The sequence below is a fragment of the Bufo bufo genome, chromosome 2 (assembly GCF_905171765.1).
Source record: "Bufo bufo chromosome 2, aBufBuf1.1, whole genome shotgun sequence".
Lineage (NCBI taxonomy): Eukaryota > Metazoa > Chordata > Amphibia > Anura > Bufonidae > Bufo > Bufo bufo.
This window is the reverse complement of record NC_053390.1, coordinates 662,058,687-662,347,044: the sequence shown is the minus strand read 5'-3', so window position 1 is coordinate 662,347,044 and position 288,358 is coordinate 662,058,687. Positions and strand designations below refer to the sequence as shown.

The 288,358-nt window shown below is 44.8% G+C and overlaps 1 protein-coding gene across 1 annotated transcript; it reads left to right on the top strand.

Annotated features, from left to right (window-relative positions):
- The first annotated feature begins 97,373 nt into the window (after nucleotides 1–97,373).
- MAP9 (microtubule associated protein 9) lies at nucleotides 97,374–236,192 on the top strand. Its single transcript, XM_040420518.1, has 14 exons — nucleotides 97,374–97,503; nucleotides 133,325–133,480; nucleotides 135,563–135,659; nucleotides 152,849–153,124; nucleotides 160,615–160,814; nucleotides 169,850–169,964; nucleotides 188,363–188,574; nucleotides 191,540–191,598; nucleotides 205,738–205,897; nucleotides 219,267–219,356; nucleotides 221,155–221,316; nucleotides 226,419–226,564; nucleotides 228,091–228,223; nucleotides 235,577–236,192. Exons 2-14 carry the CDS (start codon nucleotides 133,400–133,402, stop codon nucleotides 235,694–235,696), a joined length of 1,851 nt encoding a protein of 616 aa, XP_040276452.1. The 5' UTR covers nucleotides 97,374–97,503; nucleotides 133,325–133,399; the 3' UTR covers nucleotides 235,697–236,192.
- The last annotated feature ends 52,166 nt before the right edge of the window (nucleotides 236,193–288,358 follow it).

Below are 288,358 nucleotides of genomic sequence, written 5' to 3'. Positions count from 1 at the left end.
ATGCTGCGGATACTGTTTGTGATGTTTTCCTTGAGTTCATCCAGCGGACACTTTTTGGTTTAACCCCTTCTAATACAGAGGTTTTTTGTTTTTGCGTTTTCGTTTTACGCTCCCTGCCTTCCCAGAGCCATGACATTTTTATTTTTCCGTTCACATTGCCGTATGAGAGCTTTGCAGGACAAGTTGTACTTTCAAACACCACCATTTAATATTGCATATGATGTAGTAAGAAGTGGGAATAAATCCAAAGGGGATGAAATTGGAAAAAAAAAGCAATTCCGCCACAGATTAACGTTTTTTTTATTTTATTTACGACGTTCGATGTGCGATAAAATTGACCAGATACTTTAATTCTACAGGTCAGTTCAAATCTGGCGATACCTTATATTTTTTTTTATAGTTTTAATAAATAAAAAACAGCTGGAAAAAAAATCAGTTTTATTTTTTCATCACCATATTTTGACCCCTATAACTTTTTTGTAATTATGTGTACGGAGCTGTGTGGGGGCTCATTTTTTGCGGGACAATCTGTACTTTTCATGGATACCATTATGGGGTGTGTATGACTTTTTTGATAACTTTTATTTAATTTTTTGCAGGAAATGTAGCTACTAAAAACAGCGAATCTGACATTTTGATGCTTTTTTTCCATTTCGCCATTTGCTGTATGGGAAAGATATTTTTATACTATGGGGAAGAAATTTTTTGATACATATCATGTGGCGATACCCATGATGTGCATTTTTTTTGTTGTTTTATTTTTATTTTGGGGAAGGAGAGGTGATTTGACTGTACAACTTTTTATTTTTAAAAACTTTATTTATTTTGCACTTTTTGTAGTTCCCATAGAGAACTTTTACAAGCAATCCTTAGATTACTATTCTCATAGACCCTAATTCATTAGCATTGGAGTCTATGAGAAAATTACTAGTTTCCTATGGAGCCCTGCTACAGGCAAGGGGTCCATAGGAAACACTGTGCAGCAGCCTCCTGTAATTCACTAAGACATGGGCTGCTGCATACAAGCTCCGGCCGCGATTGCCGCATGTGGGGCTCTAGAGCATCACGGGAAGCGCGTGCTGCCGGTATTTTGTGCGCTCAGATGCCGGGGTCAGGATTGACCATGGCATCTGAAGTGTAAAATGTCCGCGACCGTCGTTAATGCCGGTCGTGGACATTTTACACATTACCTGTGGTTGTCTGCTGTATGAAACAGCAGGCAGCCCGCGGCTATGGTGCCTGCTCCGCTCAGGAGCTGGCACCATCTTTAAAGACTCCGCCAGCTCCGTGCTAGTACGGCGCTGGTCGGCAAGGGGTTAAATTATCACACAGATACAAATTGCATATGGACAAGTCTGGGGAACGTGGTGGCCATAACCTCTTGCTCACAGTTCGCTCCTCTGTAAACAGTTCATGAACCCGTGCCAGTGAGGTCCCTGAGGTGCAACATGTCGCCCCATCTTGTTGGAAAATGCAGGACATTTTTTCTTCTGCAGCTTCACTATTGAAGAGCTGCGAGCAGTATCAGCCTGTATATTACCTGAATATTTGAATCCATTCCTGGTTTTGGCATTAAAAAACTGCATCAAAAGACCTGAACATGTGACAGCACCCTAAGGATTTTTAAAATCCTATTTTCATGCGGCTATTTTGTAATATTAGACATTTTAATGCCATATTAATTACATTAGAGGCTTTGTAATGTGTTTAGTTTTTAAAAATTGCATGAGAATTCCCCCTGTAAACCTAGACTATAGAGTACAGGACCTCTCTTCTGTGAAGTGCCCGCTTCCAGCTCCTGTCATATTCGCTGTACTGCTTCTGCCATCTAGTGGTAGCATCCACAAGTGATTTTAGGTTAGATTTGATAAAAAGGTTTATAGACATTTCTCATGCCAGTCATGGTAGATACCCAGATGGAGGAAGATCCGACCAATTTTTTAAGAGGCAATCAATTTGTCGCATCTGTCTCTGTCCGCGCTCCAGAACTGACATCTACTCCAGCCAGGAGATGGAGAAGTTTTTTAGATGAGGTTTTGGCTGAAAATCCTGCAGACAGGTCTGCCTCAGAACCTCTTCCAAAAAACTCTGTGTGGCCGTAGCTGTATGGTTTAATGTGCTAGTTTTCTGGCACACATGTTGTTAAATACGTTAAAGGTGTTGTCTCACTTCAGCAAGTGGCATTTATCATGCAGACACGGTTAAAGGGACTCTGTCACCACTTTCTAACCCCCCCTTTTCAAAGTATTGTTATCTGCATGGCGCCCCTGTGATTATAAATGTGTTGTTAGAAGTTAAATTCGCCGTCTCCTTTTGATAAAAAGAGCTTTTATCTAACCTGTCAATCTTCTTGATAAGGTGCCCAGGGCGTTTCTTTTCGTCTCAATCTGCCGCCCGCCGCCGCCACCGTTGGTGCCCAGCTCCTCCCCTCATGCTTTCAGCGCCGCCTGAATGTAATCAAATACGCCTCCGGCTCTCTCTCAGTGCCCCCTCCTCCTTTTCAAAGATCCCGCGCGTGCGCACAGGGCTGTGCCTGATGCGCCCGTGCGGACATTTACAATCAGCCTCATTGAGCGAAGTGCGCATGCGCGCACTTCGCTCAACCTCCTCATCAGACGAGCACTGCAGCCAGCCGGCTGCAGTGCTCGTCTGATGAGGAGGTTGAGCGAAGTGCGCGCATGCGCACTTCGCTCAATGAGGCTGATTGTAAATGTCCGCACGGGCGCATCAGGCACAGCCCTGTGCGCACGCGCGGGATCTTTGAAAAGGAGGAGGGGGCACTGAGAGAGAGCCGGAGGCGTATTTGATTACATTCAGGCGGCGCTGAAAGCATGAGGGGAGGAGCTGGGCACCAACGGTGGCGGCGGCGGGCGGCAGATTGAGACGAAAAGAAACGCCCTGGGCACCTTATCAAGAAGATTGACAGGTTAGATAAAAGCTCTTTTTATCAAAAGGAGACGGCGAATTTAACTTCTAACAACACATTTATAATCACAGGGGCGCCATGCAGATAACAATACTTTGAAAAGGGGGGGTTAGAAAGTGGTGACAGAGTCCCTTTAATACAAGCCACTTACTAATGTATTGTGATTGTGCATATTGCCTCCTTTTCTGGCTGGAATAATTTGTTCATCACATTCTAAATTGCTTGTTTCCATGGTTACGACCACCCTGCAATCCATCAGCGGTGGCCGTGCTTGCACTCTATAGGAAAAAGCGGCAGCCTCTTGTGGGAGCGCACATAGGCTAGTGTGTTTTCCTATAGTATCCAAGCGCGACTAGTAATATAATAACATAACTTATAAGGCTGAAAAAAGACATCTGTCCATCCAGTTCGGCCTGTTATCCTGCAAGTTCACCCAGAGGAAGGCAAAAAACTCCTGTGAGGTAGAAGCCAATTTTCCTCACCCATATTATTATACAGTCTATATTATTATACACAAAGTCTATATTATTATACACACAGTCTATATTATTATACACAAAGCCAAAATACTTTTTAAATTATAATATGGACTTTGTGTATTATAATATGGATGCTCTGTGTATTAAAATCGCTTGTTCACATGACGGTGCCATGTTGTGCGGTCCGCAAATTGCAGATCCGCAAAACACGGATGCAGCCTGTGTGCCTTCCACAATTTGCGGAACGGAAGTCCCTTTATAGAAATGCCTATTCTTGTCTGCAAAACGGACAAGAATAGGACATGACTCATAACTTTTGCGGGGCACAGAACCGTGTGCTGTCCGCATCTTTTGCGGCCCCATTGAAGTGAATGGGTCCGCACCCGAGACGCAAAAAATGAGGCTTGGATGAGGACCAAAACCACGGTCGTGTGAATGAGCCCTAATATGGACTCTGTGTATTATAATATGGACTCAGTGTATTATAATATGGATTCTTTGTATTATACTATGGACTCTGTGAATTATAATATGGACTCTGTGTATTATAATATGGATTCTTTGTATTATAATATAGACTCTGAGTATTACAATACGGACTATGTGTATTATAATATAGACTCTGAGTATTACAATACGGACTATGTGCATTATAATATGGATGTGTAACAACCCAGAGTGGTGCTACCACTTCTGCACCTTGCTACTATCTTTTATGGTCTAACCTCGTGTCATCTTGTGTATTTATTCCAGGTCCTCCACAATGTGCATTCCTATTTTGTTATGTAACTGTTCATATGTAATGTGCCTGGTTGACCAGCAGGTGGCAGCAAACATGGCAGAGCTGCACTTAGGTAGAATAGAGCTTTCCATTCTAACCTCCCCCGCTGGAGAGAAGTGGGCGAGCACCACTTTCTGCTGGAAGGGTGGGTCCCAGTTTCTAGTCAGTTCTAGCTTACCCCCTGCTCGGGGAAGGTATGCAGGGCACGTCTCTGCTGGACATGCCCAAGCCAGCCAGAGCACCCTCAGCTCTGCTGGACATGGAGGCCAAAGCTTAAAGCGTCAGAAGCCAGGAGCAAAGTTCCCTGGCCCAATCTAGAGACAGACCATACAAAGAGAGAAGGTGCAGCAGACAGAAGAATATGAGTTATACATCAAGCCTGTCAGTACAGCAGAGCCAGAAAGAAACAGATGTAGCAGAAATGAGTTTGCCTGCCAGTTTTAATGCTAAAGCCTGCTGGGACCAAGATAAAGTTTGAAGATTTTTTCTGATGACCTTTTATTCAAGTAAAGCTGCTGTTCAACTACATACAAGGTCTGGACTTAATCTTTCTTTCAAATCCCTCAATTATTCCCACTAATTATTACTTCGGAGCCAAAGCCTGGGGTCCAGCGGTATCCAGGTAGGAGCACCGTGACACACATGTAAAGGGACATTTTAGTCCACACTATACCACTCAGCATTCCTACACCTGGATCGTGTTTTATATGTAAAGGGCCCTAGGGGGAGGCGCCCATTGCAGATGCTCTGTGTAATATAATAGAGTGGAGAATGAAGAAACACTAGAACCAATGGAGTTCGGGGAACGGCTGATGTTGATGATGATTACCAGTTTGACAAGGATGGCGATTGCATCATGACAGACGTGAGTGCCCCCAAACAGTGAACCCCAAAGTAAGGTGCAGGGATTTCTTACTGTATTTTTTTTATTTATTGATATATCTTGGAATCTTTGTGAACTAAACATCAATGTTCAGATTCTACATCACAGTTGACAGCAGCTAATGGATCTCATAGATTTATTGTGCCTTGTCTTTGGTCTAATAAGGAGCCATTATAAATCAGGTAGAGGAGCAGCTGGGCAGTGTTCTATTAGTTTGCACATAGAAAGGTCTTTAGGCTGTCTAAGGTTTGAGGCCATGTGTGCTCATATCTGTACAATTTGAGTTTATCAGTAGTGTTGAGCGAATGAAGTATCCAAAGCAGAATTTGATCAGAAGTTTAGGAAAAATATGATTCGCAATGAATCCTAATTTCCTCAAGCTTCGTGGTAATAAATCGAAATTTAGGGACAGTGTTTCAGAAAGCTTTTAATAGAAGAATATTGGATAGGGAGAGTGCAGGGAGATAGTAGGGAGATTTTTTAGACACTGTAGGGAGAGCATAGGGAGACAGCAGGGACAGTGCAGGTTGAGTGTAATCATCATGTGCATCTTGTTGCCACAATTCCCCTTAATCTTTTAATTTATACATAGAATTAATTGCCTCAGTGTTAAAGTGCGGTGTAATATGTCACTGTCTGCATCTTGTTGAACCGCTGGCACATTAGCAGTTAATCTGTTACATTACTGATACAGTTACTGCACACTATGTTCAACAGATCGTTGCCCGGGCCCTCCAAAGGAATGGGCAGTGGGAACAATGCTGCTGTGGCCAGCACAAGTAGTAGCAGAAGAAGGGGTGGTGGTAGCAGCAGCCACATTAACAGGCCAGAGCTGCCACTGTCATTTAACGGCCATGTTTTGACCAACAATCCAGCTGTACTAAAATAGTTGACTAGCTCTTCAACATCTCAGATGACAACAGATACACACAGCCAGGAATTGGTGGGTTCCTCTGACACCATACTTAGTTGGTATGGCCCAGGAACTGCCTCTGCCCTGTCACCTGTCCTGAACCTTGCTTTTGCTGCTCCTTCTGCTAGCTAAGTAAGCTATGCCACCAGCTCTGCTCCGCTTTTCAACGAGCATGACCTTTTTGAGGACAGTCAGCAGTTTTAGGCTGGTACAGACCTGGAGGAGAGGTCCACTGAGGACTTCTATAGGCATGCAACTTCCGATGATGACAGTTGAGTGGGAGTAAGTGTTACGAGAGGTCAGCGGCATGCTCAAGAAACAGGTGAGGGTAACATTAGTGAGGATCAAATCGATGTAGATGAAGACATAGCCAACTGCGCTTAACACTAGCCCAGGACCAACCATAAGTATCCCCTAGCGAGAAGTTGTCAGGGGCAATTGCTCATTTAATCCCTCCAAGACCAACCATTAGGATCCCCTAGTAAAAAGTGGCCCTGGAAAATTGTCCAATAAAATACTCCAGACCAACCATTAGAATCTCTCTAGTAAGACGTGGCCCTGGACAATTGCCTAATTTACCACTCTAGACTAACCCCAACCATTAGTATTCCTAAGCAACAACTGGTCCTGGACTATTGTTCAATTAACCCTTCCATCCAGAAAAACCTTTATAATCCTTTTAGAAATAAGATGCCCTGGACAATTGCCCAATTATCCTGTCCAACCCACGAACCACCAGACAAACCATTAGGATCTCCCTAGTTAGATGTAGCCTTGGAAAACTGCCCAATTAACAGCCCCCCCAACACCAAAAAATCTTGTTACCTAGAAACTGAAAACACCATTAATGTACAAAGAACATGTTTATTGAAATACATATATTTTTAACTGAGTTTGCTGTAATTTTAACGTGTAGATGTTCAGCTGTGTGTTTCTATGTAGATAAGGTGGCATATAAGTTGTTGTCCTTCTTTCCATGCATCGTCCCAGGTAGGATCTTATATAAAACTCCATTGTCTGTTATCATCAGTGATCTAGAAAATAATGGACAATAATATTTACAAAAATTCCAGGATGTATCATAAATTTTAAAAAATACAATAAGAAATCCCTGCACCTTCTTTTGGGGTTCATTGTTTGTTGGCGCTGACGTCTGTCATGATGCAATCGCCATCCCTGTCAAGTTGGTAATCATTATCAACATCAACCATTTCAACATCGTCGGGGTACTGCCGCTCCCCGACCTCCATTGGTTCTTCTGTTTCCTCATTTGCGTCCTTCATCTCGATGTCATCATTATACTGTCTTCCCTCTACCTCCATTTCTTCTACTTTATCCATTTCCACTCTTCGTCTTTTGCGCTGGACGACCTCTTTTACTTTGAATCGCTTGAGCAGAACTGCCTCCACTTGTCCCATCTCAACTCGGCATCGCTTCCGTGAGCACATGGTGAGCCAGGCATAGACTGACACAGGTGGCAGGGAATGAGCCGGTATTACCCACATTCTACATTATGACATCACAAGATGATGACCTCATCCAGATTCTACACATTATGACATCACAATAAGTGTGTCCAGACCAGAGATTGAGTATGACATCATAAAGAGTACGGGAGCTTCACCAGGCCTGGAGATTCTACATGATGACATCACAGGATGTTCCACTTCCGCACCAGAAAGTGATCATACATGGATCCTCCACATCATGATACTTTTTATGTGTTCTGTACTCTGTGATTTCTGTACATTTATGTGGTTTATGTGATATGTGTATCTATACATAGATATGTCAGTGTGTGGTAATTGAGGTAATCTATTCCTGATTCCATGCAGTGACTTGTAGAACACGATTATATTACCAGCCGTCATTCAGAGCTTGATATCAATAAAAACTGACCACTGATGGTGCCATGGAACCAGCCAGTAATGCAAGGACGTTCCTTAATCAGCAATCCAAACAGCTGTGACAATGGAGTTAACTTAGGCCACATGCATAAAAAAAGTTAAATATGGCTGTCTGATGGCCGTTTAAGTAACGGTCGTCACACGGCCATTTTTAGCAGAAATGAAAGTCTATGGGCCTATCCACATGGCCGTTTTTTTTAACGACCAGTAAATAGCATCTGTCAAAAAATAGGGCATGTTCTATTTTTGGCTGTTTTCACTGCCCAACAGACTCCATGGAAATCAATGGGACCATTTTTTTAATTTTTAATGGAGGAGTGCACCCGTCTAATGACCATTAAAAACAGGTACACTAGAACCATATGACCTTTTAAGAGTAAAAAAAAATAATTCACAACATATCCATTTGCACACGCAGCGGCAGTCACTAGTGATGAGCGAGCATGCTCGGCTGAGTACCGGTTCGGCTCGAGCATCACTATGCTCGGCACATGGCGGTACTCGGCTGAATACCACGTGTGCTTGTCGCATTGCTCGAGTCTCCTCCCCACACATTTGGCTCCTCCTAAGCAGCCAATCAACGTTCAGGTAAGTAATTCCCTTCAGTGTAATGCCATAGCCATGTTAGCTATTAGCCTTACTCTGATTGGCTGGCCGGAACAAGTGATACCAGTTTATATAGGAGCCAATGTCCCGCGCTCGGATCTTTTAGCGTCAGGGAGAGCAGACAGTAGGCAGGGACAGATAGCGTTTTGCTGGAAATTCACAGATTTAACTAAAAAAAAACTATTGAAAGACCAAACAGTCCTCTTCAGGACTACAGTGTTTGTTTGACAGCAGTGCAGCACCATTTTTTATTTTTTTTTACCAGGGGTTAAATTCAGCAGTATCAGGGACAGGCGTATTCAGGAAGGGACAGATAGTGCAGGGCTGGAAAATCCCTTTTTTATGTACCCAAAAGCTTTTAAAAGACAGCAAGATTTGATATTAGTGAGATCTACAGTACGCCATCAGAAAGCAGTGTGTTTAGCAGACATTATAAAAAGGGGCTTATTCACTAGAGTGTGCCTGCTAGTGAGATATACACCGCGCCATCAGAGAATTTTTTTTTCTAGGGAAATTAACCTAATTTGTGTCACATCTGTGTGCGTTCAAGATGCATCCAGACATGGTCCCCCTGCTGTTCCTGATCGATTTCAGAGGTGTTTCCATCACTTTCATACCTTTTCCTATGAACCAGGCACCCTCCCCTCATCCGAGCAGGGGGTGCCTGGTTGTCTCCCATTGACTTCCATTATACTCGGGTGCTCGGCCGAGCGCACGAATATCGCTATGTGTTCGGACCGAGTGCCCGAACACCCGAACACTTTGGTACTCACTCATCACTAGTACTAATCACTCTTTTTGTCATTGAAAAGGACCTGCCGAAGGACCTGTGCTCAACGTAAAGATGTCACTAAGAGCTCATGATGGGAGCACGTGGTGACATCATCACGCTGACCTCAGGTCCTTCGGCAGGTCCTTTTCAAGCAAGAGAGCAGTAACTGCCTCTGTGCGTGGAAGTGGATGAGGGGAGTAATTTTTTTATTTGTTATGCTAAAGCAAATCTTTACAGCTGGGGGTCACTATGGGAGACATTGCTTAAGATGGGGGCCACTATGGGTTTATTACTTAAGCTGGGGGCCTCTATGGGGGACATTACTAATTCTTGGGGCCACTATAGGAGACATTACAACTGCTGGGGCCACTACTGGGGACATTATTACAAATGGGGGCCACTATAAGGCCTCATGCACACGACCATATTTTTTTGCGGTCCGCAAAACGGGGTTCCGTTTTCCCGTGATCCGTGACCGTTTTTTCGTCCGTGGGTCTTCCTTGATTTTTGGAGGATCCACGGACATGAAAAAAAAGTCGTTTTGGTGTCCGCCTGGCCGTGCGGAGCCAAACGGATCCGTCCTGAATTACAATGCAAGTCAATGGGGACGGATCCGTTTGACGTTGACACAATATGGTGCCATTTCAAACGGATCCGTCCCCATTGACTTTTAATGTAAAGTCTGGAGTCCCTTTTATACCATCGGATCGGAGTTTTCTCCAATCCGATGGTATATTTTAACTTGAAGCGTCCCCATCACCATGGGAACGCCTCTATGTTAGAATATACTGTCGGATATGAGTTAGATCGTGAAACCTCATTTCCGACAGTATATTCTAACACAAAGGCGTTCCCATGGTGATGGGGACGCTTCTAGTTAGAATATACTACAAACTGTGTACATGACTGCCCCCTGCTGCCTAGCAGCATCCGATCTCTTACAGGGGGCCGTGATCAGCACAATTAACCCCTCAGGTGCCGCACCTGAAGGGGTTAATTGTACTATCATATCCCCCTGTAAGAGATCAGGGCTGCCAGGCAGCAGGGGGCAGACCCCTCTCCCTCCCCAGTTTGAATATCATTGGTGGCCAGTGCGGCCCCCCCCCCCTTCCTCCCTCTATTGTAATAATTTGTTGGTGGCACAGTGTGCCCCCCCCCGCCCCCCCCTTCCTCCCTCTATTGTAATAAATCGTTGGTGGCACAGTGTGCGCCCCCCATTGGCCCCCCCTCCCTCTATAGCATTAACAACATTGGTGGCCAGTGTGCGGCCTCCCATCTACCCCCCCCCCCCCCGATCATTGGTGGCAGCGGGTTACTAGCAATAGTACAATAGTAAAAGATTCATACTTACCTGGGAGCTGCGATGTCTGTGTCCGGCCGGGAGCTCCTCCTACTGGTAAGTGACAGTTCATTTAGCAATGCGCCGCACAGACCTGTCACTTAACAGTAGGTGGAGCTCCCGGCCGGACACGAACATCGCAGCAGCCGGTAAGTATGAATCTTCTACTATTGTACTATTGCTAAGTAACCATGGCAACCAGGACTGTAGTAGCGTCCTGGTTGCCATGGTTACCGATCGGAGCCCCAGCGATTAAACTGGGACTCCGATCGGAACTCTGCTGCCACCAATGATGGGGGGGGGGGAGATGGGAGGCCGCACACTGGCCACCAATGTTGTTAATGCTATAGGGGGAGGGGGGGCCGATGGGGGGCGCACACTGTGCCACCAACGAATTATTACAATAGAGGGAGGGAGGAGGGGGAGGCGCACACTGTGCCACCAACGAATTATTACAATAGAGGGAGGGGGGGGGCCGCACTGGCCACCAACCTATTATTACAATAGAGGGGGGGGGCCGCACTGGCCACCAATGATATTCAAACTGGGGAGGGGGGGGAGGGTTTGCCCCCTGCTGCCTGGCAGCCCTGATCTCTTACAGGGGGCCGTGATCAGCACAATTAACCCCTTCAGGTGCCGCACCTGAAGGGGTTAATTGTGCTGATCACGGCCCCCTGTAAGAGATCGGGTGCTGCCAGGCAGCAGGGGGCAGTCTTGTACACAGTTTGTAGTGTATTCTAACTAGAAGCGTCCCCATCACCATGGGAACGCTTCTGTGTTAGAATATACTGTCGGTTCTGAGTTTTCACGAAGTGAAAACTCAGCTTTGAAAAAGCTTTTATGCAGACGGATCTTCGGATCCGTCTGTATAAAAACTAACCTACGGCCACGGATCACGGACACGGATGCCAATCTTGTGTGCATCCGTGTTCTTTCACGGACCCATTGACCTTAATGGGTTCGTGAACCGTTGGCCGTGAAAAAATAGGACAGGTCCTATTTTTTTCACGGCCAGGAAACACGGATCACGGATGCGGCTGCAAAACGGTGCATTTTCCGATTTTTCCACGGACCCATTGAAAGTCAATGGGTCCGCGAAAAAAAACGGAAAACGGCACAACGGCCACGGGTGCACACAACGGTCGTGTGCATGAGGCCTAAGGGACATTATTACTGCTGGATTATTAGAGATTAAATGGGTTGTTTCATTTCAGCAAATTACATTTATAATGTAGAAAAAAGTTAATACAAGGCACTTACTAATGTATTGTGATTGTCCATGTTGCCTCCTTTGCTGGTTAGATTCATTTTTCCATCACATGATACACTGTTCGTATCCATGGTTATGACCACACTGCAATCCAGCAGCGGAGGCCGTGCTTGCAAACCATAAGAAAAAGCACCAGCCTCTCTACTGGCCAAGACAGTGGGAGTGCGCATAGTCCAGCACTTTTTTTTATATAGTGTGCAAACACGGCCACCGCTGCTGGATTGCTGGGTTGTTTTAACCAAAGAAACAAGCAATGTATAATTTGATGGAAAAATTTATCTAATCAGCCATTTGCTGAAGTGAGACAACCCCTTTAATGCAAGTCACTTACTAATGTCATACCTCCCAACTTTTGAATATTGCAAAGAGAGACAATATGTGCGGAGCGCATCGCATAAATTTTTTTCATACTAGACTACTCCTCTAATTCCGCCCAAAGCATAATTACTGACTCTGCAGCAGCTGGGGATCGTAAGTTCCTTTAATTTTTTTATAGCAAGTGGAGCCCTTAAGACAATTCTTTTCTTGCGCTTCAACTTCAGTTTAAATATTAGCTCATAAATCATCGGATTCTAGATATTTTAAGGTGCAAATTGCACCAAATAATGAAGTTATGGTGTAATAAACAGGTATTTATATATATATAGACACTTTAAGGCCTCTTTCACACGACCGTTTTTTTTTCGTATACAGAACCATTCATTTCAATGAATCCGCAAAAAAAACGGTATGTACTCTGTGTGCATTCCATTTCCATATTTCCGTTTTTCCGTTCCGTTGAAAGATAGTACATGTCCTATTATTGCCCGCAAATCACATTCCATGGCTCCATTCAAGTCAATGGGTCCGCAAAAAAAACTGAACACATACGGAAATGCATCCGTATGTCTTCCGTATCTGTTCCGTTTTTGCGGAACCATCTATTGAAAATTTTATGACTAGCCCAATTTTTTCTATGTAATTACTGTATACTGTATATGCCATATGGAAAAACGGAATGGAAAAACTAAACAGAAACGCAACGGAAACAAAAACGGAACAACGGATCCGTGAAAAATGGACTGCAAAACACTGAAAAAGCCATACGGTCGTGTGACAAAGGAGCAATTTAACCTCCTCAGGACCGCCGTACGCAGGATTGCGTCCTGGCGGCGGCCCTGCTATTTTGGGTAGACGCATATACGCGTCCTCTCGCGAGAGGCGAGATTTCCTGTGAACGCGCGCACACAGGCGCGTGCGTTCACAGAATCGAAAGGAAAGCGAGTGGATCTCCAGCCTGCCAGCGGCGATCGTTCGCTGGCAGGCTGGAGATGCAATTTTGTCTAATATACCTGCTACCTGGTCCTCTGGTGGTCCCTTTTGCTTGGATCGACCACCAGAGGACACAGGCAGCTCAGTAATAAGTAGCACCAAAAACCACTACACTACACCCCCCCCTGTCACTTATTAACCCCTTATTAACCCCTGATCACCCCTGATCACCCCATATAGACTCCCTGATCACCCCCCTGTCATTGATCACCCCTCTGTCATTGATCACCCCCTTGTAAGGCTCCATTCAGACGTCCGTATGTTTTTTACGGATCCACGGATACATAGATCGGATCCGCAAAACACATACAGACGTCTGAATGGAGCCTTACAGGGGGGTGATCACCCCATATAGACTCCCTGATCACCCCCCTGTCATTGATCACCCCTCTGTAAGGCTCCATTCAGACGTCCGTATGTTTTTTACGGATCCACGGATACATGGATCGGATCCGCAAAACACATACGGACGTCTGAATGGAGCCTTACAGGGGGGTGATCACCCCATATAGACTCCCTGATCACCCCCCTGTCATTGATCACCCCTCTGTAAGGCTCCATTCAGACGTCCGTATGTTTTTTACGGATCCACGGATACATGGATCGGATCCGCAAAACACATACGGACGTCTGAATGGAGCCTTACAGGGGGGTGATCACCCCATATAGACTCCCTGATCACCCCCCTGTCATTGATCACCCCCCTGTAAGTCTCCATTCAGACGTCTGTATGTTTTTTACGGATCCACGGATACATGGATCGGATCCGCAAAACACATACGGACGTCTGAATGGAGCCTTACAGGGGGGTGATCAATGACAGGGGGTGATCACCCCATCTAGACTCCCTGATCATCCCCCTGTCATTGATCACCCCCCTGTCATTGATCACCCCCCTGTAAGGCTCCATTCAGACGTCCGTATGTTTTTTACAGATCCACGGATACATGGATCGGATCCGCAAAACACATACGGACGTCTGAATGGAGCCTTACAGGGGGGTGATCAATGACAGGGGGGTGATCACCCCATATAGACCCCCTGATCACTCCCCTGTCATTGATCACCCCCCTGTCATTGATCACCCCCCTGTAAGGCTCCATTCAGACGTCCGTATGTTTTTTACGGATCCACGGATACATGGATCGGATCCTCAAAACACATACGGACATCTGAATGGAGCCTTACAGGGGGGTGATCAATGACAGGGGGGTGATCACCCCATATAGACTCCCTGATCACCCCCCTGTCATTGATCACCCCCTTGTAAGGCTCCATTCAGACGTCAGTATGTTTTTTACAGATCCACGGATACATGAATCGGATCCGCAAAACACATACGGACGTCTGAATGGAGCCTTACAGGGGGGTGATCAATGACAGGGGGGTGATCACCCCATATAGAATTCCTGATCACCCCCTGTCATTGATTACCCCCCTGTAAGGCTCCATTCAGACGTCCGTATGTGTTTTGCGGATCCGTGGATCCGCAAAACACGGACACCGCGGATCCGCAAAACACATACGGACGACTGAATGGAGCCTTACAGGGGGGTGATCAATGACAGGGGGGTGATAACCCCATATACACTCCCTGATCACCCCCCTGTCATTGATCACCCCCCTGTAAGGCTCCATTCAGACATTTTTTTGGCCCAAGTTAGCGGAAATTGTTTATTTATTTATTTTTTTTTTTTTTTTTACAAAGTCTCATATTCCACTAACTTGTGTCAAAAAATAAAATCTCACATGAACTCACCTATCCCCTCACGGAATCCAAAGACATTTATATTCCAGACTTCTTCTCACGCTTTAGGGCCCCTAAAATGCCAGGGCAGTATAAATACCCCACATGTGACCCCATTTCGGAAAGAATACACACCCCAAGACTTTGTGAGAAAAAAACAAAAAAAAACAATTTCCGCTAACTTGTGCCAAAAAAAAAAATGTCTATGAACTCGCCATGCCCCTCATTGAATACATTGGGGTGTCTTCTTTCCAAAATGGGGTCACATGTGGGGTATTTATACTGCCCTGGCATTTTAGGGGCCCTAAAGCGTGAGAAGAAGTCTGGGATCCAAATGTCTAAAAATGCCCTCATAGAAGGAATTTGGGCCCCTTTGCGCATCTAGGCTGCAAAAAAGTGTCACACATCTGGTATCGCCGTACTCAGAAGAAGTTGGGCAATGTGTTTTGGGGTGTCATTTTACATATACCCATGCTGGGTGAGATAAATATCTTGGTCAAATGCCAACTTTTGTATAAAAAAATGGGAAAAGTTGCCTTTTGCCGAGATATTTCTCTCACCCAGCATGGGTATATGTGAAAAGACACCCCAAAACACATTGCCCTACTTCTTCTGAGTACAGCGATACCAGATGTGTGACAATTTTTTGCAGCCTAGGTGGGCAAAGGGGCCCACATTCCAAAGAGCACCTTTCGGATTTCACAGGGCATTTTTTACAGATTTTGATTTCAAACTACTTCTCACGCATTACGGCCCCTAAAAGGCCAGGGCAGTATAACTACCCCACAAGTGACCCCATTTTGGAAAGAAGACACCCCAAGGTATTCCGTGAGGGGCATGGCGAGTTCCTAGAATTTTTTATTTTTTGTCACAAGTTAGCGGAAAATGATGATTGTTTATTTTTCTTTTTTTTCTTACAAAGTCTCATATTCCACTAACTTGTGACAAAAAATAAAAACTTCCATGAACTCACTATGCCCATCACGAAATACCTTGAGGTGTCTTCTTTCCAAAATGGGGTCACTTGTGGGGTAGTTATACTGCCCTGGCATTCTAGGGGCCCTAATGTGTGGTAAGTAGTTTGAAATCAAAATGTGTAAAAAATGACCTGTGAAATCCTAAAGGTGCTCTTTGGAATGTGGGCCCTTTTGCCCACCTAGGCTGCAAAAAAAAAAATCTGGTATCGCCGTACTCAGGAGAAGTTGGGCAATGTGTTTTGGGGTGTCATTTTACATATACCCATGCTGGGTGAGAGAAATATCTCGGTCAAATGCTAACGTTGTATAAAAAAATAGGAAAAGTTGTCTTTTGCCGAGATATTTATCTCACCCAGCATGGGTATATGTAAAATGACACCCCAAAACACATTGCCCAACTTCTCCTGAGTACGGCGATACCAGATGTGTTACACTTTTCTGCAGCCTAGGTGGGCAAAGGGGCCCACATTCCAAAGAGCACCTTTAGGATTTCACAGGTCATTTTTTACACATTTTGATTTCAAACTACTTACCACACATTAGGGCCCCTAGAATGCTTGGGCAGTATAACTACCCCACAAGTGACCCCATTTTGGAACGAAGACACCCCAAGGTATTTCGTGATGGGCATAGTGAGTTAATGGAAGTTTTTATTTTTTGTCACAAGTTAGTGGAATATGAGACTTTGTAAGGAAAAAAAAACAAAAAAAAAATCATCATTTTCCGCTAACTTGTGACAAAAAATAAAAAGTTCTATGAACTCACTATGCCCATCAGCGAATACCTTAGGGTGTCTACTTTCCGAAATGGGGTCATTTGTGGGGTGTTTGTACTGTCTGGCAATTGTAGAACCTCAGGAAACATGACAGGTGCTCAGAAAGTCAGAGCTGCTTCAAAAAGCGGAAATTCACATTTTTGTACCATAGTTTGTAAACGCTATAACTTTTACCCAAACCATTTTTTTTTTTACCCAATCATTTTTTTTTAACAAAGACATGTAGAACAATAAATTTAGAGAAACATTTATATATGGATGTCGTTTTTTTAAAAAAAATTTACAACTGAAAGTGAAAAATGTCATTATTTTGTAAAAATTTAGTTAAATTTCGATTAATAACAAAAAAAGTAAAAATGTCAGCAGCAATGAAATACCACCAAATGAAAGCTCTATTAGTGAGAAGAAAAGGAGGTAAAATTAATTTGGGTGGTAAGTTGCATGACCGAGCAATAAACGGTGAAAGTAGTGTAGTGCAGAAGTGTAAAAAGTGGTCTGGTCATTAAGGGTGTTTAAGCTAGGGGAGCTGAGGTGGTTAAAGAGGGACAGAGGAACTTGGGTCAAAAAGAGGGACTGTCCCCCCAAATGAGGGACACTTGGGAGGCATGCCTAATGTATTGTGATTGTCTATATTGGCTCCTTTGCTGGCTTCATTCATTTTACCATCACATGATATGCTGCTCATTTCCATGGTTACGACCACCCTGTCAACTTCAGGTCCACCATCAACTGGAAAGACAATTGTCTAGAAAATCCTGGACAGTCCATAAACAAAGGGCACTTTTTCTAGTGTCTGTGGAAAAAAATGTATGTGTCCGTGATCTTTTTGAGGCTGATGGTACTTGAGGATCAAGTGAAGATTATGTCCCTCTGGATTATTTATTTGACGTATTTATTTGAAGTTTCTTGATGAAATATAAAACAGGCTATAAACTATGTACATCAATAATTATGCTACTTTGCATAGTACCCACCTCCAAAACAGCCTCCAACAGCACTATAGCTCACCCATCATTCACTGGCGTCGTTTTGGGGGTACACATACCTTTCTGATTAACTTTTATTAACTCTTTCTGGGAGGGAGATGAGAAAAACACCAATATTGCCACTGAGTTTTTACGTTATAAATTTTACAGCGTTTATATTCTCTGGGTCAGTAGGATTACAGCGATTACTATTATTTTTGTGCAATAAAACCCCTTTTTTTAAAAAAGGAAAAAATTATTTTTGCATTGCCACTTCCCAAGACCCATAACATTTTTATTTTTCTTTCTATGGAGTTGTGTGAAGGCTTAATTATTGAGGGACGACTTGTACTTTTCATTGGTATAATTTTACAGTAAATTACGCTTTTTGATCACTTGTTATTAGTCTAAGAATAAATTAGCAATTCTGTCTTTTTTGTACGGCGTTCACCGTATGGGATAATTTACATGATATTTATGTAGTGCGGGTCATTATGGACGCAGCGATACCAAACATATGGGGGAGATTTTGTTTGCAAATGCTTTCATTGAAAGCGTATTTTAACCTCCTCCCGACCGCCTAACGCAGGGATGCATCCTGCGGGCGGTCGGTTTGTTCCTGCTAGACGCATCGGCGCGTCATCTCGCGAGACGCGAGATTCCCTCTGAACGTGCGCACACAGGAGTGCGCGTTCACAGGATCGGAAGGTAAACGAGCTGATCTACAGCCTGCCAGCGGTGATCATTGGCTGGCAGGCTGTAGATGCGATTTTTTTAACCCCTGAAAGGTATATCAGACGCTGTTTTGTTAACAGCGTCTGATATACCTGCTACCTGGTCCTCTGGTGGTCCCTTTTGCTTGGATCGACCACCAGAGGACACAGGCAGCTCTGTAAAGTAGCACCAATAACCACACTACACTACAGCCCCCCCCCCTGTCACTTATTAACCCCTGATCACCCCATATAGACTCCCTGATCACCCCCCTGTCATTGATCACCCCCCTGTAAGGCTCCATTCAGACGTCCGTATGTGTTTTGCGGATCCACGGATCCGCAGAACACGGACACCGCGGATCCGCGAAACACGGACACCGGTAATGTGCTTTCCGCATTTTGAGGATCTACACATTGCCAGAACTATATAGAAAATGCCTTTTCTTGTCCGCAATTGCGGACAAGAATAGGACATGTTCTATAGGCTCTACAAAAAAACGCAGTGTTCGCCCGATCAGGCCTGATCTTATGCGCACACTTGCGTTCAGTCTGCCCCACCGCAGTGACAGAATTTTTTTTTTTTCTGATCACTGCAAAAACACCGTAAAATTGCTGTGGTGCTATAAAGATCACTTTTGAGGGGCATGGCGAGTTCATAGAAGATTTTTTTTTTTGGCACAAGTTAGCGGAAATTGTTTTTTTTTTTTTGTTTTTTTCTTACAAAGTCTCATATTCCACTAACTTGTGACAAAAAAAAAAATCTCACATGAACTCACCATACCCCTCACGGAATCGAAATGCGTAAAAAATTTTTGACATTTATATTGCAGACTTCTTCTCACGCTTTAGGGCCCCTAAAATGCCAGGGCAGTATAAATACCCCACATGTGACCCCATTTTGGAAAGATGACACCCCAAGGTATTTCGCGAGGGGCATGGCGAGTTCATGTAAAATTATATTTTTTGTCACAAGTTAGTGGAATCTGAGACTTTGTAAGAGAAAAAAAAAATAATTATTTTCCGCTAACTTTTGCCCAAAAAAATATATTCTAGGAACTCGCCATGCCCCTCACGGAATACCTTGGGGTGTCTTCTTTCTAAAATGGGGTCACTTATGGGGTATTTATACTGCCCTGGTATTTTAGGGGACCTAAAGCGTGAGAAGTAGTTTGGAATCCAAATGTGTAAAAAATGCCCTGTGAAATCCCAAAAGTACTCATTGGAATTTGGGCCCCTTTGCGCACCTAGGCTGCAAAAAATTGTCACACATGTGGTATCTCTGTACTCAGGAGAAGTAGGGCAATGTGTTTTGGTGTGTATTTTTACATATACCCATACTGTGTGTGAGAAATATCTCTGTAAATGACAACTTTTTAAAAATTTTTATACAAAGTTGTCAATTTACAAAGATATTTCTCTCACCCAGCATGCGTATATGTAAAATTACACCCCAAAACACATTGCCCTACTTCTCCTGAGTACGGCGATACCACATGTTTGACACTTTTTTGCAGCCTAGGTGCGTAAAGGGGCCGAAAGTCCAACGAGTACCTTTAGGCTTTACAGGGTTGCTCACAATTTAGCCCCGCCCAAAATGCCAGAACAGTAAACACACCCCACAAATGACCCCATTTCGGAAAGTAGACACCCCAAAGTATTCGCTGAGGGGCATTTTGAGTCCATGAAAGATTGAACTTTTTGTCACAAGTTAGCGGAAAGAGAGACTTTGTGAGAAAAATAAAAATAAAAAATTTCCGCTAACTTGTGCCAAAAAAATAAAACTTCTATGAACTCGCCATGCCCCTCACGGAATACCTTGGGGTGTCTTCTTTCCAAAATGGGGTCACATGTGGGGTATTTATACTGCCCTGGCATTTTAGGGGCCCTAAAGCGTGAGAAGAAGTCTGGAATCCAAATGCCTAAAAATGCCCTCCTAAAAGATACTCATTGGAATTTGGGCCCCTTTGCGCACCTAGGCTGCAAAAAAGTGTCACACATGTGGTATCGCCGTACTTAGGAGAAGTAGGGCAATGTGTTTTGGGGTGTCATTTTACATATACCCATGCTGGGTGAGAGAAATATCTCTTTAAAATGACAACTTTGTTTAAAAAAATACTGAAGGCTGTCTTGGGGTCTATATCAGACCCCAGTCAGCTTTTACACGCATCGGCACCCTGAGATCACATTTGCGGGGTGCCGATGGGAGACAGAGGGAGTCCGCTCCCTCTGTCACCGCTTTACATGCCGCGGTTGCCATTGCTCGCGACATGTGAAGCGTTAAACAGTCCAGATGCGAAAAGTTGTCTTTTACAGAGATATTTATCTCACCCAGCATGGGTATATGTAAAAATACACCCCAAAACACATTGCCCTACTTCTCCTGAGTACGGCGATACCACATGTGTGACACTTTTTTGCAACCTAGGTGCGCAAAGGGGCCCAAATTCCAATGAGAATCTTTATGATTTCACAGGGCATTTTTTACGCATTTGGATTCCAAACTACTTCTCACGCTTTAGGTCCCCTAAAATGCCTGGGCAGTATAAATACCCCACAAGTGACCCAATTTTGGAAAGAAGACACCCCAAGGTATTTTGTGAGGGGTATGGTGAGTTCATGTAAAATTTTATTTTTTGTCACAAGTTAGTGGAATATGAGACTTTGCAAGAAAAAAAAAGAAAAAAATAATAATTTTCCGCTAACTTGTGACAAAAAATAAAAACTTCAATGAAATCACTATGCCCATCAGCGAATACCTTAGGGTGTCTACTTTCCGAAATAGGGTCATTTGTGGGGTGTTTCTACTGTCTGGGCATTGTAGAACCTCAGGAAACATGACAGGTGCTCAGAAAGTCAAAGTGCGGAAATTCACATTTTTGCACCATAGTTTGTAAACGCTATAACTTTTACCCAAACCAATAAATATACACTTATTGCATTTTTGAAAAATTTTACAACAGAAAGTGAAAAATGACATTTCGGTCAATTTCGATTAATATCGAAAAAAGTTAAAATGTCAGCAGCAATGAAATACCACCGAATGAAAGCTCTATTAGTGAGAAGAAAAGGAGGTAAAATTCATTTGGGTGGTAAGTTGTATGACCGAGCAATAAACCGTGAAAGTAGTGTAGTGCAGAATTGTAAAAAGTGGTCTGGTCATTAAGGGGGTTTAAGCTAGGGGAGCTGAGGTGGTTAAATGTAAAAAAAAAAATCTATTTTTTTTATTCAATAAAAATTTTTTTACCACTTAATAGTCCCACAACGAGACTATAACAGATGACATTTTGATTGATTTTTAAAATACAATGCACTATACAATCCCTATAGTGCATTGCATTTTAATGTCAGTGCTATACTGACATTGACCAGCATGCTGTGCCAGAGAGGCACGGCCTGCTGGAAAATACTGAAGGCTGTCTTGGGGTCTATATCAGACCCCAGCCAGCTTTTACACGCATCGGCACCCTGCGATCACATTTGCGGGGTGCCGATGGGAGACAGAGGGAGTCCGCTCCCTCTGTCACCGCTTTACATGCCGCGGTTGCCATTGCTCGCGACATGTGAAGAGTTAAACAGTCCAGATCGGCACTTCTGCTGGTTTCGGGCTGTTAGAGCAGGAGTGCAGCTTTTTTTACGGCGGCCCAGCCTAAGGCCCCTTAGTGACAGCTGTAAAAAGACTTACGGGTGGTCAATAAGGGGTTAAGGTAATTGTGATTGTAATTATTATCATCATTCTGTAGCTCACACTAAATGCCAATAATGTGTTCCTATCAGTATACTGAGATTATATACTGTGTATATTGTAAGGGATTGCTCTCTCTCAGGGGGTCGGCAATGACAGACTTCTCTCAGACAGTGGGGTTCGAAGTCCACAGGGTTCTTTATTTTGCCACTTCACTAATACAGATGATCCCCTAGTTAACATTACTGAGTGATATGAGGTTCCATCAGCACAAAACACCACCTGCCCGTCTGGGCTCTACCTAATTCAAAGGTCTCCCTAAGGGTCCATTCACACGTCTGCAATTCTGTTCCGCATTTTGAGAATTGCGGACCCATTCATTTCTATGGGACCACACTATGTGCTGTCCGGATCTGCATTTCCGGATCCGCACTTCCGGATACACAATTCTGTTCCCGAAAAAAAATAGAACATGTCCTATTCTTGTCTGCAATTGCAGGCATCATCTATTATAGTGCCGGGGATGTGCGGTCCGCAAAATGTGGAACGCACATTGCCGATGTCCGTGTTTTGCAGATCCGTGGATCCACAAAACACATACGGATTTGTGAATGGACCCTAACTCACCTCTAAGACACAGGTCACACCTGTGGTGATATCCGGCTTTACTCAGCCATACGGTCCAGCAGCCTCCTGGCTGTGACCACACCAGTACCTTGTGGGGATATGGTCCAAGGGTGCTCTCAACTCTGACCGTGCGACACCTCTTTCCTCAGGCGTTTCCGGACTTCATTTACCTCACCCAGTTGAGGTACTGAGGTATCTGGGTAAGACATACACACCCTCCACGGTTATACCGTACATGTTACTATATATATATATATATATATATATATATATATACACACACACACATTAGCTTTGTAATTTATTATGGTTTTCCAATTTGTCTATGAAAATTTTGATGTCCCATGTTTTTTGGATACATTATCCAGAAAGCTGTCCCAGCCATCAGTTTAAAGCCAAAAATCAGGTGTGGATCATAAAAAACCCAGAGAGTATAAATTATGGATACTACAGGGTGGCCCACTATAAAGTAGCTCGCCTCTAGAAATAGTACGACAAGATGAAAGAGCAAGTGGATTGTTTTTTTCCAATTATCCACAAGTCACAAAAGATGCTGAAAGTGGTCTCTGTTCACGTCTCTGCACGTCTCTGGGCACGTCAGATTACGCTGGTCGGCAAGGGGTTAAATTTTCTCACAGATACAAATGGAATGTGGACAAGTCTGGGGAACGTGGTGGCCATAACCCCTTGCTCACAGTTCGCTCCTCTGTAAACAGTTCATGAACCCGTGCCAGCGAGGTCCCTGAGGTGCAACATGTCGCCCCATCTTGTTGGAAAATGCAGGACAATTTTTCTTCTGCAGCTTCACTATTGAAGAGCTGCGAGCAGTATCAGCCTGTATATTACTTGTTTATTTGAATCCACCCCTGGTTTTGGCATAAAAAACTGCATCAAAAGACCTGAACGTGTGACAGCACCCTAAGGATTTTTGAAATCCTATTTTCATGCGGCTATTTTGTAATATTAGACATTTTAATGCCATATTAATTACATTAGAGGCTTTGAAATGTGTTTAGTTTTTAAAAATTGCATGAGGATTCCCCCTGTAAACCTAGACTATAGAGTACAGGACCTCTCTTCTGTGAAGTGCCCGCTTCCAGCTCCTGTCATATTCGCTGTACTGCTTCTGCCATCTAGTGGTAGCATCCACAAGTGATTTTAGGTTAGATTTGATAAAAAGGTTTATAGACATTTCTCATGCCAGTCATGGTAGATACCCAGATGGAGGAAGATCCGACCAATTTTTTAAGAGGCAATCAATTTGTCGCATCTGTCTCTGTCCGCGCTCCAGAACTGACATCTACTCCAGCCAGGAGATGGAGAAGTTTTTTAGATGAGGTTTTGGCTGAAAATCCTGCAGACAGGTCTGCCTCAGAACCTCTTCCAAAAAACTCTGTGTGGCCGTAGCTGTATGGTTTAATGTGCTAGTTTTCTGGCACACATGTTGTTAAATACGTTAAAGGTGTTGTCTCACTTCAGCAAGTGGCATTTATCATGCAGACATGGTTAATACAAGCCACTTACTAATGTATTGTGATTGTGCATATTGCACCGTGCCAGTCCACAGGGGTAGAACACGTGAGGTTCACGGTGGGCCGAAGCATCCAAACAATTCATCGGTTACTCACAGTTTAGCAGATGCCTCCCTGGGTCAGCAGTGCAGTGAAGAGGAGAACAGCACTGTATTCTCCGGGGCACACACGGTTACAGGGGACACCGGCCAGGTGGTGATTGAGGTGCCCTTGATGGTGATTGGGTTTCTGAGTGCTTGCGTGGCTGGGCCCCTGACTTAGGTAGTGTCGTCACGCCAGCACCTTGATGGTGCAAAATGTTGAGAGTGGTAGTGGTATGAAGTTAGAAGAAGGAGGCAGGTTTAAATCCAACGGTAAACTTTACTATAACCAGGTTCTTGATAACAGTGTCCATCCAGTAATATAGCAGTCTGTGATACACATGCAAGTTGGATGTGATGAATCCCAGTAACAGGCTGTGCTGGTAGTACTGTGCATGCTAGGGTAGTTAGTTATGTACTCACTGATATTCAGCTCTTAAATCTGGTTCTATTTCTCCAGCTCTTTAATGGTGAGGCTGCCAGAAACTAATAAGTCCTTCACCTCGAATCCAAAGGTCCTTAAAGCCTGGTAAAATGGCTGCTGTCCTTTGTGTCTTTTTCCCTTGAACTGACTTGCATTAAACACAGCTAGCAGCTGCACTCTCACTCCTTCACCTCCTACTCCTTTTCTCAACTGACTAACTAGGCCTGAACTTAGGTATACAGTCAGGTCCATATATATTGGGACATCGACACAATTCTAACATTTTTGGCTCTATACACCGCCACAATGGATTTCAAATGAAAGGACCAAGATGTGCTTTAACTGCAGACTGTCAGCTTCAATTTGAAGTCATTTACATCAAAATCAGGTGAACGGTGTAGGAATTACAACAGTTTGCATATGTGCCTCCCACTTGTTAAGGCACCAAAAGTAATGGGACAATTGGCTTCTCAGCTGTTCCATGGCCAGGTGTGTGTTATTCCCTCATTATCCCAATTACAATGAGCAGATAAAAGGTCCAGAGTTCATTTCAAGTTTTGCTATTTGCATTTGGAATCTGTTGCTGTCAACTCTCAAGATGAGATCCAAAGAGCTGTCACTATCAGTGAAGCAAGCCATCATTAGGCTTAAAAAACAAAACAAACCCATCAGAGAGATAGCAAAAATATTAGGCGTGGCCAAAACAACTGTTTGGAACATTCCTAAAAAGAAGGAACGCACCGGTGAGCTCAGCAACACCAAAAGACCCGGAAGACCACGGAAAACAACTGTGGTGGATGACTGAAGAATTATTTCCCTGGAAACACCCTTCACAACAGTTGGCCAAATCAAGAACACTCTCCAGGAGGTAGGTGCATGTGTGTCAAAGTCAACAATCAAGAGAAGACTTCACCAGAGTGAATACAGAGGGTTCACCACAAGATGTAAACCATTGGTGAGCCTCAAAAACAGGAAGGCCAGATTAGAGTTTGCCAAGCGACATCTAGAAAAAGCCTTCACAGTTCTGGAACAACATCCTATGGACAGATGAGACCAAGATCAACTTCTACCAGAGTGATGGGAAGAGAAGAGTATGGAGAAGGAAAGGAACTGCTCATGAGCCTAAGCATACCAACTCATCAGTGAAGCATGGTGGTGGTAGTGTCATGGCATGGGCATGTATGGCTGCCAATGGAACTGGTTCTCTTGTATTTATTGATGATGTGACTGCTGACAAAAGCAGCAGGATGAATTCTGAAGTGTTTTGTGCAATATTATCTGCTCATATTTATCCAAATGCTTCAGAACTCATTGGACAGCGCTTCACAGTGCAGATGGACAATGACCCAAAGCATACTGCAAAAGCAACCAAAGAGTTCTTTTAAGGGAAAGAAGTGGACTGTTATGCAATGGCCAAGTCAATCACCTGACCTGAATCCGATTGAGGATGCATTTCACTTGCTGAAGACAAAACTGAAGGGAAAATGCCCCAAGAACAAGCAGGAACTGAAGACAGTTGCAGTAGAGGCCTGGCAGAGCATCACCAGGGATGAAACCCAGCGTCTGATGATGTCTATGTGTTCCAGACTTCAGGCTGTAATTGACTGCAAAGGATTTGCAACCAAGTATTAAAAATTGAAAGTTTGATTTATGATTATTATTCTGTCCTATTACTTTTGGTCCCTTAACAAGTGGGAGGCACATATGCAAACTGTTGTAATTCCTACAGCGTTCACCTGATTTGGATGTAAATACCCTCAAATTAATGCTGACAGTCTGCAGTTAAAGCACATCTGGTTCTTTTCATTTCAAATCCATTGTGGTGTTGTATAGAGCCAAAAATGTTAGAATTATGTTGATGTCCCAATATTTATGGACCTGACTGTATATATCCTAGTGCTATCCCCATGTAGTGGTGGAATGTATGTAGTGCACCTGACAGCCTGGTAAAAGGGATTTCACATGATAATACAATACAGCATGATATTACAGATGACAAAAACAAGCTTTTGCAGTGCCCACGTAAGCTAGTGGGACACTGCATACCCCCTTTGTTTAATATGTGTCGTCCTCGACATATTCTGTACGAAGTCTCCTGAAAGATATAAAAGAGGAAAACATGCAAACAAGGATACGGATATGAATAGCAAACAGCATGAAAATTCACATTATAAAAATACACTAAAGTATAATCTTAGTGACAAGGGGCCGTCGTTCTCCTCTAGGACTGGTGACCTAGGGCGCTGACCTGGCACAGCGAACAGTCAAAACCAGGCTAGTCCTTAATGAAATCCAACAATAATCCTTACAGTAGGATCACAGGGCATGAGTTCGTTCCCTGAGCAAAATGTCAATAAAGGAATATCACGGAGGCTCAAGTACGTTAAAGTCTATCTCCGGGCACAAGGCTTAAACATTGCAAAACAGGTAGAAGCAGGTTTGTAGGCAGTCCTTAGGGTAAGGCAAAACAATCAAAGTAATAAGTCTCTCACCTGGCTCGGTGGCTTTAAATTGTAGGAAAGGGAATTACTGTTGAACAGGCAGGGCTGGAACTCTTCTTCTCGGCTGCGGCTGCAGAAAGTCTCTGTAAACAGCAGGTGATTGTCCCTTAGTAGTCCGGTCACATCTCCGAAGTGGTAGTGACTCTATAGACGTTGGTTTCAGAGATCTGGGTACATCAGGAATTTCCGAGGATCCTCTATGAGGTAGTTCTTCTGACTGAAGTGCAACTGTATTTACCTTTGCGGGTACAGGAATGTTAAGCCACGGCATAAGGAACCACTGTAGAGGATCTGATTCCAGTAAAAATTTCTCTACGGTCTCCATTGGTCCTTCTGGATCTGCTGATTTTCCAGACACTTGTACTGTGGATGGAATTTCCTCTTAAACAGCTCTTTTTAGAAACAACTTAAAACGGTTGCGATGTACTATTTGTGCTGCTCTATTTTCTTTAGTGATTTCATAGACATCAGTCTCACTATTAGGAATAGCTGTAATGAGGTATGGTTCTCTTTCCCATTTGCTATCCAGCTTGCTAGTGTGATGGGTGTTTCTCAGCCACACATGGTTACCAATTTCTAAAGGTTCTGCTTTAGCAGACTGGTTATAGTCATTCTGTTGTTTGTTGCGTGCATTTGCCATACAGAGTTGGACAATCTCCTGAGCATCAGCTAGGCGTTTTTGGTGTTCACTCACCCAATCAGTTTGTGGTAGAGGATTAATTGAATCTGGAACTTGCACATCCAGGGTGTGATCTGCAGGCAACTTTCCTTGACGGCCAAACATAAGATAATACGTATCTGTAAAGAATAAATCAAGGCAACTGGACGTACTGTAGATTTCTTGAAAACGTTTCACTTGTTCTTCCAACGAGCTTTCTCAATTCTGAGTGACTGTACAAGAATTCTCTGGGAATAAATATGTAACTGAATCAACATCTGGTAATTATACCCAGCATGGGGTCAGAGGTCATTATACCCAGCATGGGGTCAAAGGTGTTGATTCCATTATCCTAATTGGAGTCAGTAGGTGATAAAGACTTCCCAGAAAAAGGTGTCAAGACAGCATTGTATGTGGCAGACAATAGATGTCTAACCCCCCCGCCTCTATTCAAGCTTGGCTTCTCCATTTTTACGTAGATGGGCTCCTTCACACCTCATTTGTACCAATCGGCCTCCTTATCCAAAACACGTACTTGACTGTCTTCAAAGGTGTGACCTGTTTCTTTTAGATGTAAGTACACGGCTGAATCTTGATCAGAGGTTTTGGCTCTTCTATGCTGAGCCATACGCTGATGTAGTTGTTGTTTTGTTTCGCCGATATACAGTTCTGAGCATTCCTCATTGCACTGGACTGCGTACACAATGTTGTCCATCTTGTGTTTAGGCGTTGGGTCTTTGGGGTGAACCAGTTGTTGCCTCAGTGTGTTGCTGGGTTTAAAGCAGACAGGGATGTGATGTTTATTAAAAATCCTTTTGAGTTTCTCAGACACCCCAGCTACATATGGGATAACCATATTCTTGCGTCTGTCATGCTTCTCACCCTCACTGGTAGTCTTGGTGCTCTTTCTTCTCCTTCCTTCTGTTTTTGTGGCCTAAGCATCTCTCCATTAGTCTTTGGAAAGTTCCAGGGGCATTGCAAAGTCCAAAAGGCATGTAATTAAATTCAAATAGGCCCATAGGGGTAGTAAATGCAGTTTTTTCACGGTCCTCGGGAGCCATAGGTACCTGCCAGTACCCACTTGTTAAATCCAGGGTAGAGAAGTAAGCTGAGGACCCTAATGCTGTCAGGGACTCCTTGATTCTTGGTAAAGGATAGGCATCCTTGTGGGTGATTTGGTTAATCTTCCTATAGTCCACGCAGAATCGAATGTTACCATCTTTCTTTCGGACAAGGACTAGAGATGCAGCCCATGGACTATGGCTGTCTTGGATGATGTTTGAATCTTTAATTTCTTGGATCATCTGTTTCACAGATTGGTACATTGTCGGTCGTATAGGCCGATACCTTTCCTTGATTGGAGGATGTGAACCGGTAGAGATGGTGTGCATGATTACACGGACTTCACCATAATCTGTAGGGTGTTTGCGGAAGGCATGATGATGCTCTTGCATGACTTTTAAGACTCCTTCAATTTGTTCCTCAGGGGTAGAGGTATCCCCCACGTTGAGTTCTTTCCACCATAAAGTATCTGAAGGATGTTTTTGTGGATTTAGCTTCTGAGCAAATTGTTCAGTGGTAGCTGCAGGTACGCTGATCACATCTTGGAAAGTGACTTGTAGCAGTTGAGCGGCAGGGCAGTGCTTGTTCAAAGTTATACTATGATCACTTAAATTCAGAAGACGAATAGGCACTTTACCTTGAGATACAGTCACTAGCTTCTTGCAGCTCGGACTAAAGGATGGTCTTCTAGCGTGATGGTTCCACCAGGGTCTGGTAGTCTTGGCCTTGGATCCCAAGAGCAACTCGGCACCACAGGAGTGTTTCGGTATTTGGTTTAAGGATTACTGGTTGGTTACCTCGGATGCGGGCACAGCAAATCTCTCCTTTCTCATTAGCAAATTTCTATTGCGCACTTAACACACGGATAGTTTGTTGTATCGCCTTTTTGGAGGCAGGCAGTAGGCATAGATTTGTGCAAAGCTTCAAGCATTTCTGCATAACAGTTCCTAAGGACTTTCATCCCTAGGACTACCGGAGGGTTGTTATCTTCCCTGACCTGCACAACAATGATACCTTGCTGGGGCAGTGTAGGTCCTCCTACTAGGAGAGTTGGCTCCCAGTAACCATGCACTGGTATGGGTTTGCCATTGTTCGCTGTAAGACTCAGCCAGGATTCTGGTGGTTGTGTTAACTGGTCCTGATCCCACTATTTCTCAAATGCCAACTGTTGAATAGTTGTGACTTGAGACCTGGTGTCTAATAAAGCAACAAAGGGAACCCCATTAAAGAACCACTTCTGGACGAGATCCTACATATCTAGGCATTCAGCGGGGATCTTCTGGAGCTACTGGTTCACCTCCCAAGGGGCGGTCCTTGACCTCGAGGGTTGCCCTTTTTAACTGCCAGCACATAATTTCTGTATGGCTTGGCTTGTGACAGTATGTGCAAGTGGGTCGACTCCGAGTACTGAAGCGGTCAGGAGGGCGTCCACCAGAATTTCTGGGAAATGTCTCTTTATAAGCCGGAGGGAAAAGCCTCCTTCGTAACGGTGTCTCATCCTCCAGCACCCAGGGTTTTTCCCACTGTTCTAGTTTTTTGCATACTTTCTACAGACTTTTGGTCAGAAAGTTGACTTGCTCTGTCAAGGCGGCAACTGCATCAGCAGCCAGGGCTGGAGTTGCTTGACTGGCTATAGAATAACATTTTGGAGATACAACTGGCGTATCCATAAATATTTCAGCAGGCCTAGTAGGTTCCGATGGCGTATTTGTCCCCATAATACTGATGACTAACTCTTTGAAGTCTAAAAAAGTGGAACTTGGATGCTGAGCCGCTTTAACATCCTTAACTGACTTTTTAAGGCTTCTGTGCTAACACCTTTTAATGAATTGCTCCTTAAGAGTCTTATCTTCATTTTCTGCTACATTTCTGTACCATAGCTCTGAGGGCTTCCTGTAATGACAATGCAAAGTCTTTGAGTGACTCACCAGATTGCTGTTTCTTGCTGAAGAACCTCATCTTGACCTCCGACACAATCTTGGGTTCAAAGGTGGTGCAGAGCCGTTCGAATATCTCCTCTAGCGTTTTCCTTCCTGAGCTTGGCCAGGACTTCACTTCTCTGAGGGCAGCTCCTTCCAATTGCGCAAGCAGAATTTCCATTTGTTGCTCTACTGTCACAGGGTACAACCTGAATATAGCAAGAATCTTTTCTTTAAAGGGACACTGACAGGCCAAATCAGCATATATAGTTAGATATATGACATTACAGGTCTTATAGAGTCTTTTAAAAGCCCAGAGGATTGAATTGCCCATGCGCAGGATCGGGACTGGGGAGAGTTCTAGCCGCCGCCCAGCGAAGTAAATAATGATGAGCTGGGCGGGGCTTAAGAACGGCAGTTGGGAGCGGCTAGCTGGGCGCATTTTCACATGAAACGCCGCCCCTTGGGCAGATTGCTGACCGGACAAGCAGGTTATAAAACTTTATATTTCGCTCTTTATAAGGTGGACAGGGGGGATACTTATATGCTTTTAAAAGACTCTATAAGACCTGTAATGTCATATATCTAACTATATATGCTGATTTGGCCTGTCAGTGTCCCTTTAAAGTCTCTTAACGTGTGATCTTCCCCAGAGTATCGTGGAAACCAGGGTGCCCCAAAGTAGTAAGGCATTGTTAAAGGCATCATACTTGGTGCTGCAGCGGCTGGTGATGCATTGGAACCGGCTGCGGCTACTGCAGGGGACCTATTGAGGTCAGGTTGCACATTATCTTCCTGCACAGACATAGTAATGGCAGGTGAAATCTGGTTGCACACACTTTTTATACTGCGTTGCTATGGGCAACTGCTGTTTTGCGGGTGTATGGCCCTTTAAGAAACTGTGGGCTGGCTGAATATAATGCTTAAGCAGTTCTTATTTAAGTTAACCTTTCTGGTAGCGCTCCCTGTTATTTCGGGAGAGTTCTCAGGCTGCAGGGGTATCGGAGCACTAAACATATAATTGTTCCGTAGAGGACGGCTGGTGATCGCACTTACTTTCCTCCTGTTTGCTTACACGCCAAGTCTTGCGTCTTTTTCGGGCATGCGTACGCAAGTCACGCTCCCCTCTTGCGTGCAGCTCATCCCTCCAGTGTGCCTGACAGACAGAAGAGGTGGCGCAAAGTTTTGCATGCAAGGCCGGCCTTCCCGGATCACTACAATGAAGGTAAAAGGGAGTGTCCAAGTTATTTTGCATATAGGGGTGGCACTAAATTTTCCCACCAAGCAGGGCGTTTTGCAGAGCGATGGCGTATCAGTAATTTAGATATATACTTCAGGCGGCCATTTTGGGTGCAAGAGAAAGTCAATTCAGTCACAGCAAGCAGTTTTAGTGACACAAAAATCTGCGCTTTTCTCAGTTTTAACAGTGCGATTTCAAAGTAGATAATTGGCACAGTATATTCATGCAGTTTTAAGCAGTTCTTTAGCCCAATAAAACAGTCAAACAATTGGGGCTCATTCACATAAGGCACAGAGGATATTGATCCTGTTCCTGACGGCAATTTTAGTTGCAACATGCCAGTCCGCAGGGGTAGAACACGTGAGGTTCACGGTGGGCCGAAGCATCCAAACAGTTCATCGGTTACTCACGGTTTAGCAGATGCCTCCCTGGGTCAGCAGTGCAGTGAAGAGGAGAACAGCACTGCATTCTCCGGGGGACACTCGGTTACAGGGGACACCGGCCAGGTGGTGATTGAGGTGGCCCTTGATGGTGATTGGGTTTATGAGTGCTTGTGCGGCTGGGCCCCTGACTTAGGTAGTGTCGTCACGCCAGCACCTTGATGGTGCAAAATGTTGAGAGTGGTAGTGGTATGAAGTTAGAAGAAGGAGGCAGGTTTAAATCCAACTGGGAACTTTACTATAACCAGGTTCTTGATAACAGTGTCCATCCAGTAATATAGCAGTCTCTGATACACATGCAAGTTGGATGTGATGAATCCCAGTAACAGGCTGTGCTGGTAGTACTGTGCATGCTAGGGTAGTTAGTTATGTACTCACTGATATTCAGCTCTTTAATCTGGTTCTCCAGCTCTTTAATGGTGAGGCTGCCAGAAGCTAATAAGTCCTTCACCTCGAATCCAAAAGTCCGTAAAGCCTGGTAAAATGGCTGCTGTCCTTTGTGTCTTTATCCACTCTTTTTCCCTTGAACTGACTTGCATTAAACACAGCTAGCAGCTGCACTCTCACTCCTTCACCTCCTACTCCTTCCTCTACTGACTAGATAGGCCTGAACTTATATATATATATATATATCCTAGTGCTATCCCCATCTAGTGGTGGAATGTATAAAGTGCACCTGACAGCCTGGTAAAAGGGATTTCACATGATAATACAATACAGCACGATATTACAGATGACAAAAACAAGCTTTTGCAGTGCCCACATAAGCTAGTGGGATGCTGCAATATTGCCTCCTTTTCTGGCTGGAATAATTTGTTCATCACATTCTACATTGCTTGTTTCCATGGTTACGACCACCCTGCAATCCATCAGCGGTGGCCGTGCTTGCACTCTATAGGAAAAAGCGGCAGCCTCTTGTGAGAGCGCACATAGGCTAGTGTTCCTATTGTATCCAAGCGGGACTAGTAACATAGTAACATAGTTTATAAGGCTGAGAAAAGCCATCTGTCCATCCAGTTCAGGGCTCATTCGTGTGCTGCCCGTTGTCATATTGTGGACGGCATTTGCAGATCGACAATACACGGGCACCTTTCCGTGTGCATTCCGCATCACGGATGCGGACCCATTCACTTAAAAGGGTCTGAAAAATCCAGAGATGCGGAACGGAAGCATGGAACGGAAGCACTACGTAGTGTTTCCTGGTTTTCGATACGAGCCTCCACACCGCAAAAAGATAGAACATGCTCTATCTTTTTGCAAAACGGACGGATTGCGGACCCATTCAAGTGAATGGGTCAGCACTCCCTATGTGGCTGGGCCACGGTCGGTGCCCGTGCATTGCGGACAGCAATTTGTGGTCCACAGCAAGGGCACGGGCTTCACACGGTTGTGTGAACAAGCCCTTAGCCTGTTATCCTGCAAGTTGATCCAAAGTAAGGCAAAAAAAAACTATGAAGTAGAAGCCAATTTTCCTCACTTTAGGGGAAAAAATTCCTTCCCGACTCCAATCAGAATAAATCTCAATGGATCAAGAGTTCATACTCTAATACACAGACTCCGCAATATAATTTACAGAGTCAATGTTATTATACACGACTCCATATTATAATGAACAGAGTCCATAATATAATACACAAAATGCATATTTTAATACATAGACTCAGCATTTTAATACACAGAGTCCATATTATAATACACAGAGTTAGTGGCGCCGCTAGAGGTGGGCGAGGGGGGGCAATCGCCCCCCTATGTTGTTCTTTGCCCCCCCGGTTGCCCCCTGCTGATTCCCCCAGGTGAATACTATCTAATGAGTGCTTCCATTATGGAAGCGCTCATTAGTACCGAAGGACCAGGAAGTGGTGAACGCTCTGTACTCACCACTTCCTGGTCCTCGGCTGTCGGCTGTGCAGGGCTGCGCACAGCGTGAGGACGCTCTGTGACCTCACGCTGTGCGCGCCAGTTCAGAGCACAGTCGACTGAGGAGGGAGAAAATTGCAGGCGCCGTCTATTGCAGGCGGCGTTTATTTTATAAAAAATTTGGCTGCTGGGGGCATAATGGGGGCTAATTGGAGCCATATGGGGGCTAATTGGAGCCATATGGGGGCTAATAGGCATGTGGGGCTAATTGGAGGCATATGGGGGCTATAGGGGCTAATTGGAGGCATATGGGGGCTATGGGGGCTAATTCGAGGCATATGGGGGCTAATAGGAGGCATTTGGGGGCTAATTGGAGGCATATGGGGCTAATTGAAGGCATATGGGGGCTAATTGGAGGCATATGGGGGCTAATAGGCATATGGGGGCTAATTGGAGGCATATGGGGGCTATGGGGCTAATTGGAGGCATATGGGGGCTATGGGGGCTAATTGGAGGCATATGGGGCTAATAGGAGGCATATGGGGGCTAATTGGAGGCATATGGGGGCTATGGGGGCTAATTGGAGGCATAGGGGGGGTAATAGGAAGCATATGGGGGCTAATTGGAGGCATATGGGGCTAATTGAAGGCATATGGGGGCTAATTGGAGGCATATGGGGGCTAATTGGAGACATATGGGGGCTAATTGGAGGCATATAGGGGCTAATAGGAGGCATATGGGGGCTATGGGGCTAATTGGAGGCATATGGGGGCTAATTGGAGGCCTATGGGGGCTAATTGGAGGTATATGGGGGTTAATTATGCATAATGGGGGCTAATTAGAGACACAATAGGGGCTAATTAGACTATTAGAGGCATATGGGGGCTAATGAGGCATATGGGGCTAATGAGGCACATGGGCGCTAATTAGGCATATGGGGGCTAATAAGAGGCATAATGTGGGCTAATAAGAGGCATAATGGCTTATAATGGGGGCTAATGAGGCATAAGGGCTGATATGGGGGTGATAAGAGGCATAATGGGGGCTAATAAGAAGAATAATGGGGGCTAATGAGGCATAAGGGCTGATATGAGAGGCATAATGAGGGCTAATGAGAGGCATAATGTGTCATCAACAGATGCCCCCATAACAGTGTGTCTTCCACAGATCCACCATAACAGTGCGCCTGCGGAAGCAAGCAGAGGACTGAATAGCTTCTTTTGTAAGTAAATTGTTTTATTATAAATGTATCCCTGCATAACCGCAATTCTCTCGTATTTTGTAATATTATTTATATATACTTATTTTGTTTTTGCCCCCCCATTTTTGACTGTGGTATCTTTGTGCCCCCCCTATATATTGTTCCTAGAGTCGCCACTGCGCAGAGTCCATATTAAAATACAGAGTCCATATTAACCGCTTGCCGCCACGCTAACGCCGAAAGGCGTCATTGCGGCGGCTCCCCCAGGCTACGCTAACGCCAATAGGCGTCATCTCGCGTGAGCCGAGATTTCCTGTGAACGCGCGCACACAGGCGCGCGCGCTCACAGGAACGGAAGGTAAGAGAGTTGATCTCCAGCCTGCCAGCGGCGATCGTTCGCTGGCAGGCTGGAGATGTGTTTTTTTTAACCCCTAACAGGTATATTAGACGCTGTTTTGATAACAGCGTCTAATATACCTGCTACCTGGTCCTCTGGTGGTCCCCTTTGTTTGGATCGACCACCAGAGGACACAGGTAGCTCAGTAAAGTAGCACCAAGCACCACTACACTACACTACACCCCCCCCCCGTCACTTATTAACCCCTTATTAGCCCCTGATCACCCCATATAGACTCCCTGATCACCCCCCTGTCATTGATTACCCCCCTGTCATTGATCACACCGCTGTAAAGCTCCATTCAGACGTCCGCATGATTTTTACGGATCCACTGATAGATGGATCGGATCCGCAAAACGCACACGGACGTCTGAATGGAGCCTTACAGGGGCGTGATCAATGACTGTGGTGATCACCCCATATAGACTCCCTCATCACCCCCCTGTCATTGATCACACCCCTGTAAAGTTCCATTCAGACGTCCGCATGATTTTTACGGATCCACTGATAGATGGATCGGATCCGCAAAACGCACACGGACGTCTGAATGGAGCCTTACAGGGGCGTGATCAATGACTGTGGTGATCACCCCATATAGACTCCCTGATCACCCCCCTGTCATTGATTACCCCCCTGTCAATGATCACACCCCTGTAAAGCTCCATTCAGACGTCCGCATGATTTTAACGGATCCACTGATAGATGGATCGGATCCGCAAAATGCATACGGACGTCTGAATGGAGCCTTACAGGGGCGTGATCAATGACTGTGGTGATCACCCCATATAGACTCCCTCATCACCCCCCTGTCATTGATCACACCCCTGTAAAGCTCCATTCAGACGTCCGCATGATTTTTACGGATCCACTGATAGATGGATCGGATCCGCAAAACGCACACGGACGTCTGAATGGAGCCTTACAGGGGCGTGATCAATGACTGTGGTGATCACCCCATATAGACTCCCTGATCACCCCCCTGTCATTGATTACCCCCCTGTCATTGATCACACCCCTGTAAAGCTCCATTCAGACATCCGCATGATTTTTACGGATCCACTGATAGATGGATCGGATCCGCAAAACGCATACGGACGTCTGAATGGAGCCTTACAGGGGCGTGATCAATGATTGTGGTGATCACCCCATATAAACTCCCTCATCACCCCCCTGTCATTGATCACACCCCTGTAAAGCTCCATTCAGACGTCCGCATGATTTTTACGGATCCACTGATAGATGGATCGGATCCGCAAAACACATACGGACATCTGAATGGAGCCTTATAGGGGGGTGATCAATGACAGGGGGGTGATCACCCCATATAGACTCCCTGATCACCCCCCTGTCATTGATCACCCCCCCTGTCATTGATTACCCCCCTGTCATTGATCACACCCCTGTAAAGCTCCATTCAGACGTCCGCATGATTTTTACGGATCCACTGATAGATGGATCGGATCCTCAAAACGCATACGGACGTCTGAATGGAGCCTTACAGGGGCATGATCAATGACTGTGGTGATCACCCCATATAGACTCCCTGATCACCCCCCTGTCATTGATTACCCCCCTGTCATTGATCACCCCCCCTGTCAGGCTGCATTCAGATGTCCGTATGATTTTTACGGATCCACGGATACATGGATCGGATCCGCAAAACACATACGGACATCTGAATGGAGCCTTATAGGGGGGTGATCAATGACAGGGGGGTGATCACCCCATATAGACTCCCTGATCACCCCCCCTGTCATTGATCACCGCCCCTGTCATTGATCACCCCCCTGTAAAGCTCCATTCCAACGTCCGCATGATTTTTACGGATCCACTGATAGATGGATCGGATCCGCAAAACACATACGGACATCTGAACGGAGCCTTATAGGGGGGTGATCAATGACAGGGGGGTGATCACCCCATATAGACTCCCTGATCACCCCCCTGTCATTGATCACCCCCCCTGTCATTGATTACCCCCCTGTCATTGATCACACCCCTGTAAAGCTCCATTCAGACGTCCGCATGATTTTTACGGATCCACTGATAGATGGATCGGATCCTCAAAACGCATACGGACGTCTGAATGGAGCCTTACAGGGGCATGATCAATGACTGTGGTGATCACCCCATATAGACTCCCTGATCACCCCCCTGTCATTGATTACCCCCCTGTCATTGATCACCCCCCCTGTCAGGCTGCATTCAGATGTCCGTATGATTTTTACGGATCCACGGATACATGGATCGGATCCGCAAAACACATACGGACATCTGAATGGAGCCTTATAGGGGGGTGATCAATGACAGGGGGGTGATCACCCCATATAGACTCCCTGATCACCCCCCCTGTCATTGATCACCGCCCCTGTCATTGATCACCCCCCTGTCATTGATCACCCCAAGTTGATTTGGCCCAAGTTAGCGGAAATTATTATTTTTTTCTTACAAAGTCTCATATTCCACTAACTTGTGTCAAAAAATTAAATCTCACATGAACTCACCATACCCCTCACGGAATGTGTAAAATTTTTTAGACATTTATATTCCAGACTTCTTCTCACGCTTTAGGGCCCCTAGAATGCCAGGGCAGTATAAATACCCCACATGTGACCCCATTTCGGAAAGAAGACACCCCCAGGTATTCCGTGAGGGGCATATTGAGTCCATGAAAGATTGAAATTTTTGTCCCAAGTTAGCGGAAAGGGAGACTTTGTGAGAAAAAAATAAAAAATATCAATTTCCGCTAACTTGTGCCAAAAAAAAAAAATTTCTATGAACTCGCCATGCCCCTCATTGAATACCTTGGGGTGTCTTCTTTCCAAAATGGGGTCACATGTGGGGTATTTATACTGCCCTGGCATTCTAGGGGCCCCAAAGCGTGAGAAGAAGTCTGGTATCCAAATGTCTAAAAATGCCCTCCTAAAAGGAATTTGGGCACCTTTGCGCATCTAGGCTGCAAAAAAAGTGTCACACATCTGGTATCGACGTACTCAGGAGAAGTTGGGGAATGTGTTTTGGGGTGTCATTTTACATATACCCATGCTGGGTGAGAGAAATATCTTGGTCAAATGCCAACTTTGTATAAAAAAATGGGAAAAGTTGTCTTTTGCCAAGATATTTCTCTCACCCAGCATGGGTATATGTAAAATGACCCCCCAAAACACATTCCCCAACTTCTCCTGAATACGGCAATACCACATGTGTGACACTTTTTTGCAGCCTAGGTGGGCAAAGGGGCCCATATTCCAAAGAGCACCTTTAGGATTTCACAGGTCATTTACCTACTTACCACACATTAGGGCCCCTGGAAAATGCCAGGGCAGTATAACTACCCCACAAGTGACCCCATTTTGGAAAGAAGACACCCCAAGGTATTCCGTGAGGGGCATGGCGAGTTCCTAGAATTTTTTATTTTTTGTCACAAGTTAGTGGAAAATGATGATTTTTTTTTTTTTTTTTTTTCTTACAAAGTCTCATATTCCACTAACTTGTGACAAAAAATAAAAACTTCCACGAACTCACTATGCCCATCAGCGAATACCTTGGGGTGTCTTCTTTCCAAAATGGGGTCACTTGTGGGGTAGTTATACTGCCCTGGCATTCTAGGGGCCCAAATGTGTGGTAAGGAGTTTGAAATCAAATTCTGTAAAAAATGACCAGTGAAATCCGAAAGGTGCTCTTTGGAATATGGGCCCCTTTGCCCACCTAGGCTGCAAAAAAGTGTCACACATGTGGTATCTCCGTATTCAGGAGAAGTTGGGGAATGTGTTTTGGGGTGTCATTTTACATATACCCATGCTGGGTGAGAGAAATATCTTGGCAAAAGACAACTTTTACCATTTTTTTTATACAAAGTTGTCTTTTGCCAAGATATTTCTCTCACCCAGCATGGGTATATGTAAAATGACACCCCAAAACACATTCCCCAACTTCTCCTGAATACGGAGATACCACATGTGTGACACTTTTTTGCAGCCTAGGTGGGCAAAGGGGCCCATATTCCAAAGAGCACCTTTCGGATTTCACTGGCCATTTTTTACAGAATTTGATTTCAAACTCCTTACCACACATTTGGGCCCCTAGAATGCCAGGGCAGTATAACTACCCCACAAGTGACCCCATTTTGAAAAGAAGACATCCCAAGGTATTCGCTGATGGGCATAGTGAGTTCATGGAAGTTTTTATTTTTTGTCACACATTGGGCCCCTAGAGTGACCCCATTTTGGAAAGAAGACATCCCAAGGTATTCGCTGATGGGCATAGTGAGTTCATGGAAGCTTTTATTTTTTGTCAGAAGTTAGTGGAATATGAGACTTTGTAAGAAAAAAAAAAAAAAAATCATCATTTTCCGCTAACTTGTGACAAAAAATAAAAAGTTCTATGAACTCACTATGCCCATCAGCGAATACCTTAGGGTGTCTACTTTCCGAAATGGGGTGATTTGTGGGGTGTTTGTACTGTCTGGGCATTGTAGAACCTCAAGAAACATGACAGGTGCTCAGAAAGTCAGAGCTGCTTCAAAAAGCGGAAATTCACATTTTTGTACCATAGTTTGTAAACGCTATAACTTTTACCCAAACCATTTTTTTTTTTTACCCAAACAATTTTTTTTTATCAAAGACATGTAGAACAATAAATTTAGAGCAAAATGTATATATGGATCTCGTTTTTTTTTGCAAAATTTTACAACTGAAAGTGAAAAATGTCATTTTTTTGCAAAAAAATCGTTAAATTTCGATTAATAACAAAAAAAGTAAAAATGTCAGCAGCAATGAAATACCAGCAAATGAAAGCTCTATTAGTGAGAAGAAAAGGAGGTAAAATTCATTTGGGTGGTAAGTTGCATGACCGAGCAATAAACGGTGAAAGTAGTGTAGTGCCGATTTGTAAAAAAGGGCCTGGTCTTTAGGGGGGTATAAACCTGTGGTCCTTAAGTGGTTAAAATACGCAGTCTATATTATTATACACAGAGCCAATATTATTATACACAAAGTCTGCTGCCAACGCCAATAAGATAATAGGTTGCATCAAAAGGGGCATAGATGACCGTGATGAGAACATATTCCTACTACTTTACAAATCATTAGTCAGACCACACATGGAGTACTGTGTACAGTTCTGGACCCCTGTGAACAAGGCAGACATAGCAGAGCTGGAGAGGGTCCAGAGGAGGGCAACTAAAGTAATAACTGGAATGGGGCAACTACAGTACCCTGAAAGATTATCAAAATTAGGGTTATTCACGTTAGAAAAAAGACGACTGAGGGGAGATCTAATTACTATGTATAAATATATCAGGGGTCAGTACAGAGATCTCTCCCATTATCTATTTATCCCCAGGACTGTGACTGTGACGAGGGGACATCCTCTGCGTCTGGAGGAAAGAAGGTTTGTACACAAACATAGAAGAGGATTCTTTACGGTAAGAGCAGTGAGACTATGGAGCTCTCTGCCTGAGGAGGTGGTGATGGTGAGTACAATAAAGGAATTCAAGAGGGGCCTGGATGTATTTCTGGAGTGTAATAATATTACAGGCTATAGCTACTAGAGAGGGGTCGTTGATCCAGGGAGTTATTCTGATTGCCTGATTGGAGTCGGGAAGGAATTTTTTATTCCCCTAAAGTGAGGAAAATTGGCTTCTACCTCACAGGGTTTTTTTGCCTTCCTTTGGATCAACTTGCAGGATGACAGGCCGAACTGGATGGACAAATGTCTTTTTTCGGCCTTAAGTACTATGTTACTTATGTACTATGTTATATTATTATACACAGAGTCTATATTATTATACACACAGTCTATATTATTATACACACAGTCCATATTATCATACACAAAGCCAAAATACTTTTTAAATTATAATATGGAATCTGTGTATTATAATATGGATGCTCTGTGTATTATAAGGGCTTGTTCACACGACCGTGCCGTGTTTTGCGGTCCGCAAAACACGGATGCCGCCCATGTGCCTTCCCCAATTTGCGGAAAAGAACGGATGGCCCTTTATAGAAATGCCTATTCTTGTCTGCAAAACGGACAAGAATAGGACATGACTCATAACTTTTGCGGGGCCACGGAACCGTGTGCTGTCCGCATCTTTTGCATCCCCATTGAAGTAAATGGGTCCGGACCCGAGATGCAAAAAATGTGGCTTGGATGCGGACCAAAACCACGCTCGTGTGAATGAGCCCTAAAATAGACTCTGTGTATTATAATATGGACTCAGTGTTTTATAATATGGATTCTATGTATTATAATATAGACTCTGAGTATTATGATACGGACTATGTGCATTATAATATGGATGTGTAACACCCTAGAGTGGTGTTACCACTTCTGCACCTTGCTACTATCTTTTATGGTCTAACCTCGTGTCATCTTGTGTTTTTATTCCAGGTCCTCCACAATGTGCATTCCTATTTTGTCATGTAACTGTTCATATGTAATGTGCCTGGTCCACCAGCAGGTGGCAGCAAACATGGCAGAGCTGCAGTTAGGTAGAATGGAGCTATCCATTCCATTCTAACCTCCCCCTGGAGAGAAGTGGGCAAGCCCCACTTTCTGTAGGAAGGGTGGGTCCCAGTTTCTAGTCAGTTCTAGCTTAGCCCCTGCTTGGGGAAGGTGTGCAGGGCATGTCTCTGCTGGACGTGCCCAAGCCAGCCAGAGCACCCTTAGCTCTGCTGGCTATGGAGGCCAAAGCTTAAAGCCTCAGAAGCCAGGAGCAAAGTTTGAAGATTGTTTCTGATGAACTTTTATTCTCAAGTAAGGCTACATGCTACATGCACACGACCATTGCAAATTGCAGATCCGCAAAACACAGATGGCTTCCTTGTGCGTTCCGCAATTAATATAACTTCCTATTCTTGGACAAGAATAGGACAGGTTCGATTTTTTTTGCGGACCACAGAACGGAGCAACGATGCGGACAGCATACGGAGTGCTGTCTGCATCTTTTGCGGCCCCATTAAAGTGAATGGGTCCGCATCCAAGCCGCAAAAACTGCGGCTCGGATGCAGAGCAAAACAACGGTCGTGTGCATGTAGCCTAAAGCTGCTGTTCAACTACATACATATTGCTTCGGAGCCAAAGCCTGGGGTCCAGCGGTATCCAGGTAGGAGCACCGTGACACACATGTAAATGGACATTTTAGGCCGCACTATACCACTCAGCATTCCTACACCTGGGACGCGTTTTATATATAAAGGGCCCTAGGGGGAGGCGCCCATTGCAGATGCTCTGTGTAATATAATAGAGTGGAGAATACAACAATCCCATTGTCACAGCTGAATGACGGCTTGTAATATAATAGTGTTTTACAAGTCACAACATATACTCTAATCTGTCCTCCATCGCGGAGCTGCATACACACCGGAGCGGACAGTACAGGACACACAGAAGATAGGAGCCTAAATCTTATCACCGGTCAACATGGGGCCCCATAGTGGAATTAAAAAAAGATTACTGATCATTGTGCAGCACGCCAGACCTGCAGGGTATTGCGATTGTGAGGTCACGGTTAATGGCAAGCGAGGGTTACTCACAGTTCTGTAGGGAAACCCTGGGCAGGCATACAGCAGTGAAGGAGAGGCTGGCACAGGAGTCCTCTGGGGCACACTCTGTATTTAGGGACCAGGCCTGGTGGTGGATGAGGTGCCCTGGATGTTGCAGGTGTTTTATGTGCCTGGGGCAAGGTCCCTTTAAGGTACGTGACGCCAGTGCCTGTAACGGTGGCACACCGATTGGTAGTATTAATAAGTGAGGTACACAGATGGTATGGTGAACCAAACTTTGCTTTACTGGAATCAGTTCAACTTTATACAGTTGGATGTCAATTCAGTTCCACATATCAGATACGCTTCACAAGCAGGCTTTCACAATTATGGCAGGTATACTGTTTCCTTGCAAGATACTCAGAGGGTAAACAACAACACACTCAGAATCAGGCTGTACCTTCTCCTCAGAGATAGTGTACACTGTTCCTTAGAACTCCTGTCTGGTTTTTATCCCAAGGCCCGGATACCTCAATGCTGGCTTTTATCCTTGGTAACAATCTTCCTCAGGTACTCCTCCTTGCTTTACATTACTACTCCTTCTGCCCTTCAGCTTACTTGTACTAGCTGGAAACACTGGCTCTGCTTGACTTGGTGGGAACTGCAGGTTTTCTCCCAGGAGGCAAACTCTTCCCCTGGGGTGAATCTTCTGAGCTAACCAAGGCTCTCTTGATCAGCAGGTAGGCTAGGATCCCTCTACTAGCCTCCTGGTAGCAACTAGAAGCCTGGGCTGTCTAGCTGCATGTCAGGAGAAGGCCCTCAGCTTATCCCTGGCTGGTGCCTTCTAACTTTTAAGTCTCTGCAGACTCCTGACTCTGAACTCACTCTCCCTGTCTGGGCCTGGATATTTATACTAGGGGCTCCCTATCTCCCTCTAGTGTCTGGGATGTCTCACTACACCCAACTAGGCCTGCTTACACATTACACAGGGAATATCGAATATAAAAAACACATTATAAAATGCATTGATTGCACAATTACAGATGACATTTCTGTCCCTTGTGAGTAGGAGTAACGCGCACTCCAATTGACCCTTGTGTAGTGCCCACGCCTATCTAGTGGGACACTACATACCACCACGCTATAACGTTGCCCGACCTCGGCGCAACATGGAGGGGCCCTGCCCAGCTGGATACTGCATCTGAAAAAGAGAAAATAACGCAAAGCAGGAAAATTTTCATCTACATTTGCAGAAGCACATTATATGCATAAATCAGGCAGTTCCACTGGCTTAGGAACAAGTAACGGTGAAAAGGGGCGTCGTTCTCTTCTCTCAGGAAAATGTGAGGGAACAGGGGCGCTGACCTGGCACAGCGTATCATTATAACCAGGATAGTCCATATGTGCAAATTGTCCATAATATGACAGTAGACAAATATAAAACAATTTAAAGTTCTTGGAGGCTCAAGGAACAAATATGAGTCCGTACCCAGTTTTTTTTCTTATTTTGAACAAATGTCTTTCACCAGACAAGTCAGGATACCAGCAAGGTAGACGATCACAGAGGCTCTCTTACAGTGGAGTCCATCTCTGGGCATGTTTCTTTAAAAGAGCAAAATCTCAGAGGCTCAGGTACTTTTGAGTCTATCACTGGGCACGTTTCCTTGGAATTAAGTCGCGCAATAAAATGACAGCACATAAAAATAGCCCACATTATTCACTTGTCTTTATATATAAAAACAAGTGCTGTAATACCCTTAATCAACCTGAAAAGGGGGTTAAAGGATTAAAGGTGCAACACAAATAGGCACAACTTGGTGTAGTAGAGTAAAAGCAGGCAGGAGGTCCTGGAAACAAGTTGGCTTTGCAGCAATTGGTGTTTTCAGTGGGTGACCACCACCACTGAGCCGTGGGTAACTGGCAGCAGCAGCAAAAGGCCAAAACAAAGGACTCCTGTCCTGGAAGGGTTAAATTTTCAGAAGTAATCCCTTGGCAAAGAAAACAAATCAAGGGCCTAGCAGGCTAATTCACAGGGGCATATCATAATCACCTGGCATTTCAGTGGTGCTCCCTGGCTCTGCTGGCAAATGAGGCCTGTAATAATCTTCCACAGGCGGATGTGCCCACAACACGGTATTAGGGGGCAGCTGCAGCATGAAGGGACCCCTAATAGGTATTGGCCCCATAGGCCTGGGGGTGATAACAGCTGCTGACCGCACCGGTGCAGGGATAACAATCGCAGGTTGTGCTTGCCTAGATACCGCCGCCGCAAGCGGTCCGGTGGGCTCTGTGCAGCAAGTCACAGGGTGAGAGGGCCTTCTTGGGGGCCTCAACGCAGCTGTGGTAGCAGAAGGTGGCCGGCGGGTAGGGACAGGCACCCTTACCTCTTCCTTCTTAGGCGGCGTCTGGATCCTGGCGGTGGCAATCTTGCGTAACTCCCGCAACTTCTCCTCCAGACGGATGATCTGGTCGTCGAGGCTCTCGGTCTCAGGATCGCTGTCCTCCGCTGTCGCCGCCGGCACAGGTACAGTAGATGGTGCATCGGACGCAGCCGCTGCAGGCTCCGGTGGCGCATCAGGTCTCTTACCCTTCCAGATATTATCCAGGGTAACGCGGAGTCCTTTCAGATTCTCCATTTCTTGGATCGTTTTCTCCCGGCGAGGCAGCTCGGGGAATGGATAGGGACTCACCCATTTCTCCAATACGGTTGGCTGCCAGAATATGTTAGGGCCAATGAAAGAGCCCTGCTCTTGGAATGCGTGATGGGCCGGTTCTGGAGAGCGCGCTGGTTTGCACTCGCAGCCAGAGTAGTCCTCATCTGCCTCCCAGTCCTCCGGTTCTTTCTTGGGACGGGTCACGGCAGTAGCATATGGGCCTCGCAGGCCCTCGGCAGGGGTGAATTCCACTTCCTCTCCCTCGCGGAGGTTATGCATATGCTCAGGGAGGTAACCCCGCTTGACGGATCTCCGGTTTACGTATAAGTCTCTGCCGGTAGTATAGTCTTGTATGAACCCGTAGCCACGGTTCTTGTCGAAGGCCACAACCAACCCCTTTCTCCTTTCCAGGCGGGGTTGGGTGTCAGTGTGACGCTCGTGAACGGTCTTTGCCAGTTCTTCGTAGAATATCTTTGACTTGGTATTTTTCTTTATGGCGGCCTCCCGGATCTCTGCCATTAACGCTGACCACTTGAACGAGGGCTGGAAGAAGTCCCTCCAGGAGCCATAGTAGGTCTCTGGTTGCGTCCTCGGTGGCAGGCAGGCGAGTTTCTCCGGTCACGGAGGGTAGGCCGGTGGAGCGTCCTCGGGCTCTACACCAATACAATCTATCTTTACTAGATCAGGCGCGGACATCCCAGCAGAGCAGTCTTCACTCTCCAACATGCTCGATCCTTCTCTGGAGAGCGACAGGGTGGCGCCAATAAGTTCAGACAGCTCCTCCCATTGCACTGGGAAGCCGCCCCCCAGGTACTCCAGTATGGGGGAGGCGGAGTCCATTTCTGCAGACATGCAAATGTCCAGACAGGGCGATGGCGCCGACGGGTAGCCTTTTCCCGTTCTTTTCAGCAAAAAGGCGCCAACTTTTACCGCCAATTCAGGATGAAGATGACGCAGCAGTAAATTCAAGCAAGCTCAGCGGCCATCTTTAACAAAACGCTGTCTATTCACTGACAGCAAGCGGTGGCTTAAACAAGCAGCAAACAGTCCAGGAAACGTTATCTTCACACCGCTAATTATGACAGTTCTTTGGCCCAGCAATTTGGAATAAAGCCATAGGGCTTGGTCACTTTAAGGCAGTCTTTAGCACACAGTTTTATATCCGCAATGGCGCAGGAATGTTCCGTAAATCCTGTTTGTGACGCCAATTTATGCAGCACGCCAGACCTGCAGGGTATTGCGATTGTGAGGTCACGGTTAATGGCAAGCGAGGGTTACTCACAGTTCTGTAGGGAAACCCTGGGCAGGCATACAGCAGTAAAGGAGAGGCTGGCACAGGAGTCCTCTGGGGCACACTCTGTATTTAGGGACCAGGCCTGGTGGTGGATGAGGTGCCCTGGATGTTGCAGGTGTTTTATGTGCCTGGGGCAAGGTCCCTTTAAGGTACGTGACGCCAGTGCCTGTAACGGTGGCACACCGATTGGTAGTATTAATAAGTGAGGTACACAGATGGTATGGTGAACCAAACTTTGCTTTACTGGAATCAGTTCAACTTTATACAGTTGGATGTCAATTCAGTTCCACATATCAGATACACTTCACAAGCAGGCTTTCACAATTATGGCAGGTATACTGTTTCCTTGCAAGATACTCAGAGGGTAAACAACAACACACTCAGAATCAGGCTGTACCTTCTCCTCAGAGATAGTGTACACTGTTCCTTAGAACTCCTGTCTGGTTTTTATCCCAAGGCCCGGATACCTCAATGCTGGCTTTTATCCTTGGTAACAATCTTCCTCAGGTACTCCTCCTTGCTTTACATTACTACTCCTTCTGCCCTTCAGCTTACTTGTACTAGCTGGAAACACTGGCTCTGCTTGACTTGGTGGGAACTGCAGGTTTTCTCCCAGGAGGCAAACTCTTCCCCTGGGGTGAATCTTCTGAGCTAACCAAGGCTCTCTTGATCAGCAGGTAGGCTAGGATCCCTCTACTAGCCTCCTGGTAGCAACTAGAAGCCTGGGCTGTCTAGCTGCATGTCAGGAGAAGGCCCTCAGCTTATCCCTGGCTGGTGCCTTCTAACTTTTAAGTCTCTGCAGACTCCTGACTCTGAACTCACTCTCCCTGTCTGGGCCTGGATATTTATACTAGGGGCTCCCTATCTCCCTCTAGTGTCTGGGATGTCTCACTACACCCAACTAGGCCTGCTTACACATTACACAGGGAATATCGAATATAAAAAACACATTATAAAATGCATTGATTGCACAATTACAGATGACATTTCTGTCCCTTGTGAGTAGGAGTAACGCGCACTCCAATTGACCCTTGTGTAGTGCCCACGCCTATCTAGTGGGACACTACAATTGTCTGGGGCGAAAGTGGAAAATCCTGTGATGTCATCATGTGGAATCTCTCTCCCTGGTGAAGCTACCATACTATGGAGGTAGAGGGAAGACAGTGTGCGGATGAAATTGAGATGACGGACGTGCATGAAGAAACAGTAGAATAAATGGAGTTCGGGGAACGGCTGATGTGGCAAGCGCCCGACTGTATAGGGAGAGTGCTTAGGGACTTATGGTCCTCCTCCCCCCATTCCCCCCTTTAGGTCATTTTGGGAGCTGGCCCCGTCATGTAAAGTTTAAGTAGTGGTGGATTAGGACGGCCGTTAAGGGGTTAATTCTCTGGTGGAACCTCCTTAGACAGGATGGGGGCGGTGCAGTAATCCTGAAGGTACATATACCCCTCCCCCTGCTCCAGAACTTCCTCTTGCAAGTGGAAGCAAAGATTGTAGAGGTATGCTCCCTCTTTGCTCTGTCCACTCCAAGTTTCCGCGGGAGTTGCGGCCTCAAGGCTTCCTCGCAAGTTTGCATGTGGAGGGTGAGGGTTGGCCGGCTCATTTGTGAGCGTTACCGGCTTTTCCTGGTACCCTCCCCCCCCCTGCTCCTATTAACGGTTCCGGCCGGGAGCTGCCGCATCATGCGTGTAGCCCCGGCACTTAAACAATGGGGCCGGCAGTAACCCCCGCCCCTCCCCGCTTCCCGCTCCCTGCTCTCCGCTTCATTTTGCTGAACTTGCCGGGAGCTGCCGCATCATACGAGCAGCCCCGGCGCTTAAGCAGTGGTGCCGGCGGTAACTCCCGACCCCCCCCCCTCTCCAGTCCATGTGACAGGCATGGCCAGGAGCTGCCGCACTGTGCGAGCAGCCTCACCGCCTAAGCGAGGGACCTGCGTTCCGCACGGCAGCCTCCATCCCCTCCACCCCTCTATATTGCAGCCCTAATCTGGCCTGCGTCCCTCTATTAATCAACCTGTAGGGTCTCGCAGCGCCGCACCGTGCCCCTGTCCCCCCCCCCCTTTTAGCCCCTACATGGCGCCTTTGGCTTACTATTATGATCGGTGGTGGGGGCATAGGGAGTTTCACCCCCAACACCTGAGCATCCCATACCGCCCCCCCCCTACCTCTTTCCCTCCCACTAGCGGTACTCATGGGGGTTCTGTATACATGAACAGTTTTTTATGTGGCCCCCTAGGCACCAAGGACCGGCTCCAGCACCACTGTGGCCCTAGCACCGCCCCTTACTGTAGCCAAATGGGTTTTTCACCCCCCCCCCACACATCCTGGGCCCGGTCTTTTTGGGCAGGACCCCTTATGTCAGGCAGTTACCGTGTAGCTTCTCCATTTCCATTCAAAATGCATGATGTAGCTCTGCTGCCACCTACTGTGCCACATATTTAATATTGTCTGTGCAGCGGATTACTGGTGCCCCGGTTTATTAATTAGTGCCCTCCTAAACCATGGGGCACTATGGGTCTCAGTTTTTTGCCTGTTTGTATCTCCCTCCCTCCTCTCCCAACCCTAGGAGCAGGGGTTGCTTTGTGTTTTTTCCTCCTTCGCAGGTGTCAGACGTCAAGGCCAAAGTGGGTCCCGCAAGCGCCGGGCCCGTCGCCGCTTCTGGTGGAAGTAGGCGCCCCAGTTCCTCCAGGCGGCGCTCACCGTCGTCTTCTGATGGTATGTCGGGTGCGTCTGAGGAGTCTGGTCTGATGTTGCATTCAAAACCGTAAGAGGCAGGTGCCTACCATCCATTCAGTGGTCACTGTAGTGGCTCTTTGGGTTGCAGTTCCTGTACCTGCTACTTCGGTGGCGCCGTCCCTGATGACACTACGCCTGGTGAGTACGTAATTTCATGTGCAACGTTTTTGGTTTTATAACTCTTATATTTCTTTTAGCTTGCTACTTTATAGCAATACAGTATATAGCAATACAGTAAAAAAAATTATTTAATAAAATATAGTTAAAATTAGTTCATTGCCTAAGGGATGGGGTTTGTGAGTTCGTAGGAACTTTAGTTCTATATCCGCTCGTGTATCTCGTACGCTCACTTAGGGCAAGCTGGTAGCTCAAACATCCAGGCTTTCTTATTTCAAACCGCTTTCAGCCTCAAAAAAAAATAAATAAAATGTTTACTTGTTTTCACGGCAGTTCACCAGCGGTTTTACTTTTTATATACGGTGAGTTATTCTATACTGTGGTGTGTAAGGCTTTTACTGTCGGCGGGGGTTCAATTTCGGTTATTTGTTTCCCCACAATACAAAGGATTTTATTTTAGCTGTATTATGGCTAGGTACTTCTTTAGCCATTGGTATAGTGACCCTTCTTGAGTATAGCTCCCACTGGTTCATTCCCGGTAGATGGGTATATATATATATATATATATATAAAAAAATAAAAAATAAAATATATATATATATATATATATATATAATGTAATATAATAATAATAATTAAATAAAATGATAATAAAAAAATATAAAAAATAATAATAAATAAATAAAAATAAATAAAATAATAATAATAAAAAATAAATGAAAATAAAATAGAGTATGATATAGATATACAAGGGATGACATAATATGCCGTGGTATTTTGCATATTCCGTAATAATATAATGAACATAGTATATTTGGTTTCTTTCCTGTGTAAAGTAGTACTTCCTGTTGGGCTCCTACCTTTGGCACTATGCCGTGTGTATTTAAAAAAAAAAAAAAAAGAAAGAAAATATTAATAAAATAATAATAATAATAATAATCATTTAATCTGTTCTATTTGTGCTTTCAATACTGTCATATATGGCAAGGTTTTATTCATATATACAGGGGCAAAAAAAAAAAAATAGGGGACATGGTAAGATATCCCTCTTGGGTAGTGGTTGCCATACTTGCTTCTAGTATACCAGGGTGGTGTTTGAATCCTGGCAGAAACATTCAGTAATAGAGATAACTTTGTATATTTACTATTTTCTAAGCTCTGGGCTATGTTGCAGAAGCTGTGAGTTCGGACTCCCTCACAAATTTTTGCTTGTTTATATTTCAATTGCCTCATGTCCAGTGTTATAGGAGTTGCAGTTCGGTGTGTTTCAGTAGGGACGAATCCAAGGGGGGTACCCGCGATGTGTGCGGTACAAGAGGCCTTATTCTAGTGCAGCTGTGTTGTTCTGACATGGCTCCGCTGCCTCTATTTGGGTGTATATTGCAGGACCCGGGTCTCAGGTATAATTGGAAGTTAAGACGGAAGCAGATATCCGGGTCCGTTCGTTCGTCGCTCAGGGTAGAGCTTTAAGAAGATGCAAACACAATTCATGAAATTTCACTTTTATCTGCAGTTCATATCCCGTTCTTATCGGTTTTGGAGCGGATCAGACACACTGATTGGTCCTCTTATGGCCTTCACAGGCCGGCATGCTGACCCTCCAAAATATAATTTTCATGCATCGTTCCAATTTACGGCAGGCGATGCGGTTGTAATAAGTGAGTATTTACTTTGGTAAGTCATGTTTCGTCTCCTTCAGCCTTTGTTTTGACTTATTGATATTTCATCCAAGGTGTTTGTCTCTTCATTCTAGGCCGCACAGGTTTTATTCCTGGTTTTTATGGGGTAATAGTTTTATAGGGCTTAGGGCCCGTCTATACATTACGATCCAGTGAATCTAGGTGGTGTGTACCTCCTCTTCCGCCCGGTTTCGATCCGGCGGTTAGTTGGTTATTCGGTTATGACTTTACTATGGTGGGGCTTCAATTCCTTTTCCTCAGCGTGGTTTTTTCCGTCTGTGGTTTTACATTTAAAAAATTAAATAAATATATAAGGAAAATGGAAATATATAACTAATTTAATACATGATTAAAAAAAATAAAAAATATGTCATTTGTATGGAATAGAGGTATTCTGTGGCTGTTCAGGCTAATTGTTTTTTCTTTCAGGTCGTGGCGTTCGGCGGTTGGCTGGTGGGCCTTTCGGATATCTTCCGTGGGTTCGGAGAGAGGACCTCGGCCCGGTGGGCGTTTTTGGTTTTCGGGAGGTGGAAGTTTCTGGAATGGGATCCGGGATTCCAGGTGGTTGGTATAGAGTTGTGCCAGGGGCGCGGTGATGCTTGAGACCAAGCTGAGATAATTCCCTGGCCTATTCCGTGGCTTTGGACCTCATGGTTCTTACGTACGTTTATCTAGGTCATTTTTAGGAGGTTGGGGATATCTCCCAGGCGGGTTGTGTCTGGGCTATATTTGGGAATGCATTAGGGATACGATACAAAGGTATAGATCATGGGGTGGTGGTTTGTCGCCGTTTCGGATGTTGCAGCTATATAGTGTAGTGCCTACAGCTGGATCAACGACCTCTCTAACCTTCTTTTTCCCGGACGCAGGGGATCTCCTCTTTTAGTGGCTCAGTCCTGTGGGTAGATTTATGGGAGTTGTGTTGCCTTGTGTCTAAAGCTATAGCTCAGTGGTAAGACACTTGCTTGGCATGTAGTGTTCATGGGTTCAAAACCCCTTCCATGCTTTCTTCTGAACCCTATCCAGCTACGTTATGTCTGCTTGTTTACGGGACACCGGAACTGTACACTGTCCTTCATGGTGGTTTCACTAGTATTTTATATAGGGGTTGGGCTATGTTCTCCTCACGGGTTTCTCCCCCCCCCGTTTTCATCAACCGGTTTTCTTATTGGCATTGGTTTTTGATGGTACATGTTGGTGTTTTGTATGTTAGTCGGTAATTCCTTTTCCGGCCTGTAAGAAGGTTTTAAACAGACCCTGTTCCGCTGGGTGGTGGTCGGAGCCCCGTTTGGAGAACGGGTCTCCTCCGTGGTGGCATTTGAGTACAGCGGAGATATGGTGGGAGCAGATGGCGTGCTTGCCCGCTGGGAGTCCAGCTGTGGGCATACTGCTCTGATGATTACGGTTTAACTTGCCTGCTGGGAGTCCAGCGGTGGGCATATCGCTCTGATGATTACGGTTTAACTTGCCCGCTGGGAGTCCAGCGTTTGGCATACTGCTCTGATATTATGGTTTATTAAGGTTTGCCGCTTTAATAAGGGTACTTTCACACTTGCGACAGGACGGATCCGACATGGTGAACAGCATGTCGGATCCGTCCTGCGGCAAGTGTGAAACTAGCCTAAAGAAGCTATGGCCGATCACCATCCAGCAATAAAATGATACAGTTGTCTGTGTTGTTTGTTATGGGTCAAGGTTGGGTAAAGGGGCCAGAGGTGATTAAGGGCTCTTTCACACTTGCGTTATTGTCTTCCGGCATAGAGTTCCGTCGTCGGGACTCTATGCCAGAAGAATACTGATCAGGATTATCCTAATGCATTCTGAATGGAGAGTAATCCGTTCAGGATGCATCAGGATGTCTTCAGTTCCGGTACGGAACGTTTTTTGGCCGGAGAAAATACCGCAGCATGCTGCGCTTTTTGCTCCGGCCAAAAATCCTGAAGACTTGCCGCAAGGCCGGATCCGGGATCAATGCCCATTGAAAGGCATTGATCCGGATCCGGCCTTAAGCTAAACGTCGTTTCGGCGCATTGCCGGACCCGACGTTTAGCTTTTTCTGAATAGTTACCATGGCTGCCGGGACGCTAAAGTCCTGACAGCCATGGTAAGTGTAGCGGGGAGCGGGGGAGCAGCATACTTACCGTCCGTGCGGCTCCCCGGGCGCTCCAGAGTGACGTCAGGGCGCCCCAAGCGCATGGATCACGTGATCGCATGGATCACGTCATCCATGCGCATGGGGCGCTCTGACGTCATTCTGGAGCGCCCCGGGAGCCGCACGGACTGTAAGTATACCGCTCCCCCGCTCCCCGCTCCTACTATGGCAACCAGGACTTTAATAGTGTCCTGGGTGCCATAGTAACACTGAAAGCATTTGGAAGACGGTTCCGTCTTCAAATGCTTTCAGTACACTTGCGTTGTTACGGATCCGGCAGGCACCTCCGGCAACGGAAGTGCATGCCGGATCCCAACAACGCAAGTGTGAAAGAGGCCTTAAGGTGTTTTCCCCTTCCCATGTTTCCCTGAATACCGGCAGTCTTGATGATGATTACCAGTTTGACAAGGATGGCGATTGCATCATGACAGACGTGAGCGCCCCCAAACAGTGAACCCCAAAATAAGGTGCAGGGATTTTGTACTGTATTTTTTTATTTATTAATATATTCTGGAACTTTTGGGAACTAAAGATCAATGTTCATATTCTACATCACAGTTGACAGCAGCTAATGGAGTTTTATATAAAATTTTACCTGGGATGATGCAAGGACAGAAGGACAACATCTGATACACCACCTTATCTACATAGAGACATGCAGTTGAACATCAAAACATCGCAGCCAAAATTTACAGCAAACTCAATTAAAAATATATATATTTCAATAAACAGGTTCTTTTAAACATTAATGTTGTTTTAGTTTCTATGCAAGTAGGTTTGATTTTAATGGGCAATTGTCTAGGGTAACTTTTTGCCAGGGAGATCCTGTGGGTTGTTTTGGTGGTCTTTGCCATTAAAATAACTGCCTATTCTTTTCCGCAAAACGGACAAGAATAGGACAGGTTATATTTTTTTTACGGACCACGGAACAGAGCAAAGGATGTGGACAACACACGGAGTGCTGTCCGTATCTCTTGCGGCCCCATTGAAGTGAATGGGTCCGCATCCAAGCCGCAAAAACTGCGGCTCGGATGTGGACCAAAACAACAGAAAGGTAGTAGGGAGAAATTGGGCAACTATAGGCCAGTAAGCTTGTCTTTTAAGTATTAGGATAGTACAATAAAAAGGTATCCCTGCATACCGCAATACTCTCGAATTTTGTAATCTTATTTATATATACTTATTCTGTTTTTGTTCAGTAGTGTAATTAAGTGGTGAAAATTATTAGTGCCCCCCCATTTTGGACTGTGATATCTTGTGTGCCCCCATATATATTGTTCCTAGAGTCGCCTCGGCGCAGAGGCGGAGTCACGGCAACGCTAGGGTGAGGCCCGGCCTGTGTGTGTATGTATATAATATATATAGATATATACATACACACGTGCGCGGGGCGTGTGTGTTTGTACTTTAGGGTGCACACCCTAATGCAATAGGCTGCACACGCCTATGTGTTCAACAGACCATTGTCTGGGCCCTCCAAAAGAATGGGCAGTGGCAACAATGTTGCTGTAGCCAGCACAAGTAGTAGCAGAAGAAGCAGTGGTGGTAGCAGCAGCCACATTAAGGCTACTTTCACACCTGCGTTCGGGTGTCCGCTCGTGAGCTCCGTTTGAAGGCTCTCACAAGCGGCCCCGAACGCAGCCGTCCAGCCCTAATGCATTCTGAGTGGACGCGGATCCACTGAGAATGCATCAGTCTGGCAGCGTTCAGCCTCCGCTCCGCTCAGTGAGCGGACACCTGAACGCTGCTTGCAGCGTTCGGGTGTCCGCCTGGCCGTGCGGAGGCGAGCGGATCCGTCCAGATTTACAATGTAAGTCAATGGGGACGGATCCGCTTGAAGATGACACAATATGGCTCAATCTTCAAACGGATCCGCCCCCATTGACTTTCAATGTAAAGTCTGGACGGATCCGTTCAGGCTACTTTCACACTTAGAAATTTTTCTAAGTTATAATGCAGACGGATCCGTTCTGAACGGATGCAAACGTCTGCATTATAGGAACGGATCCGTCTGATGAAACATCAGACGGACCCGCTCCGAACGCTAGTGTGAAAGTAGCCTAACAGGCCAAAGCTGCCACTGTCATCCAACGGCCATGTTTTGACCAACAATCCCGATGTACTAAAATGGTTGACTAGCTCTTCAACATCTCAGGTGACAACAGATACACACAGCCAGGAATTGGTGGGTTCCTCTGACACCATACTTAGTAGGTATGGCCCAGGAACTGCCTCTGCGCCGTCACCTGTCCTTAAATTTTGCTTTTGCTGCTCCTTCTGCTAACTAAGTAAGCTATGCCGCCAGCTCTGCTCCGCTTTTCAGCGAGCATGAGGTTTTGGAGGACAGTCAGCAGTTCTAGGCCAGCACAGACCTGGAGGAGATATCCGCTGAGGACTTCTCTTGTCATGCAACTTCCGATGATGACAGTTGAGTGGGAGTATGTGTTACGAGAGGTCAGGGGCATTCTCAAGAGACAGGTGATGGTGACATTATTGAGGATGAAATCGATGCAACACTACCCCAAGACCAACCATTAGGATCCCCTAGCGAGAAGTTGTCAGGGACAATTGCTCAATTAATCCCTCCAAAACCAAGCATTAGGATCCCCTAGTAAAAAGTGGCCCTGGAAAATTGTCCAATAAAATACTCCAGACCAACCATTAGAATCTCTCTAGTAAGGGTACTTTCACACTTGCGTCAGTGGATTCCAGCGGCAGTTCCGTCGCCAGAACTGCCTGCCGGATCAGACAATCTGGACACAAACGGATGGCATTTGTCAGACGGATCCGGATGCGGATCTGTCTGACAAATGCATTGAAATATCGGATCCGTCTCTCCGGCGTTATCCACAAAAACGGATCTGGTATGAATTTTTTTAGCACTTTTAAAGGTCTGTGCATGCGCAGACCGGAAAGCCGGATCCGTTTTGCCGGAACACTTAATGCCGGATCCAGCACTAATACACTTCAATGGAAATTAATGCCGGAGAGAAAACTGCAGCATGCTGCAGTATTTTCTCCGTCCAAAAAAAACCAAGAGGGACTGAACTGATGCATCCTGAACGGATTGCTCTCCATTCAGAATGCATTAGGATACTGAACTCAATACCGGAAAACCAAAACACTAGTGTGAAAGTACCCTAAGACCTGGCCCTGGACAATTGCCTAATTAACCACTCTAGACTAACCCCAACCATTAGTATCCCTAAGCAACAACAGGTCCTGGACCATTGCTCAATTAACCCTTCCACCCAGAAAAACCTTTATAATCCTCCTAGAAATAAGATGCCCTGGACAATTGCCCAATTATCCTGTCCAACCCACAGATAGTGTTGGGCTCGAATATTCGAATAGCAAATATTATTCGCGAATATCGGCACTTCAAGAATTGGCAAATATTTAGAATATAGTGATATATATTCGTAATTTCGAATATTCTAGATTTTATTTTCATCAGTAACCTCCCTTTATGCTTGTGGGCCAATGAGAAGGCTGCAATGTCTTTCTCTGAGCTCAGCAACATCCCTAGCAACCAATAGGAAAGTTGCCTACCCCTTAAGCCTCTTTCACACGGGCGTCATGGTTTTGGGCCGGATAAGATGCGGGTGCGTCGCGGGAAAATGCACGATTTTTCTGCGCAAGTACAAAACATTTTAATGCGTTTTGCATGAGCGGGAGAAAAATCGGCATGTTTGGTACCCAAATCCGAACTTCTTTACAGAAGTTCGGGTTTGGGTTAGGTGTTGTGTAGATTGTATTATTTTCCCTTATAACATGTTTATAAGTGAAAATAATAGCATTCTTTATAAAGAATGCATAGTACAATAGGGATGGAGGGGTTAAAAAATAATAATTTAACTCACCTTAATCCACTTGTTCGCTTAGCCCGGCTTCTCTTCTGTCTTCTTCTTTGAGGAATAGGACCTTTAATGACGTCACTGTGCTCATCACATGGTCCATCACATGATCTTTTACCATGGTGATGGATCATGTGACGGACCATGTGATCAGTGCAGTGACGTCACCACAGGTCCTTTTCCTACTGCACAGCAAAGAAGAAGACAGAAGAGAAGCCGGGCTGCGAGAACAAGTGGATTAAGGTGAGTTAAATTATTATTATTATTTTTTTAACCCCTCCAGCCCTATTGTACTATGCATTCTGTATTAAGAATGCTATTATTTTCCCTTATAACAATGTTATAAGGGAAAATAATAATGATCGGGTCCCCATCCCGATCGTCTCCTAGCAACCGTGCGTGAAAATCGAACCGCATCCGCACTTGCTTGCGGATGCTTGCGATTTTCACACAGCCCCATTAGCTTCTATAGGGCCTGCGTTCGGTGAAAAACGCACAAAGTAGAGCATTCTGCAATTTTCACGCAAAGCACAAGTAATGCGTGAAAATCACCACTCATGTGCACAGCCCCATAGAAATGAATGGATCCGGATTCAGTGCATTAAACGAATATTACATTGCCGATTTTTCGCGATAAAGAAAATAATCTCGAATTCGCGAGTTCTCGAATATATGACAAATATTCTACCAAATATTAGCGAAATATCGCGAATTCGAATATTGCCCCTGCTGCTCATCACTACCCACAGACCACCAGACAAACCATTAGTATCTCCCTAGTTAGATGTAGCCTTAGAAAACTGCCCAATTAACAGCCCCCCAACACCAAAAAATCTTGTTACCTAGAAACTGAAAACACCATTAATGTATAAAGAACATGTTTATTGAAATATATATATTTTTTTAACTGAGTTTGCTGTAATTTTGATGAGTAGATGTTCAGCTGTGTGTTTCTATGTAGATAAGGTGGCATATAAGTTGTCCTTCTTTCCATGCATTGTCCCAGGTAGGATCTTCTATAAAACTCCATTGTCTGTTATCATCAGTGATCTAGAAAACAAAAGACAATAATATTTACAAAAATTCCAGGATTATGATAAATAAAAATAAAATACAATAAGAAATCCCTGCACCTTAATTTGGGGTTCATTGTTTGTGGGCGCTGACGTCTGTCATGATGCAATCGCCATCCCTATCAAATTGGTAATTATCATCAACATCAACCATTTCAACATCGTCGGGGTACTGCCGCTCCCCGACCTCCATTGGTTCTTCTGTTTCCTCATTTGCGTCCTTCATCTCGATGTCATCATTATACTGTCTTCCCTCTACCTCCATTTCCTCTACTTCATCCATTTCCACTCTTCGTCGTTTGCGCTGGACGACCTCTTCTACTTTGAATCGCTTGAGCAGAACTGCCTCCACTTGTCCTATCTCAACTCGGCGTCGCTTCCGTGAGCACATGGTGAGCCAGGCATAGACTGACACAGGTGGCAGGGAATGAGCTGGTATTACCCACATTCTACATTATGACATCACAAGAGGTTGACCTCATCCAGATTCTACACATTATGACATCACAATAAGTGTGGCCAGACCAGAGATTGATTATGACATCATAAAGAGTACGGGAGCTTCACCAAGCCTGGAGATTCTACATGATGACATCACAGGATGTTCCGCTTCCGCACCAGAGAGTGATCATACATGGATCCTCCAGTACTCAGTGATTTCTGTACATTTATGTGGTTTAAGTGATATGTGTATCTATACATAGATATGTCAGTGTGTGGTAACTGAGGTAATCCATTCCTAATTCCATGCAGTGACTTGTAGAACACGATTATATTACCAGCCGTCATTCAGAGCTTGATGTCAATGAAAAACTAAATGATTTATGGTACCATGGAACCATCCAGTAATGTAAGAACGTTCCTTAATCAGCAATCCAAACTGCTGTGACAATGGAGTTAACTTAGGCCACATGCATAAAACAGTTAAATATGGCTGTCTGATGGCCGTTTAAGTCACATGGCCATTTTTAGCAGAAATGAAAGTCTATGGGCCTATTCACATGGCCGTTTTTTTTAACGGCCAGTAAATAGAGTCCGTCAAAAAATAGGACATGTTCACTGCCCAACGGACCCCATTAAAATCAATGGGACCATTTTTAATGGAGAAGTGCCGTTAAAAATGGGTACACTAGAACCATAGGACCTTTGATGAGTTAAAAAAAAAAAATTCACACCTTATCCACTTGCACACGCAGCAGCAGTCACTCCTCTTGTAATTGAAAAGGACCTGCCGAAGGACCTGTGCTCAACGTAAAGATGTCACTAAGAGATCATGATGGGAGCGCAAGGTGACATCATCACGCTGAGCTTAGGTCCTTCGGCAGGTCCTTTTCAATCAAGAGAGGAGTGACTGTCTCTGTGCGTGGAAGTGGATGAGGTGAGTATATATATTTTTTTTATGCTAAAGCAAATCTTTACAGCTGGGGCCACTATGGTTTTATTACTTAAGCTGGGGGCCTCTATGGGGGACATTACTAATTCTTGGGGCCACTATAGGAGACATTACAACTGCTGGGGCCACTACTGGGGACATTATTATTGCTGGAATCCATTTTTGGGGATATTATTTGTACTGCAGGGAATGGGATTTTTATTTTAAAAAAAGCCAATGAAATTTATCCATTTTTCATGGCCATTTTTAACTGCCAAGAAAAACTGATACAAAACGACCATTAAAACCGGAGAGATAGACAGAAAATAGATGCACAAAAGGATGAAATATGGCCATGAAAACTGACAATGGGGGAGATTTATCAAACTGCTGCAAAGTAGACCTGGCCTAGTCGCCCATAGCAACCAATCAGATTCCACCTTCCATTTTCCAAAGGAGCTTTGAAAAATGACAGTTGGAATCTGATTGGTTGCTAAGGGCGACTAGGCCAGATCTACTTTGCACCAGTTTGATAAATCTCCCCCAGTGTGTCTGTTTTTAACAGACCTTTTTTGATGTGCATGTAGCCTTAGATTGTGAGCTCCACAGGAGACAGCAAACAGTGATAATGTCTGTAAAGCGCTGTTGAAAATGTGAGCGCTATATATGTGCGTGTAAAATAAACAAATTGTATTCTCCACACTTTTATAATACGCAGAGTCCATATTATAATACACAGAGTCTATAGTATGATACAGAATCCATATTTTAATACATAGAATCCATATTATAAAACACACAATCCATATTATATCTGTCCATATTATAATACACAGAGTCCATACTGTAATACACAAAGTTCATATTATAATTTACAGAGTCAATGTTATTATACACAGACTCCATATTATAATGAATAGAGTCCATAATATTACACAGAGCACATATTCTAATACACAGAGTCCATATTAAAATACACAGAATTCATATTATTATACACAGAGTCTATATTATTATACACAGATTCTATATAATAATACACAGAGTCCATATTATCATACACAAAGCCAAAATACTTTTTTTAATTATAATATGGATTCTGTGTATTATAATATGGACTTAGTGTTTTATAATATGGACTCTGTGAATTATATTATGGATTCTTTATATTATAATAATGTTACCACTTCTGCACCTTGCTACTGTCTTTTATGGTCTAACCTCGTGTCATCTTGTGTATTTATTCCAGGTCCTCCACAATGTGCATTCCTATTTTGTTATGTAACTGTTCATATGTAATGTGCCTGGTTTACCAGCAGGTGGCAGCAAACATGGCAGAGCTGTAGTTAGGTGGAGCTTTCTATTCCATTGTAACTCCCCCCCCTTCCCCCCTAGAGAAGTAGCTTAGCCCCTGCTTGGGGAAGGTGTGCAGGGCATGTCTCTGCTGGACGTGCCCAAGCCAGCCAGAGCACCCTTAGCTATGCTGGCCATGGAGGCCAAAGCTTAAAGCCTCAGAAGCCAGGAGCAAGGTTCCCTGGCCCAATCTAGAGACAGACCATACAAAGAGAGAAGATGCAACAGACATAAGAATCTGAGTTAGGCCTCTTTCACACTTGCGTTGTCCGGATCCGGCGTGTACTCCACTTGCCGGAATTACACGCCGGATCCGGAAAAACGCAAGTGAACTGAAAGCATTTGAAGACGGAACCGTCTTCCAAATGCTTTCAGTGTTACTATGGCACCCAGGACGCTATTAAAGTCCTGGTTGCCATAGTAGGAGCGGGGATCGGTATACTTACAGTCCGTGCGGCTCCCGGGGCGCTCCAGAATGACGTCAGAGCGCCCCATGCGCATGGATGACGTGATCCATGCGATCACATGATCCATGCGCTTGGGGCGCCCTGACGTCACTCTGGAGCGCCCCGGGAGCCGCACGGACGGTAAGTATACTGCTCCCCAGCTCCCCACTACACTTTACCATGGCTGCTAGGACTTTAGCGTCCTGGCAGCCATGGTAACCATTCAGAAAAAGCTAAATGTCGGGTCCGGCAATGCGCCGAAACGACGTTTAGCTTAAGGCCGGATCCGGATCAATGCCTTTCAATGGGCATTAATTCCAGATCCGGCCTTGCGGCAAGTGTTCCGGATTTTTGGCCGGAGCAAAAAGCGCAGCATGCTGCGGTATTTTCTCCGGCCAAAAAACGTTCCGTTCCGGAACTGAAGACATCCTGATGCATCCTGAACGGATTTCTCTCCATTCAGAATGCATTAGGATAATCCTGATCAGGATTCTTCCGGCATAGAGCCCCGACGACGGAACTCTATGCCGGAAGACAAGAACGCAGGTGTGAAAGAGCCCTTATACAGCAAGCCTGTCAGTACAGAGGAGCCTGACAGTTTTAATGCTCAAGCCTGCTGGGACCAAGATAAAGTTTAAGTATTGTTTCTGATGAACGTTTTTTCAAGTAAAGCTGCTGTTCAACTACATACAAGGCCTGGGCTCAATCTTTCTTTCAAATCCATCAATTATTCCCTCTATTTATTGCATCAGAGCCAAAGCCTGGAGTCCAGCAGTATCCAGGTAGGAGCACCGTGACACACATGTAAAGGGATATTTTAGGCTGCACTATACCACTCAGCATTCCTACACTTGGGACGCGTTTTATATATAAAGGGCCCTAGGGAGAGGTGCCCATTGCAGATGCTCTGTGTAATATAATAGAGTGGAGAATAAAACAATACCATCGTCATAGCTGAATGACGGCTTGTAATATAATCGTGTTTTACAAGTCACAACATATACTCTAATCTGTCCTCCATCGCGGAGCGGACAGTACAGGACACACAGAAGATAGGAGCCTAAATCTTATCACCGGTCAACATGGGGCCCCATAGTGGAATTAAAAATGCATTACTGATCATTGTCTGGGGCGAAAGTGGAAAATCCTGTGATGTCATCATGTGGAATCTCTCTCCCTGGTGAAGCTACCATACTATGGAGGTAGAGGGAAGTGTGCGGATGAAATTGAGATGACGGACGTGCATGAAGAAACAGTAGAACCAATGGAGTTCGGGGAACAGCTGATGTTGATGATGATTACCAGTTTGACAAGGATGGCGATTGCATCATGACAGACGTGAGTGCCCCCAAACAGTGAACCCCAAAATAAGGTGCAGGGATTTCTTACTGTATTTTTTTTATTATTAATATATCCTGGAATTTTTGTGAACTAAACATCAATGTTCATATTCTACATCACAGTTGACAGCAGCTAATGGAGTTTTATATAAAATTTTACCTGATGTGATGCAAGGAAAGAAGGACAACATCTGATACACCACCTTATCTACATAGAGACATGCAGATGAAAATCAAAACATCGCAGCCAAAATTTACAGCAAACTCAATTAAAAATATACACTCACCTAAAGAATTATTAGGAACACCTGTTCTATTTCTCATTAATGCAATTATCTAGTCAACCAATCACATGGCAGTTGCTTCAATGCATTTAGGGGTGTGGTCCTGGTCAAGACAATCTCCTGAACTCCAACTGAATGTCAGAATGGGAAAGAAAGGTGATTTAAGCAATTTTGAGCATGGCATGGTTGTTGGTGCCAGACGGGCCGGTCTGAGTATTTCACAATCTGCTCAGTTACTGGGATTTTCACGCACAACCATTTCTAGGGTTTACAAAGAATGGTGTAAAACATCCAGTATGCAGCAGTCCTGTGGGCAAAAATGCCTTGTGGATGCTAGAGGTCAGAGGAGAATGGGCCGACTGATTCAAGCTGATAGAAGAGCAACGTTGACTGAAATAACCACTCGTTACAACCGAGGTATGCAGCAAAGCATTTGTGAAGCCACAACACGCACAACCTTGAGGCGGATGGGCTACAACAGCAGAAGACCCCACCTGGTACCACTCATCTCCACTACAAATAGGAAAAAGAGGCTACAATGTGCACGAGCTCACCAAAATTGGACTGTTGAAGACTGGAAACATGTTGCCTGGTCTGATGAGTATCGATTTCTGTTGAGACATTCAAATGGTAGAGTCCGAATTTGGCGTAAACAGAATGAGAACATGTATCCATCCTCTGATGGCTACTTCCAGCAGGATAATGCACCATGTCACAAAGCTCGAATCATTTCAAATTGGTTTCTTGAACATGACAATGAGTTCACTGTACTAAAATGGCCCCCACAGTCACCAGATCTCAACCCAATAGAGCATCTTTGGGATGTGATGGAACGGGAGATTCGTGCCCTGGATGTGCATCCCTCAAATCTCCATCAACTGCAAGATGCTATCCTATCAATATGGGCCAACATTTCTAAAGAATGCTATCAGCACCTTGTTGAATCAATGCCACGTAGAATTAAGGCAGTTCTGAAGGCAAAAGGGGGTCCAACACCGTATTAGTATGGTGTTCCTAATAATTCTTTAGGTGAGTGTATATATTTCAATAAACATGTTCTTTTAAACAGTAATGTTGTTTTACTTTCTATGCAAGTAGGTCCTGTTGGGCGTACAGGTTTGTTTGCTCCACCATTAGATTTACAAAGTGGTCACTGAAAAAAAGACTAAAATAGTCGTATTCAGTGAAGTCGACTGTAAAAATCTGGATTCCTGGTTGGCCTACAAAATCAGGAATCCTCTTCCGGACACATGACGTACCGGTACAGCATGTTGTCCTGGTACTTAAGGACACATGACGTACCGTTACGTCATGTATAGTTCCGATTACTGCCACCCAGCGGGCCCTGTGACCCCCCCATGTCGGCGATCAAAGCAAACCGCAGGTCAATTCAGACCTGCGGTTTGCTGCATTTCCGGGTTATTCGGGTCTCTGGGGAACCCGATAACCCGGAACAGGATGGTGATAGGTGGTGTGATAATACACCACCAATCACCATCCTGCGATCGCTCTCATTGGGGCTGGTGGTTCAAATCATCACAGCGCTCCTCTCCTCCTCCTTTTGTGTCCGGGGAGCCGAGGACCCCCATCTGTGCCCCAGCACCCAGGTAATTAGGGAAAGGCTAGGGACAGGTTAGATTAGGCAGTGATATTTTAGGGCAAGTTAGTGAGAAAAACAAAAAATTTTTGATTGTGTGTCTGGGGTCCACAGCACAGCTGCAGCCTGCCCCCCTGCTCCAACCCCCACCCCCCACAACTTTTTTTTTGGGCGCAAGCATTTTTATTAAATTTTTTGTGCGTACGCTGACTGTGGCTGACACTCTTAGCGTCCGGCCACTGTTAGCGCATTGCACGCCCCACCGCTGATCAACTTCGGGCGGTTGATCAGCACTTTTGAATTTTTGCCCTTTTTGCCCTTTTTTTTGTTAGTCTTTTTTTTTTTTGTCTGTTAGGTTAAGGCCTCATGCACACGACCGTTGTGTGCATCCGAGGCTGTTGTTCCGTCTTCCGTTTTTTTTCGCGGACCCATTGACTTTCAATGGGTCCGTGGAAAAATCGGAAAATGCACCGTTTTGCAGCCGCATCCATGATCCGTGTTTCCTGTCCGTCAAAAAAATAGGACCTGTCCTATTTTTTTGACGGACAACGGTTCACGGACCCATTCAAGTCAATGGGTCCGTGAAAAAACACGGATGCACACAAGATTGGCATCCGCGTCCGTGGCCGTAGGCTACTTTCACACAGACGGATCCGGAGATTCGTCTGCATAAAAGCTTTTTCAGAGCTGAGTTTTCACTTCATGAAAACTCAGATCCGACAGTATATTCTAAAACAGAGGCGTTCCCATAGTGATGGGGACGCTTCTAGTTAGAATATACTTTGAACTGTGTACATGACTGCCCCCTGCTGCCTGGCAGCACCCGATCTCTTACAGGGGGCTGTGAGCCGCACAATTAACCCCTCAGGTGCTGCACCTGAGGGGTTAATTGTGCGTATCATAGCCCCCTGTAAGAGATCATGTGCTGCCAGGCAGGAGGGGGCACACCCCCCTCCCTCCCCAGTTTTAAATTCATTGGTGGCCAGTGCGGCCCCCCTCCCTCCCTTGTAGTACTGTAGATTCATTGGTGGCCAGTGGGCACCCCCTCCCTCCCCTGTAGTACTGTAGATTCATTGGTGGCCAGTAAGCCCCCCTCCCTCCCCTGTAGTACTGTAGATTTATTGGCAGCCAGTGGGCCCCCCTCCCTCCCCTGTAGTACTGTAGATTCATTGGTGGCCAGTGCGGCCCCCCCCTCCCTCCCCTGTAGTACTGTAGATTCATTGGTGGCCAGTGGGCCCCCCTCCCTCCCCCTCCCTCCTAATTAAAATCTCCCCCCCTATCATTGGTGGCAGCGGAGAGTTCCGATCGGAGTCCCAGTTTAATCGCTGGGGCTCCGATCGGTAACCATGGCAACCAGGATGCTACTGCAGTCCTGGTTGCCATGGTTACTTAGCAATTTTTAGAAGCATTATACTTACCTGCGAGGCTGCGATGTCTGTGTCCGGCCAGGCGCTCCTCCTTACTGGTAAGTGACAGGTCTGTGCTATAAGCAATGCGCCGCACAGACCTTTCACTTACCAGTAGGACCTGAGGGGTTAATTGTGCATATCATAGCCCCCTGTAAGAGATCGGGTGCTGCCAGGCAGCAGGGGGCAGTCATGTACACAGTTCAAAGTATATTCTAACTTGAAGCATCCCCATCACTATGGGAACGCCTCTGTGTTAGAATATACTGTCGGATATGAGTTTTCACGATCTAACTCAAATCCGATGGTATATTCTAACATAGAGGCGTTCCCATGGTGATGGGGACGCTTCAAGTTAAAATATACCATCGGATTGGAGAAAACTCTGATCCGATGGTACAATAGGGACTCCTGACTTTACATTGAAAGTCAATGGGGGACGGATCCGTTTGCAATTGCACCATATTGTGTCAACGTCAAAAACGGATCCGTCCCCATTGACTTGCATTGTAATTCAGGACGGATCCGTTTGGCTCCGCACGGCCAGGCGGACACCAAAACGACATTTTTTTCATGTCCGTGGATCCTCCAAAAATCAAGGAAGACCCACGGATGAAAAAAACTGTTGTGTGCATGAGGCCTTAGGGTGAGTTTGTGAACACCCGTGCCCCCACACACACGCACACTAAATAAAGTTTAACACGCACACACACACACGCGCACACACACTCCCCTATGGCCCGCCGGATGTTCTCGGCCGAGGAGACATTCGCCCAGCTTGCCTCCGAGTCCGAGAGTCCCAGTGAGGACGAGGATGACCCCACTTTCCTGTTGTCATCCGCGTCCTCCTCATCATCTAGCAATGATGATGAACCCCCAAGGCGGCGGAGACGCAGCCAGGCTGAGCAAGGGGACCACTATGCTAGGGACCCTGTGGCCCACACTAGTACGAGCTGCTCTGGGGCTCGTACTAGTTTTCAGGCCCACCAGATCAGTCCACCTGAGCCCCCTGGCGGTGAACTTGTCTGGTGTACCCCAGAGCGATTTGAGCCTGTGATTCCTGATTTGTAGGCCTACCAGGAATCCAGATTTCCACAGTGGGCTTCACTGAATACGACTATTTTTGTCTTTTTTTCAGTGACCACTTTGTAAATCTATTGGTGGAGCAAACAAACCTGTACGCCCAACAGTTTGTTGCTCAACACCAGGGCTCCTTTTTGGCTAGTCCCGGTGGCTGGACCCCGGTTAGTGCAGCCGAGATGAGGACGTTTTGGGGCCTCGTGCTCAGGCATTACTGGAGTGGGGACGTCCTCTACCAGACCCCACTTTACAGTACGGCCATGACACTCTCCCGGTTTGAGGCCATCCTGAAATGCCTGCATTATTCAGATAATGCAGCATGTACTGACCCGAGGTGATCCTGCCTATGACCGCCTGTACAAAATCAGGCCGGTCATCGATCATTTTGGGGCCAAATTTGTACAGGCCTATGTACCGGGAAGGGAGGTCGTGGTTGATGAGTCTCTCATTGCGTTCAAGGGGAGACTCATTTTCCGCCAGTATGTTCCCTCTAAGCGGGCGAGGTATGGCGTGAAGCTGTACAAACTTTGTGAGAGTACCTCAGGGTACACTTACAAGTTTCGTGTGTACGAGGGGCGAGATTCCTGTATTGAACCCCCAGAATGTCCCCCCACTCTGGGTGTTAGCGGGAAACTTGTGTGGTACCTTATGCACCCACTGCTAGATAAGGGTTACCACCTGTACATAGATAACCTTTATACTAGTATCCCCTTGTTCCAGTCCCTCGCCGCCAGATCCACGTCCGCTTGTGGGACCGTGCCGAAAAATCAACGCGGCCTCCCTGCCCACCCCCTCCAGGTACCTATCCCCAGGGGTGAGACCCGTGCCCTTACCACTGGAAACCTGTTGCTGGTCAGATATAAGGACAAGAGGGATGTCCTTGTACTGTCCACAATTCATGGTAACGGCATCACCCCTGTCCCTATGCGAGGTACCGCGGCAATTGTATCGTCGACTACAATCGGTATATGGGAGGAGTTGATCTATCTGATCAAGTCCTCAAGCCATATAACGCCATGCGCAAAACCCGGGCATGGTACAAAAAAGTTGCGGTCTACTTGGTGCAGGTTGCCTTGTACAACTCTTTTGTGCTGTCCCGGAGCGCTGGCAACACAGGAACATTCCTTCAGTTCTATGAGGCAGTCCTCAAGGACCTGATCTTTTCTGACCGGGAAAGAGCAGGTCGGAGTACCTCGGGAACTGGAGGCGCCCGGATCGTCCCTGGCCAACACTTTCCAGGTGTGGTCCCCCATACTGGAAAGAAGGGACGGACCCAAAAAAGGTGCAGAGTGTGTCACAGGAGGGGGATACGGAAGGACACCACTACTCAGTGTGACACGTGCCCCGATCCTCCGGGCCTCTGCATTATTGGTTGCTTCAGGGAGTACCACACTTCCATGGAGTACTAAATTTAGATTCCAATTTAGCCACTGACAATCGGATAAAAAAATGGTTCTCAACGCTCAGCTCATAACCTGAGAGAAAAAAAAAACTCTCAGGTTATTAGCTGAGCGCTGCGATTGGCCATCGCTACAGCCTGGGAAAAGGAGACGCCGGCTCCTCCCAGTTGAGCCGAAAATCTGAAGATACTGGAGCCTATACCGGGAGAACGGAGCGGCGCCCAGGGATAATAGTAAGTGCAGGGAGATCCCTGGGCGCCGCTCTCCATGTCTGTATACTTAGTTTAGATTTTTTATTGTAGTGAAAAGTCCTCTTTAAGGTGAAATAAGACTGTGTCCTAAAGGGGTTAATGGGCAATTGTCTAGGGTAACTTTTTGCTAGGGAGATCCTGTGGGTTGTTCTGGTGGTCTGTGGGGTAGGAGGCGGGTTTAATTGTGCAATTGTCCAGGGCATCTTATTCCTAGGTGGATTGTAAGGGTTGGACTAAAGGTGGATTAACAGTTAGGGTCCGTTCACACATCCGCAAAAAGGGTCTGCATCCGTTCCGCAATTTTGCCGAACGGGTGCAGATCCATTCATTTTCAATGGGGCCGGAATGTGCTGTCCGCATCCGCATTTCCGGATCCGCGCTTCCGTTTCCGCCAAAAAACAGAACATGTCCTATTCTTGTCCGCGATTGGGGACAAGATTAGGCATTTTCTATTATAGTGCCGGCGATGTGCGGTTCGCCAATTGCGGAATGCACATTGCCGGTGTCCGTTTTTGGGGATCCGCAAAACACACATGGACGTCTGAATGGAGCCTTTGGCTACATGCACACGACCGTTGTGTGTTTTGCGGATCCGCAAAAAATGGATGGCGTCCGTGTGCGTTCTGCAATTTTCGAAACGGCACGGACAGCCATTAATATAACTGCCTATTCTTTTCTGCAAAACGGACAAGAATAGGACAGGTTATATTTTTTTTACGGACCACGGAACGGAGCAAAGGATACGGACAACACACGGAGTGCTGTTCGCATCTTTTGTGGCCCCATTGAAGTGAATGAGTCTGCATCCAAGCCGCAAAAACTGCGGCTCGAATGCGGACCAAAACAACGGTCGTGTGCATGTAGCCTTAGTCTTGTTGTCCAGGATCACTTCCTACACTGGTAATCTTAGGCCTGTTTCACACAGGCGTCCCGGATTTGCTCCAGATGCGTTGTGTGTGCATTGCGAGAAACCCACGCGAGTGCATGCGCAATTTCAGTCAGTTTTGACTGCGATTGCGTTGCATTGTTCAGTTTTTATTGCGCGGGTGCAATGCGTTTTGCACGCGCATGATAAAAAACTGAATGTGGTACCCAGACCCGAACCCGGACTTCTTCACTTCTTCACTTGCGATTAATTCAAGTTATAATAATCGAATTTCGATTTCAACTTAGCACTGCTATATTCCATATTAGGATAGAATTAACGAATATGGAATATAGCAGTGCTAAGTTGAAATCGAAATTCGATTATTATAACTTGAATTAATCGCATTGCTATTTCAACTTGGACCTGGTTTACTATGGTTGGCTTGGTAGAATTAGCGAATATGACGAATATGACGAATGTATTCGTCATATTCCTCAAAACGAAGATAACGAAGTATTCTCCATCTTCGTTTTAGCTCCATATTCGTCAACTTCGCTAATTCTAGCAATCAAATAGGAAGGTTGACTAGAGACAGCTAAGTTTTTAATTCGCTATGCGATAATATTACTTTGCTTTTTTTTTTTTTTATAAATAGAATCATTATAATAATCAAGTATTTAACTATTCAATTTTTTTTTAAAAAAGCAAAGTAATATAATCGCATAGCGAATTAAACTTAGCTGTCTCTATAGTCAACTTTCCTATTTGATTGCTAGAATTAGCGAAGTTGACGAATAGGTAGCTAAAAACGAAGATGGAGAATACTTCGTTATGTTCGTTTGGAGGAATATGACGAATACATTCGTCATATTCGTTGTAAAGGGAGAATATTAATCACTAATATTTATGCAAATATCAATAATTAACATTCATAAATGGGAGGAGCCGTCTATTGATGACTCCGCCCATTTATACCTTTATATAACAATAATATTACAATACTTTCACTATACTTTACACTAGTCACTAAGCTAGCTGCATGCGCCTTACTAAATTAACTATCGCTAATAACCACACATTACACAGATAGTTATATATAAAACACAGTATTTATTATTACCAACAATACACTAAGCACGCAATACACTAACAATACAGTACTATAAATACAGCACTAAACTACACTACACGGTTCCCAAATTCCACCCACAAACTAACTATACAATACACACACACATTTATATTAGCAGCCCACCCACCTGGTTCTACTTACTGTCCCTATTGGGTACGACAAGGGAATAGGGGTGAGGTACAGTGGGGGGTAATCAGGGCTTCAGGGATCGTTGGTGGGACAGGGTAGGTAAGGGTTGACAATGGGGGAGGGCTGTATAGCAATGCAGGGGATAATACCCTACAAGTGTACAGTGCAAGTCTAATTATATGCTATATCTATATATATTTATAAATCAATGGTTATAAATATATATACATATAGACACACACACCACAATACAAACCTCACTACACTAGACAATTCCCAATTCCACTGCACACTCTAGCTGTACAATACACATACATACATTCCTTATCAGCACACCCAAAACACACACTCAGCTACTACTGGGGTATGATTACAGGGCAGCTACAGGGGTATGTTGGTTGCAGGGAAGGGGTGAATCAGGGCAGGTGTATTAGGGGTCTGGAGGGAAAGGGTTACTCAGCCATCCTCAGGGCCATGTGGCCTCTCTTCCTTCAGGGTGCAGCTCCCATGTGTCACTCATTGCAGTCCAGGTATCCAAGAGACCCTTGTTCCTGGCTTCGGGCTCCTATATCAGCCTCAGAAACACCACCTCCCCCCTCCTCAGGGATGTGACATCATAGTCTCACTGTGACGTATGCCTGCCCTCAGAACAGCCAGTTGGCCCCCTGAGGCTAGCAGCACCACACGCCCAGCCATGTCCCAAACATAAGTAACTAGGCTGATAAAATCAACAAAAGGCCTCAGATCAATTGATTCCTTAGCCTTTGAAGTCACCAGCCACCTGGAGACATATCCACCCCACTGCAGGAACTGGCTAAACGCTGTCCCTATGGGGGGCATTTAAGTATATATATGTATATAGATACTTGGGGCGCATCTATATACACATTCACTCATTATAAACCTGGGGCATACATGGGCAGTTGTAGGCCCATATATATATATATATATATACCTGGGGGAGAGCCATGGCAGATACACATATATAGATGTATGCACTGCTTACACACATCCCATATATATATATATATATATATATATATATATACACTGCGTGCAGAATTATTAGGCAAATTAGTATTTTGACCACATCATCCTCTTTATGCATGTTGTCTTACTCCAAGCTGTATAGGCTCGAAAGCCTACTACCAATTAAGCATATTAGGTGATGTGCATCTCTGTAATGAGAAGGGATGTGGTCTAATGACATCAACACCCTATATTAGGTGTGCATAATTATTAGGCAACTTCCTTTCCTTTGGCAAAATGGGTCAAAAGAAGGACTTGACAGGCTCAGAAAAGTCAAAAATAGTGAGATATCTTGCAGAGGGATGCAGCACTCTTAAAATTGCAAAGCTTCTGAAGCGTGATCATCGAAAAATCAAGCGTTTCATTCAAAATAGTCAACAGGGTCGCAAGAAGCGTGTGGAAAAACCAAGGCGCAAAATAACTGCCCATGAACTGAGAAAAGTCAAGCGTGCAGCTGCCAAGATGCCACTTGCCACCAGTTTGGCCATATTTCAGAGCTGCAACATCACTGGAGTGCCCAAAAGCACAAGGTGTGCAATACTCAGAGACATGGCCAAGGTAAGAGAGGCTGAAAGACGACCACCACTGAACAAGACACACAAGCTGAAACGTCAAGACTGGGCCAAGAAATATCTCAAGACTGATTTTTCTAAGGTTTTATGGACTGATGAAATGAGAGTGAGTCTTGATGGGCCAGATGGATGGGCCCGTGGCTGGATTGGTAAAGGGCAGAGAGCTCCAGTCCGACTCAGACGCCAGCAAGGTGGAGGTGGAGTACTGGTTTGGGCTGGTATCATCAAAGATGAGCTTGTGGGGCCTTTTCGGGTTGAGGATGGAGTCAAGCTCAACTCCCAGTCCTACTGCCAGTTTCTGGAAGACACCTTCTTCAAGCAGTGGTACAGGAAGAAGTCTGCATCCTTCAAGAAAAACATGATTTTCATGCAGGACAATGCTCCATCACACGCGTCCAAGTACTCCACAGCGTGGCTGGCAAGAAAGGGTATAAAAGAAGAAAATCTAATGACATGGCCTCCTTGTTCACCTGATCTGAACCCCATTGAGAACCTGGGGTCCATCATCAAATGTGAGATTTACAAGGAGGGAAAACAGTACACCTCTCTGAACAGTGTCTGGGAGGCTGTGGTTGCTGCTGCACGCAATGTTGATGGTGAACAGATCAAAACACTGACAGAATCCATGGATGGCAGGCTTTTGAGTGTCCTTGCAAAGAAAGGTGGCTATATTGGTCACTGATTTGTTTTTGTTTTGTTTTTGAATGTCAGAAATGTATATTTGTGAATGTTGAGATGTTATATTGGTTTCACTGGTAAAAATAAATAATTGAAATGGGTATATATTTGTTTTTTGTTAAGTTGCCTAATAATTATGCACAGTAATAGTCACCTGCACACACAGATATCCCCCTAAAATAGCTAAAACTAAAAACAAACTAAAAACTACTTCCAAAAATATTCAGCTTTGATATTAATGAGTTTTTTGGGTTCATTGAGAACATGGTTGTTGTTCAATAATAAAATTAATCCTCAAAAATACAACTTGCCTAATAATTCTGCACTCCCTGTATATATATATATATCTACATGAGAGGGACAGGAAATATATACTAACTATAAGGGGACACAGATCATATAAGGGGGCACAGATCAACCAGGGACCACATATTTCCCACAGGGCCCAACATGAGCCCCTGTGGGCCACTAAGGGCAGATGTGCGCAGATGCATGGCACATCTGCGCACATCACTCTATAGAGTGACCATTAATGCATGCATATATATCATATATGCATGCACGTGTTTGCATGCATATATGTATATATATGCATGTGTCTCAACTCTTCCTCAACATTCGTCATCTTCGCTAATTCTAGATATCAAACCAATAGGAAATTAGCCTTAAGTTAAAATCGCAATACGCGATTATTTAAATCGCATATTAATTGCAATAACCTGTATAATGACAAATATTCGATTTCGACTAAATCGAATATGGCACCTGCCGCTCATCACTAGCGTTTAACTGTCTGACCTTAGAAGCCATCACAGCCATGCCTACTAATGGCATGGCTGTGATTGGCCAGTGTAGCATGTGACCCAGCCTTTATATAAGCTGGAGTCACGTAGCGCTGCATGTCACTCTGCTGTGCTTAGTGTAGGGAGAGGATGCTGCTGGTGATTTCAGGGAGAGAATAGGAGAGAACCTTTGCTCAAAACCTGAATCGAACTCAGCGATCTACATACATTGTGTTTTGTGGGTGCAGGGCACAATTTTTTTATCCTGCCCTGAGCCCAGTGACCGAAATTTTTTTTTTTTTATAAGTTAGTTAGGTGGGCGGTGGCCATTTTATGCAAGCTCAGTGCACAAGCACTGCATCTGAGCTTTTGGGACATTGAAAATCACATTTTTTTTGGGCAATTTACAACATCTGGTGCATTTGCAGGCTTAGTCAGTGTGCAATTTAAGCTAGAAATACAGCCATCATTTTCTGGGTTTTTAAAAACACATGTTTTTGCCAAAACACACTATTTTCCAGATCTGCAAGTGTTAAATTCTAATTTAATATATACAGCTTTCATATTCTGTTACCCAAAAAACACTTTTTTGTCAATATACAACATCTGGATTAGTCAGTGTGCAATTTAAGCTAGAAATACACCCATCATTATCTGGGTTTTTTAAAAAAAAATTTTTGCCAAAAAACACTATTTTCCAGATCTGCAAGTGTTAAATTCAAGTTTAATATATACAGCTTTCATATTCTGTTACCAAAAAAAAACACTTTTTTTGGCAATATACAACATCTGGATTAGTCAGTGTGCAATTTAAGCTAGAAATACAGCCATCATTTTCTGGGTTTTTAAAAACACACTTTTTTGCCAAAAAACACTATTTTCTAGATCTGCAAGTGTTAAATTCAAGTTTAATATATACAGCTTTCATATTCTGTTACCAAAAAAACACTTTTTTGGCAATATACAACATCTGGATTAGTCAGTGTGCAATTTAAGCTAGAAATACAGCCATCATTTTCTTGATTTTTAAAAACAATTTTTTTTGCCAGATTCCACTATTTTTCTGGCCTTGCAGCATCAGCACGTGTGAAATTCCAGGGTTATTTACGGCTGTCAAATTCAGTTATTAAACAAACACCCGTTTGGGCAAAACAAATGTAGTTGGCAGCCTTTGCTGCAGATGTCATTGTCAGATACCGCCTTTACATACTGTCTTTCTATTCAGTTATTTGAAATAAAGCCATTTTGGGCACAATTCTTTGATAGCGTCCTAGTGTGGATCAGGGCGTGTGAGATACACCCTTTAAATACAGGGGTTCTATTCAGGTATTTGAAATACAGCCATTTTGGGCAAACAAAATTAAAAGAAGGCCTAGTCTGGTTCAGGGCGTGTGAGATACACCCTTTAAATACAGGGGTTTGATTGTTTTATTAATAAAACACCTTTTTTGTGTGAAATACACAATTTTTCAGGACTTGCAGCATCAAGACGTTTGAAATTCCAGGGTTATATACTGCTGCCATATTCAGTTATTAAACAAACACCCGTTTGGGCAAAAAAAAATTTTTTGGCAGCCTTTGCTGCATATGTCATTGTGAGATACACCCTTTATATATTTGGGTTATATTCAGATATTTGAAATACTGCCATTTGGTGCACAAATCTTTAATTGAGGCCTAGTGTGGGTCAGACCGTGTGAGATACACCCTGTATATACAGGGGTTTGAATCAGGTATTTAAAATACAGCCATTTTGGGCAAACAAATCTTTAATTGAGGCCTAGTCTGGTTCAGGCCGTGTGAGATACATAGAAACATAGAAACATAGAATGTGTCGGCAGATAAGAACCATTTGGCCCATCTAGTCTGCCCAATGGCTTAATACAGGGGTTTGATTCAGGTATTTGAAATACAGCCATTTTGGGCAAACAAATCTTTAATTGAGGCCTAGTCTGGTTCAGGGTGTGTGAGATACACCCTGTACATACTGTCGTTCTATTCTACTATTAATTAAACACCCATTTAGGGCAAGATCCTAAATTCGAGAAATATAAGGAGAGCGTCAAATAAGGGACGTGGCCCAGGTCGTGGTGCTGCTGGTGGAGCTCGTGTTGCAGGGGGAGGACGTGGTTGATCTGTGCCAGCTACACGCACAAGTCAAAACCCTTCCTCAGGTGTGAGTAGGCGCCATAACCTGCAGCGGTATTTGGTCGGGCCTAATGCGGCTCTACGAATGGTGAGGCCTGAACAAGTACAGGCGATAGTAGATTGGGTTGCTGACAGTGGATCCAGTTCCTTTACATTGTCTCCCACCCAGTCTCCCGCTGAAAGACCACAGTTGGCACCTGCAGCCGTTGTCCATCAGTCTTTCACCTCACCCCCTTGCAAATCCGCCAAGCAGTCTGAGCCCCAAGTCATGCAGCAGTCTCTTCTGCTTTTTGATGACTCTGTTAGCAGGGTTTCCCAGGGCCATCCACCTAGCCCTGCCCCAGAAATGGAAGAGATTGAAAGCACCGATGCCCAACCACTTATCTTTCAAGATGAGTACATGGGAGGACCATCGCAGCACATCTCGGATGATGACGAAACACAGGTGCCAACTGCTGGGGCTTTCGAAAGTGTGCAGACCGACAAGGAAGGCAGGGGTGCAGACTGGGTGGAAGATGATGTGTAGGACGATGAGGTCCTCGACCCCACATGGAATAAAGGTCATGCGAGTGACCTATGTAGTTCTGAGGAAGAGGCGGTGGTCGCACAGAGCCACCAGCACAGCAGAAGAGGGAGCAGGGTGCAAAAGCGGAGCGACCATCCTCTAGACAGTACGCCTGCTACTGCCCACCGCAGCAAGGGACCGAGCACACCAAAGCCAGCTCCAAGGAGTTCCCTGGCGTGGCAGTTCTTCAGACAATGTGCTGACGACAAGACACGAGTGGTTTGCACGCTGTGCAATCAGAGCCTGAAGCGAGGCATAAACGTTCTCAACCTGAGCACAACCTGCATGACCAGGCATTTAAGTGCAAAGCACGAGCTGCAGTGGAGTAGACACCTCAAAAACCAAGAAAGGTCTCTGGCTCCTCCTGCTTCCTCTTCTGCTGCAGTCTCGGCCTCTTCATCCACCTATGGAGTGACAGTGCCACCTGCCACTCCGCATACAGAGGATCTGCCAGCAACACCAACACCTGGGTCACCAAGCATCTCCACAATGTCCCAAGGAAGCGTTCAGCTCTCCATCTCCCAAACGCTGGAGAGGAAGAGGAAGTACCCCCCCTACCCACCTGCTATCCCTATCCCTGAATGCCAGAATTTCTAAATTACTGGCCTCTGAAATGCTGTCATTCCATCTGGTGGAGATGGATAGTTTTAAAGGACTTATGGCAGTGGCTGTCCCACAGTACGTCGTGCCCAGCTGCCACTACTTTTCCAGGAAAGCCATCCCTTCCCTGCACAACTAAGTAGGGGACAAAATCAGGTGTGCACTGCGCAACGCCATCTGTGGTAAAAATGCACCTCACTACGGATACGTGGACCAGTAAGCACGGTCAGGGGTAAGCACGGTCAGGGACGTTATATCTCCATAACAGCACACTGGGTAAATGCAGTGGCGGCTGGGCCTGAGGCGGATAGCAGTTTAGCGCATGTCCTTCCACCATCGAGGATTGCAGGGCACTTCAGTTTGCCTCCTGTTGCTTCCTCCTTCTACTCTGCTTCCTCATCCTCTACCAGCTCCTCATCCGGTCAGCGTAACACCTTCACCACCAACTTCAGCACAGCCAGGGGTAAACGACACCAGGCAGTTTTAAAACTTATCTGTTTGGGGGACAAACCCCACACCGCGCAGGAGCTATGGACGGGCCTTGAATAACAGACCGATGAGTGGTTTGCGCCAGTCAGCCTCAAGCTCGGCCTGGTTGTGTGCGATAATGGGCGAAATCTCATAGAAGCTCTGGGACTAGCCGGTTTGACGCACATCCCTTGCCTGGCGCATGTGCTGAATTTGGTGGTGCAGGGATTCCTTACAAATGACCCCGATATGTCAGAGCTGCTGCATAAAGTGCGGGCCGTCTGTGCGCGCTTTCGGCGTTCTCACTCTGCTGCTGCTCGCCTGTCAGCGCTGCAGCGTAACTTCGGCCTTCCCACTCACCGCCTCATATGCGACGTGCCCACAAGGTGGAACCCCCCCTTGCACAAGCTGGCCAGACTGTGTGAGCAGCAGCAGGCGATAGTGGAGTTTCAGCTGCAGCACGCACGGGTGAGTCGCTCGGCAGAACAGCACCACTTCACCACCAATGACTGGGCCTCCATGCGAGACCTGTGTTCCTTGTTGCGCTGTTTTGAGTACTCCACCAACATGGCCAGTGCCGATAATGCCGTTCTCAGCGTTACTATCCCACTTCTATGCCTCCTTGAAAAAACGCTCCTGGCGATGATGGAAGAGGATGTGGCACAGGAGGAGGAGGAGGAAGAGGGATCAATTCGTAGGGTTTTCGGCCAGTCATTCCCAAGTGGCTCCGAGGGTGGGTTCCTGCACCCACAAACCCAAGGTACACAATTGTCCAACCAGGGCACAGTTCTGGAGGATGACAAGGTGGAGGATGAGGAGGAGGAGATGGAGGAGGAGGAACCATGTTCACAGCAGGGTGGCACCCAGACCAGCTCATGCCTATCACTGGTGCGTGGCTGGGGGGGATACAGAGGATACACCTCCCACAGAGGACAGCTTTTTGTTGCCTCTGGGCAGCCTGGCACACATGAGTGATTACATGCTGCAGTGTCTCCGCAACGACCGCCGAGTTGCCCACATTCTAACTTGTGCTGATTACTGGGTGGCCACGCTGCTGGATCCCCGTTACAAAGACAACGTACCGTCCTTAATTCCGTCACTATAGCATAATCGTAAGATGCGCGAGTACAAGCGCACGCTGGTAGACGCGCTGCTGGTGGCATTCCCACCTGACAGTGGGGGCACAGTGGAAGCACAAGGCGAAGGCAGAGGGGGAGGAAGAGGTCGTCAACGCAGCTGGGGCACCGCCAGCACCTCAGAAGGCAGGGTTAGCATGGCCGAAATGTGGAAAAGCTTTGTCAGCACGCCGCAACAACTAGCACCACCAGCTGATATGGAACGTCTTAGCAGGAGGCAGCATTTCTCCAACATGGTGAAGCAGTATGTGTGCACATGCCTACACGTACTGAATGACGGGTCTGCCCCCTTCAACTTCTGGGTCTCCAAATTGGGCACATGGCCTGAGCTTGCCCTTTACGCCTTGGAGGTGCTGGCATGCCCTGCAGCCAGTGTATTATCTGAACGTGTGTTTAGCACGGCAGGGGGCGTCATCACAGACAAGCGCAGCTGCCTGTCCACAGCCAATGTGGACAATCTCACGTTCATTAAAATGAACCAGGCATGGATCCCTCAGAACTTGTCCGTACCTTGTGCAGAATAGACATGTATACCGGCACTAACCAGCCATTGTTATAATGCGCCGCAATTGCTCATTCTTGTATTTTGGATATTTCATACTCTTTTAGAGTGTACCCTAATTTTAAAAAATAAAATTTAAAACCAAAAACCTGTGTTGGCTACTTCGTCCTCCTCTACCGCCACTTCCACCTACACCGCTACGTCCACCGCCTCCTCAAACTCCTACTCCATATGGAACTCCACCTCATAAATCAATTTTTTTTATTTTATTTGTACTTATTTTATTTTATATCATTTCACTACTTTGTCAGTTACATTTTCAGGTAAAATTCACCAATTATTGGGTATAATACCACTGCTATACCTAGTAGACCGTTAAAAAAAATAAAAAATTGTCTGTTACATTTTCTGGTTAAATTCACCAATTTTTGGGTGTATAGTACCACTGCTATACCTAGTAGACAGGTAAAAAAATAAATACAATTGTCATTTAAATTTTCGGGTGAAATTCACCAATTTTTGGGTGTGAAGTACGTTTTCTATACCTAGTAGACAGGTTAAACAAAATAAAAATTTGTCTGTTACATTTTCTGGTGAAATTCACCAATTTTTAGGTGTGATGTACCACTGCTATACCTAGTAGACAGGTATAAAAAATATATAAATTGTCAGTTACATTTTCAGTTGAAATTCAACAATTTTTGGGTGTGGTGTACCACTGCTATACCTAGTAGACAGGTATAAAAAATATATAAATTGTCAGTTAAATTTTCTGGTGAAATTCAAAAATTTTTGGGTGTGATTTACCACTTCTATACCTATTAGACCGGTAAAAAAAAAAATATTTAAATTTGTCAGTTACATTTTCTGGTGAAATTCACAAATTTTTGGGTGTGATGTACCACTGCTATACCGAGTAGACAGGTAAAAAAAAAATTTGTCAGTTACATTTTTTGGTGAAATTCACAAATTTTTGGGTGTAATATACCCCTCCTCTAACTAGTTGACAGCTTAATAAATGTAAAAAAAATTCTTTAACATTTTCGGGTGACAATAAACAATTTTTATCTGTCATAGACCCCTTCTCTACCAAGTAGACAGGTTAATAAATTTTACAAATTTTTCTGTTACATTCTTGGGTTGACATTATAAAATTTTAGACGTGAATAAACCCCTGCTCTGCATAGGTGACAGGGAATAAAATTTTATAAATTCTTCAGTAATTAATGCGCGCCACATCCTTTCATTCAATGCTTAAACTTTAAAAAGTTGTCACACTTTTATGCTTTAATAATTTCTCCCATAATTCAACTCTATAATTTTAAATTTAAAAAAATGTATCCTGCCTTGGATGTGGTCTCTCTTTCTCACGCTCTCTCTCCAGTGTGGAACCCTGATTCCCCCCCACTCGTGATCACCATGGTAGGCGCAGAAAAGAACATCGAAAGTTGATAGAGCAGATATCAAATTGGATCGTGAACATCACGCGGACGTGCGACATGGTGGGGCAGTAAGTTTGCACACGCCTACACGAACTGACTGACAGGGGTCAGCCCCTGCAACTTCTGAGTCTCCAAATTGGGCACATGGCCTGAGCTTGCCTTTTACCCCTTGGAGGTCCTGGCCTGCCCTGCATCCAGTGTATTGTCTGAACGTGTGTTTAGCACGACTGCAGGGGGTTATCAGTGGTTATATTTCCCAATATTTTGGGGTGTACCCTAATTTAAAAAATAAAATTTAAAACCAAAAACCAACGCCGCTTCCACCTACACCACCACATCCACCGCCTCCTAAACCGCCTACTCCATATGGACCTCGTCCTCCTAGATCAAGATTATTATTTTTTATTTTTATGTATTTTATGTTATTTAAAGTCATTTCCCTAGCCACATTTGTTTGCAGAGCACTTGCCATGCTCTTAACCACATTTCGATGCCATTTGCAGCCCTCTAGCCCTTTCCATTACATTTTTACAGCCATTTTAGTGCTCAAAAGTTCGGGTCTCAATTGGCTTCAATGGGGTTTGGGTTCGGGGTCAAGTTCGGGTCAAGTTCGGGTCCCGAACTCGAACTTTTTTCTGAAGTTCGGCCGAACCCGTCGAACCCGAATATCCAGGTGTCCACTCAACTCTAGTCATAAGGGAAAATAATAGCACTCTTAATACAGAATGCTTACTAAAATAAAAAATAAAAAAAATTAACTCACCTCATCCTCTTGTTTGCGCAGCCGGCATCTTCTTCTTTCTTCTTCTTTCAGGACCTGCAAAAGAACCTTTGATGACGTAATCACGTGGTGAGCGCAGTGACGTCAGTGCAGGTCCTGCTGAATGAAGATAGAAATCTTGTGATTTTCACACAGACCAATTCATTTCTATGGGGCCTGCGTTGCTTGAAAAATGCAGACGCAGTGACGTCAGCGCAGGTCCTGCTGAATGGAGATAGAAATCTCGCGATTTTCACGCAGACCAATTCATTTCTATGGGGCCTGCGTTGCATGAAAAATGCAGAATATAGAACATGCTGCGATTTTTACGCAACGCACAAGTGACCTCACGCATTGCACCCGCACGGAATTCTTGCCCATGTGAAAGGGGCCTTAGGGGTTAGTCTAGGGGGTTATTGGGCAATTTCACTAGGACAATCGTAAGTGTTGGCCTTAGGCGAATTAATATGGCAATTCTCCAGGGACACATCTTTCTAGGGGGATCCTAAGCATAGGACTCTTTCAAAGGATCTCATAGATTCCTTGTGCCTTGTCTTTGGTCTAATGAGCCATTATAAATCAGGTAGAGTAGCAGCCGGGCAGTGTTCTCTTAGTTTGCACATTGAAAGGTCTTTAGGCGGTCTAAGGTTTGAGGCCATGTGTGATCATATCTGTACAATTTGAGCTTATCAGTAGTGTTGCACGAATGGAAGCATCCAAAGCAGAATTTGATCAGAAGTTTAGGAAAAATATGATTCGCAATGAATCCTAATTTCCTCATGTATCGTGGTAATAAATAAAAAAATTCTTAAAATGGCTGCTGCACGTGTTACAAAGTGAAAGTAAGAAGCCTGGGAACACGAGATCACCCATAATGCCGTGCAGCCATTCAATGAGCAAATAGACATCCCCTGTGATGCCGAAGCCCTACAAAAAGCCTCATCCTGCTCAGTCCCCACCATTTAACTGTGAGCTGACCATAGCAAGAGACATAGCAAGCGCTTATGCACTAGGGACAGTGTTTCAGAAAGCTTTTAATAGAAGAATATTGGATAGGGAGAGTGCAGGGAGATAGTAGGGAGATTTTTTAGACACTGTAGGGAGAGCATAGGGAGACAGCAAGGACAGTGCAGGTTGAGTGTAATCATCATGTGCATCTTGTTGCCACAATCCCACTTAATCTTTTAATTTATACATAGAATTACTGTGCTTCAGTGTTAAAGTGCGGTGTAATATGTCACTGTCTGCATCTTGTTGAACCGCTGGCACATTAGCAGTTAATCTGTTACATTACTGATACAGTTACTGCACACTATGTTCAACAGATGTTGCCTGGGCCCTCCAAAGGAATGGGCAGTGGCAACAATGTTGCTGTAGCCAGCACAAGGGGTAGTGGTAGCAGCAGTCACATTAACAGGCCAGAGCTGCCACTGTCATCCAACGGCCGTGTTTTGACCAACAATCCAGATGTACTAAAATGGTTGACTAGCTCTTCAACATCTCAAGTGACAACAGATAGACACAGCCAGGAATTGGTGGGTTCCTCTGACACCATACTTAGTTGGTATGGCCCAGGAACTGCCTATGTGCCGTCACCTGTCCTGAACCTTGCTTTTGCTGCTCCTTCTGCTAGCTTTTCAGCGAGCATGAGCTTTTTGAGGAGAGTCAGCAGTTCTAGGCCAGCACAGACCTGGTGGAGAGTTCCGCTGAGGACTTCTCTTGGCATGCAACTTCCGATGATTACAGTTGAGTGGGAGTACGTGTTACGAGAGGTCAGGGGCATAGTCAAGAGACAGGTGAGGGTGACATTATTGAGGATCAAATCGATGTAGATGAAGACATAGCCAATTGAACGTAACACTACCCCAAGACCAACCATTAGGATCCCCTAGCGAGAGGTTGTTAGGGACAATTTCTCAATTATTCCCTCCAAGACCAACCAATAGAAACCCCTAGTAAAAAGTGGCCCTTGAAAATTGTCCAATAAAATACTCCAGACCAACCATTAGAATTTCTCTAGTAAGGGTACTTTCACACTTGCGGCAGTGGATTCCGGGCGGCAGTTCCGTCGCCAGAACTGCCTGCCGGATCCGGCAATCCGGACACAAACGGATGGAATTAGTGTTGGGCTCGAATATTCAAATAGCGAATATTATTTGCGAATATCGGCAGTTCAAGAATTGGCGAATATTTAGAATATAGTGATATATATTCGTAATTTAGAATATTCTAGATTTTATTTTCATCAGTAACCTCCCTTCTTGCTTGTGGGCCAATGAGAAGGCTGCAATGTCTTTGTCTGAGCTTAGCAACATCCCTAGCAACCAATAGGAAAGTTGCCTACCCCTTACTATATAAGAACCTCCCCAGCAGCCCTTGTATGCAGTATTTTGCAGATCTAAGCGAGAGACAGCAGTGTTATTGCTGTGCTCTGTGCTTTCCTGTCTCATTACATTAGAGAGTTAGTTAGTTAGTTTATATATATATACTACAGATAGTTAGTGGGAGATAGTCAGTGTAGGTTAGATAGTGATATAGTGTAGCTGATAGGTTCTGCTGTCCATACATACATGATACATACATAGTGCTGTGATATCACTAGTTCACAACAATACTTAGTGCACCAATCACTAGTAAGTACTTACTATACCAGGAGGTCTGCTATGCAATTATCAGAGCTTTGCCCACTATCATCAGTTGGGCATCTATCTATTGAAACCTGCAAGAACTTACCAACTATCCTGAGTCCCCTGATGAACCAGCCTTGATTACGTCTGGGGAAACGCGTCGGGACATATTGCCAAAAAAGGGACGAACATCATCGATCCGTTTAGGCAGGGTATCAATAGGCGACAGTGAGGGTTTAGCCACCGAGAGGTGGGGTCGCCCCTTTCGGGGTGGGTGCTCCGCCTGTAGGCAGGGGTACATTGAGGTTTGTATTAGGGATATTGTTCCCTTCCCCTTATCCACCACCTCTCTTTCTACCATTTGGCCAGGTCCAACAGTCATCTAACTGTAAGTTGCCGCAAAATTTTCTATACATCGGACTTCATTATCTTGATAAGTCCAAGTAAGGCCTTGTCTAATTATTTGACATAGCCAAATATATATACTAAGAAGGGGTATTATTTTAACCAACAACAGTAAAAGTTATGTTTTATATGAAAAGTCATTTTTCTCTGTGATGTCACCAATCACTAATAAGTAGTCAGACCTGTTAAAATGTGAAGTTGACGTATTGCGAAAAAAAATTGCATCATTGGTGACGATTTCGCAATCGCAAATATATTGAGACACTCTATCTGCATATAAAGCTATTGTAATGTTCTGCCGTGCCAACCATTTTATCCAGTTTCAGGAAACTTCTAGCAGCTTGAAAAATGTAGCTATAGTGACCCACACCTGTATTTCGAGTGCATTACACAAATATTACATTGCCGATTTTTCGCGATCAGGAAAATAATCTCGAATTCGCGAGTTCTCAAATATATGACGAATATTCTACCAAATATTCGCGAAATATCGCAAATTCGAATATTGCCCCTGGCACTCATCACTACCAACAGACTACCAGACAAACCATTAGGATCTCCCTAGTTAGATGTAGCCTTAGAAAACTGCCCAATTAACAGCCCCCCCCTCAACACCAATAAATCTTGTTACCTAGAAACTGAAAACACCATTAATGTATAAAGAACATGTTTATTGAAATATATATTTTTAACTGAGTTTGCTGTAATTTTGATGAGTAGATGTTCAGCTGTGTGTTTCTATGTAGATAAGGTGGCATATAAGTTGTCCTTCTTTCCATGCATTGTCCCAGGTAGGATCTTCTATAAAACTCCATTGTCTGTTATCATCAGTGATCTAGAAAACAATAGACAATAATATTTACAAAAATGCCAGGATGTATCATAAAAAAAATAAAAAATACAATAAGAAATCCCTGCACCTTCTTTTGGGGATCATTGTTTGTGGGCGCTGACGTCTGTCATGATGCAATCGCCATCCCTATCAAATTGGTAATCATCATCAACATCAACCATTTCAACATCGTCGGGGTACTGCCGCTCCCCGACCTCCATTGGTTCTTCTGTTTCCTCATTTGCGTCCTTCATCTCGATGTCATCATTATACTGTCTTCCCTCTACCTCCATTTCCTCTACTTCATCCTTTTCCAGTCTTCGTCGTTTGCGCTGGACGACCTCTTCTACTTTGAATCGCTTGAGCAGAACTGCCTCCACTTGTCCTATCTCAACTCGGCGTCGCTTCCGTGAGCACATGGTGAGCCAGGCATAGACTGACACAGGTGGCACGGAATGAGCCGTTAATACCCACATTCTACATTATGACATCACAAGAGGTTGACCTCATCCAGATTCTACACATTATGACATCATAATTAGTGTGGCCAGACCAGAGATTGATTATGACATCATAAAGAGTACGGGAGCTTCACCAGGCCTGGAGATTCTACATGATGACATCACAGGTTGTTCCGCTTACGCACCAGAGAGTGATCATACATTGATCCTCCACATTGTGAAACTTTTTATGTGTTCAGTACTCAGTGATTTCTGTACATTTATGTGGTTTAAGTGATATGTGTATCTAGGCATAGATATGTCAGTGTGTGGTAACTGAGGTAATCCATTCCTAATTCCATGCAGTGACTTGTAGAACACGATTATATTACCAGCCGTCATTCAGAGCTTGATGTCAATGAAAAACTAAAAACTGACCACTGGTGGTGCCATGGAACCAGCCAGTAATGTAAGGACGTTCCTTAAGCAGCAATCCAAACTGCTGTGACAATGGAGTTAACTTAGGCCACTTGCATAAAACAGTTAAATATGGCTGTCTGATGGCCGTTTAACCCCTTAAGGACTTAGGACGTATCGGTACGGCATGGGTCCCGAGTCCTTAAGGACCCATGACGTACCGGTACGTCATAACTTGAAATCGGTATTCCGGCGCCCCAGGGGTTAATCGGAACGGGATTTCGGCTGAAATCATTCAGCCGGCATCCCGTAACCATGCAGGGGGGGGTCATTTAACCCCCCCCGCATCGGCGATCGCAGAAAACCGCAGGTCAATTCAGACCTGCGGTTTGCTGCGCTTTCTGCAGTTTCTGATCCCCGCGGGCCCTGACCGCGGGGATCAGAAGCTTTAGTGTCCCTAAAATATATATTTTACACCCCCCCTGCACCCCTGCATGATTTTTTTGCCGGCGGGTGGTGCAGGGGGGGAGTTGTGGGCGGTGGGGGCGGTGCGGAAGGCGGGCGGTGCGGCAGGCGGGATCGCGATCCCCCGCCCGCCTCCCCTTGAATAATCGTTGGTGTTCAGTGGGTATACCAGGGTGCCAGCACATTGCTGGCACCCTGGTATAAACGGCTGACATCGATGATGCGATGTCAGCCGTTTAACCCTTTCCATACAGCGGTCCGTACGGACCGCTGTATGGAAAAAGTTAACAGTAAGAGGGAGCTCCCTCCCTCTCCCATCGGGGGGCTGCTGTGCCTTTGCAGCCCCCCGATGGAGAGGGAGAGAGCTCCCAGACAGCCCCCCGACAGATCCCCTCCTTACCCTTCCCCGTCTGCGAAGTTCTGAGCAGTACTGAGCAGACGGGGAAGGTTCCCATGGCAACAGGACGCCTCTCAGGCATCCTGCTGTCCATGGTGCTGAACAGATCTGCGCTAAAGGCAAAGATCTGTTCAGACAAAGTGTAAGTAAAGTACAGTACAATATATATTGTACTGTACTGTATTACACAGACATCAGACCCACTGGATCTTCAAGAACCAAGTGGGTCTGGGTCAAAAAAAAGTGAAAAAAAAGTAAAAAAAAAGTAAAAATCAAAAAACACATTTATCACTGAGTAAAAATGAAAAAAATAAAATTCCCTACACATGTTTGGTATCGCCGCGTCCGTAACGACCTGATCTATAAAACGGTCATGTTACTTTCCCCGCACGGTGAACGCCATAAAAATAAAAAAATAAAAACTATTAGGAAATTGAAATTTTGCCCACCTTACTTCCCAAAAAAGGTAATAAAAGTGATCAAAAAAGTCGCATGTACGCCAAAATAGTACCAATCAAACCGTCATCTCATCCCGCAAAAATCATACCCTACCCAAGATAATCGCCCAAAAACTGAAAAAACTATGGCTCTTAGACTATGGAAACACTAAAACATGATTTTTTTTGTTTCAAAAATGAAATCATTGTGTAAAACTTAAATAAATAAAAAAAGTATACATATTAGGTATTGCCGTGTCCGTATCGACCGGCTCTATAAAAATATCACATGACCTAACCCCTCAGGTGACCACCGTAAAAAAATAAAAATAAAAACGGTGTAAAAAAAGCAATTTTTTGTCATCTTACGTCACAAAAAGTGTAATAGCAAGTGATCAAAAAGTCATATGCACCCCAAAATAGTGCCACTCAAACCGTCATCTCATCTTGCAAAAAATGAGACCCTACTTAAGATAATCGCCCAAAAACTGAAAAAACTATGACTCTTAGACTATGGAGACACTAAAACATTTTTTTTGTTTTAAAAATGAAATCATTGTGTAAAACCTACATAAATAAAAAAAATTGTATACATATTAGGTATCGCCGCATCCGTGACAACCTTCTCTATAAAATTACCACATGATCTAACCTGTTAGATGAATGTTGTAAATAACAAAAAAAAAAAACGTGCCAAAAAAATCTATTTCTTGTTACCTTGCCGCACAAAAAAGTGTAATATAGAGAAACCAAAAATCATATGTACCCTAAACTAGTACCAACAAAACTGCCACCCTATCCCGTAGTTTCTAAAATGGGGTCACTTTTTTGAAGTTTCTACTCTAGGGGTGCATCAGGGGGGCTTCAAATGGGACATGGTGTCAAAAAACCAGTCCAGCAAAAGCTGCCTTCCAAAAACCGTATGGCATTCCTTTCCTTCTGCACCCTGCCGTGTGCCCGTACAGCGGTTTACGACCACATATGGGGTGTTTCTGTAAACTACAGAATCAGGGCCATAAATGATGAGTTTTGTTTGGCTGTTAACCCTTGCTTTGTAACTGGAAAAAAAATATTAAAATGGAAAATCTGCCAAAAAAGTGAAATTTTGAAATTGTATCTCTATTTTCCATTAAATCTTGTGCAACACCTAAAGGGTTAACAAAGTTAGTAAAATCTGTTTTGAATACCTTGAGGGGTGTAGTTTCTTAGATGGGGTCACTTTTATGGAGTTTCTACTCTAGGGGTGTATCAGGGGGGCTTCAAATGGGCAATGGTGTCAAAAAACCAGTCCAGCAAAATCTGGCTTCCAAAAACCATACGGCGCTCATTTCCCTCTACGCCCTACTGTGTGCCCGTACAGTAGTTTACGGCCACATATGGGGTGTTTCTGTAAACTACAGAATCAGGGCCATAAATAATGAGTTTTGTTTGGCTGTTAACCCTTGCTTTGTAACTGGAAAAAAAATATTAAAATGGAAAATCTGCCAAAAAAGTGAAATTTTGAAATTGTATCTCTATTGTCCATTAAATCTTGTGCAACACCTAAAGGGTTAACAAAGTTTGTAAAATCAGTTTTGAATACCTTGAGGGGTGTAGTTTCTTAGATGGGGTCACTTTTATGGAGTTTCTACTCTAGGGGTGCATCAGGGGGGCTTCAAATGGGACATGGTGTCAAAAAACCAGTCCAGCAAAATCTGGCACACCTTTCTCTCTACGCCCTACTGTGTGCCCGTACAGTAGTTTACGGCCACATATGGGGTGTTTCTGTAAACGGCAGAGTCAGGGCAATAAAGATACAGTCTTGTTTGGCTGTTAACCCTTGCTTTGTTAGTGGAAAAAATGGGTTAAAATTGAAAATTAGGCAAAAAAAAGAAATTCTCAAATTTCATCCCCATTTGCCAATAACTCTTGTGCAACACCTAAAGGGTTAACGAAGTTTGTAAAATCAGTTTTGAATACCTTGAGGGGTGTAGTTTATATAATGGGGTCATTTTTGGGCGGTTTCTATTATGTAAGCCTCGCAAAGTGACTTCAGACCTGTAGTGGTCCCTATAAATTGGGTTTTTGTAAATTTCTGAAAAATTGCAAGATTTGCTTCTAAACTTCTAAGCCTTGTAACATCCCCAAAAAATAAAATATCATTCCCAAAATGCTACAAACATGAAGTAGACATATGGGGAATGTAAAGTCATCACAATTTTTGGGGGTATTACTATGTATTACAGAAGTAGAGAAACTGAAACTTTGAAATTTGCAAATTTTTCTAAATTTTTGGTAAATATGGTATTTTTTTATGCAAAAAAATTTACTTTTTTTGACCCATTTTTAGCAGTGTCATGAAGTACAATATGTGACGAAAAAACAATCTCAGAACGGCCTGGATAAGTCAATGCGTTTTAAAGTTATGAGCACTTAAAGTGACACTGGTCAGATTTGCAAAAAATGGCCAAGTCCTTAAGGTGAAATAGGGCTGAGTCCTTAAGGGGTTAAGTCACACGACCATTTTTAGCAGAAATGAAAGTTTATGGGCCTATTCACATGGCCGTTTTTTTAACGGCCAATGTGGGGATTCACTCTGGTAGGCAGGGTAAGCGGACGCAGTACAGAGGCAAAAACAAGGATGTAAATCAAAGTTCAGTGTTTTATTCACACAATAGGAAAAACAAGAAAAAAGTAACGATGTTCAGTTTTTGGTGCTTGTTCACACTACACAAAGTCCACAGTGCACAAAACCTTCACCTGGTCAGTAGATTTCCACCCACAGTCCACAGCAGGCTTTAGAGGCCTGTTTCCTCCAGCATACGGCTCTCACAGCTCCACAGTTTCACAGCTTCTCTGTCATGGAGGATAATTCCCCAGCTGAACGTGCTGGCTGGGTTTTTATATCCCAGCCAAAAGCCGGCCTGGAACCGTGGGGAACAGCCACCCACCCTGCTCTATGGCTGCTCCCAATAAGAAACGGCCCAGTTCGGCTTTATAGCCATATTAACAGCGGAAATGTCAGACTGCACTACAGAACTGACACTTCAGGAAAAAAATCAGGTTCTTACCTCACCGAGGCCAGGAACCTCGGTGACACGTATCTTCCGTCAATGACGGCTACTTGTTCCTTCTTACACCAGTAAATAGCGTCAAATGAATGGGACCATTTTTAATGGAGAAGTGCACCCGTCTAATGGCCGTTAAAAATGGGTACACTAGAACCATATGACCTTTTATGAGTAAAGAAAAAAAATAATTCCCACCTTATCCACTTGCACACGCAGCAGCAGTCCCTCCTCTTGTGATTGAAAAGGACCTGTTGAAGGACCTGTGCTCAACGTAAAGATGTCACTAAGAGCTAGCTCATGATGGGAGAATGTGGTGACATCATCACGCTGAGCTCAGGTCCTTCGGCAGGTCCTTTTCAATCAAGAGAGGAATGACTGCCTCTGTGTGTGGAAGTGGATGAGGTGAGTATTTTTTTTTATTTTTTATGCTAAAGCAAATCTTTACAGCTGGGGGCCACTATGGGAGACATTGTGTAACACCCCAGAGTTGTGTTACAAAACTTTTTTACCCCTCTACAACCTGTTAAGGGCATTAACATTGTCATCTTGTGTAATTTCATGTAATTTCCTCACAAATGTCCATTGAAAACCTTGTTAATTATATATTGCTGTAATTTCTATGTTCACCAACAGGTGGCAGCAATGTTCAACAGGGACTTAAGCCAGTTTAGTGTTTCTAAACTGGAATAGTTCCTTCGCTTTTAGACATTTTATACCTCCTTGGATTACAATTAACTCTTTATTATTCCTGTGGTTTACAATTGACTTTTTAAAGTTTCCAGAGGACTCTACGTCAAGCACTTCAAGAAGCAAAAGGACTCAAGTTATTTTTGAGCCTACCCTTGCATTAATAAATGTGCACTATTTTCAAAAATGGTTTACTGCAATGTTAAAAGCTTGCACCCAAAGAAAAGACTCAAACGTATACCTGAGCTCTTTGTGATTCATACTGCTCTATTTTTGCACTAATTGTACCAGTTTACATTTTATGTAACGTTCAAGTATTACATGCCTATTGTGTGTATTCTCTTCTAGGTGCCGCAATGTGACATTCATGCACTAATTGTGATAATTGCACTTAACCTGAAATGTAGCAACTTACTCTAGTATGCCTTATTTTACAGCTCATGTTCTCTCACCCCTTCATACGGACTGCCTTTATACGGACGCTTAATACTAATGGCCTACATCTGGAGTCATATATCCCGGGTAGCCAGGGTAGGACCAAGTGGTAAGTCCTGGTAGGTCCAGTAACTACACGGTTAACCCTGCTGCTTCGGGAATGGTTAGAAGTCATAGACCCCTCCTTCCCACTTGTTATATGTTCAGGATTGCTCCCATCCTGAGGTGTTTCTTCCAGGAGTTCCATGGGATTATAATACCCTCCTCCTTTGACATTGCCAGAAGTGCATGGAGACGCTAAATGTCTCCCCTTCTGAGCCTTTGCCTAAGGTATGGTACCTCAAGCCTTAGAGCCACAATTTAGCTACCCATAGTCACCATAGTGATCGTTCTATAAGCCATATTTTTAAGACTTTGGTGCAGGGAAGGGAATTCAGGATAAAGCCACCCTTTCATTTGCGGGCATTCCATTACACCATGGTGGGATTACAGAGTAAGGACACCCCCATGCTTTATTTGGTGTTTACAGAGCTCAGAACACTTCAAAGTCAGTCAGTAATGTTTGCTTAGTGCAGTACTTGGTTCACTGGTTATACCGAGAGGGGGAAACTGTTAGTTAGGAACACCTACTCATGCAGGCAGGAACCTTGGGATAGCCGTTATATGTTTTGTCTTTGTATGTCTTTATATGTAATTCATGCAGCACTTTGTATTTATTTGGGTACCCCAAAGCTGGTTCCTCTCCCTCCTAAGCATATGCCGAAGGCGGCTTAACTCGAAGTAAGGGGGAATGTAACACCCCAGAGTTGTGTTACGAAACTCTTTTATCCCGCTACAACCTGTTAAGGGCATTAACATTGTCATCTTGTGTAATTTCATGTAATTTCCTCACAAATCTACATTGAAAACCTTGTTAATTATATATTGCTGTAATTTCTATGTTCACCAGCAGGTGGCAGCAATGTTCAACAGGGACTTAAGCCAGTTTAGTGTTTCTGAACTGGAATAGTTCCTTCCAGTTCAGCTCCTCCCTCTATGAGCAGAGTGGATTACTCCCACGTCTTTAAGTTAGTGTGCCAGTCACCCCGGCTAGGCGAAGGCTGTGCGTGTAGGAGCTCCCAGATATAGGGATCCAAAGCCAGGATCTTGTCTCTACTGAGACATTGATCATCATTCCCAGCCTGAGCCTTGCAGCCTCAGCTGGTAGAAGCAAGCAGCCACCTCCAGTTACAGGAAGAAGCATACCCTGACACCATAACTGTGAGTACCGTCCAGAGACCCCAGGAGAAGACATATTCCTCCTCAGATAGTCAGTCCCCAAGATAGCAGAAGATAGTCAGCGCAGAAGCCAAATTCCTGCCACATTACAGAGCTACTAAGCAGACTTCCTTTTCCTGCAAAAGCTCCAGGCACATGATAGAGCAGAAGATAGATTCCTGCCACACATTGTCAATACCTGCTGGGACTTCAGACTAATGCTGTATCTCACTTGGATGAAAGCTGCAACTAGTAAAGACAAGTTTGAACTTTACCAAAAGTCTGGATCGTAAACTAGCACAACACTCATTTTATTGCAAGTATAAAATGTATTTTAAGATTAAAAGCGGACAAGAATAGGCATATTCTCTTAGTGCCGGCAATGTGCGGTCCGCAAAATGCGGAACGCACATTGCCGCTGTCCGTGTTTTGCGGATCCGCAAAACACACACGGATGTGTGAATGGACCCTAAAGCTGTTAACCGCACCTACAACAGACCATGTGACTCAGAAGATACCAGGTGCAAAAGAATGTTACCAACCAAATAAAGTGGCACATTCCATACACATAAAGACAAAAACTCACTGAAAAAAGTGGCCTAAATGGGTGGAAATGCTCCAAACCCAGAAACTGTAGCGTGTCTATAAACGGCCGAGCAATTTCTTCGCATGCGGTCCGCAGACAACGGCAATCCCCAGCAAAAAATGCGTACAATGGAGGATGCCGGGGCGGACCGCATGCACCTCAAAGAACATCTTACACAAAATGATACATTGCGGACAAGAATAGGACATGTTCTATCTTTTGCGGAGTTGCGGACCTGAAGATCGGGGCTGCGCTCCGCAAATGCGGATGCTGACAGCACACTGTGTGCTGTCCGCATCAATTCCGTCCCCATAGAAAATGAATGGGTCCGCACCCGTTCCGCAAAATTGCGGAACGGATGCGGACCCATTTGCGGACATGTGAATGGAGCCTTAGGCCACTTTTTTCAGTGAGTTTTTGTCTTTATGTGTTTGGAATGTGCCACTTTATCTTGTTGGTAACGTTCTTTTGCACCTGGTAGCTTTTTTTTGATCTGGCATAGGGTGAGCCAGTGGAGCGTGCACCGTCTCCGTCTCCAGCTGGACAGGTTTGTTGTTTATTCAGTTTGTATAATTATGACGGAAGCGTTTTTGCTGATCCATTATGCATCCAGCAAAGATGCTTGTGTGAAAGTAGCCTAAGCTTTAGGCCGCATGCACACGACCGTGGTGTATTTTGCGGTCCGCAAATCGCGGATCAGCAAAACACGGATGGCGTCCGTGCGCGTTCCGCAATTTTCGTAACGGCACGTACAGCCTTTACATATAACTGCCTATTCTTGTCCGCAAAGCGCGGACAAGAATAGGACATATTCTATTTTTTTTGCGGGGCCACGGAACGGAGCAACGGATGCAGACAGCACACGGAGTGCTGTCCGCATCTTTTGCGGCCCCATTGAAGTGAACGGGTCCGCATCCGAGGCGCCAAAACGGCGGCTCGGATGCGGACCAAAACAACGTCGGTGTGCATGAGGCCTTAGAGTCCTGAAATCTGCTGAATGCTGTGCGATCCTGTCAGAGGAGTGGAGGCCGGACCTGGACTTCTCACTGACACATGCTGAGAGTCTATCGCGTCGAACTTGGCTTGCGTGTGTCTGGCCTAAATCTGTCATACCATTAACCACAAAGTTTTTGAATAAATCGACTTCAGATCTATGATCCGAAGCTCGATTTGCTCAAGCCTAATTACGACCACCCTATAATCCAGCAGCAGTGGTCGTGCTTGCACACTATAATAAAAAGCGCCGACCTCTCTGGTGGCCGGGACAGCAGCAGTGCATTCCAGTACTTTTTCCTATTGTGTAAATGCACGACCACTACTGCCAGATTACAGGGTGGCCATAACCATGGAAACAAGCAGTGTATCTGATAGAAAAAATGAATCCAGCCAGCAAAGGAGGCAACATGGACAATCACAATACATTAGTAAATGCCTCGTATTAACTTTCTGTACATGATAAATGCCATTCGCTAAAGTGAGACAATCCCTTTAAGCCATGTCCCCTTTCCAAGTCATGTACCTTGATGGAGAAGATGTAAAAAGGGTAGAAGCCTCTAAGGCTACTTTCACACTCGCGTTTTGGCGTTTCGTTTGTGAGATCTGTTCAGGGCTCTCACAAGCGGTCCAAAACGGATCAGTTTTGCCCTAATGCATTCTGAATGGAAAAGGATCCGCTCAGAATGCATAAGTTTGCCTCCGTTCCATCTCCGCTTGCAGCGTTTTGGTGTCCGTCTGATGAAACTGAGCCAAACGGATCCGTCCTGACACACAATGTAAGTCAATGGGGACGGATCCATTTTCTATGGCACAATTGACTTCTAATGGTGTTCAAGACGGATCCGTCATGGCTATGTTAAAGATAATACAAACGGATCCGTTCTGAACGGTTGCACGCGGTTGTATTATCTGAACGGATCCGTCTGTGCAGATCCATGACGGATCCTCACCAAACGCGGGTGTGAAAGTAGCCTAAAAGACTTGTTAGGATCCATTTACACGTTTGCAAAATGGGTCCGCAATATTGCGGACCCATTCATTTTCAATGGGGCCGGAATGTGCTGTCCGCACTTCCGTTCCGCAAAAAAAAAATAGAACATGTCCTATTCTTATCCGCAATTGCAGACAAGAAAAGGCATTTTCTATGAAAGTGACGGCGGTGTGCGGTCCGCAAAAAATGCGGAACGCACATTGCCGATGTCCGCAATTTGCGGTTCCATAAAAAAAAGGAGTTATCTAACCAATGAAATTCCCCCCATATGCCCGGACCCCTCACACACAATGTACTTACCTTGCTCCCCGGCACCCACATCGCTTCTGAAGCCCGCTCGGCCGCCACCGCACAGATGAAAACATCCAATAGTAGGCAGCGACAAGAACCGGCCTCCCTAGTGTCACCCGCCATGCTAGGGAGGCTCGTGCCCCCTCTGTATGTTTTCATCCGCGCGATGAGGAGATGCAGCGGCGGCCATGCGGGCTTCAGAGATGACACGGGGGACAGGGAGAGAGGGAAGTACACTGTGTGTAAGGGGCCCGGACATGCAGGGAAGTGAGGGTCATGGAGGCCACTTTCTGGAGCACATCGTGGTGAATGCCGTACCGGAAAAATAATCCCCTCCCCCCAAAATATTGAATAAAGTGATCAAAAAGTCATACACGCTCCAAAAAAGGGATGGATCTGGGAAAGTAGGAAGTAAAATACAAAATACAGGGAAATGGTAAAATCCACGCACTTTAATACATATCTATATGATTCTGATAAATCTCCTCACACTACTGCATAACTGAAGCGACCATCATTGTAATCAGTGAGCGCACGAGGGGCGGAGCCTCCAAGGTCTCACGCGGGACCTGCCCACAGTATACAACTGTGTAGAGTGCTGACGTGATAGGCTCCGCCCACACGCAGGGACACGTGCTTCTTCCGTTACCGTGCGTCGTTACCTAGTAACCAACGCGGCTTCTCCAGCCTTGCCCCGAGATAGGTACCAGCCATTATCAAGTACCGGACAATTAGCCCATCAGACGTTAGTGATGACAGAGAGATAATCGGCGTGAAGCAGCGGCGGCCTCTGCATCAGGAGACACCTACCGGTAAGGTAACAGGTGGTCACCTCAGCCCTCACACAATGGATTCGGTTTAGGACATCACACAGGTCACCAGCTGTAAGCTCTGATGTCATCCCGTCATATTAACATGGCGACTTATAACCGAGAAGATCGCAATGTCGGAATGCTAAATCGCAGCTAATGATAGTGTATGAGGTCTATGGATCTCAGCGCAGCCACATTCACTGGCATTTCAGGGACATGATATTATAGGTGATATGTGTTTGATGGATGGGGGTCTGACCACTAGAACTTCCACTGATCATGAGACCGGGAGTGGTGTGGCCCCCTGTGGATGATGGTCACTGCTGCCACATTCAGATATTACAGGACTGTGGGGGCCTGTTCACACAGTGGTTGGAAACACGCACCAAAAGTTCTCCGGGGGCCATATGGTTACTGTCTCCCATTCTTTTCAGTCGCTGAAGATTGCGGAGCGGCGGTTTAAATGTCCCCTCTCGTCTTCTCCCGGCTTTTACAGCCACTCCTGTTCTGGGCTCAAAAGCTGCATGTGTGACTTCAGCCTTTTAGGTTTGTCTGTCACTGAGTTTTTACTTTTGTTTTATTTCTGGCCCGATGTTTAGTCTTAGGCACACGACAGTTTTTTTCCCCCATTTACTGGCCGTTTTTTGCGTTCCGTATACGGAACCATTGAAATGAAAAAACGGCAAAAAAACCCAGAATGTACTCCGTATGCATTCCATTTCCGTTTTTCCGTTCCGTTTAAAGATATAACATGTCCTATTATTGCCCGCAAATCACGTTCCGTGGCTCCATTCAAGTCAACGGGTCCGCAAAAAAAAAGAGAACACATACGGAAATGCATCCGTATGTCTTCCGTTTCCGTTCCGTTTTTTGCGGAACCATCTATTGAAAATGTTATGCCCAGCCCAATTTTTTCTATGTAATTACTGTATACTGTATATGCCATACGGAAAAACGGAACGGAAACATAACGGAAACAAAAAACGGAACAACGGATCCGTGAAAAACAGACCGCAAAACATAGAAAAAGACATATGGTCGTGTGAACTAGGCCTTAGGCCTCCTGCACACGACCGTATGGCTTTTTCAGTGTTTTGCGGTCCGTTTTTCACTGATCCGTTGTTCAGTTTTTTGTTTCCGTTGTGTTTCCGTTTCTGTTCCGTTTTTTCCATATGGCATATACAGTGTACAGTAATTACATAGATAAAATTGGGCTGGGCATAACATTTTCAATAGATGGTTCCGCAAAAAACGGAACGGAAACGGAAGACATACGGATGCATTTCCGTATGTGTTACGTTTTTTTGCGGACACATTGACTTGAATGGAGCCTCGGAACGTGATTTGCGGGAAATAATAAACGGAAAGGACGGATTTGGCACATAACTGAGCCGAACGGAGCCTACGAACCCCATAGACCCCAAAGACTATAATGGGGTCTGTTAGGTTTACGCTCAGAAGATGATTTTGGAGTGGAGACAAAAGTAGCGCATGCAGGATTTTTATCTCTGCTTCAAAAATCTTCCTCTGGGCGGAAACCTAACGGACCCCATTATAGTCTATGGGGGTCTATGGGGTCCGTAGGCTCCGTTCGGCTCAGTTATGTGCCGAATCCGTCCTTTCCGTTTTTCCTGCCCCTATAACAGAGTAGGAGAACGGAAAGGCTGAACGCTGATGTGAACTCAGCCTTAGTCTATATGAATATATAAATGTCTACAGGGGAATTTTATCTGAAGGGGAGTTTTTAACGGGAAACGTCTGTTAGAAAGGGATATTTTTTAGGACGCTTGGCTGTTTTTCTTTTTCATTCCTGTTGTACTATACCACCGAAAATGAAATGCAAAACAGATAAAACTCCTGTATCGATAGGTAATCAGTTTGCTGCTGGTGATGGGAAGATGTTATCAGTTAGTATAATAGTAGAGTAATAGAAGTAGGATAACAGTATGGCAGCAGTATGGTTCTGTACTTATCAGCTCAATGTGTGATGCTCCGAGTCACTCATCCCCTTTCCATCTCTGGTCTGACTGAGAAAGTCAAGTGAGGCTGTTTGCTATGCTAAGGCTAGGTCTACACGACGACATGTGTCGTGCAACAATAATTCGCACCACACATTGGGCACAACTACACTGCAACATGTGTCGCGCGGCATTAATGTCGCACAACAATTTTTACAATGGCAGTCTACGGTGTCGCACTGCGACATGCAACATGCCGCGACTGCGACGTGACAGTCGCAGAAAAATCCATCTTGAATGGTTTTTTTGTAACCGTCGTGTCGCAGTCGCAGCATGTCGCAGTGCAATACCATAGACTTCCATTATAAAAATTGTCGCGCTACATTAGTGCGACAAAATGTCACGCGAAAACCTAGCCTAATAGTCCAAACTAAAGCCTCACGCAGACGTCCGTGGAACGCGGTCCGTGAGATACCGGACTGGCATTGGTTGCTATGACGCTGTGCGCTTTGTGCCGCCGCAGTACAGTAATACACTGGTATGATCTATACAGCTGTATACTGTACAGCAGCGGCAGCACGAAGCGCACAGCATCCTATCAACCAATGACGCCGTGCGCTCCTGGAATGCCAGTCCGGTATCTCACGGACCGTGTTCCATGGACGTCTGCATGAGGCTTAAGGAGGAAGTTAAAAGGATTTCTAAGATTTTTATACTGATGACCTATCCTCAGGATAGGTCATCAGTATCTGATCGGTGGGGGTCAGACACCCGGGACACGCGCCGATCAGCTGTTTGAGAAGACACCAGCGTGAGCTCCGCGGCCTTCTCCCTGCTTACCAAGCACAGCCCCGTACATCGTATAGCAGCGTATCGCGCTCAGCCTCATTGAGTTCTATGGGGCTGAACTGCTCCTAGGCCAAACGGATCCGTCCCCCATTGACTTTCAATGTAAAGTCTGGACGGATCCGTTCAGGCTACTTTCACACTTCCACAGGCAGCTAGTAGAGCATGTCACCTCCGTACAGAAAAAAAGGACTCCATATTGTTAATAAAGACCAATTTAAAAAATGATTTTTAGCTCACAATAAGTACAATGCAATAATAAAAAAATTGCCCCCAAAGGGCATCGTTACAATGCATCCGCAAAAAAAAACGGATGCCATACGGACGTCATCTGCATTTTTTGCAGACCGCAAAATACATACGGTCATGTGAATGTAGCCTTAACCTTATTTACACGTCTGTGTCCGAACTCAAATCCGTGAAAAGGTGGTCAGTGATGCCTCCATGAAGATGTTCGTGATGGATCCATGTTGGGTCCGGTTTTTTCTTTTTTTTGCTGCCTGTGTGTCATCCATGTTTCACAGACACTGTGCAGCTGAAAAATAATTTTCAAAGCATCTCTTCCTATGGGCTCATGCACACGACCGTTGTTGTTTTGTGGTCCGTTTTCACAGATCCGTTGTTCCGTATCTGAGTTTTTTTTCTCTGATGTAAGTCCTCTTCCGGTCCGTTATTCCACAAAACATATCCGTATGATTTCCGTATGCGATCTGTTTTTTGCGGATCGGAAACGGAAACAGTAACTTATTAATCACCAAACACATGAGCAATATGGGCTGGGCATAGCATTTCTACAGTATGGATCTGCAAAATACGGATGAAATACGGATGTGTTCGGTGTGCGTTCCGTATTTTTTGCGGACCCATTGACTTGAATGGGGCCTCAGACCGTGATTTGCGGACAATAATAGGACATGAACTACTTTTTTACGGAACGGAAATACGGAAAAGGAATGCACACGGAGTACCTTCCGTTGTTTTTGCGGACCCATTGAAGTGAATGGTTCCGCATACGGTCCGCAAAAAAAAAAATGAATGGAAGCGGAAAGAAAATAAGTTTGTGTGCATGAGCCCTAATGGTCCGTGAAGCACTGATGAAACACGGATGGCATCTGTGGTTTTCACGGACCCATCGACTATAATGGCATGATGAATCCGTGAACACGGACAAAATAGAGCATGGATCCGTGCTAAAAACACGGACCACGTTAAAACACTGATGTGTGAATACACACATTAAAATGAACACGGAGAACACGTATGGCACACGTACGTGGAACACTGACTAAATGAGACTTTAGGCCTCTTTCACACGTGTGAGATTTCCCTCCGAGTGCAATGCGTGACATGAACGTGTCACCCACACTGAATCCAGACCCATTCACTTCAATGTGTCTCTGCACATGAAGATTGTTTTTCACGCAGGAAAAATCACAGCATGTTCTATATTCTGCGCTTTTCACTCAGCCCTGGGCACATAGAAGTGAATGAGGCTTGCAACCAGAAAATGGAATCAATTATGGTGCAAATATGTTTTCTTTTGGCAAACAGATTGTCAAAACAGGCACCAAATTTCTAAAAAAAAAATGTGCCTCTTAATATTCGGTGCATCTTACTTCTTAGGCCCCTTTCACACGGGCGAGTATTCCGCGTGGATGCGATGCGGGAGGTGAACGCATTGCACCCGCACTGAATACCGACCCATTCATTTCTATGGGGCTGTTCACATGAGCGGTGATTTTCACGCATCACTTGTGCGTTGCGTGAAAATCACAGCATGCTCCTCTTTGTGCGTTTTTCACGTAACGCAGGCCCCATAGAAATGAATGGGGTTGCGTGAAAATCGCAAGCATCCGCAAGCAAGTGCGGATGCGGTGCGATTTTCACGCACGGTTGCTAGGAGACGATCGGGATGGAGACCCGATCATTATTATTTCCCCTTATAACATGGTTATAAGGGAAAATAATAGCATTCTGAATACAGAATGCAAAGTAAAATAGCGCTGGAGGGGTTAAAAAAAGAAATATAATAATTTAACTCACCTTAGTCCACTTGATCGTGGCCCGGCATCTCCTTCTGTCTCCTTTGCTGAACAGGACCTGTGGTGAGCATTTTACAGGTAAAGGACCTGTGGTGACGTCACTCCGGTCATCACATGATCCATCACATGATCTTTTACCATGGTGATGGATCATGTGAGGGATCATGTGATGACCGGAGTGACGTCACCAAAGGTCCTGTTGCTGCACAGAGATCAGATGAAGACAGAAGAGATGCCGACATCGCGATCAAGTGGATTAAGGTGAGTTAAATTATTTTTATTTATTTTTTTAACCCCTCCAGCGCTATTTTACTATGCATTCTGTATTCAGATTGCTATTATTTTCCCTTATAACCATGTTATAAGGGAAAATAATACAATGTACAGAACACCGATCCCAAGCCCGAATTCTGTGAAGAAGTTCGGGTTTGGGTACCAAACACGCGCGATTTTTCTCACGCGAGTGCAAAACGCATTACAATGTTTTGCACTCGTGCGGAAAAATCGCACCCACACATTTTCCCGCAACGCCCGTGTGAACCCAGCCTTATTTAAATTGTTGTATGAAAAATCAGCTTTCATAAATGTCCCCCAGTGTCTGTGACACAAGATTTCTAGATCCCCAGGTCTGATTGCACATGGTTTTCCCTGTCCCAAATCCCGATCTGTGGAAAGGTCCTCTTTGACCATGCTGTGGTCATTCTTGACTGAAGCGATTAAAGGGTTAAGTGACCGGGATCAGAGTTTCTTCCAGTCTAGCAGAAGGTAGACTGTTAGCACACAGGCGAGCAGCGGCTCCAGAGCAATGGCGTATTGGCAGTCACTAAGGACTTATTAGGCTATTTAATATGCCTGAGGCCTCATGCACACGACCGTTTTTTCCCCCCCGTTTACTGGCCGTTTTTCGCGGTCCGTATACGGTCCGTATACGGAACCATTTATTTCAATGGTTCCGCAAAAAAAACGGAATGTACTCCGTATGCATTCCGTTTCTGTATTTCCGTTTTTCCGTTCCGTTTAAAGATATAACATGTCCTATTTTTGCCCGCAAATCACGTTCTGTGGCTCCATTTAAGTCAATGGGTCCGCAAAAAAAACGGAACACATACGGAAATGCATCCGTATGTCTTCCATTTCCGTTCCGTTTTTTGCTGAACCATCTATGGAAAATGTTATGCCCAGCCCAATTTTATCGATGTAATTACTGTATACTGTATATGCCATACGGAAAAACGGAACAGAAACGGAAACACAACGGAAACAAAAAACGGAACAACGGATCCTTGAAAAACGGACCGCAAAACACTGAAAAAGCCATACGGTCGTGTGCAATAGTCCTTAGGCTGGGTTTCCATGGGTGAGTACTGTATGATAATCAATAACACAATCACCAGGGGGTACAGAATCAAGAAAATAATCAACGGTGATGCCTAATAAAACGTAACCTTTAATCAGTTCAAATTAATAAAAGTCCCTCAAAATATAACCGATAAACAAGGGAAAAAAACACAATAATTGTGCTTGTTGTATGTTTTCTTCTGTTCAAAAGCGACTCTAGGTCTGGGTCACTTTGACCAGTTTACCTATTGTATTTGATTGCCACTTAATGCCCCTTATGTTTGGCGCTGTCCTACACTTAAGTCCGCACGGTTGATGGTACCCGGGAACATGTCCCGGTTGCCTGGCAACATCTTTTTTTTTTTTAACTCGTTTTATTGAAGTATAATGTTGCAAATAGCAAAGTACATGCCATATTTTACACGACACTAAAATCGGAGAACTAAAATCAAAAGTAAAACATAACATAAGACATGGCGCATGGTACATAGCAGTATACCCCTGTACGCAGCAGGGTTTCTATCACGTATATAGCATTTTCCTTACATCGGTAAGCATAACGTTTCATGGAGGCAAGCTCAGGAAGTGCAAAACAGCAGGAACATTCATGATTCCTATCGTACTCGGGGCCTGTGTGGGGGATCTCGAATGGATAACGTGTTTGTGGATGCACACCACTCTCCCCACACGTTCTGAAATTTCTGTGGGCATCCTCTCTGTCTGTATACCACTTTTCCCAGCGGTATTAGCTGATTTACTATCAGTTTCCACTGGTTTCGGCCATCCATCTAAGCTCTATCGACTTCCTAGCAAGGAATAAGGTCTCTTCCAGGAATATCTTATGGTGGTGGGTCCACTGCTCATCATCTACTATTCCTAACACACACATTTTGGGGCAGAGAGGGACAGTTCCAGGCACTAAATCTGACAGGAGTTTTGTATATATCTACACTCCCATATCATATGCCAGAAATTGGCATCGTTTTGATGGCATCTGAGACAGCTGCTACTCTCTATTCTTCCCATTTTAAATAACCTGGTAGGAGTAAGGTAGCTCCTGTGGAGAATAGGCAACTGTACCAGCTTGTTGTTAACTGAGGGAGAAACTCTTGTAGGAGCTGCAAGGGCCTCGGCCCATTCTGTCTCAGAGAGCGAAGGAATGCATTCCCTCCATTTGTCTTCTGCACGTAGTAGGGAAGTGTCCATTTTTGCATTTATAAAGGTGTGTATAGACAGCCGATATGAGACCCCTGGGACCCTGTGTGGACAATACTCCTATCAATGGATATTTGGATATCTGTCTGGTACCCCTTCCAAACTGTGCAGAAAGGGCATGTCTAATTTGGAGATACCTAAAGAACATGTGTCTTGGGATCGCAAATTTGTCCTGTAGTTGAGAAAAGGACCTCAGAGATCTTCCCTCATGGATGTCCCCCAGGGTCAGGATTCCATGGTCTCTCCACAGCGCTACTCCATCATGACGCTCCAGGTGCTGAGACATAGGGTTCTCCCACAATATTATTGCATCTGGCAGGTCCCTATAGGCTTTGAGTTTAGCTGCCTCCCAGACCTGATGGGCTAATTTATGTAATTGGAGGGTCCTGCCATGGAATAAACCGATATCCTCCAGCACCGGCCACAACGAGTGGATCTGTAAAAAATGTTGCCGTTAAAATTCTGCGTTGGTGAGAGCCTGTGAAGATATTGTCACGACCATGGTCATGGTCGTGACTCTGGACCCGCATGTGGTTGCCTGCGGTTTGGTAGTTGTCAACTACATGGTGAGGGCTACTTGTTTGTTGTCTCACGTGTGGTTGCCGCTGGCAACAAGATTGTGTTTGGCGGTATAGCATCCTGAGCGGTTGCTAGGCAGCTTGCTGCCAAGTGCATGCGGTTGCTCCTGGTTTGGTTTGTATGGTGTGCACTGTTACACCTTCCATCACTTGTGGTCAAGGCTACGGCCGAGCTCGTGCCTGAACGTGCCGAACCTGACAGAGGAAAACCACCATGCCTACCTGATATGGCTGGAGAGGTGCCCTTAGCCATGCCGCGGGTAAGCCTAAAAGGGGGCATACCCTGATGATAATAAATAGAAAAGGGGAGGGTGGGTGGGGCACCAGAAACGCACGCAAATGGGGAGAGGGCATGCCTCCTTTTAAGGGTGCCTACGCCCCTCCCACAAATGCAGGCTGACATGTCAGCCTTAACCTACTTGTGGTCAAGGCTACGGCCGAGCTCGTGCCTGAACGTGCCAAACCTGACAGAGGAAAACCACCATGCCTACCTGATATGGCTGGAGAGGTGCCCTTAGCCATGCCGCGGGTAAGCCTAAAAGGGGGCAAAAAGACAAACAGGTAGAGAGGGAAAACCTTTATTGGCAGTGAACCGAATTACAAAACCAACTTGTGGAAAGCCTGGGATATCTCGACCTGGGGGTTAGGTATGTATCGAGTGAAGCAGGAGGAGCGCCAGCGACCCATTTTGCGGATGATGTGGCCGGGGACGTTGTGTTGTGAAGCTGCGGATGCAGCTCCAATGCGGAATGAGTGCCCTGAAATGGCCTTGGGGTCGAAACCCCAACCCGTAGCCAGAGTGCGGACGTGTGAGATGAATTGCGAAGCGGTGAGGGCTGTGGCCTGGAACAGGAGCAATGGTTGGTCAGGGGCGGAGTCCCCCAGAGCCGACAGCAGACGCTTGAGTACCTGGACCGAGCACCATGCGTTGGCAGAAGGGAAGAAATCCACCTCCACTGGTGGACCTACCTGCGAGGTTTTGGAAGTAAGGAGGTGCAGGGAGAAATGGTCGTGGTGCCAGACTAGTTGACCCCTGGTGAGGCCCTTGGACCTAGCTGAAGTGCGGGTGACTTCGCCGGGTTTTAAGAACCCATAGAAACTAAGGTACATGGCAGCCTTGATGACTATGCTGGGAAGGAGCCCAAAAGGAAGACTATCTAGGGAGGTTGAAAGTTTCCTAAATAGTTCCCGCGATACGGGCTGCCTGCTCGGGGTGGCTGTGATACTACTTTTCTGAACCCCCCTAAGGGTTGCCCTGACTGCTTGGGATAGAAAAACCGACCTGCTTTCGGGGTCTTCCAACATGGAAAAATGTTGGACTCCGGCCAAATACACTTTAATGGTGCTGAAGGACAGCTTGAGATCGAAATGACAGAAGGCTATGAAAGCTGTGATGTACGTGGTTTTGTTGGTGTCACGACTTGGGTGTAGGCCCCTGAACCTGTTGAAGGTGTTCCAGGCGGTCCTGTAGTTCCTGGCAGTGTTGTGAGACAAAGACTTCTGCATCAATGTTTTTGCTGAATTAATGAAAAGGTTTAATCCAACACTAGCAATTGGTACATCGGAGGAGGAAGCCCCACACGGTCTGCCGCTGGCATGACCTGGAAGAAAGTTTCGTAATTAAAACGAGATAGGGCATCTGCGGCCACATTGTGAACCCCCTGGATGTGCTTGCATGTTACGTGGAAATTGTGCACCAGCGAGAGCCAGACCAGCCTGCGGACAAATGACATGATCTGGAGTGACTGAGACCTGCCCTTGGTGATGATGTCCACCACTGTTTGATTGTCAGTGATGAACGCCACCGAAGAGTTGGCCCACTGGCTGCCCCAGACCTGGGCAGCTGCCACAACTGGGTAGAATTCCAGCAAAGGGGATGACTGCAAGGCGCCTCTGGCTGTTGATACCTCGGGTGGCCAAGGGCCCGCGAACCATTGGTTCCCACAGATCGCCGCGAACCCCCCGGAGGCGGCGGCGTCCGAGAAAATCAAGGTGGACTCTGGCCCTAGCCGAGGAACAAACAACGAGACTCCGTTCCAAGAGGCCAGGAAGTTCTCCCACATGGACAAGTCGGCCATGGCTTGTGCGTCTAAGGTGACGAGGCTGTCCTGCTCTGGGGCTGGGGGGGGGGGAATTGGAGAAGCCTGGACATGAAGGCCCTGCCCTGGGGCATGACTTTGGTGGCAAAGTTGAGCATGCCTAAAAGGGACTGCAACTCGACCTTGGTGCAGGTCCTGCAGCCCACCGCAGTTGAAATGGCTGCCTTGATCTTTGCCACTTTCTCGGCTGGAAGCCTGGCCTCCATCTTCCCTGTATCTAGCGTTATGCCTAGGAAGGTGATTACCGTGGCGGGTCCTTCGGTTTTTGCAGCTGCCACCGGAACATTAAGTCGGCCGAACAGGTGCAGCAGAGCCTGGAGTTTGCAAGGCTGGCGGTCTGGGCTTTCAATGATGAGAAAATCATCCAAGTAGTGGATGGTCATAGGGCAATCACAGTGGTTGACCAGGATCCAATGCAATGCCTGAGCGAACTGGTCGAACAGCCAGGGACTGCTCTTGGACCCTGAACGTCAGGCGATTGGCAAAGAAGTACTGATCTTCCCACTTGATGCCGTAGAACCCCCAGAGCCGTGGATGAATGGGCAGCAGCTTGAAGGCGTCGGCGATATCTGCCTTTGCCAACCACGCCCCCCGACCTACCTGGAGGTTCAGCTGTATGGCTTCGTCTATGGTGGCGTAGCTCATGGAGAACTCCTCAGAAGGCACTAAGGAGTTAAGACTGGGTACACTGGAGCCGTGAGGCGCCGACAAGTCATAGATTAAACGTGCTTTATTTGTGAACTGCTTGGTCACAATACCGATAGGGTTGATCCTCCAGAGGTCGAATGGAATGAAGGGGAAGGGGCCGATGAGAAACCCCTTCTCCAACTCTGATTTGATCAGAGTCCCCACCGGCTCAGGGTCCCTGCTCGCTGACAGTAGATTGGGCCCTTCCCAGGAAGTTTGTGGGAGAGCTACTAGCCCCGTGTGGAACCCGGTGGTGAACCCGGAGACCAGGAACTGCACCCAATGCGGCCTATGGTGCTCGCGCAAAAGGGACTCTAACAAGACCACGTTGACCCCGCTTAGTCAGGATGGCCTTGTTCTTTGAGGACACGCCGTCTGCGGGTGAGCCCTGAAACAGCCTGTGCAGACGTGGAGAGCCCTGCACTTGTTGTAATAACAAGCCTCCTGATTAAAGTTATTGCAAACCTGGCTGTTGTCCAGGAAAACTATTGGCCGGCCTAACTTATCCGTGGTAGCGCCAGGTCGTGGGAGGGGCCCGGAGCTACTACGGAGGGATCTGCCCTGGGATGTGGAGGGACCTGAGTTGGGGCACCAGTCCGACGAGTGAGTAATGGACTGGCATGACGTACATGCCGGTGCCCTGAGGCACGCGAAATGTCGGCAAAAGAGCTCCATGTCCATTACCGCCCAGTTCGTGAGGTGCTGGAATTGGACCAGCGAGGCGGCGGCTTTAGCTGAGAACGAACGATGGTAATCGTAAAAGGCCTGCCCACCGTACTTGTGGCCCAACTCCGTGACCCTGTATAAGTAAGTGTCCAACTCTTCCCGCCTCTCAGGGTGGACGGAGCAGATGACATCTCTGTATAAGCTAAACGCCAGGACAAACTCCATGGGGGTTAGCTTCCTGTTGAGGCGGGGGTCCCTCGCTTTGAGGACGATGGACATGTCGCCGCAAGCAATGGTCTTGCTCTCCACTGTGTCATGGGTTGCTATCAAAATAGACGCCAGGTTGACGTCCTTGCCCTCTAAAATGTCCTTCTTGATGTTGCTGGGGATGAAATGGGCCGGAGCTACCTCGGGTGCGCAAAGAACCCTACCTGGGGGAACCAACCCTGCCACGGGGGCCACCGGCAATGGAGAGGCGACCCGCTCGGATGACAGTCCCTGGTGAGACTCAACTGCCAGGAGTCTGGACTGCACGTCTGAGACTGAGGAGGCAATAGTGTTCATCATAGCGTGCAGTTGTGTCAGAGACACTTGCAGTCCTGGGCTGCTGGCTCCGCCGTGAGTAGCCTGAATAGTTCGGCTTTCCGGGCGGAAGCGGGGTGTTGCATCCCTCTTCTGTTAAGCTCCGCAATTAACTTGGCGATCGTCCAACTCCTCAGTGATGAGGAGCAGGGCCGCTCGGATGCGGGTGTCTCCGGGATGGACAGAGCTTCCTCGATATTGGAAATCTGCGACATATCGTGGCTGTGAGGTGATAAACAAAAATTAACATCTGAGCTGGAGACCCCAAATGACAGAACGACGACACCCGAGCCGTGAATGGTGATGAAGAGCGAACTTGGGGCGGGCGAGTGCCTAGAGCTATGAAGGGGGTACTACTGTGGAAGACCTTACCAACCTGAAAGTGAAAACAAGACGTAAGCGCTACGAGGACGTGGCCATTGACAGAGGAGTAAACACATGGAAAAAACACCAAACCTGGGGTCGTACCGTAGAAAATAATATCGATCGAACCTGAAAAACAATGATAGCGACAAAGAATAGTGATTAACCGCATGATCCTGACCTGTAACCGGTAATGGAAAACGTAAAAACCGGCAGCGTGATGGGGAATAAAAACATGGGAGAAACGTAAGCCTGACGACGTGACAGGCAACAGACGGGGTACAGTAGATACGTAAGCCTGAAGCGTAACAGGCAACATAGTACGCCATAGTACGACCCTGAACCAGGGAACTGCGTGTCCCTGTGACTGATGAGACTGTGTTTGTGGGAGCTGAGGTGCGAGGTAGCGGACCGCTGCCGTGGGGTGTGGAGGGTTGACTGGTCTGCTGTTTAGCAAGACAGAGGGGGGCACGTGGGAGCCAGCGGAGTGCCATGACCCTGGCAAGCAGATGTGATATGTGTGAGCTGGCGAGGGCCTATGATGGGGCTTATGGTGTAGAACCAGTGTGTGTAACCATTTATTTTTTTTTTTTATATAACTTTATTGCTGGCGAACAGCAGTCGGCGCCGGCCAGTGGCTGCGTGTGAAAGAAGCGGCACCCCTGGGTCTAGACGGACCCGCCCGTGGGGAGAGCGCCAGGACCAGCCAGACGAGGGGGGTTGAGCTGCTGTGGCGGCCGGAGCCAGGACGGGAGCCCGACAGCAGAGGCCGGCCGGGACGCAAGATCCGTAGCCATGGCAACGGAAGCGCTGCCGGCGTCCCGCGAGATCTGCTCAGGGCGGCACCTGAGCAAGGACGAGCCGGGCGTGCGAACCGGGATGCGAGGTGAGTGGCGAGTGGAGCGGACCGGACCGGACCGGGGGGCGGGGGGGGATGATGGACACGCCGGAGAGGGGTGCGGCGGAGCCTGAAACTTACCCCGACAGCCGACCGGAAAGCGATGGAGGGGAACCCTCAGCAAACTTACCTGCACAGCAGTACAGCAGGACGGGGCGTGACGTCAGGCGGGAAAAGGCACCAGAAACGCACGCAAATGGGGAGAGGGCATGCCTCCTTTTAAGGGTGCCTACGCCCCTCCCACAAATGCAGGCTGACATGTCAGCCTTAACCTACTTGTGGTTGCCCGTGGCAACGTGTAGTATTGTGTGTGGCAGTGTCTCGGCCTGCTGGCTGATTCCCAGGACATGATTGCCACGCATGCCGTTGCCGGCGGTAACTGGTGCGGTGTGATATTTATGTGTGCACTTTCCCAGTTTGTTGTGTATGAGGTTTAGTTATGTATGCACTTTCCCTTTAAGTGGTTTCACTTCCCTCCTTGGTGTTGGAAGGGTTAATTCCCTTTCCACTGTGTCTGTGTGGGTGGGGCTACATGGGCTATTTAGCCTCAGTTGAGACCTGATGTCTGGGGGTACTCCAGCCTTGTTTGTAAGCTGGAGGCACCCTCCTGGTCCCTTATACCATCTGCCAGTGAGGGCCACCCTTGTGGTCATACAACTTTATGTCTGATGCTAGATGATGTGTTTATGGTCTTTCTGTTTATTGCAGTTTATGGTCCTGGTTTCCTATGTGATGTGTGGTGTGTGCTGTGTCCGTTTGTGTTGTTGTGGACAGCAGCACTTGTACATGGATTCCAGGCTTTGTGTCTGTGGCAGGTGAGTGTTGTTCTTGTTTCATTTACCTGCCATTGCCATAGGCTGTTCTTGTTCCTATCCCCTTGTAGCTTGGCCAATTTAGACTCCTGTTTCTCCGCGTCCAGGAGGAACGGGCTGTCTACCCAGCTCCTAGCTCAGGGATCTGCGGAGGGTTAGTAGGGATCTGAGGTTCCGGAGCATGAGCCCTCCTACCATCAAGGTCGGCTCATGCAGCTAGGAGTCAGGGTCAGATTAGGGATGCGATAGGAGGTGACCTGCTCCCTATTTCTGTCGTCCTGGCCGAGCAGCCACTAACATCTTCTGGCATCGCACGGCTGAGGGTTTCCCCCATCCTCAGCCGTGATAGATATCCAGGTTGATAAGTAACTTAAGTGCCCCGCTGAGAAGTATAAGAAAAGATCCGGGGGCGGCCCCCCCCCCCCCCCCTGTAGTTTAGGTCTTTGTAAAGTCTGCAGCGCTAGTTTCCTTCTAGCTTTCCCCCAGATAAAAGCCGATATCATGGAGTGGAGGCGATTAAAGAACCTTCGCGGGACCGTCGTGCTAGCCTGCTCTAGTATGTACAATGCTTTAGGTAGGAGAACCATTTTTATGAGGTTCAAACGTCCCATAATTGAAATGGGGAGGGATTTCCATGTTGCAAATTTCCCAGCAAATGTTGATATGAGGGGCTCAGTGTTCAAGGTATATGCCAAGGAAGGATCTCTGGTTGTTATGATGCCCAAATATTTGAACCGGTCTACAACTGGGAGGTTACAGTAAATCGTGGGCCAATCCGCTGGTTTAAGGGGCATCAGAGCTGACTTGGACCAGTTAATGTGTAGTCCGGAAAAATGGCCAAAGTTTTCTATTAGCTCAATTGCTCTGGGCAACGATTGATCTACCCTATCCATAAAAAGTATCAGGTCATCGGCATATAAACAGACCCTGTCCTCCCTACCTCCTAAGGATACTCCTCTATAGACCTCGTCCCGTCTCAGTCTAAGGGCTAAGTGCTCTATTGCCAGTGCAAATAGGAGAGGTGACAGGGGACATCCCTGTCTGGTTCCCCTGCCGAGGTTAAACTGACCTGAATGAGTACTGTTCACCAGAATATTCGTCCTAGGTTGCCTATAAAGCATCTGCACCCATTGGGCGAATACTGTGCCAAAGCCAAAGCAGTTCAGTACTTCCAATAAGTATGGCCACTCCACCGAGTCGAAGGCTTTGGCCGTATCTAAGGAGGCCAAAACCCACGGCTTGTCCAAGGCTCCACCTACCTGCGCTCTCCTAATGTTAGTGGAAGTGGACCTCCCCGGTATAAATCCGGACTGATCCGGGTGCACTACAGACGCTATGACCTTATTCAATCTATTGGCGATTATTTTCGTGAGCACTTTATAATCAAGGTTCAGCAGAGAGATGGGTCTATACGACCCACACTCCAAGGGATCCTTATCAGGTTTTTGTATCACCACTATGGTGGCATCATAGAAAGAGTCCGGCAATCTCTGCTGCTCCTTTGCCGATTGTAGCATTTTTTCCATTCTAGGGGCTAGGATGTCAATGTATCTGGTGTACACCTCGATCGGAATACCGTCAGGGCCGGGTGCCTTCCCAGCCGTGAGTCCTCTCATAGCTATCTGAATTTCTTATAATGTGAAGTCACTCCCTAACATTGTCATATCTTCATCGCTCAAACGGGGATATGTCACCTCCTGTAGGTACGACTTCAGCTCTTGGGTAGAATAATTGACCACTGAGCTATACAGTTCCTGGTAGAATTCCTGGAATTTAGATAGGATGCCCGGCAATGTCTCTATTATCCCTTCATCCGCCCCTCTAATACGTATTACTGGGGGCATCGAGGCGTTGTTTCGGGCAATATGGGCTAGTACCTTGCCTGCCTGCCCTCCCATCTCAAAGAATTGCTGCTTGAGAAAAAATAGTTTGCGATCACTCTTCTCCTTTTAGTGATGCATATACTGCCTACCCCTAAGGAGCCATTCCACCCTGTTAGGTTCAGTGGGATCCCTAGTAAAATTGTTCTCAGCTTCTCTACATGAGTTTTGGAGCTCCTCTTCTCTACGGTGGGCCTCTCTTTTGATAAATGCTATGGATGATTAAATGCATCCCCTCAGGTAGGCTTTTAACGTTTCCCATAGTAACAACTCGTCTGTTGTGTCACCCTGGATCTCCTAAAACATACTTAATTGATCCGGGATCCGATCATTTGGCTCCATGAGGGTAAGCAAGAAGGGATGTATACGCATTTTGTTTCCTCTTACTCCCTCCCCCAGCATAGAAAACTTCGCTAGCAATGGTACGTGGTCAGAGGGTCCCTGTGGACAGTACTCAATACTCTCCAGCTCGGTAAGGGTTGGTGTGTTTCCCAATAGGTAATCTATTCTGGATAGGGCTCCTCTAGAGGGGGTAAAGCAAGAATACTGTACCGTCAGGGGATGTCTTTAGCTCCATAAATCCAACCAACCCATCTCTGTGGCCACCTTCAAAAGCACTGAGGTTGAAGAAACCCCTACTCCATCTCCCGCTGGGGTCCGAAAGCGATCTAATTCAGGGTTCATCAACATATTAAAGTCCCCCATACAAAGTAATCTGACATTCGGATACTGCACTACAAATCCCACCATATCCTGCAACACTGATACACTGGCTGGCGGGTGGTTATATACATTAATGATTACACATGGGATACAGTTAATATGTGCAAATACAAATATATAGCGTCCAACTACAAGCCTCCGGGTTTCCCACCTCAGACCTCTATGTACAAGAATTGTCACTCCTCTAGAATATGAATTCCCATATGCGTTGGCGCTCCATTGTACCTAGGGCTTCTTAATTCTGTTGCTCGTTTCGGATGTTAAGTGGGTCTCCTGCAGGCATGAGCCGACGCACATGCGAAAACACAGCTATCCTTTTTCTTGGTCCGCCCAGTCCCCGCACATTCCATGACATAACTGTTAGTCCCGCCATTTTAACTCAGTCACAATAAGTTGTATATGTATTTCTCCATTAAGTAATATCCCGACTCCCCCACCCCTGCCGACCACTCCAAAGAATCTCCACTTTCGTTTCCAGGAGATATTGAAGTACCACCATGATGAACATACAAACCAAAAAATTACTGACATTAGGAACATTACATACACATACTGGGCAGACTCGAGTTCTGCTGCAAACATAGCCGTACACTCGGGGACCTGCACTGTGTATTTAGGTGTTATCCCAGTGCAGGTGTCGCCGGGTGAGTCCCGATATTTCTTACTATTAAACAGCCATAAGCTAACTATAAGAGGGGATGCAGCATAAGAACATTGCAAGAGAACTAGACAAAAAAACTCCTTCCCCTCCCCCTTAACTGCTCCGCATGTCGCGAACAAGTGACCCTAGGCCCCATACGATACCCAGAGTTCTCGTCTGAAAACGGCGTCCATCCATGAACAGAAAGGCGTCCACCTCCTTTTCGGTCTGGAACGAGCAAGTGAGGGTAAGTCCAGGTGTCCGGACAAAGCAATAGGGATGATTCAGCGTCCCGGTCTGCTCACTATCCACTCATCAGCCTCTCGCGGTTCATTGAAAAAAAAAAGGATTTCCCGCCGTCCATCACCCGGAGTCGGGCCGGATATGCCATAGAGTACTGGATGTTGAGCTCCCGAAGCTTCCTCTTGACAGCGACAAAGGTGGATCTCTTATTCTGTAATTCCGCTGAGAAGTCGGGGAAGAGTGATATCCTTGAATTGTTATATGATATGTCCGGTGCGGTTCTGGCCAGGTTTAGTAGCAAATCCCTATCTTTCCAGTTTAAGAGTCTGGCAAGAAGGGGTCTGGGAGGGGCAGCTGGTGGTGGAGGTCTCGCCGGCACTCTGTGCGCCCTTTCCACGGCGTATGTCGCCGAGAATGTGGCCTCTGGGAACTTGGTCTTGAACCATCTTTCCAGGAAGGTCGCCGGATCTGAGCCTTCCGTCCGCTCTGGGAAGCCTAGGATTCGCACATTGTTGCGTCTGGACCTGTTTTCCAGGTCGTCACATTTCTGCTGCCACAGGTGCACCTTCTTTTCCAGGTCCGACAATTTGACCTGCATGGGTCTGGTAATATCTTCCAATTCGGATACTCTGTGCTCAGTCTGTCTTGCCCTCTCTCTCAGCTGCTGCACGTCGTGCCTGAGGAGGCCCACATCCACCTTTACCTCTTCGATTTTGCTGGTGAGGGAGGTCTGGCACATGGTGATGGCGGCCATCAGTTGTTCATGGGCCACTTTAGGGGAGAGTTCGGGCTCTTCCTCGCTGGGGAGGTCTTGCTGCAGGGCCGCGCTGCCGCGATTTGCCTGGGCGCTCGTGTTGGATGGGGTCGCGGCGCCATGTTGGCTCTCGGTCCTGGCATATTCTTTGAGCCGATCCGCGGCTGCCTGTGCCTTGCTTGGGCTCATTTTTCCCCTGCGGGTTGATCCCCTCCTTTTCTGTACCTGCCACTCTATTTTTGCGGCTGACGGGTAAGCAGGATGGATCAGGATTCTAATCGGGACTCGGAGCTACACTCAGATGCGTGCACTCATGCCGGTAGTTCGCCTGGCAACATCTTTCAACGTGACCGCATGTAAAGAAAGCGTCTCATGTTTATGACGTGTTATGTGGCCTTATGTGATGACGCGCAACGCATCCGGATGCGTCATCAAGTAATTTCACGCCCTGGAAGCGATGTCTATGTTAGGCACTTGCCACGCATGTGCGGTTTGCGCCGGCAACAGTCCGGACGTCACCACGCTGCGCCTCAGGCCTTGTTTTAAAACCTGGTTTGGATTTAAATTCCGGCCGACGGCTATCCCACTGCCTCGGTTCGTGCTCTGGCCCACCGGATTGGAGGAGACTTTTTATCACAAGGTTTCCCCACACTACTGCAAGTGCCCCACATCCTACGGTACTTGTACAGGCCCTGTATATTAGTGTAGTGGAGACTATATCTTGGGCTGCCACTTCCATCGAAATTGCCTTGATTATCTTTTAGGCATCTTTTCATACTATGTACCAGCACCTATTTGTATGTACATTATGATGTTAGACCATACTTGACTAATGCCCTTCTGGATTTGGTCTTTGTTCCTATCCAGTCTTTGTAATGTTTCTCCTGATGAGAGTAAATCGAAACATGCATGTAGGGACTAGCTGCACTAGGGCACTCTAGGGCCAAGTAGCTTAAGGGCAAGGTTCATCGACGGGGTCGTTCTTTTTAGGACGGGTGCTCCGTGGCTAGGACGTTAGGGCCAGCATAGCACCCGTACCTTAGGGCTGTCTAGGGAACTAGAGCCCCCCTCCTTACCCGTTCGTTACCTGCCTTGATTTTTCAGGAACATACCATCAGCTGTGTATCCACAAAGTCCGTGGGACTCCCACGATATGGTAGGACTACCGGTTACTTTTTAGGTGCCTCCGTGCACCATAATGTTTGAGTGTCATTGAGCACTCTTATTGTGTTTTTTTTCCTTGTTTATCTGTTATATTTTGAGGGACTTTTATTAATTTGAACTGATTAAAGGTTACGTTTTATTAGGGATCACTGTTGATTATTTTCTGGTTTTCAATGGGACAGCCATGATCTGGAGGCTACAACCCTGGCCACCCATGGTCACCAGTGGGCGCACAAAATGGCAAGTTCACAAAGGTACTTCCTTTAAGGCCGAATGCACACGGCCGTGTTCTGCGGCCGAGAGCGGTCCGTGGTATGCCCGGCTGGATTCCTGTTCAGAGCAGGAGCACACGGCGTCATTGGTTGCTATGACGCCCTGCGCTTCATGCCGCCGCTGCTGTACAGTAATACACTCGTATGATCTGAACAGGAATCCAGCCCGGCATACCACGGACCGCTCTCGGCCGCGGAACACGGACGCGTGCATTCGGCCTAAGGCTACTTTCACACTTGTGTTTTTGCCTCATCCGGCAGGGATCAGCAAAGACGCTTCCTTTACTGATAACACCATGCAAGAAAAAATAATATTTTCGTCTGCTACTGGGCACAAACCATTTTTCCTATACTAAATTGAGTGTGCGGATTACAAATCCAAACTCAGAATTGTTGTAACACGTCACGAAACTTTGCTATGCATAAGTATGCCTAAATGACTCACTTGGAAAGCATTGAATAATTTTGAACAGAACGAGTTTTACTCCAACAATTACCTGATCTACATCAAAGTTTTCTTAGTAAACAGTGTATGAAAATGTAATGGAATAACAAAATTTCTAAAAGTCTCGTTTTTCAGTTTAAAAGTCTCACTTGAGCAAGGCCCAGTACTGTTAAAAGTGCTTCAGGCATCTGCTTTTGCGTTTGTGAACGGTCATATTTTCCCATTGCAAAAATCAGCAGTAGTCCACCATCATGTTGGGATTCCAGCGGCCTTGATACCTGTTCTCCATTGTATAAATATCTTTATGGAACCGCTCTCTATGTTCGTCACTTACGTGTCCCAAATTGGGTGGGAAAAAGTCAAGATGGGAATGTAAAAAATGCACTTTAAATGACATTCGGCAGCCAAGTTGTTCATATGCTGTAAGCATGTTGTCTACTAATTCAGCATAGTTTGCAGCTCATCTGTTCCCAAGGAAGTTCTGCACTACTAGCACAAATGCATCCCAAGCTGCAAGTTCCAGAGGGTTGAGTTTTTGTCACGGTCCCTCAGGTGACTGATGTTAGAAAATCAAGGAGATTGGCTGAGCGTGGAGGAATCTAACAGCCTCCTTGATTTCTCTTGATTCAGTGTTGATAGGGTTAATGACCACTTCCCTTTACTCAGCTGTTGCTCAGTGGTCATCACTTCTACCCTTTATAGTCTGACCCCACCCTTCTGACTATGCGATTGATAGCTTCATTTGGGTTTAGCTGAGCTGGTGTGAGATCCTCTCTGGTGTTCCTGTTCTTCCATCTCTACAGAAGTTAAGTGTCACGTTTGTTTGTACAGTATTTGTTATATTCCCTGTTGTATCTGGGCCTGAGACAGAGACTTCCATTCGTCCGTCTGGGGAGGAATGGGTTGTCTCTGGTCCTATACTTATTCCAGGGCCTTATAGGGAAATCAGGGCCTAGGTATCCTGCTTATGAATATTTTTATTTTCAAGGTCTATTCACATTGATAGGTAGTCAGGGCCCGCATTAGGGTTGTCTAGGAGGTGACCTGTTTCTTCCCTAGTTTCCAGGCCCAGTTACTGTTCCCCTTCCCTCCTGTGTTCAGTGTGGAGTTTCCACCCCACACTGATCGTGACAGTTTTGTCATCATGCATTAGTTTGTTGATTTCGGGGCCAATAAAAATTCTGGCCTTTATTTTAGCATCAGTTTGCAGTGTGCTAAACTTCTCCTTTAGGGAAGAACTAACTTTCCTTAGGGAGAGAGCACCTTAATCAGTGTGAGGAGACTTGTAGGCCATACAGTCTTCTCTGGAATTCTGGGAGGGAAGGGATGCAAATGAGCTCTTAACAAGCTCTGCCTCTAATGCCACCAGATGTAAGGCAGCTATCCTATAAGTCAATGTTCAGCTCTTAAAATAAGCCTTGAGACATGACTTGGATATTAAGTAAGCCAGTACCTCATCTGCTTTTAAGAGCTGAACATTGACTTATAGGATAGCTGCCTTACATCTGGTGGCATTAGAGGCAGAGTCTGATAAGAGCTCATTTGCATTCCTTCCATCCCAAACTTCTTCAAATACTGGAAACCATTTCCATCACAATCAAGTGCAATTACCAAATTTTTCATTAAACTAAGTTTAATGTGAAGTGGTGGAAGATAAACTTGAAGTTGATCGACCAGTGATTTGTGTTGTACATTGTACTGACCAACTGTGTGCTCGACTCTGAGAGGCCACTGTCTAATTTTGTAATGATTGTTGTCATCACAACTGTTCCATAGGCACAAGAAACACATATGCTTTGTGTACCTTAACTGTAGGCCAAGCAGCAGTGCTACCACTTTCAGGTCAGCACAAATGTTACATTTATGTTCTGAGTATTTAATAATTTTTCAAAAATAACTCCATAGAAGCATGGGTCTCTTTCATTCCAACCGCATGAGCCAATGGAAAGGATAGTTTTCCATTACCATTGTGCAACAAGACAGCTTTCAGACTTGTTTTGCTAGAGTCTATGAATAGCCTCCATTCATCGGGAACATGTGTACCATCTAAGTCCATCATAAGGACATTTACATCAGTACAGAAACAGACATCGCTTTCCATTGCATAGTATGCAGCTAACTTGGTGTGTCGATGATGAAAGTGTGAAGTTGTGGTGCCTCATCGTAGCAAATTCCATTCCTGAAGTCTAGAAGCTAGCAGTTCTGACTTTTCTTTAGATAATGACAGATCTCTTACCAGATCATCTAAATCTGATTGGCTCAGCAAGTGCGGCTGACCCTCCAGTTGTCCTGGATCAGGAAATACTGTACATTGTGACAATTAACATCTTCTTCATCAGGATCAGAACCGTCTGTTTCAATTGCCGTTCCTGCTGTGGGAGGGGCAGGCACTGGATTCTCTAAATCGTGTGGTACTGGTTTAACCACTTCCCATCAAGGCCATTTTCCCCCTTCCTGACCAGGCCTAATTTTGCAAATCTGACATATCTCACTTTATGTGGTAATAACTTTGGAACGCTTTTACTTATCCAAGCCATTCAGAGATTGCTTTATCGTGACACATTGTACTTCATGATAGTCATAAATTTGAGTCAATATATTTCACCTTTATTTATGAAGAAATCCCAAATTTACCAAAAATTTTGAAAAATTAGCAATTAAAAAAATTTCTATTTCTCTGCTTTTAAAACAGAAAGTGATACCTCATAAAATATTTATTACTTAACATTACCCATATGTCTACCTTATGTTGGCATCATTTTGGAAATGTCATTTTTTTTTTTTAGGACGTTAGAAGGCTTAGAAGTTTAGAAGCAATTCTTAAAATTTTTAAGAAAATTGCCAAAACCCCACTTTCTAAGGACCAGTTCAGGTCTGAAGTCACTTTGTGGGGCCTACATAGTGGATACCCATATAAATGACCCCATTGTAGAAACTACACCCCTCAAGTTACTTAAAACCGATTTTACAAACTTTGTTAACCCTTTATGCGTTCCACAAGAATTAAAGGAAAATGGAGATCCAATTTTTAAAATTTCACTTTTTTGGCAGATTTTCCATTTTAATTAATTTTTTTCTTTAACACATCGATGGTTAACAGCCAAACAAAACTCAATATTTATTACCCAGATTCTGCGGTTTACAGAAACACCCCACATGTGGTCATAAACTGCTGTATAGGCACAAGGCAGGGCGCAGAAGAAAAGGAGCGCCACATGGTTTTTAGATGCCATGTCCCATTTGAAGCCCCCCTGATGCACCCTTACAGTAGAAACTCCCAAGAAGTGACCCCATTTGGTAAACTAGGGGATAAGGTTCCAGTTTTATTGGTACCATTTTGTGGGACATATGCCTTTTTGATCACTTGGTGTTGCACTTTTTGTGATGTAAGGTGACAAAAATGGCTTTTTTTGACATAGTTTTTATTTTTTTACGGTGTTCGCCCGAGGGGTTAGGTCATGTGATATTTGTATACAGCTGGTTGTTACGGACGTGGCGATACCTAACAACATGTATACTTTTTTTTATTTATTTCACTTTAACATAATAATAGCATTTTTTAAACCAAAAAAATGATGTTTTAGTGTCTCCATGTTCTGAGAGCTAAAGTTGTCCCTTTTGTGGGACATACGCTTTTTTGATCACTTGATGTTGCACTTTTTGTGATGTAAGGTGACAAAAATTGCTTTTTTTGACACAAATATTTTTTTTTGGTGTTTATCGGACTGGGTCGATCATGTGATATATTTATAGAGCCGACCATCACGGACGCGGCAATACCAAATATGTCTATTTTCTTTATTAAGGCTACTTTCACACTAGCGTTGTTTAAATCCGGTGTTCAATTCCGACACCGGAACTGCCCGCCGGATCCGGAAAAACGTGTGAAAACAGATTACATTTGAATCCTGATCAGGATTTTGATCACAATGAAAAAATGCATTGGAAAAAACGGATCTGCCATTTATGGACTTTAACTTTTTTTTCACATTTTTCGGGTTTAACATGCAAAAGCCGGATCCGGTTTGACTGAACACACGGCGTTAATGCAAGTCAATGGGAAAAAGACCGGATCCGGCGTTCAGTCAAAGTGTTCAGGATTTTTGGCCGGAGGTAAAAATACAACATGCTACGGTTTTCTGAAAAGCCTGTTCAGTCAAAAAGACTGAACTGAAGACATCCTGATGCATCCTGAACGGATTGCTCTCCATTCAGAATGCATTAGGATAAAACTGATCAGTTCTTTTCCGGATTTGAGCCCCTATGACGGAACTCAGCGATGGAAAAGAAAAACGCTAGTGTGAAAGTACCCTAAAGTTCTATTTTTAACATTTTATTTTAATTCCTTACTTGGGGAATTTTTTTTTTACATGTGAAACCCATTTTTTTAATTTTTTTTTAACACTTTATTTTTATTTTTTTTATTTTACACTTTTCGTCCCCCATAAGGTCATACAAGACCTCTAGGGGACATTTAAAGGGCTTCTGTCACCCCACTAAAGTGATTTTTTTTTTTTGGGGCTAGTTAAATTAGGGCTCTTTCACACCTGCGTTATTGTCTTCCGGCATAGAGTTCTGTCGTCGGGGCTCTATGCCGGAAGAATCCTGATCAGTTTTATCCTAATGCATTCTGAATGGAGAGAAATCCGTTCAGGATGCATCAGGATGTCTTCAGTTCCGGAACGGAACGTTTTTTGGCCGGAGAAAATACCGCAGCATGCTGCGCTTTTTGCTCCGGCCAAAAATCCGGAACACTTGCCGCAAGGCCGGATCCGGAATTAATGCCCATTGGAAGGCATTGATCCGGATCCGGCCTTAAGCTAAACGTCGTTTCGGCGCATTGCCGGAGCCGACATTTAGCTTTTTCTGAATGGTTACCATGGCTGCCGGGACGCTAAAGTCCTGGCAGCCATGGTAAAGTGTAGCGGGGAGTGGGGGAGCAGTGTACTTACCGTCCGTGCGGCTCCCCGGGCGCTCCAGAGTGACGTCAGGGCGCCCCAAGCGCATGGATCATGTGATCGCATGGATCACGTCATCCATGCGCATGGGACGCTCTGACGTCATTCTGGAGCGCCCCGGGAGCCGCACGGACTGTAAGTATACCGCTCCTACTATGGCAACCAGGACTTTAATAGCGTCCTGGGTGCCATAGTAACACTGAAAGCATTTGGAAGACGGTTCCGTCTTCAAATGCTTTCAGTACACTTGCGTTTTTCCGGATCCGGCGGGCACCTCCGGCAACGGAAGTGCATGCCGGATCCCAACAACGCAAGTGTGAAAGAGGCCTTAGTTATATAGCGATATATGAAAATATAATTGTGTTCCTTACTTTGATCCAGCAGTTTATTCAAAAAACGAAGTTTTATCATATGCAAATTCGGTCTCTACCAGCAAGTAGGGCGTCTACTTGCTGGTAGCTGCTGCAGAAATCCGCCCCCTCCTCTTGTTGATTGACAGGGCCAGCCGGGATCTCCTCCTCCGGCCAGCCCTGTCGGCATTTCAAAAATCGCGCGCCTGTGTTGAATCGGCGCAGGCGCTCTGAGATGAGGAGGCTCGTCTCCTCAGAACTCCCTCAGTGCGCCTGCGCCGATGACATCACCGAAATAGAAGACGTCATCGGCGCAGGCGCACTGAGGGAGTTCTGAGGAGACGAGCCTCCTCATCTCAGAGCGCCTGCGCCGATTCAACACAGGCGCGCGATTTTTGAAATGCCGACAGGGCTGGCCGGAGGAGGAGATCCCGGCTGGCCCTGTCAATCAACAAGAGGAGGGGGCGGATTTCTGCAGCAGCTACCAGCAAGTAGACGCCCTACTTGCTGGTAGAGACCGAATTTGCATATTATAAAACTTCGTTTTTTGAATAAACTGTTGGATCAAAGTAAGGAACACAATTATATTTTCATATATCGCTATATAACTAATTTAACTAGCCCCAAAAAAAAAAATCACTTTAGTGGGGTGACAGAAACCCTTTAACTTCACTCCCCCCCCCCCGCCCCCCCCCCCCCCCCCCCCCACTATTGATTTCTCAGCCCCAGTTACAGGGGAAATACACCCCCCAGAGAGGCTGTACAGCATAATACTGCGCTGGTACAGCCTCAGTGCAGGGCTGATCGAGGTCTGTGAAAGACCTCACACAGCTCCTGCACTCTCCAGGTCCCGGCGATTACATGCACTGTATACACAGCGCTCGGCGAGCGCTGTGTATCCACGATCTAGAAGGCAGGGACACCTGGGCACTGTCCCTGCCTTCTCTAAGGGTTGCCCTGCTGTCACTGACAGCGGGCAACCCGATAAGCAGCTGCACGATTAGCGTGCAGCTGCGATCTCTGAATGGACGTTTTAAAACGTCCATTTAGAGATAGAGAACCACCTCCCGGACGTTTATAGTCTATGGGTGGACGGAGCAGAATCACAGTCAGGATACACAATTTGTGACTTGTTTCTCTTTGAATATCCAGCGACTTTAGTCATGCAAAAGTAACAGTCTGAATGGTGATTTTTCGGCTCACGCCAAACTAGGGATGTCCCGATACCGATACCAGTATCGGTATCGGTATCGATACCGGACATTTGCACGAGTACATGTACTCGTGCAAATGTCCCCGATACCACTGCCGATACCTGTGCGCCGCTTCTAAATGTGTCTGTGTCCGTCCGCGGCCTGCCCCTGCATCTCAGAGGCACCTTCAGAGGCAGCAGCAGCAGGCAGTGTAATAGGAGCCTACAGTGGAAGCTAGCCCCGCCCCTCCCCGCCCTCCGACCAATCAGAGGCCACCAGCACTGACTCACAGCACAGGGAGCGTAGTGCAGGGACTCAGAGAATTGTCTGAGAGTTTATTAGTTAAAAGAATCGAATGAGTCACAGACGGTGTCACCGAGTCCCAGCCAGGCTTCCTGCTCTGCGGCTCCCTGTCTCCCGACAAGTCCGTCCGGGGTGGGGGGGGGCATTAGTATAGCATGTAGCGGAGCTGTGTGTGTACAGGGTGCATGTAGCAGAGCAGGAAGCCTGGCAGGCACTCGGTGACACAGTCTCTGACTCATTCTATTCTTTTAACTAATAAACTCTCAGACGATTCTCTGAGTCCCTGCAATAACTATAATTACATCACAGTCTGCTCCACTGCATTCACTGCAGCAGAGCTGTGTTTGCCAGGAGCGAGTCCCTCTTGACCTTCGGTTCACTTGAGAGCGAAAAGCCTCTCCAGAGTCCAGACACCCTCCGGCCTCCTCAAACAGAGTTCGCCTGCCAGTAGTTTTAAAAGTTATAGGAACCGACCCTAGTAAGTGTATAAAGCTTAGTTAGAAGATTATAACCAGCCCAAGTGGTCACAGACAAAAAGAAATAAAGGTGTTGTGTCTGTCTTCTATGGCCCTGGTCCTTCCCTTCCTGCCTGCAAGCTGCACATTGATCTCTAAAAGCAGGCATTAGGGCAAGAAGAAATATACATTACTGTATGATGGCCACAAGACTATTATACTGAGGAGGGGGGCTTCAAAAATTGTTGTCCTGACTCCTTGTGGCTGCCCCCATACAGTATAACGTCTCCTTGTGGCTGCCCCCATACAGTATAACGTCTCCTTGTGGCCGCCCCCATACAGTATAACGTCTCCTTGTGGCCGCCCCCATACAGTATAACGTCTCCTTGTGGCTGCCCCCATACAGTATAACATCTCCTTGTGGCCGCCCCCATACAGTATAACGTCTCCTTGTGGCTGCCCCCATACAGTATATCGTCTCCTTGTGGCTGCCCCCATACAGTATAACGTCTCCTTGTGGCTGCCCCCATACAGTATAACGTCTCCTTGTGGCCGCCCCCATACAGTATAACGTCTCCTTGTGGCTGCCCCCATACAGTATAACGTCTCCTTGTGGCTGCCCCCATACAGTATAACGTCTCCTTGTGGCCGCCCCCATACAGTATAACGTCTCCTTGTGGCCGCCCCCATACAGTATAACGTCTCCTTGTGGCCGCCCCCATACAGTATAACGTCTCCTTGTGGCTGCCCCCATACAGTATAACCTCTCCTTGTGGCCGCCCCCATACAGTATAACGTCTCCTTGTGGCTGCCCCCCATACAGTATAACGTCTCCTTGTGGCTGCCCCCATACAGTATAACGTCTCCTTGTGGCCGCCCCCATACAGTATAACATCTCCTTGTGGCCGCCCCCATACAGTATAACGTCTCCTTGTGGCTGCCCCCATACCGCATAACGTCTCCTTGTGGCCGCCCCCATACAGTATAACGTCTCCTTGTGGCCGCCCCCATACAGTATAACGTCTCCTTGTGGCTGCCCCCATACAGTATAACCTCTCCTTGTGGCCGCCCCCATACAGTATAACGTCTCCTTGTGGCTGCCCCATACAGTGTAACGTCTCCTTGTGGCCGCCCCCATACAGTATAACGTCTCCTTGTGGCCGCCCCCATACAGTATAACGTCTCCTTGTGGCCGCCCCCATACAGTATAACGTCTCCTTGTGGCTGCCCCCATACAGTATAACATCTCCTTGTGGCCGCCCCCATACAGTATAACGTCTCCTTGTGGCTGCCCCCATACAGTATATCGTCTCCTTGTGGCTGCCCCCATACAGTATAACGTCTCCTTGTGGCTGCCCCCATACAGTATAACGTCTCCTTGTGGCCGCCCCCATACAGTATAACGTCTCCTTGTGGCTGCCCCCATACAGTATAACGTCTCCTTGTGGCTGCCCCCATACAGTATAACGTCTCCTTGTGGCCGCCCCCATACAGTATAACGTCTCCTTGTGGCCGCCCCCATACAGTATAACGTCTCCTTGTGGCCGCCCCCATACAGTATAACGTCTCCTTGTGGCTGCCCCCATACAGTATAACCTCTCCTTGTGGCCGCCCCCATACAGTATAACGTCTCCTTGTGGCTGCCCCCCATACAGTATAACGTCTCCTTGTGGCTGCCCCCATACAGTATAACGTCTCCTTGTGGCCGCCCCCATACAGTATAACATCTCCTTGTGGCCGCCCCCATACAGTATAACGTCTCCTTGTGGCTGCCCCCATACCGCATAACGTCTCCTTGTGGCCGCCCCCATACAGTATAACGTCTCCTTGTGGCCGCCCCCATACAGTATAACGTCTCCTTGTGGCTGCCCCCATACAGTATAACCTCTCCTTGTGGCCGCCCCCATACAGTATAACGTCTCCTTGTGGCTGCCCCATACAGTGTAACGTCTCCTTGTGGCCGCCCCCATACAGTATAACGTCTCCTTGTGGCCGCCCCCATACAGTATAACGTCTCCTTGTGGCCGCCCCCATACAGTATAACCTCTCCTTGTGGCCGCCCCCATACAGTATAACGTCTCCTTGTGGCTGCCCCCATACAGTATAACGTCTACTTGTGGCTGCCCCCATACAGTATAACGTCTCCTTGTGGCCGCCCCCATACAGTATAACCTCTGCTTGTGGCCGCCCCCATACAGTATAACGTCTCCTTGTGGCTGCCCCCATACAGTATAACGTCTCCTTGTGGCTGCCCCCATACAGTATAACGTCTCCTTGTGGCTGCCCCCATACAGTATAACGTCTCCTTGTGGCTGCCCCCATACAGTATAACGTCTCCTTGTGGCTGCCCCCAGTATAACCTCTCCTTGTGGCTGCCCCCATACAGTATAACCTCTCCTTGTAGCTGCCCCAATACAGTATATATAACCTCTCCTTGTGGCTGCCCCCATACAGTATAACGTCTCCTTGTGGCTGCCCCATACAGTATAACGTCTCCTTGTGGCTGCCCCCATACAGTATAACGTCTCCTCGTGGCTGCCCCCATACAGTATAATGTCTCCTTGTGGCTGCCCCCCATACAGTATAACGTCTCCTTGTGGCTGCCCCCATACAGTGTAATGTCTCCTTGTGGCTGCCCCCATACAGTGTAACGTCTCCTTGTAGCTGCCCCCATACAGTATAACGTCTCCTTGTGGCTGCCCCCATACAGTATAACGTCTCCTTGTGGCTGCCCCCACACAGTATAACGTCTCCTTGTGGCTGCCCCCACACAGTGTAACGTCTCCTTGTGGCTGCCCCCATACAGTATAACGTCTCCTTGTGGCTGCCCCCATACAGTATAACGTCTCCTTGTGGCTGCCCCCATACAGTATAATGTCTCTTTGTGGCCCCCATACAGTATAATGTCTCTTTGTGGCCCCTATTCAGTGTAAGGTCTCCTTGGAATGTTATAGTTCTGTTTTTGGGCCTTTTGGTTGGTCAGTGGTCAGAAAATACATGTGTGTGTATTTTATTGTTAAAATTAGTATCGGTAATTGGTATCGGTGAGTACTTAAATAAAAGTATCGGTACTCGTACTCAGTCTTAAAAAAATGGTATCGGGACATCCCTACGCCAAACCATAGGCACTGCAAAAGCCATTCCTTTCCTTTTACCATTCAACCACTGTGTTAACCCAGAGTAGCACACAGTGCAACAAACATGAGGTACCCAGCTTTTATCTTGATCTCCAATTTTACAGTCAAAGTAATACTTGTAAGCAAGACGCATTCGCTTTGTCAGATTCTTGCGCTGATCATAAGTAGTGTATTTGCCACATATGTAGCAGAAATTGTCTGGATCGTTAACACATTTGCGTTTATCCATCTTAAAGGGAACCTGTCGTCAACTTTATGCTTTCCATACTAACAGTAGAATAAAGTAGACACAGGTGAGTTGATTTCAGCGGTCTGTCATTTAAAGGGAGCCTGTCATCTGGATTTTGGGTATAGAGCTGAGGATAAGGGCTGCTAGATCGCCGCTAGCACATCCGCAATACCCAGTCCCCATAGCTCTGTGTGCTTTTATTGTGTCAATAAAACGATTTTATAGATATTTAAATGAACCTTAGATGAGTCCTGTCTCCTCCATGCTTGAGAGATGAGTCCAGCGTTCTCTGACTTTAAGCCCAGCCACGCCCACTGTGAAGGAGCCCAGCACCACCCCGCATCCTCCAAATCTCCTCCTTGCTCCCCAACGTCACAAAGCTAGAGCGCCGTAATCTCGTGATGTGCGAAAATCCAGGTGACAGGTTCCCTTTAAAAGTTAAAAGTAAGTGGTTGCCGAGAACCAACATTACAATCATTGCAGACTGGGCCTGGAAAAGAGTCACGGCCACCTGAGAAGAGTCATGATTATTCATGAATTTCTGCTCTCCCGCCCATCTGCTGATGACTGACAGTCTTCTACCGAGTTTTCTCCCTAGAAGAGAACTGCCAATCATCAGCAGATGGCCGGGAGAGCAGGAGATTAGGAATAACCAGGACTCTTCTCAGGTAGATTTGACTCTTTTCAAGGCCTGGGCTGCAAGGATTATAATGCTGGTTCTCGGCAACCACTTACTTTTAGCTGATGTGTGACATTAATTTATGCTGCCCTCAGTGAGATCAGCATAAAGTTGATGGCAGGTTCCCTATAAGTTTCAAAACTGATAGCACTATAACAGATCACTTTATCAAAATCTGTCCAGCTTGCCTTATATACTTACTGCTGACATCAGCCTGAGTGCGTCCGGACAGGTCTGGACATGTCCATTGGAATATCTCCAATATAATGCATTAATATTATAACTAGGGTTGTCCCGATACCGATACTAGTATCGGTATCGGGACCGATTCCGAGTTTTCTCGGCGGTACTCAGCCGCCGATACCCCGCCCTGATACATAAATAGAATACTTTTTTTTTTTCCCGCAATGAATACTTTTGCGGCCCGGCAAAGATGCAGCATCGGGAGAGAGGAGGGGCTGGAGTCCGTAACTATGGGCGGGGCCCGGTGCAGTCACTGTACTCTTACACCGGGCCCCGCCGCTCACCAAAGTATTTATAAACGTGAATCCTTATCCTGTTATTAAGTTGAACTAACGCTGCCCTCTCCCATGTTCCCATGTTCCCCTGTATCCCCCTGTAAGCTTCAATAGCAGGCAGAGCAGACGGCAGCAGTAACGTCACTCACTGACGTAGAGCGCCTGCTCCGCCCACTTTATGAATGAAGCAGGCGGAGCAGACGCGCGACGTCAGTGAGTGACGTTACTGGTGCCGTCCGCTCTGCCTGCTATGGAAGCTTAAGTAAGTGCTGTGGGGATACAGGGGGATACAGGGGAACATGGGAGAGGGCAGCGTTAGTTCAACTTAATAACAGGATAAGGATTCACGTTTATAAATACTTCGGTGAGCGGCGGGGCCCGGTGTATTGGGGGACACTGTTATGAGGGGGATCTGTGGATGACATATAGCAGTGTCATCCACAGATCCTCCCCATAACAGTTCCATCCACAGATCCCCTATAACAGCACCATCCACAGATCCCCCACCAAATAACAATGCCATCCTCAGATCCCCCCACCCCATAACAATGCCATCCACAGATATCCCACCCCATAGCAGTACCATCCACAGATCCCCATAACAGTGCCATCCACAAATCCCCATAACAGTGCCATCCACAGATCCCCCATAACAGTGCCATCCACAGATCCCCATAACAGTGCCATCCACAGATCCCCATAACAGTGCCATCCACAGATCCCCCATAACAGCGCCATCCACAGATCCCCATAACAGCGCCATCCACAGATCCCCCATAACAGTGCCATCCACAGATCCCCATAACAGTGCCATCCACAGATCCCCATAACAGTGCCATCCACAGATCCCCCATAACAGCGCCATCCACAGATCCCCATAACAGTGCCATCCACAGATCCCCCATAACAGTGCCATCCACAGATCCCCCATAACAGTGCCATCCACAGATCCCCCATAACAGTGCCATCCACAGATCCCCCATAACAGTGCCATCCACAGATCCCCCATAACAGTGCCATCCACAGATCCCCATAACAGTGCCATCCACAGATCCCCCATAACAGTGCCATCCACAGATCCCCCATAACAGCGCCATCCACAGATCCCCCATAACAGTGCCATCCACAGATCCCCCATAACAGTGCCATCCACAGATCCCCCATAACAGTGCCATCCACAGGTCCCCCATAACAGTGCCATCCACAGATCCCCCACATGACAGTGCGTCATCCACAGATCCACAGATCCCCCAAAACGGTCACATGACATTTAAAAAAAGTATCGGTATTCGGTATCGGTGACTACTTGAAAAAAAGTATCGGTACTTGTACTCGGTCCTAAAAAAGTGGTATCGGGACAACCCTAATTATAACTGAATAGGCTTTGCATGTATAACTTAAAATTTAGACGTGTCAGGCAAATTCCAAGTTCATATTTGGAATCAGCGCACTCATTTTAGTATAAATCACGTGTTTTTCTCTCAGTAGCAAAATCATTGTTGCGCGGTGTAATAGAACCATCTGCATCCGTCATGAACGGATCCGCTTGTATTATATTTAACATAGCCGAGATGGATCCGTCATGAACTCCATTGAAAGACAATGAGGACGGGTCCATTTTTTATTGTGTGCTTGACTTGCATTGTGAGTCATGCCGGGTCCGTTTTGCTCCGCATCCCATGATGTAAAGAAAACCACGACTCCGTTCTGTTCAATTCAGTATTGTCCCCATTGACAATGAATGGGGACAAAATGGAAGCGTTTTCCTATGACGGATCTAAATACCGGAAAATGTAAACGCAAACGTGAAAGTAGCCTACATTTTTACCAACGTTGACTGTCGCATGTGGGATGAGTTGCTTCTGCTGCCACCCTCTGGAAACCAAGTACAAAACCACATAATTTAAAAAATGCCACTAAAATCTTTTGTGTGAACCTGAGCTTGAAGGGGTTGTCTCAACAAAAGATGGTGACCTGGCTGATCGCTGTAGGTCTGGTTGGCCACGCATATCCACTGCAGGAAAAATGTATTACAGGTCCTTCTCAAAAAATTTACATATTGTGATTAAGTTCATTATTTTCTGTAATGTACTGATAAACATTAGCATATCATGAAAAGGTTCTCTAAACAAGCTATTAACCTAATCATCTGAATCAACTAATTAACTCTAAACACCTGCAAAAGATTCCTGAGGCTTTTATAAACTCCCAGCCTGGTCCATTACTCAAAACCACAATCATGGGTAAGACTGCCGACCTGACTGCTGTCCAGAAGGCCATCATTGACACCCTCAAGCAAGAGGGTAAGACACAGAAAGAAATTTCTGAACGAATAGGCTGTTCCCAGAGTGCTGTATCAAGGCACCTCAGTGGGAAGTCTGTGGGAAGGAAAAAGTGTGGCAGAAAACGCTGCACAACGAGAAGAGGTGACCGGACCCTGAGGAAGATTGTGGAGAAGGACCGATTCCAGACCTTGGGGGACCTGCGGAAGCAGTGGACTGAGTCTGGAGTAGAAACATCCAGAGCCACCGTGTACAGGCGTGTGCAGGAAATGGGCTACAGGTGCCGCATTCCCCAGGTCAAGCCACTTTTGAACCAGAAACAGCGGCAGAAGCGCCTGACCTGGGCTACAGAGAAGCAGCACTGGACTGTTGCTCAGTGGTCCAAAGTACATTTTTCGGATGAAAGCAAATTTTGCATGTCATTCGGAAATCAAGGTGCCAGAGTCTGGAGGAAGACTGGGGAGAGGGAAATGCCAAAATGCCTGAAGTCCAGTGTCAAGGACCCACAGTCAGTGATGGTTCACTGTGTTTTATCAAGGGCAGGGTCAATGCAGCTAGCTAGGAGATTTTGGAGCACTTCATGCTTCCATCTGCTGAAAAGCTTTATGGAGATGAAGATTTCATTTTTCAGCACGACCTGGCACCTGCTCACAGTGCCAAAACCACTGGTAAATGGTTTACTGACCATGGTATTACTGTGCTCAATTGGCCTGCCAACTCTCCTGACCTTAACCCCATAGAGAATCTGTGAGATATTGGGAAGAGAAAGTTGAGAGACGCAAGACCCAACACTCTGGATGAGCTTAAGGCCGCTATCGAAGCATCCTGGGCCTCCATAACACCTCAGCAGTGCCACAGGCTGATTGCCTCCATGCCACGCCGCATTGAAGCAGTCATTTCTGCAAAAGGATTCCCGACCAAGTATTGAGTGCATAACTGAACTTAATTATTTGAAGGTTGACTTTTTTTTGTATTAAAAACACTTTTCTTTTATTGGTCGGATGAAATATGCTAATTTTTTGAGATAGGAATTTTGGGTTTTCATGAGCTGTATGCCAAAATCATCAATATTAAAACACGAAAAGGCTTGAACTACTTCAGTTGTGTGTAATGAATCTAAAATATATGAAAGTCTAATGTTTATCAGTACATTACAGAAAATAATGAACTTTATCACAATATGCTAATTTTTTTAGAAGGACCTGTATATGATGCTTATTTGAATAAGTCAGCAACCAGGTAATGTTTTGCTGGTCCAAGTCTGCCACAGCTGGGGAATCAGAGTGGTGGTCCTCAGGAGAGGGTCCATGACATCCACATTCTCTAATATAGAACATGGACAGAGATTGTCTTCTTGGGTTGTTTCGCACCTAGCAAGCACCAATTCTCATGATGGCACACCGTAGCTGGAGATATATGTGTGACTGCTGGATTCATTTATGATGCTTATAAATCCTGGATCTGTTGCTTTGTAAGCCCTCACATACCTTCATGGTGTTTTCTTGTTTGCAGGTTACTTTATGGAAAGGGATTATACACAGACGTGAAGCCACTCACCACTAAGAAACTTTTTGTCTATTTTGAAACATGGATGACGAAGATGAAAATCTCACCACCTTCCTCGCTTATACAAAGAGCCCTAAGACAACAAAAAGAACTTCCTTTCAGGTACTATATTCAAACTTCCTGACAAGTATTGTGGATACTCTACAGCAGGGATCAGCAACCTTCCACACTTCAGGTGTTCTGAAACTACAACTTCCAGAGTGCTCCACTCACTTCTGTTGGTGTTAGAAGAACAGCCGAGCATGTTTGCACTCTGGGAGTTTCACAGCAGGTTGCTGATCCCTGCTCTATAGAGTCAGCCTTTTTGTAAGGCCCCTTTCACACGAGCGAGTATTCCACGTGGATCCGATGCGTGATGTGAACGCATTGCACCCGCACTGAATCCAGACCCATTCATTTCTATGGTGCTGTGCACTTGAGCAGTGATTTTCACGCATCACTTGTGCGTTGCGTGAAAATCACAGCATGCTCCTCTTTGTGCGTTTTTACACGTAACGCAGGCCCCATAGAAATGAATGGGGTTGCGTGAAAATCGCAAGCATCCGCAAGCAAGTACGGATGCGGTGCGATTTTCGCACACGGTTGCTAGGTAATGATCGGGATGGGGACCCGATCATTATTATTTCCCCTTATAACATGGTTATAAGGGAAAATAATAGCATTCTGAACACAGAATGCATAGTAAAATAGGGCTGGAGGGGTTAAAAAAAAATAAAAAAAAATTTAACTCACCTTAATCCACTTGATCGCGCAGCCGGCATCTCTTCTGTCTTTATCTGTGAGCAATAAGACCTTTGATGACGTCACTACGCTCATCACATGATCCATCACCGCACGGTTTTTTATCACGCTCGTGCGAAACACATTGCACCCGCACGATAAACACTGAACATCGGAACGCAATCGCAGTCAAAACTGACTGCAATTGCGTTCCTACTCGCGCAGGTTTGCCGCAATGCACCGGGACCCCTTAATCCGGACACGCCCGTGTGAAAGAGGCCTAAGGCTCATTTCACGCTAGCGTTAAAGAGCCTGTTCCCAGTCTGCCGGATCTCTTTAATGCTAGTTTGGAACTAGATCCCTGGAGCCGGACGTTGCCTGAATGCTTGCTGGCACCATTAACTAGAAAGAGGACCGGTGGAGATCCAGCCGCAAACCGGAAACTTGGCCGGACTAAAACCGCTGCGTGCAGGGGACAGATGAAAGAGAACAGAACAGAACACAGCAATAGCAAATTTTATTTAAAGAGGCTATGTCACCAGGATCAACCTTATTAAACCATACTGAATGGTAGAGCTCAGCATGTTGGTTAAAATAATACCTTCCTTTTGTCTGTACAATGAACAGCTGCAGGGATATCTCCCCCCCTTGATTGACAGGGCTAGACATCAGGCTGAGTGCAGAGCTGTGTTCTGGCTTATACATATCTACTGTATATATGTGTATTATACACACTATGTACTATAGCTTCAACACACTGCTCAGATCTGCTCAGAAAGCTAATCTGCAGAAGAAACATGTTTTCTTTCCATTATTTTTTTCTCTTTAAAACCATATTAAAAGGCTATACTATAATAAATAATATGTAATCATATAATTATAATATGACCTTACTGTATTTAGAATAGTGTTTGTTTTTTGAGTTTTTTGCTGAAACCTATTCACAGACACAATATATGATTATAAAAAAAACAGTAATATTTATTAGCTTCCTAAAAAAACATTATTCTCAATATGATAAGGGCATAAACTTTTCTTATTGGATAAATGTGAAAGAAGAAAAAAATATCTGAAGAAAAAAAACTTCAAAGTCTCTCCCAATATTCAAATAAAAAAAACACCCGTTTATTGAAAATGCATTAAAAATACATGACACATTGTTATATTAGGTCCTGTTGTGGATTCGCCACATAATCGGTACCAAAATCCACATATTTTGCATGCAGATTATGATGCATATTTGTCAGAGATTTCACACTATGCATTGCAAAGTGTAAAAACTGCAGTGAAAATCGGCAACGCTATTTGACATGCTTTTTTTAAAAAATTTTACCACAGAGTATGGATGAGATTTGTCAAAAGTTAAAGTTGCTGCTCTAATATACGGCTGATAAAAAGATGCATGTAAATGTAGAGTAGCTTGGCAACATAACTTATAGAAGAATGTGACATTTTTTGTTATAGGATGAGCTGAAGAAGGCAGTTAGTGCTCGAGTGTCTCGACAGCAAGCAGTGGAGGATGCAGAATATTCGGATTACTCTGAAGAGTTTGAAAGTGATGGTATGTCAGTCCATAGGATTAAGTCTTTATTCTTTCCACACTGATGTTTCAATGTATTGTCAGAAAATTGTCTGTTGTTTAAGGGTACTTTCACACTTGCAGCAGAGGATTCCAGCAGACGCTTCCTTCGCCGGAACTGCCTGCCGGATTTGGCAATCGGGACGCAAACTGATGGCATTTGTCAGACGGATCCGGATCCGTCTGACAAATGCATTGAAATACCGAAACCGTCTCTCCGTTGTCATCCGTAAAAACAGATCCGGAATTAATTATTTTTGCATTTTTAAAGGTCTGTGTATGCGCAGACCGGAAGGCCGGATCTGTTTTGCTGGAACACTTAATGCCGCATCCGGCACTAATACACTTCAATGTAAATTAATGCCGGATCCGGCATTCCGGCAAGTGTTCAGTATTTTTGTCCGGAGAGAAAACTGCAGAACGCTCCCCATTCAGAATGCAGTAGGATAAAACTGATCCGCTAGGGTGAAAGTACCCTAAGTCAAGTTTTCTCATCTGTGTCATTGGGGGACACAGGCAAGACCATGGGTATAGCTGCTGCCACTAGCATGTGGGCATTAAGCAAAAACTGTGAGCTCCTCCCACCAGCTATACCCTTCCTACATGGACTAACGTAAGGCAGGTTTAGCTTAGTGTCTGTAGGAGGCAGATATACCTGCCTTTCCGGTCTTCTAATCATTTTGGGCTTACAGGTGGTCAAAAACCACCTGTCACCTCACACATGAGCAGGGAGAACAGCAGGTCACCGAGCTTGTGCTAATTCTCTACCTAATCCGCTGTCGACCACCAGTAATCATGTCACCTTAGCTGCTAGTACCAGCTAAGTCTCCCTTTATTAGGGTGTATCTTCCCTCCCCTAGGGGCAGCACACTGACAAAGGTGACAAGGCTCTATGGTGGGCAGAAACCGTCGGAAAGGTTAATATATTACCAAAGTCCCCTTCCCCCTCCCACTAGTGCACAGTATCAGCCAGGGGGATAGTAGTTTTTCTTCCCTTTGCTTCCATATCTGGCTCTGCAAGGGTTCACTTGGACCCTGTCCTTAGTCCCTCACCAGGTCCCTGTGTTCTCTCTCTATGTCTATTCGTGTTACCTTTAGCGCCCTCCTTTCTCTCCAAGTATGCTCTCCTTCTATGGGGAGGAAAGTGTGGGGGGGGGGGGGGATGTAGGCCTCTTACGAGACTATGGATAAAAAATGTGAGTCTATTCAGAAGAAATCTTGGGAAACATGTACCTCCATGTTAAGGCCCAGCATTGCTGCTACCTACACTTTTTGGCTATCTCAGTTAGAGGAACATTTACTTTCAGTTACACCTGGAGAGGATATTCTGTCCTCCCTACCAGTGTTAAAGCAGGCTTCAAATTTCTTATCAGATGCCTCGGCTGACTTAGTCAAGCTCTCCGCCAGATCAGCGGCCTTGTCTAACTCTGCCAAAAGGTCCGTTTGGCTAAGGTCCTGGTCTGGGGACAACACCTCTAAAGGCAAGCTATGTAGTATTCCCTGCGAGGGGGACAGGCTCTTCGGATCAGTACTAGATGACATCTTAGGCAAGGCATCTGATAGAAAGAAAGACTTCCTGTCAGAATCCAGACTTTCAGCATCGCCGCTCCTTTCGTACTCAAAGAAAGGGCAGGCCTAACCAGAAAAAAAAAAGAGCGCTCAGGCTCCTGGCAGCCCTCAAGGGGGAGAGGTAGAGGTTTCCTATTTAACCCTGACAAATCCACCAAGCAGCCAAATCAATGACGCCAGGGACCGGGTAGGGGGAAGATTAAAAAGATTTATTTTAGCTTGGGAAGGGGATTCAAAATCCCCCTGGGTTCTAGATTCTTCAACAGTTACAGAATAGAATTCTCCCCACCCCTCCAGAAAGGTTCCTATTAAACAGAAAATTAAAAGAAGAAAGTGTCACGACCGCTATCCCAGCAGCAGTCGTGTCGCACCAGACGGAGGGGAAGGGGGACCCTTATCTACGGATGGGAATAGTATGGCCACCCCTGACTAACCCTAAGCTGGCACCTGTCTGCCCTGATACCCTAGACGGGGTGTGAACCCGTGCGGCGAGCAGGATGCCTAAACCCTCAGTCACCCTAACAAGCCTAGAGTGGGGAAAGGCCGATGGGAGCACTAGTCACCATCACTCATGTATAGGAGAACAGCAGGGGAAGACAGCAACAAACAAACTTTTATATATATATATATATATATATATATATATTTATAAACATATGTTTTAATATCAATAATATTCAAGTTCCACGTGACGTCACGAGCAGAGAAGGCGATCCCAATCACGACAGTCCACGCCGGACAAGAGCTCCACAGCAACACCATCAAACGATCTCCTTCAAAGGTCAGAATAGAACTGGAAGTAAGGACTATATCTGGCAATGACTGCAAGTGAAACTGAAACTAATATAGTAGCTGGGAGTGGCAGACAGGACTCACCTGAGAAGGATGCCTACAAACTCCCTGGCAGGACAAAAAGGTTCACAAGGCAAAACCCGGATGACATACCCTGAACCATGGAGCAAACTCACAAGCTATCGCGAGTAGCAAGTCGCTGCGACCTTCTCCTCCCAGACCTGTCTGGATCAATCACAGTCGTGACAGTACCCCCCTTTCTACGAGGGGCCCCCGGACCCTCAAGACCAGGCCTCTCCGGATGGGAGCTATGAAAAGCCCGAATGAGTCTGTCCGCTTTTATCTCTGAAGCAGGAACCCACATTCTCTCTTCGGAACCATAACCTCTCCAGTGCACCAGGTACTGAAGAGAGCGTCGAACATATCGTGAGTCAACAATCTTTTCTACCTGAAACTCAAGACTGCCATCAACAACCACCGGTGGAGGCGGTAGTGGCAATGGTTCAGGAGGTTCTACATATCTCTTAAGCAGAGATCTGTGGAAGACATTATGGATCCTTAGAGTCTGAGGTAGCTCCAGACGAAAAGCCACCGGGTTAATGATCTTAATTACCCTATAAGGACCAATAAATCTCGGACCTAATTTCCATGAGGGAACCTTCAACTTGATATTTCTGGTAGACAACCACACCAAGTCATTCACCCCAAGGTCCGGACCTTCAGAGCGCCTCCTATCAGCCACACGTTTGTATCTACCACCCATTCTCTTCAAACTTTCTTGCACACTCTGCCACACTGAAGAAAGTGAAGACGCAAATCATCCTCCTCGGGAATCCCAGACGGCCCCCCCTCACTAAACGTACAAAACTGAGGATGGAAACCATACGCACCAAAAAATGGTGACTTATCGGTGGATTCTTGACGACGATTATTAATGGCAAACTCGGCTAACGGTAAATAAGATGACCATTCCTTCTGATTTTCGGAAACAAAGCATCTCAAATATGTCTCTAAGTTTTGATTGGTACTTTCAGTCTGACCGTTGGACTGTGGATGGAAAGATGAAGAAAACGACAGATGAACCCCTAAACGAGAACAAAAAGCTTTCCAAAATTTAGAAACGAATTGGGTACCACGATCTGAAACAATATCGGAAGGGACCCCGTGAAGCTTCACGATGTGGTCAATAAAAACCTGAGCCAGTGTGTTAGCATTAGGCAATGCGGCAAGAGCAATAAAGTGCACCATTTTACTGAATCTGTCAACAACTACAAGAATAACAGTCTTCCCCGCTGATACTGGTAGATCCGTAATGAAATCCATTGATAGGTGCGTCCAAGGCCTGTTGGGGATGGCTAGAGGTAAAAGACGCCCTGCCGGACGAGTATGATCTACCTTAGAACGAGCACAGGTAGCACATGCAGACACAAAATTCAACACCTCCTGGCGCCACTTAGGCCACCAGAACCGACGAGACACTAATTCAGAGGTTGCCCTACTACCTGGGTGTCCTGCCAGTGTGGAGTTATGGTGTTCTTTTAGTATCTCCAGGCGTAAATTTTCTGGCACAAACAGTTTACCCGAGGGGCAGGAGGCCGGGGCGTCCCCCTGAGCTTCCAACACCCTCCCCTCTAAACCTGAGTGTAATGCAGAGACCACCACCCCCTTTTGCAAAATGGGCTCTGGTACCTCAACCTCACCCCCTCCAGGAAAACTTCGAGACAATGCATCCGCCTTAGTATTTTTTGCCCCCGGGCGATAGGTTATTACAAAATTAAACCTAGTAAAAAATAACGACCACCGAGCCTGTCTAGGGGTGAGACGTTTAGCAGACTCCAGATATAATAAGTTTTTGTGATCAGTAATCACCGTGACGGGATGAACCGCCCCCTCCAAAAAATGACGCCACTCCTCAAAAGCCAACTTAATAGCCAAAAGTTCCCTGTTGCCAATATCATAGTTCCTTTCTGCAGTAGACAATTTCTTCGAAAAGAAAGCACAGGGACGCCATTCACCAGGGGACGGGCCCTGAGATAGTACCGCTCCCACCCCCACCTCTGATGCGTCAACCTCTACAATAAAAGGAAGCGAGACATCTGGCTGTACGAGAATAGGGGCCGAGGTGAATCTCTCCTTCAGAGATGCAAAGGCAGTTTTGGCTGCATGTGACCATTTGGAAAAATCGGATCCCTTTCGGGTCATGTCCGTCAGTGGTTTGACCACCAAGGAATAGTTCTTTATAAACTTTCTATAAAAATTGGCAAACCCCAGGAAGCGTTGCAATGCCTTCAGGTTCTCAGGCAGATCCCAGTCTATAATCGCCCGGACTTTCTCTGGATCCATGCGGAAACCTGAATCTGACAACACATACCCCAGAAATGGCAGTTCTTTTACGGCGAACACACATTTTTCTAACTTAGCAAACAATTTGTTGGCCCTTAATATCTGCAGCACTTGTCTCACATGGATCTTATGTGTATCCAGATCCGGGGAATAGACCAGGATGTCATCAAGATATATCACAACAAATCTCCCGATAAGGTGACTAAAAATATCGTTGACAAAATGTTGGAATACCGCAGGCGCATTAGTAAGACCAAATGGCATGACCAGATTTTCATAATGCCCTTCCGGAGTATTAAAAGCCGTCTTCCACTCATCCCCCTCTTTGATGCGAACCAGATTATAGGCTCCTCTGAGATCCATTTTGGAGAACCATTTAGCACCAGCAACCTGATTAAAGAGGTCGGGAATGAGAGGAAGAGGATAGGGATCTCGGATAGTTATCCGGTTTAATTCCCGGAAATCCAGGCAAGGACGTAGGCCCCCATCTTTCTTTTTAACGAAAAAGAACCCTGCAGCCACAGGTGAAGAAGAGGGTCTGATGTGTCCCTTAGCCAAACTCTCCGAAATATAATCTTTCATAGCCTTCCTCTCCGGGCCAGAAAGATTGTATAACCGGGTTTTAGGTAGTTTTGCCCCAGGTAATAGATTAATTGGGCAATTATATGGACGATGAGGTGGTAACCCCTGACAACCCTTCTCAGAGAACACATCCATAAAATCTGACAGAAAGGCAGGTAAAGATGTTACAGAGAGTGTAGAGCACCTACTACTCAAGCAGTTGTCCTTACAATGTTCACTCCACTCCACAATCTCCCCGGCCTGCCAATCCACCACTGGATTGTGAGTCACCAGCCAGGGAAGCCCCAATACCATAGGAGCCGGAAGACCGTCCAGGACATAACAAGAGATATGCTCTTTATGGAGGTCCCCTACCTGCAGATGGATATTATGGATGATCTGAGTTAACTCTTTCTGAGTAAGAGGGGAGGAGTCGATGGCAAAAACAGGAATAGTTCTGCGTATCGGTTCCGGAGTAAAACCCAGAGCCTGAGCAAACCGTGAATCCACCAAGTTGACCCCCGCCCCACTGTCCAAAAAGACGGAACAGATCTCAGTCTTATTGCCCGCCTCAACGGTAGCGGACAACAAAAACTGAGACATGCGTATGGAGGAAACGAATACGCCCAGACTGTTATCCTCCGCACAATCTGGGGACTCTAGTTTTCCGGCGGCTCCTTTGTTTGTGGTCTCTTGGGTTCTGAGGGACAATCCTTTACAAAATGACCCCTCCCCCCACAACGAAAACAAACCTCTGACCTACGGCGGAACTTAGGAGGATTCACCCGTCTAGTGGCGCCCCCTATTTGCATTGGTTCGACTGGATCATAACAAACCGATCCCTGCCCTATAGAGGCCTCCGTAAAATTTAATAGTCTCTCCCTGAGTCGTCTGTCGATTCTTATGGACAGAGACATAGCAGCCTCCAGTGACCCAGGGACCTCGTATACCGCCAGCGCGTCTTTTAATTTTTCAGACAACCCCTGGCAGAACTGACTCCTAAGGGCCGAGTCGTTCCATAACGTATCAGTAGCCCACCTACGGAATTCGGAACAATATAGTTCAGCAGACCGGTTCTCTTGCCGAAGTCTACGTAGCTTAGACTCAGCCAGTGAGACCCTGTCCGGGTCATCATATACGAGACCCAGGGCTTCAAAAAACTCCTCCACTGATCGTAAGGCCAGAGAGTCTGATGGTAGGGAGAAAGCCCAAGCCTGCGGATCTCCTTGCAGGAGAGAAATTACAATGCCCACCCGTTGTTCCTCACCGCCGGAGGATCTAGGGCGTAACCTGAAGAACAATTTGCAAGCTTCTCTGAAGGTTACAAATTGGTCTCTCCCTCCTGAGAACCTATCAGGTAAAGCCACTTTTGGCTCAGGAGTACCTTGGTTTCCCGTAGCAACGGTGGAACCCAAGGATGGCTGCTGCTGCTGCAGCACTGTTGCTTTTAATCCTGCCACTTCAAGGGATAATCCCTGTAATTGTTTCGCCAAAACCGTAACCGGATCCATAGTGGAACAGAAAAATACAAAGCAAAACAGCAAGCCCAAAAAAAAAAAAAAAAAAAAAAGTCACTTTTTTTTTTTTTTTTAAAAGGCCAGATATCGTGTCGCACCAGACGGAGGGGAAGGGGGACCCTTATCTACGGATGGGAATAGTATGGCCACCCCTGACTAACCCTAAGCTGGCACCTGTCTGCCCTGATACCCTAGACGGGGTGTGAACCCGTGCGGCGAGCAGGATGCCTAAACCCTCAGTCACCCTAACAAGTCTAGAGTGGGGAAAGGCCGATGGGAGCACTAGTCACCATCACTCATGTATAGGAGAACAGCAGGGGAAGACAGCAACAAACAAACTATAGCAGAGATAGACTTATCCAGTCACGAGCAGAGAAGGCGATCCCAATCACGACAGTCCACGCCGGACAAGAGCTCCACAGCAACACCATCAAACGATCTCCTTCAAAGGTCAGAATAGAACTGGAAGTAAGGACTATATCTGGCAATGACTGCAAGTGAAACTGAAACTAATATAGTAGCTTGGAGTGGCAGACAGGACTCACCTGAGAAGGATGCCTACAAACTCCCAGTCAGGACAAAAAGGTTCACAAGGCAAAACCCGGATGACATACCCTGAACCACGGAGCAAACTCACAAGCTATCGCGAGTAGCAAGTCGCTGCAACCTTCTCCTCCCAGACCTGTCTGGATCAGTCACAGTCGTGACAGAAAGGCAATTTCTTCTAGAATCCCAGAATCAGACTCTACTGTTATAACAAGCTGTTGTTCCAGTACCACCGGATCAGAAAGGGAAGGGGTTCTACTCACCAGTCTTTTTAGTAAAAAAAAACAAAAACGTCTCTTACAGGGCCATTATAAACCTGAAAAATCTCAACAAACATGTCACATACAAAAAAAAAAATATGGAAACAGTCAGATCAGCAATCAATCTGTTATTTTAGGACTGTTTCATGATAACTCTAGATTTGGCAGATTCCCTTTATGTATTTAAAAGTTTCCATCATATCCCCTCTGTCTCGTCTTTCTTCCAAGCTATACATGTTAAGGTCCTTTAATCTTTCCTGGTAAGTTTTATCCTGCAATCCATGTACCAGTTTAGTAGCTTTTCTCTGTACTCTCTCCAAAGTATCAATATCCTTCTGGACATATGGCCTCCAGTACTGCGCACAATACTCCAAATGAGGTCTCACTAGTGCTCTGTAGAGCGGCATGAGCACCTCCCTCTTTCTACTGGTAATGCCTCTCCCTATACACCCAAGCATTCTGCTAGCATCTCCTGCTTCTCTATGACATTGTCTGCCTACCTTTAAGTCTTCTGAAATAATGACCCCTAAATCCCTTTCTTCAGATACTGAGGTTAGGACTGTATCACTGATTTTATATTCTGCTCTTGGGTTTTTATGCCCCAGGTGCATTATCTTGCACTTATCAACATTAAATTTTAGTTGCCAGATTTTTGACTATTCCTCTAGTTTTCCTAAATCCTTTTCCATTTGGTGTATCCCTCCAGGAACATCTACCCTGTTACAAATTTTTATGTCATCAGCAAAAAGACACACCTTACCATCGAGGCCTTCTGCAATTTCGCTGATAAAGATATTAAGCAATATGGGTCCCAGAACAGATCCCTGAGGTACCCCACTGGTAACAAGACCATGGTCTGAATAGAATCCATTGACTACAACCCTCTGTTGTCTGTCCCTCAGCCACTGCCTAATCCATTCAACAATATAGGAATCCAAGCACAAAGACTGCAATTTATTGATAAGCCTTCTATGTGGGACAGTATCAAAAGCCTTACTAAAGTCTAGATAAGCGATGTCTACTGCACCTCCGCCATCTATTATTTTAGTCACCCAATCAAAAAAATGAATAAGATTAGTTTGGCATGATCTCCCTGAAGTAAACCAATGCTGTTTTTCATCTTTCAATACATGGGATTTTAGATGTTCCACAATCCTCTCCTTAAGTATGGTTTCCATTAATTTCCCCACTATTGATGTCAGGCTTACTGGCCTATAGTTGCCCGATTCCTCCCTACTACCTTTCTTGTGAATTGGCACAACATTTGCTAATTTCCAATCTTCTGGGACGACTCCTGTTACCAGTGATTGGTTAAATAAATCTGTTAATGGTTTTGCTAGTTCACCGCTAAGCTCTTTTAATAGTTTTGGCTGTATCCCATCAGGCCCCTGTGACTTATTTGTAATAATTTTAGACAGCTGACTTAGAACCTCTTCCTCTGTAAAGACACATGCATCAAAGGATTCATTAGTCTTCCTTCCTAAGGCTACTTTCACACTAGCGTTTGGGGCTCCGCTTGTGAGTTCCGTTTGAAGGCTCTCACAAGCGGCCCCGAACGCATCCGTACTGCCCCAATGCATTCTGAGTGGATGCGGATCCGCTCAGAATGCATCAATCTGGCACCGTTTGGCCTCCGCTCCGCTCAGCAGGCGGACACCCGAACGCTGCTTGCAGCGTTCGGGTGTCCGCCTGGCCGTGCGGAGGCAAACGGATCCGTCCAGACTTACAATGTAAGTCAATGGGGACGGATCCGTTTGAAGTTGACACAATATGGCTCAATTTTCAAACGGATCCGTCCCCCATTGACTTTCAATGTAAAGTCTGGTCGGATCCGTCTGAACAACTTTCACACTTAAAAATTTTTCTAAACTATAATGCAGACGGATCCGTTCTGAACGGATCCCAACGTCTGCATTATAGGAGCGGATCCGTCTGTGCAGACACCAGACGGATCCGCTCTGAACGCAAGTGTGAAAGTAGCTTACCTGAGGTCCTTTTCCTTAATTTTCCTTTGTAAAAACTGAACAGAAGTATTCATTGAGGCAGTCAGCTAGTTCTTTATCTTCTTCCATATACCTTCCTTCTTTTGTTTTTAATTTGGTAATTCCTTGTTTTAGTTTCCTTTTTTCATTTATGTATCTGAAGAATGTCTTATGGCCTCTTTTCACTGACTGAGCTAATTTCTCTTCTGCCTGTGCTTTAGAAGCTCTTATACCTTGTTTGGCCTCTCTCTGCCTAATCTTATAAATTTGCCTGTCATCCTCGTTTTTTTTTTTTTTTTATAATTACTTAAAGGGATTCTGTCACCTGCTTTTACCATTTTAAGCTGGCACCATCGCTATGTTGACTAAAGTACCTTATTTCCAGCAGTCTTCTTTTTACTTTATTTCGTTTTGTAGTTTTGATATAAAAGCGCTTTTTCTGTTATGCTAATTAGGGTCCAAGGTGCCCAGAGGGGTGTTTTTTTTCACTCTCCGGAGCCCAGTGACACCCCCCTGCAGTGCCCAAGAACGCCTCCTGATCATCAAATAACCTCCCACAGCCCCGGCAAACGGTTCCGCCCCCTCCCCACGTCATAGTCTACCTTATAGAAATGCCCCGTCCTTCTTCCTGTGTGCGGCCAGAAAACTCGCGCAGGCGCAGTACTGCCAGCGACCTGCGCCTGCGCGATCATCAACCTCCTGAGGGCAACAGCCTCAAAAGTCTCACTGGGCATGCGCCGAGCCCAGTGATGTGACCTGAGCGCTGTTGCCCTCAGGACGTTGATGATTGCGCAGGCGCAGGCCGCTGGCAGTACTGCGCCTGCTCGAGTTTTCTGTCCGCAGACAGGAAGAAGGACGGGGCATTTCTATAAGGTAGACTATGACGTGGGGGGGGGGGGGGGGGGAACCGTTTGCCGGGGCTGTGGGAGGTTATTTTATGATCAGGAGGCGTTCTTGGGCACTGCAGGGGGGTGTCACTGGGCTCCGGAGAGTGAAAAAAACGCCCCTCTGGGCACCTTGGACCCTAATTAGCATAACAGAAAAAGCGCTTTTATATCAAAACTACAAAACGAAATAAAGTAAAAAAAAGACTGCTGGAAATAAGGTACTTTGGTCAACATAGCGATGGTGACAGCTTAAAATGGTAAAAGCAGGTGACAGAATCCCTTTAATGTTATCTTTTTGTTTTTAATGATTTTGGCCACTTCTGCTGAGTACCACAGTGGTCTCTTCCTTTTTTTTTTTGCTTTTATTGACAAGCCTAATGCAATTATATGTTGCCTTCAATAGTGCCACTTTTATGTAGTCCCATTTCTCCTGGACTCCATTGAAACTGTTCCAATCTGATAGGGACTCGTATCAGGGTGTTCAATAAGTTATCCACCTGTATATGAAAACAAACTTTTCTGAGAAAATTGAACTTACTACTTTTCAGTATAATCCCCCTTGACTTTAACACACTTATTCCACTTCGCCTCCAGTGATCGTATGCCCTCACTCTTTGACTGTATTATCATCAGGCAATCGTTGCCCACACAGAATTTTTTTTAGGTTCCGAAAGAGAAAGTAATCACTGAGAGCCAGGTCTGAACTATAGGGTGGATGGTTGAGCTCCATGAAGTCGCATTCCCTTATAGCAGCTTGTGATTTGGGAGACTTGTGAGCTGGCGCATTGTCATGAAGCAGCAACACACCTGATGACAACTTCCCATGGTGTTTCTCCTTGAATGCCTCACGTACTGCCTTCATTTTTGAAGCATAGGTGTCTCCAGTAATTGTTGTCTTGTGTGGCATGAGTTCTAGTAATAAAAAGCCCTCTGTATCCCAAAAAATTGTTGCCATGATCTTTTCAGCTGACAACTGCACAAAAATTTTCTTTAGAGTTGGTCACCCTTTATGCTTCCATTGCATGGACTCTTGTTTGGTCTCAGGATCATGGTGGTGGATCCATGTTTCATCACCTGTAATCATTCAAGAATAAAAGTCTCCTGGGACTTTTCTCTAAGCAGGTCTAAATTCTCGCTAAATTGCTGGCGACAAGTTTTTTGCTCAGGTGTCAACATTCGTGGCAACCATTGGGATCTGACCTTTGACATCATCAAAACTTCATGGATGATACACGAAACTGTGCCAACTGAAGTGCCTAATTCATGAGCTATAACACTGACTTTGACACAACGATATTTTAAAATCATGGCCTCCACTTTATGGCACATTTTGTCTGAAGATGCTTTGACATGTCGCCCTGAATGAGGTCATCTTCAGTTGATTTCCAACCCCATTTAAACTGCTTGGCCCAAAACTTTACTTGGTAGTAGGAGGTTGCATCATCACCATATGCAGCAATCATCCTTTCATGGAATTTAATCACGGGATGAAGCTCCAAATCCCTCACTTTCATTATAGTCCTCCACTGTACTGCACTTGCCATCCTGTCACTTCCAGTGCTTTCATTACACTGAATTGCTACTGTGTGTGATGTATGTCCAGACATGTCTCAACCTGCACAGACGAGCTCAGCTCTCTAACACTGACAGAACATGCTGGGGTAGATAACTTATTGAAGACCCCCCTGTGCTCCCGGCAATTCTATCAATCAGCTGATTGCAAAGCACCAGAACCAAGCACAACTCTCTACATTCTAGTAACCAGACACGGCAACCAGGGGCGTTGCTATGGTCTTAAAAGATCCAAAGCCCCAATGCATATGGCACCAGTCGATGCCACTCCTGCTTCCCCACCGCCCGCACTAGCACTAAAGACATTTTACTTGCTACATAGACACTATGAAACATACAGGACTATACAGCAGCACATACCTTTCACATCCACTGCCTCCAAGGTGACATCTCCTCTGATGTAGATCTTCTCTGTCGTCATCTTCTCCTTTTGGTCTGGACAACTTCTTTCAACCATGTCTCGTCTTTGCAGAGTGTGACACACAGACATCTTAGCTCCTCACATTTCTATCATTCCCCCCATCCTTGAGTCCCAACAATGATATCCTGCTGTTCACTGTGCTCCCCAATTCCCCTAAATACTATCCTGAAGAAATATCAGTGCCATACAGATAGTCCCCCCCATAGTAATAGTCCTCCTCCAAGTCTCACCAATAATAATCCCCTTCTAGAATGCACTCATTAGTGATACTGTGTACATACAGTGCCTCCAACAGTGATAATGCTCCCCAAGAGTTTCTGCTATTAGCGGAAGAGCCCTCCAGTATTAATAATGCCCTCACAAAGCCCGCCGTAGAAATAAGGCCCCCCCTATTGTTCCCCCAGTGGTAATAAAGCTCTCTACAGACCCCTTAGTAGTAATAAGGCCGATGTATAAGCATACCCGATGTCCCCTGTATTTATAATGCCTCTCTGCAGTGCCCCCGATAGTTATAATCCTCCTTGTAGTGCCCTTAGAAAGTATAACGCCCCAGCCATTCCAACATACAGGCCCATGTGAATAACATAATTCCCTCCCTTCAGCCTCATCCAAAACACAGTCCCATGTAAGACACATCACTCCCTGCCAAACCGCCTCCATCATACAGTCCCATGTAAGGCTACATGCACACGAATGTAAAAAAAAATACACACTATCAGTTTTTTATGACCATTTTCGTACCCTTTGTGCATCCATTTTCACGCCATCTGACTGTTAAAAACGGGTGAATTTCATTGGCTTATCCCAACTTCCCATGATGGTCCCAATTGTAAATAATGCACTAATATTGTCCTCCAGCATAAATAATGTCCCCCCATAGTGGCCCCCAGCATAAATAATGTCCCCCATAGTGGCCCCCAGCAGTAATAATGTCCTGCCTAGTGGCTCCCAGCAGTAATAATGTCCCCCATAATGGCCCCCAGCAGTAATATTGTCCCTATAGTGGCCTACAGCAGTAATAATGTTTCCCATAGTGGCCCCTAGCATTAATAATCTTTCCCATAGTGGCTCCTAACACTAATAATGTTCACAATATTGGCCCCCAGCAGTAATAATGTCCCCCATAGTGGCCCCCAGCATTAATAATGTCCCCCATAGTGGCCTTCAGCATTGATATCCCCGATAGTGGCCCCCAGCATTAATTATGTTCCCTTTTAGTGTCCCCAGCATTATTAATGTTCCCCATAGTGGCCCCCAACATTAATAATGTCGCTCATAGTGGCCCCCAGCATTAATAATGTCAGATTCCCCGCCCGTTGGATGAGGTGAGTATTTTTAAAATTATTTTAACTCCAGAAACGTAATTTATCCCTACTGCACCTGTTTTTATCGTCCGTTACACGGGCGCACTCCTATCTAAACCGCCGTTAAAAACGGTCCCATTGATTTCACCGCCAAAAATAGGACATGTCCTATTTTTTGTTGACCGGTATTCACTGGGCGTTAAAAAAAAAAAAAAAAAACAGCCATGTGAATAGCCACATAGACTGCAATTAGTTATAAAAATGGCCGTGTGATGGACGCTGCCTAAACTGCTGTCACAAGGCCTAAAAACCATCACTCCCCTCCAATATACAATCCCATGTAAAAAACACCAATCCCCTCCCTTTAGCCCCTCCAATATACAGTCCCATGTAAATAATATCACTCCCCTCCCTTTAGCCCTTTCCAACATACGGTCCCATGTAAATAACATCACTCCCCTCCAGTATACAGTCCCATGTAAATAATACCAATCCCCTCCCTTCAGCCATCCAACATACAGTCCCATGTAAATAACATCACTTCCCTCTCTTTAGCCCCTCCAACATACAGTCCCATGTAAATAACATCACTTCCCTCCCTTCAGCCCCACCAACATACAGTCCCATGTAAATAACATCACTCTCCTCCCTTCAGCCCCTCCAACATACAGTCCCATGTAAATAACATCCTTCCACATGTAAATAACAGCTCTCCTTTCAGCCCTAACATACAGTCCCATGTAAATAACATCCCTCCACATGTAATTAGCATCCCTCCCTTCAGCCCTAACATATTCCCATGTAAATAACATCACTCCCTCAACCAAGCAGGGAGGAGGTGTGAGAGAGGAAAACTACACCTTCAAACATTCCTCTGTCTCTCACACTGAATGTGTCCCTTCACTTACCTTTCCTCATGTCACAGAAGTCATCACAGGGTCTTTTCCACTAGTTCTCCTCTTCACAGCTGAGCTTTGCCCCCTCCCTGACTGATCACATGATGGTGACATCATCGCAGGTCCTGCTCCACCACTGAGCTCTGCCTCTAGCACAGATCACCTGGCTGTGATGTCATAACGGGTCCTTCAGCTCCTGCACTGCGTCCTGGTCAGTAGTCCCCCCTGTTTTTTCATTAGCAGGCAGTACAGTCGCGCCCAAAATGTTTTAACCTAGTGACGCCCATGACAACAACTCAGTATACCTAGTTGCTTTGCCTGGTTGCTAGAGCTCGCTCGTCATTAATTTGTAAGGGACCAAACTGCAGTAACCAGGCACAACCGCCACACAGTGTACTAAGCTGTGCCTGGTTTCCGATGCACTGCGTGCTCTGAAATCAGATGATCGTTGGAGGGTGCTGGGAGTCAGAACCCTGCTAATCTAATATTGATGACCTACCCTAATGATCGGATCTGTGCACAATGTTGGTTCATATGGGGTTTATGGGCATCTGTCACTGGCTGACCTGTTCCATGTGCGCTTGGCAGCTGAAGACATCTGTGTTGGTCCCATGTTCATATGTGTCCACATTGCTGAGAACAATGATGTTTTAATATATCCAAATGAGCCTCTAGGACAGGGGTTCACAACCTTTTTTGTTCTGGGGCCCCATTGTCACAGCACACTATTTCAAGGGGCCGCAAAAAAAGTTAATCAGCGCTTGTTTGCATCAGCCTATTACACAGGCTAATGCAAAGTGACTGGGGAGGAATGATCGCTACCAAAGTCATTTCTCCCTCATTCACTTCTATCGATTATCGGTAGCACATTCCTGATTACACGGGGAGACTTGCTGACGATAATTATACATCTTTCATCCTGATAAAATATGCAAATCAGCCGACAAACGAGTGATTCCTTGTTTATCGGCTGATCAGCGGCACGATTATACCGCCAGATATCAGGAATGAGCGCTCCTATGGACACTTGTTCTAAGTAAGTGTCCTGAATATCGTGCCGTGTAACAGGGGCTTAGAGATTTCCTGGTAAAAAATGATTTTTAACATGTTCCTGCAGCATGGGCCTGAAACAGAAGATTCATACTCTCCTGCTACCTGCCGCTCCCGCTCCATCTTCTGGTTCCGGCACTGTTTACATCTGGTTGGATATGGGCATAGTCACTTGCAGTGATGGGCAGTTCTCAGTGTTCGCCCGCGAACACATGCGAGCTGCCATCTTTTCTCACAAGTCCAGCGAGGCACAGGAAAGCCCTTACCTGTGCCTGTGCGCGAGCCGTTCTGAAATCAAATGTGGTCACCGGGAGCAGGCAGTTCCGAGAACAGCCGCCGGGGGCCTTCATCGGAACTGCCTGCTCCCGCTGACCGCATTTGTTTTCAGACCGGCTCGCGCACAGGCACAGGTAAGGGCTTTCCTGTGCCTCGCCGGACTTGTGAGAAAAGATGGCAGCTCGCATGTGTTCGCGGGCTAACAATGCGAACTGGCCATCACTGGTCACTTGAACCTCTCCAGCCAATGACTGGCTTCAGTGGAGATGTGGTCACCGCTAAAGTCAGTCATTTGCTGGAGAGGTGCTCCGAGACAGGCGGATGGAGACAGTGAGAGCAGGCCGGAGCAGGAAAGTAGGAATCTTCTGTGTCAGGGACCATGCTGCAGGAACTGGTTAAAAATCATTATAACTAGGAAACTCCTTAAAGTGGCGAGGTTTCCTTCCTATTTACTAATGAGTACTTTACTTCACTGCAGAGGACGGCGCTCACTGGTTCTTACCGCCTCCTGCACCCCCAGATATACTGTAGGTGCCCTACAATAACCAGTAAGCACTTTCCCTGAGGGCTCACGGACATGGCCATTGTTTTAGTCCGCATCTGATCCGCATTTTTTTTTATGTAGCTCGGATGCGGACCCATTCACTTCAACGGAGCCGCAAAAGAGGCGGACAGCACTCCATGTGCTGTCCGCATCCGTTACTCCGTTCTGCAAAATGCAGAACCACACATGGCTGGTGTCCTGCGGACCAAAAGAAGTGGTACGGTCGTGTGTATGAGGCCTTCCTAGCCGGGAAAGCACTTATTGGTTAACCCTTTAATGACTTTAGTGAAGAGGACGCGGCAGTTTTAGAGAGAGCAGAGCCTCCATGAGTAATGGCAACGCCCCTGTTGCTCCCAGAAGCTCATTTGCATATATTAAAACATCATTTTTTCTCAGCAATGTGGACACATATGAACATGGGACCAGCACAGATGCCTTCAGCCGTCATGCGCACATGTAACGGGTTTAGCCAGTTTCATAGGTATAGACCTGCTGACAGATGCCCTTTAGTGAAAGATTTACGGTGTATGCAGTATGGTTCTGTGTACCGTATATATGTAAGTAGTAAATTAATTCCGATTTCTTTGTCCATAGTTCTATTCTTTGTGCTTGTTACTGAACTTGACGTCTTTTTCACGTGCTTTATTTCAGATAGCTTAGACGCGTCTTTTGGAAAGACAAACACGATTGAGTCAAAACTGCAAAAAGATCTTCAGAATTTTAACATGTCTGACGACGAGGTGGATCTGTATGGAAAGATGTCCTTCCTTAAAAAAAGCCAAGCAGAGAGAAGCTTCAGTAAGCACTCTGACAAAAGCAAGAGCACGGAAAATATCATCCAGCCGGACTATCAAGATGGTTTCACGAAGTCAGGAAGGAAACCCATACCAAAGCCAAGAGAATCCAAGATTAAAAGTTCACCGTCATGTAAGAGATTTACTAAAATATATTTTATGCCTTTCATTCAGTGGATTTTTAAATCACGAGGTGGCGGATGTGCCAGGCACCAGGTTTATTATATATTTTAGATTTTTTTGTAACTCACTAGGGAGTTTAGAAAGTGTCTTGAAAAGCACTGGCTAAAAGGAGTTCTTAACCACCCAACTGTTTTGTCCGAGTCCACCTCGGGCAGTGGGAAAAGTAGCTAACTGGAGCAGGGAGGGCTGGCTGCTTTAGATGCTGCTATCTCCTGAATGGTAGCAGCTAGAAACATGCATCTGGTCTTGTTTGAAAGCTGACATTCCAGCTGTGATTTAACATGACAGTTAAAGTCCAAGCAACAGAGGAGAAATCACTGTTAGAAATCGAGTCGGGAATATTCAGGGGTAAAACCTGCTTTTACTTTCACTTTCAGCTGCATTCACAGCATTCCGATTTCTATCAGTGATATCTTCCCTTGTACTGAATGTATTGCTGTCATTCTGGTATTGTCTGAAAGCATGGAATGTCAAACAAGCTTTCAAACAAGACCAGTTGCATGTTTCTAGCTGCTACTATTCAGGAGATAGCAGCATCTAAAGCAGCCCTCCCCCTCTCTAGTTATCTACTTTTCCCACTGCTGGAGCTGGACTCCGGCAGAACAGATGGTTAAAGGGAGTCTGTTACCTGATCTGAGCCTTTTAGACGGTTTAGATCAGGTTATAGACTCCTTTGCCCACATTACAATGGTACCTTTATATGTTCTGTCCCTCGCCGAGATCTTCAAAAAAAGACTTTTTAAACTTATGCTAATGAGGTTCGGCAAGTGCCCAGGGGCAGCGTTACTTCAGCAAGTGCCCAGGCCCCTCGGCAATGTGCCCAGAAAACCACACCTCTTTCACCCCTCTGGCCCGCCCTTGTTTCCTATTATTACCTCCTCCTCTCCCTCCCAGATCTCGCGCCTGCGCCGCTCCACACACTGCTGTGCCCATTATGGGCAGAGGAACAGTTAGTTGGAGGCGCGAGATTTGGGAGGGAGAGGCAGGGGTAATAATAGGAAACAAGGGTGGGCCAAAGGGGTGAAATAGGTGTCGTTTTCTGAGCACATCTCCAAGGGGCCTGGGCACTTGATGCAGTAACGCCACCACTGGGCACTTGCCGAACCGCATAAGTTTAAAAAGTCTTTTTTTTAAAGATCTCGGTGAGGGACAGAACAAATAAAGGTACCATTGTAATAAGGGAACAGGAGTCTGTAACCTGATCTGAGCCGTCTAAAACCCCTTAGAGACCAGCCTGTTTTGGGCCTTACTGACCAAGCGTTTTTCTTCCTTTTTTTATCGTTTCGTTCCAAGAGCTATAACTTTTTTATTTTTTTGTCTATATAGCTTTATGAGGGCTTGTTTTTTGTGGGACAAGTTGTAGTTTTTAATGTCGCCATTTTGGGGTACACATAACTTTCTGATTAACTTTTATTAACTTTTTCTGGGACGGAGATGGGAAAAACAGCAATACTGCTACTGCGCTTTTACGTTATAAATTTTACTGCGTTAATTTTTCAGTATAAATAACATAATATTACAGATAAAGAGAGGTGACGCACTGGATCTGGAGCAGATTATGGTAGAGGTGCTCTCAGTAAAAAGGAATCACCCTTCCTTTGATAAAATGTGCAAATGAAAAAAGATACTGGGCACTCTCTAGAATACAAGGAACCTCACAATTTATTATCAATAAGACATATAAACATATAGACAGTTCATATAATACCATTAAAACACCATAACATAAAATCCGGATAAATATACTAAAATATAGATATAAAACTAGATTCCTAATAGTCTAAAAATATATATAGGAATAAGATCGCCTCTGATTGTTCGGGGATAAAAAGTCTTTGTAAATAAATGTTCCTCCAACTTTGAGTTTGGATATACTGTAGAAATATTCTTTAGGGTATTGATAGCCCAAATATAACTTCTCCTCCACAAATGAAATGAAATCTCAGTTTTTCAATACAGTGATTTAGTTGTGCGGCGTCCCGCTATTACTCACTGTTCAGTTGAAATACTTTATTCCGCTGCTATGCCGGTACTTTGAGTTCAGGGATATCACATATGAGTTTCGTTCCCCTCTCTGTCTCGTAGGCGCCGCTCTATCAGTAGAAGAGCCGGCGCTCGATGGATATTGCAGGCTCCTTTTTTTGCGCTGGATTTGATTTGTGGATGAGGGTATGATACTCCTCAGAAAAGTCCTTTTGGAGTGCGCATAAGGTCTGCAGAGAGACACAGTTAATCCGGGTATCTGTGATACTTTAGCACGGAAAATCAATGTCCATCAGGGGGGATCCTAGCACCAAACGCGTTTCGGGGTCTGTTATCACCCCTTCCTCAGTGGTAATGAGTCCCCCTTCTAAGTTTCTTTATATAGTCTTAAATAATGACACAACTCTCATCTGCTGTGTAATTGGACTTGTTTCACAAGACCTAGTGTAGATTTTGGAAACGCCTCATTTTCAACAGTTTCTTTTATTCTCTGTGTTAATTTGTATATACTTCTTTTTATCCTTCAACTATATCCCAATATAGGCAATCCGAAATGTGAAAAACAAATTAAGTTGGCATCATACAATTACCAGTTTTTATCACTACATCCAATGCGATTTGTCGCCATTTCTATAGTATCTTATCTGCAACAAAACGCAATCTCTCCCGCGATATTCATGCAGTTTTCTTCCGACTTGTTAATATCACCAAAATTTACTTATATCCAATAAAATTTTAAATTAAAACAATTGCACCGGCATCAATATAAATATGAATAAATAAATATATAAATTATATATATAAGTTATATATTTATTTATTCATATTTATATTGATGCCGGTGCAATTGTTTTAATTTAAAATTTTATTGGATATAAGTAAATTTTGGTGATATTAACAAGTCGGAAGAAAACTGCATGAATATCGCGGGAGAGATTGCGTTTTGTTGCAGATAAGATACTATAGAAATGGCGACAAATCGCATTGGATGTAGTGATAAAAACTGGTAATTGTATGATGCCAACTTAATTTGTTTTTCACATTTCGGATTGCCTATATTGGGATATAGTTGAAGGATAAAAAGAAGTATATACAAATTAACACAGAGAATAAAAGAAACTGTTGAAAATGAGGCGTTTCCAAAATCTACACTAGGTCTTGTGAAACAAGTCCAATTACACAGCAGATGATGGTTGTGTCATTATTTAAGACTATATAAAGAAACTTAGAAGGGGGACTCATTACCACTGAGGAAGGGGTGATAACAGACCCCGAAACGCGTTTGGTGCTAGGATCCCCCCTGATGGACATTGATTTTCCGTGCTAAAGTATCACAGATACCCGGATTAACTGTGTCTCTCTGCAGACCTTATGCGCACTCCAAAAGGACTTTTCTGAGGAGTATCATACCCTCATCCACAAATCAAATCCAGCGCAGAAAAAGGAGCCTGCAATATCCATCGAGCGCCGGCTCTTCTACTGATAGAGCGGCGCCTACGAGACAGAGAGGGGAACGAAACTCATATGTGATATCCCTGAACTCAAAGTACCGGCATAGCAGCGGAATAAAGTATTTCAACTGAACAGTGAGTAATAGCGGGACGCCGCACAACTAAATCACTGTATTGAAAAACTGAGATTTCATTTCATTTGTGGAGGAGAAGTTATATTTGGGCTATCAATACCCTAAAGAATATTTCTACAGTATATCCAAACTCAAAGTTGGAGGAACATTTATTTACAAAGACTTTTTATCCCCGAACAATCAGAGGCGATCTTATTCCTATATATATTTTTAGACTATTAGGAATCTAGTTTTATATCTATATTTTAGTATATTTATCCGGATTTTATGTTATGGTGTTTTAATGGTATTATATGAACTGTCTATATGTTTATATGTCTTATTGATAATAAATTGTGAGGTTCCTTGTATTCTAGAGAGTGCCCAGTATCTTTTTTCAAATAACATAATATCTTTATTCTCTGAGTCAGTACAATTACAGTGATACCAAATACATAAAGTTCTTTTATGTTTTACTACTTTTTTGCAATAAAACCCCTTTTTTTAAAAAATAAATGTTTTTGAATTGCCACTTCCCAAGACCCATAACTTTTTTATTTTTCTTTATATGGAGTTGTGTGAGGGTTTGATTTTTGCGGGACAACTTGAATTTTCTATTGGTATCATTTTGGAGTAAATGGCGCTTTTTGATCGCTTGTTTTCATGTTTTTTTTGGCGGCAACTAAGAATAGTGTAGCAATTCTGTCATTTTTATTTTTTTTATTTTTACGGCGTTCACCATAGGGGATAATTTACATGATATTTATGTAGTCTGGGTCGTTACGGACGCGGCAATACCAAACATATGGTGAAGATTTATTTTTTTGCTATTTTTTCATTTCATTGGAAAAAAAAGCGTAATTTTTTTTATGGTATTTTTTTAAATTCAATAAATTAGGTTTTTTTTTTTGTTTTTTTTACCACTTAATAGTCCCACAAGGGGACTATAACAGACAGCTTTTTGATTGCTTTTAAAATGCAATGTACTATCCCTTTAACTGCATTGCATTTTAATGGCAATGCTATTCTGACATTGACCAGCAGGCTGCGCCAGAGAGGCGCAGCCTGCTGGAAATTACTTAAGGCTGGTCTAGGGCCTACATCAGACCCCAGGCAGGCGTCTCACACATCAGCACCCCGCGATCGCATTTGCGGGGTGCCTATGGGAGACAGAGGGAGTCTGCTTCCATCTGTCAGCACTTTACATGCAGCGGGCTCCATTGCCCGCGGCATGTAAAGTGATAAACAGGAGTGCCGATCCGGGCTGTTAGAGCAGGGCCGCAGCTCTCATGTGAGAGCCGGGTCCCCGTGCAGCTCTTTGACTGTGCCGCCGTAAAAAAGCAGCCTAAGGCCCCTTAGTGACCGCTGTAAAAAGGCGTATGGGTGGTCACTAAGGGGTTAAAGGGTTTTTACAATGTATTTTGAAAGCTTTCCGCAGTTAATCACTGGCCTCAGTGGTATAATTTGGCCCAAAATACTGGTCTAAACTAAGGCATGACAGAGGTGGTGTAAGCAAGAGAAAAGTGGAATATTTCTAGCAAGATGTGCAAAACCTTGTCCCTGTGATAAATTTAGCACACCTTCTGACTGCATGGGATAGATTTAAAGGGGTTCTCTGCTTTTCCTATATTGATGACCTATCCTCACCTATCCTAACTAAGGGTTAATGTTGTCAATGGGACGGCCTCCTCCTATTCACATGAAGCGAATGAGAAGGAAAAGTCTGTATCTACACTGCTCGCCGCTGTCGCCAATGTCTACAGTGAGCAGATAAACAGTGAAGAGAACACAGCTCTTATATGAGCACTGCATTCCCTTCATACAGCTGATCGGCATAGGTTATCAATATAGAAAAAGCGGATAACCCCTTTAAGCCACTAATAATAAATCTGCACTCAGGAAATGCAGTAGAAAAAGCTGCGTAATGCAGTGCTGGTCTTTAGCACTAGATGGCAGCAAAAGCTTAACAACTACCGTAATCTCTTATTTAGCCATCTCCTGTAAGTCCAGCTGCCCCAGCTCCTGCCTGTGACATTGTAGCCATCAGTAAGTATTTTCTCCTGACTAATAAAATTAGACTTTGAAGGAGTTATCATTATTTCTCTGCCCCTGCTCTGATCACGGTCTCTGAATCAACTGAACAAATTCCTACATGTCTGTACACAAACGTCAGCTTATAGCAGATAGAGGACACAGAGAGCCCAGGCGTGGCTGCAGCATCTGGGGATAGATTCATCTCACCCTAGAGCTGGATAATATTTCTGTAACAGCGGCTGTTCCCCCGCTTACCGCCATGGACCTGGGCACCGTGCTCAGCGGTGATCCTGCTGTCCACCGCTGCAGTCCTGGGCTCTGTCGCTGTATGTGCTGTGGTGCTGAGGATTCCGCTCCACAGGTTCCACGCAGCCCTGGCCACAGCATGCTTGTTGCTGGTGTCTGGTTACATGGGCTTAGGGGCGGTACGCATCACTCCCTGGGCTGCATGAGTTGGGTCACGTGACCTCGCTGACCAACCCAGGCTCTCCTGCAGGTACTAAGGTAGTTCAGCCCCCTTCCCAGATGCCTCAGTGTCAAGGTCCTTGAGTTTGCTGGTTCCTGATACTCTCGTATGCTCCTGATCCATACTTTGTCCCTGGACTCTGCTTGTCGGCTGATCCCTGCCTGCTTGCTTCGTCTCTCCTGTTGCCGACTCGGATTGCCTGACCTGTACCTGTGCTGCCTGCCCTGACCTATTGCCTGTCTGATCATGTCTCTGCCTTATTCTTCGGTCCTGGTAACGTCCCTGCCTGCCTTACTACGCTTGTACTTCCGGTACCCACTCAGGTACCTCCTGGTCCGCCTGGACCAGCTGCCACTGACTTGGGAATTGCTCTTGGAGTAGCCCCTGGCAGCTACCCTAATGGTTCAAGTCTATCCTCACCATCTGAGGCTCTAGTGAATACCAGGTAGTTGCTTAGACACGCCCCTCCAGAGTATAGCCAGTCAGTGGCACAGTGGGTTCACACCCGCTGATCCGTGACAATTTCTCCTGATAATCCAGCTCTGGGGTAGATGAGTCACTCAGTGGTACCTGCAGCTGCCTCTGGCCTCTGTCTGTCTCCGCAACTCTTCCTCCCTCCCCTCTCCATAGACTTCAGTGGGCTGTGTATGGCCTTGTATGGATTTGATCAGTCAGTTCAGAAGCAGAGAATAGTGCGTGAGCAGGGCAATCACTGCAGAATCAGACACTTTTCCCTAATAACGTACAGTATTACAGAGTTCACTATTTTCACCTATGCTATTCAATTACGAAATTAAACAATACTCACCAGTTAAAGGGTTTCTCCCAAGATTTAAACTTATTCCCTATCCTTACCATAGGGAGTGTCAATCATGAGAACGGGGTGACTATATTCCCTTTCTCTATGGGACTGCCTGTTTATAGGACACCTGTGCCATGGCAGCATGTAAGAACAGCATCCACAGAGGTTATGGCTATAAGTATGGCAATGATAAATCTATTTTTCAAACAGTGCTAACGCGGAACAGGCCTTGTTAAGAACATGTTTCTTGTTAAAACAACTCATTTATCATCCATTTTAAAACATCAGATTTATGCTCTCCCGAATGCAACTTGATAGGTTTAATGGAATATTATTATACATCACAACCCCTGGAGCGTAGGATTTGTCATAGCTTCTCCCTATGGCAGGACATAATAGAACTATAGAACTGAATAATTATTTTTTGACCACTAGGTGGCAGCAAAGTGTCTTCAATAATAATCTATAGTGCGGTTCGCATAATGTGTATGGTTTAACATAAGTCTTCAACTCTCGATTAAAACAAGATTAATTTAAGAAAAAGGCAATTATAGGATTTCGCTGTTAATAATTTATGTCATTCATGTCCAGCTGAAGGATTTGGCATCTCTTTGCCCACTGCACCGCATAGCCACTTGTCTGGAAGAAGCAGTCACCTGGAAGACAAGGCAGAGGGAAAGTTCTCCAGTGACAAGCCGACTTCACTCTCTGCTCCTTCTTCTCTAATGAGACTTAATGATAAAGTTTCTGCTTCTAACACACAGTTTCTCTCGGAGAGATCTAGCCCAGAGGTAATTACAATGTTCACAACTCTATGCCTCTTTATAACTCATTGCTTTAATTAGAATTATTTCCATTTTGTACATTGTGTTTCCAATCCGGCAGTCTGCATAAGTGGCCTTTGCCCTTGATGTGATGATGATAATTGTAGGTACACGATGACAATTGTGGACTTCGGGTGAACGCTTGGAAAGAATGATTTTATTTTCTGTGCCTTTTAATTTTACAGATAGGAGAAATTATGGCGGGCATTTAAGGTGACATTATCCTATGATCAGCTTTCAGGCATATAGAAATATTACTGGACCTGTCACCTCCCCTGACATCTCTATCTTATTAAATACAATTATTCCCCATAAAATAATATAGAATTTCTCCTAGAAATGTATGAATACATTGACAACTGGGTAACACCCCACACCCTATGACATTGTCCATTTAGTGCTGACAGTGGCAGGCTAGACCCCCTCACAAGGAGAATGGTAATGACCAGTTGTCAGTTTATTCATATTAGGAGGAATGAACAACGCAGAGTTATGAGGGAAGATGCTCTGTAATTGCTACTTTATTCGGAATAATTACACTTACTTGTCATTGGTGGAATGGTGGTAATAGCTCCTATTTTAAAGAGGACCAGCCAGCACAAAATGCCATGCAGTCTGCAGGCAGCATGTTATAGAGCAGGAGGAGCTGAGCAGATAGATATACAGGTCCTTCTCAAAAAATTAGCATATTGTGATAAAGTTCATTATTTTCTGTAATGTACTGATAAACATTAGACTTTCATATAATTTAGATTCATTACACACAACTGAAGTAGTTCAAGCCTTTTCTTGTTTTAATATTGATGATTTTGGCATACAGCTCATGAAAACCCAAAATTCCTATCTCAAAAAATTAGCATATCATGAAAAGGTTCTCTAAACGAGCTATTAACCTAATCATCTGAATCAACTAATTAACTCTAAACACCTGCAAAAGATTCCTGAGGCTTTTAAAAACTCCCAGCCTGGTTCATTACTCAAAACCGCAATCATGGGTAAGACTGCCGACCTGACTGCTGTCCAGAAGGCCATCATTGACACCCTCAAGCAAGAGGGTAAGACACAGAAAGAAATTTCTGAACGAATAGGCTGTTCCCAGAGTGCTGTATCAAGGCACCTCAGTGGGAAGTCTGTGGGAAGGAAAAAGTGTGGCAGAAAACGCTGCACAACGAGAAGAGGTGACCGGACCCTGAGGAAGATTGTGGAGAAGGACCGATTCCAGACCTTGGGGGACCTGCGGAAGCAGTGGACTGAGTCTGGAGTAGAAACATCCAGAGCCACCGTGTACAGGCGTGTGCAGGAAATGGGCTACAGGTGCCGCATTCCCCAGGTCAAGCCACTTTTGAACCAGAAACAGCGGCAGAAGCGCCTGACCTGGGCTACAGAGAAGCAGCACTGGACTGTTGCTCAGTGGTCCAAAGTACTTTTTTCGGATGAAAGCAAATTTTGCATGTCATTCGGAAATCAAGGTGCCAGAGTCTAGAGGAAGACTGGGGAGAGGGAAATGCCAAAATGCCTGAAGTCCAGTGTCAAGTACCCACAGTCAGTGATGGTCTGGGGTGCCATGTCAGCTGCTGGTGTTGGTCCACTGTGTTTTATCAAGGGCAGGGTCAATGCAGCTAGCCATCAGGAGATTTTGGAGCACTTCATGCTTCCATCTGCTGAAAAGCTTTATGGAGATGAAGATTTCATTTTTCAGCACGACCTGGCACCTGCTCACAGTGCCAAAACCACTGGTAAATGGTTTACTGACCATGGTATTACTGTGCTCAATTGGCCTGCCAACTCTCCTGACCTGAACCCCATGGAGAATCTGTGGGATATTGGGAAGAGAAAGTTGAGAGACGCAAGACCCAACACTCTGGATGAGCTTAAGGCCGCTATCGAAGCATCCTGGGCCTCCCTAACACCTCAGCAGTGCCACAGGCTGATTGCCTCCATGCCACGCCGCATTAAAGCAGTCATTTCTGCAAAAGGATTCCCGACCAAGTATTGAGTGCATAACTGAACTTAATTATTTGAAGGTTGACTTTTTTTGTATTAAAAGCACTTTTCTTTTATTGGTCGGATGAAATATGCAAACTTTTTTGAGATAGGAATTTTGGGTTTTCATGAGCTGTATGCCAAAATCATCAATATTCAAACAAGAAAAGGCTTGAACTACTTCAGTTGTGTGTAATGAATCTAAAATATATGAAAGTCTAATGTTTATCAGTACATTACAGAAAATAATGAACTTTATCACAATATGCTAATTTTTTGAGAAGGACCTGTATAGTTCTGTAGGTAAAGATTCAGTGAAACTTGTAAATTTATACATTGATATCTCTGCTTTTTCTGACTTCAGTTATGCAGGGGAGAGCCCGTAACAGTGACTGACAGCATTCCCTGTGTAAGTGTTTATACATAGATAGCTGTCAGTCACTGATAGCTGTACACGGAGGAGGTGTTATCAGTGATTGATAGTATTCTCTGTGTAATGCCTCTTGCACACAAAGTTTTTTTTTTTCCCGTTTCCGTCCCGTTTTTTTTTTGGGTTCCGTATACGGAACCATTCATTTCAATGGGTCCACAAAAAAAACGGAATGTACTCCATATGCATTCCATTTCCGTATTTCCGTTTTTCTGTTCCGTTTAAAGATAGAACATGTCCTAGTATTGTCCGTATAACGGACAAAGATAGTACTGTTCCATCAGGGACCAGCTGTTCCGTTCTGCAAAAAACGGAATGCACACAGACGTCATCCGTATTTTTTGCAGATCCATTTTTTGCAGACCGCAAAATACTGAAAAAGTGTGTGCAATAGATCGTGTGCAATAGGCCTAAGGATCCGCAAAACACGGACACCGGCAATGTGCGTTCCGCAAAATTGCGGAACGGATGCGGACCCATTTTGCGGACGTGTGAATAGACCCTTAGTGTGTATACATAGATTGCTGGGAGTTGTAGTTTTGCAAAAGCTGAAGAGCCGCAGTTTGGCCATCCCTGACATAAATAGCTTTCAGTCACTGGCAGTTGTACATGGAGGAGGTGTTATTAGTAATAGCATGTGCTGTGTTAGTGTGTATACATAGATAGCTGTCAATCACTGATAACTGTACACAGTGATTGATAACATTCTCTGTGTAAGTGTGTATACATAGATAGCTGTCAATCACTGATAACTGTACACAGTGATTGATAACATTCTCTGTGTAAGTGTGTATACATAGATAGCTGTCAATCACTGATAACTGTACACAGTGATTGATAACATTCTCTGTGTAAGTGTGTATACATAGATAGCTGTCAGTCACTGATAGTTGTACACGGGGGAAATATTATCAGTGATTGTACATGGGGAAGTGTTATCAGTGATTGATAGCATTCTCTGTTTACTTGTGTATACATAGATAGCTGTCAGTCACTGTTAGCTGTACACAGGGGAAGTGTTATCAGTGATTGTACATGGGGAGGTGTAATCAGTGTTTAATAGCATTCTGTGTGTGTGTGTGTGTGTATACATAGATTGCTGACAGTCACTGATAGTTGTACATGGGGGAGGTGTTATCGGTATTTGATTGCATGCTCTGTGTAAGTGTGTATACATAGATCAGGGATGGCCAACCTACAGCTCTCCAGCTGTTGTAAAACTACAATTACCACCATGCCCTGCTGTAGGCTGATAGTTGTAGACAGCCTGGGCATGCTGGGAGTTGTAGTTTTGCAAAAGCTGAAGAGCCGCAGTTTGGCCATCCCTGACATAGATAGCTGTCAGTCACTGATAGCTTTACACAGGAAGTTGTTATCAGTGATAGCATTCTCTGTGTAAGTGTGTATACATAGATAGCTGTCAGTCACTGATAGCTGTACACAGGGGAGGTGTTATTAGTGATTGATAGCATTCTCTGTGTAAGTGTGTATACATAGATAGCTGTCAGTCATTGATAGCTGTACACAGGAAGTTGTTATCAGTGATAGCATGCTCTGTGTAAGTGTGATTTACAGAGATATTTGTCAGTTACCGATAACTGTACACGGGGGAAGTGATATCAGTGATTAATAGGATTCTCTGTTTAAGGCCTGTATTAGACCTGCAGATTAGCACTTCAGTTGTTGGGAAGTGCAAAATATGATTTTGGTGGCATCCCATTAAACAGATTTTCTGTTTGTTTAATATCTGATTGGTGGGGTTCTGACTCCAGACATCGCCACCAATCAGCAGTTTAAAGAGGCTGCGGCGCTCTGGTGGGTACCGCGGCCTGTTCAACGGTCACATGGCATAGATGCAGTTCAGTCCCATACATGTAAATGGGGCTGAGCTGCAATACCAAGACAATGGACAGCGCTGTGCTTGTTCTGCGCTCACTGGGGCACCATGGCCTCTTGAACCTTATAAGGACATGTTGTATTGAATGGCAGCATTTAATTTACACTATATTGTTTTGGGAAAACTAACATTTCTTTGTGTTATGAAAGGAAATACTATCCTTCCAAGGTTTTTTGGGCTTTGATATTACGGCGTTCACTACGTGATAAAAATTATATGACACCCTTAGTCTGTGGGTCAGTATGATTACGGCAATACCAAATTTGTGCAGTTTTTATTATGTTTAAGGGCTCTTTCACACTTGCGTTCTTGTCTTCCGGCATAGAGTTCCGTCGTCGGGGCTCTATGCCGGAAGAATCCTGATCAGGATTATCCTAATGCATTCTGAATGGAGAGAAATCCGTTCAGGATGCATCAGGATGTCTTCAGTTCCGGAACGGAACGTTTTTTGGCCGGAGAAAATACCGCAGCATGCTGCGCTTTTTGCTCCGGCCAAAAATCCGGAACACTTGCCGCAAGGCCGGATCCGGAATTAATGCCCATTGAAAGGCATTGATCCGGATCCGGCCTTAAGCTAAACGTCGTTTCGGCGCATTGCCGGAGCCGACATTTAGCTTTTTCAGAGTGGTTACCATGGCTGCCGGGACGCTAAAGTCCTGGCAGCCATGGTAAAGTGTAGCGGGGAGCGGGGGAGCAGTGTACTTACCGTCCGTGCGGCTCCCCGGGCGCTCCAGAGTGACGTCAGGGCGCCCCAAGCGCATGGATCATGTGATCACATGGATCACATCATCCATGCGCATGGGGCGCTCTGACGTCATTCTGGAGCGCCCCGGGAGCCGCACGGACTGTAAGTATACTGCTCCCCCGCTCCCCACTACTACTATGGCAACCAGGACTTTAATAGCGTCCTGGGTGCCATAGTAACACTGAACGCATTTGGAAGACGGTTCCGTCTTCAAATGCTTTCAGTACACTTGCGTTTTTCCGGATCCGGCGTGTAATTCCGGCAAGTGGAGTACACGCCGGATCCGGACAACGCAAGTGTGAAAGAGGCCTTACTTCTTTTAAAACATTTTATTTACATCGCCATTTTCTGACACTTGTGACTTTTTAACATTTCCGTTTACAGAGATGTGTGAGGGCTTGTTTTTTGTGAGGCGAGCTGTTCATTTTGTTTGTGGCAATATGGGGTACATTCGACTTTCTGATCACTGTTTATTCAATTTTTTGGGAGAACAAGGTAACAAAAAAAGTCAAATTGTGTTTTGTTTTTTTCTGCTACGACGTTCACCGCACAGGAAAAATATGTTGATAGTCCAGACATTTTTAGTTTACCGGTCATGCTTTTTAAATTAAAATATAGGTTTAGAGAAGGCTCACCTCTTAAACAAAAATTGGAATGGGTGCACCTACAAGGAAGATTACACCCAATCTTCAAAAGTAGTATATAGATAAAAAGGTAGTAGGGCACACCTGCATTCAAATACACATGGGAGATTTGTATACAATAAGATTTATTTTATTCAAACAGACGTTATATATAATAACACATAAAAACCTTATTAAATGTATATTAGCATGCTGTAAAACTTAGTATACTTCTAAAATTAATAAAACCAGTGAAAATACACTCTAAAATATACACTTGTATATATAATCCTAGAGAAATGAAATCTTGGTGAAAAGTCACAGTAGGGTTAATCCTTCCTATAGCTCTGTATATCCGTAATACAATGCTCATGTAGCGAGTCTGATTTCCACATTGTTTGACACAGTCCGTGACACTCAGAAAAATTCAGAATAAAGTTCACAGGATAGCTTCAATATAATCAGATAAGGACATATAGTCTAGTCATTCATATTTCTTTTGTTTAAGTTATCAATGTCCCGGGTCTCACTGTCTGTATGTACACTAATTCGGCACTCGTTTTTTACTCACGAGTTTTTGGCCAACCCGAGGCCCTTCAGCTGTTGCAGAACTACAACTCCCAGCATGCCCAGAGAGCCTACAGTTATTAGCCTACAGCAGGGCATGGTGGGAGCTGTAGTTTTACAACAGCTGGAGAGCCGCAGGTTAGCCATGCCTGCTCCAGGACAAAAGCCCTTTAATGGAGTATTCTAGGATTGATGGCCAGTACTCAGGATAGGCTATCAATATCCGCTCGGTGTCAGTCTGAAGCCCAGCACCCCTTAGGAATCTGTCACCAGTTTTATGCTGCCCCATATTCATAAGATCCCGGCTCTCCTCACCCCTACTGCCGATTGACAGTTTTTTCTAATTGGAATCGGCAGCCGGTGTGTGGAGAGAGCAAATAAAAGAAAGTGACCCAGTGTTTCGCTAAGGGGATCTGTTATTAGTTTATGCTGCCCTTATTGAGGACACCATAATACTGGTGCCAGGTTCCCCTTCGGGGGTTTTCCGGCACATGTTTTGTTACAGAAGTCACTGTAAAATAGAAGAGAACGCACTTTTAGATCCTGGTTACAATTCTGCAGCCGCTTTCCTCTGCGTCAGCACTGCTTCCCATGAAATATTTACCATGACGTCTCGTCCTTGTCATTATATCCATGTGTTCTGGCGACATATCCACAAGGGCGACACTACTTGCATAATAATAATCTTTATTGATGAAGTGCCCACCTATTCAACATCACATGTCAAACAAATATAATGGCAGATATAGCAAATGCCCAAATATACAGACAAAAGGAAGGAGATCCCTGCCCGTAAAAGCTTACAGTCTAAGGGCTCATGCACACGGCCGTTGTTGTTTTGCGGTCCGTTTTTCACTGATCCGTTGTTCCGTATCTGAGGTTTTTTTCTCTCTGATTTAAGTCTGCTTCCGTTCCGTTATTGCACAAAACATATCCGTATGGTTTCCCTATTTGATCAGTTTTTTGCAGATCGTATACAGAAACAGTAACTTATTAATCACCAAACACATGAGCAATATGGGCTGGGCATAGCATTTCTACAGTATGGATCCGCGAAATACGGATGATATACGGATGTGTTCCGTATTTTTTGCGGACGCATTGACTTATATGGGGCCTCGGACCGTGATTTGCAGACAATAATAGGACATGCACTACATTTTTGCAGAACGGCCATGCGGACAAACGGAAATGGAATGCACACGAAGTAACTTCTGTATTTTCTACAGCCCCATTGAAGTGAATGGTTCTGCATACGGTCCGCAAAAAAAACGGAACGGAAGCGGAAAGAAAATACGTTTGTGTGCATGAGCCCTAAATAACACTATAAGAACAAGCTGCCCAGGGTACCAGCCCCTTGTGTGGGGAATGTAATGAAGCTGCATGAACCTGTCTATGACCCAACTATACATATGGTGGTAGTTTTTTTTCCGTATGGTGTTTTGTATTTTTGCTTATACATTCCTCCTTTTTTATAGTCTAGTAAATCACATTGCCTTTATAATCCTATCTATCTATCTATCTATCTATCTATCTATCTATCTATCTATCTATCTATCTATCTATCTATCCTTTAATATATATTGTGACACAGTGAGGGGTTGTGTCTGGCAAGGCAAGTATTTTCCTCCCAGCATGTGCGGCTGGGCGGGTTTCCAGCCAGGTGAGGTCAAATACCGGACCAGAGTATAAGTGCCGGTCTGGGTTTTGGCAGCACCTGGCTGTCCTTAAATAGGCAGCTGGGCTCAGCAGAGATGTCTCTGTTTTTGGGGATCTGAGGCTTTGTGCCGTGCTGGAGGGCTGAGAGCCGCATGCTGGGGAAACAGGCCTCCTAAAGCCTGCTGTGGACTACTGGAGGCAGAACTGCCAGCAAGACTTGTGTTATATGAACTTTCCATTGTGTGTGGACTGCAAAGTTACGGTTTTGTGCAGTTGCCTCAAGTGTGAATAAACACTGACATTTTGAGTTAAGAACTTGTGTTTTGCCTCCGTTCTGCGCCCGCTTACCCTATCTACCAGAGTGAAACCCCACAATATATATATATATATATATATATATATATATAAAATACTTACACAAATATTCTATAGTGTCCTCTCTTATGCTTGATGTAGTACAGTGATTATAATGTGCCTTCTCACCTTGTCACACATGATAATACCTGACTGTGGTACCAATGTTATTCTCAATGACATTGCATGCTGCTAGTATTTCATACACATGAGTGATTCATTCAACACTTCCAGCAAGATGATGCTTCACGGGCTGGTAAACTCCAAGGAGAACCAGTGGTAATATCTTGGTAGAAGCCAAGTGAAACCTGCTTAATATAGTGTAAAATTCAAGCTGGACCTAATGAGTAAAGGCCAATACAGTGTTGGCCCATTGACCCTTATGAACAAGTACAAATGTCTCCACCCTTACATCAGGTCAAATTTGATTAAGAACTCGCCAAACCAATACCATTTTGTGACATGCAAGGAAAATGGAAGCTTTAAGTGTCATCAGCGGAAAACAGATCTTGAAAGCTGTGGGATTTTATGAACAGCCCTGGGCCAAAGGTTTAGATGGAGAAGAGTAGGGGTCCTAGCATACAGGACCGGGGGATAGCAACAGCTAACACTCATTTGTAACGGTAAGGGAGTGAGGGGGACAATTCTAGACAATTCTAGACAATTCTGTGATGTCAGTTTTAGGTAAATGGTTAAAATATACTGTAATCTTTTATTAGTCATTTCCAATCTGTCATCTGACAGGGACATTGGCTGTCAAGCCCACCATCACCAACTGCAAGATTTAGGCCTCCATCAATAGCAGCTGACAAAGTGAACAGGACGCTGTCTAAGGAAGAAGAACCAAAGACACTTAAAGGTATTCCTAACAATATGATTTCTTCTTTTGGGAAAGTTTCTTTTTTTTTCTGGGTTTCAAGGTTTTGGCTGACTTTCCACATGTTCTACATGACATATTTTTGCATAGAGAGCTTTAGGGGTTAACCATAGCATACAGTACTTGTAATATCATTGGTAGTCTTGGGTAGTGAAGGCATTAAAGGGAACCTGTCACCAGGCTTTTGTGTATAGAGCTGAGGACATGGGTTGCTAGATCACCGCTAGCACATCCGCAATACCCAGTCCCCATAGCTCTGTGTGCTTTTATTGTGTAAAAAAAACTATGTGATACATATGCAAATTAACCTGAGATGATTCCTGTCCCTGACTCATCTCACGTACAGGACTCATCTCAGGTTAATTTGCATATGTATAAAATCGGTTTTTTTTACACAATAAAAGCACACAGAGCTATGGGGACTGGGTACTGCGGATGTGCTAGCGGCCATCTAGCAACCCATGTCCTCAGCTCTATACACAAAATCCCGGTGACAGGTTCCCCTTAATACCATTTGTTATACTCTATAGTGGTTTGTGTTAATTCTGAACCGCACTGTTATAACTTTATAATGGTCGGAGCTCTGTTTTTATCATGCGCTCCACATGAGCGGACATTTCTTGCAATTTCCTGTGTTAAACAGAGGACAAGGAAACGGCAACTGGCAGGGACCCGGTAAGCATTGGAATGATGGAGGCAGAGGATTGGGGAGGGGAGTATTGCTTTTTTATTTATTTTAAAAAAATCTGGCCATTTTGTAAAAAAATGGATTCTGCTGGACAACCCCTTTTAACTCTATAGTTCTGTAGCTGCTGCCAGTTGTCCCGGGTCCTGCCATAGTGCTGTCATTGCTGAAGTTGTAACGGTGTATCTGTTTTTCACACATGACTACCCAATGTTCTTTATGTCTATTGTTATTTTCCATGCAAGATTGCGCTGATTTAATTTTGGGAGTTGGCAATGACAATGTGATTGTTAAATGCATAATGTCCTAGTATGAGAAACCACAACTTTTTAAAGAAGTTGCCAAGTCTTATAAAATGTTTACTACAGAATTTCTCAGATGTTGTGGCTCTTATTTTGATGAGAACAAAGTCTATTCAATACATTTTTAGCATAGTGCTATGTTAAAGGGATATCCCACACAATATAAAAGCTCTCCCATGGCTTGCACCTGGTTAATAAAAATAAATAAATGAGATGCTTATACTGACCTTGCCGAACCCCCCACTTGCCACTGCCATTCCGACGGTGTAGCAGTCACTGCTCCACTTCTTGCTCTCTACGCGTCAGAAAATGTCTTGGAATACAAATGACTGAATGATACCGGTTATCATTGCAGCCAATGATTGTTTGAGCGGCACCCGAAGACATTTCCTGCCATATTGACACGGGCCGAAAATGTAGCGCAGCTGGGATCCCAGCACTGTCATGATGACAGCATTTGAGGATCAGTGAGGTCAATATAAACACCCGAGACCCCCACAGATCAGCTGTCCGAGAAAGCGCTGCGACCTTCTCGCAGCTTACTAAGCACAGCTCCGTACATTGTATAGCGTCTGTGCTTGGTATCATGCTGAGCCCCATGGAAATGAATGAGGCTGAATGCAATACCAAGCACAGCTACTATAGAATGTATGTGTAACGGATAGCCTGGCACCCCGACTGGGTACCTCCGTTGAAGCATGCTCCTAGCGCTTCCCGAGGACTCCAAGATCTCTAGCCGACACCACAACCACCGCAGGCTGTGGCTATCTCCCTTCAGAGTGTAGCAGGAACAAACTCTTACAAGAGCTTAGTAGTGATTACAGCAAGGGAATATGCAGAGCATAGCAATCCCCTGTAGCAGATTCCCCCAATAAGAGACGAAGAAGAACTGGCTGTCCTGGGACATACGGCCTCTTTTTATTTTGGTCTTACACATACAGGACCTCCCACAGGGTGTTATAAAACAACCAATAAACATATTACAACACAGCTAACACTCCCATTCATTACATGAGAAATCCTCCCCTCTGCCTGTGATACAATTATGGTGCACAATGGTTAACATAATTATCCCAGGCAGGACAATACACAATGTCCTCTGTCCTGGAGACAACCGAGGTGTAATTCCATTATCTCTCAGGACAAAGGGAAATCGCCAATACACACGGGGAGACAATAGGACAGACATCACTTACTCAAATACACAATGTCCCACCCTTTACAATACACATAGACATTTAACACATCCCAAAATGGCACGAATTAGACCAGGAATTCAAAAGTTAGTAAAAGTCTCTTTGGCCTGGCTGTACTCATGGGTTTTCTGTCCAAAACCCGTTCTATACAGTCTTTTGTCCTGGAGACAATTGAGAAGTGATCCACTTATCTCCCAAGGACAGAGGCAAGACTCCATTAGCCACATGGTAGCAAAAGACAGCAAAATACATGAACTTATATAACTATGCAGCTATTGCATAAAACAGGTACATTCAACATGGGACCGTAATCACATGGTAAGAGGCTGGCAAGTAGTCCTCTCCAAGTACTCGTGGCAAACTCAAAAGAGGGGAGTTTGTCACAGTGTGGCGCTGTGCTTTGTAAACACGGAGAAGGCTGTGGCGCTCACAGGAGCCCCGCTGTCTTTTCAAACAGCTGATCGGCGGGGGGGTCCACGCATCGAGCCCCTACCGATTAGATACTGATGACCTATCCTGAGGATAGGTCATCAGTATCATAATCCAGGAAACCCCTTTAATATTTTTTGTACTATGCTTCAGTTTATTTTTTTCTTTACTTGCAGCACAGTTGGGACTTTAAAGCAAAACCAGTATCTTTTAATTTTTCTAGTTTTATATAGGACAACACCTATAAATAATGCACCAACTAAATGTAAACTAAAACATAAGCTTTGTTAATAATAGTGACAAGTTAAAGGGAATCTATTACCTGCTTTTAGCATTTTAAGCTTTTAACATTGCCATGTTCAATAAAGTACCTTATTTCCTGCAGTGGTCTTCTTACTTGATTTAGTTTTGTCATTTTGATAAAAAAAAAATCTCTTTTTCTGATATGCTAATGAAGCTCCAAGGTGCCCAGAGGGGCGTTTTTTTTTCCTCTCTGGAGCCCAGTAACGCCCCCCTGCAGTGCCCAGCACGCCTTCATTTGAAGCCCAAGAATGCCTCCTGATACTGAAATAACCTCCAAGATATTCCCCCACCCTTCTAATTGTATATTCGGACAGTCCAATTCCCAGGCTCTTTGTCCTGTTGACTGTGTATCACAAAGCCGTGCCTTAAGTAATAGTTTATATATATTTGAAATCTTCATTCTAAAGGGTGTCCTCCCTATCCAATCATTCAAAAAGGATGAACTATCTATATCCAACACCAGTTTATCGTCCAGACTAAATAATGCTGAACGCAGCTGAAAGTACCTAAACCATGAAAGGTTTTCTACATTATGTGATAGCTCTGTGAATGACTTAATCTCTCTATCCTTGACTACTTGTGAAATATACAAAATTCTATTATTTTGCCAAAATGTGTCCGCTGCAATACCATCTAACATCTGTAGGTGTACATTATGCCAAAGAGGCGTGAATGTGAGTGATCCCTTTACCTTCAACCATGTTCTAGTAGTTTTATAGTCTCTCTGTAACCCCGCTCTTGGCTACTCAGTAGCCCGGATTCCAAAAGGGTAAATATATTATTATGAGCGTAACTCCCTACTAACCTCCCTAGAAGTGCACTATTTTTTTATTCATAGCACATCAATAGCTGGGCAGCAATAAAATACCCTTTAAGATAAGGGAGGTTTAAACCCCCACACTCCAGTGGTTTATATAGATATTCCAGTTTTATTCGAACTCGTTTTCTTCCCCACACTAAATCATTAATTATTCTTTCCATAAGTTTAAAATATTTGTCTTCTATCCAGGTAGGTGTGTTCCTGAGCACATAGAGGAATTGTGGTAGTATCACCATTTTAACCAATGAAACTCGGTCAGCTCTGGATAGGGGAAGTCTCAGCCAGATCCCTATTTTAGCTCTAGTTTTCGTTATTAGGGGGATCAGATTAAGTTGTGCAAAATTTTCAACCCTGGGCGATTTAATCAAGCTCAAGTATTGAAAAGTGTCAACGATGTCCAGCTGAGTCACAAGAGCCTCCTTCTGTGGTAACGGGTCTATTGGCATCAAACTGGTCTTAGACCAGTTTATAAGAAGACCGGACACCTCACCAAATGATTTAACCATTTGAATAGTTCTGGGAAGAGTTGTTTCCGTGTGGTCTATAAAAAAAAGAACATCATCCGCATATAAAGAGATACGGTCTTGCGCTCCTAGTGTTCCAAATCCTCTAACCTGATCATCCTGCCTAATGGCCAAAGCCAGGGGCTCAATGGAAATATCAAATAGCAATGGGGATAGTGGGCAGCCCTGCCGCGTACCTCTCTTTAGGTCAAAACTAGTGGTCAGGATCCCATTAAGACTCAATTTTGCAGTGGGGGATCTATACATTAAAGGATATTTATAAATCTTTCCCCAAAGCCCATCCTTGTCAGAACCCTCTAGAGGAAGCGCCTCTCCACCCTGTCAAAGGCCTTAGAGGCATCCAATGACCGGATAGAGCAGGTAGTCCCCCCAGGGGCCTGTATGTTGGCAAAGAGCCGATGCAGATTGTGATGCGTACCCTTGTTTTGAATAAAGCCATTCTGATCTGGATGGACAATGAAGGAAATAACCCTGGAGAGCCTTGTGGCCAAAATCCTTGCAAGGAGCTTTATATCTGCATTAAGCAGTGAGATTGGTCTATACGATTCCCGATCTGCAGGGTCCTTGCCTTTTTTTGGAATTAAAATTATTACGGCTTCCATCATTGAATCTGGCAATTTCCCATCCTCCACCGATTCAGCAAAGACCCCCAACAGTCTAGGGAGAATAAACTCCTTGTATTTACTATAGAATTCGTATGGTAGTCCATCTGAACCGGGGGTAGAATTGGCCGAACTTAATTTAATTGCCCCCTCAAGTTCCTGAATTGAAAACTCTACCTCAAGTGCTTTCTTTTGAGCCACAGTAATAGTTGGGAAAACAATGCCATCAAGATAAGAATCCATCATTTCATCTGTAATCTTGGATTCAGCTTTATAAAGATCTAAGAAGTAGTCCACAAAGGCTTTCTCTACAGGACCCTGTCCACTAACCGTCCTACCATTGGCCAGTCGGACATTATCTATATTTTTTTGGGATTCTTGACTCGAGATCACTCTGGATAGAAGTTTACCAGGTCGCCCTGACTCTGTAAAATGTTTTTGCCCTTTAAAGAATAAACTTTGTTGGGCCTTGTCCAGCAAGAAATTAGAGTATGCTTGTGTGGTCTTTTGCATATTTTCCCTATTCTCCTCCGTCTTATTTGTATAGAAGGATTGTGTCGCTAAAGATGCTAGTTCTTCTAGGTTTTTCAGTTTTTTCCCATACTCCTTTCTGAGGTTCGCGATATTACTGACCACTATTCCCCTCAGATAGGCCTTAAAAGTGTCCCATACCACCTGGATTTTTGCTGAGCCATAGTTGTTATCCCAAAATCGGTTAATTTCATTTTGAATTATTTCATGTCTCTTTTTTACTGATAACTGATAAGGGTTTAATCTGAATGGGGGTCTCTGTATGTATCTCTCCTGAGTCAAACATAGTTCAAGGAGTAACGGCAAATGGTCCGAGAATGACCTTGTTTCATACTGCATTCACTTTACCAGTCTCACATATTTTCTATTTATCAAGGCAAAGTCTATTCTGGACATAGATTTACCTGCTTTACTAATGCATGAAAAGGCCCTTTTCCCCTGTCCTAGGTATCCCCAGACATCCTCAAACCCAGCCTCAGAGCAAAACCGTGCCAAGGGGGACCCATGAACAGGATTATCTCCCTTGACACTCGTAGAAACCCTATCCAATACAGGATTGATAAAACAATTAAAATCACCCATAATCAGTGTTGGACACTCTGGCCATTTATCCATAAATGATAACAAAGAGTTGAGAACTGAAAATGAGAATGGCGGTGGAATATAAACAAAGGCCAAAATGCATATCTTCCCCATCAACCTGCAGTATAGGAAGATAAATCTCCCTTGCTGGTCGACTGAGGATGCCTCGCACACGAAATCGATCACTCTATGTATAAAAACAGTAACACCCCTGGAGTAACTGGAAAAGGTAGAATGATACGTGTGCGCAGCCCATCCCCTGCCGACCACCCTGGAGGTCTCCCCAGTAAGATGCGTTTCCAACAAACATACTATTGCTGGGAGATGGATCCGTGTCAGATCAAAAACTGCTTGTCTCTTTCCTCTATCCCCCAGACCACGTACGTTCCAAGCAAGAATTCTAATAGACATTATAAGAAGCGGTTAGATGGGGTAGAAGAAGGAGAGAAGAAAGAAGAAGAAAAAAAAAAAGGGACGCATCACAGCCCAAACCCCACCCCCCGTACAAATAATCTACCACATATTGCAGCAGATTTCTCTCCTATGACCATCTTTCCCACACTCCCCCCTACTCGGCACCTCCCGACTAAATAACGGAAAAAAAATAATAATAATAATGATAATAATAATAATAATAATTAGAATGCGGGTATAAAAACCCTCTAGTAATTATTGTTCCCCGCAAATCCTAGAACAATTGGGTCACATATCATTTCGTTCAAGCCAATCCACGGCTTTGTCCGGAGTATCAAAAAATATGATTGTGTCCTTAAAAATAATCCGAAGTTTTGCTGGGAACATAAGGGAGTATTTGATATCCCTTTCTCTTAGCTTCTTTTTTACCATCATAAATGAGCGTCTCTTTTCTTGGATGTCTTTTGAAAAATCAGGAAAAAAGGCCAATCTGTTTCCGTTATATACAACTGGTGAGCATTCCCTCGCCCTTCTCAGTAGCATATCTCTGTCCATATTAGCTAATAATTTAACAAGAAATGTCCGGGGTTGTCTCCCAGGGATTGGCTTGCCACCTGGGACCCGATGAGCTCTTTCTATCATAAATAGTGGAGAAAACGGATCCCCCCCAAAGTTCTCAAGGATTAACGACTGTATAAATTGAGTAGGATTCTTATCTTTGGCGCCCTCTGGAACCCCCAGGATTCTCACATTGTATCTTCGCGATCTATCTTCAAGATCCACCACCTTTCTCTTCAGAAGATTAAATTCTATCTTCAGAGTGGAAATTTCAGAGTTAGTTTTTTGGGATTCATTCTGTATAAGAGCCATGGAGCTCTCTAGCCGAGCCGCGAGGAGAGAGGAGAGCGTGATGTACTACGTCTACGTCATCGTATATATCACTTAATGACCCATATAGGGGTACGAACTATATATGGTCATTAGTATAAAGACATGAAAGTAACAGCAATAATAAATACAAGATAAACAAAACACGCCCTAAAATACCATAATATCCTGAAAAATGGATCACATATTGAGCAAGTTAGATAAATACAGACCGCAGACCAGAAAACCATCCAACGCCTTTTGCAGTTGTCTTCTTCAGGGGCCTAAAAATTGTCACTTACAGTCCCAGTATTTATCCACCAAATGGCCAATGGTACATAAGAATTCACACCAGATGAATATAGTTAATCAATATATAATGGTGATAACTCACCCAACACTTACTCCCCCCTTGCTGGCTACCTCTTCACAGCCATAGTCACGCTCTCCTGATCTGACTTTTGCCATGACACTTGTCCTCTACTGTCTGCCAACAGAACTGACTTTCATTCCTCCCACCCACCCCCTCCTCTCATGGGTCGATTTGTTCTCCCCGATGTACTACACTCTGCCAAAAATAGGGAAAGATACACCATGACCGAGGCAATGGCCTATATCTTCTAGGTCCAATGGTCATCTTGTCTAGTACCAACCACCATAGCCAACTCCAATACTCATTACATTTACACAAGTATTAAAAAATTCTCATTGAACATAGGATTTCATCTACCCTTTTGCACATTTACTAAAGAATTATGATATACGGTACACAGTCGAATCACATCATTATGACCACTTTCGATGTTGGTAGCGCATAGCTCATGAAGGAAAACACGTGTCGATGATTATTGGCTTTCGGGAAAAGGGTGGCAGTATTTCTGATACTGCGCAGTTTGTGAACTGTTCTCATGCTGCTCTGGTGAAAGTGGATCGTGAGTGGACAAATGCCATAATTGTGAATAAGCGATATGGAATCTGCCATTGATGTGAGAGGTGAACATCGTTGACGAAGGTCCATGAGGGTGGACCAACATGCTACAGTGGAGCAGCTCAGAGCTAAAATGCACCAGGGGCTACCAGACGTGTCTAAAACAACATTTCAGTGAACCCTGCTGCGTATGGTGCTCCGAAGCAGACAGATGGTCACTGCACCTCTGCTAATGAAGTTGCATTGGCAGATAAAGCTTCAATTTTCACGGCAGTATCAGAATTCGACCTCCGCTGATTGGCAAAGGGTTGCTTTCTTTGATGAGTCTCGTTTTCTGCTTCATCGAAAGGAACGACATTGGTGTGTCAGGCAAAAAACATCAGAGAACAAAAACCCTGAAACAATTGCTCGAAGAATGGTGGGGGCAGAGTAATGGTCTGGGGGATGTTTTCTTATCATTCCCTGGGCCCACTCATCCATGTGGAAGGCACTTAACCGATTTGGGTATGAATCCATCCTTCCAGATCACATACACCCATACATGCTGATTGTCTTTCCTGGAGCAGATGGGATCTTCCAGCAAGACAATGTGACATGTCACATGGATACAAATGTCCGACATTGGTAGGAAGAACATGACCAAGACTTCTAGGTACTACCCTGGCCCCCTAATTCCCCTGACTTGAACCCAATTGAGCATCTGTTGGATCACCTTGATCGTCGTGTTCGCTCTAAGGATCCCCTACGCACCCTCCAGCAACTTTGGGATGCTCTGCAGTCAGCATGGCTCCAGATACCTGTGACAACCTACCAGGACCTTACGGAGTCCCTCCCAGCCCCTCAAGCTGCTGTGCGTTCTGCACACAGCAGTTACTTTTGATAAGCTGGTGGTCATTATAATATGACTCGACTGTGTATCTCCTGGTGTCTCAGTAGAACAATTGTTAGTCACCCTATTCATATGTGTGAACATAACAAATTTGCCATTATATCTTTTGATACCGTTCCTCAAATTATTATCAGGGACTGTGTATGGCGGGCCCACTAACCATGGGTTTATTTTGGGGTATGGAATTGAATTCTGCACCAACAACAGAAGGGGAAACTAACAATTCTGTGTGACTGATGACTTCTGCCGTTCTCCTAGTGATTTTATTGCAGTCTACAATGTGTAGGTGAAGTGTTCTTTGCTTTATTTCTCGCCCATTCCATTGGTGGACACAGACAATGGTATAGCTTAGGCCATTACTAGGAGGAGACACTATGCAAATAATAAAAAACAGCTCCTCCTCCACTGGCTATACCCCCATGCTCCAACAGGAGGACCTCAGATTTAGCTTAGTGTCGAATAAGGAGGTGACACTCCTGCTCCTGCAGGGTTCTCCCTGTAGTTTTTTCTTCTCCTGTTTGTTTTTTTCTAATCAGGGGACGCAGGGTCGCATGGTGCGTCCCTGGTCTCTCAGTGCAGCGAGCGCCGGGGTCGAATGGCCGTCCCCGGCTACCTCCCTTTCCCCCTAGAAGATAAGTGGAACCGGGCTCGACCTGCAGCTCCGGTGGCCTACCAGATCCGGGGTCACCTAGTCCTGCACTCTATCCAATGCACTGCAACTCCTTGTGCCAGATGACTGAAGAGGTGACCCCCTGCTGGTCCGGTACAGAGGGTGAAGACTGCAGGACTCAGATAAGTACACCGGCTCTCCTGCAAGCTCCCCCTCCCCCCCGTGATTACACTGTGACACGGTTCTTTAGGGCTTACCTGTGGATCTGGGAGGGCAGGCTGGTTGAGAGGGAGGAGGGATCCCTTCTTGTCCCCTGCATTCTGGCGGTGGGCGCCATTTTCGGAGCCAGGGTCTGCCTTTTTTCATAGTTCCCGCGTGCGCCCGATTTTTTTACTGCGTTTTTTTCTCGCGATCGGTGACGTTACTGGGGGCGGGGCCTATCACGTCAGCTCCGGTGCTTCCGCTTTGCCTCAGCGCCTCTCCACACTTGACTGCTACTCCAGCTCCTCACAGGTCACGGTAGGACAGATAGTGTTCCGCAAAGCTGTAGGAGACCATGACTCCGGGATTGCCGCCATCATGCCAATACCTGGGGCCCCCCAAAAATCTAAAGCGACACCTCAGGTCCCACTGGGATCCTGTAAGGTCTGCTGCTTGCCATTATCGGTTACAGGCTCCTGTGACTCTTGCCTTGCCTCGGGACAGGATCATCCACCTCCTCCTCCCCCTCCACCTTACCAGCCCAGTCCCTCCTCCACCCTTTCAGAGCCCGCGGAGCCCTCCTGGGCCTCTGCCATAGCTAGGGCGGCCGCAGACTTGGCCCAAGTCTCGCGCACGGCCATAGCCTTTATGGAACGCATGGCGGCCACTGATCCTCTGCCTGTGGTGCCTGTGGTTAGCACCGCTCCACCTCCCGGTGCCCCCCACAGAGGCGCTCGACCGTTAAGAGGCAGCATACGCAGCAGCATCCCTACTCGGATGACTCTGCTTCCCCCCCTCGCCTGGTTGCGTGTTCAGCCTCTCCCTCTCGCAGGGATTACACGTCTGAAGGGGAAAGGTCCGGCTCGGACGAGGACACGGAGCCGAAACCCTCACCTAAGCTCTTCAACATGGTGGCAGACTTGGTCACGGTGGTACGTGACACCTTTGACATCCAGGGGGAACCTCCTTCTACTAGTAGCCAGGAATTCCCCCTCTTCCACTCCAGAAAACCGGAGGCAGCCACATTCCCCATTCATGGAGAGTTCGCCAAGGTCCTTTCTAAGGCTTGGGAACACCCTAATCACTGTTTTTCTGCTACAAGGCGTATAGATACTCTTTATCCTTTCCCGGCAGATAACGTGCAGCAGTGGTCTTCTCCTCCTAAGGTCGACCCGCCGGTGGCTAGATTGGCGAAGAATACGGCAATACCAGTCCTGGACGGGTTCTCCCTACAGGACTCCATTGACAGGCGTTTGGACTCTCTTTCCAAAGCCATATTCTCTCTGGCGGGCACAGGTCTGCAGCCCGCGTTCGCCTCGGCCTGGGTAGCCAGGGCGCTTTCGGTGTGGTTGCAGCGCCATCATCAGGATGCCTCTGCGGACACCCTAAACTTCATCCTCCAGATGTCCCAGGCGACAACATTGCTCTGTGAGGCCTCATTGGACGTCAGCACTCTCTTTGCGCGGATTTCGCCCCTCTCGGTCACGCAGCGCAGGGAGGTCTGGTTGAAGGTCTGGGACGCCGACGCTTCCTCCAAGCGCTCCCTCACTAACCTCCCCTTTGCGGGCTCCAGGCTCTTTGGTGCTAAACTGGATGAGATTATCTCTGACGCTACGGGGGGCAAGAGTACACACCTGCCCCAATCTAGATTCAAGTGCGCCTTCAGAGCTCGCACCTCTGGCTCTAGAAACCAGTCGTTTCGGCGCTTCTCCAGGTCTGCGACAGCCCCCTCCTCCGGCGGCTCTCAGGACTCCCGCAAGAAGCCTTCCTTTAAGCCTCAACCTTCCTGGCGCTCGCGGGCACAGTTCCAGGGGAGTTCTGCCCGCCCCGCGGTTCCCAAGCAGTCCTCCGCCTGAAGGGGCGTCTGCTCTCCTTTCAGCATGTCTGGAGAGCTCACGTTCAAGACGCCTGGGCCCGGGAAATTGTAACTTCCGGTTACAAGATAGAATTAGAATTAGTTTCCAGACCTCCGGAACGTTTCTTTGCTTCTCGTGTTCCGACAAGCGGTTTCTTCCCTTCGGGTCAGGGGAGTAGTTGTTCCAGTTCCTCTGGAGGAACAGGGGGCAGGTTTCTACTCAAATCTCTTTGTAGTGCCAAAGAAGGAGGGATCTGTGCGTCCGGTCCTAGACCTGAAGCTGTTAAACAAGTCCCTGCGGGTGCGGAGGTTCCTGATGGAATCCCTCCGCTCCGTTATTGCTTCTCTTCTTCCAGGGGAGTTCTTCGCGTCGGTGGACATCCGGGACGCCTATCTGCATGTCCCTATCGCAGAATCTCACCACAGGTTCCTGCGCTTCGCCATTGGCGACCGTCATTATCAGTTCGTCGCCCTTCCCTTTGGGCTGGTGACAGCCCCGTGGGTATTCACAAAGATCTTAGCGCCGATCATGGCGCTTCTCCGTACCAGGGGCATATCTCTGCTGCCCTACCTGGACGACATTCTGATAAAAGCCCCCTCTCGTCCCCAGGGCTGTTCAGACTCTGCAACAGTTCGGCTGGCTGATCAACTTCCCGAAGTCCTCTCTCCAACCTCCCCAGAGGGTGACCTTCCTGGGGATGATTATGGACACTACTGCAGCCCGGGTATTCCTCCCGGATTGCAAGTTCTTACGGATACGGGAGTCGGTGTCTCGCCTTCTGCATTCCCCGTGTCTCTCCATCCGGGAGTGCATGCAGTCCCCTTTGCCCAGTTTCACACTCGGCCTCTGCAGCAGGCGATCCTGTCTTTCTGGGACAGGACATCGAGGGGTCTGGACTCTCGGATCAGCCTTCCTCCTCAGGTTCGCATAGACCTCCCGTGGTGGCTATCCCCTCAGAATCTGACTACGGGGAAATCCTTCCTCCCAATCTCCTGGACAGTCGTCACCACCGATGCCAGTCACCTTGGTTGGTGCGGCGTTCTCTGGGCTCGGACGGTTCAGGGGGTGTGGTCAAAAATGGAAGCCCGCCTTCCGATCAACCTATTGGAGCTTAGAGCAATTTTCCTCTCTCTGTCTCATTGGACCCCCCTCCTAACGGGTCTCCCGGTAAGGATCCAGTCGGACAATGCCACAGCCGTGGCCTACATCAATCATCAGGGCGGAACTCACAGCCGGCCGGTGATGCAGGAGGTGAAGAGGATCCTCCAGTGGGCGGAGGCTCACGTTCCAATATTGTCTGCAGTGTACATCCCAGGGGTCGAAAACTGAACGGCGGACTTTCTCAGCCGCAACAGGGTGGATCCGGGAGAGTGGTCTCTGCATCCGGACATATTCGAGGACGTCTGTCGCCGTTGGGGCTGCCCGGATGTGGACTTGATGGCGTCCAGGATCAACAACAAGGTTCCCACGTTCCTGGCCCGAGCTCGGGATCCGGAGGCGTACGGGGTGGACGCTCTGGTGTCTCCGTGGCAAGACTTCGCACTCCTCTATGTCTTCCCACCACTGCCTCTACTCCCAAAGGTTCTTCGCAGGGTCGCGGCAGAAGGAATCCCGACCATCCTCATCGCTCCCGATTGCTCTCGCCGCGCCTGGTTCTCGGAGGTCACTCGGATACTGGCGGACGTTCCGTGGCCTCTTCCTCTCAGGGAGGACCTGCTGTCTCAAGGACCTCTCTTCCACCCGAATTTACAACCACTTTGTTTAACGGCGTGGCTGTTGAGACCTCCATCTTGAAGAAGAGGGGCTTCATGAAGACCATGATCAAAGCCAGGAAACCAGCTTCCTCCCGGATATACTATCGTGCCTGGAAGGCCTTTCTTGCCTTTTGTGAGAAGATAGGCATTTTTCCCCTTCATTTCTCCGTTCCGGTGGTCCTCTCCTTTCTCCAGTCGGGTCTTGAGATGGGAATGTCCCTGAGCTCTCTGAAGGGTCAGGTCTCCGCTCTGGCCATTTTCTTTCAGCACTCTCTGGCTCTGCTAGGTCCGGTGAGGACCTTCCTGCAGGGGGTGGCGCATTCGGTCCCTCCGTATGTCCCTCCTCTGCCCCCCTGGGATTTGAACCTGGTTCTGTCTTCTCTCCAGGCGGCTCCTTTTGAGCCCCTGAGGAATATTTCCCTGAGTTTTTTCACCTGGAAGGTGGTCTTTTTGGTGGCCATCACCTCTATGAGGAGGGTATCGGAGCTGGCCGCCCTTTCCTCAAAAGAGCCCTTTTTGGTCTTCCACAAGGACAAGGTGGTACTGCGCCCTGTCCCTTCCTTTTTTACCCAAGGTGGTTTCCGCCTTCCACCTTAATGAGGACATAGTCCTGCCTTCCTTTTGCCCCGCTCCGGCGAACCCCAAGGAGTGCGCTCTCCATTCTCTGGATGTTGTCCGTGCTTTACGGGTGTACCTGTCGGTTACTGCCCCATTTCGCTGCTCGGACTCCTTTTTTGTGGTTTCCGAGGGGCCTCGTAAGGCTCTGGCGGCCTCCAAGGTCACTGTGGCTCGGTGGATTCGGTCGACTATTGCCATGGCCTATCGGTCCCAGGGTAGGGTTCCCCCAGCGGGGGTTACCGCACATGCCACTAGGGCGGTGGGGGCCTCCTGGGCTAGGCGAAATCGAGCCTCTACATCACAACTTTGTAAGGCGGCCACCTGGTCGTCCTTACATACCTTTACAAAGTTCTACCAGCTGCACTCTTTTGCGTCGGCTGATGCTGCCCTAGGGCGCAAGGTATTGCAGGCTGCGGTTCCTGTTTAACCGTTGGACGTTTTCCCTCTGGAGGTGCTGGTCTTCCCACCCCATGGACTGCTCTAGGACGTCCCATGGTCTGTGTCCCTCAAAGGAACAGGCGAGAAAAGGAGATTTTTTGTGAAACTCACCAGTAAAATCTTTTTCTCGTCTTTTCCATTGGGGGACACAGCTCCCACCCGTTCTGGTCTGTTTCAGGAGGGGTTGGTTCTATTCTAGTGGGACCTTATGGTTAACGGCCCGATGGCGGTGTTCCTTGGTTCTGCTTTTCTTTGTTAATATTTGGTTTCTGATCTCCTTCTCCTACTGCTTTTGCACGCACTGAGGTCCTCCTGTTGGAGCATGGGGGTATAGCCAGTGGAGGAGGAGCTGTTTTTTATTATTTGCATAGTGTCTCCTCCTAGTAATGGCCTAAGCTATACCATGGTCTGTGTCCCCCCAATGGAAAAGACGAGAAAAAGATTTTACAGGTGAGTTTCGCAAAAAATCTCCTTTTTCCATTGTTCTGAGCATTCTGAACTGGAAGGATATGTAAAACATACAGATTTCTTTTATTTCATTTCTTATTCATTAATCAAACTCTGCCGGTAGATGATGTTCTGACAGAATAAAGCCTGTGTGTGACAGGTATTTCCTTTCTGCATGATTTTGTGTTCTGATTACACATTGCATGAGAAAGCACTGTCAGAATATATTTACCTCTGTGGATGGAATGGCTTGATTACTTTAGATGAGGATTAGTTATGCTCTTCAGTTGCAGAATTACCATCTTAGGACCTTTTCACAAGCACAGAGACTTATTGAAAGAAAAAAAGGTTATCCATTTTCAGACATTTTCCATTATAAACAGTATTAATCAAAGCTGTGTGTGGTTGCCAGCTTAGCATTCTTATTTCTTAAAGCGAACATGTCATCAGAACATAACCTATTGTTTAAATCAATTTTTATGTTAAATGTATTTTTTAAGAAGTGTTGGTGTTCTAAAATCCCGAAGTTTTCACTCATAATATGCTTACACTTCATCTTTTGTAAAGATCACTTCTCAGCAGTCGTCTCATTATCATGAGAGGCAGGATTATGATGAATGAAAGCACCTATGTATTTACAGGATAACACTATTGATAATAAGTGATGTATGCAGCTCACATTCTCCCCCTCCCTGTACAGTAACCTCTGCACACAGCATATCGAAAACATTCTGCTATAGAAGTCAATCAGTTATCTCCAATCTACAGGTTCTTACAGTTAAGATCTCTGAATACTGTGATCAACAGGTCGGACAACATGGTGGCTTCCATAATCATTTACCCAAAATAGAATAAAAAATCTACATTCAGAAAATAAAAACAGATTAGGCTAGTTTCAGAACTGATCACGGAAAAAAATATATAAAACATCCTGCACAATATAATAATGCACTATAATAATAGATGCAAGCCTAACATATTTGTAAGTAAACTGGTACTACAAGGCAAAAGAATCAAATATTTAGTCAAGTTTTCTAAAAACCTTGAAAATTTCTGAAAACAGGATGTTACATTTTACATTTTTATTTTGTTCAAAGTTCACATTCATATTTTAGTTTCTATTTGCTGTCCGTCTGCTAAGCAGTAAGAGGACCCAGCTGCTTCCTCTTTTATGATGTATCGCCAATTCTATTTTTGTAATTTCCGATGAACGCTTTTACTCCACTACATACTACTGGATTCTATATGTCACTTTTACTGTAGGTATTAGGCTACCTTCACACTTGCGTTATTAATTCTAGTATTGAGAGGATCAAAATTTTTGCACATCAGAATGCTTCCATTCCGTTATGATGCGGTTGTTTTAAAAAGAAAAAACTGATCCGGCACTAAATACATTGAAAGTAAATGGTTGACGGGTCTGGTTTTTCAGGCTCTTAAAAGAACGGATCTGTCATCATTGACTTACATTGTTTTCAGTGTCTGATCCGTTTTTTCAGTTTTTATGACCAGAGACAAAACTACAGCTTGCGGTGGTTTTGTGTCCAATCGCTAAACGGAGTGCTGACGGAACGGAAGACATCCTGATATATCCTAAACGGATCTCTTACCATTCAGAATGCATGGGGACTAAATGGAACCGTTTTTTTTCCCCCGGTTTTGAGATCCTCTGCCGGATTTCAATACCGGAAAACAACAACGCAAGTGTGAAAGTAGCCATAGTGATTATCACCCAAAGTATTGTGGAACCTACACATTACATCTACAGGAGCTTTTATGACATCCTATTCTCAATCTATAGCCATGAACATGGAGTTGGTCCTCCCTTTGCAGCTACAACAGCCTCCACTCTTCTGGGAAAGCTTTCTACAAGATTTTGAAGCGTGCCTGTAGGCATTTTTTCCCATTCAACCAGAAGAGCATTTGTGAGGTCAGACACCGGTGTTGGCGCTGGCTAAAAATCTTCTTTCTAGTTAAAAGGTTTTTCCGAGATTTTAAAACCTCCGCCGATCAGCTGTTTGAGAAGTCAGGTAGTAAAGGTATATATATACCTTTACTACCTGACTGGTGTCCAATAAGCTATTATGTTCTGGTGTCCAATAAGCTAGTATTCACCTGTTAGATACCTGGGCAGTTGGCTGAACGCCAGGGTGTCACATGACATGAATCACATGACCAAGGCCATATTTTGTCCTATTCAGCTCTCCTGGGGATGCATCGCACAGGGCTACAATGAGCCATACCATTTCTTTTCTTAAGGGAGAGGCAGCTGAGTAGATATAATAAATAATAAAGGCCTTTAAGCTAAATTTTATATATATGTATACCAGAAAGTCTCCCTGTTCTCTAAACAAATAGATGTAATCATTAAAGGGAACCCGTCACCATGTTCTGACATATAAAACCGAATGTACCATAATGCTTTGTTCCCAGCGATCGATCCATAATCTTCTCAGGACTAACCTGTCCTATTTTATCGCCCTATAAACCTTTCCCGCCTTTTATGCTAATTAACATATGAGTCATATCTTACTTGTTTGACATGAGAAGAGTCATATTTTCATGGAGTCAAGCACCTCAGCTCCGCCTAAGAAACGCCCCTATAGTTAAGATCTCGCGCATGCACAATATTCATTTCGGGCAGGGCTCCGTTGCGTAATTATTGTGAAGCGGATATTTGAGAACATTCCAGCACGTAGTGGCGTGAGGGGGAGGGGACATGCACTAAACTATCTGATTGGTCTAACAAATAAAGGGCAAGTGCGCGATTTCGGGCGAGATTACAAGCAGTGAGGGCAGAAATCGGCTGTCAATCAAAGTTTGGGGGGGGGGGCGGGAAATAGGCTATGATGGTGTGAGGGGAAGGAATAATTTATGCAAATGAGCCTAACGGCGGTAAAGGTTTATAGGGCGATAAAATGGGAAAGGTTAGTCCCAAGAAGATTATGGATCGATCTCTAGGAACTATTAGGGTAACCAAGCATTAAGGTACATTCGGTTTTATATGACAGAACATAGTGACAGGTTCCCTTTAAAACCAGAATACCTCTAACTTCTGAGGGATTGCCACATAGTTACTGATGTAGCAGGAAAGATAAAGTGGAAGGTTGTTTTTTCTGTTTAAGCTTTTATTGTTTTGAGGGATTATTGGCACTATGCATGTTTGTAATCCCTCATCTCCACATAAAGATCTAGCTCTATCTCTGTGGTTGAGGTTGTGTATCCCTGCACATTGCTCAGACTTTACTGTGTCAGTCATTTGGGGTTAACTTACCAATAAAGTCAACGCAAATGGGAAAAGGGCAAATATAAATACGACAGACAGTAACTGTATGTGCATCATAACTGGTGGCATCATGTTCAATACATATTTTATCACTCTAGATCTACAAATCCAAGAGGTAGATGGTGATAGAAACAAAGAGTCAAGCGGCAATGGAAGAAAATCTCCTTCTCTTTTTGACATGATGATCTCAGATGTAAAAGAAAAGTCTCTGCACAAAGACACCAAAGATGCATTTGTAAGGAAGAGTCCAGGAAATCAATCCTTTGTCGAAAAAAAAGATGACAATGAGACGGACGAACAGCATGGGCAGGTGTGTTACTGTTTTTAATTTAGTTGTTTGCAGTCAAGATCTGGTGGTGCCAAGTTTTAGGAGTTTTTGTTTCTTATCTGCCATCCTATTGTGTACATTATAGTATACATTACAGAATATAGAAATGAATGGCATGGTTTGATGTCTGCCATTTTACCTTTGTCTACTGTCAGGACCATGCTAATCCAACTGTGAGCCTAAAGGGCCTTTCGGGCAGACCCCACAGCATGGCCAGATCTGCAGAGGTAATCATGCTTGCCTGATACCCGCCACTGGGTCCTGAGTCTTTCGATCACCCACCGCAGCAGCATATGTCGGATCTCTCCACCCTAACATCTGGTTTGACGTTGGTCACGTGGTCACTGCAACCAATGACTGGCTGCAGCGATGACATGTGACCCATGCATCATGTCGCCGGGTACATGTCACCGTTGCAGCCAGTCACTAGCTGCAGAGGCCAGGTGTTGATGTGGGGAAACCAGAGATCTGCAGCTGGGGTGCGAAGGAACCAGAACCCAGAGATCTGCAGCTGGGGTGTTAAGGAACCAGAACCCAGAGATCTGCAGCTGGGGTGCGAAGAAACCAGAACCCAGAGATCTGCAGCTGGGGTGCGAAGGAACCAGAACCCAGAGATCTGCAGCTGAGTTGCGAAGGAACCAGAACCCAGAGATCTGCAGCTGGGGTGTGAAGGAGCCAGAACCCAGAGATCTGCAGCTGGGGTGTGAAGGAGCCAGAACCCAAAAGCAGAGATTGGGTAAGTATAATTCCCTCCACAATTCCAGCCAGGCTGAGGGGTTTGCCTAAAAAGCCCCCGGGGTGAACAACTCCTAAGTCCTAAGAAGGACCTGTCACCACAAAATGCAATGTGCAGGCAGCATGTTATAGAGCAGGAGGAGCTGAGCAGATTGATGTATAGTCATGTAGGAAAAGATTCAGTAAAACGTGTAATTTATACATTTCTAGTTACTGACAGCTATCTATGTATTAGTGCAGGGGTGTCAAACTCAAATTCATCGGGGGCCGCATCAGCAGTTTGGTCACCCTCAAAGGGCCGGTTGTATCTGTAGGACTATGTGTCCACTCTTTATTATCATAAATTATTGTCACTGCATTCAATTATTACTGTTTTTTGTAATAATGTAAGTAATAACTAGCTCTGAAAGCAGAAACATAGTCAGAATAATGGCAAGTAGATATTCAAATGTACAATTATTGTACAATTTATTGAAAAATGATTTTTGGTAACAGACAGTAATTATTATTTTTTTTTTAAACATCTGTGGATGACGGACACTGTTATGGGGGGATCTGTGGATGACGGACACTGTTATGGGGGGGATCTGTGGATGACGGACACTGTTATGGGGGGGATCTGTGGATGACGGACACTGTTATGGGGGGATCTGTGGATGACGGACACTGTTATGGGGGATCTGTGGATGACGGACACTGTTATGGGGGGATCTGTGGATGACGGACACTGTTATGGGGGGATCTGTGGATGACGGACACTTATGGGGGGATCTGTGGATGACTGACACTGTTATGGGGGGATCTGTGGATGACCGACACTGTTACGGGGGTGGGGGGATCTGTGGATGACAGACACTGTTATATATGTGCCATCCACAGACCCCCCCCACCCCATAACAGTGCCATCCATAGACCCCCATCCCTTAACTGTGCCATCCACAGATTCCGTGTAAACCCCCTTCCCCCCTGTATACAAATATAAAATGTATTATTGAATTAAAAGTTATTAAACATGCCCCCCTCACTCCTAATTGTACCGTATATCCTAATTGCTTGTGTATAATGCCGGCAGGCAGGACGGGCGGCCGGCGCGTCACTCACTGACGTCACTTGCCTGCGCCGCCTGCTTCATTCATAAAGGAGGCGGTGCAGGCACGTGACATCAGGGAGTTACGCTGCCGCCCTCCCGGCCTGCCTGCATTCTACACAAGCAATTAGGATATACGGTACAATTATTTCCTGTGTAGAACGGCCGGCGCCGCTAGAGGGCAGACGTTCTCTGGCTTGTAGGCTGCCGCGCATGCGCTGAAGAGGCGGCTTTCATGTGTCAAAAAAAAAAAAAAAAAGCGAGAATAAAAGGTGAAGGCTGGCGGCGGATGTGGCCCGCGGGCCTTGTGTTTGACACCCGTGTATTAGTGTGTATACAGATAGCTGTCAGTCAGTGATAACATCTCCGTGTCCCAAGAGCTGTTCACAGGGGTGGTCTTAAAGGGAAAATGTAGTCAGAAAATTTACCTATTGTTTAAATTGCATTTTTCCTTTCAACATATTGTTAAAGAATTTTTGGTGATGTTATTTCTAATTCCATGTCTGTTTAAAAATATGGCCGTATTTATCAAGGTCCTCCTACACTGCTTATTGTGACACATCCAGGTGTGTCAGAGAACAATGGGAAGTGTTTTATTAAAGGCTATAGACAACCTTGGGGGTATTTTCGTTTCTTTTATCATTGCTTTCTACTCATTTAGGGCAAAAAATATTTATTTCTATTGTTTTTATTTTAATTTGTTAGAGGTTTTTCCTCTTTAGCTTTCACTTTCAGTGCATCTGCAAATTGTCCACCAGAGAGCTGCTCTAAGGGCTCAATCTGTAGCCATTATCTGTATTTTTCTAAAAGCTCATAAACACTCGCTATAGCTAAAGTCTTATCAGGTTGTTAAGAACTTAGCCTAAATGATTGTTTATGAGCTGTCAGGATTTCAGATATAAGGGGTACAGATAGTCATCAGACCAGGTATCTGATGATTCACTGTGAAGCAGAAAGTAACAGTTTGCAGATGCACTGAAACTGAAAGCTGTAGATGAAAAACTGTTAAATCTTTAATAAAAACAGTTGAAAAATGATTTTTAGCCAAAAACAAGTAGAATGCAGTATAAAAAATTCTATTACGTTAGTTCATTCTGACTTTTAATTCTGTTCTATTTTATTCAGTTGGATCATCAAAAGAACTTAAAAGCAACATTGGAACTAGGTACATCTCATTCAAACAGGTAATTGGATTATTCGAAAAGTCTTCAGACCCTTTCACTTTTTTCACATTTTGTTATGTTGCGGCTAGGGGTGCACCGAAATGAAAATTCTGGTCCGAAACCGAAACCGAAAATTCAGGATGCCCTTGACCGAAAACCGAAACCGAAACTGCCCAAATACTTTTAAAATACTTTTTTTTTAATGATTTTATTAATAATTCTTTTTCATGAATGAAATTCATCTGTGGGTGGCGCTGTTATGGAGAGGGGGATCTGTGAGTGGCGCTGTTATGGAGAGGGGGATCTGTGGGTGGCGCTGTTATGGAGAGGGGGATCTGTGGGTGGCGCTGTTATGGAGAGGGGGATCTGTGGGTGGCGCTGTTATGGAGAGGGGGATCTGTGGGTGGCGCTGTTATGGAGAGGGGGATCTGTGGGTGGCGCTGTTATGGAGAGGGGGATCTGTGGGTGGCGCTGTTATGGAGAGGGGGATCTGTGGGTGGCGCTGTTATGGAGAGGGGGATCTGTGGGTGGCGCTGTTATGGAGAGGGGGATCTGTGGGTGGCGCTGTTATGGAGAGGGGGATCTGTGGGTGGCGCTGTTATGGAGAGGGGGATCTGTGCACTGTTATGGGCATAACAGTGCACAGATCCCTTTCCCCATAACAGTGCACAGATCCCTTTCCCCATAACAGTGCACAGATCCCCCCTCCCCATAGCAGTGCCATAGACCGATCCCCCTACCCATAACAGCCCCGGCCCTGCTGCTCACAGCAGACTAATCACTCACTGCATCTTTATTTTACCTTACAATCGTGACGCTCTAGTAACAACTCTGCAGGCAGAGCGGAGGGCGGCGTAACGTCACTTACACACGTGACGCACCTGCTCCGCCCACTTTATGAATGAAGGAGGCGGAGCAGGCGCGTCACGTGAGTAAGTGACGTTACGCCGGCCTCCGCTCTGCCTGCAGAGTTGTTAGTTACTGGAGCCTCACGATTGTAAGGTAAAATAAAGATGCGGTGACAAAGTAAACCGCCCGCCCGGCGCCCGCCCGCAGATGGTGGGTGACAAATCCCACACCCAATATTTTCGGCCGATATGTAACAATATCGGCCGAAGTGGATTAGGTGCATTTTCGGCCGATATTTTCGGCTGCCGGAATTTCGGTGCACCCCTAGTTGCGGCCTTGTACTAAAATAAAAATTAAATCAGGTTTTATCCATCAATCTGCTCTCAATAACCCATAACGAGAAAGGGAAAACAGAATTTTAGAAATGTTTTCATATGTATTAACCCCTTAAGGACCCTGGGATTTTCCATTTTTGCGTTTTCGTTTTTCACTCTCCGCATTCCCATAGTCCTAACTTTTTTATTTTTCCATTCACATAGCCTTATGAGGGCTTATTTTTTTTTGCTGGACAAGTTGTACTTTCTAATGGCACCATTTACGGTTGCATACCATGTAGTAGGGAGCAGGAAAAACATTCCAAATGGAGTAGAATTGGGCAAAAATGCAATTCTGATAAAGGTTTTTTTTTACACTGTACATTATGCGGTAAAATTGACCTGTTATCTTCATTCTGCAGGTCAGTACGGTTCCAACGATACCACACTTGTATAATTTTTCTTGCTTTTTAATACTGAAAAAAAAAACTAAAACCTTTGAGGGAAATTTTTTTTTTTTTTTCATAACCATATTCTGACCCCTATAACTTTTTTGTAGCTGTGTGTATGGGGCTGTGTGAGGGCTCATTGTTTTGCGGGACGATCTGTTCTTTTCAGTGATACCAATTTTAAGTGTGTGTGCGACTTTTTGATCACTTTTTATAAAAAAATTATTGGGTAGTTGAAGTGACAAAAAATAGCAAATTGGCTGTTTTTATTTTTTTCCCGCTACGCCATTTGACGTATGCCATTAATATTGTTATATTTTAATAGTATGGGCATTTTCGCATGCGGCGATGCCCATGAGGTTTATTTTTTTTTTTATCACAAAATGAACAGAGTTTTAGATAAATTAGTTGATAACTCCCAGCTATCAGATGTTATCTGGGGGGCAGCTGGTAGTAAGTGTTCAATTTCCCAGCAGCACAGGTTAAATGAAGTATTACACAATGCCCAGTGAAATCAATGGCCTGTGTGCGTAATACAGTGGATGACAAGTAGTCCATCGTTACATCCACAAAACCTAAACCTATCACAGTACGACTCTACATTCAGCATTCCTTTCAGTAAATTCTTGGAAATGGATTTGTTGCTTGTATTATTTCCCTCTGAAGCCACATAAAACATGTATTGTTTTCTACTTTATTGAAAAAAGCTTATTAAAAAAAGAATATTTCTGCTTTTATCTAATTATATTCTGCTTGACAAATTCATCTTGACCTATAGAGACATTTTTTTCCTCTCCTAGTTATGTTGCTGCTTTCTTGACAGGAGCTTGTCTTCAGATTTCTTTTTTTTTTGTTCCTGCTCCATCTCTGTCCCCACCAGCAAGTTAGGATGAATATTTAGTTTCAATAATTTACAGCATATGCCCCATCCGCCATTATTACTCCAAAGCCTTTAGAGCTGGAGAACCTAGAAGGCAGTGCCTTAAACCCTTGTCCTCCTGGCAAGGTGAATTGGCTGTAATCCTTAGTTTTTTAATGGTGAGATGCAGAATCATTGAATCTTGGGTACAAGCGTGTGCTTCCATAGGACTTTACCTCTGGCGTAGTTCATCGCCACAGTGTATATAGTGTGGGGTTTTGCTCTGGTAGACAGGCTAGCGGATGCAGTATAGAGGCAATCAAAAAGTCTTTAAAGGGCTTCTGTCACCCCATTAAACCGTTTTTTTTTTTCTTCTTTACTAATAACCCCTACACTGCGATCTCAGCATACATAAGCTAATTAATGATTTTCGTTCAGTAGAATTTGCTAAAAATCGATTTTTGAAATATGCAAATTACCTTGCTACCAGCAAGTAGGGCGGCTACTTGCTGGTAGCAGCCGCATCCTCCGATCCTAATGACGCCCCCTCCGCTTGTTGATTGACAGGGCCAGGGAACTGAAACGTTCTCTGCTGGCCCTGCCTGTTTTCATTCAATATCTGGCGCCTGCGCCGCGGCCGTACCTATCTTAAATCTGCGCAGGCGCACTGAGAGGCGGCCACTCACTCGGCCGCTCCATTCTCAATGCGCCTGCGCCGATGACGTCACATCTACACCCGGCACAGGCGCATTGAGGAGAGAGCGGCCGCCTCTCAGTGCGCCTGCGCAGATTGAAGATACGTACGGCCGCAGCGCAGGCGCCAGATTTTGAATGCTAACAGGCAGGGCCAGGAGAGAACGATTCAGTTCCCTGGCCCTGTCAATCAACAAGCGGAGGGGGCGTCATTAGGATCGGAGGATGCGGCTGCTACCAGCAAGTAGCCGCCCTACTTGCTGGTAGCAAGGTAATTTGCATATTTCAAAAATCGATTTTTAGCAAATTCTACTGAACGAAAATCATTAATTAGTTTATGTATGCTGAGATCGCAGTGTAGGGATTATTAGTAAAGAAAAAAAAAAAACGGTTTAATGGGGTGACAGAAGCCCTTTAACTTAAACAGTTCGTGTTTATTCACACATAAGGAAAAACAAAATGACCGTTCACAGTCTTGGTGTTTGTTCACCCCATGCAATATCCATAGAACAAAATCTTCACCTGGTTAGCAGTTTTCCACCCGCAGTCCACAGTAGGCTTTAGGGGCCTCTTTCCCAGCATGCGGCTCTCAGCCCTTTAACACGGCACAAATTCATAGGTCACAAAACACAGAGACTCCCCAGTTTTTCTGAGACTGCTGGCTGGGTTTTATATAGACCAAAAAAGACCCGGCCTGGAGCGTGGGGAGCAGCTACCCACCCAGCACTTTGGCTACTCCCAGTAAGAGCCGGCCCGGATCGGCTTTACAGCCATACTAACAACAAAACAGTGTCAGTCAGCATTAGCTGCCGCTGACACTTAAAACTACCTGCTGTTACCTCACCGAGGCCAGGAATCTCTGTGACACATACCTTCAATTAATACTATACTCATAGCTAAAGAATTGCCTTCTGCAGATAGTGTTTGATTTGACTGTTCCCTTGTCTAAATCTGACAAGCTGTAACGTTTACATTTTGTCAGATTTAGGCCTCATGCACACGACCGCCCTTAATAGAGCAGTCCTATCCTTGTCCGTGATATGGACAAGAATAGGATATGTTCTGTTTTTCTGCGGGGCCACGGAATGGATATGCGGATGCGGACAGCAAGTATATTTTGCAGCCCTATTGAAGTGAATGGGTCCGTAAGCAGAGGATAGGTCATCGGTAGAAAAGTCTTGGATAACCCCTTTATAACAGTCATTTATAAAGGTAGCTGGAATTTTGTAATGTATTTCTTTTATTTTTATTGCTAACTTTGTTGTGGGCTGTGGTCACATGACCATGTCCGTACAACTCTTTTTTAATTTCCTATGATATTATGTCCATGGGCAAATAAGAGCAGCAACAGGGGCAGTGATATGGGAGTGTCTATGTAACTAGCTGGTGGGAGGAGCTGTAAACTCGCTGAGTGTTGTTAGGGGCAGTGATAGGGGGGTTACTATGTAAGTAGCTGGTGGGAGGAGCTATAAACTAGCTGGGTGTTGTTAGGGGCAGTGATAGGGGAGTGTCTATATAACTAGCTAGTGGGAGGAGCTATAAACTCGCTGAGTGTTGTTAGGGGCAGTAATAGGGGAGTGTTTATGTAAGTAGCTGGTGGGAGGAGCTATAAACTAGCTGAGCATTGTTAGGGACGGTGATAGGGGATTGTTTATTTAACTAGCTGGTGGGAGGAGCTTTAAACTAGCTGGGTGTTGTTAGGGGAAGTGATAGGGGAGTGTCTATGTAACTAGCTGGTGGGAGGAGCTATAAACAAGATGAGCGTTGTTAGGGGCAGTGAAATGGGAGTGTCTATGTAACTAGCCGGTGGGAGGAGCTTTAAACTAGCTGGGTGTTAGGGGCAGTGATAGGGGAGTGTCTATGTAACTAGCAGGTGGGAGGAGCTATAAACTAGCTGGGGGTTGTTAGGGGCAGTGATAGGGGAGTGTCTATATAACTAGCTGGTGGGAGGAGCTTTAACCTAGCTGGATGTTGTTAGGGGCAGTGATAGGGGGGTGTCTATGTAACTAGCTGGTCGGAGGAGCTATAAACTAGCTGGGTATTGTTAGGGGCAGTGATAGGGGGTGTCTATGTAGCTAGCTGGTGGAAGGAGCTATAAACTCGCTGGGTGTTGTTAGGGGCAGTGAATGGGGAGTGTCTATGTAACTAGCTGGTGGGAGGAGCTTTAAATTAGCTGGGTGTTGTTAGGGGCAGTGATAGGGGAGTGTCTATGTAACTAGCTGGTGGGAGGAGCTATAAACTAGCTGGGGGTTGTTAGGGGCAGTGATAGGGGAGTGTCTATGTAACTAGCTGGTGTGGAGGAGCTTTAAACTAGCTGGGTCTTGTTAGGGGCAGTGATAGGGGAGTGTCTATGTAACTAGCTGGTGGGAGGAGCTATAAACTAGCTGGGTGTTGTTAGGGGCAGTGATAGGGGGGTGTCTATGTAGCTAGCTGGTGTAAGGAGCTATAAACTTGCTGGGGGGTGTTAGGGGCAGTGAGAGGGGAGTGTCTATGTAACTAGCTGGTGGGAGGAGCTTTAAACTAGCTGGGTGTTGTTAGGGCCAGTGATAGGGGAGTGTCTATGTAACTAGCTGGTGGGAGGAGCTATAAACTAGCTGGGTGTTGTTAGGGGCAGTGATAGGGGGGTGTCTATGTAGCTAGCTGGTGGAAGGAGCTATAAACTAGCTGGGTGTTGTTAGGGGCAGTGATAGGGGGGTGTCTATGTAGCTAGCTGGTGGGAGGAGCTTTAAACTAGCTGGGTGTTGTTAGGGGCAGTGATAGGGGAGTGTCTATGTAACTAGTTGGTGGGAGGAGCTATAAACTAGCTGAGCATTGTTAGGGGCAGTAATAGGAGAGTGTCTCTGTAACTAGCTGGGTGGGAGGAGCTATAAACTAGCTGAGCGTTGTTAGGGGCGGTGCTGGAGCTGTGACAGAGAAAGGAGAAGTGCATCATGGGTTTGGTTGGATTCAGCAACAGGAAGTGTTACATACAGGATGTAAGAAACCAGAGTGATTTGTTTACATGAAGAAAACAGGTCAGGCAAGTCCAAATTTACAAAACAAAAAAGCCTGGTGAAGATGTGCATGAACATAACTGTTAAAAACTATAGTAGTCCCTGATAACCAATTTAAGACTTTTCCTTGTACAGAATAATGTTAAGTACTGAAATGGTTACAATAACTTAACAAACTGTAAAATAAATGTACACGTCAACCTCAATTCCTATAAGATGTGAACGCAATGAAATATATATGAAAGCAGTCTCCTTGCACTCACAGCATCAAATATTCATTAGTTGCAGTTTTGCGTGCTGAAGGTTTTATCAGCTACATTTAAGTGAATAGATAATAAATATGCATTATGTAAGTGGTATATAGTGAACATCAGGAATTTCCTGTTATTTTTCATTTTGACTCTTTCCTATATTAATAACAGCTTTTACACCATGAGATGATTGAAATTGCTATGCATCATGGGGAACATTTAATAGGATTATAGAATATAGTCCTTCAGTTCCATTCAAATACAAGTCTTTCATATGTGTCATGATTGTGACTTTTTCCTTAACCAACATTCAAGTAGTCCTCCCCATTTCAGATTAATCTGACTGCTGGGTGCCCACAATTACCTGTTATCCACAATGGAACCTCAAGGCAAATGTTTGGCTTCTAGAAAGAGACACTACATCCGACACTGTGGGCACCGACACTCAGATCAGTGAACCCTTATCCACCATAAGTAGTTCAAGATGCCCTGTTAGGTCACATGAGATGGGGCTACGTTCACATCAGTGTTCTGGCAGAGGAACAGCCTGTCTGATTTCACCGTATCAGCCATAGCAGGATAATGCCGGGAACCTCCTCATTGACCATAAAGGGATTCGACTAGGATCGGGCCTCTTTTTGGCATACATCCTCTGCTGAAACAGGCTGCCGGATTTCTACAATGTTGATGTGAATGTAGCTCAAGGTAGGCAAAACCTTTAACCCCTCAGTCACCACCCATACGTGTTTTTACAGCGTTCACTAAGGGGCCTTAGGCTGGGCCACCATGCAGCGGGGTACGGGGACCCAGCTGTCAACACTTTACATGCTGCGGGCAGTGGCGTCCACCTCATGTAAAGTGCTTACAGATGGAGCTGACTCTCTCTCTATCTCCCATCGGCACCCCGCAAATGCGATCGCGGGGTGCCGATGTATGTGACTGCTGGCTAAAGTCTTTGAAGGTCCCAAGCCTGCTTTGATTAGTTTCCAGCAGGCTGCGCCTCTCTGGCGCAACCTGCTGGTCAATGTCAGAATTGCACTGACATTAAAATATAAGGATAGTGCATTGCATTTTAACCACCTCCGGACCGCCTAACGCAGATTCGCGTTCCGGAGGTGGCAGCCCTGCGCAGAGTCACGCATATACGCGTCATCTCGCGCGAGCCGAGACTTCCTGTGAACGCGCGCACACAGGCGCGCGCGCTCACAGGAACGGAAGGTAAGAGAGTTGATCTCCAGCCTGCCAGCGGCGATCGTTCGCTGGCAGGCTGGAGATGTGTTTTTTTTAACCCCTAACAGGTATATTAGACGTTGTTTTGATAACAGCGTCTAATATACCTGCTACCTGGTCCTCTGGTGGTCCCCTTTGTTTGGATCGACCACCAGAGGACACAGGTAGCTCAGTAAAGTAGCACCAAGCACCACTACACTACACTACACCCCCCCCGTCACTTATTAACCCCTTATTAGCCCCTGATCACCCCATATAGACTCCCTGATCACCCCCCTGTCATTGATTACCCCCCTGTCATTGATCAACCCCCTGTAAAGCTCCATTCAGACGTCCGCATGATTTTTACGGATCCACTGATAGATGGATCGGATCCGCAAAACGCATCCGGACGTCTGAATGAAGCATTACAGGGGCGTGATCAATGACTGTGGTGATCACCCCATATAGACTCCCTGATCACCCCCTGTCATTGATTACCCCCCTGTAAAGCTCCATTCAGATGTCCGCATGATTTTTACGGATGCACTGATAGATGGATCGGATCCGCAAAACGCATCCGGACGTCTGAATGAAGCCTTACAGGGGCATGATCAATGACTGTGGTTATCACCCCATATAGACTCCCTGATCACCCCCTGTCATTGATTACCCCCCTGTAAAGCTCCATTCAGATGTCCGCATGATTTTTACGGATGCACTGATAGATGGATCGGATCCGCAAAACGCATCCGGACGTCTGAATGAAGCCTTACAGGGGCATGATCAATGACTGTGGTTATCACCCCATATAGACTCCCTGATCACCCCCCTGTCATTGATTACACCCCTGTCATTGATCAACCCCCTGTAAAGCTCCATTCAGATGTCCGCATGATTTTTACGGATCCACTGATAGATGGATCGGATCCGCAAAACGCATCCGGACGTCTGAATGAAGCCTTACAGGGGCATGATCAATGACTGTGGTTATCACCCCATATAGACTCCCTGATCACCCCCCTGTCATTGATTACCCCCCTGTAAAGCTCCATTCAGATGTCCGCATGATTTTTACGGATGCACTGATAGATGGATCGGATCCGCAAAACGCATCCGGACGTCTGAATGAAGCCTTACAGGGGCATGATCAATGACTGTGGTTATCACCCCATATAGACTCCCTGATCACCCCCCTGTCATTGATTACCCCCCTGTAAAGCTCCATTCAGATATCCGCATGATTTTTACGGAGCACTGATAGATGGATCGGATCCGCAAAACGCATACGGACGTCTGAATGAAGCCTTACAGGGGCGTGATCAATGACTGTGGTTATCACCCCATATAGACTCCCTGATCACCCCCCTGTCATTGATTACACCCCTGTCATTGATCAACCCCCTGTAAAGCTCCATTCAGATGTCCGCATGATTTTTACGGATGCACTGATAGATGGATCGGATCCGCAAAACGCATACGGACGTCTGAATGAAGCCTTACAGGGGCGTGATCAATGACTGTGGTTATCACCCCATATAGACTCCCTGATCACCCCCCTGTCATTGATTTCACCCGTGTCATTGATCAACCCCCTGTAAAGCTCCATTCAGATGTCCGCATGATTTTTACGGATCCACTGATAGATGGATCAGATCCGCAAAACACATACAGGCGTCTCCCTGGAGCCTTCCAGGGGGGGTGATCAATGACTGTGGTGATCACCCCATATAGACTCCCTGATCACCCCCCTGTCATTGATCACCACCCCTGTCATTGATCACTCCCCCTGTCATTGATCACCCCCCCCTGTCATTGATCACCCCTCTGTAAGGCTCCATTCAGACTTTTTTTGGCCCAAGTTAGCGGAATTTTTTTTTTTTTTCTTACAAAGTCTCATATTCCACTAACTTGTGTCAAAAAATAAAATCTCACATGAACTCACCATACCCCTCACGGAATCCAAATGCGTAAAATTTTTTAGACATTTATATTCCAGACTTCTTCTCACGCTTTAGGGCCCCTAGAATGCCAGGGCAGTATAAATACCCCACATGTGACCCCATTTCGGAAAGAAGACACCCCCAGGTATTCCGTGAGGGGCATATTGAGTCCATGAAAGATTGAAATTTTTGTCCCAAGTTAGCGGAACGGGAGACTTTGTGAGAAAAAAATTAAAAATATCAATTTCCGCTAACTTGTGCCAAAAAAAAAAATTTTCTATGAACTCGCCATGCCCCTCATTGAATACCTTGGGGTGTCTTCTTTCCAAAATGGGGTCACATGTGGGGTATTTATACTGCCCTGGCATTCTAGGTGCCCCAAAGCGTGAGAAGAAGTCTGGTATCCAAATGTCTAAAAATGCCCTCCTAAAAGGACTTTGGGCACCTTTGCGCATCTAGGCTGCAAAAAAGTGTCACACATCTGGTATCGCCGTACTCAGGAGAAGTTGGGGAATGTGTTTTGGGGTGTCATTTTACATATACCCATGCTGGGTGAGAGAAATATCTTGGTCAAATGCCAACTTTGTATAAAAAAATGGGAAAAGTTGTCTTTTGCCAAGATATTTCTCTCACCCAGCAAGGGTATATGTAAAATGACACCCCAAAACACATTCCCCAACTTCTCCTGAATACGGCGATACCACATGTGTGACACTTTTTTGCAGCCTAGGTGGGCAAAGGGGCCCATATTCCAAAGAGCACCTTTAGGATTTCACAGGTCATTTACCTACTTACCACACATTAGGGCCCCTGGAAAATGCCAGGGCAGTATAACTACCCCACAAGTGACCCCATTTTGGAAAGAAGACACCCCAAGGTATTCCGTGAGGGGCATGGCGAGTTCCTAGAATTTTTTATTTTTTGTCACAAGTTAGTGGAAAATGCTGATTTATTTTTTTTTCCATACAAAGTCTCATATTCCACTAACTTATGACAAAAAATAAAAACTTCCATGAACTCACTATGCCCATCAGCGAATACCTTGGGGTCTCTTCTTTCCAAAATGGGGTCACTTGTGGGGTAGTTATACTGCCCTGGCATTCTAGGGGCCCAAATGTGTGGTAAGGAGTTTGAAATCAAATTCTGTAAAAAATGACCAGTGAAATCCGAAAGGTGCTCTTTGGAATATGGGCCCCTTTGCCCACCTAGGCTGCAAATAAGTGTCACACATCTGGTATCTCCGTACTCAGGAGAAGTTGGGGAATGTGTTTTGGGGTGTCATTTTACATATACCCATGCTGGGTGAGAGAAATATCTTGGCAAAAGACAACTTTTCCCATTTTTTTATACAAAGTTGGCATTTGACCAAGATATTTATCTCACCCAGCATGGGTATATGTAAAAAGACACCCCAAAACACATTCCTTAACTTCTCCTGAATACAGAGATACCAGATGTGTGACACTTTTTTGCAGCCTAGGTGGGCAAAGGGGCCCATATTCCAAAGAGCACCTTTCGGATTTCACAGGTCATTTTTTACAGAATTTGATTTCAAACTCCTTACCACACATTTGGGCCCCTAGAATGCCAGGGCAGTATAACTACCCCACAAGTGACCCCATTTTTGAAAGAAGACACCCCAAGGTATTCCGTGAGGGGCATAGTGAGTTCATGGAAGTTTTTATTTTTTGTCACAAGTTAGTGGAATATGAGACTTTGTATGAAAAAAAAATAAAAAAAAAATCCTCATTTTCCACTAACTTGTGACAAAAAATAAATAATTCTAGGAACTTGCCATGCCCCTCACGGAATACCTTGGGGTGTCTTCTTTCCAAAATGGGGTCACTTGTGGGGTAGTTATACTGCCCTGGCATTCTAGGGGCCCAAATGTGTTGTAAGGAGTTTGAAATCAAATTCTGTAAAAAATGACCTGCGAAATCCTAAAGGTGCTCTTTGGAATATGGGCCCCTTTGCCCACCTAGGCTGCAAAAAAGTGTCACACATCTGGTATCTCCGTACTCAGGAGAAGTTGGGGAATGTGTTTTGGGGTGTCTTTTTACATATACCCATGCTGGGTGAGAGAAATATCTTGGCAAAAGACAACTTTTCCCATTTTTTTATACAAAGTTGGCATTTGACCAAGATATTTATCTCACCCAGCATGGGTATATGTAAAATGACACCCCAAAACACATTCCTCAACTTCTCCTGAATACAGAGATACCAGATGTGTGACACTTTTTTGCAGCCTAGGTGGGCAAAGGGGCCCATATTCCAAAGAGCACCTTTCGGATTTCACAGGTCATTTTTTACAGAATTTGATTTCAAACTCCTTACCACACATTTGGGCCCCTAGAATGCCAGGGCAGTATAACTACCCCACAAGTGACCCCATTTTGGAAAGAAGAGACCCCAAGGTATTTCGTGATGGGCATAGTGAGTTCATAGAAGTTTTTATTTTTTGTCACAAGTTAGTGGAATATGAGACTTTGTAAGGAAAAAAAATAAAAAATCATCATTTTCCGCTAACTTGTGACAAAAAATAAAAAGTTCTATGAACTCACTATGCCCATCAGCGAATACCTTAGGGTGTGTACTTTCCGAAATGGGGTCATTTGTGGGGTGTTTGTACTGTCTGGCCATTGTAGAACCTCAGGAAACATGACAGGTGCTCAGAAAGTCAGAGCTGCTTCAAAAAGCGGAAATTCACATTTTTGTACCATAGTTTGTAAACGCTATAACTTTTACCCAAAGCATTTTTTTTTTACCCAAACATTTTTTTTTTATCAAAGACATGTAGAACAATAAATTTAGAGCAAAATTTATATATGGATCTCGTTTTTTTTGCTAAATTTTACAACTGAAAGTGAAAAATGTCATTTTTTTGCAAAGAAATCGTTAAATTTCAATTAATAACAAAAAAAGTAAAAATGTCAGCAGCAATGAAATACCACCAAATGAAAGCTCTATTAGTGAGAAGAAAAGGAGGTAAAATTCATTTGGGTGGTAAGTTGCATGACCGAGCAATAAACGGTGAAAGTAGTGTAGTGCAGAAGTGTAAAAAGTGGCCTGGTCTTTCAGGGGGTTTAAGCACTGGGGGCTGAGGTGGTTAAAAGCAATCAAAATACTTTCTGTTATAGTCCCCTTGTAGAATTATTAAGTGGTAAAAAAAAAGTTTAAAAAAACTCATTTATTCAATTTAAAAAATCCCGTAAAAAAAATTTACGCTTTTTTTTCCCATTGAAAATACACTTTTATCATGTAAATTATCCCCTACAGTGAACTCCGTAAAAAAATAAATAAAAAAAATGACAGAATTGATCATTTATTCTATATTGCCACCGAAAAAAACATAATAACAAGCGATTCAAAAGCGCCATTTACTCCAAAATGATACCAATGAAAAATACAATTCGTCCTGCAAAAATCAAGCCCTCACACAACTCCATATAAATAAAAATACTACTTGGCTTGAGATGTAGTACATCAGGTTCCATTATGGTGTCCATTGATTTGATAGGAAAAATAGTGCTGCTTGCAGTCTGACAGAATCTGCAACATAGGCTCCAAATGGAGTCTTCTGCACATGTGAATAGAGCTTTACTTACAACCAGTGATGGCCAGTTCGCCCCCGCGAACACATGCCGGCTGCCATCCTAACTCACAAGTCCGGCGAGGCACAGGTAAGTCCTTACCTGTGCCGCGAGCCGGTCTGAAACAAATGTGGTCACCGGGAGCAGGCATTTCCAAGAACAGCCGCCGGGGGCCTTCATCGGGCTGTTCTCGAAACTGCCTGCTCCCGCTGACCGCATTTGTTTCAGACCGGCTCGGCACAGGTAAGGGCTTAGCTCGCATGTGTTTGGGGGCGAACACTGCGAACTGGCCATCACTGGTGGTAAGTGAAGCTCTATTCACATGTGCAGAAGACTGCGAACTGGCCATCACTGCTTACAACATGACAGCGAAGTAGCACGGTCAAACGTAACAGGTGATTTCAGCTGCGTCCAAGAAGAGTGGTGGACTCCTCCTATGCTGCTGTCCAGGTAAGGCCAGGTTCACATCACCATTTATTTTTCTGTTCTTTTGATCCGTCGGAAGAACAGAAAAAAAAAAAACGGGTTTTGGATTTTAAGCATCTATTATGCATATTTGGCATCCATTTTAGCCATTTCCATCTAAGATCCATTATTTTAAATGAAAAAAAAAGTCCTGCATGTAGGACTTTTTTCCGTCTAAAATAATGTATCTGAGACAGAAATGTCTAAAACAAATGCAATATGTGCATAACTGACCATAACTGATGCTTAAAAGATGCAGGATCCGTTTTTTGTTTATTCTTCTGTTCTAACGAATTTGAAGAATGGAAAAATAAATGATGATGTGAACCTGCCCTAAGTGACACTTCGGAGCCCTGTCACACTGACCAAAAGATGAATTTTTGAAGTTACAATTTAACCTGAAAGTATGCGATAAGTATGCCCTTCCAGAATAAAACATTTTTATTTCTTTTTTTTCTTCTTTTTTTGCGGCGGTGAGCATTTGCAAAAGTGCCCTACCGTTATTAAGATCTAGTTGTTAAGTTTGTTATTATCATTTACAGATCTTTTTCTGCCCCACATACCAAGAAGTCTCCTAAACTCCACGCTCAAGTCTCTGCTAAGTCCCGCTATTTGGGAACACTAACAATACTGGACACATCTGTTAATAAGGACAGTGGTGATGTAGACGCGGCTGATGTACTGCGGGCTACTGTTTATCAGGTAACCATTTTAGAAGGTATTTATATAACTGGAACATTCCACTGATGTTCAGAGAGAACCTAATTAGGTCACTCAATAGCTCTGTTCTTCACGGTCTCCACAAACAAAATTTCAATCAATTTCTTTTATCTTCCTCAGCAGGGTATTTAAACAAATATTTGTTTTTTAAGTCTGTTCTTTCTTGTAAATTCAGATGTTTTAAAAATTCTGTTTCATTATTTATGTGGCATTCGGTAGGTAACGTATAGATGTTGCCTATATTTGGAGCATACATGTACTTTTCAGTAAAAGCCATTTGTTCAGTGGGAAAACCTAAATGCGCTTAATTAACATAGCACATGACATGCTCAAGTTTCAGCATAGAGATAGAGCGTCTTTTATCCAAACTGTCTATCAGTAAATGTCCCTTTACACAGGCCGACTTTCTTAGGCAGTTGTCAGGGACAAACTGTTCCATTCATTCCCTTTAATTGCACAACTCCACTAGGGACAAGCAACCTATGGGCCTCAAAATTTGTCTAGAATTCAAGGTAACAGATAATTCCATGAAAAAGAACAACCAGTCTACACCGGACCATACTTTTAACTGATCCTCTGCTGGCCCTGTGGTTATGGGTATTGATATTCTAAGGCCCCTTTCACACGGGCGAGTATTCCGCGCGGGTGGTAAACGCATTGCACCCGCACTGAATCTGGACCTGTTCATTTCTATGGGGCTGTGCACATGAGCTGTGATTTTCACGCATCACTTATGTGTTGCGTGAAAATCGCAGCATGCTCTATATTGTGCGTTTTCCACGCAACGCAGGCCCCATAGAAAGGAATGGGGTTGCGTGAAAATCGCAAGCATGCGCAAGCAAGTGCGGATGCGGTGCGATTTTCACGCACGGTTGCTAGGAGACGATCGGGATGGAGACCCGATCATTATTATTTTCCCTTATAAAATGGTTATAAGGGAAAATAATAGCATTCTGAATACAGAATGCTTAGTACAATAGCGCTGGAGGGGTTAAAAAATTAATAAATAATAATTTAACTCACCTTAGTCCACTTGATCGCGCAGCCGGCATCTCTTCTGTCTTCATCTTAGCTGTGTGCAGGAAAAGGACCTGTGGTGACGTCACTCCGGTTATCACATGATCCATCACCATGGTAAAAGATCATGTGACGGACCATGTGATGACGTCACCACAGGTCCTTTTCCTGCACAAAGCTAAGATGAAGACAGAAGAGATGCCGGCTGCGCGATCAAGTAGATTAAGGTGAGTTAAATTATTATTATTATTATTTTTTTAACCCCTCCAGCACTATTGTACTATGCATTCTGTATTCAGAATGCTATTACTTTCCCCTATAGCCATGTTATAAGGGAAAATAATACAATCTACAGAACACCGATCCCAAGCCCGAACTTCTGTGACGAAGTTCAGGTTTGGGTACCAAACATGCCGATTTTTCTCACGCGAGTGCAAAACGCATTACAATGTTTTGCACTCGCGCGGAAAAATCGTGCATGTTCCCGCAACGCACCCGCACCTTTTCCCACAACGCCCGTGTGAAAGGGGCCTTAATGATGTGATGAGTCCTCTTCATTTGGAGACCTGTCTATTTCTCGCTTCTTCCTTAAAAAGTAATAGAGCAAGCGATGGACCCCGTGATTCAAGAACTTCTTGATATTAAACACCATTAAAGCTTTCTCTCGGTGCCAGGAGCAGATCTTTCTTACTTTACTCAATTCTGGAAGATCAGGAAAACCAAAACCAGAACCCATACTAGCTACCCTGAAAAATATTTTTAGGAACTTGCTGGGCCCAAACACTGCCTTGGACTTATGACTCAAGCCTTAGCCTGACAACCGAACTAGAGACATAATGGGGGAGATTTATCAAACTGGTACAAAGGAAAACTGGCTTTAGTAGTCCACGGCAACTAATCAGATCGGTTGGAGCTCTGAAAAATGAAAGGTGGAATCTTATTGGTTTCTTTGGGTAACTAAGCCTGTATTCCTTTGCACTGGTTTTGGTAAATCTTTCCTTAAGGATCCATTCACACGTCCGTATGTGTTTTGTGGATCGGCAAAGTGCGGATCCGCAAAACACAGACACCGGCAATGTACGTTCCGCAATTGCGGACAAGAATAGGACATGTTCTATTTTTTGGCAGAACAGAAGTGCGGATCCGCAAATGCTTATGTGGACAGCAACTTCTGGCCCCATTGAAAATGAATTGGTCCGCACCTGTTCCGCAAAATTTTGAAACGGATGCAGACCCATTTTGCGGACGTGTGAATAGGCACGAATGTCATCTTATTCACTTACGAGCAAAAGAACCCTTAGGCCTCATGCACACGACCGTTCCATTTTTGCGGTCTGCAAAAAACCGGAAGCCGCCCGTGTGCTTTCCGCAATTTGCGGAACGGGCGGCCCATTGTAGAAATGCCTTTTCTTGTTCGCAAAACGGACAAGAATAGGACATGCTATATTTTTTTTGTGGGGCCTCGGAACGGAGCAACGGATGCGGACAGCACACGGAGTGCTGTCCGCATCTTTTGCGGCCCCATTAAAGTGAATGGGTCCGCACCCGAGCCACAAAAACTGTCGTGTGCATGAGGCCTTATTCCCAAAGAGCCAAGAACAAACCCAGTTTAAATTTGAGGGCACTCACTTCTTTTTTTTAAGATCTGGTGCCTTCTACTTTGCTAAAGAGGCAAGCTCCTAAATCATTGACAGGACGGTTAGTAACAGCTCCCAACACTCCCTACAAAGTGCTCTTTCCATTAGAATTTTTCGTTTCTCATGGGCGAAACAACTCACTCTGCTTCCCCAGAGATCTCCTTGGGAGAGTCCCCATGACTTTAAATCATTGAGAGCCAAGAAGGAGAATATGAAACTAACTCCTAGGAAGTCATCAGGCATTACCCTCCAACCTACTCAGGACTTGGACACTTGAACCTATCTGTACTGGCTCTGCAGAATCTAAAAGGTCATTGTTTTCTTTTTATTGGTCATCTGCCCCCATAGGTTACTGTAATTAGGCTGGGGCTGTGATGTCATTCTATACTTTTGTCATTTCCTAATCCCTATTCCCTTTTCCCTTCCTTTTTTTTACCTTTCTCATCTGTGCCCCCCTATGACCACTAGAATTGGAGAATTGATAAGAAAGAAATTGATCTTTTTAAATCATTTTCTATATTGTGTTTTTATTTGTTGGGGCAGCCCTATAGCAGTTTCTCTTAGAGGGGACTTCCAAGCTAAACATTTGTGGTATATCGCTAGGATATGCCACTAATGTCAGATAGTTCTGAGTCCCACCTATGGGACCTTCTCTTATCTCGAGAACGGGGCCTCCAAAGACAAAATAGAGCAGCATGGCCAACCTCTGTTCACCACTGTGGAAGTTACAAAAATAGCTGAGCACAGGCTCAGGTATTTCCATCAGTCACATTGCGGAGAATGGCGGGGTGGCCGTACTTGCACTGTCACTCAACAGTTTTTGGAAGTCTCATAGCAGTGAATGGATTGCACTCCATGCATGCGTGGAGTACTCTCCTTTTACTTTGGAGGCCCCATTCTCAAGATAGGAATGGGTCCCAGAGGTGTGACCCACACCTATCTGACATTTGTGGCATAGCCTAGTGATTTGTCACAAATGTTCAGATGGTAATACCCCTTTAATTGGTCAGCGGTGACTTATTGTTACACTTAAAGAGGACCTTTCATCTGGCAAAACATTGTGAACTAAGTGTCATGATCTGTACAGCGGCGCCCAGGGATCTCACTGCACTTACTATTATCCCTGGGCGCCGCTCCGTTCTCCCGCTATGCCCTCCGGTATGTTCGGTCACTTGGTTATAGTAGGAGGAGACTTAGGGGACTTGGTTATAGTAGGCGGAGTCTGCCCTTGTTCTCCTGGGCGTCTCCTTCTCCCAGGCTGTAGCGCTGGCCAATTGCAGCGCAGAGTTCACAGCCTGGGAGGTTTTTTTTTGCGATTGGCCAGCGCTACAGCCTGGGAGAAGGAGACGCCCAGGAGAACAAGGGCAGACTCCGCCTACTATAACCAAGTCCCCTAAGTCTCCTCCTACTATAACCAAGTGACCGAACATACCGGAGGGCGTAGCGGGAGAACGGAGCGGCGCCCAGGGATAATAGTAAGTGCAGTGAGATCCCTGGGCGCCGCTGTACAGATCATGACACTTAGTTCACAATGTTTGGCCAGATGAAAGGTCCTCTTTAAAATTGCCTACTTTAATGTCTGTGTTTTCACTACCCAACAAACAGGAGTCAGAGACTTTTTACCTCTCATATAAGCAGAAGAATGGGGGTGTTACCATTGCTGGCATTAGGGTATATGGCTTGTGACTGACAACATATGAGAACTTTGTAGTTGGCATATCAAGGCATTCCAGGATTTGGCTGGAGCTACTGTATACGGGGGCTCTTAGGCTACTTTCACACTGGCGTTTTGGCTTTCCGTTTGAGATCCGTTCAGGGCTCTCACAAGCGGTCCAAAACGGATCAGTTTGCATTCTGATGCATTCTGAATGGAAAATCATCCGCTCAGAATGCATCAGTTTGCATCAGTTCAGTCTCCATTCCGCTTTGGTGTCCGACTGACGAAACTGAGCCAAACGGATCCGTTCTGACACACAATGTAAGTCAATGGGGACGGATTCGTTTTCTATGACACAATAGAAAACGGATCCGTCCTCCATTGACTTTCAATAGTGTTCAAGACGGATCCGTCTTGGCTATATTAAAGATAATACAAACGGATCCATTCTGAACGGATGCAGACGTTTGTATTATCTGAACGGATCCGTCTGTGCAGATCCATGACTGATCCGCACCAAACGCGAGTGTGAAAGTAGGCTTAGGCGCGCTCTATATGGGGCTCTGAAGCCGACACTATAGGGGTCTTTATAACGCTGTGTGTGGTTCGGTGGCTGGCTGTATAATGATGCTTTGTATTCAGCACTATATATTAGTCTTTTGGCTAAGGGTACTTTCACACTTGCGTTAAAGTTTTCCGGTATTGAGTTCCGTCCTAGGGGCTCAATACCGAAAAAAAAACACTTCAGTTTTAGGCTATATGCACACAACCGTGCCGTATTTTGCGGTCCGCAAAAAGCGGAAGCCGCCCGTGTGCCTTCCGCAATTTGCGGAACGAAACGGGCGGCCCATTGTAGACATGCCTATTCTTGTCCGCAAAACGGACAAGAATAGGACATGCTATATTTTTTTTTTGCAGGTCCTCGGAACGGAACAACAAATGCGGACAGCACACGGAGTGCTGTCCGCATCTTTTGCGGCCCCATTGAAGTGAATGGGTCCGCACCCGAGCCGCAAAAACTGTGGCTTGGATGCGAACCCGAAAAAACGGTCGGCCCTATCCTAATGCATTCTAAATGGAAAGAATTCTGTTCAGTATGCATTGTGATGTCTTCAGTTCAGTCTTTTTACGGTATTTGGCTGGAGAAAATACAGCAGCATGCTGCAGTATTTTCTCCGGCCAAAATTCCAGAACACTTGCCGGAATGCCAGATCCGGCATTAATTTCTATTGAAATGTATTAGTTCCACATTAATGCCGCATTGACGGATCTAGCCTTCCGGTCTGCGCATGCGCAGACCTTAAAAAATTTGAAAATAATAAATACCGGATCCGTTTTTCCGGATGACACCGGAGAGACGGATCCGGTATTTCAATGCATTTGTCAAACGGATACGGATCCGGCAACAGAACTGCCTGCCAGATTCCTCAAACGCAAGTGTGAAAGTACCCTAATACCACATGGGCTCTGTAGATAATACTATGTGTCTGCTGTGTAGGGAGGCTTTGTGGTTTCCCCTTTATGAGGACCCTGCTGCTGGAGTTATGGGGCACTGACTGGCCCATTCTGATCCTGATAGCAAATCTGTTGGGCTGAGTTCAAATGTCTGTAGCCAAGTTCATAATTTTCTGTTTTCTGCATGTTTTCTCCATGTTTCACACTAGGTACACTTAAGATGTTCTATCAGGATGAATCATATGAAGTGTTTGTGGGTGCTTTAAAGGAGTATTCCAGGAGAAAACTGGTTGGCGGGGGCCAACTCATAGCACTGCCACCGATCAGCTTCTTGAAGAGGTCACGGTGCTTCAGTGAGTGCCCACCATCCATTGTATAGCTGCTATAATTGGTACTACAGCCCGGGCTCATTCACTTGCCTAGGCCATGGGACAGATGAGCATCATGGCCTCTTCAAACAGCTGATCGGAGGGGTGCCAGGAGTCGGACCTCCACTAAGCAGATATTGATGACCTATCGTCAGGATAAGCCGTCCGTTTTACACTCTTGGAAAACCCTTCTAAGCTATAAGCTTTATCTCATGTCTGTGGTGCACCTTTTCTCCACTGAATTCAGAAGAAAAATATGTTTCCAAAAAGGAGGGAAAAAAATGAATTTTTATTTTATAGAAAGATATTTCCCCCCTGGAATCAACATTTGTAAGGCTGAGTTCACAGACATTTTTCTGTGCTATAAAAAACCTCAGTGGAATCCGCTTCAGATTGCTACGTAGTTGACCCAGTGGATCCTACCATTTTCAATGGGAACCTTAGATGTGGATTTGGCACAGAATCTGCACCAAGAATAAACATGACACTTCCTTTTTCCAAGCAGCGGTATTTAAAACAACAAGCAGATTAAGGCTACTTTCACACTAGCGTTAATATTTACCGGTATTGAGATCCGTCATAGAGGATCAATACTGGGAAAAAAACGCTTACGTTTTGTCCCCATTCATTGTCAATGGGGACAAAACATAACTGAACCGAATATTCCGCATAAATGCATTCCGTTCCGTTTGGTTGCGTTCTCATACCGGAGAGCAAACCACAACATGTTGCAGTTTGCTTTCCGTCATAGGATGCGAAGCAAGACAGATCCATCATGACCCCCAATGCAAGTCAATGCGAACAGATCCGTTTTCTCTGACACAATAGAAAATGGATCCGTTCCCCATTGACTTTCAATGGCCTCCATGACGGATCCGTCTTGGCTACGTTAAAGATAATACGACCAGATCCATTTATAACGGATGCAGACGGTTGTATTATCAGTAACGTAAGCGTTTTAGCTGAACCCTGCCGGATCCAGCAAAAACGCTAGTGTGAAAGTAGGCTAAAAAAAAACCAAGTAAATTACTAGGACGTTTTCCCATTAAAGTCAATAGAAGGTGGCTTATGGTGCGAATTTTAGCTATGGAATCCACGCCAGAATCCTCGCAGATATAACTCCATGTGAAGTATACCTACGTAACATGTCATCAAGTAGACAGTGCCATGACTTTTTCATATGAAGTCATGCCTAGGTACAGTATGGGTGCTTATACAGAGCCATGAAGGACTCGTATGCATCAGCCCTTAATAAAAGTATAAGCACATTTTTGCTGGATACAAGCCTTGAAGGTAGAAAAGGGTAAAAGAGTACAAAATGATGATATGCAAATTTATACATACAGTGTATATTGCTGTAATAGAGTATACATATTTTATTCCCTTTTAGTAATATTCAAGACATTGGTTGGTCAAATACTTTGAATAAATCCCTTATTTTTGTGCATGGGAGTCTCCAGCAATGTCTGTAGAATAAATTGCTAGCTGTGGGGCTTATGAATCATATCCCATCGATGATGCGGTGTGGCAGGAGAATACATTTAAATGAAACTTAAAAATGAAGAAAAAAATAAAAGCAAAGTGCTGTCAGGAAAAATAAAACGGAAGAAAATATTTTCCTTTCCATGATGAATTGGGTTTCGTCTCGTGAAACAAGAGAGGCAAAAAATCCATAAATCAGATATGATCACAGCCATTTTTCTACCTTTGCTTTTGTTTTTTACAGTTTTGTTAGGAGTCCCATTGTAATTACTGAAACTAATTTAGAAGATCAGACATGCAGATATCCATTTTCTCAGGGTTACAAATATAAACCATTCGAGCATTAAAATATTTAATAAGAAGACACATGGACTACACGGAACTTTGTGCCGTGTAGTCCATGCAGATCCTGTTCATCCGAGTGCCGACCCATGCAAGATGATCCAAGAAGCAATAATGAAGTAAATAGAAACCTCGCACCTCGAGTCCATAAAAACACAGCCTCATTCCATATTCAGTTAAAAGGCTGCAGCATATACAGTGCCTTGAAAAAATATTCACACCTCTTGAACTTTTCCAAATTTTTTCACGTTACACCCACAAATTTAAATGTATTTTATTTGGATTTTTTGTGGTAGACCAACACAAAGTATCAAATATGCATGAACAGAAAAGAAAATAATGCATCATTTTCTAAATTTTAATAAACAAAAATCTGGAAAGTGTGGTGTGCATTTGTATTCAGCCCCCCTGAGTCACTACTTTGTAGGATCACCTTTTGCTGCAGTTACAGCTGTGAGTCTTTTGGGGTATGTCTCTACCAGTTTTGCCCATCTAAAGGCTGAAATTTTTGCCCATTCTTTTTTGCAAATAGTTCAAGCTCTGTCAGATTGGTTGGAGAACGCCTGTGAACAGCAATTTTCAAGTCTCGCCTCAGATTCTCAATGGGATTTAGGTCTGGACTTTGACTGGGCAATTATAACACATGAATATGCTTTGATCCAAACCATTCCATAGTAGCTCTGGCTGAATGTTTAGGGTCATTGTCCTACTGGAAGGTGAACCTCCGTCCCAGTCTCAAGTCTTTTGTAGCCTCTACCAGGTTGTCCTTCAGGATTGCCCTCTATTTAGCTACATCCATCTTCCCACCAACCCTGAACAGCTTCCATGTCACTGCTGAAGAAAAGCATCCCACAGCATGATGCTGCCATCACCATGTTTGATTGTGGGGATGGTGTGTTCAGGGTGATGTGCAGTGTTCGTTTTCCGCCACACATAGTGTTTTGCATTTAGGCAAAAACTTTCTACTTTGGTCTCATCTGATCAGAGCACCTTCTTCAACATTTGCTGTGTATCCTACATGACTTGTGGCAAACAGAAAATGGGACTTCTTATGGCTTGGTTTTAATACTGGTTTTCTTCTTGCCACTCTTCCATAAAAGCCAGATTTTTGGAGTACACGACTAATAGTTGTCCTGTGGTCCTGAGCTGTGGATCTCTGCATCTTCTCCAGAGTGACCATGGGCCTCTAGGCTGCTTTTCTGATTAGTGCTCTCCTTACCTGGGTTGTTAGTTTAGCTGGACAGCAATGTCTTGGTAGGTTTGCAGTTGTGCCATTATTCCTTATTCCTTCCTGAACAGCTTCCATGTCACTGCTGAAGAAAAGCATCCCACAGCATGATGCTGCCATCACCATGTTTAATTGTGGGGATGGTGTGTTCAGTATAACAAAACAATAACAAACACAGGTGCACTCTGCAGTATCACTGAATCCTCAAACTGATTTTAAAATTGAGAGATTAGTCAACATGTCCTACGGTGTAGAACATGTCTAAGCCCGGACACCGCGACAAGGTTTCTCAAGTGCTCCCCTATATATATGCACAACTGCATGTGGGTTTGAAGCACCTCCTGCTAATGCCAACCTGTCTTCTTAGTTTGTATATATAGATTCCTGGAGGTGTATAAACTCCTATTTAAATGTGCCTGTTTTCCATCTACAGGTCACATTTAGGTGCACCTGTGAGGCCTGGGACATATCAGCAAGTCTTGAGTGGGACTCACAGACTCCTCCCTCCTCCCATTGCAAGCATGGCCACATGCTGGAGGTAACTGGTGAGTTGTTTGTGAGTCGGCCTTATGCTCCTGTAATTTGCCCACTGGCTCCTGGTATCGCCCATACGGCTCAGGTAGGAGAGTGTAGGGTCCCGGGCTACTTGAGAAACCTTGTCGCGGTGTCCGAGCTTAGACATGTTCTACACCGTAGGACATGTTGACTAATCTCTCAATTTTAAAATCAGTTTGAGGATTTAGTATTACTGCAGAGTGCACCTGTGTTTGTTATTGTTTTGTTATATTGTTATATTAATTATTACATCCGCACTTGTTACCTTGTGTAGGATGTCTATTGTGGTACTTGTGGTTCGCCGCGGGCATCCTCCATTGTATGCATTTTGCTGGGGATTGCCATTAGCAACGGGCCACAAGTGCAGGATTTGCTCCCCTATATATATGCACAACTGCATGTGGGTTTGAAGCACCTCCTGCTAATGCCAACCTGTCTTCTTAGTTTGTATAGATGGTGTGTTCAGGGTGATGTGCAGTGTTCGTTTTCCGCCACACATAGTGTTTTGCATTTAGGCAAAAACTTTCTACTTTGGTCTCATCTGATCAGAGCACCTTCTTCAACATTTGCTGTGTAGGAGACATGACTTGTGGCAAACAGAAAATGGGACTTCTTATGGCTTGGTTTTAATACTGGTTTTCTTCTTGCCGCTCTTCCATAAAAGCCAGATTTGTGGAGTACACGACTAATAGTTGTCCTGTGGTCCTGAGCTGTGGATCTCTGCTTCTTCTCCAGAGTGACCATGGGCCTCTTGGCTGCTTTTCTGATTAGTGCTCTCCTTGCCTGGGTTGTTAGTTTAGCTGGACAGCAATGTCTTGGTAGGTTTGCAGTTGTGCCATTATTCCTTCCATTTACGGATGTTGGATTTAACAGTGCTTTGTGAGATGTTCAGAGCTTGAGATGATTTTTTAGAACCTAACCCTGCTTTGCACTTCTCCACAACTTTATCCCTGACTTGTCTGGTGTGTTCCTTGGTTTTCATGATGCTGTTTGATCCTTTTCAGATTTTTATTTCATAAAAATTTTGAATTACACGTGAGCTCCAACACAGTACATTTACAGAGGTATTTAGTTTTTTCTAAAATGACCCTCAATGGGCTGCGTCCTGAATCCAATTAAACATCCAGGCATGTCCGCTCAGTATATTGGTAAATCTTGCAATACCTAAAAGCCCTCTTCCCTCTGCACCTGGTGGATGCAACAGACATATTATGGAGTCTGTAAAAGATTCCATTAGATTTTATGGACAGACTAGCGATTTTTCTTCCCATCAAGAAACAGCACAATGGATACCACTGTAGATCAGTAGGCTGAGCGCCATTGGTGTCCATCGTAACCTCAGTGCTGATGTAAATAGATCCTGAGTTGACATTCACACTAAATCTGGGAATGACACACAAAATGTAAAATCACATCAGTATTGTCTGTTTCCCGAGACATCTATTATTTTTACAATGAAGGCTTGGTGGAGCTCCATAGACTGCTTGCTGTGAATGTCTGACACAGAGAGGACAATGTCCACCATTGTGATCTGTGATATTTGATGAGATCCCTTTTAGGTGGATTTTCTGATTAAAAGGGTTGTCTGGGGCCTGAAAAAAAACTGGAGAGGGTCAGGTATATGAGTTAAACCCCACTCACCTACTCAGGCCATCCTGGTTCCTTCAGCATGTCTCCATCCCTGCCACTTCTGGTCTCAGCCATGTGCCAACTCCCCTCACGTCCTCTCTGCCAGCCAATCAGTGATTGGTGGGGAATTGGTACAGGCAGGGACTGTATGCAGTGGGGCTGAAACGCGCTACAGGAACTGGGATGACCAGAGCATATGACTGGGTGTTTTTTTAAACTCGCACACCATGCCTGGCCATTCTCAACTTTTTTCAGGGACTGGTAAAACCCCTTTCAGCAACAGTTTTAGAATATAGGATTTTTTTAATTATTGTAGTAACTCTTTGTTCCCTCCATTCACAGAGCAGCCACCTGAATATGTTTAGGTCTTTGCTTCACATCAGACTCTAAAGTAACAGGTGAAGCACTGTTGTGGAAATCTTACTGTGTCACTCATAATAGGAGTATAGGTGGCATTGACCGTACCCAGCAGCCAAGAAACGGACAAGGCTATTAGGTCTATATTTTTTAAATCATGAGTTCTGTAGATGGTTGGGAAGGAGGAATGGAGTAGGAGACTGCCTCCTTGACAAATGCATATCTGAAGTGCATGCAGTTGTATAATCTGTATTGACTTTTATAGAGTGCATGCGAGATCAGTGGGATTTATGATGGAAAGTATATCCAGTTGTAGGCAGTGCTCGCCAACTAAAAAGAAGAAAGCTTGGCTAGCACCAGTCTGTCCACCCAGTGAAGCCACCTGAGGTGTGAAGACCAAGTCCCAAGATCCTCAGTGTGCAAAATAACAGTCACAACATAGAACCTCTGAGGCTACCACACTGGGATCAACACCAATAAGTTTCCTCAGTCCGAAAGAACAGGGGGATACATTTAGTGAAGGATGAATCTCAATGTCAGCAGGTTCCCATTTCTTCTTGGTACCTGCTGCATCAGTTTCCTTATGTCAACAACAAACTAAAATGTCTTTGAATGAAATAAAAAAAAGGAACATAGGGAAAACTAGCCAAAATCGATTAAGGGCTCGTTCACACGACCGCGTGAAGCCCGTGCTGTGGACCGCAAATTGCGGCCTGCTAAGCACGGGCACCTGCCGTGTGGCAGCCGCATAGGGATCGCGGCCCCATTCAATTGAATGGGTCCGCGATCCCTCCGTTCCGCAAAAAGATAGAGCAAGCTCTATCTTTTTGCGGTGCGGAAGCACTGAACGGAACCTCAGAAAGTGCTTCCGTAGTGTTCCGTTCCGCACCTCCGCATTTGCAGACCCATTGAAATGAATGGGTCTGCATCCGTGATGCGGAATGGCCACGGAACGGGACCTGTGTATTGCGGATCTGCAAATGCGGTCCGCAATACGGGCACGGGCTTCACACGGTTGTGAGAACGAGCCGTAAAAGTGAGATTTTTTTTATTTCATATACAACATTAAAAACGTAAGTAGTAGTAGTAGTAGTAGTAGTAGTCTAAAGACACATTGCATGCTGAACCCACAGCTTTCAAGCCGCAGACATTGAGATCCATTCAAGCTTATTCCCTGTGGGTGGCGAGCGGCACTTTCGGAGATTTTAGATGTTCTTAAATAAATACATCTTTCTCGACTGCACTAATCTGTGCTGCACTTTTCCTCCAAATACATCATTTCCTAATAAAATGAAATGCGAGGGAAAGCAGGATACTCTATATTACACGCAGAGTATAGAAAGGCATTCTAATGCAGAGGAAATGAGCCAGAGGTAGTTGTGATTTCTCAGCAGGTTTTCCTTCATTATATAAGATGCTAATTCAGCAAACCGCTCTAAGTATTGTCATTTTTTTTCTTCTTTTTGTCTGTAAGCTCTTTTTACAAGAGGAATGGTTGGGCACCGTTCAACAATGAAGATATTAAAAAGCTCTGCATGTGTCACGTTGTTAACTGGCGGATATTCTGCATCCAAGTAACTTTTATAAAAGTGTGTTTACTCCATGGTAATATTTTTCACTGCAGAACTGGCTGGAAAAGAAGAAAATATTTCTTCATGAACTGCAGAAACTAAAAAAGGCCGAAGAGCATCTTGAGAAAGAAAAAGTGAGACAGGTAATCCATCATCTTCCCTAAAGGCTAATAAAAAGAATCCAAGGCTCTGTGTCACCAGACTTTTATTGCTTCTGTTCCCTGGGGGGGGGGTCAGTAAAATGACATTTGAACTTCCGCCTGGTGCCCTGGGTTTTTCGTTGTATACGGTGTTGGTATTTCATTGGGAATCTGCACAAGCGATGCCATATTGGTGCTGGGGATGTGGATATTACTATTCATTTTGCTGCTGGAGAAGAGATTGTCCTGCACACAGTAAGTGTCCTTTGGGGTTACGTCGTGTTAATGTTCAACTTCAGTGAATAAGAACATCGTTAAAATTGGTACGTGGTATGTATTTAAAGGGAATCTGTTCTTAGTTTCATGGGCACTGTGAATTCCTGACAGGCTCCCTTATTACTGAGATGTCAGTTTTACATTTTAAAACTTTAAAACTGAGCTTGGCATGGAGGATAGAGCCCACTACCTGGCTTCTCCCCACTGCCCGACTTGACTGACGGGTCTCAGAGAGAAGTGGCACACTGGACTCTTCTCCTCGGCTCCCTAGTTTTAAAACTTTCTCAAGGCCTGCACTCCAATACTTTGGCTGTAAAAAAAAAAAAAGTTGCAAAATAGGACTTTTTGGGGTTTATTTGCACAAACTATTTAGCATTTTTGCACCACCTGCTCAGCTTTGAAAAGTGGTGGGTAAGGCCTGTATCACATTTGAGTTAGACATCTGCGGCAGGCTTTTCCAGCAAGGAGCAGCCTGCAGGGATGTCTGGATCCGGCATTGCCATATGCTACCTGCCGGCCATATTCACTATAATGGGGACAGGCAGAGATCCGGCAACAACCTGGCAAACATGCCGAGAATCGGGCAGACGAAAACTGCTGCGCACAGTGGTTTTTGTCCGGCCGCTGGCAGGGCTCCATAGGAACACAGTGTAATCCTCATGTGTAATACATTAGAGTCTATTAGAGAAGCAGGTGATTGCTTCGTATAGTTGCCTATGGGAATTATGAAAAAGTGTAAAAAATTAAATGTTTAAAAATATTAAAGAACAAATATGTAAAAATTCAAAGCACACCCTTTTCCCCAAAATCTAAATATACGCCATGTGCAAAAACATCTGTACTATTAGAATATAACAATATTTATCCCATACGGCAAACAGCGAAACTGTAAAAGAAGTAAACATTTTTTCAAGGTTTTTATTTTTTTTCAGTTTTATTTAAATAAAAAAAAACATGCATTTGTAGTATCGCCTAACCATACTGACCTGGAGAATGAAAGTAACGGGTTAGTTTTACTCCACAGGGAATGCAGTAAAAACAAAACCCATTAAACTTTTCCAATTTTCACCCCATTTGGAATTTTTTTCAGCTCCCCACTACCAATGTTAAATGGTGGCATTAGAAAATGCAACTTGTCCCACATAAAACAAGCTCTCATACGGCAATGTGAATGGAAAATATGGCCCTGGAAAGGCAACGAGTGAAAAACAAAAATGCAGAAATGCAAAACCTCAGTTTCGTATGGAGTAGAGTGGTCATTCATGGTGATGGTTTTCCTTAAAATATAGTGAACAGAAGCTTTGGAACCAGCCAAATGTGCTCATATAAGTATCTCCCGTAACATAAAATGGGAAAGGACTGCAGACCAGAGGCACTAGACATTGAATATAATTTGTGGCCCTCATGCAGTTCATGGCCCCTTTCTATGACTCCCATGAATCCACACCATTAATACCGTACTGTGAAACTACGTACTTCACATATAGCTGAAGTACAGTGAATTATCCTTTATGTTTTCCTGCAGGACAGCACTATGAAAAAAGAAGAAGCAATGGCTGCTTTTATGGCATGGAAAGCCGAGAAAAAGAAAGACGTAAAAAACAGTCAAGCAAAGAAAAAAATGGAAGAAATTAAAAAAATGGAGGAACTTCAAGAAATTGCACGTAAAAGGGAGGACTGCAGGAAGGTACATCATTATTGATTGTATTGCATCTTCTACCCACGGGATAGTTAATAAATGTCTGGCGGTTGGAGTTCCACCACTGGACCCTTCACCAATCACTGGAATAGAAGTCCCAAGTCCTCCATTCCTACTCATTGCATGACCTCAGCTAGGAGAACTTTGGAGTGGCGGTCAGGCATGTGCGGTGCGTCTCTAATCAAAGTGTGACAGATGGAGACAGATGAATGCTACACAGAACCTGACCACTTCTGTCAGCCCCATTGACACTGAAAGAAGGGTCAGGGCATATATACGGCTACCGCTCCACTCGGGTGCCACCTCATTGTAGTCCTGCAGTGAGGAGGAATGGGGTGGGCACAAGCATTTGGGCCCCCAGCGATAAGACATCCTGTGTATAGATGATAAATGTCCATAAACACTACATGTATCAATATGCATAAGCTCAGAACCACCGAGCAAAGACTGTCAAACTATACTAAACTACTAATTATATGGAATATTCACCCAGAAACAGCAAGGCAACTTATCGACACCAGTTCAAAGAAAAAGTGGAGGGGCTGCCCATAAACTCAGAGTTCAGTTCTCTTTTGTCAGAAGACCTTTGGTACATACAGTAGTAGCAGTACCCTCAACTGGTCATCGGCAAGTCCCCCTTCAGTTTTTAGAAATGTCTCCTGTTTATTGACTTGAGAATCAGACTACAGAAACGTCTGTTTATACTATACTATAATACAGGGCTTCACAAATTTTCTTGGAATCTAGGAGCCAGCTAAAAAAGTTAGGAGCCAGGCGGAGCCGCGTCATAAAGCCCCCCAGTAGATGCCCCCATAGTGCTCCCCCCCCCACTTCTCCATAGAGCCCCCCAATAATGCATGCCATTACATAGGGCCCCCAGTAGATGCCCCCATAGTGCTCCTTCCCCTCTTCTCCATAGTGCCCCCCATAATGTGCCAGTATATAGGGCCCCCATAGTGCCCCCCATAATGTGCCAGTATATAGGGCTCCCATAGTGCTTCCCCTCTTCTCCATAGTGCCCCCCATATTGTGCCAGTATATAGGGCCCCATAGTGCTTTCCCTCTTCTCCATAGTGCCAGCCGCCCCCATATTGTGCCAGTATATAGGGCCCCCACCCCCCTTGCCACAGTATACTATAAATAATAAAAACAATAAACTCATATACTTACCTTATGCTGCTGTAAGTGATGCGATGCAGGCCTCTTCCGGCCTGTGTCCCGCACTGTACGGCTCAGGCGGCGCGATGACGTAATCGCGCCGCCTGCACCAGCCTCTGCTAGGCTACAGGCCTAGTGCCTGTAGCCTATCAGAGGAACGGGCAAGGGAGACGCCTCTCCCCTGCTCCTCCGCACCATTCATCTGTATCGCTGTCCTGAGGACGGCGATACAGATGAATATGGAGATGAGCGCTTCCACAATGGAGGTGCTCATCTCCACTCCTGCTGCCTCTGGACAGAACGGGCCCCCCTCCGGCGCATCTGCACCCGTCGCCCGGGCACCTTTGAAAACGGGCTGACAAATACTCAAGCGCCAGGACCAAATTCCTGATCGCCATGGCGACCTGGCGCCTGGGATTTGTTGAGCCCTGCTATAATATATTTATGTATATACAGTATACTATATTTTATATATAATGTTTAATGGTTATTATATACAGTATCTGTAATGCAGAGACGTGGCCCATTGCAATCAGATTGTAGATTTCCTGTTTCTTGTGTAATTTAGGAAATTACATTGAATTTTAGGCGGTTGCGGTTGAATTTTAGGTTGATTGTCTTAGGGTCCATTCAATATCCACAAAATGGGTCCGGATCTGTTCCGCAAAGTGTTGGAATGGATCTGCTACCCATTCATTTTCAATGGGGCCACAAAAGATGCGGACAGCACACTGTGTGCTGTCCACATCCACACTTCCGTTCTGCATCCGCACTTCTGTTCTGCAAAAAAATAGAACATGTCCTATTCTTGTCCGCAGACACGGACAAGAAAGGCATTTCTATTTAAAGTGCCGTCCATGCGCGGTCCGCAAAATGTGGAACGCACATGGCCGGTGTCCCTGTTTTGCGGACCGCAAAACACTTGCGGACGTGTGAATGGACCCTTAAAACGGTATTCCAGTTGGTTAAGGTTATCCGCTATCCACAGAATAGGAGATAACTATTAGATTGGTGGTGGTCCTACCGCTGGGACCCCCACCGATCACGAGAACAGGGACCCTGCAGCTCCCCTGAAATGACCAGAATGGCCAGTCGTACATGCGCCGTGGCTGCTCCATTCATTTCTATAAGAATTCAAGAGATAGCCAAGTACAGCGCTTGACTATCTTCAGAACTCCTATAGAAATGAATAGAGCGCCTGTGTGCATGTGCGACCGGCCTCTCCGTTTTTTTTCAGGGAAGCTGCAGGGGTATGGGGCCTCCTTTCTCGTGATCAGTGGATAGAGGATAGCTTTAACCAACAGAGTACCCCTTTAATACACCTTGGCTCTGATTTATCATAAAGTCACTCCAGAAGTCTGGCATCAAAAAGTCGCAAAATAGGTCTTTTGCAACTTTTTGCTGTCGCTTGCAAAAATTTAGCGACTTTTTGCATTTTTACACTACTGACTCCAGTTTTGTAATGTGGGTGCAGAAGTGGGTGTGGTTAGCTATGTTAATGAGTTTCGCTCCAGATTCATCACTGAGACCTTTTTAGCCAGCTCACTCCAGGAGGAGGGTGGAGGAGGACAACTGGAGGAGCTTCTCTAGACAGAAGTGTTAGGTTTATGGATAGCACAAATTTATCAAGTGGCATGAGACATTTGATACATGTGGCATAAGGTAACACAGACTCAAGCAAAACTGACTTCAAATATTCCTCTCATGATAAATTCCCCCCCTTGTCTCTGAGAAAGTTTGGTACATCAGACCACATGTGATTTGACATTATCTAAATCACGACAAGTAGCCTGAATTTAATCCCGTCTAGTCATCTGCTGCCTTCTCCATCGGGTAATAGTAAGAGGATGGAGCGCCGCACACTGTAGATACTGGTGCCAGCAAAGACTGAATAGTCGGAATCAAGAATAAGTAAATTGCGGCACACAGAGTATTTGCTTGCGATTTAGGTTATTTATTATTGGGATACCATATAAGATCATGATCCAGTTACATTGTAAGCCCAATTAGGCAACCACTTTTGATAATGTCGCCATCACCATCATTATCAAAAGTGGTTGCCTAATTGGGCTTACAATGTAACCGGGTCATGATCTTATATGGTATCGCAATAATAAATAACCTAAATCGCAAGCAAATACTCTGCGTGCCGCAATTTACTTATTATTGACTCTCCATCAGGTAAGTCTACACAGGGCAGAATTTTTATACCATGGATCATACCCCATGTGTTACATTGGGACTTTCCTGTGGATTCACTGCGTATTTCACCCATATACATTCAAGAGGTGAAATCTGTGCTGATAATATGTGGCATTCCTGCAACATAATGAGCACACTATGGATCAGATAACTCGCAACCTGTAATTTATTTTTATTTGAATTTTTTTTCCATTTAATTTTTCCATTACATGTATAGTACTGTTTTTTGCTTTGGGTTTGCGTTGAAGAGTACACACTGCATATATGTCTGAACTCTCCCTTAAACATGCACTTTCATTAAAACAAGGCGATGGACTTTCCTGGAACGTTGTTTGCAAAAAGATCTTTCATCCGACTATTGGACAAATATATGTCACGGTGGGGAGTGGGGAAACCTCCCCACCGTACAATGTAAAGGGATAGTGGTAGCAACTAGGCCAGGACGCCGGGATCAGGGAGCAGGTCACCTCCTAATCCTCTCCCTAACTCCTAACCGTATGAGCGGACCCTGATGGTGGGACGGCTCATACACTGGATACCTAATATCCTGAGTCGCCCTGGAAATCCCTTACAAAGGAGCAGGAGAGAGACAACCTGTTCACCTACAACACGGAGGAACAGGAGTCTCTAAAGGCCTAGAAGCAGGGGATCGGCAGGTAAGAACAACGAGACAACTCACTTACCTGCCGAAGCCTCCACAACTGGAACCCGTGCATCAGTCCAGGAGCCCGAACACACAGCAGGTCACAGTACAAACAACCCACACAGGAATCCAGCATACCAACACTGCCAGAGCCCCCCATGCTCACACAGTGCATGGCAGCCCCAAGCAGCGCTGCAAACAGGCTTCAACATACAGGGCAAACATCAAACATACATGTAGGGACAAACACCAACAACAGCCCAGACATGTAACAACCATGAAGGCGTACAACACACCCTGAACATAGGTAGGGAACCAGGAGCATACATAAGGAAAGACTATTTTTGTCCAATAAGGTGGCCCTCAAGGACTGGGCAGAATCACCCAGGCAAGGAGCAGAACTCCATCACCAAACAAGGCTGTAGAAAAACTGCCCCCAGCCTGCAAGCCACAGGTATATATCAAGCTTGCGGCCACACCTTAATCCCCACTAGCCAGAAGATTAACCCCTTGCTCACCAAACAGCAGGGAGGCACACCTTAAAGGGGAAGTGCACGTGCAAACCACAAACGACACGTTGCCCCTGGCAACCAGTCTGCGCAGCAACCGCGTCACGGTCAAACACAAATATGACGTGACAATATATTAAACTTGGCAGATGGTCATCTAAATGGATCTGCCAAGTGGGAGTTACCACTTGGGGGCGTTCCCTACACAGTCTCACACTGTCCAGTCATAGCTGACAGTGTCAGGCTACGTTGAGACGCGCTCCTTTGACAATGGTAATGCCCCCTTGTCAATTTATTCATACAGAGGAATGAAACAACGTAGAGTTATACAATAAGATGCTCCAGGATTCTTCTTTCATGGTAACTGCTAGAACAGACAGGAGCAGCGCATGCTAAAAGTAAAAACCTTTTTGGATTTTTTTCAAGAAATAAACCATGGCTTTTATTGGACCGTTTCTGGTGCTGGATTTGTTTTGCTACAATGCTAAAAGTCAAGATACATTTTATAGGCATTTTGTGCATGTCCCAGTCATATGTAACAACAAAGATATAAACCTTAGTCTCTTATCGATTTTAAGGCCTTTGAGAAATGGAAGGAGGCCAAGGAAGACTACTTAAAGGAAAAGGTCCTGAAAGAAAAGCACTCTGAAGTGGAGAAGAAGAGAAAAGAACAGAACGCTTTCATGGAGAAGAAAAGGGAAAACTTATCTGCATTTGAAAGATGGTAAGTTTTACATTTTTGTTCAAAATATTAAGTGATGAGCCATATTCCTCTATTACTATTTCTGGCACTGTCTTCAGCACTTGCTCTACCAGCTTATGGATATGCAGTGACAGGGAATCACCCTGCGGCTATCTAACTGTATCATGGACAGAGAGGCAAGCTCATCCCTTGTTGGAAATGAAAAGTATTTCATCAGAGCTGGGACTCATAGACCCCTAAGGCCTCATGAACACCACCTTAAGCATTTTGCGGTCCACAAACCACCGATCTGCAAAATAAGGCTACTTTCACACTTGCAGGGATCAGTAAAAACGCTTCCGTTACTGATAATACAACCATCTGCATCCGTTATGAACGGATCCGGTTGTATTATCTTTAAAATAGCAATGGCGGATTCGTCATGAACGCCATTGATAGTCAGTGGGTGCCAGATCCGTTTTCTATTGTGTCCGAGAAAACGTTTTGCCCTGCATCCCATGCCGGACAGAAAACCGCAGCTTGCTGTCGGTTGCTTTCCGTTATGGGAACGCAACCAAACAGAACGGAATGCATTTTGGCGCACTCCGTTCTGTTCAGTTCCGTTTTGTCCCTATTGACAGTGAATGGGGACAAAATGGAAGCGTTTTTCTCCAGTATTGAAATCCTCTGCCGGATCTCAATACCAGAAAAGTTAAACACAAGTGTGAAAGTAGCCTAAGGCAGTGTTCCGTGTGCCAAGGGAAAAACACAAAAGCCCCATCAAGCATTAACAAAGGCATGAATGTATAACCAGATGCGCCATATATGGATATATAAGGACACCAGATCAGTACATATTTGACCTCCTGACGAAGGCGTTTTTTCTGGTTCCCCAACATCTTTCTCCCCCTTATGTCCACAGGTGAGCTTTGAGATGGTTGATATTGGTTGTTACTTTGTGTTTGACCCTTCATCCATTGTGGGACGTATGTTTCTTAGATACTAGTTATTACTGGATATAGGCTGGGGTGTTTATTACTTTACTCATATTTACCGTTTATCTCATCTGTGATCATCTTTATTGTTGTGGACATGTATTACATTCTTTTCGGGGGCTGCGAGACTTGGGGGGCCTGTGATTCCACATAGCATTTTAGGTTATTGTTTCCTTTCTGACACTATTACCCCTAACTTATTTTTCTATGTCTTTTTATTATTTCTTGTCTTTATTTGATGTAATAAAGCTATATATTTTACATAATTTTTTTGTATGGGCATGATTTTTTGTCCCGGTTTGAGAGTACAACGTTTTTGAGGTTACAGTGTTCCTTGTGCCGTCTGCATTTTTATGTGGACCGATTGACTTCAATTGTTTCACGGTCCGCATTTTGTGGACAAGTATAGGACATGTTCTATCTTTTGTAGACTGGGCATTTGGATGCGGAAAGAACACTCAATAGAGGGCGCTATTCTAAGAAGGTTTTGTATGTCAGCGTCTCTCGTGTCAGCTAACTTCCTTCTTGCCAATCAAAATGAAATGACTCCTTCACTGTTTTACTATAATGTAGGAGTGACCGCAAGGAACATGTAATAAAAGAAAAGAAAAAACAAGAAATGCTTGAGAAACAAAAGCTGAAGACACTGCAAGCTGAAAGGGAGGAGAAGGAGAAAATAGCCATGGAAAAATACGAACAATGGCTGGTAAGTTACTAGATTAAGTATGAAACACATGCCCAGTTTTATTTTATATTTACAGTTGCAAGAAAAAGTATGTGAACCCTTTGGAATGATATGGATTTCTGCACAAATTTGTCATAAAATGTGATCTGATCTTCATCTAAGTCACAACAATAGACAATCACAGTCTGCTTAAATTAATAACACACAAAGAAATAAATGTTACCATGTTTTTATTGAACACACCATGTAAACATTCACAGTGCAGGTGGAAAAAGTATGTGAACCCCTAGACTATTGACATCTCCAAGAGTTAATTGGAGTGAGGTGTCAACCAACTGGAGTCCAATCAATGAGATGAGATTGGAGGTGTTGGTTACAACTGCCTTGCCTATAAAAAACACACAACAGTTCTGGGTTTGCTTTTCACAAGAAGCATTGCCTGATGTGAATGATGCCTCGCACAAAAGAGCTCTCAGAAGAATTGTTGACTTGCATAAAGCTGGAAAGGGTTATAAAAGTATCTCCAAAAGCCTTGCTGTTCATCAGTCCACGGTAAGACAAATTGTCTATAAATGGAGAAAGTTCAGCACTGATGCTACTCTCCCTAGGAGTGGCTGTCCTGTAAAGATGACCTCAAGAGCACAGTGCAGACTGCTCAATGAGGTGAAGAAAAATCCTAGAGTGTCAGCTAAAGACTTACAAAAGTCTCTGGCATATGCTAACATCCCTGTTAGTAAATCTACGATACATAAAACACTAAACAAGAATGGATTTCATGGGAGGATACCACAGAGGAAGCCACTGCTGTCCAAAAAAAACATTGCTGCACGTTTACAGTTTGCACAAGAGCACCTGGATGTTCCACAGCAGTACTGGCAAAATATTCTGTGGACAGATGAAACCAAAGTTCAGATGTTTGGAAGAAACACACAACACTATGTGTGGAGAAAAAGAGGCACAGCACACCAACATCAAAACCTCATCCCAACTGTGAAGTATGGTGGTGGGGGCATCATGGTTTGGGGCTGCTTTGTTGCGTCAGGGCCCGGACGGATTGCTATCATCGAAGGAAAAATGAATTCCCAAGTTTATCAAGACATTTTGCAGGAGAACTTAAGGCCATCTGTCCACCAGCTGAAGCTCAACAGAAGATGGGTGTTGCAACAGGATAACGACCCAAAGCATAAAAGTAAATGAACAACAGAATGGCTTAAACAGAAGAAAATACGCCTTGTGGAGTGGCCCAGTCAGAGTCCTGACCTCAACCCGCTTGAGATGCTGTGGCATGAATATTGCTGAACTGAAACAGTTCTGTAAAGAGGAATGGTCAAGAATTACTCCTGACCGTGGTGCACGTCTGATCTGCAACTACAGGAAACGTTTGGTTCAAGTTATTGCTGCCAAAGGAGGTTCAACCAGTTATTCAATTTAAGGGTTCACATACTTTTTCCACCTGCACTGTGAATGTTTACATGGAGTGTTCAATAAAAACATGGTAACATCTAATTCTTTGTGTGTTATTAGTTTAAGCAGACTGTGATTGTCTATTGTTGTGACTTAGATGAAGATCAGATCACATTTTATGACCAATTTGTGCAGAAATCTATATCATTCCAAAGGGTTCACATACTTTTTCTTGCAACTATAGTATCAAATTTTCTGCACATTTAATTGTTTCCTATTTTATTTCCTTTTTATTGAAAGTCTGCCTTCACATATTGATATACCATATTTTTCTCCCCATAAGACGCACTTTTTCGCCCCCAAAAATGGCTGCGATGTATGAGCGGGGAGGGACTGGGAGGAGGAGCTGGGGGCTGGCAATTGCGGCAGGGCCGGTGCAGTCACTGTACTCCGGCCCCGCCGCTCCAGTGCTGCAGTATACAAATATAAAATGTCTCATTCAATTAAAAATGATTAAACATGCCCCCTCACTTCTAATATTACCGTACACCCTAACAGCTTCTGTAGAATGCAGGCAGGCCGGGCGGGCGGCAGCGTAACTCCCTGATGTCACGTGCCTGCGCCGCCTACTTTATGAATGAAGCAGGCGGCGCAGGCACTTGTGACCTCAGTGAGTCACGCTGCTGCCCGCCCGCCTGGCCTGTGTTGTACAGAAGCTGTTAGGGTGTACGGTAATATTAGAGGTGAGGGGGCATGTTTAATCACTTTTAATTGAATGAGACATTTTATATTTGTATACTGCAGCACTGGAGCGGTGGGGGGGGGGGATCTGTGGATGACAGTTTTATGGGGGACATCTGTGGATGGCACAGTTAAGGGGTGGGGGGTCTGAGGATGGCACTGTTATGGGGTGGGGGATCTGTGGATGGCACTGTTATGGAGTGGGGGGGTTCTGTGGATAACACATATATAACAGTGCAATCCACAGATCCCCCCCGTAACAGTGTCCTTCACAGATCCCCCCCCCATAACAGTGCCATCCACAGATCCCCCATAATAGTGCCATCCACAGATCCCCATAACAGTGCCATCCACAGATCTCCCATAATAGTGTCAGCCACAGATCCCCCCTGTAACAGTGTCCTTCACAGATCCCCCCCATAACAGTGTCCGTCACAGATCCCCCCCATAACAGTGCGTCATCCACAGATCCCCCATAACAGTGCCATCCCCAGATCCCCCATAACAGTGCCATCCCCAGATCCCCCATAACCGTGTCCTTCACAGATCCCCCCATAACAGTGACATCCACAGATCCCCCATAATAGTGCCATCCACAGATCCCCACTAATAGTGCCATCCACAGACCACCATTAGTTCCAAACCCACCAAAATATTTTTTTTCTTATTTTCCTCCCCAAAAACCTAGGTGCGTCTTATGGGCCGCGGTGCGTCTTATAGGGCGAAAAATACGGTATATATGGTTTTGTAGGAAATTTTCAGTAAAACTTGTGTTTTCATTATTTAAAGGCTGTGGACTTTATTAAATTCTTTAGCCATTTTTTTAATAACGGGGTTAAAAAAATAAGTCTGTTTGCTGAGTATCACTTCTCAGTCCTGTCAGCTGATGGCTCATGTAAAGCCTTTCCTCTGATCTCCTGACCTCATAAATAATTCATTTAAGCCATATTCTTATCAGTTTGATAAGAGTTTAGCTATATATTGTAAAAAAAAATAATATATATATGTTTCTAGCCCAAAATGAGTTAAATGCAATCATAAAAAGTCCCCCCCCAGAGTGTCCATAGCTTTTATATCTCTTATAAATTGCTTATCCGCAAAACACAGATGCCGGCCGTGTGCGAATTTTGCGGAAAGAACGGCCAGCCCTCTGATAGAAATGCAATTGCAGACAAGCATAGGACATGTTCTATCTTTTTTGCGGGGCCGCGGAACGGAAGTACAGATGCAGACAGCACACAGTGTGAAATGAATGGGTCCGCATCCGTTCTGCAAATTTGCGGAACGGATGCAAATACAAATATACAGTCGTGTGCATGGGCACTAATTCTGTAGAACCCGTTTAAGCAATTTTTTACGCTTTCTTTTTTCTTTCTTACCTTCCAAGACCCATGACATTTCGACATTTTCATTCACATAGCCGCATGAGGGGCTTGTTGTTTATAGCACAAGTGGTATTTTTTGTGGCACCATTTAATTTGCCATATCTCCTATTGAAAAATGGGAAAAAAATACTTGAAATTATAGATTTTTTGGAGGGAGGGGGTCTACATTGTTGACTAAAACTGGCATGACAGCCTTCTTCTGCAAGTCAATATCATTATGGTGATACCAGATTTATATAGTATTCTTATGTTTCACTACTTAAAAAAAAAAACAGTACTGCACTGGGAGGGTCTTTAAACATTGCACCCGCCGGTTCACGCAGCTTGCTCCATAGCTGACGGGTCTCTGCTGTTTCAAACAGCAGAGGCCCGCAGCTAATGTCTGTGACCAGCAATAATACAGAACGCAGGCATTCAACCCTTTAGATGCCGTGATCAAGCATCTAAATAGCAAAAAATCTGGAAGCATTCGCTTCTGGGTTAAGACCAGCTTCCCCAAGCGGGAATCAGGGAAGACAGTCCTTCGTTCTAACGTCTTAGCGGCAAGCCAACATAGGATAATAGCAAATTCAGCCTATACTGTAGTTCTATGGAAATGAGCAAAAAATGAGCCCCCACACCGCTCAGTAGACATAACTAAAAAAGTTACAAGGGTCAGAATATTTCAGTATTAAAACACAATAAAAGCCCACACATATGTGGTATCTTTGTAATCCCACTGACCTAGAGAATAAAGGGCTGCATAGGGAATGTTATAGGGAGAAAATCTGTAAAACTGTAGCGGAATTGTGTTTCTTTTTCCTATTGCACCCCATTTAGAACTTATTTCCTGCTTTCCACTACATTGTATGCCATATTAAATGGCGGCATTAGAAAGTATAACTTGTCCCACAAAAAACAAACCCCCATACCGCTATGTGAACGGAAAAATAAAAAAAAGTTATGGCTCCGAGAAGGCAGGGAAGAAAAATGAAAACGCAAAAAAGAAAAAAAAAACTCTGGTATCCAAGGGCTTAAGTTAAAATAAATGATAAAGGATGAAGTGTAGGATACCAATTAGAAAAATGAATTTTATTTTTTGAATGTATCAAACCCCCACCCCAAAAAATAATAAAACTATTATATTATGATACATAAAATCCAATTAAAGAAAAAAAACATCTAAAACAATGGATATATGATTGCTTATAGTCCACAGATGGTGCCCGTGCATTGGGGACCGGCCTTGTGCATGAGGCTCTAGTGTTTTAATGTTGTTAGATCAAGTCTCTCCAGCTTATAAGATCACCAACAGATCAGAAGAGGACCTTAAATACTATGGGGGTCATTTACTATCAGATATAGGCCAGTTTTCTGGTGTATATCTGTCGCAGATTGCAATGCAAATGTTATTTGCGCCGCAATCTGTGACTTTTCCACACTCACGCCAGGTCTAAAAAAAGGTGGTGGAGAAGGGGTCGGGCCGGCAGGTCTGTCTCATTCATCATTTTCTACGCCTGTTTTAGGCATAGAAAATGGCCTAAATTTAAGCCAGCAAGGAAGCTTATTTAAACTTAAACCTGCTGTGGATACACCCAAGTTATGTAGAGGCTGGCACCTCTTCATAACTTGGGCAGATGCATCGCCAACGCAGGGGTTATTAAGACCGCCGTCTAAAACGCCGGTCTTAATAAATGACCTCCTACATGTATTGTAAGACAGTGACTGGAAAGGTGGTAGATGGGGTATATATTTCACTTAGGCCCCATTCACACGGGCGAGTTTTCCGAGCGGGTGCAATGCGTGAGGTGAACGCATTGCACCCGCACTGAATCTGGACCCATTCACTTCAATGGGGCTGTGCACACGAGCGGTGATTTTCACGCATCACTTGTGCGTTGCGTGAAAATCGCAGCATGCTCTATATTCTAGAAATGAATGGGGCTGCGTGAAAATCGCAAGCCTGTCTGTGTCTCTATAAAGCCTGGTTTGACGCTGACCATTGAGCTAAAACTCCACAGTATATAGTGTACCTTCTGTCTACATATGTTACATACATAGTTACATACATAGTTAATACGGTTGAAAAAAAGACATAAGTCCAACAAGGGATAGGTGGGGACGCGAATCCCAGAAGGATAAATGTGCGTCTCGATTCACAGCAGACTCCTAAAGAGGTTGGCCACTTTCTGGCTACTTTTGACCAATGTGTTTGTAAGATGACTATATGACACTTACTAATAGCTTTTGCTGATTTTCTGTGCCGTTTTCTATATTTCATAAGACATCTCCACACAGAAGACCGATGGAGAGTCACTCCAGACACATCCCTCAGCCTTCTCCACTCAAGTACACCATGTCTACCATCTGCACTTGCAGTGTTGAGAATTTAGTGCAGGTGCAGTGTATTTCAATGGAGGAGACTGAGTGTTTTGCCTGGTCACATGACCCTCCATCAGCAGACATTTTATGGACAGGACCTCCGTGTGGACAGCACAAAAGACTTGACCAGCAAGGGAGAATACCGTATGAAATAGAAAATGGTTCAGAATTTCAATAAAGACTATTAGTAAGTGCCATATAATCATCTTACAAAAACAGTAGCCAGAAAGTGGGCAACCCCTTTAATAAATCTCCACAATATGTGTATTGCACTTATCCTGCCGGTCAGCAGTTCTGTATTTTCAACACTGTCTTTCGTTTCATGTAGATATACAACTTCTTTACAGGATAGCTGTCTCTTACAGGTGGATATATAATGTTACTTGGGAGCAGAATGGCGAGCTGCGTCTCTTACACCTTCCAGTGTGTTGTCTTTTGCTGACCTCGGCGTCCACGTTCTGGGGCCCAACTGCTCACTTCCTGCCTCCTAGTCCACCTCTCACCGTTCCCCACCAGCTTCAGTGTTTATACATAGTCGTCTCGATGTTAAGTTGCTGCTCGTTGTTCTGGTGGTGGTACAGGCATAAAGGTCCTGTTTATAGAATGGATATGGTGGTCCTCTGTGTTTTATCAAAAAACATTTCTGGTGTGATTTGGAAATGGCAGCTTATAGCTGGTGGAGATTTCAGTTTGTGGCAAACGGATGTGCATCTTAATAAATTAAACGTTATTTAATCCACTGGACTTTTTTACTAAGGGTGTGTTTACACCACCACGACTAGCAGACAATTAGGCCCCTTTCACACGAGCGTTATGGATTTTTGATGCGTTTTTCAAGCGGATGGAAAAAAAAAACTGAAGACTTGCAAACAACATCTCCTAGCAACCATTGTGTTTTTCACTGGAGCCCCCTTCACTTCTATGGGGCCAGGGCTGAGTGAAAAACGCAGAATATAGAACATGCTGCGATTCTCACGCAACTCAGAAATAATGCGTGAAAAACAACGCTCATGTACACAGACCCATTGAAATATATGGGTCAGGATTCACTGTGGGCGCAATGCGCTCACTTCACGCTCACTCATGTGAAAGGGGCCTTCTCAGGAAGGAACTGTTCCTTCCCGACTATTGCCTGCTCGTCAGTGGAGGTGAAGAGCTGCATTTAAATGCAGCAATCACATCCACAGTATGGGGACGAGCAATGGCTACTGCAGTCGGAGTCATTGTTTCTGGGCAGCAGATTGTGCTGTGTAAGCAGGTGTGTCTGCGCCAAAGATCATTTCACAAGTTGAACAAGCATTGGAGGATGATCTGCAGTACCCTCACATGGGCAGATTATCGGGAGCAAAAGTTCATACAAGTAGTCATTCCCGATAATCTTCTTCAACAAATGAGCCATTTGACTGGCGTATGAAACACCATTCTTAAAAAAAAATCTAAAAGCTATGCTATTGTTAATCCATAGTTTGCCTGTCATTCACAGGACAGGAAAGAAAGAAAAGAAAAGATTGAAAAGAAGCAGAAGAAGCTCCAGGTTATTTTAGATGATGACCCTCCTCCTCCATGGAGTCCTCCAGGAACAACTATCCCAGCAGGGAGATGATTGTAGTCTTTTTGCTCCTATATCTACCATCTGATATAAATATTTCTCATCATCTTCCAATAGTTTTGTGCACTCTTTTATATTGGCTCACAACCTTTACATAGAAGGGCGGGATACTGACCAGGTACATAAATAGATGAAATTTAATGTAGGAGAAATAAGTGTTCAATCAATGGATTGTAAAAATTCTATATAGACCTGACCTTAGTCAGTGGGATCTGTTTGGCAACATTGGTTCCAGTTATGAGCCAAATCCGGCAGAAGAACGGAAATAACTAGCAGCGATGTGAACATGACCTTAACTGGACATACTGTAAGCAGTGTGATTTTTTTATATTATGGTTTGGTTTCTATTCATAATTTATTTTTCATTTTACATTAAAAATTGCTCAGGACATTTTCAACAAAAAAAAGTAAAAATATCTTAAAATTGCATTTACCAGACCTCATAAATTTACAGATCTTGATTTTTATGCCATTTTTGTATGTAATTATTACAGCCGACACTAGTGATTGACCTTGTTTTTATATTCAAATACAATGATATTGAAAATAATAAACAATATTTTATTGTATTTCAAGGGCGTCTCTAATTTAGGGCTCAATTAAATTTTGTCCGGTAGCCACTGATGTTGAAGCAAAAGCAGGCCAATTATTTTTAGGAAACGGAAAAAAAATTGTTGCAAAAAATTCACATCATTTTTCAAACAAGCTTCTTTTGTTTGCTTTAGGGAACATTTACACAGGCTGATGATTGGGCAAATGCACTTTCAAACGCTCCTTTAGCTTTGATCACATCTTTTATGCGGGATGAAAATCAAGGGGGATTTGGAGCAGACAATAATGCAGGCGGAATGTGCCTAACAATCATTTGGTCACATACAGCTCCATTTATGCTTCTTGTAAATGGAATAAAACCAGCGCTGTTTGACTTGCTGTATTGTCAATTGGTTGCCAACAGAGAATTTTTCAGAATAAGGCCTTAGCCTGTTTTCACACAGTAAAAGCGGGTTTAGACGGGCCGATGGAACAGCGTTCCTTCCAGACAGTTGGCTGCTCCCTCAGTGAAGGAGACCATTGTATTTCCATGCAGCGATCTCCTTTACTTTATGAGGATGAGGGATCTCTATTGCGATCCCTCATCCCTATACAGAATCATTGTTTCTGGGTGGCAGATCGCTGTTTAGACAGCACAATCTACTACCCAGGAACGATGATTGTAGTGCCTGCACGAACGACAGGATCACCCAATGAACGAGCATTTCGCTCATTCATCGGGTGATCAGTGGCACATTTAGATGGCCAGATTATCGGGAAGGAGTGTTCCCAGGAACAGTTGTTTCCGATAATCTGGCCAATTATTGGTTCGGCTAAATCCATCTTAAGTTTTTGGTCAATGATTTCTATCAGGAATGGAGCCTCCAAAGAGATAAGGTTTCTTGAATGATTTGGCTCACAATCACTGTTGGAAGACACTGATCAAATACTGACTATATGGAGCTACCGGAGATAACCAAGTCCAAGTTGTTGTAATTGGACAACCCCTTTATGTTTGATTTACAACATATCTACCTCTTATGTGAACATAGTTTGGCTAGAAAATGTAATGCCTTTACTTTGGGAGTGATTAGGCCACGTTTCATGCTGATAGCTTATACTGTATATAATTCAATTTGAGTTGCTTACATCTGCTGCTGTGTATCCGAATATGTAATGTTGGAGTTACCTTTACAAATGGTAGGCAGTCGGCAGAATTGGATGCAACATGAGGGTTTTTATTGGAAAAAACAACAACAAAAAATTGTTCCAACAGGATGGCTTGGCTTTAGCCCATCAAAGTTCAGTCACATAAACACTTATCTTCAGCCCTCATGTGTCATATAACAGTTCATTTTTAAACAGGCAGACATACAGGAGTCACCTTTGTGCAGAGTCTTGTCTTTTCCCTTCTCTGGAACACTGTGGAGAGGAATGTTCCCAAGTCCTCTGCAGACCAACACACACACAGCGGCAGTGTGTCTTTTAACCACTTCAGCCCCCAGTGCTTAAACACCCTGAAAGACCAGGCCACTTTTTACACTTCTGACCTACACTACTTTCACCGTTTATTGCTCGGTCATGCAACTTACCACCCAAATGAATTTTACCTCCTTTTCTTCTCACTAATAGAGCTTTCATTTGGTGGTATTTCATTGCTGCTGACATTTTTACTTTTTTTGTTATTAATCGAAATTTAACAATTTTTTTGCAAAAAAATGACATTTTTCACTTTCAGTTGTAAAATTTTGCAAAAAAAACGAGATCCATATAGAAATTTTGCTCTAAATTTATAGTTCTACATGTCATTGATAAAAAAAAAATGTTTGGGTAAAAAAAAAATGGTTTGGGTAAAAGTTATAGCGTTTACAAACTATGGTACAAAAATGTGAATTTCCGCTTTTTGAAGCAGCTCTGACTTTCTGAGCACCTGTCATGTTTCCTGAGGTTCTACAATGGCCAGACAGTACAAACACCCCACAAATGACCCCATTTCGGAAAGTACACACCCTAAGGTATTCGCTGATGGGCATAGTGAGTTCATAGAACTTTTTATTTTTTGTCACAAGTTAGCGGAAAATGATGATTTTTTTTTTTTTTTTCTTACAAAGTCTCATATTCCACTAACTTGTGACAAAAAATAAAAACTTCTATGAACTCACTATGCCCATCACGAAATACCTTGGGGTCTCTTCTTTCCAAAATGGGGTCACTTGTGGGGTAGTTATACTGCCCTGGCATTCTAGGGGCCCAAATGTGTGGTAAGGAGTTTGAAATCAAATTCTGAAAAAAATGACCTGTCAAATCCGAAAGGTGCTCTTTGGAATATGGGCCCCTTTGCCCACCTAGGCTGCAAAAAAGTGTCACACATCTGGTATCTCCGTACTCAGGAGAAGGTGGGGAATGTGTTTTGGGGTGTCATTTTATATATACCCATGCTGGGTGAGAGAAATATCTTGGCAAAAGACAACTTTTCCCATTTTTTTATACAAAGTTGGCATTTGACCAAGATATTTATCTCACCCAGCATGGGTATATATAAAATGACACCCCAAAACACATTCCCCACCTTCTCCTGAGTACGGAGATACCAGATGTGTGACACTTTTTTGCAGCCTAGGTGGGCAAAGGGGCCCATATTCCAAAGAGCACCTTTCGGATTTGACAGGTCATTTTTTTCAGAATTTGATTTCAAACTCCTTACCACACATTTGGGCCCCTAGAATGCCAGGGCAGTATAACTACCCCACAAGTGACCCCATTTTGGAAAGAAGACACCCCAAGGTATTCCGTGAGGGGCATGGCGAGTTCCTAGAATTTTTTATTTTTTGTCACAAGTTAGTGGAAAATGATGATTTTTTTTTTTTTTTTTCTTTTTTCATACAAAGTCTCATATTCCACTAACTTGTGACAAAAAATAAAAACTTCCATGAACTCACTATGCCCATCAGCGAATACCTTGGGGTCTCTTCTTTCCAAAATGGGGTCACTTGTGGGGTAGTTATACTGCCCTGGCATTCTAGGGGCCCAAATGTGTGGTAAGGAGTTTGAAATCAAATTCAGTAAAAAATGACCTATGAAATCCAAAAGGTGCTCTTTGGAATGTGGGCCCCTTTGTCCACCTAGGCTGCAAAAAAGTGTCACACATCTGGTATCCCCGTACTCAGGAGAAGTTGAGGAATGTGTTTTGGGGTGTCTTTTTACATATACCCATGCTGGGTGAGATAAATATCTTGGTCAAATGCCAACTTTGTATAAAAAAATGGGAAAAGTTGTCTTTTGCCAAGATATTTCTCTCACCCAGCATGGGTATATGTAAAATGACACCCCAAAACACATTCCCCACCTTCTCCTGAGTACGGAGATACCAGATGTGTGACACTTTTTTGCAGCCTAGGTGGGCAAAGGGGCCCATATTCCAAAGAGCACCTTTCGGATTTCACTGGTCATTTTTTACAGAATTTGATTTCAAACTCCTTACCACACATTTGGGCCGCTAGAATGCCAGGGCAGTATAACTACCCCACAAGTGACCCCATTTTGGAAAGAAGAGACCCCAAGGTATTCGCTGATGGGCATAGTGAGTTCATGGAAATTTTTATTTTTTGTCACAAGTTAGTGGAATATGAGACTTTGTATGAAAAAAAAAAAAAAATCATCATTTTCCACTAACTTGTGACAAAAAATAAAATATTCTAGGAACTTGCCATGCCCCTCACGGAATACCTTGGGGTGTCTTCTTTCCAAAATGGGGTCACTTGTGGGGTAGTTATACTGCCCTGGCATTTTCCAGGGGCCCTAATGTCTGGTAAGTAGGTAAATGACCTGTGAAATCCGAAAGGTGCTCTTTGGAATGTGGGCCCCTTTGCCCACCTAGGCTGCAAAAAAGTGTCACACATCTGGTATCTCCGTACTCAGGAGAAGGTGGGGAATGTGTTTTGGGGTGTCATTTTACATATGCCGATGCTGGGTGAGAGAAATATCTTGGCAAAAGACAACTTTTCCCATTTTTTCTATACAAAGTTGGCATTTGACCAAGATATTTATCTCACCCAGCATGGGTATATGTAAAATGACACCCCAAAACATATTCCCCAACTTCTGCTGAATACGGAGATACCACATGTGTGACACTTTTTTGCAGCCTAGGTGGGCAAAGGTGCCCAAATTCCTTTTAGGAGGGCATTTTTAGACATTTGGATACCAGACTTCTTCTCACGCTTTGGGGCCCCTAAAATGCCAGGGCAGTATAAATACCCCACATGTGACCCCATTTTGGAAAGAAGACACCCCAAGGTATTCAATGAGGGGCATGGCGAGTTCATTGAAAAAAAAAAATTTGGCACAAGTTAGCGGAAATAGATTTTTTTGATTTTGTTCTCACAAAGTCTCCCTTTCCGCTAACTTGGGACAAAAATTTCAATCTTTCATGGACTCAATATGCCCCTCAGCGAATACCTTGGGGTGTCTTCTTTCCAAAATGGTGTTATTTGTGGGGTGTTTGTACTGCCCTGGCATTTGAGGGTCTCCGCAATCATTACATGTATGCCCAGCATTAGGAGTTTCTGCTATTCTCCTTATATTGAGCATACGGGTAATGAGATTTTTTTTTTCCGTTCAGCCTCTGGGCTGAAAGAAAAAAATGAACGGCACAGATTTCTTCATTCGCATCGATCAATGTGGATGAAAAAATCTCTGCCAAAAAAAGAAAAAGGAGGGGAAAGGCGTCTGCCAGGACATAGGAGCTCCGCCCAACATCCATACCCACTTCAGCTCGTATGCCCTGGCAAACCAGATTTCTCCATTCACATCAATCGATGTGGATGAATAAATCATTGCCGGGATTTTTTTTTTTATATATACAAAGTGTTTGCCAAAGTATATGAACACCGCCACCTCCTCAGCTCATATGCCTCGGCAAACGTATCTTTTACTGCAGAGGAGAAATCTCGTCTTGCAGCGCCGCATACACCGACTTGCGTGTAATCTGACAGCAGCGCAATGCTTCTGTCCGAATGCACATCAGTGCTGCAGCTAGTCGATCGGTTGGTCCACCTGAAAGGTAAAAAAAACAAAACAAAAAAGAAAAAACCAGGCCGCAAAGCAATAACTTTATTAACTGTTGAACAGAACATAGAAACTTTTTTTAAACTTTTTTAACTGAACATTTAACTTTTTTACTTACCGGTATTTTTTTTTTTGTTTAGTTTTTTTTACCTTTTATAGAACAAACCTCTCCTTCCCCATGGGACAATGTGCAAAGCGCAAATCGCCCAAAGATGTGGCGAAGTACGTTATGCACTTTATCCCAGGTGAAAGGAGAGGTTTGCAGCAGCTGTGAGTGAATGGGCCCTAATAGCCCTGTGTGCCTGTCCTGGTGAGATGTGATCCCTATGCTAGGTGTACCTGTGTGTGGTACTTCCGGAAACACTCTCCATAGCATAGGGCAGGGTGGTCAGCACAGTCAGGACAGAAATAACGGGTGTCACGCCTTATTCCACTCCTGCTACAGACACGACATCTTTTTCGGGGTGACGGTTGGGTTGAGGTACCAGGAACGACACTGGGGAAATGTCGCTGGTGTAGACGGCTAACTACACTGGTGGATGGGGCCACGGAACCTCCTGGGTAAAGGAGGTTCTCGATGATCTCTTCCTGGAATTTGAGGAAGGATCCTGTTCTCCCAGCCTTACTGTAGAGAACAAAACTATTGTAGAGCGCCAATTGAATTAAATATACAGACACCTTCTTATACCAGCGTCTGGTTCTGCGGGAAACTAAATACGGAGACAACATCTGGTCATTGAAGTCCACCCCTCCCATGAGCGCATTATAGTCGTGGACACAGAGGGGCTTTTCAATGACACGGGTTGCTCGCTCAATTTGGATTGTCGTGTCTGCGTGAATGGAGGAGAGCATGTAAACGTCACGCTTGTCTCTCCATTTCACCGCGAGCAGTTCTTCGTTACACAAGGCAGCCCTCTGCCCCCTTGCAAGACGGGTGGTTACAAGCCGTTGGGGGAAGCCCACGCGACTAGTTCGCGCGGTGCCACAGGCGCAAATCCGTTCTAGAAACAAATGCCTAAAGAGGGCCACACTTGTGTAGAAATTGTCCACATAAAGATGGTACCCCTTGCCGAATAAGGGTGACACCAAGTCCCAGACTGTCTTCCCACTGCTCCCCAGGTAGTCAGGGCAACCGACCGGCTCCAGGGTCTGATCTTTTCCCTCATAGATCCGAAATTTGTGGGTATAGCCTGTGGCCCTTTCACAGAGCTTATACAATTTGACCCCATACCGGGCACGCTTGCTTGGGATGTATTGTTTGAAGCCAAGGCGCCCGGTAAAATGTATTAGGGACTCGTCTACGCAGATGTTTTGCTCAGGGGTATACAAATCTGCAAATTTCAGGTTGAAATGGTCTATGAGGGGCCGAATTTTGTGGAGCCGGTCAAAAGCAGGGTGGCCTCTGGGACGGGAGGTGGTATTGTCGCTAAAATGCAGAAAACGTAGGATGGTCTCAAATCGTGTCCTGGACATAGCAGCAGAGAACATGGGCATGTGATGAATTGGGTGCGTTGACCAATATGACCGCAATTCATGCTTTTTTGTCAGGCCCATGTTGAGGAGAAGGCCCAAAAAAATTTTAAGTTCGGAAACTTGGACTGGTTTCCACCGGAAAGGCTGGGCATAATAGCTTCCCGGGTTAGCGGTTATAAATTGTGTGGCATACTGGTTGGTCTCTGCCACGACTAAGTCCAAGAGCTCCGCAGTCAAGAACAGCTCAAAAAATCCCAGGGCCGAACCGATTTGAGCCGTCTCAACCCGAACTCCAGACTGGGCGGTGAAAGGGGGAACTACTGGTGCGGCTGAAGTTGGTGACTGCCAATCAGGATTTGCCAGCACCTCAGGGACTCTAGGGGCTCTACGGGCCCGTCTTTGCGGTGGCTGCGACGGGGTAACTATTGCACGTGCCACCGTACCAGCTTCAACTGCCCTTCTGGTGCTCGCTACTTCACCATGTTGTACGGCAGTGCTGGTACTAGGTCCAGGAAGGGCTGCGCTGCTGGTGTATGCCTCACCATGTGATCCGGCAGCGACAGCCCCACTCTGCTGCTCTTGAAGCGGATCCTGCGTAACCTGTGGTCTAGCGACATGGGGCCGGGTACGCCTGGTGCTGCCAGGGACCTCCACCTCCTCGTCCGAACTTTGGGTCAGAGAGCCACTGCTTTCCACAGGTTCATATTCTGACCCGCTAGATTCGTCAGATGAGGGTTCCCACTCCTCATCCGACTGGGTCAGAATCCTGTAGGCCTCTTCAGAAGAATACCCCCTGTTTGACATTTTGGACTACTAAATTTAGGGGTATTCCCTGAGACTACCCAAGAAAAAAAGCAAACCTGTCTTACAAAGGGGAGGCTAGCGAAGTACCGGAGGCTGCTGCGGTTGATAAAAAATATCAAAACTGATTTTTTTATCGCCGCAGTGCGTGTAAAATGAATGTGCAGTGATCAAAAAATATATATTTTTTGTCACTGCGGTGGGGCGGGCGTGGGTGAACGCACGTGTGGGCGACCGATCAGGCCTGATCGGGCAAACACTGCGTTTTGGGTGGAGGGCGAGCTAAGGTGACACTAATACTATTATAGATCTGACCGTGATCAGTTTTGATCACTTACAGATACTATAAAAGTACAAATGCTGATTAGCGATACGCTAAACAGCGAATAAAAGTGACTGCGGTGCGGTGGGGTGGGCGCTAACTGACGCTAACTACCTAACCAAGGGGCCTAAACTATCCCTAAAACCGCCAATACCAGTGAAAAAAAAAAAGTGACAGTTTACACTGATCACTTTTTTTCCTTTCACTAGTGATTGACAGGGGCGATCAAAGGGGTGATCAAAGGGTTAATTGGGGTGCAGGTGGGTGATCTGGGGCTAAGGTGTAGTGTTGGTGTACTCACAGTTCAGTCTGCTCCTGTGCTGGATCCAACCGACGAAAAGGACCAGCACAGGAGCAGACAAGCCATATAACAGATCATATTTACTAATATGATCTGTTATATGACTTTGGATTGGATTTTTTGAAAATCGCCAGCCTGCCAGCCAATGATCGTTGCTGGCAGGCTGGTGACGAAATACTTCTTTTAATTTTGCCGGCCCGCGATGCGCATGCGCGGGCCGGCTTTGAGCGAAATCTCGCGTCTCGCGAGATGACGCGTATATGCGTGACTCTGCGCAGCGCTGCCACCTCCGGAACGCAATCCTGCGTTAGGCGGTCCGGAGGTGGTTAAATTAGCTTCCAGCTGGGTGAGGTGGTAACACACCAGATGGAATATGGGAGTGACCTTCCCACCAAAACTCTTCAGTCACTCTTAAATCCCGGACCCAAATTCCAACTACCACAAACTCAGCAATCTAACATCACTGGTTGCCTTTTACCTCCGGGATTTACATCAATGAGAGCAGCAGCCTCAGTGACACATATGTACCATCAATAACCTCACCCCTTGGATGCTTACAGTAACTATACTGCTTCTATGACATATCCTAAAAGTCAGATCAATCGATCCATCTCAGTGACACATATTTACCAATAACCTCACCCCTGGGCACTTGACCCTGAGACAGTAAATCCTTGACAAGGCATCAGCATTGATATGAAGCTTCCCTGCCCTGTGCTCTAACACAAAATTAAAGTCCTGTAACTCCAGGAACCACCGTGTCACCCTTGCATTGTTCCCTTTATTTCGGCACATCCATTTTAAAGGGGCATGGTCCGATACCAAGCGGAACTTCCTACCTGCCAAATAGTACCGTAGAGCCATGAGGGCCCACTTTATTGCCAAACACTCCCTCTCCACTATTGAGTAGTTTCTCTCACAGGAGGTGAGTTTTCTACTCAAATATATGATGGGGTGTTCTTCCCCATTTACCTCTTGTGACATTACTGCCCCTAAACCAACCTCTGAGACATCGGTCTGGACAATAAACTCTTTTGAGAAGTCTGGTGAAATCAGCACAGGCTGACTGCATAGGGCTTTTTTAATGGTCCTGAAACACTTTTCTACCTCTTGAGACCACTGGACCATTACTGACTTTCTCCCTTTTGTAAGGTCTGTTAATGGTGCTGCAATGGAGGCAAAGTTCGGAACAAATCTGCGGTAATAGCCAACAATCCCCAAGAACGCCTTCACTTGTTTTTTTGTCTGAGGCTGTGGCCACTTTTGAATTGCCTTCACTTTGTTTACCTGTGGTCTTATTGTGCCCTTCCTTAAAATATATCCCAGACAGCGAGCCTCCTCTAACCCAATAGTGCAACTCTCTGGGTTAGCAGTAAAGCCAGCTTTCCTGAGGGAATCCAGTATGGCCTGTACCTTATCTAGATGGGATTCCCAGTCCCTGCTAAAGACCACAATATCGTCTAAGTATGCTGCTGCGTACCTTTTATGTGTCTTTTAAATTAGCTTCCAGCTGAGTGAGGTGGTAACACACGAGATGGAGTATGGGAGTGACCTTCCCTCCCAAACTCTTCAGTCATTCCTAAATCCTGGACCCAAATTCCAGCTACCACAAACTCAGCAATCTAACATCACTGGTTGCCATTTACCTCCGGGATTTACATCAATGAGAACAGCCTCAGTGACACATACTTACCATCAATAACCTCACCCCTTTGATGCTTACAGTAACTATACTGCTTCTATGACATATCCTAAAAGTCAGATCAATCGATCCATCTTGGGACCTGTAGTGCAGATAGGCTCCCTGCCATATACAGTGAGGTATTTGAACACCCTGCGATTTTGCAAGTTTTCCCACTTAGATATCATGGAGGGGTCTGAAATTCACGTTGTAGGTGCATTCCCACTCTGAGAGACGGAATTGAAAAAAAAAAAAAACAGGAAATCACATTGTATGATTTTTTAAGAATTTATTTGTCTTGCACTGCTGAACATAAGTATTTGAACACCTGAGAAACAGCAAGAATTCTGGCTCTCAAAGACCTGTTACTGTGCCTTTAGTCCACCTCTACTCTACTCATTAATCTAACTTAGTAGCACCTGTTTGAGCTCTTTAAAGACCCCTGTCCACCCCACAGTCAGTCAGAAGCCAACTACTACCATGGACAAAACCAAAGAGCTGTCAAAAGACACCAGAGACAAAATTGTGGACCTCCACAAGGTTGGAAAGGGCTACGGGGCAATTGCCAAGCAGCTTGGTGAAAATAGATCAACTGTTGGAGCAATTGTTAGAAAATTGAAGAGGCTAAAGACAACTGTCAGTCTCCCTCGGACTGGAGCTCCATTCAAGATCTCACCTCCTGGGGTATCACTGATGAGGTATCACTGGTGAGGAATCAGCTCAAAACTACAAGGGCGGAGCTGGTCAATCACATGAAGAGAGCTGGCACAGTTTCAAAGGTCACTGTCGGTAGAACACTATGCCGTCATGGTTTCAAATCATGCATTGCACGGAAGGTTCCCCTGCTCAAGTCATCACATGTCCAGGGCAGTCTGACGTTTGCCAATAACCATCTGGATGATCCAGAGGAAGCATGGGAGAAAGTCATGTGGTCAGATGAGACCAAAGTAGAACTTTTTGGTCTAAACTTCACTCGTCGTGTTTGGAGGAAAAAGAAGGATAAGTTGCATCCCAAGAACACCATCCCTACTGTGAAGCATTGGGGTAGTAACAACATGCTTTGGGGGTGCTTTTCTGCGAAGGGGACAGGATGACTGCACTGTATTAACTAGAGGATAAATGGGGCCATTTATTGTGAGATTTTGAGCAACAACCTCCTTCCCTCAGTCACAGCATTGAAGATTGGTCGTGGCTGGGTCTTCCAACATAACAACGACCCAAAGCACACAGCCAGGATAACCAAGGAGTGGCTCCGTAAGAAGCATATCAAGGTTCTGGAGTGGCCTAGCCAGTCTCCAGACCTAAATCCAATAGAACATCTTTGGAGGGAGCTGAAACTCTGTGTTGCTCAGCCACAGCCCCAAAACCTGACAGATCTAGAGGAGATCTGTGTGGAGGAGTGGGCCAAAATCCCTGTTTTGTGCAAACCTGGTCAAGAACTACAGGAAACGTTTGAACTCTGTAATTGCAAACAAAGGCTTCTGTACCAAATATTAACACTGATTTTCTCAGGTGTTTAAATACTTATGTTCAGCAGTGCAAGACAAATAAATTCTTAAAAAAATTATACAATGTGATTTCCTGATTATTATTATTTTTTATTCTGTCTCTCAGTGTGGGAATGCACAATGTGAATTTCAGACCCCTTCATGATTTCTAAGTGGGAGAACTTGCAAAATCGCAAGGTGTTCAAATACTTCTGTTCCTCACTGTATATAAGAGTACTGAGCTTCTACAGGGGACAATTAGGGGGGACCTGGAGCCTGAATTTTAAACTTTGCCTCCGCTGCTTTAAAATGTTAAAGTTTGGGACATTTTTTTTTTCTTTCCTTACAGTTACTTTAGTATCCTATGTGTTTAGTAAATATACTTGACATGAGCTGTCAAGTATCAGTTGTTACAGATACCAGTGGGTTAGAGTAATAATTTGTTTTATTCTTCTTATTATAAATTGAAATTTTTGAGAAGCTCTAAAACTCAGTTCCAATTTAAAAATAATAATGAAAATGTCCTTTTAGCTTTAACAAAAATTTAGTCACATATGCCTGCACTCATGATGAAACAAATTTTGAACTACTTTGTTTGCAAAAGTCTCTTAGAAAAGAATATCAGAATTTGAGTTGAGCGAATTGAATCCAATGAAGTAGAATTTGATCCGAATTTCAGGATAAATTAGATTCGCAGAAAAGCTGAATTTCCTCATGCTTCGTGGTAGTGAATCAATTTAACCTGAAATAGTAACATATAGCAAAATATTCCAGCTCACCTGCTCCACTCCATTGTCGTGCAAGGAACCCTGGCCTAGGGAAACAATTGTAGAGAAAAGGGAAAGAGATCCAGCACGTGAACTATGGATAAAATGAAGTTTCTTTATTGTAGTCTTTTTAAAATTCCATAGGCTGACCGGAGTATGTTGCGGTCTACGCGTTTCGACAATCTGTCTTACTCATGACCATAATGTGTAGCCAAATTCACTGGTTTTAAAACCCTCACCCACTTGAGGCACACCTACCTCTCCATGTGTTGAATAATAATAATTAAATCAGAGACGGAGGTGTGTCAAGTGACATCATAAAATACAAAACATCACACAACGGGGAATTCGAATCAATATTCAAAGATGAGGTCATGTCTATTATTCATACCTTTTGGGATTCTCGTATGTAGTAAAAAGATCCAGAGAGATTCTCTGTTATAGAGCAATTTGTTCAGATCCCCTCCCCTTACTGGTCTCTTAACCCTTTCAATGCCCATAACTTCCAAGTCAGTTGTATCCCCTCCATGTATGTCTCTAAAGTGTCGAGACAACATAGAGACATTCACAACTTTCAGATTTGAAATATCTGAGAGGTGTTTCCTCATTCTCATTTTCAAGCTATTAGAAGTACAACCCACCTATTGAACGTCACAGCTGGCCGCGTGAGATTTCATGCCAGATCTTCAAGCAAGATGGCGGCAGCCAGTCCTTTGCGAGCAAATGGAGGCGGTAAGTATGATAATTTTTTTTTTTTGTTAGTTTTACGCTGTTTTTATACTCAGATGCCGCAATCATGTATGAACGCGGCGTCTGAGGGGTACAATGATAGGGAGCTTCGATAACGCCGCTCTCCATCATTGCACCAGCTACTTACAAAAAAATGTGCTTCGTGATGACGTAATAAGTCACAAAGCGAATTTTTTGGTAAAATTGAATTTTCCAAAACTTCGCTCATCTCTAATCAGAATCAAGGAATGATATTCAGTTGATCCAGGAAAAAATATTTTTTTTCCATCAGTGAACTGGCTGCTGTTTTTTTGTTTTGCCTTCCTCTGGATCAGACAGCTAGGCCCGAAAAAGACTGAAATAAATGAAAACTTTTTTATTTTAATCGACTGTTATTCCAATAAAAAATCTTGTATGCATGCTATCGTACATTAAGGCAGCATAAAGTATTGGCAGACACCATAATATGTATGGTGTTGTTTCCATATGAGCAAAGTTTATCAGAGGCGGTAAAAGCCAAGTACTATGTGAAAGTACATACTATGAAAACACCTAATACCATATTGGCAAATAAACGACACATTACTAAAATCAGGGATGTCTGCCCCTACTTTATGTTGCATAAACCTGGTGACAGATTCCTTTTAACTGTCTAAAAAGAAAAATATATAAATATGCACTTCTAATTTTTGTTTCCAATTTATATCTTTTTATGCAGCCTGGCATGTGTTGATGATGATTAAAAGCAAGCTGCTTGAATGTTTTTAGATTATGCCAATTATGTAAATGTAATTTTAAAATGTTCTTTCAACAAATTTAGAATGCCTAAACAAATGTGAATGCAGAATTACTGTCTCTATTATGTTCTGCAACACATATACTTGCTCGTGAATTTTAATTTTTGCACTGACCATGAATACATATTTTTGACCAGAAAGATCTACCAAAGTGAACTTTTAATCATCTTCTGTTACACGATCATAAGGGTAGCCATACACGATGCGGTTTGGCAGTGGGATCAACATGTGGATTACCTCTAGTGGCCAGGCCTGACATATACTTGTTTCAAATAACATGTACATGAGATTAGCAGTAACCATACTGTACACAGAAAATGCACTTATGGACAATAAAACACTTGGCTAGTTTAAAAAGTTTACCAAATATCACATCTGATATGGCAGGTAACAGACGTGCGGCGGAGAGGGGAGGGAAGGAGAGTACTTCACTAGGGAGAGGCAGGAGTGGTGACCCCTAACTCACCTAGCACTGGCACCTGACTGCCCTGACGTCCCTAGACGCGCTGCTACCCCATACGCCGATCACGTGCCTCGTCCCTGTCTTACCTTGAAATAAGCCCTAGGTAGTAAATAGGGCGGTTGGAGCACTAGTCCTTACCACTGACACCTAGGGTAACAACGGGGAAAGGACAAACAACACAAACACCACAAACAATCCCCAAAGGGAGACAACAACATGAGTCAACTAGAGATCCAACTAACACCTCCACAACAACTCCAACTCCACCAGAGGTCAGAATAGAATATCTGTAAAGAAGGTCCATATCTGGCAACAAGGGAAGCAGAAAGGGAAAATATATAGTAGCTGGAAGTGGCTGACAGAGAACAGCTGAAAGGAAAAGCTACAGATTCCTAAATGGGACAATAAGGATCGCAAACCTAAGCAGGAAGACCTGGACCGAAATCCTTTCCCACTATTAGGTCATGGAGAGATCTCCTGAAACCGAGTGAGTAGCCACCCACTGCGACCTTCTGACCCCTGGCACAACAGGGTCAGCGATAGGTCTTGACACCTTTGTGACACCAAATGACCTGAAATTGCATGGAAAAGTGTTACTTTTTACCAAAGATATTTTACTATGCACGTTTCAGATGGCACATGGAACTTCACATAAGATGTAGTATGTCTAGCCACTTTCCTAACAAAACTTTAACCCCTAGGGTACTTTCACACTAGCGTTGTTTGAATCCGGCGGGGAATTTACATTTGAATCCTGATCAGGATTCTGATCACAATGAAAAAATGCATTGGAAAAAAACGGATCCGCCATTTATGGACTTTAACTTTTTTTGCACATTTTTAGGGTTTAACATGCAAAAGCCGGATCCGGTTTGACGGAACACACGGCGCCGGATCCGGCATTAATGCAAGTCAATGGGAAAAATGCGTTCAGCCAAAGTGTTCCGGATTTTGGGCCGGAGGTAAAAATACAACATGCTACGGTTTTCTGAAAAGCCTGATCAGTAAAAAAGACTAAACTGGATGCATCCTGAACGGATTGCTCTCCATTCAAAATGCATGGGGATAAAACTGATCCTGTCCATCCCGGGCCCCTGTCTCACTCCTCTGCCTCTCATTATGGTGGCGTCTAAACCGCATTCACCATAAGGACCTTCTAACGTCACAGGGTCATGCTACTGTGCCCCCTTATACCCTGCATTGTGCCCTCTTACCACACCCTGTACAGTGCCCCTAGTCATTCCCTGTACTTTGCCCCCTTATACCCTTTTATCCGGTCACTGTTTGGCGGTGGTATCTAATAACTGTATGGCCATAACTGTAACCCTTTCCCTCCCCACGCCACCTTTTTTAGACCTGGCATGAATGGGGAAAAGTTGCAGATTGTGGTGCTAGGGACATTTGCACCACAATCTGTGTCAGAAATACACCTAATATATACGTATTTCTATTTAATAAATTACACCCTAATTGTTTTATTATTCCAGGGTAGGGCTGATATCTATTTATAGTATATAGATTCTAGTGTATTATACTGTGTCCTGTATTTCCCAATAGATAAATGATCCTTGGGAGACACAGTCCTCATCCCTGACCACCAGGACCAGGTAGCGCTCTGTCAGTACATAGCGGCCTCCCCTCTCCGCCACGCTGCTTCGCTGTGTACTGGTGCTTATTCTGACACTAGGGCTGGGTTCACATCTCATTTTTGCCATCTGTTTAATGTATACCAAAATGTATGCGTTAACAGATGCCTCAGACTGATGCCGTACAGTGGGTCCTTTCACCACAGCGTTCCAATGTAAAATTTCCGTTAACGTATGCACTTTTTTACTGGACTTTTCAGGATACAAAAATGTGGAGTGCTGCACATTTATATACATCAAACCGATAGGAAAAACGTGATGTGAACCCACTGGGGAAGGGGGGGGGGGGGGGGGCGTACTACAATTTGCTGTGGGGCCCAGTCAGTTCTAGCTACATCACTGCACAGCTCCTTCTCTCCTCCAGGCCTGGCCCAGTGGTGATGTCATGACGTGTGTCTCACTTCTGCAGCGAGCCGGAGGAGAGAAGGAGCGCAGGGAGCTGCGGTTAGTGAATGACAGGACCGCTGGCTCCCCTGCGCTCCAGCAATGATAGGTATGTGAGGGGGCCACTGGGGGATCATTACATTGTGAGGGCCCCTTACACAGTATAATGACCCCCAGTGCCCCCCATTTAGTATAATGACCCCCAGAGCCCCCATTCAATATAATGACCCTCAGTGACTACCATACAGTATAATGACCCCCAGTGCCCCCTCCATACAGTATAACCCCCAGTGTGGGGGCCACTGAGGGTCATTATTCTGAATGAGGGGCAACTGGGGGTCATTATTCCGAATAGAGGGCCACTGTGGGTCATTATACTATGTGTGGGGCCACTGGAGGTCATTTTACTGTGGGGGGGGATGGGGAGGGGTCATTATACTGTGTGAAGGGCCACTAGTGGTCATTATACTGTATAGGGGCCAGTGGAGGTCATTATACCGTGCGGGAGCCACAGGGTGACATATAAATGTAAAAAAAATGCCTCAAGGGGGCCCACTGGGATTTATCGCCCAAGGGCCCACATAAACCTGGAGCCGGCCTGATGACAGTGATCGGCATTATTGCCGGTCGCAGTCATTAGCCACACATCTCTGCTGTATGAAACAGCGGAGACCCGCTGGCCATGGTGCCCACTGCACGAGCAGGCGTCATGTTTGCCCATCGCTCCAGAGCCGTACATGTATGGCACTGGTAGCGAACAGTTTAAAGCTACTGTAAACTTGTATACATTTCAGCAATTCTCATTACTAAAATATTATAGTAGTCCTTAATGTTTAATTCCTTAATGGTGGACTATTTCCCATATAGTGCCACATATATCACTTTTTTGATATTACTCACTGTGTCCCACTCAGCTTTTTACTTCAGTTGCTGCTGTCGTCTCCTTCTTCTTTGTGTGGTGCCAAATCAATTAGAAGAATAAGTATGTGTACAGCATACTGCTTTATAATGAGACCAGACACTAGGTGGTTTCATGAAAGCATCTTCTCATCCTCCTTTAGCCATGGTAGAAGAGGGGCGAGAGCTTTTATTCACAGTACATTCACTTAAATAGCAGACATGACATCACAAAAGGGGTGTTCCTTAAGAAGAGACTATTGTCTTAACCTGATAGGAGTGGTTTCAGAATCCCCTCTTCCCCCTCCCTTATTGACCTTCTCATACATATGGTTTGCGGCCATCTAGTGGACAAAAATGTGTACTATAGAATGTTCTAATTATATATGGATAAAACAATAAATCCTTCTCTCACAAATCCCTCCTTTTGCGGGAAATAGACCAGAGGTGAACAGGCAAAGTGAGGTACTCTCCCAACGCCCTAAACAGCGAAGAGCTGGACTTTCCTTATTGCTTCACCAGGTCCCCTCAACTCCCTTTCGGGTTTGCCTTCACCTTGTCCTATTTACACCGCAACCATCAACAAGGTTTTATTTACTTAAGGATGGAATAATCTTTGTCTTTGACAGGGGCACAGCACATATACATAGTGTGGGCATGGATGTATTATACATTTTCAAAAACAATTTTCCTAAAATGTAGAACTATATGACAGCCCATTAAAACCAAATTCTAATAACATTGTAGTCACTGAACCAGTTCCCAAAACATTATTCTGGCCATGATATTAATTTCAGAATTTTTCCCATCAGTTCATTTGATAAAGTTCATCAGTTTCTTCAGATCCTTTGTGATCCTTCCATCAGGTTCTTCAGATCCTTGGTGATCCTTCCATCAGGGGCAGTGTTGTCCTGGATGTAGATGCAGCCGTTCTTGTAGACCCCTCCTTTTTCTGCTGTCAAGGACCAGTCGGTTCTGTAGAGTCATCACTGGAAAAGAGCTCAGTTGTTCCACCATTCCCTCAACAGCATCACAGATATTATTCACAAATCTCTGTTGATGACAATAGATATGTTAATCCAATCAAAAAAATTCTTATTATTAAATTTTTTTTATACTTGAATCCTGCAACTATCTGACTTTTTGCTTTAAATTAATCAGAAACTCTACTACAGACTCCTATGGCATCCATGTATCCATGTATAAACGTGAGTCAAAGGATGTAGGCAGTGTTCTCCTTAGTCGTGACCAGACAATGTTTTCTGATTTGATCCTACTCAGGAAGTGAGAATAGAACAAATGGCATCAGGACTTGATCAGGGTACATTGGCCACTTCATTCCACCTGCATCCTGGGTTGGAGTTTCAAATCTCCACACAATCACCAGATATCTGCGTTTTGATCATTTTGGTTGATAAACTAACTGTCAGAGTAAACGTTAGAGTCACTACTTGTCTTCTTCAGCTGAATTATGTAAGAACAATATCCTGGAGGGAAAACACCAAAGGGCTTTCCTGTATAAATCCTGTCTCTAAGGTCAGTTTGTCATTATATTTTAAATTTGGCCAAATATTTAATGTCAATTATAGGTAAGGATGTAGGAGCCACAGAAGCAACTGAACTTTGAGATTTCTCCCTTACCAACATTCTAAATTTGCCTAGGGGATCTTGGTCACTTACACATGCTCCTAACACATATATCCCCAAATCCTGTTGTATAGGATTTCTAATGGACAGGAACAGAGGATTACATTCATCATGTTTACAACTGTTTGGTGGGGTTCCCTTCAGGATAGTCATTCTTTGGGACAAACCTTCGCCTTTGCTGACTCTAGAGGTAGTTTCCACTGGTATATATTTCTAACACTTTAGATTAGTACTCCGTTCGGTTAATTTCCAATATCCACAGTTGGTCTGGTCATATTTAAACACAATTACCATAGACTGGGTCAGTTCCAGTCACACAGATGTACTTATCAGACCAAAACCAAGTGTCCTATCTGTCATCTGTCTTACAGTCCACTATACTGCAAAAGTCAACTTAGTTGTTCCTGACTCATCTTGATAATATAACACCCTTGGAATTTGATTTGACTGTGATTTTCCCTTTGTACAATATGGAACAAACAATAAGGCATGAAACAACATTATGGTTCTTATAGTCCTGACACTTGATTGCAATACGATCAGTTTCTCCTTGCAATTCGACAGCAGTGGCGGCGGTTATCAGGACTTGATGTAGGTCTTCAAACCGTAGCTCTAGGACTTTCCGCCCGTCTCTTGTTTCACCACTATCCAATCTCCTGATTGTGAAGAATGAATCGCTTCTATACAGTCTGGATTCTAGGAAACAACTAAAACTTGGAAATACACATTAGACAATAAATTGTGCAACAGACAACATCATTTTGGAAAACTACTATGCTGCATCTGGAACTATTGGGGAAATAGACACCTAATCTAGGAGCATTCCCAAAGAGTACTTCATAAGGACTTAGGCCTATCTTCCGGTTAGATGTATATCGGATGGAGAAAAACCCCAGGGATAGGTACTCTCACCTCAGTCAGTATCTTTTAGCTGTAGCCTTCGCTACAGGCCAAATCTCCGAATATCCTGGAAAGAGATCAATATAGACACAGACATATTCACACTGTTCCACCTTTGTTCTGAATGTAGTCAATCCGCAGTCTCTGAAACGGGTAAGATGACCTTGGCATATGCCTTCCTGGAACTCCCATAGTTCTCTCATCATTATTACAGCAACTAACCTAGTGGCAGCATTGTTGAACCCAGGAGTCATCCACCACAGAACCCAATCACACCTTCTCTCTCTCGATTTGCCCATGTTCTAAATCCATCCTCTTTAGGTAGAGTGCCCTCTGAAGGAAGAGTTTATTACCAACTCTCCAGAGTCCTATTATCACTTCTACCTTTATCCTTTGATGTTTCCTTTCAGCCTCTGTAACCTGTATCTGAAAAAGGCAAACTTTTTGGAAGTCCATTGGCCTTAAGCCATCCCATATCACACAGATTTCCACTTAGGGTAGACTTCAGGTAATAGTGTAACCTATACCTTCTCAGGCAGTATCAGGGCATCAAACATCTTTCATACACTCAGCATTCATTATTGATGGGCTTACCAATGGATCAAACAAAATCTCTGCTTCACTAGATTAGACCATAATAATGAGTGATACCGAAGGCATACCTGGATGTTAGCAGTCTTACCCTCAGCCATCTTACCAACCTCAGCGAGTGTCTTCAGCTCTGTCTCCTGCACTACCATTGCTGGACGGAGTGGTTCTTTCTTGACAACATCAGATTAAGTAGGAGCAGCATATCCTGTCCGAAATTATCCATCTTCCAGAAACCTGAAATGATCTACCAGAAACTCAAAAATGTGGTTATTAATTAGAGACATTAAATTTGAATTTTTATATTTTTATTTTCTACTCCCAGAAAGCACTTTTTATTTTTATTTACAGAGGTGGGAAAGTATTTGTATTTACTACTCCCTCCCTCCCCCCCTTCCAGATGCAGCAGAGTGATCGGATCTAATTTTGCACACCCTTAAGACGGTGATTAATTGGTGAGAGGAGTAGGAATTGCATTACTAGATGCTCCTATACATGTGATACTACCCTTAGCCATGAGAGATCATGGAACATGTTTGCTATGAGGCAATGTAATTAGATCCCAAGGATTATATAAATAATAGGGATCCAGTATTTGATTCTGGGTTGTTAATTTCCTATGGGTGTTTCATTTGAAGGGGCTGAACATTTGTCTTCCTCCCACAGGTGAGGAAGTGGGCAAGTACATACAAAGTCTTTCCCCCCCCCCCTTGTGGGAAGGACTGATTGGCAGCCACCCCCGCCTTAGGTCTTTGTTTGATTTAACTGTAACAATATGACAAAATAGGGACAAAATGAACTTCTCTCAAGCCTAGCCAACACTAGACCTTTCTAGATGATTCTCAAGATCATATACAAAGGCAGCATTTAGGATTTTCTCATGCATAGATAAGGTAATCTCAAAAATCCAAATCCACCCAACTTTTCTGGAGTCTAGTGAAAACTTTCTCCACACACTCTGTCCTGAGGACAATGTGACTGACTGATGACCTAAACACTTCATCACAGACTCACTGATCTTCACTATGTATTAAATCCCCAGCTCTACATTGGACTCAATTTTCCAAATCTCATAAATAATATGAGAAAACTCTCCATATTTTAACTAATTTTCTATAAAGCAGCATAAGTAAGTCCTCTGAATTGGGAATTCTATTCATCATGGCAAAATTGATGTTACTACTGGGTGTAATATATGTCATATATCATATAATGATGCAGATATCCCTACACTTTCACTCATACCTGAATAAGGACTTAGAATGAGTGCAATCTAGATTGAGTAGACTGGACACTTCCAACTAGCATCATGGGAATAATTACTGCAGGTACATTTTTAACTGATGGGACATACAATTGGGAGGGGTTATTTTCAGCCTAAGGAAAGAGTTTTTGGGGGGGTGGGGAAAAGCTAGAGGGAGCAGAAAGGCACAGTGGGTGGTGCTGATTAGCACATTCCAGCACCTGGTGTAGAGGAGGGCTGACAGAAAAAGCAATAGGTAGTCTTTGATGGACCACAAGACCCAGGATTACTTAGTTACAACACATGTGGTGGGGGGAAGGGAATGCCGCATGGCCAACTCTCTTTGTTCCCTTACCACACCCAAATCCTCCATTTTACTATAGCAGTATTGTCCATTCTTCTCAATTACTTTCAACTTTCCCTCTACACTTTTCCACAACTTTAATTTAATCTATCTCCTACTGCATTTGCAATCTCTAGTGGGAACTTTTACACAAAACTGCATATTTACGGATAATACCGGAAATCGCTGCTACTTAGTATGACAGAATGCTTTCAACTTTTATTTCTAACTGAAACTTTTCCTTTCTTTTCTCGCATCAACTGAGTCACCGTTAATATCTCTTTACTCTGTCCTGTAACATTAGAATTTCCCATTATTGTAGTTGCACAAAGCTCTAACAATTGCTACTTATCAAACCCGCAAACTTAAGCGTAGTTGCACAAAGATCAAACGGAATCCGATTACTTAAAGTAATCGCCACGAACCCACAAACTTAAGCGCAGTTGCACACAGCTCAAATGATATAATAGTATTGACCCCACAATCTCTCAAAGTGAAGACCCCTAGTCAATTCACCGGGATACAAAATCTTAATAACTTCCAATTGCCTATGGCAATTGGTATTAACCCTTTTTCCCAAGGTTCTCGTCAGAACCTTGACTGGGAACTAATTCTACGTCACAGGATATCCGGCTCAGCTGTCTAACAATTTCCGTTTAGTTTCAGCATGTTCCACCACACAAAGAAGGAATATTTCAATAGGTTCTTTCTAACAGACAGATCAGTTATAATTTGAACCCTTATATCGCGATAACACCAATTCAACTCTTGAGAACCCACAAAAGCGGAAGTTACAGAGGAGATTTGTAAGAAATAAAGCTTTTTTACCTTGCCGGCATGTGATCTCGTCTGATGGTTCCGTTTAAGTCGCTCTCGTGGCGTTTGAATCGGAAGTTACGTAAGCTATCTGCCCCAAGCTCGGCGCCATTTTGTCGTCGCAATTCATGCGACTCTCCTTCTTCTTTGTGTGGTGCCAAATCAATTAGAAGAATAAGTATGTGTACAGCATACTGCTTTATAATGAGACCAGACACTAGGTGGTTTCATGAAAGCATCTTCTCATTCTCCTTTAGCCATGGTAGAAGAGGGGCGAGAGCTTTTATTCACAGTACATTCACTTAAATAGCAGACATGACATCACAAAAGGGGTGTTCCTTAAGAAGAGACTATTGTCTTCTTAACCTGATAGGAGTGGTTTCAGAATCCCCTCTTCCCCCTCCCTTATTGACCTTCTCATACATATGGTTTGCGGCCATCTAGTGGACAAAAATGTGTACTATAGAATGTTCTAATTATATATGGATAAAACAATAAATCCTTCTCTCACACTGCTCACTGCAGCAATTCCCAAGAATAGATAAGTACAGTATATTGCCGGGGTGCTGTTTGTTGAATCAATGCTGTGGGATACTTTTACTGTTGTAAGATGATGCAGTGTAGTCTCCCAGTGTACTCTCGGACCTCGGTTTTCTCGTATCAGCCATGCGCTGCCCAGCGGCTTGTGTTACCTAGGATTGCAATTCTTGCATGTAGTTGGTATCTGTATTATGCACTTCTTGCTTGATTTTTCACTGGAGTAGATATGATATAGAGAATGGGAATAAGCTAGATATGTTTCAAAACAGTTGCAGAAAACATGCCGGTGTGACCAAAGGACACATCTCTACTAAAAATGTTATACCATTTCACTTCTGCAGCCTGCATATATTACATTACACTGCAAGCTGTTTGTTGCCACTCAGTGTAAGCTGAATGTTAATGAAGTCAGGGTCAGCGCCACCCATAAGCAAGGTAGGCCACCGTGTAGAGCGCACTCATCCTGGGGGCACCACTGTGGCCGCAATAGAAGTCATAGCGCTCTCCGCTCTGACTCTCCTGCGCTACTCTACACAGGCCCCACCGCTCACACGAGTATACATTTATAAACTGTAATCCGTATCCTGCAGTAACTTTAACTATAAATCAGCTCTCATCTCTTTACTACCTTACACTCAGCTCCGGTAACAGGCAGTGCGGGCGGCACTCACTCACTGACGTCACGTGCCTGCTCCTCCCACTAGGCGGCGCAGGCGCGTGACGTCAGTGAGTGAGCGCTGCCGCCCGCACTGCCTGTTACTGGAGCTGAGTGTAAGGTAGTAAAGAGATGAGTGCTGATTTAAAGTTAACATTAGTGTAGGATACGGATTACAGTTTATAAATTTATACTCTGTTATGGGAGGGGGGCACTGTTATGGGAGGGGGATCTGTGGATGAGACTGTCATGGGGTGGATCTGTGAATGACACATATAGCATAAGATACTATATATGGTATGTGTCATCCACAGATCCCCCCCATAAGTGTCATCCACAGATCCCCCTCCATAACAGTGTCATCCACAGATCACCCATAACAGTGCCATCCACAGATCACCTATAACAGTTCCATCCACAGATCACCCATAACAGTTCCATCCACAGATCACCCATAACAGTTCCATCCACAGATCACCCATAACAGTGCCATCCACAGATAACCCATAACAGTTCCATCCACAGATCACCCATAACAGTGCCATCCACAGATCCCCCATAATAGTGCCATCCACAGATCCCCCCATAACAGTGCCATCCACAGATCCCCCGTAACAGTGACTGGAGCAGACCTGCTGATAAACACACCTAGGCCTCCACCAGTCAAGGTAAAAACTTACAGTTGTCAATAATGTAGTGTAGGGTGTCATGTAATGTTTTGAGGCCAAAATGGCACAGATGACCACCAAGAATATCTAGAATATCTAAAATTAGCTGGTCAAGTAAAATGTTGCATGCAACAATCATTAAATAGGTGGCTGACAAAAAAGGGGCGGGTCAAAGGGCGTGGTCAATGGGCTGAATCAAGGGGGGGGGGGGGCGGCAAAATTAGCTTTTGCCTTGGGTGGCAAAAATCCTTGCACCAGTCCTGAATGAAGTCAAAGTAAATTTTGAGCAGAATTCGCCATACTGTACATGAGCATTTAGCAGAACACATGAGGAACTGGAGACCGAGCCATCAGAGGGCCAGTTTCTCTGAATTGACATTGAAAAGCATCAACAATTGTTTCAATGTCAATTTAGAGAAACTGGCCCTCTGATGGCTCGGACTCCAGCTCATTTTGACATTGAAACTCCTACAGAAATCAATTTACATAACAGCAAAACATTTTGCAGATATCTTCTGGCAACAATTAGTTATGGAAGATATCTGATATGAACTGGATATTAAACCATGAATATAACAGACTAATACTTTTTGCCTCAATTATAGTTTTGCTAACATCTATTTACAAATATTTAATTGATGGGCACATGTACGATTTATGCACAAGATGCTTCAGATCCCATCTACACCAAGATTCATAAACTATGATGACATTACATATAGTGACTGTTCTCTTCCAAACATCGTTTTTTGTTTTTGTTTGTACTTCATATAGGTATAAAATTCTGTTCTGGTTAATTTGTCATTCATGTTTGCAGTAGGTTTATTTTTTTTATGTTACAGAGCTCTGAGTTCCTTTCATAGATATAATAATCTTTATTTATATAGCGCCAACATATTCTGCAGCGCCTTACAATTCAGTGGTTCATGTACAAACAGTCATAAATAACATGGCAACAGACATAGTAACATAGTACATAAGGCTGAAAAAAGACATTTGTCCATCCAGTTCGGCCTGTTATCCTGCAAGTTGATCCAGAGGAAGGCAATAAAAAACCCTGTGAGGTAGAAGCCAATTTTCCTCACTTTAGGGGAATAAAAAAATCCTTCCCGACTCCAATCAGGCAATCAGACTAACTCCCTGGATCAACGACCCCTCTCTAGTAACTATAGCCTGTAATATTATTACGCTCCAGAAATACATCCAGGCCCCTCTTGAATTCCTTTATTGTACTCACCATCACCACCTCCTCAGGCAGAGAGTTCCATAGTCTCACTGCTCTTACCATAAAGAATCCTCTTCTATGTTTGTGTACAAACCTTCTTTTCTCCAGACGCAGAGGATGTCCCCTCATCACAGTCACAGTCCTGGGGACAAGTTGATTACTACAACAAGAGAAATGAGGGCCCTGCTCGCAAGAGCTTACAATCTATGAGGGGATAGGGGTGACACAAAGGGTAGAAGTTCTTGTTATGTACGATAATCCAGCCATCTTGGGAGAATAGGGGAGCAGATATAAAGCTACATGAGTCAGTCAGCAGCCAATATACATAGTGCTTCTGGGTGCTGTGGAGGCTCAGCTTCGGGGAATGATAAATGGGCTATGGGGAGGTTAGCTCAAGGGAGGTGATAGGCCACCCTGAAAAGATGTGTTTTTAGCAAACGCTTAAAACTGTGCATGTTGTGATTAAGCCTGATTTCTTGGGGTAGGGCATTCCAGAGAACCGGTGCAGCTCGGGAGAAATCTTGGAGCCGGGACAGAGAGGTTTGAATTTTTGTCGTAAGTCATTGGCTGAACGGAGAGCACGGGTAGGGTGGTAGACAGAGATGAGGGAAGAGATGTAGGGTGGTGCAGCACTATGGAGGGCTTTGTGGGTGAGGACAAGCAGTCATGTAGATAAATAAGATAAATTATAAAACTCTGTCTGCCTGCAGCCACCACTAGGGGGAGCTTATAATCTATCCGGATGGTGTTTACATAAGGCAGTATTTCACACTAATAATATGTCAGGAATAGAGTTGAGCAGACACCTGGATGTTCGGGTTCGGCAGGTTCGGCCGAACTTGAAAAAAAAATTCGGGTTCGGGGCCCGAACTTGACCCCAAACCCCATTGAAGTCAATAGGGACCCGAACTTTTGAGCACTAAAATGGCTGTAAAAATGTCATGGAAAGAGCTAGAGGGCTGCAAAATGCGCTTAGGAACATGGCAAATGCTCTGCAAACAAATGTGGATAGGGAAATGTATTAAAAAAACATAAAAGACCTTAAAAAAATTAAAATTAGGAATGATGTAGGAGGAAGAGGTTGAGGAGGCGTGAATGGGTGGATGTGGCCGAGTAGGCTCACGTGGCGGTCTAGGTGGAAGCGGCGGCGAAGGAGGAATAGGTAGCCAACACGGATGTGTGTTATTTAGCTTTTTTTTTTTCCATAGGGGTATCCCCCAAAATATTGGGACATATAAAATAAAAAAAAAGGAATAAGTGCACTTGAGTACAAGGATGGATGGTTGAGGCTGTTAGAACTGTCTATTCTGCACAGACAAGTCCTGAGGGATCCAAGCTTGGTTCATTTTAATGAACGTGAGCTTGTCCACGTTGGCTGTGGACAGGCGGCTGCGTCTGTCTGTAATGACGCCTCCTGCCGTGCTAAATACACGTTCAGAGAGTACACTGGCTGCAGGGCAGGCCAGCACCTCCAAGGCATACAGGGCAAGCTCTGGCCATGTGGACAATTTGGAGACCCAGAAGTTGAATGGGGCAGAACCATCAGTCAGTACGTGTAGGCGTGTGCAAAGGTACTGTTCCACCATGTTGTTCAAATGCTGCCTCCTGCTAACACGTTCCATATCAGCAGTTGGGGCCGGTTGTTGCGGCGAGGTGACAAAGCTTTTCCACATGTCGGCCATGCTAACCCTGCCTTCTGAGGTGCTGGCGCTGACACAGATGCGTTGGCGACCTCTTCCTCCTCCCCTGCCGTCGCCTTGTGCTTCTACTTGTCCCCCGGCGTCAGTCGGGAATGCTCTCAGAAGCGCGTCTACCAGCGTGCCCCTGTAGTCGCGCATCTTCCGATCACACTCCAGTGAGGGAATTAAGGACGGCACATTGTCTTTGTAACGGGGATCCAGCAGGGTGGCCACCCAGTAGTCAGCACATGTTAAAGTGTGGGCAACTCTGCTGTCGTTGCGCAGGCACTGCAGCATGTAGTCGCTCATGTGTGCCAGGCTGCCCAGAGGTAAGGACAAGCTGTCCTCTGTGGGAGGCGTATCGTCTGCATCCTCTGTATCCCCCCAGCCACGCACCAGTGATGGGCCCGAGCTGCGTTGGGTGCCACCTCACTGTGAACATGCTTCATCCCCATCCTCCTCGTCCTCCAGTAGTGGGCCCTGGCTGGCCAAATTTGTACCTGGCCTCTGCTGTTGCAAAAATCCTCTTTCTGAGCCACTTCTAAAAGACTGGCCTGAAAGTGTTAGAGATGACCCCTCTTCCTCCTCCACATCCTCTTCCATCATCGCCCTAAGTGTTTTCTCAAGGAGACATAGAAGTGGTATTGTAACGCTGATAACGGCGTCATCGCCACTGGCCATGTTGGTGGAGTACTCGAAACAGCGCAACTGGGCACACAGGTCTCGCATGGAGGCCCAGTCATTGGTGGTGAAGTGGTGCTGTTCCACAGTGCGAATCACCCGTTTATGCTGCAGCTGAAACTCCACTATGGCCTGCTGCTGCTCGCACAGTCTCTCCAGCATGTGCAAGGTGGAGTTCCACCTGGTGGGCACTTCGCATATGAGGCGGTGAGCGGGAAGGCCGAATTTACGCTGTAGAGCAGACAGCCGAGCGGCGGCAGGATGAGAACGCTGGAAGCACGCACAGACGGCCCGCACTTTACGCAGCAGTTCTGACATGTCGGGGTAGTTGTGAATGAATTTCTGCACCACCAAATTCAGCACATGCGCCAGGCAAGGGATGTGCGTCAAACCCTGCTGCAACGAGATTTCGCCCATTATCGCACACCACCAGGCCGGGCTTGAGGCTCACTGGCAGCAACCACTCGTTGGTCTGTTGTTCTATACCCCGCCACAACTCCTGCGAGGTGTGGGGCCTGTCCCCCAGACACATCAGTTTCAGAACGGCCTGCTGACGTTTACCCCTGGCTGTGCTGAAGTTGGTGGTGAAGGTCTGTCGCTGACCGGATGAGGAGGTGGTAGAAGAGGAGGAGGAAGCCGAGTTGGAAGAGGAGGCAACAGGAGGCAAAGAATGATGCCCTGCGATCCTTGGCGGCAGAAGGACGCTTTCAAAAAGCGCCAAGAAAGCACCGAACCTGAACTTTTACGTAAATGTTCGGGTCCGGGTGCCGAAAAACCTAAAGTTCGGTACGAATCCGAACTTTACAGTTCGGGTTCGCTCAACTCTAGTCAGGAAGCAATAATTACATTTTTTTACTGTATTGCTACACAATGGATTTGGAGCCCTGTATCACACAAAAGGAGCACCAACCACTGTAAAGATACACCATATTGACAAAAGTATTGCGATGTACTCCTTAATCATTGCCTTCGGGGATATATCATTGAGTTCAGGTAGTATTTTACTATGCAAAAGCCCCTCCCTTTGTTAACCCCTTCCTGAGTCAATGGTCTGGTCTTTAAAGATGGCGCCTGCTGGTGAATGCAGCAGACACCCAAGGTTTATGTCTGTGATTGGCCATAACACTGATCACAGACATTTAACCCCTCAGATGCCATGGTCAAATGTCACCATGGAATCTGAGTGGCCTTTAAAAAATTCAAATCACCCTTTTTCCCCATAATAAAAACAAATAGTAAAAAATAATAGCATTGCTGTGTCCCAAAATGTCTGAACTATTAAAATATAAACATATTTATCCTGTACGATGAACGATGTATGATTACCGGAAAAGAAAATCAAAGTGGTCGATTTGGCGTTTTTTCATCACTTCACTTCCCCAAAAAAGTTGAACTAAAAGTGCTCAAATATCACCCCAAAATAGTATCAAAGTAAAGATCGACATGCAAAAAATTAGCTGTCACACAGCTCCATAGATGTAAAAATAAAGAAGTTATGGGGATCAGAATATGGCAATGCAAAGAAAAAATAAGAAGTGGCCGGGTTTGGGGTGGCTACGCTGGGACCCCCGGACACCGGTAAGGGGTCACCACATGGTGCGGCTGTCCAGAAGGGATAGTAAGACGTGGTGCACCGCAATAGGAATTAAATCCAGAGAGTCAGGGTCTACAGTTAACCAGGGTGCTCTTTACTGGAGGAATTTAGGTGCAAAACAATACAGGCACGGCATAGGGCTGGCTTTTCCATTCTTCTCCCTGGCAGAAGAAGGGCTTAATGCTGATGAAAGGCCTGAGCTAGCTGTCCCTACCTCTCAGAAGGCTGGTCCCCTGGCCAAAGGCTGGAGGCCCACTGTCTGTAGATCAGTAGTCCGGGTGGATCCTTGGTTACAGGGCTGGTGACCCATGGTCTGTGGCTCAGTGTCCCCATCTCAGTGTCTTTTTCTGTTCACTCAATAATCTGGCATAGTCTTCCCCTCCAAGCACTGGTCACTAACTGCAGAACACTAGGGGCTCTGACTGCTTTCCTTATATACAGTTTCTGGCTGGACTAGAACCTTCTAGTGCAGGCATCCTCAAACTGCGGCCCTCCAGCTGTTGTAAAACTACAACTCCCACAATGCCCTGCTGTAGGCTGATGCCTGTAGGCTGTTTGGGCATGCTGGGAGTTGTAGTTTTGCAACATCTGGAGGGCCGCAGTTTGAGGATGCCTGTTCTAGTGGGAGGGGTGGAGTGAAGAAGTTCAGCACAAATAGTTACAATGTTTCTACTCCTGTCTGTCATCAATAGCAATGATACAGCAGTTTTTCCAGACACAAACAGGTTTTTAGACATAATAATATAGCTAAACCAGACATTCAAAAGGTCAGACTGTCTGTCAAAAACATGCTCTTCTTTAAACCCTATGGCAGCTGTAGAAAATTACCAGCTTTCACATTCAAAGCCCCAAAAGTCTCTCAATATTTGTTAACCCTTTCCTCGGAGCCACGCAAATACAGTGCAAATGAGAACAGGATATATATCACAACATACATATAAAATGCATTTACACAGTATTAAACAGTGAAATAAAGTAAGAAGAACGTTTATAACATTGAGTAGGGGAAATAGGCAAATATCCAGACTTTGAAGTAGGATCTATCTCTAGATAAAAAAATAATAATTATAGACCAATTAAGCCTTGAGTGCTGACTAGATGGACCATGTGGTGATTTTCTGCAGTCATCCTTATACGATTCTGTGCAGTAAAATTGGTTATTTTAACCCTTTCTTAACTGGGGTGTGTTGGGCTTCATGACCAGAGCAGAATATCACCTATTGGAATGGTGCATTCTAAATGGTTATTTATTTATCTTTATGTTTGCTTCTCAGTCTAACACAAAATGTTTGTTTCTTATTTTTGTGAGACACATTGGGCTTTCTAATTATTTAAAATTGGAGTTGATATGAATTATTGACATCATTTATGTACTGTGCTTGTATCTATGTGGTAGGCATGGTTCTACTACTGTATGTGCTAGGCCTTGTTCTTTTGCTGTATCTATTTGCCAAGCTTGGTTCTCTATGTGCTAGGCTCGGTCTTTTACTGTATCTATGTGCTAGAATTGGTTCCATGATTGTATTGGTTCTATTATTGTCTGAGGAATCTTCTGCCACACTAAATGCACTAAGTGACCCAAAAGTCCACTGCTGGCAGCTCCCTATGCAATTTCTGATTAATGATGTCCCAGATGTGTTCAATGGGAGACAAGTTTGGAGATGCTGCAGTTCATGGTAGCACATTTAGGCCATATAGGCTGCTTACAGTAGCATGAGAAACATGCAAAATAGCGTCCTGTTGTAAAATGGCTCCTGGGACTCTTTGGAGAAATGGTGTTACCACTGTTTCCATGACCAAATCAGTGTAATGTCAAGTTGTTAGTGTACCTGAAATGAAGACTGGAGGGTTTGGCAACCAAACATTATGCCACCTCACACCATAATGCTGGGAGTAGGACCAGTTCCCTTTTGAAGGCCTCATCATGGTATTGCCCACCTGATCTCCAGAATAATCTCTGGCTATCATTGTGTCTGAGACAAAAGCTGATAAGGATAGACCTCAATTCCAGCCTCCATTGCCATCTTGCTGTGCACCAAGATACCCGTTGAGGGCGGTGACATGAGATCAGTGGAAAACCTATAGCTGGACGTCTGGCTTGTATCCCATTGCCATCCTATGTTTGGAATGTGACATCCAATTTCACTTGTAGTACAGAATCGATCACTATATCCCATTCTTCTAATCAAATGATCCGTCCGTGCACAGGTCCAGCTCTGTGCACCTCTTGCTCTCATTCCAGTTCGGAACCAGAACATGCAAAGTTGAGCAGTGCTGCCATTGTGGCCTAGGTGAGTAGTGATCTGCCACAGTGATAAACCAAGTTCTCTCAGTTCAAGGACTGTCCTTCTCAGTTTGAGACAAATGGCAATATCTGCCACATTGACAAACCGGCGGCATCACACAATAATCCCAAACAATTTGATATGATTTTTGAGGTTTCATGTGGCTAAAAAAACTTTGCCTTTAATCTGGAATTTATGCCCCTCATGCATTCCACAGATTGGAGCTAGGTGCTTGGAAATTGGATCATCTACAGATCTTAGCAATACCTGCCACTTCCTCAATTTGCCTAATCATACAATTTGTCTTCCTGTGTATTGCAATTTCAGTGCTGAGTAGTGTATGTGCTTGGCCTGGTTCTCATATTGTATCTATGTGCTAGTCATAGGCATATTGTTGGAGTTCTATGAGGACGTGACAAGTCCTCTTTAAAAGGGGTTTTCAGACTCCTGATATTGATGACCCGTAGGTCAGCTCCCACTGAAGGAGCTGAGCTGCAGTTACCCATCACGACCACTACACTTTGAATGGAGCTGAGCTTCTTGTTCTATTCAAAGTGCAAGTTCCAACTAGGGAATAACTGGTGGGGCTGTGAGGTGTTGAACCCTAACCGATTGAATATTAATGACCTATCCTGAGGACAGGTCATCAATATTAGGAGCCTGGAAACCTCTCTAAATTGAACTATGTGTTATCCTTAGTTCTGATATCGCCTATGTTGGATGGCACAAAAAAACTGGTTTCTGGATGGAGAGATTTGTGAAGCACAGGAGGTGGGCAGCATCTGATGTAAGGCACAATCCTGTGTGCAGTATGTGTGCCAGGCAGGCACAGCAGTGGAGCCTTCATTTGGGCTGCATCAGTGCCAGATCAGTCAGGCCACTAAAGTGAACCAGAGAGCCAGACACTGCAGTGAGCAACCAGTCAGTATAGGAAGCAACAAAGCAGTCTCCAGAGGAGATCAGCAAAAAGCAGTTATTATGACTTACCTGGTGAATGATTCTGCTAAGCCTTAGGTCCAGATGAGCAGATCTGGAGTATGCAGACATGTGGCACTGATGCAGGCAGAAGCACGATGCAGCAGAGGCAGGGATGTAACAGATCTAGGGAGGTAGTTGATCTGGAGCCGTAGTTGTGCAACAACGAAGCAGATTTGAAACACACTTGGACTAGCAAAGCTGTGCGGTGCTGACTGTGGATATGCAGATGATGCAGGGCTGAAACACATTTGGAGTAGCAGACCTGTAGTAGTGCCTTACAATGCTGATCTGTAGAAGTGCAATTATGAAGCAGAGTTGAAACAGAAACACACAAGTCAAAATTAGCAAACCATAGACTGCAGAAAGGTTGAACCACCTAAATAATTAGAGGGTGTCCTGCTCTGAGAGGCAGGTTGTTCTGTCGATAGCACATGCCCAGCTTTGCCCTGCTACTTCGGGTGGGCATGGGCAATGCTCCACTCACCCTGTTTCTATCGTAGGCCCTGCGCTCTACAGCAGCGGGCTCAGACACCAGTGTGGTGTGCATCTTTTGGAGAAAATGTATTATTTTCTCCATTGAACTTCACCTCATTCTGCAGTACTGCATGTGTTAACTCTTCCTTTGGTTCCGTGTGCAGCTGCTAGGTTGTTTCTAATATGTCAATCAACTGCTATATAATAGGTTACTAGCCTGCTAGTTCCTGCTAAGGTGGCTGTATTTGATTGTCTGCCCATGTACCAGCTTCTGCCCCTGGATTCTGACCCTCTGCTTCCTTACCTAACTTGTGCCCGATTACCGTATCGACCCTTTGCAGCCTGCCCTGACCTTGGATCTGTTTGTCGGATTTGAATATACTCTGCCTGTCCTCACCCCAGCTTTTTACTGGCTATGAGTTTGCTAACCACACGGACACTATTCCAAAAGGTGGCGACCTGGTGTGTTCCGTCCAGCGAAGACCAGATCCCTGCATAGGAGTTAAAGGGTGAAAACCTGGGAGCTGCTAGGATAACATCCTTAGGCTTAGCCCACATCCACAATCACTGTCCATAACACAGGTTTAAATAACCCATCATGAAACTGGACTCACAAATGAGGAGAGGAGCATGGAAGCACACATTGCTGGATCTGTGACAGGTGAACAAGAACAGGAGGCACTTGGTTTATCATTGGTATGTGGTTAACTAATATATCAGAGACCGTGTTGTTATAATGGAGTACAGAGATTGTGTGGTGTAAAGAGCTATTAAAGGAATCATGCATCTGAGCGCCCTGGTGCATACCTGAACACCCCCAATACATACAAGAGGCACTTGTAAGTATCCTGAAGTGCTCAAATGGAGCCTGTTAAAGAGTTATGCAGCAATAAGTAAAGCTTCTTTGTTTTGCTAGTCTGATGTCTACTACATTTCCTATGACATCCTCAGCCCGCCTCGCTAAGCCTATCTATTTTGGGCTTGATGCAAAAGACCACACGTTCAGGTCTTCTGATGCAGTTTTTGAAGCCAAAATCAGGTGTTGATCAAAAAAGGAGAAAAAAATGTTAAGGGGATAGATAAGACGTCTCTATTTTGTATTCACTCCTGGTTTTGGCTTCCAAAACTGCATCAGGAAACCTGACCATGTGGTCATACCCTCAGAGATCTGCTCCAGTGTACTACATGTAACGCAGTTTGTCCAAGACTCTCCCAACAGGACACCCTACAGGTTCCACATTCTTCAATTCTCCATAATCATTATCTTTATTTCTCTATGATAATATGGTAATGATCATCATTTTAGACATTTGGGCAATATGTATAGAGGATTTCATTATCATAAATGAATTACACTCCTATAAATAACATGCCCTTCTATGTATGTACTGGATGTGAATGTGTTTATGCATTGTCTGTACTTAGAGCAGATATACAGTAGATGTATGAATAATAACTGCGTATAGTTTAGTCAGTGTACACAGGCCTGTATGTATAGGTAATTACACTCATAGTTTGGTAAACTATTTTAACACACATTTTAACATGATTTGGAGGGATAGGGTCACAATTTCCATACAGCCTAGGGTCCATGGTGAACTTAATGTTCCCCTGTTTTTTTGTATTTTTTTAATTTATTTTTTGTAGCCTCAAAAGAAACGGATTTTTTGCTCAGACTACACTCTATTCAATGTTGAATGACAAAGTGGAATAATCTGGTTATGATATATTCTAGTCCATATTGATCATCAAAGTGGGTTAATGCATTTTGCTTCTGTCTTCTAAAAGCCCTTTTTATAAAAGCAGGAATTCTCAGCTTTACAAGTTCCTAAGAATTCAGGTATTATGCTTGATTTAGTAGTAAGCCTACACCTGGAAAGATGAAATCCACTTTTTTGTATTGCAATCTACAGTATATTGCAGAAAAGGGAAATGGAAAGTTGAAAAGAAAAGAAAAGCATACAAAATTGCAATGGTTTTAAAGGTATATAAATATATACTGTGTTTATTTTGTGTTTTTCTGTTAATTAACCTCTTAAGGACCTTGTCATTGTTCACATTAAGGACCAGGCCGCTTTTTTGGAAATTTATCATGTGTCACGTTATGTGGTAAGCACATTTACTTATCCAAGCCATTCTGAGACAGTTTTCTCGTGACCCACTGTACTTCAGTGGTAGATTGGAATCAATATAATTCACCTTTATTAATAAATCCCAAATTTACAGAAAATTTGGAAAATTAGCAATTTTATAAATTTGATCTCTGCTTTTTAGGCCTGCTTTTTAGGACGTTAGAAGGTTTAGAATTTTAGAAGAAATTCTTAAAATTTGTTAGAAAATTCCCAAAACCTACTTTTTTAAGGACCAGTTCAGTTATGAAGTCACTTTGTGGGGCTTACATAGTAGAAACCACCCATAAATTACCCCATTTTAGAAACTACACCCCCAAGTTATTCAAAACTGATTTTACAAATTTTGCTAACTGTTTTTCTGTTCCATAAGAATTAAAGGAAAATGTAGATGAAATTTCAAAGTTTCAAATTTTTTGGGCAGATTTTCCATCCATCAATATTACGCTTTTTGTGCGGCAAGGTTACAAAAACTGGCTGTTCTGGCACAGTTTTTATTTTTTGTTTTTAACAATGTTCACCTGACAGGTAAGATCATGTGCTATTTTTATACAGCAGGTTGTTACAATACTATCTTTTTGTTTCAGTTTTACATAATAAAGTATTTTTGAAAAAAAATCATGTTTTTGTGTCTCCTTTTTTGTAATATTTTTTTTTATTTTTCTGCCGACTGTCTTGTGTAGTGGCTTGTTTTTTGCGGGAAGAGTTGATGTTTTTATTGGTGATATTTTTGGGTACATATGATTTTTTTGTCATTTAATATTACACTTTTGGGGCAAGGTAACCAAAAATGTCTGTTTTGGCACAGTTTTTATTTTTACTTTTTATGGCATTCATCTGAGGGGTTAGTTCATGTGATATTTTTATAGAGCAGGTAATTACGGACGCAGAAATACCTAATATGTCTATTTTTTATTTATTTATTTCAGTTTTACACAATAAAAGCATTTTTTTTTTTTTAAATCATCTTTTTGTGTCTCCATTTTCTGAAAGCTAAATTTTTCTGTACATTGCCTTTAACCTAATAAATCACAGTTTTTGGTAGAAGTGATATTTATACATAGCAAATAGTTTACTTGTAAATGTAGAACAGACCCAACAATTAGGATATGTATGCTACTCATTGTGAGTAATTGAATCATTAATTGAAAGGGTCTTGTTCAAATTAATTGCAGTGATGAGTTAAATTGGTAAAGTCTTTCCTTCTGTGGAACAACAGGTATTAATGTTGGCCCTTATTTAAGGTAGGAGGGTTAGCAAATACGAGGAGTTTCTATGGGGGCAAAATTTTCCCCCTCCCTAGCCAATATTACAATGTCATACTGGGAGGAACGTTATATATATTCATTACAGATAATCCCTATTTGGAGTACATTTAGTGGTATGGCAGATACATCGATGACCTGCTCTTGATCTGGGCTATACCCCTATTCGAAAGTTACCTCAACAGTAACTCCTATGGCCTTCGCTTTGTGTGTTCACACGATGCGGTTTTGATAATTTTTTGGGATTTAGCCCTGACAGGTATTAAAGGAGAGATAGTCCAAACTATAACTTATCGTAAGCCCACAACAGGTAACACCATAGGGGAGATAGCCATCACCCTATACACACAATCAAGTCCATTCCCGTTGGCGAATTTATTTGCGCAAGACGAAACTGCAGTGATGACATATCCTTTCATCATGAGAGCAAAGTCATCACTGCACGTCTTGCATCCAGAAATTATCCCTCGTGGATGATACAACGGGCGCAAGCAATAGCACAGAGAAAAAAGCGCAGGGACCTGTTGTTTGGAAACATGCAATCCAGCAATACCTTCAAAAAGTCCAAACAATTACCGACCTTAGTACTTACATACAACAATCAGTTACATCAAATTTAAGAATCCGTCTCAAAGTGTATCTCTTTGCTCGAAGATCCAGTGTTATATCAATTGTTGAGAGATGGACACAGGGTGGTCTCAAGACGACCTCCGTCTCTTGCGACCTCACTGTCTCCCTCTCTCTTCACTTCTTTACCCAGGTCTAAACGCAAACAGACTTGGTTAAAATACACCGGGTTCACACGATGAGGTAGTCACCCTTGTAGAGCATACGATTATGTCCTCCCTTGCAAGACTTTTCGAGACTCTTCAGATAATAACAGTTTTCCCATTAACTCGTACATCAATTGTAACTCCACTGGACTGGTCTATGTGATCGAATGTGTGGAATGCAGACTTCTGTATGTGGGTTGTACAACTTGTAAATTTAAATCGAGATTATTAGAACACTTAAATTATATCACGAACAGCGCATATGTGAATATTTCGAACGCTGCAAAACATGTTATTACTTCGCACAACAGAAGTCTGCATACTTTTTCTGCATATGCAATCGAACATGTCTTTCTTCCATCAAGGGGAGGAGATCTGCAAAAATGAACTCTTCAAAGGGAAGCTTTTTGGATCTTGAAATTAAATAAAAGATGCCCCTTGGGTTTAAACTTAAGGAAAGACCTAATGTACATATACTGAGAAGGAAGCACCCTCTGAACCTGTATTTCACACATAGCCATGTATCTATATGTTTGTTTTTAATTGTATTATACATGAGGTTGATTTGCTACAGATGTCAGTTCAGACACTGCAATTTTTTTTTACTGAATATAGGATATAATATTTATTGACACTGTGTCAGTTAAAATATCTACTGAATCTATGCAATCCCTCTTTGTATGCCTTTTTTAATTTGTACCATACTCTTTTTCTATATTAGAGGTTAAAACAGACAGCCTCTCTGCCTGCGATTACACACTTTATTGCTTACACCTGATTTTACCGCCCGCCCAGAACATGGGGGATGGTGAATCACAAAGTTCAAAAGCAAGTGGAGCACTGCAGACAGAGGGCAAGTCATGAGTAAGAACATTCATTTGTTCGAAGCGCATTGACTGTAATTGGATGTGTGAAGATTATGCCATCGATGTTTTATTACCCACTGCTGGAATAAAGAAATCGTCACTCAAAGATTATAGGTGCAGGATTTCTTTCATCTTTACATTTAGTACAGTGCTGCTGTCTTAGAGTGAGCTGTTTAAAAGGAAACGCCCCAGATCCAGTAATGGCCACTGTTAAGGGGGTAGGCCCCTGTGGAGGTCACTGTCAAGGGGGTGGTATGCTGTGAAAGTCACTGTTAAAGGGGAAGGCTGCCGTAAATGTCAAAGTTAAGGGGGTAGGCTTCTGTGGAGGTCCAATTTTAAGGGACAGAACACTGTGGGGGGTCAGTGTTAAGGAGTGGGGGGCTGTGGAGGTAACTGTTAAGGGGGCTGGGTGCTGTAGATATCACTGTTATAGTGGCTAGCATTGACATCTTTTAACGACACACACAAACATTAAATGAAATAGATTAAATATACCCGAGCAAAGCCGGGTCCTTCTGCTAGTATCTATTGTAAATGAAAACATAGAAGCTCTTTGCGCACATTTTTGATCAAACGTGTGTCGGGCCCATCTACCAGGCGTCAAGGTGGCTTCCGCAGATGGGTACCTAACATTAGCAGAACTGCCTCTCTTGGACTTACCTAAGCCTACAATATTCAGGGCAGTGTAGGAACCAGCTGCATTTATACTCTGCTCAGAATCCCCAGGCAGTTGGGTGTTGCTTAGTCTAAAAGAGGCCGCTACCCTCAATATGTATACTACAAGAAAATTTAGACTAGCACATTCAAGGACACAGGTGCATATCCATAAAGCAAGCATACAGAGAACTAATAAAAGCATGGCGGCCTCTTTTAGACGAAGCAACGCCCAACTGCCTGGGGCTTCCTACACTGCCCTGAATATTGTAGGCTTAGGTAAGTCCAAGAGAGGCAGTTCTGTTAATGTTAGGTACTCATCTGCGGAAGCCACCTTGACGCCTGGTAGATGGGCCAGGCACACGTTTGATCAAAAATGTGCGCAAAGATCTTCTATTTTTTCATTTATAGTAGGTATAATACCACTTTAATTTAGAATGATCCCCATTTCTCAGTTCTATTGTTTGCATGTGAAATGTTGTGCAGTCATTCTATTATTAGTTTTCCATTGTCCCAGTTAGTGAGGCTGATGGACTATCTAAGCTGGTCAAATTTGGCTTTTCGGAAGTTCTGCGTTTTTTTTTGTGCCTCCCTGAAAAAAACACCCTTTTGAATGACAATTGGAATTTTGTTATATTATGGTCACTATTTCCCTGGTGTCCCCCAGCCTGCATTCTGCATCCCTGGTGTCACCCAGGCCCATCTGTTGTTCTGTTAGGTTTATTGGTTAATACTAAGTCCAGTATGGCCATCCCTCTAGTTGATCCTGTACCAGTAGGGCAAGGTAATTATCTTTATTTATTGGCAAGAACCTATTTCCTTTATGAGCTCCACAGGTTTCAGTTTCCAAGTCTATATCTGGGTAGTTAAAGTCAGTGGCGTACTGCCAATATAGGCAGACCACGCAGCTGCTATGGGGCCCGTGGGAGGAGGGGGGCCGGAGTGCATGGAAGCAAGGGCCGGCTCCCAGCTACCACCACCCGCTCTTCTCTGCTGCTGGACTGCATTTAGTTTTACTTTGTTTAAAGGGACAGCACAGTACCTTGCAGGGCTTGTTCCTTTCTCCAAAGTAAACTTCACCGACCCGACATGAGCAGACAGCCCCCCCGCCTCTCTGCAGTGTGAGATTCCTTCATATGTGAGGAGGGGGCAGAGCCAGAGGAGCCGAGGCAGCAGCAGGAGACAATGGAGACCCTGCTCTCTCTGTGACCTCCTGTGTCACTGTGCCTCCAGTATAAAGTTCAGTCCCTCACTGGTCCTCCTACACAGCAGCAATGGGGTAAGTTACTGTGGGAGGGAAGTTAGAGTTCTGGAACTGCTGCCCCTGCACATCTTGTGTCCCCCTGTTGTTCCAGCCCCTCACAGAGCTCTGCCCACTGACTATCTCACCTATACTTCATGCAGAGCAAGAAGTTATGTCTCCCAGTGACTCCCCCCCTCCCCCATCAGTGGCATTTCAAATTTTCCCAGCCCTCATCCCCCTATGTATGATGTATTGTCTCTGCAGGTTATATCAGCGCTGGAGCATTATAAGAGGAGCTGCGGATATCAGTCACATATATGTAATGTCTCTGGAGGTTATATCAGCACTGGAGCGTTATAAAAGGAGTGGCTGATATCAGTCACATATGATGTATTGACTCTGGAGGTTATATCAGCAATGGAGCGTTAAAAGAGGAGCGGCTGATATCAGTCACATATGATGTAATATCTCTGGAAGATATATCAGTGCTGGAGCGTTATAAGAGGAGCAGCTGATATCAGTCACATGGGATGTAATGTCTCTGCAGGTTATATCAGCGCTGGAGCATTATAAGAGGAGCTGCGGATATCAGTCACATATATGTAATGTCTCTGGAGGTTATATCAGCACTGGAGCGTTATAAAAGGAGTGGCTGATATCAGTCACATATGATGTATTGACTCTGGAGGTTATATCAGCAATGGAGCGTTAAAAGAGGAGCGGCTGATATCAGTCACATATGATGTAATATCTCTGGAAGATATATCAGTGCTGGAGCGTTATAAGAGGAGCAGCTGATATCAGTCACATGGGATGTAATGTCTCTGGAGGTTATATCAGTGCTGGAGCATTATAAGAGGAGTGGCTGATATCAGTCACATATGTTGTAATGTCTCTGGAAGTTATATCAGTGCTGGAGCGTTATAAGAGGAGCGGCTGATATCAGTCACATGTGATGTAATGTCTCTGGAGGTTATATCAGTGCTGGAGCGTTATAAGAGGAGCGGCTGATATCAGTCGCATATGATGTAATGTCTCTGGAGGTTATATCAGTGCTGGAGCATTATAAGAGGAGTGGCTGATATCAGTCACATATGTTGTAATGTCTCTGGAAGTTATATCAGTGCTGGAGCGTTATAAGAGGAGCGGCTGATATCAGTCACATGTGATGTAATGTCTCTGGAGGTTATATCAGTGCTGGAGCGTTATAAGAGGAGCGGCTGATATCAGTCGCATATGATGTAATATCTCTGGAGGTTATATCAGTGCTGGAGCGTTATAAGAGGAGCAGCTGATATCAGTCACATAGGATGTAAATGTCTCTGCAGGTTATATCAGTACTGGAGCGTTATAAGAGGAGCGGCTGATATCAGTCACATATGTAATGTCTCTGGAAGTTATATGAGTTTTGGAGCGTTATAAGAGGAGCGGCTGATATCAGTCACATAGGATGTAAATGTCTCTGGAGGTTATATCAGTGCTGGAGCATTATAAGAGGAGTGGCTGATATCAGTCACATGTGATGTAATGTCTCTGGAGGCTATATCAGCGCTGGAGTGTTATAAGAGGAGAGGCTGATATCAGTCACATAGGATGTAATGTTTCTAGATGGTTATATCATTGCTGGAGCACTATAAGAGGAGCGGTTGATATCAGTCACATAGGATGTAAATGTCTCTGGACAGAGCACAGCCCCCATCATTTAACCCCCCAGGTGCCACGATCAATGCTGATCGCGGCACCTGTGAGTGAAAGCGGAGGAATGCGGTTCCCTCTATAAAAAAAAAATATTTATCTGTAAGTTTTAAAAGGTTATTTATACATTGTATTTCTTTACTTATTAGCAAATGGGTGTGGCAGCGGAGGAGCCAGGGCCAGGGGTGGGTAATGGGCAGAGTTAGGGGGCCTAATTCTGATTCTTGCTATGGGGCCCATTGACTTTTGTGTACGCCCCTGGTTGAAGTCCCCAATAATAACAACGGGCAAGCCAGGGCCCTGGCTGAGGTCATGTGATTCTCCATCCACATTTTCCCCTCACTGTACTGAATTTGAACTGTAATTTTGCTTGATTCGTCCCAATCAAACAGATTCTTTTGGAAGCATCTTTGTGTATTTTGTAATGATTTCGATGACCGTATGACATCCATCTCCATACATCATTAAAATGTATGGGCTCCAGCAAAGCAAAATGAGGTTTCGGTGAATAACTTTGGAATTTGATTATCAAACCTGAAAACCATTTCAGAACCAAGTTTTAAAATGGTTTTCAAGTTGAAAAATCAAATCCTGAAGTTATTACTTCAGTGATAATGAATTTGCCTTGCAGGAACCAATACATTTTAAGACAAATCTCCGTAAAGCATTAAAATGAAGTTTAGAGTTAAGCAACTTTATACTTCATAAAAAGTAGTATAAAGTAGTGGCCCCATCACAGAGTGGGGAGGGTGGCAGCAGCAGTAACAGTGACGGTAGTGGCCCCATGACAGATTGGGGAAGGGGGCAGTGGCATACAGAACAAGATGGTGGCAGATCAAAGTAGAAGCAGAACCCAACAACAGCAGTGTGATAGCAAGGCCCAGTGGCATGCATATCCTTTTAAAAATGTAACATGTACATCTCAGTAGACCAAGAAGCCCCATTGTAGGAATGGCAGTAGAGGCTGCAGACGGGTGGCATCAGGTGGGTGGCAGCATGAGAATGGTGGCAGTAGCACGTTGCCAAATGTAATGGCCTATTTTGCACAATATTCCAATGTGCCAGCACACTATAGTAGATAGATAGAATTATCTATTCTGTTGCATCAGGCATCGGTGTCTGGAAATCCTAATTAATCCTGGCCTGATTTATCTTTATGAAGGTTTTCTCCCAACATTTTGGGAGGAAAGGCGAGTTCTCTGAGGCGTAACTATGCCCCCTGCCACACTGAACACCTGCTCTGATGCCACACTACAGACCAGGCAGAAAAGCATGCCTATGACAAACTCAGCCAGTTGTGACTACACCACATCATATTTGCATGCCCATTAGTCTAGACTCTAGAGGATCTTGGATCATGGGTGACAGGGTGCAGTCCAAGTATGCCACCACCTGCTGGTTGAGGTTATGCTGAATGTCCCCCTGCTACTGCTGCTGGGTGGTTTCTTCAGAATGTGGCAGAGGAATATTTCTCATCAGAAACTCCAGACTTAACTTGCTGCCTATGGAGCTGGTGCTGCTCCTGCCCTTCACCAGTCATGGCAGTGGAGTGTGAGCGAAGAGGGTCCCCCGTTTAGACCTTCCTGAGGATGGTCATAGGCAGCGACCAACTGACTAAACAGCATGTCTCTATAGTAGTCTATATTTGCATCCCTCTTAGAAGTTCTAAAAAATACTCCTATTTTTGACCAGTAGCGAGGGTTCTAACAATGTGGATAGCCAATAGTCATCCCTCTGCCAAATCCTGATAATGCGTCTGTCACTACGCAAACATGACAGCATGCATCTGGCCATTTGCACAAGGGTTTTGGAGGGCCTCCCTGCCTCCATCTTCACTGCATACCGCCATGGTCATCTGTAGAGATGAGTGAATCGAAGCTGACGAAGTGGAATTCGATCCGAATTTCAGGAAAAATTTGTTTCGCACCGAAGCCGAATTTCTTTGCGCTTTGTGGTAACGAATTGCATTTTTTCCTAAAATGGCTGCTGCACGTGTGAGGACATGGAGTAAGGAACTCTGGGAAGGCGGGATCACCTATAATGCCAATCAACCAATCAGCAGCCAGCAGCCCTGTGATGTCACAGGCCTATAATTAGCGGCAGCCATCTTAGATTCTGCCATTTACCAGTGAAATTAGTGGAGGAAGAGACGTCTGCAGGCGCTAGGGACAGTGATAGGAAAGACTTGATTGTGGTGAAAAAGCGATTTATAAGTGCAGGGAAAGGATAGGGAAGAATCGTTCCACAGCATTTGTGTAGAATAGGGTTAAGTAGGGGAGGTTACAGACTGGATAATGGGGAAAATCCTATTACACCTTGCTACACTGATTGGGGATCACAATTGCCATGATACAGCTCTGTAATTCTAGCAAACCGTTCTTGTTATTGGGGTGCAAATGCCGTTTGATACAGCCATTAACAGGGTTTATTAGAAGGAAATATTTCTAAACTATGTCTTATTTGTCCTTGTGCGGTGCAGTTATATGTTGTAAAGCCCTTTTTGCCGTGAATTAGTGGCAAAATAAAAATATATTTGCTCTTGTGCGGTGCAGTGATATATTCTAAAGCCCTGTTTGCCGTGTATTAGTGGTGAAATAAAAATAGATTAGCTGTTCAGCGTTGCACTTATCTGTTGAAAAGCCTATGGTGTTGTGTAAAAGTAGAAAAATATTAGTGCCTAATTGCCGTTCAGAGGTGCAGTGATATCTTCTAAAGCCCTGTTTGCCGTGTATTAGTGGCGAAATAAAAAATATTTGATCTAACATTTGATTATTTGATCTAACAGTATGTCAGACAGAGAAGTGCCAGGCCTGCGCAGGGGAGTGGCAGAGGCCTAAATGTTTCTGGCGCAGGTCGCAACAGAGTAAGGGGGTGTGGCCTGAGCTCCCGCTGTCATCTAGCGGTCATGTCTTGACCATCAACCCAGCGGTTGTTGAATGGTTGACTCGGTCATCCACTTCGTCACAAGTGATATCAGACACCCCCAGCCAAGAGTCTGTGGGTTCCTCTGGCACGACGCTTAATTGGCATGGCCCGGGAGCAGGCCCTGTGCCCTCACCTCTCCTCAACCTGCCGCTGTCCTTATCTGTTCCCTCAGCCAGAGAAGTATTGTATGCTGTGGGCTCAGCTCCACTATACAGTGAGAACGAGCTAATAGAAGATGGTCAGCAGCTACTGGCAAGCCAAGATGTGGAGGAGACATCTGCCGCTTCCTCCGCTAGGCGGGCAAGTAGTGATGAGGAGAGTGGCGTGGGAGCTGGTGTTGCAAGCGGTCAGGTTCCTGACCCAGAGATGGTTGAGGAGGACATAATTGACGTGCAGAGAGTACTCGATGATGATGATGTAGCTGATCGCATTTGGGACCGGGTGACGAAGGGGCTTCATCATCATCTGGAGAAGAGGGTGGCAGCTTGCCCGTGAGCCATCGGCGGAGCCAGCAAGTTGCTAGCGTGGGCGGTAGCAGTCAGTCAGTGCATAGTGTTGGGGGTAAAATCACCTACTCCGCGGTGTGAACGTGGCCATATGTAGAATCTGTAGGTAGAAGGTGAAGCGTGGCCAGGGTCCCAATGTTGGCACTACGGCTTTGCATCAACATATGCAGCATCGCCATAAAGTGGCCTGGGAGAACCGTGGCTCCAATTTGGTGGTCCAATCTGCTGCAGCAACCGCTACATCACCCAGTGGCACGTACCCGGTTTCAGGTAGTCAATGCTCCACCACAGCAGCCGAAGGGAGCTGTTTGTCCTTCCCATCATCTGCTTGTCCTGATGCTCCTGCTCCTCCTCCTAATCCTCGTCAGTCATTCCGTTAGCAATCGATCACCGAAGCGATTGCCAAGAGACAACAGTATGCATGCACTCATCGAACGGCGCAGAAGCTGAATGTGCTCCTGTCCAAGTTGCTTGTGCTGCAGTTCTCCCTTTCCAAGTGGTGGACTCTGCACCTTTCAGAGAACTGATGGCTTGTGCCGAGCCGAGGTAAAGAGTCCCGAGCCGTTATTTACTTGCCAAAAGTGCACGTCAGCGCCAACGTGTGGCGCTGTAACTACAGTCAGGGACAATACATGTCCTTTACAGCCCACTGGGTAAATGTGGTTCCTGCACAGCCACTCCAGCAACTTGGTCAGGTGAAGCCCCTTCTGCCTCCACATTGCCACGTCATGCGCCCTGCATGGAACATGTGTTCAATCTGGTTGTCAAGCAGTTCCTGAAGTCTTCCACCCATCTGCAAGACATCCTAAAAGTGGCCAGGAAACTTTGTGTGCACTTCAGCCACTCGTACACCGCAAAGCACACCCTCCTTGAGCTGCAGCGGCAGAATGGCATCCCCCAACATAGGCTGATATGCAACGTTTCTACCCATTGGAATTCCACCCTCCGTATGTTGGACCGACTGTACGAACAGAGAAAGGCCATAAACGATTTCCTGATGATCCAAGTAGACAGGAGTTCTCCCCTGTGTAAATATGATGTCAGCCGGTGGCAGCTCATGTGTGACATCTGCCGTTCGCTCAGGCCCTTTGAGGAGGCCACGTTATTTGTCAGTCGCCAGGACTACCGGATGAACAATGTCATTCTACTGCTTTATGTACTGGAACAGATCCTGATAAATCTGTCTGGTCAGGGGCCTGGAGACGTGGTGTCTAGAACTCACGGCCTCATGAGCACTGTGGGGGCTGAACTGGAGGAGGAGGAGGACATTGGAGCACAACCAATGTGTAGTGAAATGGATGGTTTTGCTACACAGGTGACAGGAGAGGAGGAGCAGGAGCAGCCAGAGGAGCTACAGGGCGATGAGAAAGATGAGGCAGAGGACCCTGACACACCATGGCAGTATGCAGTGGAGATGGAAGCAGGGAGTCCCTCCGAGTCACTTGCACAAATGGCCCACTGCAAACTCACTTCCTTGGGTAGTGACTGCTGAATTGTCACCATTCGGCAGAGAGATGACTTCTGGCTCTCCACCTTGTTGGACCCTTGCTACCGGTCCAAAATGGTGGCCTTTTTTACACTCGCTGAGAGGGAGGACAAACTGAACTACTATAGAGACATCCTATGTAGTCAGTTGGCTGCTGCCTATCTGTGCCATCGTCCATCCTCTCGCAGGTCTGACCGGGGGGGGGGGGGCCCTCTGTGCTCACGTTTCACTGCCGTGGCTGCTGGGGAGGGGTGAGGCGGCAAGAGCAGTACCAGGTCCATCAGCAGCAGCCTGAGTCTAGAGTAGCTGATGAATAGCTTTCTTCACCCGCCTAGTGAAGAAACTACTCACCAGCAGCAGCATCTAGACCTGGAGCAGAACCTGAACCAGCAGGTGGTGGCATACTTGGAGTGCAGCCTGTCAGCCATCATTAAAGATTCGCTGGACTACTGGGCAGCCAAACTGGATTTGTGTCCGCAGCTGGCCGAGTTTGCCCTGGAAAAGCTGTCCTGCCCGGCCAGTAGTGTGGCATCAGAGCGGGTGTTTAGTCTGGCGGGGGCCATAGTTACCCCAAGAAGATCTCGCCGGTCCACCCAAAATGTGGAGAGACTGACCTTTGTCAAGATGAATCAGGCGTGGATCAGCCAGGATTTCCACCCACCACTGCCTGATGCATCAGATTAGAACATCCACGTTCCCACACCAACACTTTGACAAAAGAGACCGGTTTCTTCTGGCTACCTGCCTCAGTTACTATTCTGATGCTGCCACCCGCCTGATGCCACTCATCTGATGCCAAGTGCTCCTTCTTTCACCCACCATCTTCAGCAGGTACTGGCATTGCCATCCACCTCCACACTATGTCACCTTGCCACGCTGTGGTCTCCTGATGCTGCTGACACCTCCACATTATGTCACCTAGCCACTCTGTGGCCTCCTGATGCTGCTGCCACCTCCACACTATATCACCTTGCCACTCATTGGTCTCCTCATGCTGCTGCCACCTCCACACTATGTCACCTTGCCACTCAGTGGTCTCCTGATGCTGCCGCCACCTCCACATTATGTCACCTTGCCACTCTGTGGTCTCCTCATGCTGCTTCCACCTCACCACTATGTCACCTGGCCACTCTGTGGTCTGATGCGGCCGCCACTTGCACACTTTGTCATAGCGCCACTCTGTGGCCTTCTGATGCTGCCGCCACCTTCACACTCTGTCATTGTGCCACTCTGTGACCTCCTGATGCTGCTGCCACCTACAGACTCTGTCATAAGGCCACTCTGTGGTCTCCTCATGCTGCTTCCACCTCACCACTATGTCATTGAGCCACTCTGTGGACTTCTCATGCTGTTCCCACTCTCCCACTTCATGACTGGGCCACTATTTAGCCTTTTTAGCTTGGCTGACATCATCATTTATTTGACCCTTCTTCTGATCTGTCAGAAGGAAGGCAAAATGAGACGCACAATGGATCCTGTCCATGTAGCAGCTGTAAGCAGTGATGGCCAGTTCACCCGCGAACACATGCGGGCTGCCATCTTAAATCACAAGTCCGGCGAGGCACAGGTAAGACGTTACCTGTGCCTGCGCCGCGAGCCGGTCTGAAACAAATGCAGTCACCGGGAGCAGGCAGTTCCGAGAACAGCCCGATGAAGGTCCCCGGTGGCTGTTCACGGAACTGCCTGCTCCCGGTGATCGCATTTGTTTCAGACCGGCTGGCGGCGCAGGCACAGGTAAGGACTTACCTGTGCCTCGCTGGACTTGTGATTTAAGATGGCAGCCCGCATGTGTTCGTGGGCGAACGCGGCGAACTGGCCATCACTGTCTGTAAGGCCTGTACGGTCCCATCAGAATTGGCTTATGATTTGGTAGCCAAAATTAGGAGTGGGTACAAAACACAGAAGACTTGCAAATATTCCGTTCACGTGTCATCTCTGTTTTGGATCCACTCCTGTTTTTTTTGGCATTAGCAATTATGAATGGATTACTGACCAAATGCTGACCGAGTGAAGGCGGATGCTCCACAGACATTATCCATTTTTTGTGGATTATTGTTCTGACAGATCAGATGAAGGGCAAAATAATCAGTGACGTCAACAAAAACTTACTGCTGACACCCTCTCCACTCTGTCGGGGGGGCTCTACTTGTTTAATAGAACAGGTTCTGTTGACATCTATGTGGAATCAGCTGACGACGGTGTAAAAATGGCAGTGCGTCTTATGGGGCGAATACTGCAGTTTACACTGATTTTTCTTTTTCTTATTTTCCTCCTCAAAAACCTAGTTGCGTCTTATGGGCAGGTGCATCTTATAGAGATAAAAAGACGGTATTTGGTCAGTTTTGGCCCATTGACTGACCAAATAAGTAAAGTGTGCAGTGATTCTAAGGGCGACGCCTGTTATCTGCATGTCATACGGACTTACAGTATTATTTCACTACCAAAGCACAACTCCCTATGCGTGTTACTGCAAGGCACAGTGTTCTACACCACTATAAAGGCTCTCTGCAGCCAGGAAATAGCTGTTTTTGTAAAGAAATTCGCCGTGAATATATTCGGATCTAACAGAATTTCTCCCCAAAAAATTGGCAACCTGCGAATCGAATTTTTGAAAAATTCGCTCATCTCTAGTGAAAATGGAATTAAAAATAAATATTATAAACAATATTGTTTCCTCCCATACCAAACATAATTAAGAACAATGGTTTATTACAGCCATTATCCAGCCAGATACACATTGCTGTAAGGGCTAGGACACTGTAGCATGCCCTAAATATTGGAACTATGTCATGATTCATATAAATTATATTGGTAGCATTAACCCCTTAAGGACCTCCGCTGTATATGCATGGTGGAAGTCCAGTCCCTAAACATGGCGCCTGCTTGCACGTGCAGTGGGCACCATAGCCCCTGGGTTTCTGCTATTTTAAATATAGCCATAAGCCTGATCGCAATACATTTTCCCCTTCAGATGCCGTGGTCAAATGTGACCACGGCATCTGATCAGTCCGGAAGCGGAAGTTGTGCACTTCCGCTCCGGTAACGGCGTTCCTGACTGATATCAGGGAACTTGTTACATCTCTGAAATAGCCCAAAGCCTGAAGCAGGCTTCGGAGCCTATTTCAAGAATATTCTAATACAGGCTACTAGGTGGCAGCATTGCATTGTGATATTGTAAATTAAGTCTTTAATGATGGTTATATAGCCATCAATGAACACAATGGGCAATCTAATGATTGCCAGTTATTGTCACCCAAGGTGACTAAAAAAAAAAAAAAAAATGTAAATTATTTTTTTTACAAATATATATAAAAAAAAGCTCAAATCAGCCCCCTTTCCTTAAAATAAAAATACTTAACCAATAAAAAAATAACCATCATGGGCATCGGCGCGTTCAAAAATTCCTATACAATTAAAATATAACAATATTAATAGCATATGGCAAATGGCGTAACAGGAAAAAAAATTACAGCCAATTTGCCATTTTTTGGCACTTCAACTACCCAATAATTTTTTTATAAGAAAGTGATTAAAAAGTCGCACAAGCTTCACATTGGTATCACATTGGTATCTGTTCTAGATAATCACGCAAAAAATTAGCCTTCACACAGCCCCATACACATAACTACAAAAAAGTTATAGGGGTCAGAATATGGTTATAATAATTTTTTTTCCTCAAAGGTTTGAATTTCTTTTTCTGTATTAAAACGCAAGAAAAATTATACAAGTGTGGTATCGTTGTAATCATACTGACCTGGAAAATGAAGATAACAGGTAAATTTTGCCACATAGTGTACAGTGTAAAAAAAAAGAATTGCATTTTTTCCTAATTCTACCCCATTTGGAATTTTGTTTTACACTTCCTACTACTTGGTATGCAACCGTAAATGTTGCCATTAGAAAGTAAAACTTGTCCCGCAAAAAATAAGCCCTCATAAGGCTATGTGAATGGAAAAATAAAAAAGTTAGGACTATGGGAAGACGGGGAGTGAAAAACAAAAATGCAAAAATGGAAAATCTCAGGGTCCTGAAGGGGTTAAGATACAATTTGTAAGCTGTACATGCAGTACGTGAAAATTAATAAAACCATGACATGGTATTTTAGGAAGTATACTGCATGTAGGTAGGGAATAACAAGTCCTCTCCTTTAGTATGGTATGTTATTGCTGAACTTACCAAACTAAACCTAAATTAAAAGGCTTGACAAAGTGTATTTAGGGTATGGAAATGTTTTGAGGTGTTCTTAGAGCTGGACTTCTTGTCACTAATCTTTGCAGAACTCTAAATGCTATATAACACCAGGCGATTGACGGGCAGATCATCACTGACAAAACAAAACACTGACATTGTTAGCGATGATCTGGCAGTGTAATAATGCCACAGATTATCTGATGAACGAGCAAGCTCTCATTCATTGGGCGATCTCAGTTTTTAAGTAGGTGTAAAAATCATTGTTTGCCGTTGGCAGATCGTGATGACTAATCCCACTCTGCAGCCAGGAATCTGTATTCATGGTTGCGGCCCCTCTGCCTGTCTACAGTCGTATGAGAGTCCTTAGGAGGCAGATACAGTTGAAACCTGTGGCCAGGGACGATGCTACCTCTTCTGCTGCCTGAAATGAAAATTTAAATGGTGCCCCAACCCCTGTGCCAAATTCACAATCCAACCCCTCACACATCAGCCCTACTTCTAAAGGTATACTTGAATTGGACATTACATACTGCACCACATCCCTCTAACATCCAGTGAAGTCTCCTCTGATTTAGACATTCTCTTTCATGTTCTCCTTTCAACCAGACTGCCATGATGAATTATTTCAGCCACTTCTCGTCTATGCAGAGTTTGCCACACAGAAACACAGATTCCTCATTTTTCCATCATCCTCTCCCTCATGATGCCCCAAATAGTGTTATCCTGCTGCTACCCCCAATACTGTGCTCGCTGTATCCCCTACTTTGCCCCTGTATTTATAAATTTTCCCCTCTCTGTACTGCCCCCAGTAGTGCCCCCTGTATTATTATAATGTCCCTCAGCAGTTCCCTCTGTATTATTATAAGGCCCCTCTCTGTACTGCACCCAGTATTGCCCCCTGTATTATTATAATCTCCCCAGCCCCCTTCAGCTTATAGTCCCATGTAAAAAACATCACTCCCCTGCCTTCAGCCCCCCAACATACAGTCCCATGTTAATATCATCGCTGCCCTCCCTCCAGCCCCTTCAAATATGCATGTCATGCCCCACTCTGATGATGTGCAGAGGTTGGCCAGGATAGCAGCACGAGTTTAGTGTTTTGTTTTGGAGTCGTGCTGGATCCGCCTCTCATCAAGGGCACTGGGTGGGGTCATTAGTTTAAATAGTATACCAGCCCAGTGCTCTGGGCGGATTATACTAATCATTGTGGTCTTGGAAGCTAGGAAGGAAGGTTGGCTGTCTGCTCCAGCTCAGGAAGATA

Bases quoted from the DNA above. Each gene is read 5' to 3' on its own strand.
- MAP9 (XM_040420518.1), top strand. From the start codon at position 133,400: ATGGATGACGAAGATGAAAATCTCACCACCTTCCTCGCTTATACAAAG. The intron at 191,599-205,737 runs GTAATTGGATTA...TATCATTTACAG, and splicing joins GGTACATCTCATTCAAACAG to ATCTTTTTCTGCCCCACATA. The intron at 226,565-228,090 runs GTAAGTTTTACA...ACTATAATGTAG, and splicing joins TTATCTGCATTTGAAAGATG to GAGTGACCGCAAGGAACATG.